The 288,358-nt window shown below is 32.5% G+C and overlaps 4 protein-coding genes and 1 long non-coding RNA gene across 39 annotated transcripts; 2 read left to right on the top strand and 3 right to left on the bottom strand.

Annotated features, from left to right (window-relative positions):
* The first annotated feature begins 23,727 nt into the window (after positions 1 to 23,727).
* On the top strand, positions 23,728 to 36,229 carry LOC143249139 (14-3-3 protein zeta-like). Of its 2 annotated transcripts, none has more exons than XM_076498517.1 (6): positions 23,728 to 23,902; positions 24,164 to 24,475; positions 26,081 to 26,204; positions 30,659 to 30,822; positions 33,873 to 33,968; positions 35,288 to 36,229. In XM_076498517.1, the coding sequence occupies exons 2-6, from the start codon at positions 24,182 to 24,184 to the stop codon at positions 35,345 to 35,347; spliced, it is 738 nt and encodes a 245-aa protein (XP_076354632.1). In that variant the 5' UTR covers positions 23,728 to 23,902; positions 24,164 to 24,181; the 3' UTR covers positions 35,348 to 36,229. The 2 variants fall into 2 exon arrangements, with proteins under 2 accessions (XP_076354632.1, XP_076354631.1); XM_076498516.1 differs by having other exon boundaries at positions 23,764 to 23,919.
* A 26,863-nt stretch (positions 36,230 to 63,092) lies between these two features.
* LOC143249142 (E3 ubiquitin-protein ligase RNF19B-like) lies at positions 63,093 to 123,870 on the bottom strand. 11 transcript variants are annotated; one of them, XR_013027583.1, is made up of 14 exons: positions 123,729 to 123,870; positions 110,575 to 110,875; positions 108,917 to 109,179; positions 106,923 to 107,084; positions 106,617 to 106,819; positions 104,121 to 104,265; positions 103,525 to 103,687; positions 102,393 to 102,507; positions 101,244 to 101,387; positions 100,016 to 100,229; positions 81,109 to 81,270; positions 76,054 to 76,985; positions 72,168 to 72,257; positions 63,093 to 63,268 (listed from the first exon to the last, which is right to left on the bottom strand). XR_013027583.1 is itself a non-coding variant. In XM_076498524.1 (13 exons), exons 2-12 carry the CDS (start codon positions 110,776 to 110,778, stop codon positions 76,061 to 76,063), a joined length of 2,700 nt encoding a protein of 899 aa, XP_076354639.1. In that variant the 5' UTR covers positions 110,779 to 110,875; positions 123,729 to 123,870; the 3' UTR covers positions 70,764 to 74,498; positions 76,054 to 76,060. The 11 variants fall into 11 exon arrangements, 7 of the variants coding, with proteins under 7 accessions (XP_076354639.1, XP_076354644.1, XP_076354643.1 ...); XR_013027580.1 differs by lacking the exon at positions 63,093 to 63,268 and adding an exon at positions 74,416 to 74,498 and having other exon boundaries at positions 70,764 to 72,257; XR_013027582.1 differs by lacking the exon at positions 63,093 to 63,268 and adding an exon at positions 74,436 to 74,498 and having other exon boundaries at positions 70,764 to 72,257.
* On the top strand, positions 123,841 to 190,470 carry LOC143249145 (uncharacterized). Of its 22 annotated transcripts, XR_013027586.1 has the most exons (9): positions 123,897 to 124,005; positions 125,104 to 125,135; positions 127,121 to 127,263; positions 141,092 to 141,227; positions 150,986 to 151,098; positions 164,617 to 164,684; positions 166,024 to 166,132; positions 169,368 to 169,683; positions 189,490 to 190,470. XR_013027586.1 is itself a non-coding variant. In XM_076498539.1 (4 exons), the coding sequence occupies exons 2-4, from the start codon at positions 125,621 to 125,623 to the stop codon at positions 141,229 to 141,231; spliced, it is 351 nt and encodes a 116-aa protein (XP_076354654.1). In that variant the 5' UTR covers positions 123,841 to 123,957; positions 125,104 to 125,620; the 3' UTR covers positions 141,232 to 143,280. The 22 variants fall into 22 exon arrangements, 10 of the variants coding, with proteins under 10 accessions (XP_076354654.1, XP_076354660.1, XP_076354653.1 ...); XR_013027588.1 differs by lacking the exons at positions 169,368 to 169,683; positions 189,490 to 190,470 and adding an exon at positions 134,568 to 134,771 and having other exon boundaries at positions 166,024 to 168,188; XR_013027584.1 differs by lacking the exons at positions 169,368 to 169,683; positions 189,490 to 190,470 and having other exon boundaries at positions 166,024 to 168,188.
* On the bottom strand, positions 184,132 to 189,601 carry LOC143249146 (uncharacterized). The gene is made up of 2 exons (XR_013027596.1): positions 189,483 to 189,601; positions 184,132 to 187,906 (listed from the first exon to the last, which is right to left on the bottom strand). It is a non-coding gene; the product is annotated as an uncharacterized LOC143249146 (long non-coding RNA).
* Positions 190,471 to 192,460: 1,990 nt separating the features above from the next.
* On the bottom strand, positions 192,461 to 267,572 carry LOC143249144 (ubiquilin-1-like). Of its 3 annotated transcripts, XM_076498532.1 has the most exons (12): positions 267,427 to 267,572; positions 262,666 to 262,768; positions 260,470 to 260,519; positions 248,906 to 248,932; positions 240,485 to 240,616; positions 229,523 to 229,648; positions 222,795 to 222,923; positions 218,370 to 218,496; positions 212,337 to 212,829; positions 211,533 to 211,722; positions 196,029 to 196,116; positions 192,461 to 195,476 (listed from the first exon to the last, which is right to left on the bottom strand). In XM_076498532.1, the coding sequence occupies exons 1-12, from the start codon at positions 267,526 to 267,528 to the stop codon at positions 195,412 to 195,414; spliced, it is 1,632 nt and encodes a 543-aa protein (XP_076354647.1). In that variant the 5' UTR covers positions 267,529 to 267,572; the 3' UTR covers positions 192,461 to 195,411. The 3 variants fall into 3 exon arrangements, with proteins under 3 accessions (XP_076354647.1, XP_076354649.1, XP_076354648.1); XM_076498534.1 differs by lacking the exon at positions 211,533 to 211,722; XM_076498533.1 differs by lacking the exon at positions 248,906 to 248,932.
* Positions 267,573 to 288,358: the final 20,786 nt, after the last annotated feature.

Here is a 288,358-nt window from a genome sequence, read left to right as displayed (position 1 = left end):
GACACCGGTAAGGTCATTTGACCTTATCGTAAGTTAACTTGCCTAACGAAGACTTAGCGGATGGATACCAAACCAGAAGCTGTAGGGATATCTAGCTTAACCTATAAGAGAATGCAGATGATATGATATTTTTACAAAAGACGATGACTGGAGAGAAAGCCGTTTATTCCTTAACAGATTAAAGCTCTTAAACCTACTACCAACGTATTCACGAACGTACTTGAGCCAGGAGTGGCCTAATACTTAGCGTATCGTATTATGGTAATATTTCTAAAACTGTGAGATGCACCTTATAAAGGGAGAGTCCAAACGAAATGACGGAAGAAACAAAAGAGTTAGAGACGATGATAATCTAACAAAACTATCATTTTGCTTTCAAAGCTTCTTTTTGTTCTCGCATTTATTCATAAAAATATTGAAAACAAGGAAAGAAAATATTGGTTTTGTTGTTATCATTTGCGAAAATTATCATAATGTGGAGGGGAGCGCAATGGAAAACTCTGGGCTACGGGATGAACGAGTCCGTTTCAAGATGTAATTCTGTCAAACAGGCTTCATATTTATAGTTGTTGACGCTTTTTAACAATAACCGTTAGTTTTACTATTCGTTTTCAAAAGCTGGACAAAAGACTTAGGGGCAGTTATTGTTGACTGACTGCTTTCTCTCTGATAAATACCTGAAACTTAGAGACGGGTATACCCTGAATCCTAGGACCATTCAGGGTGAAGGTTCGTGAACGTTCTTATGTGTAATTGGATTTATTGTGAAATGTCTGTTTAACTTTGGTCTTTGAATTTTCTCTGCTTAGTTGCATAATTACCTTTGTCTTGCGAGGCATTTCAATCGAGTTCGCGTGTGTGTTTGTCTGTGTTTATGCGCTCAAATCTCGAAAATTGATACATCAACGTACATGAAAATTCTACACAAGATGGAAAGTCCTCATAGAACAGTTCTCCCTAAATATGGTCTGTATTAAAATCCAGATTCTGGATCACTTTTAAGTAGTTTTATAATGTGGAGATATAGCATTTTCGCGGTATTCAGTTAAACATCTCCGTAAAGTGTGAACGGATTTCACATCAAGTTTGATACTCCTCATCACACTACAAAAATGTTCCAGATCGTTCAGAATCAGATTATCTAAGTTTTAGAAAGTGAAATTTTATATTATCCTATGTAAACGCATGCAATCTCGAAAAGGAGCGACGGGGCGAGGGTGTGCACTCGTTCTGATTGTTTGTTTTTGTATTGGATTCGTAGTACCAGGATTCTTTTCACGTGAGTACTTGCCAGAATCCAGGATTCTAATTCCCTTAGTGAATAGAGCCCAGATAGCCCATTGTCTACCTTTACACTCAAACAATTGGATATTTCAGTATAATTATACATGATAAAACGTTCTTTATTGTCTGTTTGTTTAATTTCGCGCAAAGATTACATAGATCTACAATGGTTTTATTGTCTTGAAATATTTAATGTTCTACTGTAATTTCTGTACGCTAACTCCTAAAGTGATACTGCTTTTTCTTTATCACGTACAGATTTTTTTCGGAAAACATCATGTGTACTTTTATATAGATGAATCACTTTCATTGAAATCGGGTTACATTTTGTTATGCTTACAATGTTGACAATAACTAGCTATAGATTTCTTTAGATCAATCGCGACATGAACATTTTATTGTTCGTTCTAGAATCCACGAGAAACACACCGCTAGTATATAAATGTTTAACGATAATATTTATTTGTGCATACACTTTGACATTATATTTTCTCTTCAATATTATTTATTTATCTCTCTGGCAACAAAAGGTTATGTAAATGACCCAAACATATTCTGTTATATTTGTCATAGATTTGATATAAGTAAGAGGTGTTTTTTTCTTTCGGATTTGTAAAGCAAAATCCTTGCATGATACAAAATAAATAATACTATTTTCGAAACCTGCTTAGATGAATTATGGAAATTCCATTATAAAAACCAAAACAACTCTTATAAATTTGAATTCGCAGGCCTGTGTTATTTATGCTTTGTCCACTACGAGTATCTAAACCTAGTGATTAGTATAAGAAGCCTTCAAACTTACCGCTGAACCAGTGGTGGGAAGTGGGAGGCTAACTTAGGTTTTACGTCCTAACTAAATTTGATCGTTGGAAACCTTTAAATCATTTGCCGAACTTTGGTTTGTTTGAATATCATACCATTATAATTTACACCTATAGCCATAAGTCATATGGTCTTTCCTCATCAAATGTTCAGGTAACAATGGTAAGAGAATAATTTCTTTGTTTACTCTTGAATTACCTTGCAATTTAAATTCTCGTTCTAATTGGCTTTGCTACAAAATAATTTAGCTATATTGTGAAATTACAGTTTTAGACATTAGAGGGCTCTTCAACCTTTTTCCTTTAAGCACAGCCAAGAAAAATCACATTGAAATGTCATGTATCAGAACTACAATATAACATTGGCGTTTCGTAAGGAGAGTGATTCCATCGAAAATTGGTCGCCTTTGGGGACGCTCTGTAACACCTCTTTCTGATGCAAGATATTTATACACTCGGATTATAAAGATGTGTTCATTAGGAATTAAGATTAAGAAAAAGATTAGGAATTTAAAATTTTCAAAGCGATTTGAAAGCAACTATCAAATCCTACTAAACAACAAGAGTGATCTTGAATATCAAGATGTCTTCCTCTATAGTTAATTATATTTTCATGTAGTATTTTTAGTAATGTAGTATTTATTTGGTCCTTTAGATGCTTAGAAGTTTTCCAAAAATAAAATCGTATAAAAGTATTCATACCATAAAAACTGTGTATCTTCTTAGAGACGGGTATGGACAAATCTCCTTGTGCAGCTTTCCACAAAATTCTGAAATAAACAAACTTTAATGAAAGCGTAGAATTGTATGATTACTAGAACAAGTATGCTTTTTGTACTCATTACGAATTGTTTTAAGGATATGATGTGACTTATTATGTTACTAATATTAATCGAGAGTCATATTCCACTAATTATACCATTTTTTACTTGAAGAATGTATTTTCAAGTTTCATTATTTTGTGTAAGTGTATTTTCAACCGATTCCTATTACAAATCGTCTACTTCCTGTGACACACACACTCTGCGATTCCAACTATTTGCATACAAAAACACGTACCCTCCTTTACACTAAATATTGGACGTGGCGTGGCTTAGTTGATTAGTCTGTTCGAACTGTGTAACCGAGAGTTCGTGATTCCTGGCCGGTGCAATAAAAAGCGTTTCACACTTCAAGCCTGTAGGTGCGCTTCAAGAGACGGTCATATCCCACAATATGACTAGACAAGAGTAATTCAGTAGTGTTAGCTACCATCTTTCGGAAACTAGTCTATCAACACAAAAGAAAAAACAAATAAACTACCCTAATATAAATTATTTAACTATTCTCTTCTTCACAGTTACAAAAATAGCTATGTTAATACTTAACGGTCTCAAAGAATGTTGTAAACTAAGGTCGCGACAAACCTGTCTAAATAAGTGTAATGTTGATGGCAGTGACATTATAAGCTGTAAATAACTGTACCAAGTTCTATGGGCTCTGATACATTGGAACCTAAAATAATGATAGTAGGTCCTTGATGATAAATTATGGTAATGGATATACAACCTGTATTTATATACACGTACTTGTTTGAGCTAAATTTCTGTGTATTGCAATCACAGGTGTATACAAACAATATATAGAAAGCCCTAATTCTATCTTTAACAGAGGAAATTTCCGTTTAGTTCATAATATTGTTTATGTCCCATATCATAAATGGGATGGTAACTTCGATGAGCTATTAGAGATGTTTTTAAATAAAATATTAACCTATTATTCAATATTATTTATTCTCAAATGTTCTTCTATGTGCATACATATGTATTAAATCGTGGACATTGAATGTTAGCAATAATACAAAACTTGTGTATTTTGTAACTTTCTCTAGCGAAAGACTCATGTAATGATATTCTTGAAATTTAATAAAAGAAACTATATCAGTATTTAAGTGCTGATAACTTTAGTTTTGTATTGATATTTAAAATTATTCTAGTTTCTGTTTTAAGTATACTAAATCAATGTGTTAATTCTTTACCCACTTATGTTTCCAGAAAATATTTTAATGAGGATTTTAAAAAATCAAGCATTGGTCAATGACTATAAACTTAACATAAAACAATAAGAACCCAACAACCCGAACGTTTTCGAAAGTTGGACTTTTCTTCTTCAGTATCCCTGAAACCAAGTGTTCTTGAGGCTTGTTTGTGCAAGGTTAAAATATGTGTTAATTATTTACCCACTTATGTTTTAAGTGGGTTTTAAATGTTTTAAAAACATTTTTAAATAAAACAGGATATATTACGTTATACGGTACCTGTCTGATCCAAAAGCCTCCAACACATAAGAAATAAATCTTAGTTCGAGGATCACCAGACAGGCAAACCAGTTTTTTAATAAATAAAGCTTGGAAAGAGAAATAAAACATACATAGATTTATAAATAACTAACAAATGTTTATTTATAAGATGACATGACAACTGTACTTGTTGCGACAAGTAACTTCTCAAAACGACATTATGGGACTTCGAATTCTCTCCCGGTGGGAAAACGGTAAATTTACGATTTACAATGCTTAAATCCGGGGTTCGATTTCCTGCTAGAGACACAACATATAGCCCAATGTGGTTTTTCTCTAAAAACAACCAATTAGTCAACTTCGAGTTTAATTGATTCACTTAAATGCTTTTGTTTAACACAAAGCCAAGCCAAATAAGACAAGTCATTTTGTTGTGCTTAGGTTTCTATTATGTGATTGTACATTTACGTTCAGAAGTTTAGTACACTATATTGAAACGATTTAAGAGCGTCACCACATCGTTGCAATTAATTTCATCATGTCCGATCACTCTTCATCCGATGGTTCTGCATGTTGAAAATAATCCTGCATAGTAGTTTCAATTACAAAAGACTGTCATAAGGATATCATGACCAAAGCACACCACTTCTATCTATAGGCTCTCCATAATCATTGGATATAAAAACGATGGTTTTCCAATGGCCGCTTTGTCAGTCTGAACACATAGGTGATTTGATCGTTTTCTCTTTGGGTGGAAAAACATAAATATCCATTTATTCTCCATTGCATGGAGTATGCGAAAGCTGAACGGATATGCTGCGTAAGCAACTTGTGTATACACGATTTCTGTCTACATTCCAGATGGAAATCTTTTATTTATTACGTTGCGTACTGAACTCTGTGTTCATGGATTCTTTGTTTACCACGTCAGTTGTTGTAAATTTCTTTCTGAATGATCCTAGTGTCTTAAGTTGATCTGTATGTTTTAGTTTCCCAGTGTCATTAAGTACTCAAAGTACTAAATTGTAGAACGTTTCCTCGCTGCAACGGGTCACAAACCACAAATCTTTAAGTTCACAGTTGGACACACTAATGTTGGGCCACGTTGGCCCTTTTCGCTAAGAACTTTCGTCAAGTTATTAATGGACGCTCCCGTGTATTATGGTGGATTTTAAGTTAAGACAAATACTATATATATATTTATATACTTGTAAACATATAATTGTAAAATACGGATTAGAAAAAAGAATAGTGCAATTAACTCTTAACGGTGAACCTATTTTTTTTAGAATGGCTTAGTAATAAAGTCTTTAAATGCTGTACCCCTCTGGTACAGCGGTAAATCTACGGATTTACCTCGCTAAAATCAGCTGTTCGATTCCCCTGGTTGATTCATCAGATAGTCCGATGTGGTTTTGCAATAAGAAAACACACGCATACGCTTTAAATGCTAAAACTTGATGTTCGCCTGTTGAGTAGTTTTGCGCTAAAAAAACATTCGGCACAGTTTTGAATGCGTTAACCTCGCATGAAACGTTGACTAACGAATCTTTTAATTTTAGTAATAGTTTGTTGCTACACACATGACAGTTACTCTATTATTTTATTAAATGAAAATTACCAAAATGTTTCAGTCGAAATACACATATAATATCTAGAGTCCAGCTTTTAAATATTTTTCCGCAGGCGAAACTACCTATCTTAATTGTAGGGTCAAGTTCACGTACCCCGAGGTCCTCCTAACATAATTTTCCTCCATGGGCCCTACGATATTTCGTCAATGACACGCGAAAATATATGTATGAATAAGCAAACTTAAGTTACATACTAGAGGCTTCCTTTTCTTTATGGCGCAGTGCCTGGCAATTCATTCATTCTTAGCGGCTGGATGCGAAGTGACTGTAGTTAGCTTCCTGTTAATTCAGTATTTCCTGTATGTCATGTTACTGTGAGGCGACGAAATGGGATAACTGATAAAGTGTTATATTCAGCTTCACGTACTCAACTTATTCAACCTTATATGTGCAAACAATTATGAAGCGTCGCGGTATTACACATATAGGTCTTGCCTATACAACAACAACAAATTTAAAAACCTGAATGTATTTATTGAATATCCCGGAATATTCAAGTACGAAACAATATTTCATTCAAAGCTACACTTCTCTATTATAACAGTTATACTAAATCCAAGCTAAATAAATACATCGAAATATTGACCAAGTATTTCAAAATATACATATCTAATGAATTATGTTTTATAACCCGTAAAACCCAATAAATTGAGCCTGTAAACCCTTCACTACCAGATAGGAGTTAGGATGGTTTACTTTCCGAAAGCCCACAATGGTTTTATGTAAAATGTAGACATATTTTTAGAAACTAAAAGATCATTACAATGCTGTAACGTTACTAACTTCAGACACTGTTTTGTGCGTGATAAGTTACATCTAAAATATTCAAACACAAGTACTGAAACTGTTTCGTGTGCGTCAAAATGGCGCCCAGCTAAAAAAGATAAATGTCTTATACGTAAATAAAGTAATTCTTGTAGGCCAAAGAAAATATTTCTTTTGAAATCACCGCGCGATTTCAGTAAAGTACGTTTCGTACAATAGAATACGTAGTGTGAAATAAATGTTGGGATGTATAGAGTTAATATAACTGAAAAAATTAAGTGTGTGTTCTGTAGATGTGAATCCCACAATCGTGTCGTCTGCATATCTGTATCAATATAGTGGTGGATATAATGCTGTGTTAATTGCTTGTGTTTCAACGTGTGTCATAAAAATATTGGCTAGAACTGGTGATAATGGATTACCCATGCTTAGGCCATATGTTTGTATTTAGTTGTGGTTGTTGAACATGAAGTTTGTCTTCATCGTGGTGAATTTTATGAGTGTTCCTAATTGGTTGCTGGGAATGTATATTGATGGGTTAGGGTCTCGGATATAGAGTTTTAAGGCTATCTTGCAGGCTTCAGTGGTTGGGACCTCTGTAAAGAGAGATATGACATCGAAACTGGCCATTAAGGCTTTATGATTATGTTGATTAAGGTTAGATTTGAAATTAAAGGAGTCTTTGATGAATGAGCTGGCTGATGTAACATATCTGGAGAATGCCCATGCTATGTATTTATCAAGATTATAAATTGCGCTGACGTACGGGATTGTAGCATTACACTTAATACCGAAGTGACTGGACAATTTAATAAAATATTCCTGGATTGCCTCATTTCTGTAACACTTGAAGCTCTTTCTATGTAACAGTATCCCAGTGGCACAACGGTATATCTCCGGACTTACAACGCTAAAAACCAGGTTTCTATACCCATGGTGGGTAGAGAACAGATAGTCCATTGTGTAGCTTTGTGCTTAATTCCTAACAACAACAACAATCTGTGTAACATCAGTTACTCAAAAGGATACGCAAGGAACTGCAAGGAAACATCTCAGAACATTTCCTGGTTTGTCTGAAAAAAGCAAACAGAATGTTCTGCCAGCTTTCCTTTGTACTTGATATTTTGTAAACAGCTGAAATAAAACGTACTTTAGACCTCGAAGTTTTACACCACAAACTTTGCGTCCCCCTCTGGTGGCTTAGCAATAAGTTTGAGACTATATTATAAAGCTAAATTAGGAATTTGGTTCCTGTGGTGAACATAAAACAGGTAGCACATTGTTCACCTTTGTGTTTAATAATAAACAAGCCATAAAGTTTTCATTTCAATAGAATCTAGTAAAGTTAAAGAAAATATTTTGTATGTTGCTTGGGAACCCATAAATCCTTTATGAAACCAAACACAGGCTTATGTAGCATCTGCAATGAGTCTCAATCACTCTAAGCTGTCTGTTCAACTTCTGGTTTCTATCAGAAACTGTCTTTTTACAACTACCTGTTGATTCAACAAATATATTTTTTGTGAATTTCTTTTCTCCACCAACATGTGAACTTCAGAGAAAAAAAAGATGGCGTAAAACATTGATCTATTATTTGATACCCTACTACTTTAGGTTATTAGTGGTGGGAAAATAGCTTAATTTCAATACTTTCAGGTAACAAGCATTATTTCTAAGTTTTCTCTTTTATATTTTAATTTCTCATTTCAGGCTCACTTTTTGTTTAGCTTTTATTTAATTAATTTCTGCATAATTTCAATTAATCTAATTTTGTAATAACTTATTATTGATTCAGTTTTTACTTTATATACCAAAGTTGCGTGATTTCTGTATTTGTGTAATAGTCGTTCAGTAAAATGTCAATTTTATTTGTGAAAGTTAAATTGTCTTCTTTTCTCTCACTATTTTTCCCTTTCATATCCACTCTTAGCAGCCATATCTTTGACTTGGTTTGCATAAGAACAGGAAAAATAGATATTTTCTATTTTGTGTTAAGTGTCCACGTTTTTACCTTCTAATTTTTATTACTTGTGAACCATGTCTTTTTTTTGACGCACCTGTATTAGCATTTGAAAACTGTGCATTCGTCCTACATACAGATTCTTGATACATTGTCATCGGAAAAATGATATTTCTAGTGCCAGTTCAAAATGGTGTTGTAATGTATTAAGATAAAATAGGGTTAAAGTTAGAGCAATGGAATAGCTAAGCTTACTGATACAAGGTTATACAAAATATTTATTACAAAGTATTACCTAGTCTATGAGTAGCATAGTGCACGAAAATTAAATTAAAGAGACTGGGCACAATGTAAAATTTCAAGTAAACAAGCTTTACTTATTTACAAACACAAACAAAGTGTGTATACTTAATTTTGTGAACTTGGGGTGTTCGCTTCTACTAGATTAGGTATTTTCAACCGATCAGACAGAAATTATCTACTAAACTGTTACAATGTTCCTTACTTTGTAAGAAACATCACAATTACCTGAAGCACCTAGTGCTATGCTACTTACATAACTGGTAATGTTTATTCAAGCATACGTAAGGTCGTAATTTCGAATTATCTCCTGCTCTACAAGTGAAGGACACTGCTGTTAAACGTTTCAGATTACGTGCAGCATTACACCGATACTTCCATGGACAGAACATGTATAATCTCTAGTTAATAACAAGAAAACAAAAAAAAAACAGTCAGAACAAGGTGAACGTAATGACTTTATTAACCGCGTGTTATGTGAAATCTGCACATGTACACAATAAATACTATAACAGAAACACGTTGTATTTTTACATACCACAATATGAAGTATAAAGTTTATATGCTAGATGACCATTACCTAACATTATTAATTCACGAGTCCCTCAGGGGCACAGCGGCATGTCTGCGGACTTACAACGCTAAAACCAGGTTTCGATACCCCTTGTGGGGAAAGCACAGATAGCCCATTGTGTAGCTTTGTGTTTAATTAAAAAGAAACAACAACAACATTATTGCCCGAGAAAGGAAACATTAAGAAAAGTATTTAGTTTATAAACTCAACTGACTTAATTGTAATAGCTTCTTATAGTGGTGAAACTAGAAGAAAATTTAATTCTGGGAAGGACTTTTCCATCAATATCTGATTTGTTTATTTACTATTTCAATAATAGAGGTGAAAATAGAATGAATATACCACAGAACTAAAGAAGTCACCTTAATTAAAGTAGTTAAAACTGGAAATAAATAAGTAAGATTGTAGGGTTAATTATTTTTTAACAGACCGATATACCAACTTGAGACATTTTGCTTTGACGAGGCTAGACTAATGTGATAAAATGTCGTGATATTTTATATTTCTGAAAAAAAAAAAAAATACAAATCTAGGCAACATAACTTTTTGACAACTTTTAGGTTTGATATAATTTACTATTCATTCTAATTTAGCTGACTGAACACATGGCCAACAACAAACCAGAAACATCTTCCGCAAATATAGATAAATAGAGTACTAATATTTTTCACTGCAAGAAAGCGCTAAAGAAAAACAAGGTAACTGACAAAATGTTTGTGCATTATTGTTCATAGTATTTGTAAATGTTGATTACATTGTTGGGCCCATTAAAAGATAGATATAGACATAGTTGGCTAGCTATATGTGGCCGCAGTGACAATAGCTGACTGGGGCGCTAAACTCTCTTTTCTCATACATATATAGATTAGTAAGTGCATATCTAAGCACATAACAAATATATTTCACCACTGAAAGTGTAGGAAAGTATTTGAAAGCAAGGTGCCAAAAGTATTGTAGTTTTATTTTGTTTTTAAATATTATCATGTGATAATGATATTACTATCCACTGCCACTGTATACTGAGCAGCAGTACACTAGCAATGTTACTATTTTGTTCTGAAAAGATCAATTATAAGTTAAATGATATATTGTGATAACTCTTGTAAACCAAAAAGAGAGACAGCGCTTGTAATTCGTATACCTTTAGGGGCCAGGAAAAAGAGATGGTAGCTAGCATAATGTGAAATCACAGAGTCAGTGTAGATGTTACTGTGTTCAAGTTTCAGTGCAGTAACAGCCCACAGAACCAGCCCTCTGTTATGGCGCTAATATGTGAAGCTTAACTCTTACAAGTGAAAACTGTTTTACTTTGGCTTTTTCTATAGGAAGTGTTGTTTGGTTATTGCCACCCTCTGCTCTCCACTATGCTTGGTCTAGTCAATAGGGGTATGCGTATGAGGGTGGTGCTAATGGTCTGTAGTGGATAATATTCATCAATAGGTTATGCATAGCTTATTTTGTTATACTTACATTCTTATGAAAAGATCCCCTGTTGTGACACATGATGACATAACTGGTTAGTGCGCAATGTCGAAGTTTTTTACTTCTGACCAATTACAGGCAAAGATAGACCTTTTGAGTTATATATGATTAACGGTGCTTGTGACACTTGACAAGTTTGATTTTCATCTGTCAGCTGTTGTTATGTTTTTCCTTCCAACAGCCATTACTAATATAGTTGTTATGCTGGAATAGCTAACAACATACAGTTTAAAACGAACAGCTACGCCACCTCAAATCCCAAGACCAATAGCCTATGATAATTTGTTACTTAGACTATTTACACTAAATAAACTGAACCGTCAAAAACTACCTACTGAAATTCCAACAGTGAAAAACAAATAAAATGAGAATAAGGTAATAACTGCTGTGAAAACCGCTTTAATTCCACAACCTCCTGTCACTTAAACCAGAATGATCACCAAGCTAAAGAAAGTCATTATTAACCCATTCTCCTCACCACAGTACTACTAATACCACGAAAAACTTAGTTCTAGAAGATAGTTTTTATAGTGGATCCCAGTCTAGACTGCATTTTCTGTGTAATGCTCTAGTTAATTGTATATTAAGTTCCTACGTCATTGAAGGTATGAGTCCACCTCTACAATTATAACAAGAGGGTAAGACATGTCTATGCTCAGGATACCACTTTCTGATTCGTTCAACTATAATACAAACACTACTACACTCTTGTTCGACGTTTCTTAACCATATTAAGTTTTTCTGTTATTTTCAAACTAAAACACTGAATAGAAGAGTAGCAGAGCAATGTTCATGATACCACTAACTACATCAAGTTTTCATTTTCTTTCTTTCTAATTGATAGTTGTAATTAAGCATTTAGTCTAGTTTAATTTCACTTAATCAGTTTCATTTAGTCTAAATTCATTTTTATTTATTGTGAAGTTTTTAGCTTTAAATTTCATATTATTTGCGTACTCGTGGCTTCACGATCTGTTTTAATGACAAGATTCACAATAAGCTGTTTGTGTTCTATCTACCACGGGGAATTGAGCCCCGAATTTTAGTTTTGTAACTCTGTAAATGTACCGCTGACCCACTAGAGTACCACGTATTCTCTAACTAGAATATCTTACATTTAAAATTTTGTACGTTTTATTACAAACTGGCTTGATGATAATTAATTATTATTTGATAATGTAATAATGGTATGTGTCTTAAAGGTGCGATATCAAACCATACTGTATGAACCCTTCTAGAAGAAAGTTGTGTGATATTTTTAGTACTCGATTATACGTTTTACCTCATTAGTATGATACATTTAGAGAAAGAGAATCATGAAATTGAAGGGAGCATTGTAAAGTCATGCTATAATTGTTTAGAGATGAGCCCTGGTAATGTCATTGTGTTTCTCGTCATCGTGAGATGTAGCATCATTCTTAGAATTGTGCAATCTTCTTTACAGTTTAAGTGAAGAAGTAAAAAAAAAAACTGTCAGGAATTAATTATGAAACAACTTGCCAAGATTTTTAACACACACGATTTACAACTATTGAACAATAAAAGCTGGATTAAAATAGCTCTACGGTATATACAAATGTATGCTAACAAGAAAGAGCTTTTCTTTTTGCGAATACATTTAATTATCTATTGTATCAACAAGTTTGTTTCGCATCTTAGTAATTTTAAGATTATGTTTCTTTTATTAAAAGGTAAATCAAAAGAGAAATAATTAGAGATCGATCGAAAACTTTATCAGTGTACACCAAACACAGTGTTGTTGTAGATGAAACTTTATTATTTACTGCTCTTAACAAAAATTCCGATTTGGCCGCTTAGTATTTAGAATACTAAACTTAATTTTTATCTTGTTGCTACAAAGTAATTTACTAGTTATCGATTACGAATGATTTATTTCACTCTCAACTTTTCTTGAAACATATGGCTAGTTTCTTTTCCCATCTTCACCTTTTCATAATGCGTAGATCACTGTAAAGATTTTTACTTCTAGTATAAGGTAATAAAAATAAAGTAGAGCGTTGAAAAATATGCTATAATCATCGTTCGAGTTCACTGGGTCCACAATAAGCTCCACTCAACAATATAGTATTACAAGGTATAGTGCACAAAATCCTGAATCGTTTTACCATAATTTTACCTAAATCAGTACTTTTGTAATTTAACATGCATGTTAAACTTCTTCAGATATGCAACGACGAACTTGTGGTACGCAACCTCAGATGGTACGTGTGAACCTTTGAAAAACATTAATAATAAACTAAACCCCACCTCAAAATTAGAGAAAAGTCTAGGTGAGTGGCACAAGCATTCCATCGGCCAGAACTCAACAGTCGCGTATTGTTGACTCACCTATGAATAATTTCTTTTATTATTCTTTTATGTTAATATAAGCCATTCTTAAGCTTTTTTAACAAGTTACATGCTGGTTGAAATGTCTGACTGGAGGTACGCGGCATGAAAAGATTAAAAACTGCTTCTATAGAGCAGTGGGGCTCAGACTTTTTGTTTGGGGACCACCTAGCTTTTTTATTATTTGGGTGAACTACATTGGGATTTATACATTACGCTGCTGCTTCCTTTCCGTTGTTATGAAACCATTCGACAGACCACCTAAGAAGAGGGAGCCCGAGCACCTCCAGAACCTCAAGAATCACATATTAAAGAACACTGCTTTAAACTGGAGAGCATTGTTTCTCAACCACTGCTCCGCCGATTGTCCGTCACAACCTTGCCGGTCTGGAAGATTATACTAATACAACAAAAAAATAAAAGAATTTTCATTAGTAATCTTAATGATTTTTCGTTGCACTTGCATTCTAGTAGTCCGCGATAATTTAGAGAGTGACAAGACACTAAATTGTTCCATGGTATTGATTTTTTGTAAGTTTGATGTTAAGCCCAGAGCTACACAATGTCTGGCTGTGTCAACCACCAGTATCAAAATCCGATTTTTACTAATATGAACCCTCAGACTCGCAACTGAGCTTCTAGGGATAGGGGACATGGTGTCAAAAAGATTAAGAAACTGCTCTATAGAACTGCTACGGTAGTTTTCAATTTTTCTACCACCATGGAGAAAAGTTGCTCTCCTACAAACAGCTCAACGTTTACCAGTTTCAACTGAAAACGTTGTTTTTCACTGAGTGTCTAAAAATTAAGCTGGAAAAGTTGTTGTTTATCTAAATACGTGAGAGTGAAGATCAAACATAAATATATGTATGATTGCAAGTTTTCCATTTTAAAATAAAAGTTCTAATTATTCATGACTGTTGTTTTTTCTGATGATGTAAATGAATAATTTCTAGGTGTAATTTAAAAAAACTGTAAAGTTTCAAACTTTATAAAAGTGATGAAAGGAATACATATTTTACCTCAGCTCCAAATATTTATTCCATTTTTGTTTTTTTGCTTTTTGAGAGATAATCTTAAAAATAATTGATGTATGGTAAAATTAATTGCATAGTAGTGTAACCTTGACAGTATTTAATTAATGTATCTTGCATATTAAATTTATAAAATACAAAAAATTGATCGAGGAAGTTTGTTCTTTTTTGTCTCAGTTTTTAGCTCATTATGTATACCACAAATATTTAATGAAGTTTATTTGTTTGTGAAAATTGCAAGTACGTTTTGCCTCTAAATTTTTATCGTTAAAAACTAAAATGTTGCATTGTTTTTATAATATTATGATTTCACATATTACTCGTGTAGTCAAATGATTGACTTTTATGAGTCTGTGGATGAAAATACATTAATGTAGCAACCACTGCATAACACCAATCAATAATACTGCTGTTCTGGAAAGTTTTATTATTTCAATGGCACGACATATCACAGTCGAGCAAAACAAACGTTACATAAATTAATAACATCAGTACTGCATGTGCTTCAAATCACATATAAATATAGGATCGCAGCAGTGAGTAAGATATAATTCGAAACACTATACATAAAATAATCCAGGGTTATCATACTGTTAATAAGTATTAAATTGCTTAACTGTGTTAGCACAGTCAAGGCGTGCCCGACGCTGTATAAGGCTGGCTGGAAAATAGTCCGTAGCTTCTTGATTTTTGTGTCAGCAGTGCGGAAAATGAATGACGTAATCCAACACCGTTCATACCAGGTGTCTACGTGCTTTTTACGACTTTTTTATTCTGTAGGCACTGCACCCATGCTACTGCTACACAAATGTGTTATCGTGCGCATGTAATAAGAATACGGAACTCATATCAACGGATAGCGATTTATGAACAGCAAAACAAGACAATATTTATATTTTAGTACTTTGAGGAACTGAACACTCTTCGTGAAGTATTCTATATGTTTTCAAAAACGCCCTCCATTAGTACAGCGGTATGTCAACGTTAAAATCAGGGGTCTATTCCCCTCGGTGGGCTCAGAAGATAGCTCGATGTGGCTTTGCTGTAAGAAAAACACATACGTTTTCAAAAAATATCTCACACTGTCATATGTTCATTAGCATATTGCAGTACTTCTCCTCTGGAACCAATCGCTCAGATTTTCTTTTAAAAAATTGGTTTATTTTGTATTTAAGCTCAAAGCTATTCATCACGGGTATCGAACCTTGATTTTCCGCGTTTAAACCATCAAACACTGTAAGATCTCCAAAACATATATTGAAAACAATCGGAATAATCAATGCAATTCACGTGTTTGTTTGTTGTTGAACTCAAAGCTGCAAATGAACTATGTGTGCTGTGCCACCACAGTTGCCGAAACCCAGTTTTTAGGGTTTTAAGCCTTCACACTCACAGCTATGTCACTGACGGGAATGTGATTTACTACTAGCCATAAAACAACTAATTATTTATTATCAGTGAGTTTTGTCATTTTTCTTTATTCGAACACGTTTGTACTTCTGATTGTTTATACTTATTGATCAATTTTCCTCTTCTTTTTCACTAATTGTATCGTCGTTTTACTCTTTCAGTTACTTTAAAATAACAGGATTTGGTTGTAATAATTCAACAATTAATATTACAATCGTGTCCAATATAAATAATGTTATTAATACGTTTTTGTAACCATTTAATCATACAAACAGATATAACTCTAATTTTTTTAATAATTCACATCGAAATAAACAAGTTGCCTAAAGATGTTTAATTTCAATAATAATTAATTCCAATAGAGACCAGTCATAATTCACTTCTTCTTCGTGTTGAGGTCAATTTGAGTAAAATATTACGTTTCCATTAGCGTTGGCTTTGTTCAAACCTTAGCTACTATGTTTGCATCCCTAATGGCAATATCTTAGATTGCTAATTTGGTATTTTGAACAGAACACATAAACTGTTTACATTTGCTATTTATTTGCATAAATCACTTTCAGTAATTGATTATTTATAACTTTCTGTTGCTTTAGAAATTGAAATATTCCATTTATATGTTTAAAGTATAATATTCGATAGACGCTTTAAAATTAATATTTTTCTTCAACAAGATTCATGACCAGCAGCTACAATCTTAATTTTGTAACTTGTATCCTGTTCCTTTTTTTAAAAAAAAACAACAAAAAATGCTAAATTGCTTTAAAATAAATATTTCAATTATGTATATATACATAATTTAAGGTTTAGCAAATTATAAAGTGTTATGATGTTATAGTTTTTCATGATATTTTCAATTACAACTAGTATGTGCTTTGATTTACACAGATTTTATAACGCATTAAGCTTTTAATTTATTCTTAACAAAAACAGCTCCTAGAACCCATGTTTATGCAACATATATATGTATGTGTCTGAAGTGATCCAGGAGGTGAGATTCATGTTCCCGGGGGAATACAGAGAAGATCCGTGGCACTTTCATTTATCGACCAGACATGAGAAATACTACAGTTATTAACATAACGTGTAATTTAATGTGGTTTTATTTAATATAGTTTCGAAAGCGGATGATCTTGATGCCTAGTAACGTTTATTCTACAACCTCTGCAATTTTGGCAAAGCTGAGGTGTCTTTGACCAGAGTCGAATTAAAATTATCCACTACACCTCTTAATTGTAGTTCGTTGAATCCTCACATATTCTGTACAGGATGTTTCATAGCAATTAATTTATAAAAACCCATCTTATCCTGGGTAGTGTAGAGAGTTACTGTTTGCAAATATAGACTTACTCCTTCACTTCTTATTAATAAAGATTGACTCATTTCCTTGAGAATCATAATTTATATCTAAGACCATGTAACAATCTATAAATACACTTTCTTGTACTCTTGTGGTTTACTATCTGGTATTTCTTAAACCCTGGATCTGGAGGCAGAGCTATATTTTTTACCCAGCACATCCAGAGAAGTGGGTAGTGGAATATATTCTAAAGACTGCTGTAATGGGTATTAAAACTTTAATGAAAACAAAGTACAAGATAACGTTTCGATCTTCTTGGGTCACTTTCAGGTTAACAAAAAGTGTTTGCAACTGACCGTTACCGGGCACATGTTTTCACACTCTCGTCCCTAAGACATGTGTCCGGCAACTGTCAGTTACAAACTCTCTTTGTTAACCTGAAGATGACCTATGAAGGTCGAAAATTTGTTTTGTACTTTATTTTAATTAAATTTTTAATACCCATACCAACCGTCTTTAGAATACGTTTTTACTTCAAGTGGGTTTCTCGTCATCATGGGTAGTGGAATGACCTTTAATGAAGGTTAGCTGTGAAATAAGCGTGGGATAAAATTGACGAATGAGCGGGCGTGGATCAAACAGCGATAGCATCAGCAGGGTGTAAAAGTCTCCACGTTAGCCAATTGTCAGCATTCAAGATATAGTGGGCGAATTTTAAGCTTGAACTTAGAAGTAATGAAGACGAGCTAACTGACCAACAAATAACATGAAATAACTGACTATTAAGAACACCAACTTTTACTGCATGCAAAACGAATTTTGTTTTAAATTTCATTTCATAAAGTAAAAAGGAATTGTTTTTTATTCCAGATAAATATTGTACTATTTGATTATTATTTGTATGATAATCGTAAAATTTCCCATCGGCTTTTAAATAAGAAAGGTTGCAAAAATGATTTTAGTTGATGTATGTTTAATAACTACATCTAATTTAACCATGATATTTATAAACAATAAACAGGCCTTCCAATGTATTCTAGTCACTCGTAGAACATATCTAATATATATATATTTATTTTATTATTATTGCAAACAATTATTCATCTCACAATCACAAAAGTTGCGTCAGTGTAGAGTAACTTTCAAGCATTAATGATATAATTTCTTTCAACAATCTAAAAATGAAACATTTCGTGACAGGAGTTAAGGTTTTAAAGGAAATAAACTTTCCTCAACTGGGGTGGTCAGGGATATTGTGATCCTCCTCCATAAGTTTATTTGTTACATTTGTAGTAGGTTTTAAGCTTTACTAGAGAGGTTAATTCTATCAACGATCTAGGCTTTAAGCTAACGATTTCTTCCTTTTAACAGGTGAACTGGAACTTGAGATCACCAATGAAATGATAGACAACTTCTTGTCATTTTCTTGACTTACATATATAATTTGCTAATGGGAGTTTGTTCTTAAACTTTTATGATAAAAGAAATTACTTCAAATTTCATATATGCGGCCTTCTTTTTGTTTAAAGTGTAATCCTTAATACCTTAATCAAAGATATAATTATTTCACAACTTAAATTATTTATGGTTGCTTGTAATAAAATTGAATATTCTTTACTCCACATCAAACTATCAACTGGAAAACTCAAATTTAATGGTTATGGCTTTCCAATTCAAATCACAATACAGTGATTATTTTTGAATAAATACGTTAATACACTAAATAAATATAGTTGCAATTATATTCTAGAGGATATGATTTTTACTTGTAAAGACAGTTGTTCTGGGTATTGAGTTTGTTGACCTTTTGCCACCTTGATTGGTATTGGTCACATTCAAGAATGATTAGGCATCTTATAATAATAATAATAATAATAATAAATAAATTTATTAAGCAATAAATTAGACACAAAAAATCAAATATCAATATAAAACCATCAACAAAGAGTTAACTCGTCCTGTGATGGTTAAACACATAATAAAGTAAAATCAAAACTTACAAAATCAATATAAAGTTCCCAGAATATTATCATCAGTATTTAAGATCCATTGTTTTAAGTATTTCTTTTGATTAACACGATTAATAGAAGATCTTATACTATAAGGAATAAAATTATGAATACGAGGTGCCAAATAAAGATATTGATGAAGTGTAACTGTTTTACGTGGTGTGGGTACATTAATTGGAAAAAAAGATTGAAGTCGTGTAAAATATGAAGTGACTTTAAAAGGCCTATTAAAAGAAACATGCAATGTAGATAAAGCTAAAAAATATAAATAAAGTTTATCATATGAAAGAGGGAGTTAAATTTACTGAAATCGGTATCAAGCCTATGAGTAAAATAAGAGAGAAAACACTTTTTTGCAACTTGTGAATAGGAATTAAAAAAGTCTTATATGTGCCACCCCAAATTGAAATACAATATTGTAAGAAAGATTGAAAGAGAGCATAATATACACTTAACAAAATATGATAAGGAGCACAATGACTAAGTTCAAAAATTAGCATAGAACTATATTTTAATTTATTAACTAAAGAATTAATATGAAATTGCCAATTTAATTTTCGATCTAAAATAATTCCTAAATATTTAACAGAGGAAACTTGAGTCAATTTGGGACACTTACAATCAGGGTAAGTATAACAATCACTAGAATGATAAAAAATAGAAGGAAAAGCTGGAATGACACCATAAAGGTTAAACTGAAGAAGACAAGATTTAGATATATTTAAGGATAAGTCATTACAGAAAAGCCAATTTTAATTTTATTAAGATCACTAGAAATAATGGCTTCATTAATTAGATTTGGCTTACTATAAACAACAGCAATATCATCGGCATAGGCTTGGATATCTCCAAAAAACTGTTGGTAAAGAATATCATTTATATAAATGAGAAATAATAAAGGGCCCAGAACAGAACCTTGTGGTACTCCAACATTAATTGTAAGCCAATCACTATAATTATTATGGATACAAACCGATTGCTTTCTATTGTGAAAGTAAGAAAAAAACCAATCAAAAACAATGCCTCTAAAACCATAATAAGATAATTTATTTAACAATATTTTATGATTAACAGAATCAAAAGCTTTGGCTAAGTCAAGAAAAACAGCAATTGGATGAAGATCAGAATCCAAAGCTTCTGTAATACTTCCCACAAGTTTAGCAACAGCAACCTCCGTTCCAAGCCCAGGCCGAAAGCCAAATTGACTTTTATCTCCTAGTCTACACTACTTTCTCATTTCATTCTGTAACTTCTATAGTCTTAAGAACAGGTGTGAATCTTATATCTACTTATATTTGTTTTGAAATGATTAATTATAATTCAAGTGAAATAGTACCGGAGAGATGACTGTAGGTTACTTCAGGCTGCCCAAAAATTTTTAAACGTCTTTAAATTTACACTGTTTTAATTAATTTTATTCCTATAATAAGTGTCATAATACCTTTTCTTGGGCGTCTTTCTTAACACTTCGATTTAAGAAAAAGTGAAGTTTTGCTTTTGATTACTTATCGTTGAGAAATATAATTATTTTTATTTATTTACCTTTTACTTTCATATCTTATACGTTACTTTATGCTGTTAGTATGGGTATTTTCGAAAACCTTAACTAGAAGTTCTATTGAAGTTCTCGATCAACCTAATTAGAAATGTCTACCAATAAAATAAAAAATATTAGACAGTGATACCTATTACTGTGTTAATTAAATTTTCAACATGTAATTAAAAAATAGTCAACGAATGCTTAAGTTGCAAAACAATCCAATGTTTTAAGATTATTATGCTGTTAGTATTCTGAATTATTTAAATATATCTATGTTTGAATTATGAATTATTTATTTGATTTCGTTACCTTCTCATAAATTGTGTGTGTAAAGTTTGGTTCAGGACATTATGGGTCCAAGTACTTAGATGTGGCCCTCTAATAATATCACATGTGTTCATCTGTTGTTGAACATCATATTCCTACATGCATTGGTGTATAATAGAAGAAACTGACTGCCCTCAACGCTAATTGAACGCTATTCATGACAAAATACGTATACTTATATACGTATAACTACTTTTTGTTCTGTTTTTTGTTTTTGTACGTTTTGTAAATTAGACTTTGAGATATTTTCACTTCATTCTTTTGTGGTCGCTGACAACTTTTGCTAACTTACACATAACACATAATGATGTTAAAATATCGTTTTACAATTATATATTTATTACTACTATATATGTATAGGTACATAGTAGTAATATATATAATAGTGTACTTTTTGTAAGCCAAAAGGTTTTACGTAACCATCAGCTTTGGGTGTCAAATGCTACTTGTGGTTGTGTGTGGGTATTATATTTGGAACAATATGAAACGAATTTTCACCAGCTCAGCTTAAACAGAAAAAGAATCCTTTACTTACAATACCTTACCTACGACTTTTCCTGTAAGCCTTCATTATGGTTTTGTCCAGAGCGATCTTCTATATTTTTTATCACTTTCTAGGATATGTTGTTCTCACTGACCATAATGATGACAAATTTCACTGAGTTGTCTTCAAGAAAGCTGGTATTAAACAATAAAGCATAATCATTTAAGTTACTTACAAAATAAATTGAAACACACTACAGCTTTAGATGTATTTTCTTGAGAAATCATTGTGTAAATCTTGTATAAACAGAAAGTTAGCAGCTTCTCTGAAAGTATGTTTTTCGCTTCCACTAATCAGATATGCGTATTCTCATTTCGAGAAAAGTAAATGAACTGACCATGCACAATCAAATCTAGTAATTTTAGGAATATTTTTGGAAAGGATTACTATGGGAAACGTCCACATCTTCAGATGAGTCATTTTAAAAATCTTAGAAATATCTATCAGTGCCAATGGCTAGCAATAACTCCGGTCTTCTCTTGGTATGATGTGTTATTACTGATCTTCTGGACCTAGCATGGCCTGGTAGTTAGGGCGCTTAACTCACAATCTGTCAATTGCAGAGTTTGAATCTCATCGCAAAACATGCTCGCCATTTCAATACTACGTTTCATTGATAAAGAGTAGCCTAAGAGTTGGCTGTGGGTGATGTTGACTAACTTCCTTCCTTGTAGTTATCATTTCTAAAGTAGTGACTGCTAGCAAAGAAAATTCTCAAGTAACTTGGCGCGAAATTTAATAAACGTAATCATTTGTAATTACTTTAATAATAGTGTATCAGAAACTTACAATATCTTCTAGAGTTATCGCCCTTCAGTGAGACAGCGGTATGTCTGCGGATTTAAAATATTAGAAACCGGATTTTGATACTTGTGGTGGGCAGAGCACAGTTATCCCATTTCCTAGTTTTATGCTAAACGTGAATTATACATTTCTTCATTATGTTTAAAACTTTTTTCTTATGATCTTAGAGTCCTCACTATTTTCTCAGTTCTTAAATTGACTACTGTGATGCGTTCTCATTTAACGGTATTAAATATTCATAAATCAAATATAACATTTTTTCTGGATTATTTTGAAACATTAGATTAACTGTATTTTTTTAAAATTAGAAATTGTAATTTACTAGGATAATAAAAATAAATCAGGTCGTATAAACTAATCCACAAAATATTTCCTACATATTATACACAAATCATACTCAAGTCACAAGAAGACTAGCCTTTGGACAAATAGAGGTCATTTTTATGATTATGAATGAATGGCTGCTTAAAGATATAAAATTTCACGTTTTTATGTCATTGCATTATCCCGCTCCCGAGTAACACATTAGAGGTAACTTATTAAAACCAAATCAAATGTGATTTTATAACGGTCAGGTTATGGAACATATGGAACAAATATTTAAAAGACTAGACATTGAACTCAGTAACTAACTTCCTAACAAGCTCTACCTCCAGCTGGCAAATGCATTATATCTTCCAACTTAACTCAACTATAGCTTTCATCTTTGGACACTGAGACTCCTCAGTGAGTTCTGGTCTTGTACAATTATTTTAGAAACTTACTTATATCATACTGTGGTTTTAATGGGTATTTTCGAAAACCTTAACTAGAAGTTCTAGTAAAGTTCTCGAACAACCTAATTAGAAATGTCTACCAATAAAATAAAAAATATCAGGCAGTGATGCCTATTACTGTGTTAATTAAATTTTCAACATGTAATTAAAATATAGTCAACGAATGCTTAAGTTACGAAACAATCCAGTGTTTTAAGATTATTACACAAATAAATAAATAAAAATTCTGTAACTGTCAACTTTTAACACAATGCACTACAGCAGGTAAATATTTCATAAACTGGGTAAGATAGTATTTTAATCTGACAAAAGTTATTTTGAAATTCGTACCTTTGTTTGCATAATGCATACATAAAATAACGACTATGAGCAATAAACCTCACTCTATTATTACGTTATTCAACGGAACATGATGTACTGTTTGAAATATTGGCTCATTCATCTTATCATAGACCAGTAACTTTTGAACCTAAAAAGATCTTCTCAGTACAAATTCTCACGATTTAGTTAAATAAAAATTAAAGACAGAAAACGAGAAAAAAAGCACATATTATTTTTATTTAAGTAGAGTAGATTACACTTAATTTTTGTACGATGTCTCTGTAACTAAGCAACTTATGACGTCAGTAATTCTGTCAGTAGTTTTGTAACCCCGTACAAAGGGGCATAACCTAACTGGCCGGCTTACGCTGTGTGGAGTAGGAATAGGTAATTGGTTCATAAAAGTATGTGCATTAAAAGTATTTAATCTTAGTATTTGTATACTTAACTGTTTTAATAAACTTCGAAATTTGTTTGCTTTTATGCTTTAGATTTACTCTTGTGTGTTTTGTTAATGTTTTATTAATTTTTGAAGTTAAACTTCAGATTTATTTAGCTTAATATTTCTTTTGCCGCCATTTTGCAGGTTAAATTTTTTCGTAGAGTAGTATTTCTTCGTTTTATAGGTTATGTCCTCTATGATTTCAGCATAAAATTTTTTTCAAAATGGATAAAGACGAGCTGGTACAGCGGGCTAAACTTGCAGAGCAGGCCGAGAGGTATGATGATATGGCAGCAGCTATGAAACAAGTTACAGAAATGGGCGTGGAACTGAGCAATGAAGAAAGGAATTTGCTGTCGGTAGCTTATAAGAACGTTGTTGGAGCAAGGCGAAGTTCATGGAGGGTTATTTCAAGTATAGAGCAGAAAACTGAAGGAAGTGAAAGGAAGCAGCAAATGGCCAAAGAATACCGCGAAAAGGTTGAAAAAGAACTAAAGGAAATATGTTACGATGTGTTGGTAAGGGTTAAGATCTAGAACTTGTCGTAATACTATATTACTATTAGTACTCGCCAAGTAAGTACTAGTACTACTACTCTTAAATATTATAATTGTATATAATGTATTCTAAGAATTTGCAACTGAAACTTAAGAATAATGTCATGTGTCAATCGCACATCTGCTATATCCAGTGGCAATGACTGAACGAGTTCTTTTGCTGAATACTAAGCCTGTATGAATATGAAATATCACATGGTATATTAGTAGTAATAACAGTTATCTAGGCACTAATTACATGATTAAATTACATGAACAACTGCTGTTAAGGCTTGAGATGTAAATATTATCAATATTATGTCATACAACTTGTAGTACTTTTGTTAATAGTTGCATAGTGTTGGGTAATTATATGAAATTTAACCCTATATGTATCCTATTCACATTTAACAGGCCATTGCAAAAAATACTATTTAATATTTCAAGAAATTTAAAAAATTAATTAATAAGTAATACAAAACATGAAATTATCTTGTACATTTATAAATGAACCTAGTATTGTGAAAGTTGTTTAATTTCAGTATCAAGGGTGGTCTATTTCTCTCTACATTTCTATCAGTGTGTGTGTGTGTGTGTATATTGGGTTATACTAGTTGCAGAGAAGTTCATTCCATATCGGTAACTCTTAATATTTTGTGCATTATTAGTAAATGCTAATAAAGCCTACAACCAATACAAGTACTCATCAATAATGTCATAACTAAATGACTAAGAGACCAAGAATTCTTGATAGTGTCGAACTTTGTCAGGGTACCTTAAAGTGCCATAAGTTTTACTTGGTTGTATAGCTAAATAACAAAGTAAACTCTACAACAAAAAGTAGAGGAACAAAATAGTAAGTTTAAGATTGTGTATTTTTAGTTTCATCAGCTGCCTAAACTTTTGTATAAGATAGTTGATTTTGACAGTTATTAACACACAATGTTCACTGTTTGAGCTACAGTAAACCTCAAATTGATGGAAGGATTTCATGTTTGAGGCTTTTATTTTTCAACTGACAAGTTATTTCTGTGTGTATGAAAGATTTAACTACTTCCACCATAATAATAGAAGGCCAAACTTCAGCAGTGAAGACTAGTTGCTTTATTTAGACAAATGTTATAAAGTTACATCAAACTCTTGTGAAATCTGAACATTTTAGATAACATTTAAAATCTTGATATCATTATTTTTCCCTTTAGGTACTCGGAATGCTTAATTTGCATAGATAAAAGGCTTGAGCCAAGTATCATTTTTGTGGTTTATCTTTGCACTTTAAACATTTTACTATATTTTACTGTTTTAAAAGGACCAACCCCAAACTACTCCATATGAGGCCCCACTTGAATTTTGTATAATGCTACAATGTTTTTGTTAAATTTAAAAAATATAAAAAGAACTAAACTTTTTTTATCACAAGTATTGAGATTCCAACAAAATTCTTGATGTCCTTGTACACAGTACCAATGTTTCTTCTGTAAATTTCATTATTTGGCAGTGTTTAAAGAATTGCACAAACTCTGAAATAACGATTAATTCAATTTAATTTTCATTCATCAAGTATTTGATACACCCTTTGTGTTTCAGGGTCTTTTAGACAAGTTCTTGATTCCTAAGGCTAGTAATGCAGAAAGCAAAGTGTTTTATCTAAAGATGAAGGGAGACTATTACAGGTACCTGGCTGAAGTTGCTACAGGGGATCAGAGAAATAGTAAGTTAAGACTACTGTATGATTGATTTCACAGTTACATTAGATGTAAATTAAACTTTTTTGCCTGAATACTTGATGGAATAGATAACTATCTTGTTATCTATTAAAATAATTCTCTGGTATAATTTTGACTTTCAAGCAAAAATAGTTGACCTTTTTAATGTTATTTGTGATAAATGTAGAAAATACTTGTGTGGTGTGCTATGTATTTTTTATATGGTCAGTTTCATAAATCAAAGTAAATGTCAAAAGAAGTTTTTAGTCTTAATTGTATATAAAAATTGTATTCAGTTTTAGTACTTGTATTTCCTGTCTAAGGGCTTTGTCATTAATTCAGAAGACTTTACAGGTAGTGAAGGAGAATAGTCAGCAGGATACTTTTGGCATTTATGACAATGTTAAAATAAAAGGAGTATTAACTTCTCAGTGAGAAATTTGCTTAACATTAAGTAACTTATTTTAATGCATATGTCGTGTATATAGGATGTCCAGGAATTTTAAAAATACTTTTTGAAATCATACTAGGAAAATATGTATAGACATTTGTTGCATGTGTAAAAGTAACTTTAAAAGCTACTGATAAATGTCATTTAACATGTTATTTCAGCAGGATGATACCCATCGACACTAGAATTAGTCTCTGGAACACTTGAATGCCCCCGCTAGTACAGCGGTATGTCTCTGGATTTACAATGCTAAAATCAGGGGTTCGATTCCCCTCGGTGGGCTGAGCAGATAGCCCGATGTGGCTTTGCTATAAGAAAAACACATACAGAACACTTGAAACATTTCCCAGACAGTCAATGAATTCGTCAGGGAAGCTTTACAGTTCTTCAGATATTATACAGGTTCTTTATAAAACCTCACAAAAAATTTGTTTTTATTTAATAAGGTTGCAGGTACAGATGAATTGTTTTTGTATATCCAAGATCCTTCTAGGAAGGTCTCTACAATATTACAAAACACTTGGTAAGAGATTATATACACTGGAAATTTTGTAACGTCTGGCACACACATTCAGCTCTAGTGATTGTATGCTACAAAAATTTATAAACATTATTCTTGTACATGCAACAACTCGTGTGTTCCAAGTGTTTTCAAAGTTCTTGAACATGCTGTGTGTGTGTGTGTGTGTGTACTACTTTGTGCATTCTTTGTAGCCTGGTAAAAAACTTAGCACGACTCCAGGATCTGTTTAGTATTGCCCTCTAACAAGTATGTAGTGTTGATGCCTGGACATTCTTTTAAACATGGCTATTGTCAGTCTTCAAACAAACAAAAAAATAAATATAAACCAATTTACCTTAAACATGCGTTACATCTTAACTGTATGCCATTGGGGGAATATCAGTTTGACATAGCCTATTATGACATGTCGAAGGCTGTATCATCGAGTTGGACTTGCCTTCAGAATTTTGCTTAACTGTTTTATAAATGTTAGTAAGTTTGGAATCAGATTGTAGATAATTCAAATTTTATTATGTCAGTTAATTTCCCAATTTAATAGTAAATATTAAAAGGACATATCTAAATACTTTTTTGTTTTAGTCACTTGCTATGTTGAATGCATTACTGATTCATATTAAATTTTTATGATGTTGGAATACTAAGTCCATAGTTTTGTATGAATCAAGGACTTAAATAAGCAATATTGATAAGCTAGAACATAAAATAGCTTTTTTATTCATTGAGATATGGCTTGTGTACTGAATCAAACTGACCTTGCTTGCCCTTTCTGTTTTTGGAAATGGCCTCTTACGTATACACAGTTCAATAAATGATGTACGAATAACCATGCAAAAGCTGGGAATGCTTTCTTAGTTGCTATTTTAAAGTGCTTGAAAATCACCTTGTTCTTTAAAACCAAGATTTCTAGCTGGTAGATTGTCTTTAGTTTGTTTAAAGCTACATATTTTTCAGACAAAATGCAGCTTGGTTACTAAGCTTGATAAATTATGGTGTAATTCTGTGGTATCAATATTGTTTATAATTTTTTAGTTGCTTTAAGTTGTATATATTTGATCAAACTTAGTGTATTGTTTAGCATCCTCCATGTGCAAATTTTGAAAAAGCCTGGCAACCTGTGGCAAACAGCAAATGAGTGCAAAGGTTGTTGTAACTAGAATTTGTAATTGTTTACTGTACTTGTTTACTTAAAATTTCTATGTTTTCAGAAAAGTTTAAGAACTTTTGTAAATAGTAATGTACATACATATGTTATGTATCATAGCTAAAATGTGACTACTAAGGCACAGCCAAGACAAATCAGGTTTTAAATTCTAAAGGTCTTGTTTTTGTATTGTATACAGTAACGTGAGTGCATGTGCACTATCAGCGTAGCATCTGTATTAGCCAGACACAGCTGAATGGTATATATATTGAAAAATATATATATATAAATGTATAATGTTATAAGATTTACACTAAACATTTCTTCTATTTTCTTCTAATTTGTAATCATTCTAGAATGAAAAAAATTTTTGTATGTCTTTTTTTATGGCAGTTACAAGGTTTGTTAAATTGGTAGACTTAAGACAATTAGGATACAGAAAATAAGAGACAAAATATATTTTAATTGAAATGTTTGAAAAGGTATTTAGGTTTTACAGATTAAACAAATATTAAAGATTTTTCAGACAAAGAATAATTGTAACAAGTCACTTTGCACTTTTGTAACAAAACACTTTTCACAAAAATTTCTAGTAACAATATTTTTTAAAATCAATTTTGGTATACAAAAGACTTGCAATCTCTATTAAAACTTGTAGCACAAATATTTAACTCAAAAATTAAACTGAGCCTTTTGGGAAAGGGTTGATGCCTATCATTTTGAACAGCTGAAATGTCTATAATTCTAATACGTTAATTTTTCAACTATTCATAACTGTTAAGGCTGTTCATTTTAGTCACAGGTGAACCTTGACTACAAATGTTAAGCTTAAGTTTCAGTTAAATGTGGTAATTTGAGCAGTATAAATGAAGAAAATAAAGCTTTGAATGTCATGATTGACATTGTTATACATAAAACTGCTAATAATTTTTAACCTTATTGTATATAATTGAGCTAGAGCAAAGTGTTACTATCTTTTGCATTGTAATATTTTTAAAAGTATATTCTAACTTAAATATCTTAAGATGTGAATAAGCATTTCATCTAAGGTTTAATCATTGAGAGCATTACAAGCTAATCATTCACAGTAATTACTTGTACAAGAAAAATTAATTTTTCCATCACAATTATAGTACTTTAAGATAATTTTCATGGTCACTTGGTTCACATAATTCATGTACTTTGAGGTTACATGATTTAGCTTGAACCTAAACTCTCCAAGTTTTACGATGAAAGTGAAGAAAGTTTGAAAATGTTAGCTGTTAAGATAAATAATTGTATTTGTATTTTGTAGTCTGCAGTCATTTTAGAAAGAAAAAAGGTACTTGTGGTTTCATTCAGTATGTTTTTCAATATATTTTGGTACAATTAGTGTTAAGCATAAAGAAAATAAGATGAAGTTTCACAAAACAAAACTGTTCATTTAGGAGATTCTAGAGTTTATGTAAGATAAAGTACAGAGATGCCAACTATTTCAAATGACTGAGCATAATGATTGTAGACAGCCCTTTCACAGTTTTAGTTCTTTGAGATTTGCCATAAACAAGACAATCTGGTGAACGAGGCCTCTTTTTTTCTTTTCTTTTTTCCATCTTGTGAACAATCGCATTGGTGTTTCTATGCCGCTTAGAAAACGAGAAATACCATCTATGAGATCGCTGATTGGCTGACAAGCACTGACGTAACTATGGATTCCCCCACGTATCCAGTTTGGAGAAGCACTGCACTCAAGCTATTGGTAGCCGTTGGAGATGCAAATATTTTTATTTCAAGCACAAACATGATTATCGCAAGTAGCCATTTGGACTGTCTTTTATTTATTATCAGAATTTATTTATATCGCAAGAACTTTTCACCCCTTTCAAGCCCTGGGGGAACAAGTTATCACTTTACTGTATAGGCCTATATAATATATAATTTGGGAGTTGCAACAAGTCCTAATATTTGTCTGTATGAGCATATAGTTGTAATGATTATGCTCAAATCGTAATGGTTGGCATCTCTAAAAGTATTTCTTTCAATGAAAATTCTTTCACTTGGGTTGACTGATAAGACAATCTTTACTAAATTCCATTACAATGCATGCAATTTAGATATAGTGGGAATAATTTTATTAAAAGGCTGGTTATAAGGTTAGTCAATGAGTTTTATGTGCACAATTAAACACTAATTATAATTAAATTTCTTTATACTTAAACTAGGTGTCTCTTGTTCAATTTGTCGATTGATCATACTGCAGGTTAGAAATGTGAAACGTTTTCATGGAGCTTTTCTTAAACCTGTCTACACTTGGTAACTTTTAAGACTTAAAACTGAAATGATCACATTTATTCTTAACTTGCAGGTGTTGTGGAGGAGTCTCAGAAAGCCTACCAAGAAGCATTTGATATTAGTAAGACAAAAATGCAGCCAACACATCCTATTCGGTTGGGTCTTGCTTTGAACTTCTCAGTGTTTTATTATGAAATACTGAACTCTCCTGACAAGGCTTGCCAGTTAGCAAAACAGGTAAAACATTCTAAGGGTATTTTTCCTTCTTTCTTGACCTCTAGGTGTGATTGAAGAGTCACAGAAAGCTTACCAGGAGGCTTTTGATATTGCAAAGAGTAAAATGCAGCCAACACATCCTATTTGTCTGGGCCTGGCATTGAATTTTTCAGTATTTTATTATGAAATTCTGAATGCCCCTGATTGAGCCTGTCATTTGGCAAAACAGGTAAAGTAAAGCCCATTTGGTTTGATACTAACCATTAAATAACTGCAGCTTGCTAAATGCATGGTATTTGAAGGATATTCCCCAAAATTGCTGCTGTTCGTTACTAAAGCCCACCATTTTCCCAGTTGCACACAGCTAAACATGAAACAATGTATTTTGCTTAGGTGCTATGCAGTTTTAAAATAGTAAAGTTTGTAACATAGTTGGAGCTTTAACAAGGAAAATATTGTATTGAGTTCAAAATTAATTTCTTTTGTAATTAGAAAAACTATTTAAATGAAGCTGTTTGTTGAAAAGGTATTTCAGTTGTAAACAGAAAATCTTTGTGTAAAATATTTTCCTAAAGTTATGCTTTCATGCATATTTATACATCCTTGTTAGTGTGTGTGTGGAATTAATTTAAATTGAGTTCCTTAGTTACCAATATTCTGTGCTAATGTCATTTAACCCTTTCCATATGGATAGGGGTCAAAGGGCATGTCATGTTTATGAATGTATGTCAGTAATTTTGGTGTTGAATTAGTTTATAATTCAGCTCTTCTTAGTATTCATTAATTTTTCCATTTAAAAACAAATGTAGCAAAAAAATTGCTAAATATTGATTTTTGTGTCATGATACATTGGCTTCTGGTCAGATTATATTTTATATTTCCTACAACACAATGTTTATAGCTTCTTGTGAATTAGAAACTCAGATTACCAATAATGAAAAGCTAAATACAAAATAATATCCTACATTTTCAATTTGCTGAGATATTTATTAAATCTGCCTACCTGTTCCTCTTTTAAAAATGCTCATTTTGAACTGTGTAATTCTGCCAGTCTTCCTAAAGTATTGGTGGTGAATCTTTCATTACTGAAGCAGTGTAAAAAGTTGACGGAAGTGATATGCAGATTAGAAATGGGATTTTTAGACCCAAATACAGTGTAGTTATGAAGATTGATAAATTACAGTGGAATGTTGAAGCATCTTTATAGTAACAACATTACATCTGGCTCGTAGTCAAAGAATTAATCTTTGTAGTTGTAAAAAGGTAGTTTCTTGAAATGATATGGGTTATTAAAGAGTGCAAAGATACTGATAAAAACCAGTAATAAATTATGGACAAGCAACAGGCTTACATTTATTAATACCCATTTTCAAGAAAGTTCTTGTTATACGATAGTCACTTTATTATAATAAAATTGAATAGATTCTAATAATGTACAGCTTAGTATGTTTGTTTTTTAAGTCCAGTTGGTTTTGCATAATCTAATTAAGTTTGCTATAAACATAATGCTTTCATGCAGGCATGGATGGATCTTATGTTTCATTTTTATTAGTGTGAAATGATGTATATCTATATGTAATCTTACTTTTGTTTTATATTTAAAGTAAGTTTGTACAGTATTTACCACAAGTGAGTGGCACAGGATTTGACTTGGTTTTGTATTGCTTACAAAATTGTACGACCACTGTGTTAATATTTCATGAAGTAGCATACCTGACAATAAAATCCCTTGGCTACTAATTATGCATTGAGTCCTGGTAAGAAGTGATTTCTGTTTTATAAAACTGATTTACAGAGAATAAAATTAGCAGAAGTGTGATTTTGATTAAGTCCATTTTCCTGCTTTCTGCTAAAATTAGCAATAAATTTTGTTATGATGTCTTGTTTTTGTAAAACATTTGCAAATGTTAATTTACAACTAAAAATTATATATACTCAAGGTGCTAACTGAATGCAAGTTTCTTTTAAGAACAGGAATGCCAAAATTAGTTGTATGAAATTAAATTGTTTTAATACAAGGAAATACTCTTGAGTTTCCATGAAATGACATCGAACAAGATGAGAAATTGTATTTCTTAGTTGTATGAAAAATTTTAGTTGTTGCATAGTGATTTGTACAAGTGTTTTTTTGTTGTTTTTTTTTAAGTCCAAACATTTAGTTCATATCTTGATCTAGTTGCAGGAGGTCAAACGCTTTATATTTGACCACACCAAAGGCCTTATAGATTAATTTACTCTATTCCTGTCTAAAAAAATTTCAAATATCATATCATAGCTACTGAGGATTCTTTCTTGCATAACATGATTCTCATTATATTTTATATATTATTCCTGTCTTCTAAAAGCTTTTGAGATATTTTGCTAAATATAGTGTTCTTTCAAAGACTCTGACATTTGTGTAGACAATTTTTTTTGGATCCTTAACATGGGATTTTATTTCTTATATAATTCAACATTTAAAACCAGTTTCGTACCCCACCAGTGATTTATAATTTCAAGAAAGCAACCACGTGGTGAACTTTAGCTAAAACTGTACATACTGGGAAAACGAACCCTAACAGTGGCAAACTGTCTCATAGCCACGTTACATTAGTTTTGAACTTTTTCCTTTTTTTGTATATTTTTGCTAGAAATTTCAATCTGATAAATATAGTAAGAAATAATTTAAGAAAACAACAAAACCATTGTCTTAAACATTCTTATTTTGCATAACTTCAGTAGGATTTTACTTAATGAGTAATTTGCCTTCAATAGAGAAAGGTTGTTTGTTAAAAGTAAATTATATTGATATATGAGCTATGAGTATAGTTGTTTGATTAGGCTCTTTAAGGGCTAAAAGCTTGCAGTAAACGTTTTAAGTATGTTGATATAACTAATCAGTGATGCATATTTTTAAGTCTTTGGTGGCAAATATAGTTAACTTATTACTGTTTCATACAAATAGCTTGCAATCTATGGCAAAATATCAAGGTATGAGTGTATGGTACACTTTTTGAAACTTTTTGAAATCTTGTGGAGGATTGTTTTACAGGACTAACATGGCACTATAAGAGTGATTTTAATGTTTTCAGGCTTTTGATGATGCTATTGCAGAATTAGACACACTGAATGAAGATTCTTACAAAGACAGTACATTAATCATGCAGCTTCTGAGGGACAACTTGACAGTAAGTATTATGAGCAGTTGTGTTCTTGTATTACCTCCAGTATTTGGCGAGTATGGTTCTGGACATCTTAGTATCATAGTATTTTTGTGATGAAGTGGTAAGTGTTCTTGTCTGCATTTTACTTTTATAGGCTACTACAGAAGGTTAATCACATCTTGTAAATTTTTTTTTTTTATATATAGTAATGCTATGATGTGTTGTTTTAGTTGAATATTTTTGTTCTTAGTGAAATCTTGACTATTCAGTACATGGCTACATGGGTAGCCTTAGGCTAAAAGGGCATTTAATGTCATTTTCTGAAGGAGGAGGATTCAAGCAATGAAATAGCAAAGAGATAACTGTTGCACAACATTTCAAAAGCTGAGTGTAACACATTGAATAGTTTTCTGAAAATGAATATCAGTAAACACATGGAAATATAAAGACCATCTCAGCAGCATCCCACTGTATGCAGGACTGCTATTCCTGTTGCCAAAGTTTGCATACCTAGTTGTACGTGAATCCTTAGCCACCCAGAAAGTTATTACTAATGAGCTACACATTGTATTAACTTTAGAAAGATCTTTACTCTTATAAAGGAGACGAGCTGTTTCTCAGACAACTTGAAAAAGAAATGATATACCTTGCATGCACAAAAAATAGTAATATTAAAACGAGATCTGGGTGGATTTGATATAGATACCAGCTTCACAGATAATTACATGAACTAAATGCACAGAATATCTGAGTTTAGAGATATGGCAGAATATATAATAAACACATTTCGCTTTCCAATGAGAAGAGGAACATTATTATGAACGTAAAAGATCTTTAGCATTTTATTTGGAAATTGCTATAAATTCTTGATGCTTGTTATAAATTGTGGGAATTTTATATTTTCATTTTCTGTAATACATGTTTTACTACACTAGCTTGCCTTTGCTGCAAATTCTGCAACAAATTTGAGGTTGTGACAACAGACAAATAGTCTTATGATATAGGTGACAGTAAACTGACCTATTCTTGTAGGTTTTAAGTACACCCAATTTCATTTTATGCATTTGGAGGATTGTGGAATGTGTGTGATCTAAGATTAAAATATTTTCTTAGCAGAAGCTTGTTTCTGTGCATAAATGTTTAACAATTATAATCAGTTGGGCATGATTAACAGAAGTAGTTTTAGAGAGCAACATGAAATGTGTGAAGATGTTAGTAGAAATTCAAATCTTTTAACTTAATATATGAAGGGTGAAATTAATCTTAAATGCTTAAAATATAACTTTTGAAAAATTTTTTTTATTTTAAACGTGGAAATTTTATTTACTGTTTTCTCTACGTAGTTGTGGACGTCAGACACGCAAGGTGATGGAGAAGAACCGACAGAGACACAAGATAATTAATCACAGTTGGTCTGTGAGCATTCCCACCACTGCTACATCTTAAGCCTCAGAGACAAAGCCTTTCATTGTTAAAACTTGTACACCACAATTTCTGAAATACTGTTCAGATTTAGTAGTGTTGGAAATCATAAGTTCTTCGACTAAAATTTCCCTGTGGTTGTTATTTTTAATATCGGGTGATTTCAACCAAGCATGTGTTGTTGGTCCTATCATAAGAACTTTTGCTTGTGCTTGTACATTGTATTATTTCAACAGTTGAACATCAGCTTATCCTTTCTTGTAAACTACTACATCAGCATGAAACCACAGGGAAAGTACCATTTCAGATAGCTGTTGTAGTCTTATGCTAATCAATTCATTTCAGATCATTGATATGCCAAAACAGTTCTCTGCCTAATTCTTGTTTCTTTGTGTTTGTCAATCTGTATAAAGTATAGCTAAGTTATTAAAATATGTTGAAAGATGGGATTTATCAAGAGAGCCAACATTTCCAAAATGTAATTTCTTTTGGTCCTGGTTGCTTGTAGTAATTTTTCTAAACTAGTATGTTTTTAAAGTTGGCTTGCATAATATCATTAACTTGTTTTGTGTTTGAATGTTTCATTTCTGGGACACTGTGTCTGTCTGCTGTGCACAATCAACACAAGAACGTCTTTTTCCTGACAGCCTCTTACCTTCTAGACAGTAAAACTTTTTCAGGCAGGTGACAGCCTTTTGAATTTAGCTTCTTAGTGTGCTTTTCTCTTTCCTTCTATTTCAGTTGTCTTTTTTCTTGTTTAAAAAGAGAAACGTCATACAAAAGTCACCTGTCTTTTGTGCATGCCTGTTTTATAATTTACTATAATAACAAAGTTGTATAGAAATAAACAGAACTGTAACTAACTGGTTCTCTTTGTTTTCTTATTATCACAGCCACTTAAGTAGTATTCTTAAAAACTACACAAGCAATGAGTTACATGGAAATAGTTTTATTGGAAAAAAAAGCTAAATTGGAAGATGGTGAACCTGTTGGACTATTTAGAATATAGGTGATTTTTTTACCTCGCATTCTATGCCATTTTCAGTTTTATTTGTTGATGTAAGGATAATCCTAAGTGAGTAAAATAATTTAAATGTCTTGATGTTGGTGTTAAGGGAACGTGTTGTTATAAAAATTACTTTTTATGATGCACATTGTTTTTAACACCACTGTAACGTGAACACAATCATTTAGTTAAACAGAATGAACTAATAAATACAAACTTTAAATTAAAACAAAACCAAACGTTTTGAGACATGGGACTTTCTAATCTATCTTGGCTGTTCCACACTTCAAATTACCTTAAACAAAAGAACTTAAAGTAAGCACTTATCATTCATATACTTTTATAGCTTTTTATTAAACTCGTTTAAATTTACTTCCTTTACACCATCTTGAGGCAATCCATTCCATAGGCCAACCACCCTGTTAAAAATGGCCTTAGTTAAAGGTGACTTCTATCCTGCCAAATCTTACACTTGTATATCTTGGTCCTACTCTTCTCACTGTGTTGCGTAGGAGGAAAGATACGTCATCATTTCCCTTTACAATCTTAAACATCTCAATCACACACACACACACACACACACACCGAACCTTTTTCTAAGGGAAAAAAAATAAGATATTTTAGTCTCTTCTCATAAGACCTCTCCATCCCAGGCGACATTATAGTAACCTTTCCAAGATTTTGAATACTTTGTTAAGGTAAGGAGAGCAAGACTGAACACTATTTCAAATGTGATTATGACCAGTGATTTGTACAACTGAGTTATAACCTTTTTAGATTTTTTATTCGGTATATCTGTAGATAAACCTGAAATACTATTTGCCCTATCACTAACAACAACATACTGCTTGGATAGCTTAAGAGACTACTCAGCCATTACACCACGATTTTTTTTCTTTCATGAGAACGTTAAGATTATTACTATGCAATATTTGTAATTCACATTGTGGTAACCCACCTGCATTTATCATGAATAAAACCCAGCTGCCATTTATTTGTCCAATTTGTAAAGTATCAGCATTCTCTTTACAGCTAACAATACCTTAGTCATATGCAGATTTATTGACCATTCATTCCTTTATATAATTGATTTAAATAATAAAAAAGCAATGTTTATAAGACTTGAGCCCTGAGGTACCCCACTTACGAAATTAATCTTTTGAATGAACTCCATTTATAACAACTCTGGTTTCTTCTATCCAATTAACTAACTTACCCCAAACTTAATTTTATTTTTACAAGCCTTTTATGTTGCACCTTGTCAGAGGCATGCTGAAAAAATCCAGATACACCAAATTTACATCCTTATCTTCAATTGCGTGAGCAGTAACATTTTTCGGAGCATGCAAAACAATTTTCCTTTTGGTAAAAAAACAGTTTGACTAACCGATAAAATCCTCTACTTTGTTAAGTTACTTTGTAAAGTATCTTTTAGCAGACTTTCCAAAACTCTTCTTCCAAATAATGGCCTATAGTTAAGGAGACAACTTCTGCCTCTCTTGAAGATAGGAGTGGCATCAGCTAACTTCCAATTCAAAGTTGAGGGTTAAAAACACGCAAGTGGTTTGCATATCCAATTTTTTAGTCTCAAAACTCATGGGAGGAGCCTTATCGTTTTTAAACTTCACAATCTGTTTCTTAACCAGTTCAGAATTAATGCAGTTATTTTATTTTATTTTCATTTATCAATTATTAAAGATGTAGAATGCTGTTCGTAATTTTTCGTTCGTGAAAACCGAAATAAAATTTTAATAACCCAATCGTCTACATAATCATCAGATGCTAGCCTTTCTTTATAATCCTTTTAGGGTCCAACCTCGTTCTAACATTTACCCTTAATTGGACCGGGCAACTTTTTATTATACATTCTTTTGTTATATCAAATTGAAATAAACTGCCTATCGCATGTATTTCTTAAGGCGGTGTATAAAACGAAACAATCCGAATAAAATACCAGCCTAAAATATAAAAATAAAATTTTATTGTTAATCTCCAGTTTGTTATATAGACATGCAAAAATTGTGTAGTTATTCATACACCAGTTTAGTGATAGGTCTAATTGTTTTGTTTATAGTTGTCGATTTTAATGTTTTTATGGAATGGTAAAAAATGTGTACATCAGTTAGTCAAAAAAGGTTTCGTGAATTAATCATGGCCAGTGTATTTTCGGTAGTATGATTTTCATATTGCAAATACTGTACCCTGGAAAATTATAAGGTGAAGTACAAAAATATGTGAAGAGATGACCGAAAAGAAAGCATCTGTCAGAATTTACAAACGCTCGTACAACAGCTTTTTTTAAAGCGTAGTTGGATTTTATCTCAAAAGGTGGCGAGTTGTGCGAACATGGCTGGCTGAATGTTCTATTAAAAACTAGAGTAACATCAATTAAGAGTTTGAAATATTGAAATGCTAGATCTTCCACGGTTCAATATTAATGAAAAGCCAAGGTATTCCAGAAGATCGTGAGTAATGTTTTAAAAAGCAAACAAAGTGTTTTTCAAGAAATACGACGTAAAGATAATTTCTAAAACCATATTTTAATGCCGATATTTAAGGAAATAATTTTTGTTGATTAGCATAAAATACATTAAGCAAACTATCATTAATAACACTATAGTGAAATAAATCCATTGGTTCGAAATTTACATTTTCCCAAATTTGATACACGCATTGGGGTTTAATTATTAGTTTTATTAATGATAATCTACTATATGAGTTTCAGCGAATGTTAATTAAAAGTGATAACAACGCCATTATTTTGTTTAAATTTCTCATGAAGCTATAATTATAACTGTAACGTTTACTCATTTAAATGAATGGGTAAGTGTTTAAGCAATGTTTGCATAATTGACTTTCTTGATTAAAATGTGTTCTTAAGTTTTAGTACAGGTACGATACTGTGAATACTTTTTCTAAGCTTGTTATAAGGCCTATTATATTCTTAGAAATTTTTCAAGAAGAGAATTGTATAATAAAATTACCATCACAAAAGGTTCATTTCCTAGACGCGTTTCGCTCAATAGTGTTCATCAGATCTATCGTGAAACACATTTGTTACAAGAATTATGTTTATAGATTTTTTTTTTAAGATGGTAATACCTGATTATAATTAATCATACGAGTCATAAAAATATTAGGCATATTATCTTAGAAAAATAATTAAGTGATTAATTAAAAATTGCAGTGTCAAAATGATTTAAGGCCTAATAGTAATACGAAATTTTAAGACGAGTATAATTCATTTGCTCATGGTAGTAGTAGATGGCAGCATTATAGTCCTCGGAGTGTTGTTTTAAGTACTCGTAAGCACAATTTAGACCAAACTAGCTTATAAAGAAATAGTTACTACATTCGGAATACGCTCATTGGAAATATTATGCATTAAGGAAGAGAAAGATGGTCCAGACTGTTACTTAAAATAGCCTATGTGTGTTCAAATTTATGTAATCTCGCAATTCTCTTTTATTATTATTATAGGTAAACAGGATGATTGATATATTCATGAACTTAAATATTTATTTTCAGTGCACTGTTACATGAATTGTGTTCGTTGAAGTAGAAAATAACAAATCAAATACTTTTTGCAAAACAAAAACTGGGAAGTGACTGTACGTACACATTTCGGATATGTTTTCCTTTAAAATATTGTAACTTCTCCAGTAGCAGCACAGTATAAATAACGTTCTTTTGTGACATTCCAATCTTAAACTCGGACGTTTTCATATCAACATGTGATTAAGCTATGGACTTTCAACCTGAGACACAAAACACTAAGTTATGCGATTTTCACATCAGTTCCGATGTTATCACTATTGTTATGTAAGAGATAATAAAGCTGAAGAATCACTGGCGAACCAAGAGAGAAATACACTTTAATAATAAGGTTTACAAGCCTTATTATTAAAAACATGCACGTGTATTAAACCAGAATGATAACGGAGATGGGTCGATGCTAAAATCCACAGGAATGGATGAGTGTGGATCTAGTCATGCTATCAGAATCACATGTACCAGACGCACAGTCATCCATCCACAGTAGAAAATATAACAGGTAGTCTCTTCTTCTTGCAGGTAGCTCCGCGATACGCCGCCATTAATGACGCTGAAATCGTTTACCACACGCTGGACAAAGAGTGGTGACTCGGACTTTAGTGTTACTGCTAATAACAGAAGTATCACTCACTACCACAACAGCTTGCAAATTCAACTTGAGTTTTATGGTTAGTTAGATGTAACTTGATAACATATTTTCTAAAAACATTAATTTACTATAACAACAGATAAAATGCATAGTGCCTGTGAAGCCATACTTGTACCGCTACCAATATGGCGCTTCACGAGCACATGCGGGCCGGGACGACCCTGAATGAGTACCAACCCTACAGGCTTATTACGCGAGAAGTAAGAAGCAAAGGACCAATCCTCGCTCAGAATCGGCACACCGTAAAGCTATATGGCATGTTTCCCTTAGGCTACAATAGGGCCCTCCCCTAACCAAAAACAGGATTTGTTGGGAGTTGAGAAGATAGTTTCCAACAGGCGAGCTCTCAAATTGTCCCATTAGATACACTTGTTGGTTCCTTAGAGTCTAAACATTCGAACCACAGTTATCTTCACTTGCTATGTTTGTCTATCACGCATGCGCCAAATTATGAGCTAGTCGATTTTCCCGCGTTTCTCTCAAACCGAAGAAAGATAGAAGTGAGAACTGTTTGGGCCATTTTATTAAATTGAACCTTATCATTCAAAAACTTATAAATAAACGTTTTTGTTATAATGAAAATTAAACAAACACTGAAATAATTTAACATATTTATATTTCAGTAGATGCAATAATTTCAATATTTCTGTATTGTCACCAAACATATCCATATTATGTATTACATTAAGTCAACTTGCAAACAGACATATTTGTCCCACTCAAGGGCCCGGAGCAGTAACAGCAAACTTATGTCGAAACCGGTTTTCAGTAAAGACGAGGAAAGGCAACTTACAAAAGTTAAAGAAGGTTATATTAGAGGAGAGAACAAAGGCAGCCTTGTGTACACGTATAACCGAAATGTGTGTAGTTGATACTTATTCGTGTATAAAACATACAACCTCACCATTGTTAATTTTCTGTTTAACCTTATTCAAAATCTCTCCATTCAGACCTTCGTCCGTCTTTAACGTATTACTTTTATTTCAATATCACATATCTCAATAGCCTTCAATTTAATATCTGTTTCTATTGCATTTTCTCTTCTGAAATGTGCTTCTAACTCTCCTCACTTGTCATCTAAAATGATGTGGATTCCTTTTGGTTTTTAAGTCTTAATGAAATATAAAAGGAAAGTTTTCATAACAATTTCATGCACAATGAAAAAATCATCATCGCGACCTTAAGAAAATACGTTTTGCATTATTTAGCCATTGGTATCTAGACTTCGATCTAATAAAAACCGATAATTTAGCATATAAAGTAGATTTGAATGTTTATAGTCTTATAAACACTAAACAGATCTCTAAGACAGGCATAACATTTATCGAGTCATTCATTTTTTATATATACATTAATAAGTAATCTTATATCTAAATTACTTGAGAAATATATATATTTAAAATTCTTGAAATACTTACAAAGCTAAAGGTCAGACCTAATACTTAGTATAAAGCATCTCATAAATTTAATTTGTACAAGGGATGTCACATGTACAAATCAAGAATTTTTGCTACCAATGACAATTCAGCCGTATAATTTATTAGTAGCTGACTGTTAAGTTTGAAGCTCACTTAGACTGACCATAAACCAATGTTAGTTTTGCCGCATACTCACTTCTGTCTGATACAACTACAAAGTTGGAGGTCGGGTCGATACTGAAACTATAGTTAATATATGGACTGATCAAAATCCTTCAGCTTTTCACCGCTAAAAGGCAGGGTCATAGGTTGTGAACGCCTTGATCTTTACTTTTAAATGTCAGTTAAATATTTAAACCATCAGAGGTTTCAGTGCCAGAACATATTGGAGAAATAATATTCAAACAACTCTGGTTGTTTGATATCCATAGAATAATCAGAGTTTAAACAAAACCTTTAAACTGAAAAATAAAGTCAATATGAAAGTACAGTCAACGAAATGAATTAAATACAAAATCCAATTCAACTGCTTTAATACGTTAACTGTACTTTTTCCCTTGTTGTTTTTATTTTACAAATACGACATCCCGCTTGAACTTGAGTTCTTTTCTCTACCCACTGAGGCATTATCTGTGAGTTAATTCAAGATAATAAGTCTTACCCTTTGTATATATATTTCTTAATTACTACTTTGAGTGTTTATAGTTACAATATTAAATTGTTTCATAAATATTCGTAGTTTAGCAATGAAGTGTCTGCAAATCTTTGTGTCATTGTTCATAGTTTTGTTGGTAGAAAATTAATATTTGGAAACGCTCAATGCTTTGTAAATATACTATTAAAGTATTATCGTAGATAGAGAACCACAGTGTTAATGTGACAAATGTTTGTTGTCTTCTTGACAGAATACTAAAATGTTTGTTGTCTTATACACAGAGTACTAAAGTGTTAATATAACAAATGTTTGTTGTCTTGTTGGTAGAGTACTAAAGTGTTAATGTAACAAATGTTTGTTGTTTTCTAGGTAGAGTACTAAAATGTTAATGTGACGTATTTTTATTGTCTTCTAGATAGAGTACTGAAGTGTTAATGTAACAAATGTTTGTTGGCTAACTACCAAAAGTGTTAAAGTGGCAAATGCTTGTCGTATTCTAGGCAGAGTACTGAAGTCTTAAAGTGACAAATTTTGGCTTCTAGGCAGAGAAATATATATATAAAACAGCATGTGTATGCAATTTCACAAATGGAGTACTAATGTGTGTAAATTAAATGTTTTATTATTGTATGTGTGTGTATAATACTAGAGAAGTTAATTTTCATGAGAAGGATATCAAAGTTTTGTAATTTGATTTATGCTTACTTTGAACCGTTTATCATAAAATATTTTTGTAAGCATGTTTTATTTTGTTTCATTCGCTAAAAAGTAATTTTCCATTTGAACTTTAACACACGATCATAACGTTAATTATGCCTTCGATATGAACATTATAGTGTCAACAAACTTCACATATGATGGCTCAAAAAACGTATCTCAATCGCATACGTCAAAACAAAGTTTAAGATTAGTGAAACTACAACTCAGGTGGGAATGGCGTTTGGAAAATTGTTTTACAGTTTTGAAATGACTATTATATATAACGCAAAGCGGAAAATATTCAATGAGAAATGGATATAGATAAGCAAATAAACTTGTGAATATATCGTTAGCGGATAGACTGATATAAATATGTAGACTGAGGGCGAACCTTTGTCGTGTTTTAAATATAGGTTAATTTGATCACATTTTAGATTTCTCTTGTACAACATTTCCAGACCGAGAGTGTCGGTACGAGTTACAAGGTCAAATAAATTAATCACGTGATACCCATGTGCCACTTCACTCAGTCAACAAAGTTTTCACGTAAATTTTCAAAATTTCGGGCCCGTACTTTTTGGTAAAAAGTTATAGACTTCTCCCCTCAACAAAGACATTTCCGGCTTTATTTGTAATCCATCTTTTGAGAAATGTAGAATAATAATAACTGTACTATAGCTTCTTCTTTTTTATCATTATTAAAAACAAATAAAATATTGGCAGAATAGTTCTCATTTTCAGTTAAACCTGTCTAGTTCCCACAGTGACAGGGAAAGTAAAGAGGAATCACCACAGCTATCGTTGGAAAATAAAGTTACCGCGTTATAAAAAAAATAAAAATACAAATACGACACATACTGTGCAAAAAACAATTATCACCTACAACAGAGAAAGAAAATCAGAGCTATCACAACAAAAGAAAACAAGACTACAAAAATTCCACTACAACAAACAGAAGAAACGACAGAGATAACATAGCTACTGAAATAAATAGCATATTGCTTCAGAAAAATACAAAAACGTCAAAGCTACTAATTTAAACATTATATCATTTCGCAAAGAAAGAAAGACAGAGATACTACGGCTACGAGATTCATAAAAGTAAAATAAATAGGGTTAGAACTTGTTTAAGACAGAATATTTTATTTTCAGGGTTTCATATAAAGTCATTTACTTCACGATGACGAGAAACCCACTTGAAGTAAAAATCTATCTTAAGACGACCGGTATGGGTATTGTTAACCTGAAGATGGCCTCGGAAAGTCGAAACTTTTCTTCATTTTATTTTATTAAAAGTTTTAATACCCATACCAACTGTCTTGAGGTACAAAGTCCTTTACTCATCTGTAATAATCTAAAATATTTTAGATATTTGAATAATATGCGATTATATAACAATTGTTAAACGGATTAGCTGGTAAATTAGTTGTGAATTTTTCTTCTCGTCAATAAAATGTATAATTTGAGTGAAGTGAAGAAATAATTCATGAATGATGTAGAGGTATAAGAATGAAACAGTTATCACCAATCGACAAGAAAAGAAACAAAGTTACCACACTAGTAATAAGTAAAAAAAGCTTTTATATTTATAAGAATGAAAAAGGAATAGCTTCAACCTTCACAGAGAAAGAAGCATTGTTAGTAGGTGGTAGCATAGTGCTAAATACACCAGTAAACAAGATCATACAATTTCATTACCTAGCTTTACAACTAGGTTTACAACCTTCTAAACCAGGAGTCACCAAACATTTTTTTCACATGGGGCCAGATTACTTGGAGAATGAGAAGCACGGGCCGCATGATCATTATGTTCAATACTCATAAACTAGAACGAAAGCTCTCTGTAAAAGACTTTAACACTAAGTTAAGGATGCCACATTAGCCATGTGGGAGTAGCATGCAATACACACATATAATAAAAAACAAACAGAAATACAACCAACATTTTTATTCACCAAAAGGTTATCAAAGAAAGTGACATTAGCAAAAACAATTGTCACATCGCACATAGTGACTACATATCTGAATTTAACTAAGCCGCAAAAAAGTTAGTAAGGTTTATGAAATTGGCGTTTGGCTTTTAAAATATCTTCAATATTTGGTTTTGAATTGCTGCATCTAATCATTAGAATTGCTTTCAAATGTTCATCAGTCAACCTTGATCGATGTACCGATACTTCATTTTTGAAAATGCTTGTTCACAGACATAAGTTGTTCCGAATACTGATGCCATACCAGATGCGAACTGCTTCAGCTTTGGAAAACCATCTTATGTATGCAGCTGTAAAATTCAATAAGTTGCCCCTCTCTGTGTTTCTCTTTCAACAAGTCATTTCCTTGCAAATCGATTACCTCAAGCTGAAGTTCCACTGGCACGTCATCAATGACACAATCAAAAGGATTCTGAAAAAGGAGAATGCCACTTTCGATTCTGTCGAGATCTGAAAATCTCTTTAAAAATGCTTATTTAAATCACCAATAATCTTTTTCTGAAACTCCAGGTTGACATCTTTTGTGTTTCCAGCATGAAACTCATTGAAACACTAAAAATGAGAGAGGTTTTCTCCTTCCAAATGTGCTTCAAACAATGACAGCTTTCTCCTAAATCCTTTAATGATTCTATAGAGATCACAGGCAAGGTTATTCTTCCCCTGAAGTTGCAAGTTCAATTCATTCATGTGGGATGTGATGTCAACCAAAAATGACAACTTTGACAACCAGGTTGGATCCGACAAAAGTGGATTGGCTCTCTATTTCTCGATAAGAAATATATCTATTTCTCTTCTTAGTTTATAAAAAGTTCTTGCTGATGTGTGATGCAGTGTATGAATATAGCGCTTGGGAGTTGAAGATCTTCCAACTGCTTCCTGATCAGCCCCACCAGACCCTTCTTTACTCCAGCTATGATTTTTCCTCCATCAACTGTTACACCTCTAAGCTGATTCCACTGAAGGTTATAGTCTTGCAAGGATTTATGCACTTCCATGAAAATGTCTTCTCCAGTTTATCTTCCATGCATGCTGCAAACTGATGCCAACTCTTTCGTGATCTGAAAGTCCAAATTAACTCCACGAATGAACACAAGAAGTTGTGACGTACTCGAGAGATCAGTAGACTCATCCCGTGCCAGAGAATACCATAGGAAGTTCTAGCTTTTTGGTGTATCTGTAATGCGATGTTCTCTCCAAGTTCTTCTGCTCTCCGTACAACTGAAGTTGCTGAAAGGCTGATACTTTCAAAGAAATTGGGTTTTTCAGGACACAGCTTATTTGCTGCTTCCATCATACACTCTTTGATGAAGTTGCCGTCAGTAAAAGATTTTCCTCGCTCTGCCATCCTTTGCACTATTTTGTAACTTGTACGAGTAGCAGATTCATTTTCAGCAAACTTTCTCGTGAAGAGATTCTTTTGAGATTCAAAAACACGTTTGATGGATTCAAATTTCTCAGAACGGAACTTTCCTGAAAATTTCAAATATGTTGATAGATGTTTTGTTTTATAGTGATGCCGAAGATTGTACTCTTTCAAAACGGCAACACTTTCGGTGCATATCACACAAGTAGCTTTCTGGTTTTTTATTTCCACAAAGAAGTACTTTTCTCCCCATTCTTCATTGAAAGCACGACACTCAGAATCCACTTTTCTTCTTTTAAAAGCAGCCATAACGATGGGTGAAAAAACAACAGGATCTGAAAATGAAAAATACAGAACGCTGTGAGAAAAGTATTGTACTGGTCCAAGAACGCACAAACAAAATATATTGAAACGTACGTTTGCCACGACACTTACCTAAGAACGAGTTATGAAAAGCGCATAACCCGACTACTAAGAGAAATGAGCTTGCTGAAGCGGTAACCCTCGGCCGCTGAATTTACAAGACGAGTCGATAGGTACGAGGGTTAAGTCTGTACTTGTTTTTGAAATCCTAATGCTTTCATAGATACGTGCCTCGATATGAATAAACGGGCAGCAAAGACAAAAGAATTTTCCTATTGGTTAAAAATGCGCGTGACAGCCTTGTTTCAATTTATCATAACGTCTTGTGTTTGCCAGCTTAAAGCGACCATCGGTGTGACTTATTTTGTTATGACAGTCGGACATTTGATGAAATGTCACTTTTTATTTCCAAGCGGCAAGCTGCTGGCGGGCCGGACAAAATTACTTCGAGGGCCGTAGTTTGGTGACCCCTGTTCTAAACGGTTATAAACTTGTAAAAAGAGAGAGAGCGCGTGAATTGTTATTTTTTCTTCGTATTCCTTTCAGTATTGAGCGAGTTCGATATATATTAAGTTCGCCAAGAGTCAAGACTTTGGCAACACATGCCTGAGTTCCGTTTTCTATCTCTCTCCCTTTAGTACAGCGTGCATTAGATACTTGAAGTTCCATAATACCAGTAGATGCTCAGCGGAATAGAACAAGACATTGATTGGGTTCTACCTTTTGGTAGTCACGTACAATGGTAAATAACACTTTGAAAGTACGTAGTATCATAAAGTTGCGTCACAAAATACATTTTCTTAACAAATCACCAAACAGACGAGTGTCAATATCTTCAAAGGTTATTCAGTTAAAAATGTACAATTTCTATGGTGATCATGATACATACTGTTTAAAAATTGTTTGACTAATAATAACAAAGAGTTATTGATGTATCTCAGAACGGCTGGTATGGGTATTAAAACTTTTATTGATAAGGAGAGAACAACGTATCGACTTTCCTAGGTCATCTTCTTAAGCTGAAGATGTCCTAGGAGGGTCGAAATACCAGCCGTTCTGAGATACATTTTTATTTCCAGTGGGTTTCTCGTCAACTAGAAAAGTTATTGACATGACAACATTGCACAATTAGTAAATTTGTGGAACTTGTTTGACTTAACTTAAAACTCAATTATTCTATCATTAAATTGATAAATTAAGAATTTCGGAAACGTTTGTCAATAGTTTTCTTCTTTGTGATCATGTTTCATACAGTTTCAACTTACTCTCCTCAAATATCTATGCACGTTTTAAAGCAGTCAAACGTTATATCGAGAGCTCTTGAGCACGTTCAAGGTGGTATTGATTGTATGACTTCTGTAATGATTTCCCGAAGATCAGGTACATTCCGTGGCTTTACGTTTTTTAACCATACCCTGCAACCAAAAATCACACGGTGTTAAATCTAGTGAACAGGCAGGCTATCTCAGAGGATCATCTCTACAATCCATCTTCTGGGAAAAATCCTGTCCAAATAGTCACGCACAGAAAATTCCCCCCTTTTTTTATTTTACTGACGCTCTACAACAATCTCCAGTTCATAACTACAGAACATATGATTCGTAAACTAATCTGCGATAAACTATCTTTCCTGAAAATAACTAAAACTATCTAAATCATACTCTCGCAATAAAATTAAACAGTACTGTGTATTTGATAACAAGTTGATTCAAGATACTGGAACCAACTGGTCCGATTTCCTTAAACAATAAATAAATAAAGGAAATGCATTACTTATGTGTTTTCAACAAAAGTCTAAGTAATTTCCAAACAAACTATGGTTATATGCATCAGTATTTAGTGTTTGATTACTATTTGATTACGAACTTTACGCATGAAGGCTTATTCATCTAATTTCTTTAAAACATTTTCTGATGAAATTTCATATTTTAAAGTGTGAAAGCTATTTTTCAATTTTTATTTATTTGTTATAAGTCTGGATCTCTGTTTAATTTAACAACTTCTTCACTGTCTTCTAACATATATGATTAACCTGATGTATTGCATGATCCGTGACGTCTTTGTAGTGTGTCTAACGAAGTTGCAATAATTTATGGAAACGGATATATATGCTTACAATAAAAAAAAAAAGTTATTTTCTATAGCGCTTGAAGAGCTCAAGTACTTACACGACCGGATCAGTAAATTATCACAGGTATGTAACTGTATATGTTAGTTGATCATGAAATGAATTGTGGATCAGTTTAGGTATTAGGGCAAGCTAATGTATTTTGGAACTGTAATCGATATAGCAAGTTAAATAATGGAGAACACATAAACCTGAGACAGAAAGAACGTATATTACGAACTTAAGTTGAGAAATGGTTGATGTAGTCTTTGTTGTGTTATTATTGTTACAATAATGTTTGCAAACAATAAATAGAGGTATTACTTATAAAACAAACAAACAAAAACACTTCATTTTGAGTCCCTGCGACGAATACAGTGTAGATAGCCACTGTAAAGCTTCCCACTAAAACAAACTAACCAGTTTACTTATATTACTTAAACAAAAATTATTGGTGTTTTCTCAGTAATGTAATCTACTAGTATGATAGTTCATATATCTCAGAATACTATTAGGAAAGACTCGTTTTACTAAAGTAGAATTTCACTTTTCTCTTGGCTTCAAAAATATTTGTGCAAAATTTGTAATCTAAAATTTAAATATATGGTTTACTAGTTAACATTATCCAGTGGATCAGCAGTTAGTTTAGACTTACAATTCGAAACAAATCAATGTTTAATTCGCCGTGATGGAAAGTGTAAAAGTTTTCACTTCTCCACTGGTGTTGCAGCATGTTTAAGACTTATTACGCTAAATTCAGAGGTTCTATCAGCACTATAACAAATCAGACGGTAAATCGTACCGTTGTACCTCCACAAGGTCCCCAACGATGCTCTGCTTCAAGCATAAATAAAACTAAAATTAAGAGTTTAAAATATTTTTATTTCTTCCCTTTTTAATTCGTATGTGATGCTGTGATGTAACCTACGGAGTACATAATTCTTCTGGTGATTGATTCATGGCATGCGCACGTTTACTGACGTCACGACAGTACAAATTTTAGTGTTAAATATCCCTCAGGTGACGCCATTCAAGTGTCTACTGACTGAAAGACAGACAACACACTAATGTATTGTAGTGAAAGTGGTTTAAACAGGTGTATATTTTCTGGTTCATTAAAAAAGAAAGATTATTTTTATGTTTTATAGATCTTTGTAAAGCATTTAATTTAGTAGAAAGAGGTATATTAATAAGATCATTAAACAACATAGGAAGTAGAATAATACAATTGAGGGTTTTTAAAACCATTATAAGCTAGTTAGAGCGCACGTTTCAGGGCTAGGAACGTCATCCGATTTATTTAAAATTACAAAAGGATGTTAAAGACAGATCTGTTCCTCGACGCTTGCTTGTCCATGATAATGATTTGGAAAATTGAATTTCGTCTGGTAATCATGCTTTGCGAATTTTACAAACTTCAATTCTTTGATATTCCCTGACGGTTTATTTACAAAATATAGCAGTGCGCGACTAGAGGGAAGGCAGCTAGTCATCACCACCCACCACTCTTAAGCTACTCAGCTACTCTTCTCTTAATGAATAATGGGATTGACCAAACATTAAACGCCCCCACGGATGAAAGGGCGAGCATGTTTGGTGTGACGGGGATTCGAACCCGCGAATTACCAGTCAAGTGCCTTAACCACCTGGCCATGCCTGGCCATTAATGAGGAAGGAATTATTTTACAACAACAGATTTAGTTTCAAAATAAGAATAACTAGATTTAAGAAACAAAAAGATAAGATAAGAAACAACAACAACAAAAAAAAGAGTTGTTCGTATCACTCAATCATATTATGTTATAATTGTTTACGTCTTTAGTTTTCGTGAAGGGTTTGGTTTGCTTTGATTTTCGCGCAAAGCTACACGAGGGCTATCTGCGCTAGCCGTCCCTAATTTAGTAGTGTAAGACTAGAAGGAAGGGAGCTAGTCATCACCACCAACCGTCAACTCTTGAGCCACCCTTTTACCAACGAATAGTGGGATTGACAGTAACATTATAACGCCCCCACGGCTGGGCGAGCATGTTCTTTGCGACTGGTATTCGAACCCGCAACCCTCAGATTACGAGACGAACGCCTTAACCTACCTGGCCATAATACCGATGTTCAATTAACTATCGTTAAACAAATGGATTAAACAATTTTTACGTAGTTCGGTGCAGGAAGAACAAACATAAAAATCACTGTAAACGTTTTCTGATACATAAATTTTATTAATATTAAATCATAGTTTGGAACTGTGGGAAAAGTACTGTCGTCCAAGTGCAGAAAATTATTATTATTTTTTAATATTAGTTATTATCATAGTTAATTCATTAGCTTGAATAACACCGTCCGTAAATTATGAAGTAAACAGCCATAGACGTGCATAGTTGTCTGTAATTTTGAAATGCGGATTAAAGGATAGGCAATCAGTTTACAGCACCTGCTGCCTAAAGCGACTACACTCTATTCTTATAATGCACCCACAGCTGAAAGTGTGACACGCTAACAACAAGGGAACTTTGAGACTACTCATTGGTTGGAAGAAAGACATCAAGTATTGCAATATGTGGTGAACGGCAGGATACCAAAGCAAGAAATGACAGAGCATAATTGTGATTACATATTAGTAACAAAATTATAGTATTTTATAATTGAAAAAACATATGTTATTACCAAGAATGTAAAGATTTACATTTCAGTATATGGGTGTGAATTATTGGCTGGAAATATGTGACAACATTTGTATGAAAAACTTTAAAGAAACACCTTAAAGAATATATAAAACATCAATTTAACCTCAGTATGGTTTTATTGTGAAAAGCAAACAATGGTGGGACAAGGTGTTAGAAGCAATCGATGTTAATTTTGTATAAACTTTGAAAACACTTAATATCGAAAGGATATTTGAGGGATGAACTAATACATTAAGAATTTTAAATTGTAACTAGGGGATTGTTAAGGTAGAATGAAAGATTGGAAAATGAAACTTAAGTGTTTAGAAAAACTAACCACTCACTTATAGGTTGAGTGCTGTTACTACCTGCTACACAGAACCGAGTAGGATCAAATGTAAAGAATCTTGCCTGACTTATTATCGTTTAGAAGAGAAGAACGTAGATAAAAACTTGGTGTCAACTTCGTTATTACAAGTTATTGTTGAAGTGTAAAATTCGAGTGAAGTGATTCCAATCCAATTACGACAAATTGCATCTCACTCGTTATGATGGTTACGTGTACCTACGTCATTCTTAAATTTGAGCAAGATTATCGGTATGTTGAACCTATTCAACAATAGGTTAATTCTCTCTCAACAAGCAGTATACATCCTAAATGGGAGTGTAAAAAAATGGATGATTTAAATACACCATAAGATTCGCAACTATAGGATTTCAAATTGATGTTTTATGATACATTGGTGTAGGAGTAAGTTACAAGTATAACCTTGTGCGCATACTGGGAGTTCTCAGGAGGTAAAGCAGTTACAAATATAACCTTGAGCACAAACTGGGAGTTCACAGGAGGTACAGCAGTTACAAGTATAACCTTGAGTGCATACAGGAAGTTTTCAGGAGGTACGTTAGTTATTAGTATAACCCTGAGCACTTACAGGGAGTTCTCAGGAGGTACGACAGTTATAAGTATAATAATACGTTAAAAAGAACCGACGAAAATGTTAGAAATATATAAAAATTTTCAGTGAGTGCGAGACTTTATTTACACCCTAGAGAAGTTCAGCACAGTCCAAAGAACAAGTTTTCTTCTGATTCTAATTATGAAGCTCCGTTGTAAAACATCTGCCAGTTGGTTGACGAGGTAGCATGTCGCTGTCCTCAGTTCCGATCTATCAGCCATAGGAAAGTAACCAGCCGGTAGCAACCACTTTTATTTATTATTATTATTTATTAATATGTATTTTTATTTTCCTTTTAGCTCTAAGTTCGTAATGTAAATAAGATGGCCATATCTGAAGGTATGTGTGTTTTTCTTATAGCAAAGCCACATCGGGCTATCTGCTGAGCCCACCGAGGGGAATCGAACCCTTGATTTTAGCGTTGTAATTCAGTCGACTTACTGCTGTACTAGCGGGGAAGGGGGGGGCTATATGAAGGTAACTCAATCCAAAAGCCAACCACTTTGTTAAAAAAAAGCTTTTTCACCTGAAGATGACTTCTACTTTGCCAGAATTTGTATTTGTACCCCCTAGTCTTACCAACCATACCAATAATTACGAAAAAAGATGATTAATCAACAACGTTAATTCCATGAACAATCTTAAATGCCTCAATCAGAACACTTTGTTTTCAAGACGAAAAAAATAAGGATCTTAAACTATCCTCGTATAACAATCTTTTCATCCCAGGTATTATCATAATTGCCTTCCCTGAACTATTTCTACAACGCAATGAAGTAAGGAGCTCAAAAATGAATACAATACTTAAAATGTGGCCGAACTAATGACTCATAAAATGATTTTAGACTTGTATTCGTCATTTTAGTAGATATTAATTAATATCCTATTTACCTTGGCATTATCACTAACACAATGCTTGGATGAATTAAGAATGCAGTATTGATTTCCATAACACTATTAAGATTATTTTCATCACAATTACGCTCAAGTTACGATATTCCACAAGGTAATATGACGGTGAATCTACTGAGAACACGTTCTTTACTCTGGTAAACCTTTACGCCAGGAGAAGGTAATAGCAGTTGGACGAGTATGTGAAGTGCATCTGAAGACAGACTGTGTTCAAATTGTAAATGCAGTAAAATTTGTCTAAGGCGGAATCGCACAGGACAGAATAAAAGTTCCAGCTTAGACATAAGGAACATGTATTTCCTTTTATATATAATTTTTGAGTGGAACGTTATACTTGCTTGACTCAAGGGAAGTAAAAGGTTTGTGAATAAAGTTATTATACTGTTTATACTATATTTATTAGAATAAGAACAAAAATAGACATTCAAAATATATATAAGTACACAAAATTTTAATCAAATTTATTGGAGAAAGTGTCAAATTTCAACTTTTTTTTTTAATGGGCTTTCTCATGCGGTTAAAAGAGAAGGCCAATTCTACGGTCTCTTCATGAAGTTCATTTTCCCCCTTCATTTTTGCATTTAATTTGACAGCGTTAATATAACTTAACACTTGCGATGAAGTAGGAATTTCTACTTCCTCACTACCTTTTCCATTTTGTTCATCTTCTGAATCTCTCACACTGTCACCATTTTGTTATTATATTATAAATTTTAAGTCAATTTCATCAGTTTCTGTTAAAACATTCTTGTCAACGTTCACAAAACCTTTCACATTCACAGAATCATCTGCATCAATCTTCTCAGAGTTTGGATTTCACTAGAATCGTCATAACGAACAACTTCCCCACAATCTTCGCCATTTTCAAAAATAAATATACAATTTCGAAAGCAATTTATTTTGCATTCATCTTTTACATATTTGATTGAATGACTTACAAATGCAAATACATCTGACACTTAAATTTTCAGGGTCATTTTTGATGCTCTCTTACAGTCGTCCATGTTTGTAATAATATGCTGAAGCATCAATTTTCTGTTTTTCAATTTTATACACTGTATAATTCCATTATCTAGTGGCTGTAGAATTGATGTTGTACATGGAGGTAGAAGGACTAAACGAATATTTGAAAGTTGAACTTTTGGATGACAAGTTGCATAACCTGGGAAAAGTAGAATATTCCTATTTTCTTGTTCCATTTTTTTGTTTAATTTAACTGCAAAAATAATGACGGCAGAAAAATAAATAGAATATATTTAACCAAGACTTATTGTAACAAAATGTCCGAGAATTTATCAATATTTAAATAAATTATTAATTACATAAGAAATTAATATTTAATCAAGAACATTTTTCCGCCTTACACAAGTTCTAATCCTACTTGGTGATAAATGAGGTAGATGAAAGGCAGTTTTCTGTCCGTGTTACTCAGGTTCCGCCATATAGAAGGCCTTTTATAAGAGAAATCTAAAGATAATGCTGCAAAATTATAATATTTCCAGCTTGTACAGGTTTCCGCTTCAGACAAGTTTTACTGTGTTTAAAGAACCATTGATTTAAGAATATTGTTTAATATAAATTCATCAAGGAAGAAAGAATTGTGATTATGTTAAACAATTAAACAAAATAACAAAATTGCTGTATTGTTTGGATGTAAAGGATACAGTAAGGTTCAAATACTATTATACACTCTTAATGCTCTCTCACCTCTGGAGGCAATGAATAAATAATGTAGTGTTTCGCTAGCTTAAGAAAGGCACTCGCACCATAATAATTCTCTATTTGTTAAAAAATTAGTGTCCTGACCACTCGTGTTTTTGTTGTGTCCTAGCTGGGCTGATGTTTTATTTGACCTAGTCTGTTTGTGAAGGTAACTGCAATATAGTGTAACCATTGATAATCATGTAACATGAAAGTCGATTAACGAATATTTTAATATCGTTTCCAGCAGTATTCATTGTTGTTTTTATTAATTTTAATTTATAAAATTAAAATGGAACTTTATTCTCCGTTTAAAATTTGTTGAACTCGGAATGTGAACAAATACAAAACGGAAAAGGCCTGTATAGATAGCACTTTATAATTGAAATGACGGTACTTGTTAAAAACTAAACAGATTACAAAACACTAAATTTACTTAAATTGTTAAAAAATTAAACGGGAAACAATATCGAATAGCAATATATTTATATAAAGGAACATATACATCGACTCGAGCGTGTATTAATTTATAAGGAAAATTCATTTGTTTAGGTGAAACAAACAATACAGCAAAATACAGACAAACGATACGTTTTGTTTGGTTCTGAATTTACGTTTTGGTGAATAAATTAAATTAAGAATTAAACATATGATACGTAATTAATTGAGAGAATAAAGTAAGCGTGAATAAATGAAAAAGTACGTTAATATAATTCGAAATAAAGGAAGAAAATACAATAAACGTTTCTTTTTTATACAAGTACTAAACTACTGGCGTTAGAAAGAGAGAACATAGTATGCAGCATGAAATTCTAGGGCTTCTTTCTTTGTTTTAGAACAAAGCCCTATTATGCTACCTACTGTGTCTACTGCGGGGAATCGAGTCCCAAATTTTAGTGATGTAAATCCGTAACTTACAAATGTCTCACCAGGAGACTAAAATTTTAAGTCACGGTAAACGACAGAAATAAAAGCTATTAGAAGGAAGCATATTGTGAAAGAAGATTTTTCATTTAATTTTCATAATGAAAAGGGTTCCTAGGATATAGATATGGCACTTTTTCTCGTTTTTACGCGGGGAAATTTCAAATGGAGCAGACCTTAAAACAACAAGTTTGAGATGTGAGAGATCGTGTTTGTCATCGTAAAAATGTCATGAGACAGGGTCATTAATATTATCATTAATACTATATCTTCTATATTCAAGAAATCTGTGGGTAACGTTATCAATTGTTTTATCAATATATAAATGTTGCAAAGATATATATTATGCAGTAGATAGCATACATAGACATACATGTGAAATACATTTAATGTGAAAACGACCATGTCCAACAATGAAAGTACGATTATCCACTTTCTTTCAAGTAACACAGTTCAATCGCTTACAAGGAAAATAGATGTGATTTAATGAATATTATCATAATTAAAGCTTGGGCATAGACAGTTCTCAGCTCACATAAATGACTTTTTATAGTCATTATTAAGAAATCAAAACAATTATTCATATTACATGCTCAACAATGAATGAAATATGTTCAATGCTAAGAAACTCGAAACTTTTTCAAACTAACCAAATTTCCTATAAAATATATATAAAAAGACACCCTTTTACTAGACACCCTTTATTACATTGACTAGGTCACCATTGTATAAGTGGTGTGATAAATTGTCGTTAGGAATTGAACGTGTGGTGGAGGGAGGGTGACTAAAATAAAAATAATAACGAAAGAGTGAGAATGTTTAGGTTTGTAAAACTGCTGTAGTGTTCCATTTGACCTGTTCCGTCTGCGAAGGTAACTATCTATTTCTAACAATGTAACATGAAAATTAATTACACAGTTACGACATGTATAAAGTATTGTATGATGTGATTATGTAAACGGCCCTTGTTGTTTTCATAAAATACCAATGCCGAAGTGGTCTAATGCACAAGTACAATGCATGTTGAACATTATTTTATACTTCACCGTTACAGTCGTTGCGTTTAACATGCACGATAGGGTAATATAATTCTTCTGAAAAGGTCAGAGCCCCAGGTAAGGACAAATTCGAAAGTGCTCCACCTTGTATTTAAAGACGGCTGATATGGGTATTAAAACTTTTATTAAAATAAAGCATAGAACAACGTTTCGACATTCTTAGGCCATCCTCAGGTCGAAACGCTGTTTTCTACCTTATTTTAATAAAAGTTTTAATACCCATACCAGCCGTTTTGAGACACTTTCACTTCAAGTGGGTTTCTCGTAATTTCTTATTGCTCCACCTTGGTGCAATATTTAGAATTATACCAACAACTTTCGTGGATGATAGTTTCAGCATGGAATGCCTTATAATAAATGCCTACTTCTAGCCCATTTTTAGGTTTTTATATCTGATTGGTATGTACATATACGTACCAATCAGATATATATAATTTGTGTGTGTGTGTGTATGTATATACATATATATATGCATATATAGACAAAGCAGATTAGAATAAACAACATAGAGAGAAAAGAATGTTTTCTCACAAAAGTACTCAGTCTCTTCCAACAGTACTCAGTTCTTTTTACTTTAATACATTTTAGTTTACAAAATAAGAAACGGAACTTAATATTCTGTTTAAAGTTTTTTAACCTAGAATACAATTTTTGACAATATTATGAAAGATGCTACTTGCCAGTACTCCTCACTAATAGTTTGACTTAGCGTAATATCTGTTTCAATTTCTTACTTATTAATGTATACACCTTTTACAAGCCAGCGAACAATGATTACAATCTTACGTGTTACAAGACATTAATATTAGGCTGATTACATTTTTAAACATTACATTCTTAATCTAGTTTTTTAGGAATCTTCAAAAATTAAAATAGTTTTTCCGAGTACACTAAAGCTGACATATCCATTGCCAACGACAAGTATCCGTCAATCTGGAGCTCTTCAGGCTCGCTGGGATACAACAAACACAATCGTCGGTAATAGATATGAAAAATATAATGCGTTTAGAATAATTTTATTAAACAATGTTCTAAATATTGAAAATCCCTAGGGAACTAGATAAAGTACGTAGAGCTTAAAAAAATAATGGGCCTAATGCTTACAACTCATCGCAATTAAATTTTTAATTTGTTGCTGGTTTGTTTTCCTCTATAAGAGTCAATAATGAACAATACTGGAAGAGGTATGACAATAATGAAATATGAATGTTATTGTAAGATATATGTATATAAATATAGCAGTACCAAGTTGTCTGTTGTATGTGCATGTAACTTCTTCTTAGGGTTAGGATGGATTTTCACCAAAATTGATATAGAGGCACATTAGGTCCATACGGTGGTACACACAGATTTTCAGTTATGAATTTTGCGGTTTTTGTGGGCGTTTTTTACCACTATGTCGCCCAAATTATGGATCTTCACCATGGATCTTTGTCAAGGAAGTTCATTGGGTCTATGCAAATATACAGGCAAATTTGTCGTTTCACAGTGTATGTATTGCAGGTTTTATGGGTGTTTTTGCGTATTTTTACGATTACATATAAGGGAAGCAACTTTTCATGTCCTAACATAATTTTTCATTAAGCATGAATTTACATAACTTTGGTCCATGGGCGAATACTATAACTAGTGTTAAATATTTTAATTTAGATATTAGATAGAGGGCGGATGACGTTAAATTAGGCCTAGATTGTATAAAATGTTAAGGAATGCAGTGATCGAGAGATTTTGCGAAGTGTCTAGATACAAGGCTGCATTACAAATATGAGAATCGGCGAGAAGAGGTTTGAATTTGTTTGAATTTCACGTATTTCACACGAAGGCTATCTGTGGAGTCATTCCTAATTTAGCAGAGAAACACTATTGGGAAGGCAGCTAGTCATCACTACCCACAAAAAAGAAGTAGCCCAATAGTGGGCGGTGGATGTTGTTGAGATGCTATATTTCCTCTAATCTATCAATTTAAAAATGAGGGTAGCTAGCACAGGTAGCCCTGCAGTAACTCTGTGAGAGAATTCGACAAGAAAGCAAACTCTTTCGAAGCCAACTTACCTAACTAAACGATGGGCACAAACTGAAAGAAGCATTGTTCATTTGAACATTATGGTAAATATTTTCAGATGCTTCCTTACAGTTTAGTTTGTCTTTGGATTCACTTACCATTATATAGAAAACAGTCAAGTATTAGAATGGAATTGATGTTAGAAAATGATCTTAATTGTTAAATTACTTTAGTAGATTTCTGCGCAAAACATTAGTCGAGATTTACTTTGAGTCTATTGGTGGTGGTACCCAGGTAGGAAAACGCTAAATTCCTGGACTTAAACGCTAAAATCTGGGGCTCGACTCCCTGCAGTGGACATAGCAGATAGACAAATGAGGGTTTGCTAGAAAAACAAACAAGTCTTTCGTGGTGAACCGGTAAGTAATGGAATACCACACACGTCAAAGTGTTTTGTTGAAGGACAATATTTTAAAGTTATATATTATATGTTTTAACTTAATAAAATGAAACGAGCCTATATTTCTGCTCAAAAATACGTTGTCAAAAGCCAAAACAGACCTTAATGTTTCCATTTTACTAGCTAAATGGGATGAGAAGATGAAAGAAATGCTTCCAAAAGTTTTCGTATTGAAGCAAATATTCTTCTCGAGATCATTCCAAATAGTACTAGTTGTGGTTGTGTCAAAAAATTAAGAACCAAAGATTTTTCAAATGCATATACAAGTATTATATATATAGACACACAGACACAGTGAGATATATAATCTCAGAAAATGTACATTATTGCATAAGAAGTAATTATATAATAGATTTTTGTTATAACCATACTCATAATCCTGGAAACAATAGCTATTTTATTATCTCTGTCACCGAAGGTAAACGAAGGTTATGTTTTCACCTCTGTGTGTGTGTGTTTGTCAGCAAGAATTGTCAACGGCTGAATGGAGTTGAAGAAAAGTTGGTATACATTTGGATTACGGTCCAACATAGAAATCATTAGGTTTTGAAGGGTCAAGATCACGAGAATCCAAAAATTCCTATCTGTTAATATAGAGGCCTCTTTTTCACATTATTATTGTTCTATAACTCTGTCAAAATTTATTGGATTTTGATGAAGCTTGATGAAAACATGTAGAATATTATTCCTCATTGTTCAGTCGAAAATGTTTTGGGTCCGCTGATAATGACGGACATTTTCATATTTTTGAGATAAAAATATGGTCAACCATACATGGCGGAAGTGTTCGCTCTACTGACTGCCCATCTAGTTAAAAATGAGATACTTATCACAATTTTGAAATTATAATCAAGTAAGAACTATTTTTTTTCTTTTAAATCAGCTAAAACAATGATTTTATGATTTCACAAATAAACTGTAATAGGCATTGCCTACTCAGGGACTAAAGTACAGTTTAAGGGAACACTACTACTTCTATCAAAAGCTGTAAATAAATTTGACCAGTTATGATAATGGAGCTGTTCATGCACTGCGAAATACACGTAAAAGTGTTTTGGGAGAGATACAAGATGTTACCCATATACAAAATTACTTTTACAACATTTGGGAACTATTTAAGTTATAAAGCTGAGAAATGGATAGATTAATCATATATAAGTATCTTACTTTAAGTTTTAAATACTAAATAGAATTCTTCCTTACAATTCTATAGTTACATTGTTCCAAAGCTGTTCAAGAACTTTGGTGGTGATCCTTTGGCGGAACCGCGGTAAATTCCAGGACTTACAATGCTAAAATCTGGGGTTCGATTACCCGCGGTCGACATAGCAGATAGCCCAAAGGGAAAGTGAGAGGTAAATGAAAACTGAGAATTTGTACGCATCTCCTCATGCACACTATCACCAAAAGTATCCTTTACTGCGCATGACACAAAGTTTTAATGTCTGTTCAACTCTATTGTTTCTATTTCGGAATCTGTGAGTAATTAAACAAACTAAGAATAGAGCGAAAGAATAAAACACGTTTTGTGATCAGTTTTATTTCTACCTTTGGTATATGGTGTAATTACAGAGATGAAATGGATGGAATAAAAACATAAAAGAAACTCTCAGTTAGCGGTGTAAAAGTAAGACCTTCATTTACAGACTAAAGTATTGTAAAAATTGAAAAACAAAATCAACAACAACAGAAAACAATACGTTGTAGTAAACCAGTGGTTATTCCTTCAGGCCTAGATTCTGCTACAAGGCAGAATAACACAGTAACCAGGTTGGAGAAGCATGTTGTCCAACAGAACTCTCTTTATTACGAAAAAAACAAAAGAAACTAGCGTGATAAATAATGGAGTGAGAACTTTGACTAGAGGGGCACTCAGTAAAACACGTACTTCCACCACGCAGCATTGATCATATTCTCTTTCAAAGTATACGAATATGTGTTCGTATTCCCGTCGTTATCAAAGGAGACGGACCACTATTTGCAGGACAGTGAGGAATAATATTATACATATGTCCACAAGTTTCTTCAAAATCCGATCTATTTTGACTGTGTTATATAGCGGCAATAGTGTGAAAAATCAGTCCTCATATTAACAAAGGGGAATATTTTGGATTTTCGTGACCTTGACCCTTCAGAAATTAATTACATCTAAGTTGGGTCATAATCCAAATGTATACCAACTTTTGTCCAAATTCATTTAGCTGCTTTCGAGATTTCTTGTTTAGAAACAAACAGGGGTGAAACATAACTTCAGTCCGCCTCCAGTGTCGGAGGTCATAAACCTTATGCGATTTGCATATATAAAGAAAATAATAGAACTCACATTTGTAAGGTTCTAAACGTAGACTAACATGACAATAGAATTTCATCTCGACTGTTTCTTTGACAAAATCTCTTGTTCAGTTCCAAGACCCATTATGTTATGTGTCATAACAGTAAACATCTAACATAAATGGTTGTCAATGAAAACGATCCATCTAATCTTTGACGATGATATCAAATCGTAATGAAATATGTGTTATTGTGTTTATTCACTATTTGTGAGAGAAATGTATCGAAATAATTGTCATTCGTGTATGTTGACTGTCTGCTGTGTCCATCAAGGAATCGAATACCTGAGTTTAGCGTTGTAAATTCGTAGACTTACTGCTATATCAGCGGGGGATTCGTTTATGCTACCTTGCCAACTCAGCTTTCTTAGGAAGCATCTACTACAGATCTGATAGAAAGTGAGACATAACATGTAGACAAGCGATTAATCAGATGAAAAAAAAAAAAATTATCCATAACAATTGAAAATTTATATGTATCTCCTCATATATCAAACCTCCATGCCAAATTTGGTGAAGTTCCATCAACAGGGGGTTAAATAACAGTAAAAAGAAGCCGATAAAAATCGCAAAAAACAACATGCAAAAATGAAAATTTGTACACATCTCTCCGTGAACTCTATCGTCATGGGTATCCTTTACTGCGCATGACACAATGTTTTGATGTTTTAAATTCAAAATTGTATTAAACTACTTTTTATGTTATACCCATCAAAATAGCATAAAATCTTAACTAATAATTCATATTTTGATAGTATGTAAGTTTTAAGTTTTCAATTCTATAGGGAAATATTTTTTTAAAATCCTGAATTTTCCCTAGTGTGACACTCATGATACATTTTCACTTTGCTTGTAATCTTCCCTAGTTTATCCACCACTCTTCGAAAAAGTACAAAATTAAACGTACATTACTGTCTATATAAAATCGTCATTGGTCAGACAAACCAAATTTATTATCGTCTTTAATATTGCTTGTTTACAGAGCTATCGGTCCCCTGCTGGCATAGAGGTAAGTCTTCCGATTTACAACGTTAAAATCAGACGTTCGATTCTCTTTGGTGGAAATATCATATAGCTCCCTGTGGCTTTGCTGCAAGAAAAAAAACATATATACAGAGCTATCGAATAAAAATCAGACTTCTCCTGCCACACACACTCTCTCTCTGTTATAATTCGTTAATATTTCTCTGTTACGTTTAAATATGTTACCTATAACCAATAGAAAGTAAAGATTTTCATCTATCAAATGACGTAGTGTATAACGTTACGTTTTGAAAGGTGAATTGTAAGTTTCACTCAGATTACCAAGATCTTTCCCGTGGGAGAAGTTAACGACTATCTTGGATGAACTTGTAACTCCTCTTGTCGCATAGTTAGAAAGCCAGAAAAAATGTAAGACATAAGGGAATTTGCATGTTGTTAATATACATTGTTGTTTGCATTATTTAATTAAATAAAAATTATTAATTGCAATACTACGATTATTATAAAAATGGAGGTTAACTGTTTTTGACAATTAAGAACTAGAAAAAGAAGATTAGTTAAGTATTTTATTTTTTATTTCCCATGTTTATTCTTTATGTATAATTATAAAAAGAACTAAAATGTAAAAATAGTGATTTTATTATGATAGTTAATATTAGATTAAGTAAAATAAATAATAATAAAAGTGTTTCACATGGAACTCACGTGAGCAGCTCGTAGGTAACATAATTCGATAGCGCAATGTGAATTACACATGCACTGAGTGATTTACAACTTATAATGGCGTGGACAGTAGTTAGACATGGCTCAAAGTGCTATAAAATCTAATTATAATTATATGTATACTTTTACGAACGTAAAACAACTTAGGGTAAACTAATGTAGTTTCATGTTACAATTTGAAGTCATTCTAAGAAGCAAAAAAGGGGTAATTTAGATTTATTTCGATTTTGTGGTGGTTACGAACTCGACCAAATTGACCAATTCCGTTTTGAGATATAATAGAGAAAAACAACACATAAGTTATAAAGGTTTATTAAAACAAAAAACGATTGCACAAAGGAAATTTGAAAATATCTTCAGACGAGAAAAAGTATTTTTGATTTAAATATAAATTCCTATATGGACTGTTTAAAATAAAATATTTGCGGACAAATCTTTATTTAAAAAAAATAAAGTCTGGTGAGCGTCCATCTGCATGGGGCGAAGTAATTGTAGAAAACGCAAAAACGTTACTAAAAACCACAACATGCAAAACAGAAAATTTGTATTTTCAACGAACATCCATAACAATATTGGTAAAGATTGATCCATACGCTGAAAGGTAGTTATGTGGACATACAAAAGATAGTTCTTATATTTACATATATACTGCATATATGCATACTACGGACAATGTTCTTGTCACATGCATCTGGAAAATAAGTTACTTGTGGTACACTTCTTATTCTAATTTTGTAATTAATGTAATTTTCAAACTTCAATAGCTTCTCGAATACCTACTAAAACGTCATAACTTGCATGATGCTGCTGTAGCTTACCACTAGAGTATAAATTCAGCAAACTCATAGAAACTGAGCTTGCATCACTGAAAGCTGAAACCATTGTTCAAAACTTTTCCCAACTTAATTACAGAGGTTTTGTCATGTGGTATGACATTTTCAGGTTCATTGATTTACATTTCAAAAGAATAGGACGAAAGACAAAGAAACCTATTATGAAGTTTAATCTGAATTAGTTGATTCAGAATTGACGTTGACGAAAGAAAGAAGCACATTGAGTGGCAAGGTGTAATACAATACTTTTTAACTCATGTAAACAATTAATGAGTGTGTTGGACAATAGGCAGCACTTTTACTGTAGATCAAGGTTGCGATTTTTGTTCTCTACCAAGTCTTCCTAGAAGAATAATGCTTCAACTGGCAGAGAAGATTATAAAAATTTCTCTGTAGAGATTAACATGGAAATAGCGTACTTCAACTATATGAAACAGTGAGGTAAGCCGTTAAACTTTAATTGGCGAATTTAATTTGTAAAGCTTCATTGTAGTGTTTATATATGCATATTTTTGGAAATAGCAGTAATTAGTAAACAAAAGAGTTTCACTCTTTTATTGTACTGATACACAACTATTAGGCATCTGTGTCTTTTGAAGTCTGTATGAAATAGGCACAGATATCCCAATAAAGGAAGAAGCCAGTTAATAAAAAAAAAAGAAGACCTCTGCTTAAAGAGAGAAACAAAAAGAAAAATGCACCCAAGATTCATCTGACTGAAGATCTTGAATTTAACGTTGTTCAAGATTAAGAGAGCGTAACCATATGTACTGGATTCTTTAATACTTACCATCTCAGTGAAAATGTGTAACCTACATCATTTATGGTCATTTCAAAAGGAACTAAGGAGGATAAATAGCCTCAAATTATGAACTGACCCACTGTTGGAAAATAGCGCTGTTCACTTTTATATAGTAGTGTTCCATTTTACAACATCTTTCGCGCAATAAAGCGCACAAGACATTTTAGGATAATGACCCCGAACAATAGATAGATAGAACGAAAGGAAGTGAGCCTCATTCCTTGACCAGTTATAGTGTTAAAACTACGCACGTTCATGTGTACAAATGTTGCCAATTCTAGGTGAGCATGAAATGTTCACCGGAGTAACTAAATGTATGAGAAACGTTGAAACATAGACACATATCACATCAATCATCTTTCATGAAAGAGATCAAATGAATAAACCAGTGCTCTTTTCCACTGTTAGCATTTAGTTAATGTATTATGAACTAAGTATTGGAAAACCATTCTGCATGTTTAATCAATTCACCAGCATACAGGAATATAATAAGTGAATCATAATGCAACTTATACTTTTGAAAGAAAATTAACCACTACGTTCAACGAGAAGATGGAAGAAGATAATTCAGTGGAATTGTACATTCTCCCAAACATGAAATTTGGAATGCTTACATTTTGCCTTAACTAACATAAAGTAATATTGGAGATGTAGATAAAAACGTAAAATTATTTAACTTTCGATGTAGTTACGATTCCAATTCAATCATATAAGAAAGGTGACTTAAACAGCCATAGCCTTCAGCATCTTTAGAAAATTACGTAATCCAGAAACTATCGCTGGTATAAACGTACCTGTGACAGCACTGAAAGAGAGAACACTAAATGGTTTTCACACAAGTAATTACATCTATCAGTAATTAGCACTATGAACAAAAAATATATAAAAACTCACTAACGTATTCTATCTCCTCATTTTTTAGTTTGTTTCTAGCTAATCTACATCATCCACGACCAACGTTTTGGCTACTCTAACCGAATAGTGGAATTTGACCACAATTCTTATAATACACCCACTATTCCAAAGCGTGGAGAGCATTTTTGTGGTAACGAAATATAAACCATGAGCCCTCAGGTTCACAGTCCGAAATTTGATCCACTACACCATTACTAGTAATGTTTTTGGAAAATACATTGAAATGGGATAATAAATAATTAAATATATCCAAGTTATAAAGGTACTGTCTATACTTCAGTGAACAGCTGAACATGACTGATGTTATTACTTCAATTTGTGAAATATAAGCTCAAATTCGTAAGCTGAAGGGAAAAGATGTTCTAGTCCACTCCCTAAAAGTATGGTTGAGTTTTGCTCTGGGATACAATACTGAAAATGTTTTGTTTTTAGTATGTTTCGGAGTATCAATACAGCTACAAATGATAGCACTGCATACATAAGATTTTGACCAACACGTAATCTTGCGTTAAAATCATTAACTAACCAATTGGCCTAGAACGAAGCTTCGGTAAAAACTGCGTATCAGTGTGTTACATTCATTTCCATCTTGACTAGAAAAGGCTCCTCTTCACATATGTACACACACCCCATTTTGTGATCACCATATTTGAATTTTTAAACTGTAATTCTATTTCTATACAGGTCATCCAAATTTAAATTCATTTAGGTTGAATTAAATTTCTTTTTCGGATGTATAATGTAAACTACAAAATATTTTAGTTTCTTGGTTTTTGATTACTTGGTGTACAAATAATGTGTACTAAATGAAATGAACTTAGAATATACCAATACTTTCTGTATTAGGTGTTGCAACATATTCATGCGATTTGAAAAAAATACAACGGAACTAACTGCCAATGTAATTAAATAGATGTGCAATTTGGCTAATATTTGGAGTGGCAAATTGCATACCCATTTCTGTCTTTAATGTAAGTCAAACAGATTCAGTAAAATATACAAGTAAAAGTGAACTCTTACTTCATAATGGGCTTTCTTTTTGAAGGTCTTATTATGTACTTTAAATTTCTAACCTTAAGAGATGTCCGTTACTTTAAGAAGTCTCCATTCCCATGTTGTTTTTTCTCTTGAAAACGTCGAAACTACAAAGTTGCTTAAAATGAGCAAATTCTCTGTGAGAATATTCAGTAGCGTTTATTCTTGAAGAAAATTTTGTAAGACAGAGAAAGTAGTTTAGAAGAGAGGAAGTGTAGTAAATGATTCGAGAAAATTGGCAGAAATGATAAAGAATTTTATGTTACTTCTTGCTCAAAGTAGCCCATTTCATTGTACAGATGTTGTCTAATTTCTACTTTCTTAATTTAGTACATTCAGTGATTAATATAATCTTAAATCTGATGCTGTGGAAAACTATATTCTACATCAAGAAGTGAGAAATATCCTACAATAGTTTACTTATCAAATAATTATCTAATTCAAGCTTAAATGATTATTATAACCCTGGTATAAACCAGAAGTTAAATTGTATGTTTGTTTTGAATTTTGCGAAGCTAAACAAGGGCTATCTGCGCTAGCCATTCCTAGTTTAGCAGTGTAAGGCTAGAGAGCCAACTCTTTTACCAACGAACAGTGGAACTGACTGTCACATTATAACATCCCCACGTCTAAAAAGGGCGAGCATGTTTGGTGTAATGGGGATTAGAAATCGCGACCCTCAGATTACAAGTCAAGCACCCTAACCACCTGGCCTAAATAGTGTAAATAATAAAGGAATGGGTTTGCTTTGAATTTTATGCAAAGCTACACGAGGTCTATTTGCATTAGCCGTCCCTAATTTAGCAATGGAAAACCAGAGAAGAGACAGCTAGGCATTACTACCCACTACCAACTCTTAAGCTACTCTTTTATCAAAAAATAATAGGATTGATCATCATATTATAACTTCCCCACAGCTGAAAGGGATAGCATGTTTGGTGGGACGGAATTACAAGTCGAGTACCCTAATAATCTGGCCATGCTGGCCCAAAAGGAGTGAAACAGCAGCAATATTTTAGTCTCTGTATTGTAACTGGATATTTCAAATATTATGGAAAACAAATGAAAATGCTGAAAATTTTATCTACAGTTGTTGACTTATAGAATTTTGTTGTGGTGAAAGTTTTGTTCAAACTGAACTATTTAAACCAGTTACTGCTATAACGATATAGAGGTTATTCTATAAAATATTTTTATTTTTCATTCTAAGGAAACGTTTTATACAAATTTGATTTCCTTTTGAACTACAAAGTTAGCTTGCCAAGTTTGGTCTGGGTCAGTTAAGGTAATATATATATATTTAACGCATATCCGAATAACACTAATACTTAATTTTTATAATCAGTTGAATAAAAATTATAGGTCAATAACAATAGCACAATTTTCATACAGAATCTAGTTACATTAGAGATTCTCACAGACCATACAAAATGTTTTCAAACTCTAATGCTTATTTAATTAATAGTATGAATATCCTTAGATTTCACATCCATGATACGAAGACTGTACCTAAATTATACAGAATATTAACTTATATCTGTCTGTAAATATATCTGCTCTGTATTGCTGAAAATTGTGAAAGGCGTTAATTATATAGTATTATACTCTATTAACTTTCCGTAAGTAATCTAACATATCAGACTACAGTTATTAACCTACCCGCCTTTTTAAAACTAAATTTTCAACATAAACATTAAGTGCTCCAAGAACTCGAGACAAATCCAGGTATCATGTTCAAGTGGATTACGAGATTGAACATGTGAAAAAAAAAACATCTTTGAAAAAGTTCTTGAAATGTCAAAAAAATTCAAATTCGATTTTAAAAAACTTTGTCATAACAGATGGTTCTCCTGCCATGACTGGGGCAAAATTAGTATGAGTTTCTCTTTTGAAGCAGCATTTAATTGAAAATAATGTGAAGTCCACGCTGCCATCTTTTCACTGCATTGCCATCTTTTCATTGTATCAAGAAAATTTATGTGCTCAGATGTCTAAATGATGAATTTAAAAATTTGATGAGCATTGTTGTAAAAATTGTGATTTATATTAGAAGTGGAAGCTCTCTCATCCATCAACAATTTGTTCAGTCTTTGAAGAAAAGCAGTGACTGTACTTTTGATGATCTTATTGATTTTGCAAATGTAAGATGGTTAAGTAAACGAAAAGTCTTTGAACGATTTACTTCCTTATTTCCTCAAATAAAAGAGTATTTTGTTGATAAAGGTAATATTGAAAATTTCTGTGAAACTGAAACTTTGTCATGGCAGTGTGATTTGCACTTTCTGAGCGACATGATGACTCACTTGAATAATTTGAATACAAAGCTTCAGGCAAGAGGTAAAATAATAAGCGAGCAATCACAGTCTACTCATGAATTTCAATTAAAGCTAACCTTCCTTGCAAAACAATTACAAAAAATGATTTGGCATATTTTGCAAAGTTGAATAGTGTTCTAGAAAATAATAATGACTATGAATTTTCTGATGCTAAAGATGATCTCTATGTAAACTGGATCAAAAACCTATCTAAAAAATGAATCACGTTTGTCCAAATTTAAAAATGTGAAATTGATATTTGAATTTTTGCATGATCCATTTCAATTTGACTCAGGAAATTTCAGTAAGGAAATTACATCTTTTTTTGTCTTTGGATGAGTGTGGATTTGAAGACGAGATGCTTACCATGCAAAGTGTAGAACACATAAAAGGTAAACAAAAATGTCTTATCAGAGAGATGTGGCTCACTATTCTGATAAATAAGAGTCTTCTTAGTTTAAAGATAGCAATTTCAAAATGAATTCCCATGTCTGGATCCACATGGGTGTGTGAGTCAACATTTTCTGTGCTAGATTTTCTCAAGTTCACTGAGCATAGATGTTAAGCCAAGTTTCACGAAATTTGTTGATGAAAACCTCACATGAATTATTCACATTGAACTTTCATGGTAATTTCCGTAATAATTAAAGAATAGTCAGTACTGATTTTATATTCAATACTTGAATGCTATGGAAAAACTGAAAACTCAATTTTAAGATGAAATAAGATTCAGTTTTTACAGTTACTTAGTTTTTATCTAGCAAAATAATCAAGCAATACTTGGGACAGTTTGTTTACTGAAATAAAAAAAGAAAAAAGTTACATTGTAAATATAACTTACAATTAAGAGATGATCACATAGTCAGTAAATGTATTTTAATTAACAATATCATCTAGAGACTGGAAAATAATTCATTTGCAATTTTAAATACTATATTGAAGAAGAAAAATCATGTAAAAAATCTTAAAAGTGACACATTTATCAATTCAATCAAAATTTTATTACAAGCTCACTTTATGCAAAAATACATTTCCATTGCAATAAAGCACAAATATTATACTTAGTAAAATTAGGGGCAGAATATAGCTGCAAACAAATTAAATATCAAGGGTTAACTCTACATTGTACAAGAATATTTGTATTATGTTTCCAACATTCTTAAGATATTGGCAAAAGATGCTAAGAAAACAGAAAATAATGGAATTATGAATGAATAAACTAATAATCAAGATAAGAAGCAATAATATACAATTGGTATAAGTAGTTTAAGTTGTGAGATTATATTTAATAATCAGACAAAAACATCTCCACCTCTAACTGTTTTTTTTTATATATATATATATATATATATATATATATATATATATATATATAAAAGAACACAATGAGATCTTATACATAAAAAAAAAAAGAAATTATTTACAGAAAACCAGAACTGGTGTTGACTGTTGTAGGTGACACATAAGCAATGTGTGAGAAGTTTCCATTACTAGAATCTGTACAACATAAAAACACATACACACACTGAAAGTCAATTACTTCCTCTAGTTTACACTGAATAACAAAAACTTTCTAGTTTTCTTCTTATCAGTACAGGTATTGTAGCAAAGGTACATTACTTAATGAACAAGGGTCAAGGAAACATCTTTTGTCAAAGGTTACTAACAAATAAGCTTTAGTATAGAGTAGCCTATAGTGAATTATTTTAGGTTTAAAAACGTTTTTAGTAAAAAAATTTAGGTTTTATTCTTCAGTGAAATTGTCATATAATGAAACCAACAAAACTGATGGATAATTGGTAGCTTCAAAAGAGCAAAAGTTCAGCTGGAGCACTCACTTCATTTACTCTCACACAAAACCTGTAATCTCTAGCACATCAACATCTTATCTGAAAAGCTAGGATAACAACATTTTATATAGCAACTGTTATATAGTAAAAGGCCTCACTGGCAGTGGCATGTGACATAATGGGTGTGGTCAAGATGCCATTACATTCTTCTTACTTGAAAGCAACATAGGATGGCAAATAAAGAAATATTTGTTACTAAGCTACAGACTATGCTTTATTGACATAAGGAATTATATGTCATAATAATTATACTTTTTGCTAAAATAAACAACAATGACTTAATGAAGAACATCAATCAAAAGTTTCAAGAAAACAGATTACATCCAACTCAGATCATTAATGTTTGTGTGGTAGTATTTCACCAGTAATAACAGTGTGTATACAATAATACAGCATTAGAAAATTCAACATGAGAAAACTGAGATATATTATTCTATCAATAAAAATAAAATAGATGATGATGCACTGTTAAATGTTAATCAAGGTGAGATGATGTGATGATGTTCCTTAGCCTATTCAGAATAACGCATACCTGAATGTGCAGTATCCAATGTCAGATGAGGTTACTTGGAATCAATGGCATCACAAACCCTTTACGGATTAAGGCAAATCATGCATTTCACTGAATGAAATACAATAAAAAAAGATAATAAAAACTCTAATTGCAACTGAAAGCTTTTACATAAAACATTGTCTCATTCAGTACAAACAATGAAAATCTTAAATTAATGCATTTATAAAATGTGATGTATGCAAAATGAAACAAATCTAGGTCTTGTGGCTGAATCTTTAATTTATGTAAGAATCAATTTTGAAACTATTATGTACAGTTATCTAGATGACCAAGATCTACATGTCTTTTCTAAGCTTGCAACCATTTAGTTAAAATATCGTTAGAGCAAATACTTGCAGTGGCGGCCTGTTTGTAAGTCTTAATCAAGAAATTCAGTTAAAATCTTGCTTTCATAAGTTTCATCTTACAGAATGTTTTTATATAATGCACCTTTAGCTGAAGTGACTGGGAACTTAAGGAAAATTAACAAACACTTATTTCAGTTTTTTTCAGCAAATGAATAAAGAATAAGTACTTAATTGATTAAGAAATGCTAAGTAACATAATTCAACATAAGTAACTGCAGTTTATGCCAAATGATTTCATATTCAATTCAGTAGACAAAACATTGTGTTAAGTAAAACTTGAAGCTTGATAATTAGCAAATTTTTGAAGACTTCATCTATACTGAAACACCTTTCTTTACTAATTAGTGTTGCAGGCTTAATAACAAAAAATTAAAAACTAAATCACAAAGGAGTGTGTGATATGCAAAGCTATTTTTTTTTTTTCTGTTCTCTCAGGTACTTCATATGTTTTTAAAAATTTCAGGTACTTTGTGTTGATTTTAATACATAGAAGTGGTCAAGATATCTATAAAGTTTCTCTGACAGTTATTCTTGGAAGTAAATAATTTACCCAGAATGACATGAGTTTTCCCCATTAGGAAGGGTTTTCGTAACATGCTTTAGATATTGACAGTGGTAATTTCTTGAGGTAATCAAGGCGATGTGTGAAAAGCTAGACATTGTTTTGTTGACTTGAGGTGGCTCTCAGTCATAGTAGTACATTAGTAGAGAGAAGAAAGTGTACTGTATATATTTCTGCTTTTATTATTTTAGATAGATTTTCTGCTGATACATTTGTAAGCTTTGAGCTTTTAAATATATTCTTTGTTTAAAAATCAAAGATATTCTTACTTCAAAATTCTTAGCTGTGAAGCTGAATTGCTCTTTTCAGTTTTCACCATACAAAGTACTTTAAACATCTGCTTGTTTTTAATTGTTAACTTTGTTTTATGTTAAAAGAAAGGTAGTTGCTTTGTACAATTTTGCATTCAGTCTCTTGTATGAAACTCAGAGACACATCTTTACTCCATCATGCAGTTTTTATTGAACTTCTAAGTCATTTTATTGTTTCCTACCTATTTAATGTGAGGGTGCATCTAAGAATACCATAAGTACAAAGTACGATTTTACCAAACAATTTTGCATTTGTTGAAGTCATTAATTATTATTCAGAAAAAGTTACAGATTCCTTTTTACTGGAATGACAATTTTCACACAAAAAATGCTAAGCATGTTAAGATGTTTTATAAAATGTCAAATACAGTAAATTAAAATGAAAAATTATTCTACCCTAGTCATAATAACAATGCAAATATGAAAATGTTCAAATTCTAAGAACTTGAGAGTAAAAAGTAAAGAAGAATGTATAACAATACATCAACCATACTATATCTGCCAGTTTCAGTGCTGACAAGGTCTTGTACCCAATATCAGGGCTCATCAAGAACAATGGGATATGACAGGCACAGTATTAGTTTTGACAAAAGTAAAAAAAAAAGAAGAAAAGAAAAGAAATACTGTCAAAAAATGATAATGAGTATGTGATGATAAATTATGAAACTTAAAGCATAGTAAGCTGGGATGGCAACTATGAGTGCAAGATGCAGGGCAAGTTTAAATGACACTTCATCCTATCCAGAATTATAAGGTAGTTATCATTAAACAGGTAAATTGATGTGATAATATGCCTTTATCTAATAATGATAATGTGTACAGGATAATGTATCATCAAGTAAAGTCTACCATGATTAACTCAGAATAATAATTTTTACATAATGACATGGTATTAAACACAATAAGTTGGGATAATGGACACCTTATCCAACATATAATAATAAAGTGCAAGAACTGATAAGTTGTCAAATATTAAACAAACATACTTGGATGACATAACATTTACCAAAATTGGATTACATGTACATCACTACATTGGAATATCCTTTGTCACCATCTTGTAATACCACTGCCAAGACAAAAGATAGAATTACAATTTGGCTGAATTTGTTTTCATGCCATCACTTTATAAATCTAGTTTCTAAATTTCCTTGATTTAATTTTTGAGACATTACATATGCATACAGTACAATAAACATTAAATTTACTAAACATCACAATAAAAACATACACATATAACATTGTTCCAGTGTTAAATAATACTGCAAGTTTAGATTATCCAACAATAATGTTATACCACAACAAAAGTGGCAAATCTTTGTTACATTATTCTACACTTCATAAAGTTTAGAATACTTCTTGATTCTTACAGTATATCCAATTAATTGTAGCTCAGATCTCAATAAATTCAAAACTATTTTGATTCTCTTTCAAAAAAACTCCACCATATGATGAAAACAACAAAAAGAGAAAACTATAACCTGTTAATTAAGAATATAAAAGAAACAGATAATGGAAAATCCTTTCTATTTTATATCAAAATCCAACCACTAGGTGGTACAGGAATATCATATTAACACTACAGTTATACTATCACCAGCACAGTCTAAAAGTTTTTATAAACACTTTATACAAATTTTATGTTTGCTACAATAAGATAAAGGTACACATCAGTTACATTCAAATAGTTTAGCTGTAACTTTGAGCATAGCACTGAAAGCTTGTTATAAAATGTTGAAATATTTGTCTGGGAACAATACATGATACATTATTAGCCAGAACTTGACTTAACATGTATAAAACTTAGTAAATTACACATGCTGGTGGCTGCTTTGAGTACAATTTATAATACCCGCAGCAGTATAGATCAAACCATGCTTCACATTTAATTTGTACTCCTTACACAATCCAAGATTATAAAATTTTGTGTTCTGTAAATCATGTACATTTTGCTTTCTTTTTCACATGGTTTACTCTAATTCTCCTTAATTTTATTACAGAGTTGTTTATTAGTAATCATTCAGTAACATTTGTACAAAACTACCCAGTACTGAAATAACATCTTAAAAATGTGTCAAGAAACAAACAAGCTTAGTGTTTCTCTCAATATCTGATGATTTAACAAATGTAATCTTTTGTTGAAAAAAAGAAAGAAAAAGAAGACAGTAGACATTTTTCATAATTTGTTGCATGGACTAGGAAGTTTTTTTTTTTATGAGCAACAAAAGCAAGAATAATTGTACCAAATAATATTAGGAATACCTGAATTACACAGTTTCATAGAGGCTTGAAGGAAAATTATTCCAGATGCCCCAAAACACAGCTTACTATGAAATATACACAACTGCATTGAATACAGAGTAGCTAACTAAGTTGGAGTAAGTTACATCCAACATTTTGTTACATTTCTTCTGAGAATACTTGTACAATTCTTTAACATATGACATATTTAACCTGGAGTTTCAATATTTATCTGTGTCATTCACTTTTAAAGATGTGTACTTAAAGTGCTTACTTTATCAATCTTAAACCATTTAATTTCTAATTTTCTTTTGAAAAGTAGAAAAATTAATGACGTTTTGAATCTGTTACTCCTTTAAAAAAATCTACATTATTAACCCTACCTCTTATTTATGTGTCTGAACCTTTACTAAGATCACCACTATCATCATTTACTGAAGAATCATCTAGCCAAAGCAAAGAATAAGGGGCACTACGTGGTCGAATTGGACAGTTATTCCAGCTGTTATGCTCTGGTTCCTCAATGTGAGGAAGGACTGAAACAGATCTACCATTGAAATTTTGTGGAAGGTCTCTAGACATTTTGCCATTGAAATTATCATATATTTTGTGAATGAATATAGCAGATCCATTTTCACACTGAACTAATCCTTCCTGTTCAAAATTACAGGACTTTGTTCTGATTGATTTGGCACATTGAGTTTCTATACAATCAAGATGAGTTTCTGGAACAGACTGGGAACTGTTTCTATAGGAGAAACTTGATCTTGAATTTTGTCTAGCTCTAGGGTGGTGATCATTCCACACTGTAGTTAGTTTCTTCAATTCACCAAAGCACACATGTTCTGTTTCCCCAAGAGAGTTATCAACACCATAACCTCTGGATGAAACTGAAGATTTTGGCTTTACACCTCTCCTCTCATCAACACGTTTTCCTATTCCTGGCCCCTTGCCTATGCTACAGTTTTCATCAATGAAAGTGACATAACATTCTTTGAAAAATTTCTGTGGTTCAGGCTGGCTTTCTGGGATACTGGAAGATATAGTAGTACAACTCAATCCCCCTTGCTGCCACCGACCAGATGCTTTCCATGACTGAGATTTCTGTCCTCCACTGCTCCTGTAACTATTGTGGGAAGCCCCATCCTCGCTGCAACAACAAGAATTACAAGAGTCTTCAGTTTTTATAGAAATACCATCATTTGTTTCAGATGCTGTGTTATCACAGCCATATTCCCCACTTTTCAGTATCCCTTGAGAATGAGGAGTATCTTCACCCATACTTTGAGCATCAACATGAACTTCCACTGTATCTCTAAAATTGAAAGGAAATACACATTCTTCTAATTAACATTGTGATAGCTTTAACTTACTTTAATTTATTACCTGTTTCAATATTAGTTATTAGCTGAAACGTTAAATGGATTTCTGTAGACTTCAGCTATGTTTATTCCAAGAAACTTTAAAAATCTTTTATGGTAATTAATATCCCAATCAAATAAAAACACTGACACTTTACATTTCTTTATGATAATATATAGTAGTGTAAGATTGTCTGGCCATTTACTTATTAACTACTGAAAACCATGAAATGCACCAATGACATTAACACAGAATTAATTTGAGAGCCATTTACCCTAGGTGGATGAAGTAAGCCACAGGACAGATGGCATTTCATCTGTAACCTAAAAGTACAAATTCCTAGAAACTGTTCCCATAGAATCACACTTTAGTAAGTGTATAAAACATGAACATCACATTCAAGATTGTGACAACACAATCATTGATATTAAACCATGGTGACAGACTTGATCCAATCAGGTAACTAAAGAAGGGAAATTACTCCCCAACATGGAGAGAGAAGATGGATTAACGTCAATTGCAAATAAACACAGTTACAGCAAGAGAAAAGTTAGAAATTTTCTTCACCACAGGAAGCTTCTCTGCACAGCATATGTGGGTAATTTACATCCAGAAAGAGTACATGTTGGGAATTTATTTCATATGGAAACACAGATGCAAAGTTAGAATGCTTCACTAGGTATACAGACTAAAAGCATAAACTTTCCATCTAATATACAACAATTACACCATCAACATTAAGACATCAAGTGATAACAAAGACAAGTATAGAAAGTAATGATGACAGTGACTGGAATGTAATGAAGCAGAAGCCAGAATACAGGTGGTTTAAATCAATGGTTATTCATTTTGACTGTCTCTGGAAAGACATCAACTAGAGAACAGCCAATTGCTTAACTTAAGTAAAGGTTTCACCAGATGTAAGCTGACCAACTGCAAGATCATTTACACAGTATCAACCACGATAGATCCACTAGTGGATTCCCTCAACCATCAATATTGTGAGAAACTTTCCCACTGACAATACAGGAAACAAAGATAAAAAGCAAAAATTCATCAAACCTTCTTACCACAAGTCACAGAAAACAATAAAAATATTTGATGACAGGACAATTTACACACTTTAAGAACGAAACATTATTTTGTTGATTACAATCAACATTGTACTCTGTTTTGTATGTTTCAGTTTGATTCAATAAAAAATTGTAATTCTAAAGCTCTGAAAATTAATATTACTAACTGCAAACATGATTCTACTGTCGACTATTGAATTTTAAGTTCCACCCTATTGCAACAAGCTCTTCTATTTTACACAACTGTGAAAGTACTTAATGCATCTTCATAAAACTTGAAAGTTTTCAGTAAACATTAAAAGCCTTTTGTTTCCAAAAAAAATCAAAATTTTAATAAAGTATTTTTACTAAACATTACTCTGTGAATATGTGAAGTTAGAATGTTGATAGCTATGAGTGCAAAGTGTTTTATATCATGCTTTTTTTTTTATCGGAAACTTGTCAAATTTCATTTGTATATATAAAACACTTTAAATAAATTCCAAATATTTTTCTTCTGTAAAACTTGTTTTTTATCTGTTATTTTCTCTAATTTAACTCTACTTGAGGTTACTCAATTTGACCAACCTCATACACACACACACACACACACACACACATAATAAAAAATATGAAATAAATCTAAATTACCCCTGTTTTCTTTCTAGTATGACTTCAAATTCTAACATGAAACTACATTTGTTCATGTTAAATAGTTTAGGGCTTGTAACAGTACACACTTGTTTCCACTTAAATGTTATTGTTTTATTGTAGCCTGAGCTATTAATAATACAAGTTGTAAATCACTCAGGAAATAATTACCTCCCCTTACCCTATCAAATTAAATAACACCTGGACTACTTGTGAATATACCTCACAAAGAAAAGAAAAAACTATTTTACTAAATCTAAACTAATAAGTTTCTAATTTTTACATTTTAGTTAATTTTGTAATAATAAATAAACAATACACATGAAAAAATGACATACAGTACTTACATGGAACTTTTTTCTTTTTTTTTTGTTGACTGTCAATGAAACTTGACCTTACTGTTTTTTTTATACCAGTGGTACTTTGGCACTTAGTAATTCCTACTTAATTAAAAAGGAACCTACGAACACAGAATAATACCACATAAAAAGCAGACAATGTCGTGTAATCTATGCAACTTTCCAACCATGTGATAAAAGCCATTAAAAATTCAGCTGAGCACATCGATATGTTAATACCTTTGAAAATGAGAGAGTCACACCCAAAGATCCAACAAAGCAAACCACATCACTTCTGAAACAGGTAAGCTCTTTACCCCCTAGTGAAATGTGAAGAAGATAATGGTGGTAAAGGAGAGGAACACAGCTAAGTGAAAGAGAATTGTATCACGATTGTGTTCCAAACCATATAAAATAAACACAACTCAATCAGATGAAAAGAAAAATGGGTAAAACAATGGAACATGCCCTCAGGTGTAGAGTGGCTAGAGTGAGATGGACCATACTTGGTAAGTCAACTACATCTAAAGACCATACCTTTTGGAACTGACATCCATGCAGGGGTATGATGAGGATCATATTGTCTTCACGTCAAACCCACGAAACTGAGGGATTAAGAATCATGCAGTCTACCAGGTATGTCATAACTATTAGCACTGCATGCAATCAACTCTCCCAACCAGGAATTTATGGGAACTATCCAAATGACGATAACATCCCTGTATTAAGATAGGATGAGGAGAGCCAGAAGGACAGGACCACAACAATTCCATGTACCAGGTCTGTGATCTGTAAAACATAGAGGAAATCAAGGGAGGAAGGTAGACAACTTGAAGCGTGTGTGAGGACTTTCAAAAGGAGACCATACCAAGCTATCCACTATAGGCATGGCAGAAATGGATGGCAAATCCCTTCTGCTTTACTGTTGAAAACATGATATATTAAAGAATACAAGTGATGAATTAAAACTTAAGTTCATTTTTCTATGTACAAAATATATGTTTCAAAAGCTTGCCATGTAAAAGAGATGCAAGACTGAAAACCAGACATATATTCATAATAGCATTATTATGTTAAGAACAAATGTTTCTCTTTTAAAAGCAGTTAGCTGTCACCTGTGGTTACTAAAATTTTAGAAATTAATGTGAAGGAATGTTAAAATACCATTGATAGTACACATTTTAATGAGATCTTGTATTTACTACTCTATGTCTTATTCAAAAAAATGTAGCTAAAGGCAATTCATCATATTGTAGAAGAGAATATTGTTTCTGTTTCAGAGCAGATTCCTGCAAATATAAGTATTCAGAAAAATTAACAATTAATATTATAAAATATGGTTTGAATATATGGGATTTCAGTCATTTAAAAACACTAACAGAGTAAGGCAAGAACAAATAACTATTAAAAGTATACAGTGCCATAATATTAATTTTTCTTACCTTTTTGTGTAAAAAAAATTCCCCCAATCTATTTAAAACACAAGTCATAAACCTCAATTGCAGAAGACAGAAATCACAGGTTTACTTTATGAAAGTAACTTTATTCCAAGCTGGTACTTTATGCTCTAATAAGTATATTTAATGGAGAAAAGTTTCTATATTAGTGAATAAGAAATTTAGTTCAAAGACTCCATAGTAACAACTAATACCCTGAAACTACATCTGCTAAATCTAACATTATACTTGCTGCTACAGTGACTGATAAAATCTGAGGGTTACATCTATTAAGCGAAACAACTTGTCTGTTATTTCAGGATAAAATGTTTACGTAGTAATTAATACTACCTGAAGAATAAATTTATGGGATTTAACTAAATATCTGTAAGTTCAATATACAATAATGTTTTTATATAGAAGCTTATGACATCAAAGCTACTAAACTGTATGTTTTTTAATTCAGTACAAAATGAATTTTATAAGGTAGTTGATTTTTATCTGAAGACTAAAGAAGTAATCACATTCACTTGTAAGAAATACAGATCAGCTTAAAATTTCAGACTTTCATAAAAATAGCTTTAACCAAGCATGTTTACCTATGACCAAGAAGAGATCCAGCAAGTGCTTTGATACTAGCATCATCAGCAAGAGACAGGTTAGCAGATCGTTCACTGAGACTTACTGTAGCTGAGGCTGTTTCACTGTGACTGCTCAAACTGAGTCTATTGTTGGAGGAAATGTCAGCTTGGACTTCTAATCTAGAAATACAACAGATTTACTAGGAAAAGTTTTTCTAGTACCGAATTTACAATTTAATTCAGTTAGAAATGCACAAGTAATTGTATACTAAAAGAACAAACCCATGTTTCACAGACAGTAATAAAAATCAAATTTTTGCTGGGTTTTGTCTAAAGCTAGATAAGAGCTATCTGCACTAGCTATCCCTAATTTTGAATTGATATCTTAGAGAGAAGACAGCTAGCTAGCCACTAACTTCTGAGCTACTTTTGTCAAACCAAAACAGTGAGTTTTGACTATACCTTCCCTTTTTTTTTATAATGCAACTATAGCCCAAAAATATAAAGTGAAATTTTGCTTTTTGATTATAAGGTGATACTATTCAAGGAACACCAGCTCCACAGTGTGGCATGCAACCCACTGAGCTAGAGTTAGTACACAGTACAAGCTTTAATTTTACAAATAGAAATATGAGTTATGTATTCGATACAATACAGCCACAGCATGCATAATTAATGCTAATTTTCTTGTTTGACATGAATAAACAATGATGAACTGTGAGTTATTCATAAAACACAGGCTGAATTAACAAATGCAAATTTTCAAGTGTGGTCAACAATAATGCAAATAATAAATGCTTTTTCATGCACACGTGTGTGTGTGTGTGTTTTTCAATTCACTGTGGTCCAGCATGTGTATTTCCACATCTGCACCCCTGCCTCCACTTTCAGGGTGACAATGTAACATATATTGTTATGTTTTAGCAATTATAGTAACCTCCTGCTAGTGGAGCATGGAAACCCAAAACCATTAGTATTTTAGGATGTTAGTCATATTTAATAGGACCCTATAGGAGTACTGCTCTAAAACAACTGTTGATAGCAAATTTTTAGAATTTTATGGAAGGATAATCAGCTAGCAATATCATGGTAAACTGAATGTCACAGAAAGTATAATATGTGGTAATTAATCAAATAAAGCAATGTTAGTTTTTAATGCTGACATCAATAAGTGTGCTGGATAACCAAGACAACAAAGAAATTCAGATCAACAATGACATGTTTAATTACAAATAACATTCTAAGCCTGTAAGATTAGATTAAAAAAAAAACAGCAGGCCATTTTACTGATAGAAAAAAGGCATTATTAACTCAGCAGCAGAATGTTTATGAAATTTAAGTCATAATTTCCAAATGTGAATGAAATATTGCATCATGTAATCAAGAAAAAGTTCAGAGGTTTCCAAGCAATAAATTCAAAATCTACAGAGCACAGATTTATAAAAGGAAATTTTATGCAGGTGGGTGGTTAAGTGGCCTGCAGTCAGAGCACATCAGATAATACACAGAAAGATGTGCCAAATTCTAAGAAGTGAAAGAAAAATTAGAACTTCAGTAATGTAGACAAAACCAACAAGGCATCCTAGTAATGTGTGCAAAATATCACACCCAATTATAATCATGTACTGTGGTTATGGTTTTGCTTAACTTGGAATGATACCAATAACAGCAACTAAAGTTATGGTAGGAAAAGAGCACCAGTAAATAAGATGTCCTTATTGACAGTTGTAGAAAACTTTGTGAAAGTTAAATTGACATTTCTGACTAATCTATTAACATACATACTGAATTATTGCTGAAGTGTTAGTCAGAACTGAACTAATTGATAAACTATTAAAAGTGGTTGAGGAGTTACTGAGTGTTTTAGATGAATTACTGGAGTACCAAAGTACTAGAAATGAAACTTTAAGTTTACACATACAATATATGAATGTGTTCAACTTAAATATGTTTTTGTTACCTCCCCCTCTGAGTAATTTCTTTACTAGTTACAAAACGTCTTTAAATTTGTAGTTTGTGAGCCTTAGTCACATCTGCATAAAATATCCTTGTAATAAATAAATGTATTTGTAATGAGTGTAAGTTGAACTTATGACTAACCTCACCTGTTGCAGATTGGCAGTAGAATATTTGGTTAACCAACAACAGGTTGTAAAGAATAATGAAAAAGAAGAAATAAGTTAATACAGTTAGTGAAAGTAGAGAATAATTAAATAAAGTAAGTAGTACAAGAAGTAAATATAGCTACTAAAGAAATTAAGAGGGGGTTTTGCAGCAGCCAACTAGATTTACTGAGTTGATAAGACAATGCAATATCTTATATTTGACAAGCACTATATCATTGTTTTAAGGTAAAATGTGTGAAGATATTGAAAGTTTTATTGATGCAGTTAATGAAGCAACTAGAATATCAGGTTGGATAGATCACAAAAAACAAATATCTTCAGATTAAGAACAGTGGAAAATGTAAAGCACTATATTAGAGCACATAATGAGTTTAAACATACTACTGGTTTTTAGTTTAAAGCACACAGACTGAGAAAAAGAGTATAGAAAGTGATAAGTGTCAAATGCTATACCAACACAAATTCATAGCTGAACTTAACAAAGAGAAGAACAAATTAAGTGTGTTTGGTCAAAGTTAGGGCTAAGTAACAAACTTCTTAATGCACACAGAAACCCTAATGAATTAATTATACAAGATACATAAATGTCAAATTATAAGAGAGATTTGATAAATAACATAATGCGATGAGATGTAAATGAAAACAATACCCAAAATGTAATTCTGGGGTATGTTTGTAACCAATAAAAAGACCACATTTTGAAATACTACTTCTTAACAGTTATTTTAAAATTGGCCAACAACTTTCAAGGTGAACCTTTATTGCTTTAGCTTTATTGCTGCTTTTATCCTTGTTGATGCTTTAACATTGTTTCTCACTTATAAATATGTTAGTTAGAGAGACAATTAAATTTTATGTAAGTTTTAGTTATTTATATGTTAATTATGTTTTAAGATGTATATTACAAAGCTAAACTGCTTTAGTTTGTCAAACTTAGCATAGTAGGCAAATGTCTCAACATTCTCATAAGGGAGCAAAGAGTCATTGATCAGGGCACTCAGAGAACACCTGTTGACATGTTGCTATAAGAAGTAATGCAAAATGATAGGAAATGAAAATAAACAATATGTGAAAAAGTAAAAATTTACAATTAAGAATATAACTAAAAAGATTACTTGACAAAAAATTAAAAGGTAGGTACATTTTTTTCTATTTTTCATTTTAAATATTTCACTGCTAAATACATTGATGATAATAGTCAAAATAGTCAGTCTGAGCATAAATAACTAGAGTAAAAAATAAATATTTTATTAAAAATTACTTGTAATATTTAACAAAATCTGCCTAATTATTGTGAAGATATATTAATAAAGCTGAGAGTTATAAATATTGTTGCACTGTGTATCATTCTCCACACCCAGTAGATATTATCTCATCTCCATAGGCTAGTAAAGAAAAATCTTATTACTAGATAATGCATGAAAAGTAGTTTCAAAGGCCTTTTAACTTCCATAACAATGTATCTTGTTAAAACACTAGGCAAGTAGTGTTTAAATAGAAGTAGGAAGCTTAGAGCTTGAACACTCACTTTATAATCTCTAAACAGATAGATTTAGAAATAGATGGTATATTACAGCAGTACGTTTTACGAGATTATGACATTGAAATATCCATTACCCTAGGTAAACTGCAAATAGAAATGGAGATTTCTAATTCTGAAGGAATAATATCTTTAGACTTGTATGTGAAAGTAGACACATATGACACCTTCTCTCTGATTCAAAACAATAGACACCTCACACAATCAATAAGCAAAGTAGTGAGGCTAAGGGTAAAAAATCTGAATGAAAAAGCATAATCTAGGAACTGTCACACGTAAGAATGACAATAGGACTAGTGCTCATAAAAAAAAAACTTTCTTAAGCCTATTGTAAGAGTACCAGCAGAAATATCAGTAGCGTTTGTTACAGTAGTTAAATAGCAAGAAACAATAAAAATGAAGCAGACAGTAGTAAATCAAGGCAAAATAAGAGCAGAAAAACAAGCTTCAGATGGGTAAATAATTATACAGACCACTTTAAGATGACTCTGCAGTTACATCAGGCAGCAGTGCATTGAAAAATGAGAGTTTGATAGGAAAAATAACTAAGACCTTTCAAGTAACAGAAGTAAGAGAAATCAAATTATAATTGTAGTTAAAGTAGAGGACTTTAGGTAAAATGAAGAAGTTTACTGAGCTAATATTAATAGATGTAGCAAGAATTTATATCAATACCTGCATTAGTAGGTGTCCAAGAAAGACAATGCCTACAAAAAGTTTGTAAATGTAAATAAGTTAGAGCTACCTGGGCATATGGTTACATAGCAATATTTAGAGACAACAAGGAATCTAGTGGTCCATCTCATAACCATTAGATGCAAACTAAAAAGCCATTAGATATATAATGTAAAAACACACACACAAAAAACTTAAAGTCACCCCTTATCACCAAAATAGTTAAACTTTATTTTAAAATCACTTAAATTTATTACCCCTACAACATAGAAAGGCAACCCATTCTAAAAGTCAACTACTGTGAGAAAAACAAAACTGTCTTAGCTAAAGGTGACTTCTATCTTATCAAAATTAATATTTGTGCTCCTTATTCCTACTATTATCATGGTTAAGTATAAAAAACAAAAAAGGATACATCAGTTAATATCAATTTCTTGTATAATCTTAAACACATCAATCAGATCCCATCTGGCTCTTAATTTTTAGAAGAAATAATTATAGATATCTTAATCTCTCATTATATGATAAATCCTTTCATTCCAGGCACCATTCTAGTAAAAATCCTCTGAACCCTTTTCCAACAATTCAGTGTTCCTCTTATGGTAAGAGCCCAAGACTGAATATAATATTCTATTTGTAGCATAATTAGCAACTCTTACAATTAAATAATAACCTCCTTATATTTGTATTCAATATTTCTGTAGATATAACTCAAATTCCCTTTTGTCCTACCACTAGAAACAGCATACTTATCAATTATTATGCCAAGAACCCTTTCTTTCATGATACTGCTAAGGTTATTTCCTTCCACATTATACATATAATTCACATTATGATGACCCACATGCAATATCTTGTACTTATTATAAATAAAACCCAGTTGCCATTTATTTGTTCAACTTACTAAATGATCTAAATTCTTTTGTAAAGCATCGGCATTCTCTTTACAATAACCAAGACCTTGATATCATAAGCAACTAAGTAATTTTATTGATTATTTCTTTATCTATATCACTGATGTAAATCAACAAAAGTGCAAAGGTCCCAAGACTAAGCCATGAGGTACCCCCATTTGTAACATTAATCCAATTTGACTGAACTCCATTTGCAATAAACTGCTTTCTTTCATCAAGCCACACTTTTATCCAATTTGCTAACTTATTCCCCAAGCCTAACGAAATCATTTCTTACAAGCCTTTTATGTTGCACTTTATCAGATACTTTCTGAAAATCTATATACACCTAATTTACACCTTTACCATCATCTGTATAAGCAGTAACATTTTCAAAGCATGTTGAAAGGTCTGTAAGGCAAGATTTTCCTTTAGTGAAACCTTGTTGATTATCTAACAAATTCTAAACATTGTTCAATGACTTTGCAAAGCAACCTTAACAGACTTTCCAAAACTTTTCCTACAACTGATGCATGACTAATGAGTCTATAATTACTGAGACAACTTTCATTACCTCTCTTGAAAAGAGTGACATTATCTTCCAATTCTTTGGCACCTGCCCACTATTCAAGGATGTACAAAAAAAAAGTATGAAGTGGCTGACATATCCAATCCTTAACCTCCTTCAAAAACCCTTAAAGAAATATTTTCTGGCCCAGGAGCCTTAGAAATTTCAAACTTCCCAATTTTTTCTTAACCAGAACAGAATTAATGTAGTAATCTTTTTCAGTCTTGTTTCCATCTATCAGCTGTTCAAGATGAGGAATACTGCTTAAATCTTCATTAGTAAAAACGGAAGCAAAAAAAACAGTATTTAATAACCCAGCCATTTCATAAACATACCTTCCTTTCTTATCTCTCAAGGGTCATAACTCAATCCTAACATTTTGTTTACTCTTAATGTAAAGCTAGTAGGTAAGGCTAAAAGTAAAGAAAAAATAGTTGCAGTAGGGAAACATAATGCAGAAAATAATACGAAACATGTGCATCAAAGCAAGATAGACTGGGATTCTATCTTAGGAAATGTAGAGAAGATACATAAACAAGGTTTAGTGAATTTACTAGGAGTATAGAGATATATTTATTGGAGAAAGTGACTAATGGTTGCATGAACAAGGTAAATCACAAGACATTGTTATACAGTAGCAAACCTATAGTAAAGAAACACTAGAGTGTCAGAAATATAAGGTTGATGGGTGTAGTATTATCAAAGTTACAATACTCAGAATATTTCTGTTACTTAGATGATGTTGTAGGTTTTTCTGCAAGGTTTGAAGAATACTACTTTGAGATGTTAAGATGTGCTTGGTTGATTAGGCAAACTTAAAGCTGAAACCAAGTAAACTTAAGTTGCTACAAAAAGAAGTAGATCATTTTGGTCGCACAGTAACTGCAGAAGGTGTAAAACCAGATCCAAAAAATTAGATGCTTGTAAAATTTACAGAGTACCAAAAACAATAATAAATATATGTACATTATTTGGATATGTAGAATTTTCTGGCAGATTTATTTCATATTTTGCAATGCTAGCAAGACCTTTGACTGAGTTAACTAAGAAAGTTTTCAGTAGACAAACAAAAGGCAGAAAACATTTGAAATACACTATTAAAGTAATAAATTTTCAGTTATTCTGATTTCAGCTAACTTTGAATGCTTCAGGTTTAGCTACAGAAGCAGTATTATCACAGTTAGAAAAAAAATGAAAGAACACCCAACAGCTTATTCAAGTAAACAGTTAGGAAAAGTTGAACTGAATTGTTTTGTAACAATGAAAGTGTGTTTACAGTACTGCATGGCATTATGAAATTTTATTATCTGTACAGTAAAAAAGTTTTTCATTATTATATATCATGTGCCCCAAAAGTGGCTAATGACTTTGAAGGATCTATTGTTGAGGTTAGCAAGATGGTCATTATTACTACAGGATTATAATTTGCAGGTTATATAATGACCAGGTAGAAAAACACTAGCTTTGGTACACTGAATCAAATTAAAGTAAAAAAAAAAAATGGAGAAAATTCATTAACAGGTTATTATGAAATGAAACACTGATTGTGAAGATACTTATGAGGTAGTTTGGGACTTGCATCATGTTATTAATGAGAAAAGAAAGATGCCACAGTAAACAAGTTAAGAAACAAAATATTACAGGAAGAAGACACAATGTATGTTAAACTGACATATTATGCAAAACATTGGAAAGTAAAGGAAAGATACATAGAAGACCACACTGCTTGCAGCCCACTCAGTCAAAAAAGTTATTTTAACCAAGATAAATTAAAAACTATCTAAATTGTACATAGATTGTCAAAATTAGAAACCAGTCTGCAATCAAGAAATGTTTCTTTAGAGAGAATGCCAATTTTAATAATGCCATTTCAAATTCTAGCTATGAATATTCTAAGACCATTACCAACTAACTTCACACACAGAAAATAGGCAAGTGCTATCTCTTCTATTACTTGTCTCGATTTCCAGAAGCAAAATGTCTATTAAGTCAAAAAGCAGAAACTACTGAAAAGGAATTTGTAAACCATTTTGTAGCAAAGCATGGTTTATAATAATATTTGTTAAAGAGATATTGGTACAAACTTTATTTCAATATTTCAAGAAGTCTGTGAATTGTTAAGTGTAACAAAAATTGAAACTACTGGTTATTACTCAGCTCATAATAGGTTATTAGAAAAGCTTAACAGAACTCTATTAGATGTGATATAAAAGTACTGTGAACAGCATCCAAGATGAATGGATTCCTTCAGTATTATTAGAATATAAAATTGCAGAAAATCAGTATATACAAGAAGGCTCCTTTCTTTTGTTACACAGTAGAGATATAATGCTACCTATGCAGAAGTTATTAGCATATAGAATAGTGAATTGGGCTTTTGACAAGGGCTATAAAGCACTAATGATGTACAGCATGAAAATTGTATTTGAAATAGCAAATGAATACTTGACTAAAGCTGCTGAGAAGAGGGAAAAATCAGGCAGATACAACAACACAGATTAGCAAAATTAAATTATGGGATAAGGTGTCAGTGTACATGGCTACTGTTAAAAAAGGAAACACTAACAAGTTACCAAAACCTTGGAAAAGACTATTCAGAATTGTTAAATATAACAATCTGTTGAATTCTGAAATACAAAATATTTATGGTTAAAATAATCAGTAAGTACATGTTAACCACTTATAAAAAGTAAAAGAATCTAAACCATACAAGCATCAACAATTAATGGACAAAACAGTTGGGGCATAAGAAAATTAACAATAAAAGCAAGATAAAATTACAAAGTAGTGAAGCTGAGCCCTTACAAGATGAAAGCACAGACCCTTTATTAGAGTATGATGATCCAATCATAAATGCTGAAATATTAGCATTAGACAACACACGTGTTAGTGAACCAACTACTGGCAGCAGCAAGAGCACAGTATGAAACAGCACAACTAAATCATACATATCAGAGGTACAAAGCACACCAGCAGCATTGCAGGCTAGTGCAAGCACATTAATGCATAATTATAACTTACGGTCATGCAACCAGTTCAAGATGAGCAGAAGGTTTAACCTTTATTCTCAAGAACCAGGCATGTAAGATTTAGCATGCAGGTTATTACCTATAAGCCACAAAGAGATATCATGTACTAAATAATAGCACAAACTGTAAATAAATGAATGAACCATGCAGAGCTTTCAGTAATATGCTAGACTATTTGAGAAAAAGTAATAGAGATAACTGATCAAATAATAACAAATGATAGTAAAGAGCAATAATAAGGAAAGTTATAGCCATATGTAAAGTAGTAATAAATATTTTTTCAGATGTACAGGAACTCTTGACATTTACATTGACCACGGCAGCAGAACAAAAGTGTAGTTCCAGAAGAAAGTAAAGCAGTTATAGTATTTGTTGAAGACATACCATTCCTGTAGTATGTTAGTTACTAACAAAATTATGCAAATAACTACTTGTGTTTGAGAAAAACTCTTAATAAAAAAAAAGTACCATAAATTTCAAACTTAATGATAGGGAGGTACAAAATGGTTACATTCACTATTGCCAGAATGACTATAATGAAATTATTAAGAATAATGGAAACCAAACTAGCAGAAAACTATGAAAAGTGGAAGGTACTATGATGAAATAAGTGATCTATTAAATAATTTAAGGAGAGGAGAGAGGAAGATTATATTTATTACCCTTCAGTGACCAAATGAGAATATTAAATGAAATTGAAAGACAACTATTGCCAACATTTACAATTTGTAATCATACATACAGTAATCAGACCACAGCTGTAGAGAACACACTCAGAACATTTTCCAGAAATACTACTAAAAGCTACTGACGGAATGTTTAAATTGTACATGAAAATATCCCTAACCTCACAGCACTAAAAAGTTCCCTGGCTTTAAGCGTGGAAAAACCCAATATATAAGTTTCAAATGATCAACACCCAGATAGAAATGACAGAGGAAGATATATTAAATGTATAGAGAATTTAATCTGTGTAAGCAATACATGTTCGAGAATATATTCTATAGCAGTGTTATGTAATTATGCAAGTTTTGCAGGGATAAAGAATATCAGAATTATGTGAAAAGAGAGCTATCATCCCAAAGCTCTTTTATTTTTATAAAATCACAAACACCAGAAACATGGTTGTTAAACGTTAAAAATGAATTGACTTTATCAATAGTATATTCAAAACCCAACATTCCTTGATTTGATTACCCAAACAAAAACGCTGTTTTTATTTGAGATGAATCTAATCCTAAAACATCAAAGTTGAAAACTATACCAGAAGAAACTAAACACTCAGCACTTAGAATTTCAGGCAAATTGACATGAGAATTTCAACATCACATAGGAAGATTGAGAGCTAGATTAGTTGGTTCTTTGATAGATTTTTTAGGCAGAGTATTCATAATGAAACTTTGTAGAATGGATGGTAACTGCATGTTGTGGAGACACAAGTGTAGAAGATGATGTTTTGAAAGTCTTCCGCATTTCGTCTTCATGCCAGTGTGTGTGTGTGTGTTTTGTTGGTCTTTTATAGTGTCCTGGTGGATTGTGGAGAGCGTGTTATGATTGGTTGGATTATCACTGTTTCTGATTGGAGGAAAGATTTCCTGTAGATTTAACCAATGGCAGCCACAGGTTACTCACCTCTAATCTGGAATCTCTGTTTAGTGAAGGTTTATAGTGTTAGCATAAAATGATTCTTTGGTTTTTCATCTTCCAGAATTTGTCTGCGTCAATGATTCTAGTTTTCTCCCAGTTTATTCTGTGTCCAGTTGATGTGATGTGCTCTGCAATGGCTGAATGTTGTGTTTTTATGAATCTTGCACTATCTTTATGTTCTTTTATTCTTGTTGCAAGTTTTATTCCCGTTTCTCCAATGTACGTATCATTGCAGGAACACGGAATTTCATAAATGATGTTTCCAAGATTCTCTTTGATAGGTCGCTGTTTGTTTTTTACCAGAACTGACCTTAAGGTATTGTAGGATTTCCACCAGATTTCTATGTTGAATTTCTTGGCTATGTGTTTGAGTTTTTCACTGAAATGTTGTAGGTATGGTAGGTAAATGGTGGAAGTGGTGGTGACTTTCTGATATTTTCTTTTTGTTGTGGTCTTCATCAAGGAGTTTTTGATGAAGGAGGAGGTGTAACCACTCTGTTTAAAACTCTCTACGATCTTTTGGCATTCTGCTTCGATTGATGTCTTATTGCAGATGTTTTCTGCTCTCTTGTTTAGACATTGGATTACATCACATTTTATTGAGGATGGGTGATAAGACTGGAAATGTAGGTATCTATCCTTGTGGGTGGGTTTTCTGTATACAGATGTGATTATTTGTCTTGCTTGTTTGCTGATGAGTATGTCAAGAAACAATAAACTGTTTCATTCCTCTAGTTTCCATAGTAAAGTGGATTATTTTGTCTATGGAATTGAGATGTTCTAAGAAGGCTGGTAAGTTTTCATGACCATGGGGCCAAATAACGAAAGTGTTGTCGACATTACATCTGTAGAAACTTGGTTTTATAGGAGTGGATGAAAGTGCTCTTTCTTCAAAGCTTTCCATGAAAATATCTGCTAAAATTGGAGTGGTGATCCCATGGCTAGACTATCTGTTTGTTCATAGAATTCCTCATTGTATTGGAAATAGGTTCATTGTTGGTAAATGGTTGCTAGTTTCATTATGGCGTCTATTTTCATATCTGTTCTGTGTGGTAGAGAGTTGTCATTCAGCAGTCATTGTCTGGTGATGTGAAGGGTTTCTGAGGATGGAACAATAATAAGTAGATCTGAGATGTTGAAACTGACCATAATATCCTGGGATTTGATGTGTAGCTTTCTGAGTTGTCCTATGAAATCTGTCGAGTTTTGAATGTGATGTTCAGTGTTTCCTCATAGTGGAGATAAGATAGGTACTAGGAAAGTAGTCAGTTGATGGCAAGGCGAGTTTTGAGCACTGATGATAAGCCTTAGAGGTATATTAGGTTTGTGTACCTTAGGTAGTCCATAGCATTAAGGAGGAAAATTTCCTTTGGATCTTAAATCTTTGGCTAGTTTTTTGTTCATTAAGTCTTGTTTCTTTGGTTTGTTCAGCATTCTATTGATGAGTCTCTCTGTCTTTTCTGTAGGATCATTGGTGATCTTTTTATGTTGGTGTTTGTCTAATAAATGTTTGATCTTTGTGTTATAATCGTTGACGTCTAGGATGACTATACTGTTACCTTTGTCTGCTGCTAGAATCTTGATATTGTTGTTTCATTTTAGACAGTTCAGTGCACTACATTCGTGTTTAGTGATGTTCGGTTTTGCTTTCTTGGCCTTCCTGAGGATGGTGTAAGTTTGATGTTGGTATTGTTCAGCCATATGGTTCAGGAGGCTTTGTGCAAAAGATTCTAAGGTTTCAGCTTTGTCAACAGTGGGAACTGTACTAGGTTGGATGGCAAAGCTTAGACCTAGGTTAAAAATCTTATTTTCTGTAGCACTTAGTGCTCTTGAACTGTAATTGTGAACTATGTTTATAGATGTAGGATTATCCATCTTGATCAGTCTGTTGAATTTTTTAACTTGTTCCTTCTTGCTGTTTTCTAGGTTGGATGTATAGCATTTGATGTAGAGGTTTAGAATGTCTAGTGCTCTAGTGTTTGTGGAGAAAAGTTGTTGAAGCTCAGGATACTGTATTCCAGTTGTGTTGGTTAGATAGTGCTTCTTCCATCTCTATTCTTCTACATGCAGTCTTAGGAGGTGTTTTTTCTCTTAGTAGTTCTGGTGAAAGTAGTTTCTTTGAATCTCAGAAACTCTGAAATGATTTTGGAATCCCTGCAGCATAGTAGGAAGGTCAGGTGATTAGAGCAGTGTGCAAGCTTTGTAAGGTTCTTATTGTAGTCATTGATCTTCTTGATAGAGGTTAGTCTATAACAGCTGTTCAGGTATTCTTTGATATATTATTTAGGCAGAGTATTCATGATGAAAATTTGCAGAATGGATAGCAACTGCCTGTTGTGGAGACATGAGTGTAGAGGATGATGTTTTAAAAGTTTTCTACCTTTCATCTTCAAAAGACCAACAACACCCACCCACCCACCCTCCCTCACACTAACCTGAACAATGGCAGACTGTCTGTTCTGAAAAAGCATGGCCTACCGAGGAAAAAAAAACAATCCAAGGCAGGATGCTGTGGTAAGGATTGAAATTTGAAGCATACAGTAAAGACAGTTGTAAACAGCAGAGGCGTAGAGGACGTTCATGAGGTTCGGTGTACAAGTTTTAGAGTGGAGAAGTGCAGAAAATTCCAGTGCAGAGCTGAAGTCCCTGATGATGAATGGGGTCCAACATCTTCAAGGCAAAGGTCCTGGCAGAGCCATAGACCATGATCCATAGTCTAGTTTTGATGAAATAAGAGCACAATATATCTTTAGCATAGAACATTGACCTGCTCCCCAAGTGGTGGAAGAGAGAACATGGGGGGATGTTCAGTGCTCTTGTACATTTGACTCATAGCTCATTGATGTGTGGTATAAAGTTCAGCTTATGGTCGAAGATAAGCCCCAAGAACTTTGTCTTAGGGACCACAGGTAGCACAACTTCACTGAAACGGAGTTCAGGATCATGGTGAATACCCCATTGGTGGCAAAAATGCATGCAGAGAGAAGTTGAAACTGTGTGCTGTGGTCCACTTCAGTAAATGATTGAGGGAAGTCTGTAGCTGCCTCTCAATATATCTCATGTTCGACAACTGACTTGAGATATGAAAGTCATTGACATAGAGCCCATTTGCAATAGTAAAAGGGAGTTATTCAGTGATGGCATTAATCTTTATACTGAAAAGCATGACACTCAAAACACAGACCTGAGGGATTCCAAGTGCCTGGAGAAAAAAAAATGGGAATGTGTCTGTCTAACCCACATGAACTTGGGATCGCCTGTCCATAAAAAACTTAATAAAAATGGGCTAATGACAACGTAACCCACATGAATAGAAGTCTCACAAAATGCCTTACATCCATGTAGTAACAAAAGCCTTCTCAAGGTCAAAGAATATTGATACAAGATGTCATTTGAGAAAGACTTCTCTGACTGATGTTTCAAGTCGAATCAGGTGGTCCATAGTGAAGCAGAACCCACACTGTGTGGGCAAGAAGAAGTTGTTTGATTTGAGGAACCAAACAATACAAGGATTAACCATCCTCTCAAAGATCTCACAGAGACAGCTCATCAAAGCAATTGGACAGTAGTTTGAAGGAATCTTGGGATTTTTCCCAGGCTTAGAGAAAGGTAGGACAATAGCCTGGTGCCAAGAATCAGGAAGAGCATTCTTCTGCCAGATCCAGCTAAAAACAATCAGAAGAATAGCAAAAGAAGCAAGAAATAGATGGCACAGTATTCCTTAATGTACATCATCAGGTCCAACCAATGTACTGCCAGACCAGTAAAGGGCCAGTTTGAGTTCTGCCAGCATAAAGGGGGCCATTATAATCATAAAGATGATCAGCTCATATGGAAAGAGGTGATCACTCTGCCTATGTCTTGACTGTTAAGAAGGTAGAGGATGAAGCAGAAGTGCCAGATACCCAGCAAAAGCTTTCACAGAGTATCGGCAATGCTCCTGGTATCAGCTACTTCATGACCATCAGAGAGCAAGATCGAGAGAGGGACAGAATTATATTGCTCACTGACCTATCAATTCTTGTCTCATATGACTTTGGAATTGGTGGTAGAAGATATGCTGTGCTGGTTGTGAACTTCATCCAAGATTCATTCTGGCTTTGAAAACTTACCCACTGAGCATGTGCACGAGCCTGCTGGAAAGCAATGCAATTCAAGAGTGTGTGATACCTATGGAAAGTATCTCAGGCCCATTTTTGAGCCCTTTGTGCCATGTGACAGGCAGAATTCTACCACAGGTGAGGATATCGTGGAAAATGTGTTGAGGTTTTAGGAATATACTGAGCAGCTAGCTGCCAGTATAATACAGTCAGTCACTGTTGCCATGCATTGATCTATTGATGGTAGGATCAAGTTCTGCAAGAACAGTGAAAGGGGCCAGTTGGCTTGATTCAGCTTCCACTTGGGCATGCAGGTCGGGTGACACTGACCATGGCCAGTCTCTCTCAAAATTATAGAAAAATGGTCACTACCTCGTGGGTTATTGTGAATCCTCCATGAAAAGTGGGAGAATAGTGAAGGAGAGCAAATTGAGAGATCACTAGCAGTAAAGGAGTGACTAAGTGCATGAAAATAAGTATAAGAACAAGTACTGAAAAGAAAAAGGTTGTGATCTGAGGGCATATTCTCTAAAGAGCGACCACACCCATCAGTATCAATACCTCCCCAGAGAGAATTATGTCCATTAAAGTCTCCCAGGATTAAAAAGGAAAATGGCAACTGTTCAATGAGAGGATCAAAGTCTGATTGATCATAAATCTCTTCTGGAGATAGGTAGGAAGAACAAACAGTGATGGTATGACCAAAGGAAATATGGATGGCTACAGCCTTCAAGGATGTGTCGAGTGGCAAAGACAGGGTGGGAACATGCTCATCAACCAACAGTGTCACACCTCCATATACTCGTCCATCACACAACCTGTCACTTCTGTACAAAGAAAACTGCAGAAAAGGTGACTGAATTGGCAGGTTTTCGAAATGTTTCCTGTGAGGAAAGACATACAGAAAGGTAGAAAGCAATCAGCACTTTGATGTTATCCAGATTTGAACATAAACCTTGACAATTCCATTGTATCAAGGTAGCCATATTTATTTATGTGTAGGTGAACTGGGTGGAGAGCCCTTCTGTTTATGACCACATATTTTTTCTTTATTAGAGGAAGGTCTGTTGACCTCCATGAATCCTGCTGTGGGTCAATTGGACAGGTCTTTATCACTGGAAGAGGATTCCACTGATTGATGATGTGAACAAATGATCATTTTGCATTTTTGGGTAGGAGAAGATACACCAAAGGAAATGGATCTTGGGATTTGCTGGAATGAATGTTAGGGATAGAGATGGGTGTTGAAGCTGATTCATCAACTTTTTCAATCATGTAGATAAAAAGACCTTTCATATAGTTTGAGAATGATTCTTTTGAATGCAGAGAGAGATCCATCTGCACTCCCACTGTAGTAGTAGAACGAAGTGCAGTAGCATACATCAGAAATAATGTGGTGGACAATAACTTTCGAGCCTCAGGGTAAGTAATGTTTTGAAACGTCTTTAAATGCTGCACCTCTTTTTCTTCCAGCAAGAACAAAAGTAGAATGAGTGGGAGCCATTGCAATTAATGCAATGAAGATCTGTTTTACACTCATAGGCACTGTGATCCTTGCCACTGCAACGAGCACATGTTAAGAAACCACAACATGATGTTTCCAAGTGACCAAACCACTGACACTGGAAACATCCGAGAGGGTTTGGAATGTATGGCCATACCTTGCAATTAAGATATCCTGCCATGATGGTGGCAGGTGGACATGGTGATGTAAATGTTAAAATGAGGACATTGGTCTGCATCATAATTCCATCTTTGCAAGTGGAGATATGCCTCACTGCAGAAACTCCTTGGGTAGTGAAACCAATAAGGATCTCTGACTCAGGGATTTTTTTCATATCCCTTTCAACAATAGCTCCTCGTGACGAATTCAAAGTAGTATGGGGCAATACATCAATGAGTATATTCTCAATTGCCTTTGAATGTAAGAAGAGTTCACTGTGTTGAGATGTGGATGTTTCTACCAATATGTCACAGACTTTAGAGAGCCAGCAAGTCCCTCTGGTCTCTTCTGAATAAAAAAGGGAGACATTTGCCCTAAAGCTTTGTCTGAAAAAGAATGCACTATAAGAAACTGATGTACAGGCATTACAGATGTTAAGGATTGCTGCTCAGAATCTTCAATGGTCTTTTACCTATGGACTGTTTTTTCACTATTTTATATAAGTTTTTATTTGGGGGATCCACAATAAAAAAAAGAATGTTTCGGCACCCACCATGGAGCCCTACGAGTGGACCCACTACAATGCTATACAAGGACATTGCAGCAACACCAGGGTTTCATGAACACTTTACCCAAACACTAGCATCAGACACAATGTCCACAATACCTGTTGAGAACATCTAACATTAGTACCTGGTTGATCCTAGAGCAAATGGACCAGCTGATTGACCCTACAAATCCTTCTCCTCCTCTTCACAAGTCATCACACATGGCAAACACATGGGTGGATGTTTAGATTCCAGAGGGGGTAAACTGAAAAAACAGGTCTTTACCTGGTAGGTCCCCTCACCACGTACAGAAATCCACACCAAGAGATGAGAGCTTGGATAGCAAAAAAAAAATAAATAGAAATTATTGCTTATAACACACTATTTAATAGTAATCCTAATATGTACACTGGGTCAGCAATATATGCATCATTGTCTGAGTATGTTGTTTTTTCTGCTGTAGAAAAGCCTGTTTCCACCCTTCCAACATGGCTCCAAAGTGGTCACTCTAGTGATAAAGTACTCCTTGCCAAGAAGCCCAGGAAAACAATTAATTTGGCACTAAACAGTTTAGTCCTTTAATATTCTTAAATGCATGTTATTTACATTGTACACTGTAAATATAAAATAACATGTTACATTCCTAAAAAGTTATTTGAAAATGGACTGAAACTTTACAGGAATGTATCCACCCATAATTTATGAAAAGACTGTGTTGCTCAACATTGTTTAGAACACAAGACAAATTTGGAATTCCCCAAGTTGCTAAAACTTAACGGATTATCACAATTTAGATAAAAGAAAAAACTAAGAAAGATAATAAAAGTGTTTCATACTCTGAGGCCATTGAAGTGGTCAAATTAAATGATTTAGAACAAAAATATTCGAGCTTGGATAAAGGATTTGAGTAAAGGAGGAATAAATTTCCTTCTATATTTTGGAATATGTGATAGAATACAAATTTAACTTTTTGAGTTATAAAAATAACAAATATATGTAGAAATGAACCTGTTGTATTTTTGTAGCGTAGTTTGTCGTGTGCCAAACGTTAAATCCATATGATTTGGAAGTATAAAATACAGAGATGTGAAGTTATTCTACATGTACCATTTGTTACGTGCAACATACTTGAATTCCTACATTTACATTTTATATAACATATACCAGCATTTACACTAGAATGGTATTTTATTTGAAAAAGTGAAATACCAAGTTTCTTGACTATTTTCAATGTAACCTCAATACATGGTTAATTTGCAATAAAGAAACTAGTCACCCACAATTACTGCATTTGCTGCTGGTTTAACTCAAAACACAGGGGAATGTAATTAGAACTTAGAAGTCATTTTGAAAATGTTTATCTATTTAAAATAATAATTGGCCTTTCAGTCTCTACTGTACTAGATATAAATAACTTGTGTAAGACTTAATATATTAGTAATTTAGTATATTTTAGTTTAAACTGCAGCATTTGGCATGTTTCTATTTATTATTATTTTTTTTTATAATGGTAAAAAATATGAAATATTAACTATAAAATCAAATTATGCTTCATACAGAAAAATCTTGCATATCTATTTATTTTTACAGTTTGAAATTCATCCATGAGTACTAATTTAACAACCAGATTATCTAACTGATGTGGTGGTTGTTAATGGCCAAGATATATCACATCAAGGGCAAAGTACGTTACACTATTTAGTAATGTGAAACTAATGTTTATGTTATCTACAAAATCTTTATTTTATTATAGTACCAAGTACCAACAACCTCCTTCAGTACATGTCAGTTGTGTTGGTGGTTGGGTATAGAGTCGAAACACAGCACAACTTAAGAAGATCGAAGAGTTAAGTACCTTAAAAAAAAATTCCAAACTGAATCTTGAAGAAAGAAATGCAGTCTAGGATAACTTTAAAATTTACAAATATTAAAACAGCTTTTTCACATATATCTGAACATAATCTGGGGAAAATATCTATAACTATTACACTATTAATTTAACTCTAAAGAATCTTTATAAATAATAAGTGTGCATAACATATCAGTGGAAATTATTTATCACAACTTTTAACTAAAAGATTAAATTAAAAAAAGAAAATATACAACTTTAAACAACAGAAAAATTACTGTATTTACTTTTGGGATGCATTTGTTGCTAAGGTGGCACTTGCTATACTGCCAGCTAAAGCAGTATTACTGGCACTCTCCCTATCACTCTCTCGAATCAAATCTACCCTCTCCAGGTGGCTACCACTGCCCATACTGATACTGGTGGACATGCCAAAAGAAACTTCTCCAATACTGGGGTTGACTCCTCTTTGGCTCATTGCTGTGTCCATGCTCATGCCATCTAATTACCAGTCATATAAACATTAAAGTGTGAGGTAGTTCATTAGTTTTATGTTTAATCATCATTATTCAAAGAAATAAAAGTAGTAAATTTCTGCAGTATTCTGTGTACCTTTAACCAAATGCTAAAAACATACTTATACACAGTGAAGTATAGAAATTTACAACTTAAGACAGTCTTACCTGCCATAACAAACTGTATTTACTAGCTTACCAGCAAATATAAACACTATTATCACTAACCATCAAATAAAAGATCTTACTTGCCATAATACATACAAACTATTACCATTAACTCATTCCCCACAGGCTCAGTCAAAGAGACCAACCTCATAACCATTTTGTGCTTGTTACAGTTTTTATGCTATAACTTTGAGCAGATGTGGGTGTTCTAACACATAATGTCTTTGAAGTTAGTATTCCAGGCCTCAGTTATAATCAAACTGTATATTGGGGCTGGAATACTAACAACTTTGCTATTTCTCCTATTGATGTATTATTTCTAGCTGCTTTTTATTATTATTTTTGTTTTCTATCTTTTCTTGTGAACAATCACCTTTCCACATCTGGGTGCTAATAGGAAAAGAAAGACATTTGCTAAAATAAAAAAAATCTTTTTCTTAGTCATGTGAGGCCAGCAAAACTGAGGTTAAACTGGGTAGACAGTGTATACCAATACAGTTATGGTCTTAATTCTACCAGTATCTCTAAAAACCAGGACACATTTCTTGATGACCCACCTTATAATTTGTGTTCAGGTGTCAGATGTTTATACTGTTGTTGCATTTTTGTTTTCCATGAATTGACATTTAGTCTCATACATATATATTATTACTTTCAACATTATTCACATAAAACGGTCTCTTTTACCCAAAATATACAAACTACTAATTCAGAATTATGAACTCATAAAAATGTTTGATCTATACTGAAGAATACAAAGAACTACTTCACAGCTATCAAGTTTACTTATGGTAGAAATTAAAACATGAACAATATAAAAACATCATCTTACCTGTTGCAACACAAATGTCATTTTCTTCATCAAATTCAAACCTCACTCCAGATCCTGAAGTAGTAACCCCACAGCCACCAGAACGACATAGAGAAATAGGGACTACTCCATAAACGTAAGCTAATAAGATGGGTACTCCAATGCCTATTATTCATAATAAATTAAGACTTATTTTGGAATAATGTTAGAGACTAATAAAAAATAATATTTTATTTTTACATTCAACAGACATGTACCAGCTATGCACAAGAGGAAGCAGTTGAGAACTGACAGCTGTGATATTCTAATATAATGATTACTACTTTAAGTACAGATACTAAATATGTATACAAATATTCAGAACATTTATAAATAAAGCCAGAGAAAAATCAAACCCAAACTGCACACAGTACACAAGATTTTAGTGCCTGTACCATCACACTTGTAAAACAAAGTTTTAGTAAATTTCCATACCACTTTACTTGCTAGTCATGAAAATGGGATAGACTACCTTTGGATATTTATTCCTTGGTAATAAACTTTAAAATCAAGATTATATGTAAATAATTTAAGCACAGTACCCTATACATAATTAATTATAAAACAATTTATTCTTGCTTTCGCTTTTATCTTTAATAAAAAAAGATTTCCTTCCTTGATGAAACTTTGTAGAATGGACATCATCATAAATACTCTGCTTAAACAATCTATCAAAGAATTTCTTTTTTTGCCTGTAATTGATTACTTAGCTTTAATATTACATACACACACACCTCAAGTGGTACTCTGTGCCTAACAACAGTAACATTTCTAAATTGTACACAGTATTATACTGAGCCCAAATAATTTATCAATTCTACACATTTACCTCAAGCAGGTTCCTTTGCCTGTGTCTAGAAAATACTAATGTTACATTTATAAACGTTTTACAACACTACAATCTACCCACATAACTCATTATTCCCAAATACTAAATCAAGCACTTTTCTTCAAGGTATTCAACAAAATCTAATTTAGACATTTTTTGTTGCATTTTACAAATATTTCATAGGTGTTCAGACAATGCTATTTCTACTGTACTATTTTCCTCTTCTTTTTTCAAATACATTTGAAATTATCATAAAATATATTCAAGTTAAACAGTTTATTCTGACCACACATACAACTTACCAACAGTAATTCCTGCTAATACAGGAGACACTAGGACTGAGGCCATTACTCCACTGGAGACAGCAAGTTTTCTTATGTGTTTGCCACTCTTTTTGCTTGTATGGTATCGATAGAGCTAAATATAATCAAACCCTGCATATTAATCATTACATGTTATAGCTAAACATTATCCAATATCTGTATACTAACCATCACATGATAGAGCTAAATGTCACACAAAAAACTATATTCGATCATCACAATACAGCTAAACTGAAACCAACATCTGCATGTTAATCACACAAAAGAAATAAATGTTACCCAATATCAACATATTAATCATTACATATGATAGAGCCAAATGTTATCCAAAACCTACATATCAATCATCACGAGAAAATTAAATGTTACTCAAAATTTGCATTAGTCATCATAGAAAAAAGCTAAATGTTGACCAACATTTGCACATTAACCATCACAGATAAAACTATACCTAACTCAGTATTTGCACATTAGTCATCACACAATAAAAATAATGTTATCCAACATTTGCATATTAATCATCACATATATACTATACTAACATTAAATACTGGCAGATTAATTTGCTGAAAACTGCACTATAATTTTTTAAAACAATAGATCAATGAAGAAATAATGGATTATAACTAACTAAAATATTACAATGGTGCAGTGTGCAGGTATTTACCCTAGTAAACTAATATTAAACTGAATTATAATGTACTATTTATGATGTAATAATCTAAAACCCAGACATTACTTTGAAATATATTCTTATATGGAGTATAAGAGATAGTCAATAATGAATTATTATTTAATGTACTAAAACTTTGTACTTAAACATTAACATTTATTTATAAAACAAATATTATGAAAAATTAGGAAACTATTTTTACACTCAAATTGTTTGATCTACTTACTTCACTACACTTTAAATTTAAAAATTAATTGAAAAGTATGAACATAAATAATATACTATTCCACCACAGCTACAAGGCAGTTTTACCCTCAGATTTACAAATGTATTCATTTGTACACCTACAAAGCAAGAGTAATTTTGTGCTACACGTTCTTTCTAAACAATAAAACAGTTACAAAGACCACTTAGAAATATGCTCTAAAATCTCCTCACCTTCCTCCCCACCCATACAGGGATACCAATAATAATAGCAGGAACAGCAATAACAGCAATCAAAGCAATGCCAACAGGTGCACCCACTAGCATACCCAACTGCCAGATGATCTTTTTCTTTCGACTCCATGGTTTTTTTCCCCAAAATGTACAGCCTGATGGGCTATAAGATTAGGAGCACAAGATGGAATAGAAATCACAATATTTTCATACAAATTTTATATGTATATACAAATTATTTCTTAGCTTAGTACTATTTCAAATTATTTATTAAGATTAATTATATTTTTGTACATTTGTATCTACATGTAGATTATTTTAGAATCCACAATTTTTCAATTTTTTTTCTGCTGTTATTCCATTTTTATTTCATTCTTAAAGTGTTCAATATTACTCTTTACATATATTTGGTTCTTAGTTCATTTTTAGGTCAATTTTTATCCTGTTATTGAGAACAAAATGAGGACAAGTTGGAATACATTATTTTAAAAATGGAAAATATCATAGTATTTGCAGGTGAAGAAAAAAAGAATGAATAAATAATAAACTTCAGAGTTCTTTTATTATAAAAGCTAACCATTCAATTTCTTCCTTACCTCAGGTAGTGCAGGTCTGTGATTTCATTCATACACAACCAACAAAATTCTGTACCACAAACACTGCATGTCATATGATTACAGGAGCCATCATCCATTTTAACAATTAATACCTTGCAACATGGACACAACTTAATGTCTTCTCCTACAAACAGCAGATAAATGTTGAAGTAATTATATAACATACTTGCCAATGCACCACAGAAGTACTAAAATATTGCATGCCATGATGCAAGACAGTTGTTTATTTCAATATTATAAAAAGTAGTAAAATGATACAATGTATATGGCAACATTAATGATAGTTGTGTTGTTCATAAAAACAGTAGTACTAAAACAAATCACATTAACAAAACAAACCTCAGACGTTTACAACCCATTCTGCATATGAAGTCTAGACTCCACAATAAAAATTTACTCTTTACTTTAAATTAGGCAATTAACTCAATTATCTATGAGCCTCATTAACATCACATTCAGTTATATAAAATAACTGAAATTACAATTAAATTGACTAACTCTTTCTCTATGGAGTTGGTTAATATGATGAAGCATGTAATCACAAAGTAACCCTTAGTGTCCATACTATAACTTTTAATACATTTTGTGTAGTGATTCAGAATGTTGAATGCCTTGGGAGAAAAGTGATTTTCCCTGAAAATTTTCAAATTTGATTTCAGTAACCTATAAAAAATAAATATCAAATGTTATAATTTTCCTATGCTGAAAATATGTTTTCAATAGACACTTATTTTCTCTTAACATAAACAGATAGTTTGGTTCAGTGCTGCCATCTATATAAAAGTTTTTGCATGCCACAAGCCTTGAACTTCCATATATCTTACAACAACCTGATTCAAATGGGTCTTGTATGCAAATCATCATGCAACAATCCTTCATCAATAAGAGTGTAAAAAACACCTGATGCATGTGACTCTCCATTCGATTGACAAAATTTTTTCAGTGGGAAAGAAGATGTGATGGGTGAAAGGAGATAAGAACCTATTGGAAGTACATTTTAACTATAGGAAAATTATAACTTTCAATACAGTACATTACCTCTTCTTACATAAATAGCTAGAATCCCATGTTGAATAGGCAGATGGACCAGTGTGAATGAAAGAAAAAAAGCATCCTTCAAAAAAATATCCGAAGAACACCCTAAAGGAGTAGATTCTTGCAATAACATGGGAGACTGTATCACTTCTGTACCAGGAATACTTTTTGCCCAGGCATCACAGACATGGGCAGAAATTGGGAGGAGCACTTCCAAAAGGGAGAGAACAATGGTTGGATATTGATCTAAACTATAGGATATTGTAATCTCAATTTGTTAGAGTACATTAACATATGTGGGAGAAAAGGGATGTGCCTTCAGGTGTAGAGTGACTAGGAGGACGCAACACACCATACATGGCAAGTCAACTGCATCCAAAACCCAGGCCACAGGGAACTAACATCCACCTGGGGAGTAGGAGAGAGGATAATACTGGTAACAAGTCATCTATAGTCCAAAATTCAATCTGGCAGGAGTGAGAAAAAGCATAATGCTGTGTTCACTTCATCAAACTAAAGGGAATCTTGTGACTCTTGATCTATAACTGGACATATGATAGCAATGAGAAAAATTGATTGACAGGTAAGGAAACTTGGCTTTCAGTATTGATAAAGATGTTTTGGTAATGTTAACCATCTCACTCAAAACCAAAGCCACAGGAACCACCTCTAGTGTAATAACACGCTCATTATAATATAATTACTGAGGAATAGCATAAGAGAATGAAATTTATTAATCTGCAAGTATCTCCATAAAGACTCGTAACACAGAAGGAGGAACAAAAATACAACTAAAGGAGGAAACAGAGAAACATGTAATACATGTGTGATAACTAATGTTGATTGGTTCAGTTCCACATTGTAAACTCAGCCACAGGAAACTGACATCCACCTGGGGTAGAATGAGGAATCCCAATCAAAGGAGTGAAGTGCAGGTTTGACAGCTCGTACCACTTAGACACAGTGGAGGACATCATCTACACTAGCAGAACACCACTGCCCTATGCTACACTGAAGGGTTTTATCATTCTATAATTATCACATTCAAGGGAATGCCTATATGATCCACTACCTCTGTAGCTTACAGCAGGACAATGGTGTTTGTTTGTTTTCATATAGCAAAGCCACATCAGGCCATCTACAGAACCCACTGAGGGGGAAAATGATAAGGACTCCCAGACTCCATTAGAAGAAATATTTTATCCCTGCTTTGGATTAGACTAACATAATTACAATGATTTGCCAAAGTGTGAACAAGTTTTTATAAATTTTAAGTACCTCAATTTTTGTAGTTTGTACTTTCTTGTTTCAATACTTTTTATAAAATAACAATTTTTATATTAATATAGCTAATGAGGTTATGTATATACTGTTCCCTACTTGTCTTTATAAAATTAATTTTTTATTATAGTTGTATAATTACAGACACTTATCACTTACTCTGCACGACCGAGTCCTGACTGAAAGATACTGAAGCAGAACGTGGGTGAGGAGAATGGCGAGCCCTCTGAGCTCGTGCAGCATCACATGTCTGATTAGGATGCCACTCCTGCTTACAATGGTAACAAAAATATGTATCACATCCAGGCCGTTCACATTTTAGCTTTGGGCAACTTGCACAACCAGTTGCTATCACAACATAACTAAGGAAGAAAAGCAAGAATTTTAATTTTCAGCTTAGTAAAGAGTTAATAAGTGTAATGAAAAATATACTGTAATTTATACACTTAAACCTTGAGAACTTACCCACAATCAGGGGCTGGACACCATCTAGCATCTGGTTCTGTCACTAATACACGTCGAATTGTGAAATCTTCATATTTACCAATAACAGATTCATCATTCAAGATCATTCGGATGTCATTTGGATGAAGAGGTTCAGTACACTCTGGACATGAGATGTCTACCCTATTAAAAAAAGTAACAACTAATTAACACATCAACTTGTTTCTAATTGCACAAGTCTACTTCAAATAATTTTAATCAGTAATGGTTTACTGACACAGTTACCTAATTTATTTTCTTGTTGTAAAAAAAAAAAAAAATCAAATGATATATCAACACAAATACCACAAACAATTTGTGATCTTCAATTCTTTTATTATGAAAATCGTGTTTAATGTTTCCTTTCAACAGTCATCTAATATACATGAAATGTTTTTCATGAATTCTGTATTATTAAAGAACACTATAACTTCACTGATTATCCATAAATACTGGACTAACAACTCATTTTACTTTATTAGATATATGCCAGTAATCATTACACTCTTATTACCCAGTCAAACTTGGATTATATGTTTCGTGAATACCTTACTAATATGCGTCATTTGAAAACAGTACTTAGAGTTTCAACATAAAAATATATCCATATCACAGAACTTTAAAGTATTTAAATCTCCTTTCAGATTTAACCTAATGATAAAAACACAACCATCTGATGTTATTATTACATTATTCCTAGAATTCAACACTTAAAACCCTTTTTCCAAAAAGAGAGAAACAGGATATAATTTGATATAATTTCTAGCCAGTGGGGTTTACAGTTTAAAATAGCACTACTGAACTCATTTTCTTGCAACTAGCCCAGTTATACTTTACCTGGAATGTGGCCAACAATCAGAATTAAAACATACTATATAACAGAAATTTTGAAAAACCTAGGGCTCTTAAAGTTTTCATATATATGGTACAGTAAGATATATAATGAAATACTGACCAGCTTCAGATTCTAAAAAGCTATACAAAAGTCTTATCTTTTTTCCTTTTCACAAAGATAGTATATTCATTTGGTTGTTCAATAAAGGTTGCTTAGTATGATGAAAAGAAAAAAGAAAAAAAGACTGAATGAACCTTTTAAGAGTAGTACACAACAACTGACTTGTCAAAAATAATTTTAAATAATAACATTTAAAATTAATATTCTATACATAATTGTCCTATTAAGTGCCTAAAAAAACAATTACAATATTAACAATTTTACAGTTATTTTCAGTGGGAATAAAAGTAAAAATTCTTTACTTTTTGCACAACATACATTCTATAACTTTTCTCCAGAAATCAGTAGCATGTATCTGTAGCAATACATAAATTATTCACACACATATAAAAACAAATAAAAAACACAGAACAAAGATTATTTAAAAAGCTGACCATTATAGCTTGAAAAAAATTGTGGTATGATAGACCCCTCTACATCCATCTAATCCCCTCCTACTCTAAACATTAGTAACACCTCTGTATAGGTGATGTATTCTTTGGACTATAGCTGACAAAGGAGTAATAAAAAATTAAAAATCAAAATAAACAAACACCTGAGTTTATTTAAACTATTTGTACCTGAAAATGACAAAAGCTTTTCAAAATATTATACATTTGTTTCTTGTACTAAAGTTTTCACTACCCATTCAAGCCATCTTGAAACTTTATTTGCTGAAAGTGAATTCCTTGCCATAAAATTTGAAATCAAATATTACATAAAGGTACAAAGAAATTTAACACTCCTACGAAAAGTGGGGCCTAATAGGCCCCAGAGCAACTTGAAAGGTTATTAATATTAGGCTAATAATTTTGTATTTAAATGAAATTGCCATTTAAATCCATTAATGAATGGATTAACGAGATTCCCACTGTCCCTATCTACTATCTAGCGAAACCACAGCCAGGGGAACGGGCTTGGAGAAATCAGGACTAGAAACGTCTTTTCGTAGGAGTGTTAAAAATATACCAAGGGCTCCTACCTGCTTTCAAAAATTTCAATTTTGAAATAAGTCTGTAAACAGTTAAAGCAGGCACGATGTGAGCATGAGCTTAACACAGGGAAGCACTGAATTGGTAGTTCAAGCAGACAAAAGGGGCATTCTAATTGGTCTATCCCTCCATTCTGGGAAGAATCAGCAAGTGCCTCACTGCGTGCACTACACAAAGAATTTGACTCTGAGTCTGAAAACTGACTCACTGCTGATTGCTTGAAAAATTCTTTAACACTTGTTGGATCTTGTGACTAATAAAGAGAACATTAAAACATATACTATAACTCAAGTTTTTTAATTTTGGAGTAAACAAACCAGTCAAAGAAACCACAGCTGATAATAGCTTATAGAGAGTAACTTTTAATTTAAATGACAAAAAGATTTGTAAAATAAGTTTTAGTTCACTTAAGAGAGAGAGAGAGAAGTTTAGGAAGAATTATTCTCAATTTTTACATGAAACATTTTAAGGTTTCAGTTGTTATGGTGTAGCATGATTGTATTAAGTTATTTTTGTCATAAGACAATAGATTTAGGCTTACTATTTTTTAAACACTACCTTTTTTTATTTGGTTCCTTATGGTCTTCTGTAACAAACAGTGTATTATAGTATTTCAGCCACACTATGTTTGCCATATCTATTACCTGCGATATACACTTAATACAGAATTTAACTTGCAGGCTGAGTTACAAATATAATAACCATTGGCAGATGATAAGGTGAACATGATGTAGTTGAAATACTATTATTCATTATTCTTTTCAGAAAAACCTAAGGGAATAAATAAAGAAAATCAGCATTTAAAAATACATTTAGCTGTTACTATTTAATGTCTTACCCCAAATGTAAGGAGACGTTTAAAACAATATTTTATCATATAGACATTACATAAATAAAACTACTGACAATTAAATTAAGCAGCAGCTCTGAGTGGAAATATCTGCTTAATACTACGTTCTGAAATATATGATTGCACATGCTATGGTTGATATTGTCATTGGATTTAAAACAGAGTACAGAGAAACAATTCGTCTCGTCAGTTGTGTTCTAAAGTAACTGGACAGACAATAATTTAAAGATATGGGTACAACTATGGTAATTAACTGTATAAAGAGCATTTGTACAAGCATTTCACTTATTTTAGTATATTATTTTAAAATAAGTGAACTGTGAACTGTTTGTTTATTACTGAAATTTACTGTCAACAAGTTTCAGCTACTGTAAATAAACTAGGCCACACATACCTAAAAACCTGACAAAGTTAAACACAGATGTGATAGCATGTGGAATGCTAAGTCTAACACATTTGTTGTATGTTCCAAAATGACTCCAATACATCTAGAACCCAAAGCAGGCTATACAATAGTTCAAGATTTAACTCACACTATACTCTACTTGTTTTGGACTGCAAGTACAGTACATAAACTGTATGTTTAACTAACTGCAAATAAATATTATAATACTTAACTTGCTTCTCAAAAGATATTCTAATTATTTAAATTCATGTTCAACTTGCTGCTATAGAAATATTTTGTTTTCAGCCTTTCAGTTCTTTAGATGTATGTATATATTGGCTGAGCTTAAAAACAAGATTTTACTTTACAAAAACAGACATTTTCTACAAGTTTCACGTAATTACAAAGCTTACTTTTCTATTGACTGGGTTACCACCCACAACACTAATTTCTGAACAGTTATCAGTTTCTGCTGGAACAGATCTATGCCGTCCATTTCCACGACGGCCAAAAGAGGCACTGGTAAAAATGCGCCCAAGAGAGAGATGACTAAAGCCATGTTTGCGAGATCCTGGAGAAATTCCATTAGTAAATGTGGTGGATGAGGCACTGGCCATTTTTTTTTACAGATTAACCTCCAGGGTTAAACCAAAGTAAATGACTCCTGGTAGTACACACTATATTTTCTTACCCCTCAGATGATAAAGCTTGCATCTAGAAAAATTAAAAATGTATTTAGTGATACATGATTAATTAAACAATGACACCAAAAATGTATTTGCTAAAACATTATAAATTTATAATTAACACATGAGAAAACAGCAAGTTGTCAAACTAGATCCTGTTTCGGTTCTAGACATAATAGTATATGAACTATATAAAAGTTTTCCTATTATTCACGTAAGAAGCCTAGCATCTCAATAGCATGAAAACAAGACTCCTTTCACTCAATGCAGACAAAAAAGCAGAGGATCACAGTTAATTTTTATCCTTTCCTTATTCCTCATAGAAATCATCAAATCACTGTAGATATAAGATTATTTTTTTAGCTACTTAGATAAAACAGAGGAACAGAGTTAATTTGCATCAATCTATAACACTGTAAAAATAGACTCCTTTTAACTTTTGCATAAAAGAACACACAACAATAAAATATTTCTTATAACACTATTAGAAGTATCCTTCTTACTTCAAAACACAAAATGCTACACAGACTATGAAACCAGTACCTTTTTATAGAATTTCACTGTAGTATGTAGTATAAACAGCATAAAAGCATATGCACATTTTTCCTACATACTCAAAGTAATCAAGAAGTATTACAAACTGAGAGTCCATTTTTACTTCTTCATATGTAGTAGAAGATCATTTTGTAACACTAAACTTGAAGAATCCAACAGGTACTATTAACAAAAATGTTTTCTTATTACTAAATGTACATTATGAAAAGGGACACTTCCCTTTGTGAATAAAAGTATTTTAAAATAGAAATCAGACACTGTTTACAATCTTTCTAATGAATATTAAAATGTAGATTTCCTTACACTGATAAAGGAAGAAGTTATGCATTCTAATTAATTTTGTTGAAACATTTAATATCACTTTAAAGAAAATAATGTGTGTGTGTGTAATTATAACAATAGTAATAGTACTGCTCCAAATCTGTGTAAAAGTAAAATTCTACACATGTTTTTAAATGTTCAGATGTATTTCCTAGTGAAATAATGAAAAGCTAGTTTATAGTTAACCATCTACAAATTGATTATATAATAAAACAAGTATATAAGTACTAAACACGGAAAAACTGCACTTAGCATTTCGTTGACTTGTGAGGTCTAATTCTCTTGTAGATATATCTGTTGTTCAATCACATGCAGTGGTTTGTGTGTGTGTGTGTAAAATTAACTTTGAACTTACATGTGCTGTTTAACATACTCAGTTCCAGTTTCTCTTAGCTAAAGAAGCCATTAGAATAGATAACAGGGCCAAAATAATAGTAATTTACTTGAGCTTGAACCAAAGCAAAGAGTAACGTTAAATAGTAAGAAAAAAAAAGTAAATAGAGACTGTAGAAATAATGTAAACACCTAAAAATGTTAACAAAACTCTTCAAGGATATGAAAATAGCTAACTTATAATACCAAAATATTACCTTGAGCTTCACACAGGCAAACTATTTTGGCAATTTATTTTAAACTGTTATCCAATAATCCATAGAAAAATTGTCTCAAATTAAACAGAATAGATCATAAAACTTCAGGCAGACTACATGGCTCCGACTCTCGAAAATTTCAGCTTTATCTAAAAACACTGCAAACAATAACAGAGGTATTCCTACACTTTATGTTAACAGTTCACAATAACTTATTAGTGTATAATTTTTGCATTTATTTCTAAGTAAACAGTTGTGCTGCCAAATTTTCATGTTTCAACCACTGCAATAACCTGTACAATTCAGAATTTAAAGTAATTACAAACTTTGCTCATAAGTTGTTTTTTTGATCACAGCTAATATAACTGAAAAGAAACTTTGTACTTAACTAAACCACCTACGATAAGGATCGCGGAGTATTTCACGTAGTCTGACAACCTACTTACGGTACAAGATCCTAAATGCACATCCCACCATACTAACTCATCGGTCCTGCTGGAGTATGCTAAAAGTTATATTCATCTTGCGTTTAGGTACAAAAAGTAGGTCATCAATATATGTTCGCCTAAAACTTGCTATGTGAGTTGCTTACAGATGATTCATAAAGTGTAGTTATCAGGGACGACATAAGGGTGTGAAAAGGATGCAAATGCATTGGACTCAAGTTCGTTTTTCCGCTTGCTAATTTTGTAGAATTTATGCATGTTAACTTTTCACGTTGGTCTTCACAAATGAAATGGAAAGCTTCCCATGAGATATTCGTTTATTTCACAAAAATAACTTTGCAAATATTTAACAAAAAGATTTTTATTCGTTGTATGTTACAAAAACAAAGGGAGAAATGAGATGACATTTGAGTGGAGACCGTAGTTTACGGATTCAGTTAAACGTCAACAGTATGGCTACATGTAAAAGAATATCGCAATTGTATTGTTGGTGTTAAAAATTAAGACTGCAGCTTTCTCGCGGTATTGAACGAATGACTTTCGGGGGTACGACACAAGGTGGACAAAAACACAGATTTGAGTAGAAATTCATAATGCTTTGAAGACGTCTTCCTCCCTACCGGAGCGTTTGTGTATACCATGTTACTTTATTCTTTTGTCTGTTTTTCAGATAACATCCCTTTATTTTATTTCATCACACACGGTATCATGAACCGCTATCGTGGTCCATAATAGAGATCGCAAGGTATTACACAAAACACGAATAGAACATTTCGGCAAAAAACACTAAAGATTCGGTTGAAACAATACTTTAAAACATCCACTATTGATAGCTAAGTCTGTACATATGTAAACTTAAACACACACAAAGCACTCATGTTAGACTTAGAAAAAGACAATGCGCTTAAAACGGCCCGAATGTAATTCTTATTGTTATTATTACTTTCTTGCTAGCCTACAATAAAACCTGCCTGATATATTGCACCCAAACCTTTTATAGTATACTAAATAAGGTACTGCGAAGGTCACAGAAGTATCAAAAAGTGGATTTATTTCTTCTGTACTTTACATAATCTGTAAAACACGATAATTCTTGTGTAACCGATGTTATCGCTACCTCTTGAAGTTAGCTTATTTACAAATATATGGTGTTCCTTTAAAATGCTCAAGTAAAAAATGAAACAGGTATTACCTGCCAATAACAGATGAACATTACATGATTATAACATGAAGATACTCAACGCTTTGTATATACAATCGGTGTCTTTAGGGAGTCAACCCCTGTATTATGCATGAAGTGAAGGAGTTAAAAGAAATACATGATATTAAATTTTGTTAGCCACATTCACACAGTTATTAACTTAAAAGACAAAGGTTTATTTAAAGCCATGTTTTAGACGTACATGTTTTATCTGAAAAGACTGCTTTTCTACAAGTAAAATTTTATACTTGCCTGAAGGGAGTTATCCCTTAGTCTAAAGTATACATTTATCCATAGTTTAATTACATAGAAACTGCACATGCTCACTATATTCTCAAACAAACATTCAGAATCTCCAGTTGCAGGTTAACATTTTAGATCTCAAACAACTAATGAATCAAATAGTCAATAGCTTCAGTAAGTCATCATGAACAGTATCAGCTAGTTACTAACTATGTTTATTATGACTATAAATGGTAGTGTACTTTATACATTATATCAAGTAATTCTTTGCCCATAGCCGAGCATCAAAAAGCCAGCGTACAAGAAAAAATATCGAAAATTTAAAGACCTGCAAATGGGGATCATAAAAAGGTAAACAAATAAAACTTTACACTGCAGACATTATTTACTCAAACTACAAACTCCACCAAATGCAATTCAAGTATTGAGCCAAAATAGGGATTTGTAGTTTGTGTAAATGTCTACAGTATCCATCTTTGTTTGCTTACTTCTTTTACAATCCCTACATGCAGATTTTTAAAATTCCCATTTTTTTTTAAATGTATATTGGATTGATATATTGATGAATGTATGCTATAGTTTTAGTTTATTAAAATAATTTTCTTTGTATATAAGAATCAGTTTGTCTAGCACTACATGGCCTGTTAAATTGCTTAATAATATTCGGGGAGGGGGTACTTATACAGTCGTGTGAAAAAGTTAGGACACCCTATGAAAGCCTGTGTATTTGTGTAACATTTTTGGATATATATAGATATTTAATCTCAATTTCAACAATACTGAGTGATTATAGGAATATAACTAAACAATTAAAACTGAAGAAAAGACTTTTCAAGATCTTCTGTAAATGTAATGCTACAAAAATGCATATTTGAACTGAGGAAAAAGTTAGGACACCCTACCCCCTAATAGCTAGTGTTACCCCCTTTGGCTGAAATAACTGCAGTGAGACGCTTCTTGTAACCATCTACCAGTCTCTGACATCGGTCTGAAGAAAGTTTGCCCCACTCCTCAATGCAAATTCTTTCAGCTGCGAGATATTTGAGGGGCTTGCATGTACAGCCCGTTTCAAGTCATCCCACAGCATCTCAATGGGATTAAAATGTGGGCTTTGACTTGGCCATTCCAGGACTCTCCATTTCTTAGTTTTCAGCCAGTCTTTGGTGGATTTACTGATATGTTTGAGTCACTGTCATGTTGTAGGTTCCAGTTCTGCTTCAGCTTTAATTTTCATACAAATGGTCTCACATAATTCTCAAGCACCCTCTTATACACAGTAGAATTCATGATGGATTCTATGATTGTGAGCTGTCCAGATCCTGGGGCTGCTTTGCTACATTCTTTGGGGCTACATTCTCTCTGGCAAACTTCAGTCTGGCCTTGATGTTTCTCTTAGACAGCAAAGGTTTCCTCCTTGCACACCTCCCATGAAAGTTAAACTTGTGCAGTCTCTTTCTGATTGTAGAGGCATGCACTTTCACATCAACAGTAGCCAGAGTCTGCTGTAGGTCCCGTGATGACATGTTAGGGTGTTTGGAGATCTCTTTTAGCATCTTGCGGTCTGTTCTGGGGGTTATCTTGCTAGGACGACCAGACCTGGGCATGTTGGCAGTTGTTTTGAAAGCCCTACACTTGTTGACTATTTTTTGGACAGTGGAATGGCTGATTTCAAAATCTTTTGGGATCTTTTTAATCCCTTACCAGACTCATAAGTTGCTACAATTTTCTTTCTGAAGGCCTCAGAGAGCTCTTTTGCTCTCACCATGGTGCTCACTCTCACTTCAACAGTCAGGAGCACACCAAACTAAATGTCTGAGGTTTAAATAGAGCAAGCCTCATTCAAAATGCTGAGTAACGATCTTCTAATCATGTGCACCTGGTGTGATGCATCTATGTGTGAGTTGAGCCATTTTAAGTGGGAATAAATGTGGGGGTGTCCTGACTTTTTCATCAGTTAGAATAAGCATTTTTGTAGAACTACATTTACAGAAGGTCCTGAAAAGTCTTTTCTTCAGTTTTAATTGTTTAGTTATATTCCTATAATCTCTCAATAATGTTGAAATTGAGATTAAATAACTGTATATACAAAACTGTTACAAAAATACACAGGCTTTCATAGGGTGTCTTAACTTTTTCACATGACTGTATATGTAACTAAGTTGCTCATCAGTTCGTTTTCATCTATCATTTCTCTTAGTACTGAAGCGAGTTGTTTAGAAATCCAGTACCCAGGAACAGTGGGTTTAAATAGTTGTGGAGAAATATAATGTTATTGAACGTGAAACTATGCTTTATTAAAATACAGAAATAACTTGTAACATGAAAAGTAAAGTTTTGTTATGGATGAAACAAGTACGAGATAAAAAACTCCATTACTTGTTTTATCCGTAACCAAAACTCGAATCTGCATGCGTTAGTTAGTATATAATCTAGTATTTTCTGTAGTTTGTTTACCTTCTTGGAGGTTCCATGAATAGACATGCGTACAGTTCTACAAACACGTCTATTACATAAATTTAGAAATTCTTCACGTTGCTTTCTCGGCCATTATTGTGATACTGCATTAGTAACCACGTAATTGGTCACGGACGTAGCTCCCCTAGCCCACATAACAGAAAAACAATTTCCATAAAGACGACTTCCTCTAACAGTCATGGAAATAACTAATATTTTCATTACTACTGTCTAAAGGTATTAACAAAATAATACTGCTATTTATTATTTCTATGCGAATAATGTCTCAGTTATGGTAGGAACTAAACGATCGTTACGCGAACACTTTCGCCACATGGTCAAGTGGAAGACCCCTCGATTTGGAAGATAACCATCCACAACCTTGAACTTCTGATCAGTGTTGGTAGACGTTAATAGTGCCCACCACCAAAAATGTTTTGTTTAGCTGTTTCGAACCGAATAATAATATCATGGCAGGAATTTTGGTTTAAAATTATTTGACTCCAAACAAAGGTTTGAGACAAATATAACCGTGGATGTTCTAAAATTTTTTCCTTGCCCCGGTCACGTTTTAAAGGAACTTGGAGAGGTTTAATCGTAAAGATGCATGTTGAAACAAAAGAAAACTGATGATTTGAAGTGGCTACAACCAAAGGTCAGGCAAAGCAAAATCAACAGCTGATATAGGACTTGTATTCCTTCAGTGCCGCGGAAGATCTATAAATACTAAAACTAGCTGGGGGATGAAAATGGGAGAATCCAGAGAAAATCAACTTTCACTAGCTTAATAACAGCACTGACCTCCACTTTCATAAGGTGCCCACAAGGCTAACCCAAATGCTGACTGCACTGCCCACATCTCATTCCCGCTCTTCCGCCATTGTAGGAATTTACATAATTACGGCCCCCAAACCTACCGCCCTATGCAAATACCTGTGCTGCTACATTCCCGGTCGCGCCAGCCCTATGTACTCAGTGGCACCATACTTCGAATCTTGGGCTTCTTGTTTTGCAGCCGACATGCTAACAAACAGGGCATGCCCGATCCCAATCATGATGAAACAAAAAAAGTTGTTTGTTTCACAGGACCACTTCCTTTTAATTTGTTTAATAGTATTACAGAATTATACGTTAGGAGACACACAGAGAGTTCAGAATATTAAACAATGTGTTTGTTCAACTGCAACCATAAATCGCCAACTCACACATCATCAACAGTTCCCGCTACAGAGAATAAAAATGTCGTTATTAACTGGGTGGAAATCACGAACTGGTGGCAGCCTCACTAGAGCTGTATGAAACTGCTTAGTGACCTGGAAAAAGTGGTCTACTGAATTAAACTAGAAAGCTAAGAGAAAAATGCATCATTATACCACAAAACATCATAAAGACACTTCATCACATTCTAAAAACTGGTGAAATAGTTGTGAATCGTACATAATTATTTTAGGCATGTTGTAATAGACGTTGAATATATCCGAGTTATACTGCACCGGCAGTTAATTAACCGTTATCATACGTAATGAATATCCTCTGCTATCATTTATATAAATCTTACAATGGAAATTTAAATTTTCTATCTGGTAAAGATGTTTAATTTAAAACGATTCCTGCCACCACAAAAATTGATACTACTAGGGATTATTTTATACAACAGTTACAGGAAAACTAATATGATACGAAAATACAACTAAAAATATACACTAAACATACTTTCAGTGTTTCAAAAATGATAAGTAATGTGCATGTAAATGTCAAATGCAGTAATAAGTTCATGGCATACTTGTGCACATTTGAGTTTTCTTCATAACTTGCAATCTAAAAAACGTTTCTGCACCCGTTACTTCACTCATTCTTTTATTATATATATATATATACACACATACATATAATCTGTATGAAATATAACTGAATACAACAGTCACCATAATAAAAACCGACTACTTAAAGTTGTATGTCGGCCAAGGTTGGTGTTCTGTATACATCTATCTAGTCATATATAATCATCAAGGCCTAAGGGTTTCCTGAATTCCACTAGTGTATTAATGTACTATAACAATATAATGAGACAGAACAGTTATAAACTGGCAAAACTTACAGAAAGGACAATTTTTTATTATGTACATGCAGCATAATTACCAGGATATTTTTTATCTAGGGAAAAGAGTAGCCAGAAGGAGGACAAGAAGTTAGTTTGTGGTATCAGAATAGTGATCAAGCATTATTAAATACAAAATAAATAGTTTTTTGCTTTTAAGAAGCATCTAATTATTCTTTTAGCTGTAAACAACTCAAAATTACTTCATGTTCTCCTTGCACAGCTTTGAGGCAGTCTAATGCTATTTCATTAAACTGACATCTGTCTAACCTGACTGCATTACTTCATTCAGTTCAAGTTATGCAGTATGTATACCCTAAACATTGGAAAAACAACAACAAAAACATTAAAATTTCATACCAGTAGCATTCACAATGTAGGAAGAATTTAAAGCACACAAAGATAAGCAAAACACAAATAAGAAACAAAAAACTTTTTTACATTTGTATTACATATTTTAACTGGCCAGTTTCTTACTTTCACTGTGACTTCTCCATGACTGCTGGAATAGGAAAAGCTTTTCAAACATGTATGCACAGGATAAGAACAGAAATAATAAAATACCACTTTCATATCAGATAAAGGGGTTCTAGTGTGGTACCCCAAATCCTAAGATTAACTGTGTCAAAGATTATTCCAGATAACATACATATGAGAAAGAACCCCTCAAATCATACCAACTTCGACAACCATCTGAGGCACTCCTCAGAAGAGCTTGATCCATCTCAGGAGATGGACAAAGATACACGGTCAAACTGATAGAAGCTTTTATATTATAGCTGCAAGTATTAAGTTCATATCTCCCAACATACAGGCCAAGTTTTAACACTAGTTTTTGCCCATTGCATTAAAGATGCTATGTGAAGAAAATCACGATAGAACAGACAATAACATTTAAAAACTGGTAATGTATATGGGTCTCAAAAAAACATCAACAAAAAACTATGAAGATTTACTAAATAGATTCAAGTCCATCTTTATTGTCTTAGATAGAGTTCAACATAATTGAAGTACTACTGCTGACACTGTAGAAGTATGAAAAATTCATTTTCTGGAACTAATAAACACTGAAGTCCCAACAAATTTTTCAACCATCAAGAACAAGCACTTACCATGCAATCAGGGAAGCTGATATCAGAGGAAGTGGAATCTGCTATGAACTAGATTGGAAATTATGATTTTCTTATACTGAATATATACTGGAGAGTCTGGAGGAATGGCAATGTTTTAAACAGTGCAATGGATGATAATAAAACCCTATTTTGAAAAGTAGATCATACCAATTTATTCAATCTAGGCAGGGATGAGCAGCTATCCCCTTCTGTTTCATACATCATTCATGGGTGGTATGGGCCTACTTATGAAGCAAATATCATGAGGTTAATGACCATCCAGTGAGCTTGTGAAAAACTCCATCTCAAAACTGAGCAGGTGAAGCCATGGAAAGAGTACATAAACCTTATGTACAGTGCAGATTATTTTGCTTGTGTAAAGAATACCTAGTCAGGCACCACTCACCACAGAGCAGAATCCAAGAGACAAAATCCAAGCAAAGGCCTCTGAAAGAAAAGAAAGCATTAATAAAGACTAATCTAGCATCTTAGCTGTATCGAAGTCTGAATTATAGCTGCAGGTGGTAGGCAATACCCTGAGGAAGCAGAAACTACAATGTAACTAGAGTAATGGGAGATGAACAATCAAGAGATGATCCACATTCTCAACTGCAAAATCACCTTCAAAATTTTACTGATGATCAGAAGCAAGATGTTGGGATTGATGCGAGATAACATGGAATGAAGCATATTGGGAAGAGGACAAATAGGAATAAGTAAATTGTATTAAATGACAAACCCAATCGGTAAAGAGTTAAGAGAGAAAGATCCCAAGAGGAAGAGGGTTGCTACAGTATCAATAGACAAGAAGGGAAACCCTGAAGGAAGCTGTACCGGCAAGAAAACAATGAAGTACATACAAAAGGCACAGAAATCTGTTCAGATTAGGAAGAGAGTAGAGAAAAGAAATAAAGGGAAGGAATGTGAGGGAAAAGGAGGAGTTATCTTTGCAAGCCACCAAGGTCTTGGAAAGGTAGGAATGATCTGGATAATGGAAAAAATAGATGTGGTGGTACAGTGTGTGAAATCAACACTCAACAGATCTAACTGATGCTGCTCACAGATCAAAAGGAGAAATAAATACAGGAAACTGTATCAAGTTAACTGTAACATGTCTTTGGTGGAGTAGGTACAGGTACATCAGGTCTTACATCAGATTGAAATTTTGGATAGGAAACTTCCTTTTCATTTCGAGCGTTGTAGCCTTGCACGTTACATAAGCAAAAATTGCAGTCATCTTCATGGTTTTTAGGCTCACACCAGACCACTGAAATTCTAAAAGGCAAAGATTTTTTTCTTACTGTTAGTCCACCGTCTCAATTTTTTGACATAAACAGTGCAAACTATAACCAAACTGAGAAATAATTAGTATCTGGAAGGTCAAGGTCACAGTTAGGTAATGAAAATAAAAAAAATCTTCATCTCTTAATATAGGAACCAATTTTTCACACTACTGTTGCACTATAATTCACTCAAAAATTATCAGTTTGATGAAACTTGGTAGAAATGTGTAAAAATTAATCATTTTCATACCAAAAATGGTATGTCAATTGATGATGTTGGACATACAGACATATCTTCATAATTTTTGAGAGTCAAATATGATCAACCTTGTACATGAAATGCATAACATGTCAGGAATGTTGTATAAGTGGATTAAAAAGGCCATTTATTAAATGATTAGCAAACACCACTACTCACCCACATCTAATCCTGGTAGAGAACTCTTACTCATGTCATAGTTCATTTTAAGGTTGGCAAAATACTCATGTAGTTTTGTGGGAATAACACTGTTTACACAATACTGATATCAAGATTACTAATGTTAACATTAAAGAATAGCTGATATGATAATTGCCTTTATCCTCTACATTCAACATATTTCACAATGATTGATATTCAGTTACATTGAATTACCATTTTTGAAAATATTTGTTAGAATCATATTGGACAAAACTAGATACTGATGAATTTAAAAACATTAGAACTCATTACAGCTGGCTCTTAAATACAATAAGAGTTTTATATTTACTGATAATATTATCTGTTCTTTGAGACAAATTCCTTAATGAGAAGAATTTTGTCAAACAGGCTTATGTGTAGAAAACAACTTTCAACACACAGAATGATGTACTTAAGCAAGACCTTACTCTTTACGTGGGAGAAACCAGATTTTAGTACAGTGACAGATAAAAGCCTTAGGTCTTTAGAATATTTGTAACTAATCAAAGGAACAAAGGGGATTCTAAGATTTGTTGACAGAAATTCCAAGATTAGGAGATCTGGGTTCAGAGGTTATAACCACGTTTCATAAAACTCTCATAAAATCTTAATGTTAGTGCTTAATGCTGGTCCCCAAACTATAAAATACATACTGATTTATTTAAATAAAAAAATAAAGAGACTAAGAAAATATTTTGAAAGATTCAAACAATTAAAAAAGTGACTGAAAAATCTGTATGTGTTTTTTCTAGAGTGTGGAAAACTATATGTAACCCTATTCACTTAAAATTAGGATGTTGAATGAACTTCTTATGAAAGGTTTATTGAAATGGCAAAATATTAATGATAAGAATAGAAATGAAGTCCTGAATATTAATATATACAAGCATAACCTATTAAAAAACTAGGCCCACTCATTATTAGGCAATATCTTTTTCCCTGTTACAGTTATTAGCTTGTGGAATGATTTGCCACATGATGTGGTGTATGCCAAGTTTTAATACCTTTAAGATTTTGTTGGCCAAATTTATATATGTGAAAAGCTTAATAACTGGGTGATAAGGATAAACCATATGGTCTTTGATAACACACTGATAATCACTGTTATTTTGTCATTTTCAAAGCTACAAATTCTCACCTACTGAGTGAGAGGCTTGCATATCTGGGTCCATTCTCATGCTCAAATTCATTAGTAAAAATCATTTAAGGTTTTGGTTAAAGTAGATGCTATCTACAATGTATTGTGACTAGTTAGCTCCAGGGTAGAGGAATGAACCAGGTGGCATATATTGCTTGGAAGAACATGCACCAAAAACCTCTTAGAAAAATGACTGCAGCATTTTATTACTAAGCTTTGCAGTTTTAATCATGGATTTAAACACCTGACCCACTTAATGAGTTCCAAAATAACTGATTTTGTATGCATAACAAATAACATATCATTAATTTAATGAATTGCAAAAAATTATTTATTTTAACAGTGCATTTTCTGGTATTATTCACACAGGCACACAATAATGCTTAATTTAAAACTGAAATAATGAATAAACATTATTCAATTTCTTGTATACTTGTGATTAGACATAAGTCCTGAAATGACCTAGAGTTATATGTTACTATATGTTAGAACTGCTTGTTTTTGGAAAACATTGTCTCTCTCCAAATTGTACAAAATCATCCTCAAGCAGTAAATGCAGTAGTGGTGGGCATGACCACAGTGACCTCCCAAGAATTTTTATGATGCCTTGCAATTTAGTTTATACAAATATACATACATTGTAAATAACTAAGCCGTACGTTTTGGTGATTCAAGTGAGGGCAAAGGGAATGATCTTGATGAGATCGTGATTTTGTGTTTTCTCATGATAATTTTGTTGTTATTGAAACTGACGGCTGTCGAATTCTCCAGAAGAGTACGCAATAATGTTCCTACCATTACTTCAGAACATAATAAGTACGGTAGTATGGTACAATGACAATGGTAATTTCTAGTAGTTTGGTACGTTGTAGTAATACTGTTACTATTAACTTGGGCAAGATAAGAATAATTATACTGATAAACCAAACTAACTGTAATATAGGCTACGCAGGTACGATTAAATTAAAAGGGCCGAAAAGGAAAAAAAAAGTTAAACTCACCTTCTGTAAGCCTAATTTCTTATAAATAAATGTTCAACATTTGCGTCTTAAGCAATCAGAGTATCAATCCCCTCCAAATAATTAAAACATTGCACCAACCTAACACATATTCAAAGATTATTATTAACGGTATCACGCTACATTCTCGCTAACAGGACGTGACGTTAAACATTATTGTACTTTAAAGATGGCGCTACAAACAAAGGATACGACGAATGTTGTGTGTGCGGTAAGTCATTTAATTTTTTTTTTTAGTTTGTATTTACAACAATACAAGGTCAGTAATTAAGTCTTGTAAGATAACTTATGCTGTTTCTTCTCATTTTTAGTTTGTGGAAATACGTGTATATTCTTTACGACAACAGTTTACTTCAAGATATTTCAACATAATTTAAAAATAGATTTGACACAGTAGCAGTTTTTAAATTATACTATTAATTAGTACCACTTACTTTAATAGTAGTGCAACTATATAACTTGTATTACTCAATTTACTGTAACAATATTTTTAAACATAAGCATTTAAAGTTTTAGTAAAATACTTTTCCATTTATAGTAGGTGATTTAAATGTTCAGTTTCAAATGTGACATATATTATGTAATTTATATAAATTAAAATTCTTATTGACTTATATTTTACTGCTTCATCAGCTGAAATTGATTTTATTTAGTACTATGTAAAACTTGTCTGATATTATTAGTACTTAGCATGATCAACTAGTTGAGGCGTTTTTTACATCCTAAGTTTTGTGGAAGAACATTTTAGAACCAGTGAATTTCTGATTAAAAATAAAGTTATTTTACTACACAAATTACAGTTTTAATGTTTTTACTAAAGTTATAGTGCTTGCTTAGCACCAAACTGTAGCTGATAAATACTATTAAGCTTGTATAATAGTATTTCTTTTATTAGAAATACCAATGAAGAACATAGATAACTATATGTATGACTTTGTTTCAGGCATTGGGGTTAGTGAGTGAATTTTATGCAATTCCAGAAATGCAATTTTTATTAAAATATTGCTTGCACTGTAGGCAATGTGAAAGTCATGGATGAATTTTTTTTAGCATAACCTTAGAATTTTAGTGTTTGAGAGAGCCCAAATTATGTTCCAAGTAGGCACATAGTAAATAATATATACTCTTTTGTTCTTTTTTTTTTAAACTTTAGTGTCATAAGCACAATCTATTGATTGGATCACAAAATATTTTCTCTCTAGGATAAGTTTAGTCATTTGTTAGATATTAAAAACAGCATAGAATTTAAAATTGCCTCATACATTGTGGTTAAGAATATTATGAGACTGCAGTTAAATAATTTTTTTTTCTAAATTTCTATTATGCTTTCAAAATTTTCATCTAGTATTTCTCCTAGATTCTGAAATCAGAGAGAAGACAAGCAAAAAGGTGAGATATTTGTATAAGTTATGCTTGTCTAATGGCACTACCATATTTAATTCATCACCTATTTCGACGAAAGAGGTTTTGTGGATTAATCATTGTCATTGGATTAATGTTTCTAGTATACTACGTTTGGCTAAGTATTGAATTGTCAAGACGAAGACATCAAGTTTTAAAATTTCAAAATACTGGAAGCACTAAATCATACCAAAAAGCTGATGCTGTTATTGATGTAATTGATAGTGGCTTTACAATTGGACAGAAGAAATACCATAAACCAACTTTACAAATCCAAGTCTCCTAGTTATCTCCTTACTCTGTGGAGTTTAAAAAGAAATATAGTAAAGATCTGAATCAAGCTCAAAATGTAAATAAAATGAAAATTCCATTTGTTCTGGGTGTAAAAGCAAGCAAAAGCTGAATTTACCAAATCAACAAGGAATGTTTGAGTGTATCAAGGACAAGACCCAGATTTCCTCCTAACCAGATTAATGATAATTTTTTATGATTGTTTGGATGGTTCAGATGAACCAAGCACTTCAGCTTGTATGAATGGCAGGTTAGTAACAAATCAACTTTTGTTTAAAAAAATCCATTTAATTTCAAGAGCTAGATACAAATCTTTGCAAAAAAAAAAAGTTTTGGTAGTAAATTGAATAGATTTATAATATATCTGTACATTTATTTTCAAGATATTTAATTGTATAGTGATATCATAAGCTCAGTAGTTCTATGATTTTTATTATTTATTGTGAAAAGTTTAGAAAAGACTGATTTTATGATGAACAAAGTAAACTGCATAATCTAAGTCATTAAGCCATAGCTAATTCTAAATAATTAATTGCAATTTTAAGGATAAAAATGTAACTTGATTAGAGCTGTTTTATGGTAGTTTTGTGTAACTTTTATGCAGTTGTTAAAATTCAAAAATTTATTTAGTACTGTAGAACATCAAATATATCCTGACTTCTAACCTCCCTCAACAAACACAAAAATTAATAAACAAGCTTGGCTATGACTCCCTAAATACTCATCAACTTTTTTTTATAAACTTCTCAAATGTTGCAGTTTCTATAACTCTAGATTGGAATTTTATTTTTTCAGTTTTACCTCCATATTGAAGGAGTAAAACTGTTTCAACTAAAGATGTGCTTGATTTTTCTATTCTTCATTTTTATGATCCCTAGTTCTCGTCTTTACAAAACATTTAGGTTTCTAGCTTTGAAGTATTTTCTGTTTCTTAAAATCTTTGTGAGTTAAAAATTCAAAATGATTATAATGTTGCAGGGCTGTTCTTTGCAATATATCTTATATGATTTCCAAATTATTTACAAAAATAATGAAGGAATTTGTTGTGAAGTGAAAGGAGTATGACTTCTATTTAGAAACCTTTCTACAAAAAATAAATACATTGATTATGAAGACTGATAAATAACAATATTATAAAGTAGGCAAATTGGATAAACAATTGTTTTTTACATTTAAGTACAAAGTATTCATAAGTAATACTTCTAATGGTTGTGAATATTTCTCTTTTAAGAAGCAGTTTAATGTTAATAGTACATCAATATAATGATGTAAGATCTTCCACTCTTCAGTGACAGGTTTTGATTTATAACATTTGTAACTGTTTCACTCTGCAATAAAGGTCTTAATTCCAGAATTTTTAGAATTGCTACTCAAGTGTCTTGTTTCCAATATTTTAAGATTTTTTAATCAATATGGAAAGGGTTGTTAGATTGGGTATTTTAATATTTCCACTTTAAAGGTCCTCTTATTTTTAACATTTTTGTAATATCTGTTCAACAATTTTATACTACAGAAGTAATTTTACTAAGTAAATTTTCTTTTTCTACTAACATTTCTAGATATTCATTGCTTTATGGTAATTAGAAGTACTGTTTCTTTTATTTTCTGCTTTATTCAATAGCTGTACACATTCAGTCTATTTTTCATTCTACAAAGACATTAATACTGTTTAATTTCCTTAGGTTTTATTGCACTTTCAAACCTCAGCATCGTGAAGAACCTATTTTTATTGTATCTAATAGAGGTTATGATGGAATATGTGATTGCTGTGATGAGATTGATATGTGGCTCAAGAACCAGCATTCATCTCATGTAAAAATTTCAAGTGAGTGTGTGATAGCCTTTATTTTAAAAGTGAATTGAGTTTTGTTATTTTATTTACTTACATCTGAATTACATCTATCTCTAATTCTGTGCTTTAGAGAATTGATTTGTTTTGAATTTCACACAAAGCTACTTGAGGGCTATCTGTGCTAGCCATTCTTAATTTAGTAGTATAAGAAAGGCAGCTAGTTATCACCACCCACTGCCAACTCTTGGGCTACTCTTTTACCAATGAATACTGGAATTGACCATCACATTATAATGCCCCCATGGCTGAAAAGGCAAACATGTTTGGTGTGACAAGGATTCAAACCTGCAACTCTCAGATTATGAGTTGAGTGTCTTAACCACCTGGCCATCTTGGGTCCTGTATTAGAGAAATGAAATGCAAATTTCTAAGCCTCTTTCCATAGCTTAAAAAGACTTTAAACATCATTTTATTAGCCTATTCCTGCACTTTTTTCAACATGCTGACATCCTTCCTATATTAAAGAAACCCAAATTGACACACTATACCAAATGAGGTCTTGCCAGATTCTTGTACAAAACCATAATAGCCTTCCTGATCTCAAATTGAGTTTTTCAGTTAGTGTGATCAAACTAACAAAACAATTCAAGCTTCATTATCATCGTTTTCTTTCAGATTATTTGCACAATCTTTTTTCTCAAAACATCTTGCAATTTTGGAAAATTACCTTTCATAAAATCTATGCATGAAACTTATTAACTCGACAATTAGTTTAAATATCAAAGATAATCTTAATGCTATTGTGAAACTAAATTTTTAACTATGTCTTCTATAATAATTATAATAAGAAAAAGAAACAAAAGTAGCAGCACTCTTATTTATAATATAAGGTCTTTCTAATGTTGAATATTGAAACAATTTCTCACTACGTCAACAAAATTTTTAGTTTCATGTGATGAAAGCAAATTTACCTGATAACTTTAACATTACAGTTCTTTAGGGGTCTGTTCTGAAAGGTATTGTTAATTGCAGTACCTATCTCAACTATTTAATTTTTTAGATACTAAAATAATGGGAAGGACAATATAGATATATGTTTATCCATCATCATTTGTTATCTAGTAACTTCTAAATTTTTTCATTTAGTTTGTTTCTATACAGTTTTGACATAAAAGCTATTGCTATTGTTGTTCTCAAAGTGAATAACACCTATTTTGTCTGAGAAAATCCAGATGTGTTCTATCACTGGCCAAATAGATGAAGTATGTATATTCGAGCCAGCAAATGTAATGAGAAAAGAACTAATCACACAATGATGCTGTTGTAAGAGAAAGAACATGAGGTTTCTTGCAAGACTAAAACTTTGACCCTTTCTCAGTTCTACTTGGTTAACATCCTAACTCATTTTGCAGAGGTTCATTTTGAGAGAAGAAAAAGGTGAATTTCTATTCGTAGTTCCATTAGAGATGACTAAATGTCCTTGCAAGTGCATGCACTTTTTTTTAGTGTGCAATAAATAAAGATTGTTTCACTTAATAACAAAAGTATCCAATCTGTCTGTTTCTAACATAGTGTAAAACTTAATTGTGTTTTCAAATTCAAACTATTCCACAGGTTTCCTGTTCAATTATCCCATTATTTATTGAATTTATCTGGTATTTGCAAAAAAATCAGTTGATCTGAGAATACCACAAGTAGATAGGAATGTAAAATGTGGATAATGTGACCATAGGATTTATTGAAAAGTTCCTGTTTTTGTTTAATGTGAGTACAGGCCTTTGTTTGAGCTCTTGTGTTGACAGGAGTTTAAAATAATGTTTTTACCATGACCAAAAGAGACAGTTGTATGAGAGAAATGTTGAACCTAGGAGAAGGTATCTCATGGACACAGGACTTTTGTCTATGTTGGGAAGGTCCATGATATCAATCAGCATATAACTATAGACTCAGGAAGATCTTTTGATGTCTGAAGGACCCAGATTGATAGATTAAATCTCGCCTCCTGAGAACTGGTCTCAGTGAAAAGAAGGGGAGAATGACTGAAGGTCATTAATTTTGATTGGTGCCTGATAAGTGTGAGATCACTTGGGCAGGCTAGTTTCTGTAAGATTCATAGGTTGTTACCAGGCAGTGCACTAAATTTTTCTTGTCTAGACCACAGATGACCAGCTGAATGATGCCACTGATGGAATGACCTTTGCTAGTTATAACTGTTTCCTTGGCAGGTGAGACAGTAAGCACTCATGGATAAAACACTATAAATCATGGAATAGTGAATCTGTGAACTGAGAAGCACCCAGTGACTTGCAATGATACTTGAGGTTGAGCAGGACTGCATAAAGAGTTGTCATGAGTAAATTCCAGGGCATTAGGGATTGATTACTCATTACACAGTTGTTTCCTGAGTATGCCTATGGCCTTGGCAACATTTCAACCAGTAACTGGCCAATAACCCATGAGACAGAAGCTTTAGCCAGCACCACAAGAATGTTTCTATTAGTGAAGCAAAGCACATTAACCCTCAGTGTTCAAAGGTGTGACAGATGAAGACCTGGCTATCCATTTTTTCGTATAGGTAAGTAGTTGGCTGGAATAGGTGGACTCAGGAACAGGCAACCAAATGCCTCATTCTGAGCTTGAACATCTTAGTCTGGACACCACTGAGCATCTAGGCAAGGATGTCATCTTAAATTATGCTCTCTCACCTAAGAGAGAAAGAGCTGAAGACACTTATTTGATGATTCATGACAAGCCAGATGAAGCAAGTACAAAGGTACATTGTTTTCTGTCATGAAAATTAGCAGTGATCACAGTTTGTTGATCATGAAAAAAAAAACAGCTCTGATCATCAGACAAAGACCAAAGTCTACCTCCTAATCAATATATTTGTCGAACTAATTGACTTCAAAGTTAGAGCAATTCTGGAGTTGGACACCCAGTGTTTGAAAGGAAGTGGCAGTTACTGCTTTCCAAGATATCAAGTGATCTATATACATTGTATACAATACATTTATGTGACTTCCACTTGTTTATTCATCTAAATTGGTCAAGTTGTGAGAAGATTGGTGACTGAAAGGGTCATATGACCTTTATTTCATTTTATTTTCAAGTGAGCCAGCCATTTAGTGTATGCACTATGTTGTAGGGTTACCACTCAACCAAAATCCAGGGTAATCATGGGGTCAATTACTTGATGATTGAAAAGAAGTGGTAATCCTTGTTTCCTTAACTGTTGGATAGTATTATCCAGCACAATGTATTTATTACATTTTGTGACTGCTAGTCAATCATCATAAACTATGATGGTTAGGTAGTTGAAATATTGTTGACTAAAAGGTTGTTGTAACTGCTACTTCCTGAGCCACTGAGTGATATTGTAAGATACAATTATGCACTTCTTCTTCTTCATGTGTCATATCTGCAGCAGACATCGACGACTATGGCATGCCAGACTTCTCTGTTGTCAATCCCCCTTATCAACTCGATGTTGCTCATTGAGTTCTTGGTGACATAGTTATTGAGGCTGTCGATATATTCAGTTCTTTGACACCCTCTGCTTTTCCTCCCTTCTATTTTTCCACATAGCATCTGTTTCTCTTTCCCATTCTTCCTACAGATGTGTCCTAGAAATTCCATTTGTCTCTTTCGTATAGTTTTCATGAGGGACCTTTTGTATCCTGCCAATTCCATGACTTCCACATTTGTTTTTCTTTCAGTCCATGATATTTTTAGCATCCTTCTAAGGAACCACATTTCAGCAGCTTCTAATCTCTTCTCTGTATCTTTGTCAGTGTCCAGCTCTCACAGCCATATAAGAGAACAAACCATACATATGATTTCAAGGTGTTAATTTTAGTGACATTTGTTATGTTCCTGTTTGTGAATATGGACTTCATTTTATTGAAAGTATCCTTGGACATTGCAATTCTTTTCTTTATTTCTGTGTCACTCTTTGCATTTGATGTTATAGTATATCCAAGATATTTGAAGCTTTCGACTTGTTTTATTCTCACGTCCTTGCTGGTTATGCTACATGTGGGTGTAATTGATTGTTTTGAGATAACCATGCACTCTGTTTTCTTTGCGTTTAACTGCAAGCCTTTTTCTTCACTCTCGTCTACTGTTGTTGTGAGGAGAGTCTGTAGATTTCGTTCGGAGTCCGCAATGAGGACTGTGTCATCAGCGTAGCGCAAGTTGTTGATATTGCATCCGCCTACTTTGACTCCCTGATGTTCATTGATGTTTCGTAGGATTATTTTGCTGTATAAGTTAAAAAAAGATCTGGTGAAAATACACATCCCTGCCTCACCCCTCTTTCAATTGGTCTATATTCACTCAATTAATTTTCAATTTTGATAGCTGCCATTTGCTGCCAGTAAAGGTTTCTAAGGATTCTTAGATCTTTAGCATCGATGTTCAGGTCTGACAACATGTCGAATAGGTCACCATGTCTCACTTTGTCAAAGGCTTTAGAATAATTGATAAAACTTCGATATAAATCCCTTTGTACTTCCAGTGATCTTTCCATGAGCACTACATTGTAGGGTTATCACTTCATCATAAGCTAAAACAGTCATTAGATCAAACAACCAATAATTGAAAGGAACTGGCATTCTTTGATTTATGTTCCATCAAGTCATTGACACTGTATGTTTTTTGTAATATATTACGTAATTTAAACTTGATAATCCAGTTAGGATGGTTTGTTGATCATGAACTTAAGACTGAAAGGGCTTAGCCAGCCTTGCTTTCAAAGCTATTGAGTAGAGTCTCACTAAAGATTTCCACTGAATGTCAGATGACAGTTACTTGATTATTGGTAGTTAGGATAGTTTGCTGAACTGAAAAAGGTTTTTGTGACCTTTGCTTTCTGAGCTGTCATGTGGTACTGAAATATGATGTATGATTGTAGAATTATTAATTTATCATTAACAGCCAGGATAAACGTGACTGAAAATTTGTTGTAAACATTACATTGTGAACTCCAGAATGGTAACAAGAAATACTTTGTATGCACTATGCCATATGGTTACTACTCAGATAACAGAAGCTAAGACAGCTGGAGAGGATAGACATAATGCTTAGTCTATTAACAATTTGTAAAACTTAAAGATGGTAACTAACATCCCAAAAATTCACTTGAAAGTGCTTTGCAACTCTTTCTTTGTGAGTATCAGGTGGTATTTCACAGAACAGTGTAAGCTCTACATTTTTATATTTACCACCTGATTTACTGCAAAATCTAGAAAGTTTGTTTAATTAAAAAGTCACTAACTAAAAGGATGTAGTGACCATTTTTTCTGAGCTCCTGAGTGAATAATTTTGAAGTGAAGTGTCATCTGATATTTTGAAAAGATTACTCCCATAATATAGGTGAATAGTGAAAAACCTCTAAAGTATTCCACCCTTTAATCACAAGATTTTTCAACTAGTTATCTGGGGAATACACCAGATTCACAAGCTGTGAGAGAGTTGTTTTTCCTCTTAGTTTATACTGAGGTGCAACAGTAAAAACACAGATTTTAATGTTTACTAAATAGTCTTAAATATTTTGGAATTCTGCCTGTGATTATTCTTTTTGAAGCTTTAAACATAAACAAGTAGAGTTTGATGGCTCCTAGACACCCTACTGAGGGTAGCTTCAGAAAATAACCCAAGCATTACTTCAGTGATTTATGCAATAACTAATGGCAATCTGTTGTAAACTACTAGAGTATTTTATGAGTGTAATTGTAACATAATATATCATTTCACTGGTTTTGGACTATTTGAAAAAATAGTACTTAGACAATCCCTTTTAGTGATAATGAATTTTTTTTTTCAATGTTTCTACAGGCTATATTTACTTAAATTCAAACACAATACTTCAACAGAAAATTTCACATCAATGGTAAGCCTAACTAACTAATAAACTTACTTATTAGAATTTCAAAGCTATTAATTGAATTACTGGATAAATATGCTAACTCTTACTACTAACACACAGAAATCATTCACTGAAACCATTTAACTTTTCAGTTAATTCAGTGCTTCAGAGATTTTGATATATTTATTATATTATAGGAACTTCACAAAGCCTCTCAATCATTATTTTATGCTGAATTTTCTAGATATTACATCATTATGATTAGTATCTCCCTTGATAAACATCCCAATTAAAACATTGAAAACATAGTTTATAATATTATATAGCAAGATATGCATATGAATAAGGGCATAAATAGTTTGGTCACATGCATGAGTATGAATACTACAGTATCATTCATGAGTGTTTTAAAACATGAATGAATCAATTATACAGATATCACCACAATAAACAGCATAGGTATAGAAACAAAGGACTTGATCTTGACATTAAGAATTAATGAATATGAGGTTAACTGTAATAATTGACCTAAAGTTTTATTAGAAAATTCAATTTTCTTGTCAGTTGCATTGATACTGATAAGACTGTTTTAATTTTGATGTTGAAATATATGGCGGATAGTGATTTTTCATAGAAGAGGTAAAAGTAACAAAGAAAATCAAACTGTGATTGAGAGAAAGAAGAAAACAATTCTACTTGGGTTTCACCCCTTGGCTCTAATAACAGTTTTATTAGTTCTTTCACATAAACAGTAGTGCAAAAGATATTTCAACTGGATTGTGCTGAAATGCTCATGATTAAGTGAAATTATCATTAATAAATTAAATTCACATAAAGTTACTAAGATATCAAAATAAATATACATGTATGTGATGTATCAAATGTTTTATTTGGTTCTGATAGTAATATTTTTAACGAGCATAACCTAAATGTTTTTTTAAACATTTCATTATTAAAGGGGGAAAATTCAGACTGCAAGTTTAACAGAGAGAGATGAAAAGTAACACCTCAATGGTGAAACTTTGTAATTTGTAACAAAAACTAGTACATGACTTGTGAGTTGAAGGAAGTCCCTATGAAAAGGCAATGAAGTGTTTGCAAAAGTGAAGGATCAAAGTAAATAGTTATTGTTGCTTAACTTGAGTACATAGGAACGAGTTGTGGTGTTGACATTCATTCTTTCCTATTGGTACTGGGCATTGTTTGGGTAATAACTAGATGGTATAAAGATGAATGAGGCTGGAGTATGTTAAAGTTGTCTAATAATGCAAAGTTATGACGGTGAACCATGACAGCATAAAGTAATGGTCAAGTGGCATGTCTATAAACTCTGAGTATACTCAAGCACCATATCTCCAGTAGAACATGCACTCCAAGTACCCAAGAGCTTCCTGTCCAAACCTTACTGGTATTTGCTCAACCTAACATTGGAATGCAGACTACTACTACTTTTTTTCTTGTTTAAATGAAGGTTCAAATCCTGGATGCTTCTGGCTACCCTATTCCTGAAGTTGCCAGGAACTTGTTACTGAGTGTTTCCAAATCATTTACCATTATTTTATGAACCATCAGCATGATTGAAGACTGTCATGAGGAGATGCTGGCCAAAACAGTGAAGCTAATGGTCAACCTACTCATCACTCAAATAATGAAGATACTGAATGTTGGACTTGAGGTGAACCAAAGTTGGAATGAGTTGACATTGGTAGTAGGTGCCCATGTTAAAGCTCTGTCATTGAGAGAATTTTTTTAAATATGTGCTATAAATTATACTTATTTATTTATTTAATTTATGTTCTTTTTGTCAGTGTTTATCAAGGCTTTTTAGACACAGCCAAACAAATTTATTCACTGGAGCTCAATCTATGAAAAAGCTTTATCACTAAATGTTGAGCACAATATTTGAATTTAGATATCTGTGTCATTAATCAAACATTTATATCCAAAGATTCCAATAAAATGGACTCTTTTAAACTTTCAAGTAGTAAATCTTCCATTTCCAAGTCCAAATATTTGAAACAAGCAATGTTATAATGTTTATTACTCCCAGTTTATTAGGTACAATAAAAATTGTTAATCATGACAAAACTTTGTGGCGAGAGCTTCTAAACTCACTCTCATTTTTCACAAACAAAATTTCCCATTACACAATTTGAACACACTTTGCTGTGGGAATTATAACACTTTTCCAACAGATTATAAGTTTTGAGGTTTCACAGAATATCACAACCTTTTGAAAAGTTTGACACCTACACCGAAATTTGTTGAGATAGTATTTAGGATAATTGTGAATCATTTTAGTATACTGGCCATCATTGATTTTACGTCCCATTAGTTTATGCTCATTATATACAGTTAATATTAGCTATATAACAGTCCTGTATGTAGTATATCATTACAACATTTGCTATATTAGTTTTGATAATTACTTTCTTATACACTTTCAACAATTATTGAATGTTATTATTTTTATTGAACTTTCTAGGGGCTTATCATGTTTCCTTTTCAGTTTTTACAAGTGACTTAACATTGTTTACTATTACCTATATCCATCTCTGTGTTAAGCATCAGATTACTTAATTGATACTTAAAACCTTCAGTTCTTTGTGTAACTCTATAATTACATGACTGGAGAAGAAAACACAACAATTGTGTTTTTCAGAAATACATAATTTATTGATGGTCATGATTTTGCCACAATCATGAATAAATTATGTATTTTTGAACCTAAAAATGTCTTGTTTATTCTCAGTTTTGGATCAGAAATTAGTTAAAGTGATTGTAGCATGTTGTTTTTTTGTGTTGTATTTAACAATGTTAATGGACAGTTCAAGTGTTATTTTATTTTTGTAACTATTAGTTTGCACTTTCATAACCATTAAATTTTGGTTGTGCTATAGGAGAATAAGTGTTACTGATTTAAGCAGTTTAAATAGTAATGCATTGTCATAAATTTGTCACAGATAACACTCCTTTAATTTAGACAGTATTAATGGTTTAATAAGTTTTCATTGATCATAAGATGTATTAGGGAGAACATAGATATATTGAGAAATTAAATAAATTTAGCACTACAGCAATGGTTCAGACAAATAGCGTGTTTCTGTATTCTCTAAATAAGGTGTACTATTTGTTTATTCTTACTTTCTTTAATAATATTGATTATACAATTTAATATATATATAAGGTCATTACTTTCTAATATCATACTTTTATTATAGAAATTGTTGTGCATTATTAGCATAATAGACATGTATTTAATACTAACCTAAATCCCCTTAGCTGGTTAAATCTAAAGAGATGTGGGATTATGGCCAAAAATATTGGTAAAAGCAAGGACACCCACTTGATGAAATGGTACATTGCAATCTTTATAAGTTGAAACATAAGAAAAGTATTCTTAATTAGCTATACTGATTTCCAGGTTGATTTGTAGTTTTGCTATAAGTATATAGCTTGCTTTGATTGGAAGTTAATGCTAATTACATGTAAAACATTTCTCAGTAAAATGTTCTCTGGTTTATGTATATGTAGTTATTTTGATGCTTTTTTTCTTTTTTTTTCAGTCTGTTTTAAGGCTATTAATTGTCTATGTATTGTTTCTAGTAGTCTTTTTACGTATATTTCTATTTAAAACTATTAGGTTCCAGGTAATAGCATTTAAATCAGTTTAAGTAATTGTGATTGATACAATTATATATGTGTTAATTATTAATGTTTTATTATTTTTGATTTTAAAAGTGTATGCTATTTTCTTATGTTTTCACTCTCAATAGTAATGACTAATAAATGGCATACAGGGTACCAGTTGTACTAAGTTTAAACACCTAAGCCCCTTTATATTTACCACTGCTTTAATTAAAAATGTTTCCTTAAAAATTCAAAGTAGATAATCCCATAAAGATGCAAGCAAATTTGTTACAATTTGAAACCTTAGAAAGTTTTCAAGTATCATGAACATATTTTAATAATGATTTTGTTCTTAGTAAATACAAACTTCAATGTTAAAACATAAGATCTTCCAATTGATTTATTCAAAATAATTGATGCATTCAACCCCTATTCCAGTAATTTACCTTTTGTAAAGAAGGCTTTTCTGGAACATAACCAGAGACCATACTAATATAAACAACAGACATCCTGGGAGTTCTAAGATTGTGGTTGTCTGTAAAAATAAAAAAAAAATTGTGGCAAAGAAAGAAATCAAACGCATTTCAGTGCAACATAAAATTTCAAATAGAATAAAGTTAATTTCACTGGAAAACAGAAACTTAAATAAAAATGTAAATACTTTGTTTCACAATTTGCATTGCATGAACATGTTTCAATTCAATAAGTTGTTAATTAACATACATGGTATTATTTTAGATAACTTTTAATATAAAGATGAGGTTAAAAACTGAGACCCAAATTACTAATTTGACTAATTAGTTGAAAATACATTGTAACAGATAATTAAAAGCTAAAACCATTTTCGAAGCGTCCCTTAAACGATGTTATTAGCAATTACCAACCATATTCAAGATTTCTGACAGCTTCTATCATATAACATCGTAAAACATTTTCACTAACTTGACGTTTGAAATGTGTTTCTTTATAAGTCACATTACTCACTCTTATCTTTCACAATCAGGATAATTTTGTGTACTCAGGACTATTCCCATGTTAAACTTACCTGACGCAAAAGTGAAGAGTACTTTCTTTGCAATCAGAAGTGGAGTTCGAACCAGTGAGGGTAAAATCTTCGCTGTCAAATGTATTGGAATTCAGAATGTTGTATTTCCGTTTAACCTAGACGTATGTAATCAAATAATGTTGCTTTAATAACATTACTAAGATAAAACAGATTTAACAACGTTTTGTGTTGATATTTGATACAATCTTTAATTAATTAAGAATATTATTTCATTTAGATAAATGGCATCCAACAAAGACAGAAGTAAATACAGTTTTTTTACTTTAAGAAACTATTCAAACCTAAATATGTGTCAAACATTCTAGAATCTAGACCATTTGATAATTAATATCCGCTGGTACATTTATCGTACGACAACTATATACCGATAGGTTATAAATATAGTTGAAAAAATGTATAATTATGAAACATACTTAATTTTATTTACTTATTTAATGGTTATAAATAGTCGATGAAAGCATGATATGATAAGTTGTAGATGTATAAAACTCAAATACTGTCTGCTATTAATAATTTAAACATTTATGTTTTATTCGTTTGCTACCGTATGTCAAATTTCTTCCTGTTTGGAACGTGTTGTAGAACTTTATCACAGAACGACTGGTGTGGGTATTAACACTTTTACTGATAAGTAGAGAACAACATTTCGACCTTCCGAGGCCATCTTCAGGTTAATAAAGAGAGAGTTTGCAACTGACCGTTTGCCGGGCGCGTGTATTAGGGACGACATTATAAACCTAGGAAAGTTGATTGTTCTCTGCTTATCAATAAGTATTAATACCCATTCCAGCCGTTTTGAGATATATTTTTATTTGAAGTGAATTTCTCGTCATCGAGAGTTGTAGAAATTTCTTGATGCTTATCTTGGAGTTGATTTAGCAGAAAAGTGAATCATTTCATTGATGAAATTATTCGTGGTTCTTTATGAATTTAGCGCATATGTAGTTTAGTGTAAGTATTCATAATATAAACTATAACATAATTTATACAGATCTTAGAAACTTCGATATAGGTAATTCGTTTGGCTGAAAATCACGTGAACAGTATAGCAAAAGGATATTGTAATTATGAGTGGGCCTGGCATGGCCAAGCGCGTAAGGCGTGCGACTCGTAATCCGAGGGTCGCGAGTTCGCGCCCGCGTCGCGCTAAACATGCTCGCCCTCCCAGCCGTGGGGGCGTATAATGTGACGGTCAATCCCACTATTCGTTGGTAAAAGAGTAGCCTAAGAGTTGGCGGTGGGTGGCGATGACTAGCTGCTTTCCCTCTAGTCTTACACTGCTATTTTAGGGACGGCTAGCACAGATAGCCCTCGAGTAGCTTTGTGCGAAATTCCAAAACAAACAATTATGAGTGATTTGTAAATCAAAACTTAGAATAGTACATTAACCTTAGATTACGGTGTTTCAGTCATGGAATTTGTTCCTTCAAATGACAAATCTTGATATTAAACGAATGATCCTCTCAAGAGCAACTTTGTAGAATAGGGTAAATAATTTGAAATGCTTGTGCTATACTTTTTATAGCTTGCAGTATATAAGAAACTGATGTAAAAGAATTATGTACTGAGTAATAATGTGAAGTTTCTTCAATATTAATAGACCTAAAGAGTTTTTTATTAAACAAGCCTGGTTAAGCACACATCCATGGCTTTCTGCAGTCACTTTCAGAACATTGGGAACCTCCTTTACCGCCATCTTCTGTGAGACAAATCTGTTGTCATTGTCCACTAAGAAATTCATTTTCTTATCGCAGTTCTCTAGTTTAAGTTGAATATTAATGGGGCTAGAATCGACAAACATAGCATACAACGAAAGGGCATGAAGTAAAACAACTGTACCCTTAGAGATATAAAAAGACAACATTGTAACTGTTGCACTTAAAACATTGTTTTCATTACAATAGTGTTACAAATGTATATCTCCGTTGAAAATAACAACTTCGACAATTCCAAATGGCGCTCGGCTATGTAGCACTAGAGATCTAACATCTAATATTCTTTTATCTCTTTAAAGTTTAACTTGTTGTTACGTTTCAATTGTGGACTGTTTTTATACCTGCAAGTTGCACAAACACAAATGTAATTGGGTTGTCAAGTCTCTTTTAAAATTTGGAAACGTATTTTGAAACGAAAATATAATAATTTTTTTAATTACAACTCCTTAAGAAGAACGCTGCATTACGTGTATTGTTGTTGAAACTATAAACTGGTGCTGATTATAATAGCTGAAACCGTGATGAATAGAATAATACTACAATGTCGATCAAATAAGGGAACCAATACATCCAATAGACATTTTATGGCTGCTATATAGTTTTATTTTGTATTTATTGAAAGAAAACAAGAATTAAAAAAATAATTCCTGAAATCTCAAGCCAACAGCTCTTTCAAGATATTATTATAGATCCGAGTTTAAATATTCCTTCTCCAAGTTCACCTAAACTACACAAACTTCGGTTGACATAAATCCTCCTTGAGAATTAATTTGCATTGTTAACCAAAGAAATATAGGTTGAGCGTTTCCCACAGTATTCTGTCTTTTTGAAGTCATTGAGGCTAACAAAGCATCACTTGCAATTTCAGTGTCAATAGAGTTAGGTTTAGAATTCTTGTTGGTTTTCCAAATTTTCATGTGACCTTAGGAGTAAGTAAATAGATGTCAACAACCAGTGAAATTTCGTTTAATATTACTTATATGGCCTGGCATGGCCATGGGGTTAAGGCACTCGATTCGTAAGCCGAGGGTCGCGGGTTCGAATCCCCGTCACACCAAATATGCTCGCCCTTTTAGCCGTAAGGCCATTATAATGTGACGGCCATTCCCACTATTCGTTGGTAAACGAGTAGCCCAAGAGTTGGCGGTGGGTGGTGGTAACTAGTTGCCTTCTCTCTAATCTTACACTGGTAAATTAGGGACGGCTAGCACTGATAGCCCTCGTATAGCTTTGCGCAAAATTCCAACCAAACCAATTACTTGCATAATATTTTGTATTTGTAAATTTTAATTGATAACGATAAGCGCAAATTAATTATAATATCAGATGTGAAGAACATGGTGAAATTCACAAATACTTCATAATGTAAAACATCCAAACAGACTTTCATATTTGTCTTTCAAAATTATCACATGAGCGAACATTATAAGATGCTAACGTTTGAATCTGAGAAATGTTGTGCTAAAGTTGTATTCTGTGATATATTTAAGCTACAGTACGTGCGAGGTTGTGATTTCAGATCCAAATTTTTGTTGTTTTTATAAATTACTTACCCTTTGCATATTTTTGTATACGATACTATAGGGGTAAGGAAGATAAAAAGGAACATGCTTCTTACTGTTCACGAGGGAAACATGACTTACGGAAACGAAAGTATCTTATGTTTATCAACCTCTAATTTCGGCTCTTTCTTTGAGCTGCTCCAAGTATTCATTCTGTGGTAAGTTTGCCAGAGAAACAGCATAAGCCATCAAAGCTGCAAGATAGGTAGGTAAGAAGATTCATTGCTTATACAGCCAAGATGATAGGATCGTTCTTAGATTATCCATATTCCAATGAAGAAGTCAAAACATAAGCTGATCGCTGTCTTTGACTCCACCCTGTAGAAATATTTAAAAAGCGTCTTTGTTATTAGTTAACATTTTGTAAAATAAAGAAATAATTTTTTTTTTCTAAAGTCCTTTATATGAATCGCTACATTTAAATTACAATACAGGTATATTTACTTTAGGTAAAACATTGAAACTTTAACTTAATTTCATATTTAATTAGTTTCTTCGTTTTCAGTAATACAAGTCGTAAGCAAAACATCACTTTATGAAATATTTAAAACTGGTGTTTATTTACATTATAAAACTTATCATTTTTCCAGATCAAATTTTAAAGTAAAAATTTATTCTACATGACGTTAATGAAAGGTATCAATAAAGTATATACAAAGGTAAATTGTAAACATGTGTGGTTTAGAATTTTCAATTAAAAACAGTTTACTACGATGTTCGAACTGAACTTTTAAAAAAAAGTTCGACTTGATGTGTATGTTTTCGTATTAAAAAAAAAGCTACATCGGCCAATCAGATGTGGTAATTGAGCGTTGTAAATTCGAATACTTACTTGTCTTAAACAGTTAAATCATAGCAGATGTTGTATATTTTATATAATATATTGAGGTTAAAAAGAAAGGTATAGAAATAAACGACATTTATCGCTTCGCACATTCACAAATTTCGTTTTACTTTATTGTAACTGGTGCAGTGGATGGTGTGATTTTTAAAACCACTAAAAATTCTGACCTTGCAACTTATTAAAAAAGCTTGAGTGAATTCCATAACCAGAAAAGAATTAAAGGTAATTCACGAATTATATAATTTAATGTTTGTATGGTTTACACTCGCTTTAGAGCAAAGCTCTTTGGGTTACTTGGTGTGTCCATCGCTTTATCGCGAGAAATCGAACTTAAGATTGTAGCGCAGTAGATCCATAAAAAATACAACCGCTCCACCAGGGGACTCTACTTTAATGAAATTATGCTAATATAAAATATTTTGAGCTAGATTTTCTTGAAAACCCAAATACTCACGACGTTTGCAGCTTAAAGGATGAAAAATAAGTTTTTGTATTATTACACAAATAGAACATGTGGTTAGAATAGTTAAACCTGTAGGACACATGGGTTAACAAATATTTTTTAAGCTGTGTAAATATTGTCACAATTGACATCTCTTAAAATAAGCTGTGAGAAGAAAGGAAGTAAATCTTTATAGCTTGATGTATCACTTTTCCTACGGAATGAAAGCAGCCATTCTCTCGTCTCTGTTTGACGATCCAATTGTACGTTTTATCTAAGTCCGAATCATCGATAGTGATGAATTACTTTGCTTGAACAAAAGATTTAGCTACAAAAACCGTCAACCCAAGACTATATTCTTTGTCTCTTTCACCAAATGCGCTATAAGACCCGTTCTGAGGACGATATTTCAGTTCTCTCTGATAGCCTGATAAAAAAATACACAAGCCCATTTCCTTACTTTTAGAAACCACAACACCTTTCTAGCAAAGGAAACTCAAACCATTTTCAACGAATAAGTTCAACCAAGCTGATGATCAGAAAGCAAACTACAAAATCATTAAAACAAAAATATAGAGTAGTATTTTTTAGAATGGCATAACGTGTTAATTAATCAAAGTAAAATATTCCATAGAATCATAATTGCTAAACTAAAATTACGTACTTCTTTATTTTACACTCCTGATAAACTTTTTAACCAACATATACAGATGTGTTTGAATTTATCAAAATCAATTTTGAAATGCCAGTTAGTATCGTAAGAATTTGGCCACTCAGCTTTCAATGTATTTCATGTGAAGACACCGATTCTTTGCAACAACATTTCACTGAAAAGAACGAGAACACTGTTGTTTCATAAAAGATCTTTAACCGTTTTTGCTTGTATGATATAATATTGCAATAAAATATAGAATATGTCACAAAAGTGTTTTCAGTTATTTTATGGCCGCAATTTATGGATATAAACGTAAGCTAAACATTCGTAGAGTATGAAAAAATACAAAGTTATCTCTCCGTACTGTGAGGTTAACGTGTTGACACCAGTACACCATGAGGGAATACCATTTGTGTACAAACTTAATATCAATGAGACTGGTTTCTGGCAACACAGAGTGTCCAGCTACATGCCGTTGTGTTTACACGATGAAAGTACAAACGTTATTCCACGTTTGACTATTCCCAGTCACTCGCATCAAACTTCTGTACTGTATCTATTTACGTGGTTATAATTGAATTGGGAAAAAAAAGTAAAAAAGTACTGATCTCGGTGCATAACACAAAAGTCTTCTCTAATAGTTATATATTATTGAAAATTTCCCACAATACCACTTTCCTGCAAAGGGATTTGAGCTGAAGAGCAACAGTCTACATCCATCTTATTACACCTTTCAAAATTAAAATTCTCAAATCCATTTATAAACTGCTCAAAAAATTAAACAAGTACGTTCCGTTTTTTATTTAATTTATCTCAGTGTGATAATATTTTATTGTTTAGGTAATTTTCCTCATTTCAGTTCCATCTGTATTTATTTTCTAATGTGTGATGAACGGTAAAACATGGAGAAATAAAATTTAAAAAAATGACCAATATCACCAAAACTGATATCCCATATGAAACAATACTTTAAACAGTTTACATGCGTTTACTTAAGAAATGTTTGAAACATTCAATATCTAGTGTGACCTCCACGAGCTGTGACATACTCCTGACACCGATTTGGCACACTTCGAATCAGTCTATCAATGTTATCTTGGGGTATAGCAGCCCACTCGTCTACCAGGGCTTGTCGGATTTCCTGTTCATTCTGAGGAGGGTGCTGGCGTTCACTAACACGCCTCGACAACATATCCCAACAATATTCAATCGGATTTAAATCCAGAGATCTGGCGGGCCATTTAAAAGTCTCTATTCCTTCCTCGTCAAGGAAGCCCATACACAGGCTGGCGACGTGTGCTCACGCATTAACCTTTATGTAAGTGAACCCATCACCGACAGAACCAGCAAAAGGACTCACAATGGGTTTCAGAATTTCGTTTCTATATCGTCGTGCGTTCATAGCACCTTTGTCGAGTATGAATATGTCCGTGTGGCCACTCAAGCATATGCCTGCCTAGACCATTACAGAATCTCCTCCATAAGCGTCGACTTGCACAATGTTACAGGCGGAAAATCGTTCTCCTCGGCGTCTCTACACACTCGCACGTCAATCATCACGACACACAGTGAATTTGCTATCATCTGTTCACAGCACAGTGGCCCATTGACGAAGTGTCCAGTTCAGGTGTTGACGAGCAAACTCCAACCTGCATGGTGTCACGCTGTCAGAATAACGCCTCTTGCAGGCCGTCTGGCCCTAAGGCGTCCTTCGTGCAGACGATTGTGAACTGTTTGGGTCGACACATGGGTTCCAGTGGAATGCTGAAGGTCATTTCGCAGTGACCAAGCCGTAGTTAACCTATCCTGCAGAGCGGCAGTCACGAAGTAGCGGTCCTCTCTGGCTGTAGTGCAGCGATGCCGCCTTGACCTGGTCTCCTGCCATAATAGTTCATCTCTTGGTAGCGTCGCCAAAGTCGATTGATGATGCTTGGTGACACACCGATGCGCTGTGCCACCCTCCTTTGGGTCTGGCCAACCTCCAGCATCTGGACTGCTCTAGCCACCTCGTTCTCTGTCAGACGGCGCCTGATTGCTTAGGTACACAAGATGAAGGTACACGCTGACAAAACGAGCCACAAAAGATCCGTGTTGGTGTTTGTTTCAAGAATTAGTGAGGAATGCATAGTTTCATGTAACAGTCTTATATAGGTCACATTGAGTTGTATTCTTCTTGAGGGAGGTGAGTTTCGTTTGAGTTGCTTCAAACGTAACTCACAAGCTTAAAATATACACTTGTAGACGAACGGATATGTTTTTCATACATAAATCTAGTTATGACAAAAATATACTGAAATATTTTTGAGCAGTATTTGTTTCCGTAAAATCTTATATACCTAGATGCAGTAGCTCTGTGTATCAAAGATGAATTGCATGTCTCATTCTCTTTGTTGTGAATACTTTTTACTACAAAATGCATTTTAACAAGATATTCTATAACAAACAGACCATGGAGAAAGGCTTAACATTAAAGCTACGCAAGCTCGATATTTGAAATGCAATAATAAATAAGTGGTGATATTTAATTTATTTTTTAAAAGAGCAGCAACTTGCCTTAAAGATTAACAGAGTACGTTAACTAGTTTAGAGTTGCACGAGAATCCTTGCTATGTTTGATCAAAGCAATGTTAAACTGATAATATGATATACAGAAAAGTCTTAATTTTGGAAAATAAAGTGTAAATATGCGTCGTTAACGTCGAAAGGAAATCCTGTATATGAATAATTCTTTTATAAGTCGTATGTATCTCCACCTTTCTTTGTGCCATTTCTTTCTAATTGTACGTAGTGGTGTAAATTAAGACTTTTCCATACATCGTAAATCCAAGATTGCATCCAATTTTCAATATTCTTGTTATTTCATGATTTAGTTACAGTTCTCTTATGGAGAAAAATTCGAAAACCTTGTCGTTATTAAATACAAAATAATACACAGGTATTGAACCCCGTTTTTTTGGCGTTATAAGTCTCCAGACTTACTGCTGAACTAGTGGAAGTAGCTCTAAAGTAAAATGCTAGACAGCATTTTTTTTTAATTTCGCGTAAAGCTACTCGAAGGCTATCTGCGCTAGCCGTCCCTCATTTAGCAGTGTAAGACTAGAGGGAAGGCAGCTACCCATCGCCAACTCTTGGGCTACTGTTTTACCAACGAATAGTGGGATTGACCGAACATTATAACTCCCCCACGGCTGAAAGGGAGAGAACATGTTTGGTGCGACCGGGATTCGAACCCGCGACCCTCGGATTACGAGTCGAAGGTCTTAACCCACTTGAACATGCCGGGCCGATCTTCAGCAATAGAACACTCAGCGTGTGGCCAATGAAGAACGCACAGATGGCCAGCTCTATCTTGAGTGAATTGTATTTATATCAACGCAGAATTAAGTAGCTCATTGTGACTATCGATAATATATTAGTGAAATTATAGATTAAATAGAAGATTCAATATTATTTGTAAGTTTGTGATAGTTTGTAGTCAGATCATTATTCAATTTGGCCAATGATATGTTACTGTTTTTATATTAGAATATATTTGTATTAAAAACGAAAGAAACCGTGTGCATCAATCTTGTTATTATGTATCATAAATTGGATATATATCGACATTTAACTTCTAAGTCTAAATTACAATTTAATTCAGTTTTAGGCTATTTTAGTAAGTAAAGTAAACAAATGGTGAATATTTGAGCACCGAGAAAAACGGATTTCTAGAAAAAAGACAAATTTCTCATAGAAGGAAAATATTTTCGATTCTGGCATAAACTAACATTTGTCGTTTGCATATTATAACACAAACTTTTATTGTAAGAGTAATGTAATTAACAAAAAACAACACAGTCTATAAATATAAAATATTAGGGTGAAATTTTAATAGACTAGAAGATAAATTTTCTTCGACCAGTAAAGGCCTTGTTGTGGCATCGACGGCTTTGAGAGATGTTGTAATTTCGTTCTCACAGCGGACGCTGTTATCTATGCTCCGTGTTCGTACGGTAAGATTGACAAATCCCAGGGATTTCGCTTGAATTTTGAAAGGATACGTGTAGCTGTCTTTTCCACAAACCCAAAATTCTTTCTGTGAGGAGGCATTAATAATCGTAAAATTTTGGATGTTATCCAGAGATGTTCGAACCTTTAAAAAATCAGAATACTTAATACGTAGTCTTATAGATAAATCTTTATCAATCATCTTTGAAAGTAACACATTTTTCTAAATCAAAATATTCTCATTCATTTGTTATTAATTTATAAAATTTCCTCAAATGCAATACACAAAGAGTTATTATAAAAGCTCACTGTCTTCGGTTTATGTGTATACTACAATCATAATGTTATATACAGAATTCGACTGATTTGTTAGAGATTATTGTTACGACTTTTTCTAATAACTATGAAAGCATACTGTGTCTATTATTTTTTATTTATGACAATAAAAAAGTTTGTCTGTGATTCTGGATGTGGGTGTGACCACTGTAACTTCAATGCTAGATGAATTCCAAGGGTTTGTACTTGATTATTATTACTTGACTATATACGTACGTTTATTAGCATCTTTGTTTTTGTGCAAAACACGTAGAAAACACATGCGCACGTTCGAGCGTGCATGCATATCTTTTTAATTGGTTTTCGTATTCGTGGTGAACAGAACACAGATAGTTCACTGTATAGCTTTGTGTTTAATTCTGAACAGTTATTTATTTAACTTGATTGCTTCTGATAACGATAGTGTACTTTTTAAAATTAAATTTACTGTAAATAGTATGTCAAAGTGTTTTTCGTGTGAAAATGAATTTGAAACCTTAAAAGCAGGGCCCGCCATAGCCAAGTGGTTAAGGCACTTGACTCGTCATCTGAGGGTTGTGGGTTTGAATCCCTGTCACGCCAAACATGCTCGCCCTTTCAGCCGTGAGGGAGTTACAATGTTACGGTGAATTTCACTATTCGTTGGTGTAAGAGTTGGCGATGGGTGGTGATGACTAGCTGTCTTCCCTCTAATTTGAAATGGCTAGCGCTGATAGCTCTCGTGTAGTTTTGCGCGAAATTTAAAACAAACCAAACCTTAAAAGGAAAAATAGATCGGATGGACAATTTTGATTACTTTCGTGCAAAATGCTCGGTTTGTTTTGAATTTTGCGCAAAGATACACGAAGGCTATCTGCACAAGCCGTCCCAAAGTTTGCAGTATAAGACTAGAGGAAAGACAGCTAGTCATCACCACCCACCGCCAACTCTTGAACTACTCTTTTACCAACGAATAGTGGGTTTGATCGCCACATTATAACGCCCACACGGCTTTGAGGGCGAGCATGTTTGATGCGACGGAGATTCGATCCCGCAATCGTCGGATTACGAGTCGAGTGCTTTACCCACCTGGCCATGCCGGGTCCGTGAAAAATATACTCAAATCAAAACATTGGAGAATTTATTCAACAATGGTATAAGGAAGTTAACTAGATTTGCCAAATGTATAAGAAGGAATATCATGCTGTAACTTATAAAGATTTTCAAGATATGGTGGTGGGAGTTAAACATATAAAGGCAACAATAGCAAACATGGACAAAGTTTTTGGAATTTGAAATTGAGAACAAATGTTTTCTTGACTACTTGATGATTTCTTAACTTTGGACCAATTGAAAACACCATGTGTGAATTTATAGCGGAAGGTAAGGAAAGTAGAAGCATAAACTAGCGTGTTAAATAAAACAAGTGAAGAGCTTATAGGAGAGATTGTTATTCATGGAGCAAAGACGTAGAATTGAAAATGTTGAGGTCGTCATGCAAGTTGGGCTAGCATTAGGCCTACAATTAGGACCAAGTAACATTTAAATAAAGGCCCGGCATGGCCAGGTGGGTTAAGGCGTTCGACTCGTAATCTGAGGGTCACGGGTTTGAATGCCGGTTGCACCAAAGACGCTTGCACTTTCAGTCGTGGGGGCATTATAATGTGACGGTCAATTCCACTATTCGTTGGTAAAAGAGTAGCCCAAGAGGTGGCGGTGGGTGGTGATGACTAGCTGCCTTTCCTCTAGTCTTACACTGCTAAATTAGGGACGGCTAGCGTAGATAGCTCTCGAGTAGCTTTCCGCGAAATTCAAAAAATAAACAAACAAAACATTAAATAACCTACAGTGTGCAAACGTACAGCTCCTCATGGCAGCCTTTCATAGTAGTATGCCCCCCGCTAGTAAGCGGTAAGTCTACGGATTTACATCTCTAAAATCAGTGGTTCAATTTCCCTCGGTGGGCTCAGCAGATAGCTCGATGTGGCTTTGCTATAAGAAAAAAACACGCACACACATAGTAGTACACCTTGCTAGCCAGCTGAAAGACAGCAACAAAGGATTAAGGCTGTCAAAACATAGGTTTATTTGCTAAGGAAATCCATTAAATGTTTCTAGATACACGAGATATAAACGTGTGGAGGGGAAAAATATACCCTAAGTTCGGTCCAATGCTGAATTAAAACTTTTAGATCAAAGGCAGATGCAGGAGAGAACAGAACAACAACCAACTATTTTAATATAATAGGTAAACATTTTTCTATACATAATATGTATGTACTTATATGGAATTCCTAAATTATTTAGAGTATTTTTATGTACTTAAAAATTATGAAGCTGGAGATATTTGCTACTTTAATCAATTATGTAGAAAAATATTAGAAAGTTTTGCTGAATTTCACACGAATATTACAGGCTTAATGAAAAAAACTGCTGCCAACAGAAATAAGAATAAATGTTATAATAACAATACTATCAGAATGTTGGTTAGATAACTTGTAAATCCACGTACAAAGTTTTTCTCTATCTTAAAGCACTTATGTAGTTCAAGTTTACCTAAACAAGACTTAAAACTACTATTTAAAAGTGTGTTAACAAAAAACAACATAAATTCGACGCTATGAAGTCTGCAAAAATGTCAGTTTTTTGTACCAAACGAAATGTAAGTTGTTTTTCTGTTTTGGTTGAAAATTACAATTCACTGTGAAGAGATAGTTTTAATTATTCAGTTGCATTACAAAATTTCCCAAAGTGAACAGCTTTTTATGAATATTTTTAATGGAAATGTTGTGTGATTTATAAAATTGAAAGATTTGTAAAGTAGTAATGTTGGGTAAGATATTTTTAGTTTGTGATAGACGTGTTTCTTTCATTGTTACAATTTTTTGTGATTCTTCTTTAAACGACAATATCACTCTCAATTAGTTATAGAAAACGCATACTGTGACCTGATATGAACTGGACTGTTAAACAATTTTCTTAGCTATTATTAGTCCAGTGAATACGATTTATGTTCTAAAATCTAGTTCAAGTATTTACTGCTGTTTTAGTTTAAATATTTAAAAGCAAAGCCACAACGGGCTATTTGCTGTGTCTACAGAAGGGAATCGAATTTCTAATTTAGCGTTCTAAAGCGGTAGACTTACTTACCTCTGTACAGCGGGTTACAAGAGTTATAAGATGACCCAATATGACGTAAGTTTATTGGGTTTTCAGAGCTTTTGTTTTTGGTAAACCGTAGATTTTCGGTGATTTAGATGTTTATATCCAACATTTTTAAAATTTAAAGGCAATAGATTGTTCTTCATAGTATTTTGAATAGTTTGCTGAATTTTTTTGTTCTATGTTGCGTTAAGGTTAGTATTCGACTGAGTGAATTTAGACAAATAATTCAATATATTTATTGGTAAGGAATCATATTGTTTGGATGTTAAAATCATGACTGATTTTCTTCCATCGGCTTTTGAATAGCAACGTATTCATTGTTCCCAAGAAGTTGTATGTCTTTTCTTTCTGATAACACTAAATTTTATTTTATAAGCTTTTTTTCTTTAGTATTTTTGAAGATTTTTCATTAAATTCATTTAGGAAGTTTTAAATGGACCAGATTTCGGTTTGGTAGGGCGATTGCTCATTAAATTATTTTTGTTTTCTTCAATGTTGACTATTTCTGATGATTATTGTTTGTTCTTAGATGAATGAGACGCGGATTTTTTTCTGGACTTTGACTTCTGATTAGTTACTGTTCATTGGGTTTGCGACTTGATTCTATTATTACATTCCTGCAAAGATCTTCAAGGATGGTTTGTAAGTATAGTAGTTGACACCTTTATTTAGAGCTGTGGTTTGAGATTGACTGAGTTGAAAGTTCACGCGGTTGATTATATTATTCTTTAATTTTTTTTTCTGTTTTATTACTATTATTGTGCTGACAGGAGAAGTTTTCCTATTCCATTTTAAGCGTTTGAAGTCGGCGCTTTTTTCTAGTAAACATAAAAATAAATTATCATGCGAGTTTTAGATATCTTCTTGTGGTTTAAGCGTATTTTCCGAAATGTTAGTTTTCGGTGTTAGGGAATAAGGTTAAACGTATATAGATACGTAATCACATAAGATTAACATAATAGGAAAGTTGGACATTAGGCGCAAAGAACATAGAATTGTCTACTGAGCGGCATTAAAAGCGCAACAAGTAATAAAATGAGTTGTTTCAAACAGGTTGAGCAATAACAGTACAATCACGCCTGAGTTTTAATCATGAGTAATCTCTGAAAACAAATTAGTAGTTCAGATCATTCTAATCAGCGTCATCACTTGTCAGTATTTAAACCGGTCAAAACTTACCCAATCCCTTCCTGTTGTACACAATGTGAGAGTATGGAAAAACTTTTGTATGCAGTACACACTGTTCTTTCAGTCTACAAAATGCCGGGTTTTAAAAGTTTAATTTCACCACAAAGAAAGATGCCACGGCTGACGCAAGAAAGCAGAGATCAGGGGGTCGGGATGATACCAGTCAGGGTCGCGGCACACTTTGTGGTGCACCTTCATGCACGTCCGCACACGGTAAGAGTTTGTACAAATTGTTTGAATGAGAACAATGTGAATGTTCTGGACTGGCCTCCATATTCGCCCGATATGAATCTCATCGAGCATCTCTGGAACATTCTGGGCCAGCGGATCCGTCATCAGGATTCTGCTACCAGTTCTCTCGCTGAACTACGTGCAGCACTTTTGGCTGAGTGGGACAACATCCCCCAGAGGCAGATTGACAATCTTGTGACAGCTTTTTGGCAGCGAATGGAGGACATAACCGTTATTAGTGTTCTGGATCTTAAAATCCTGATTAAACTGTTTGTGTGCAGTTTCCAATCAAATTTGAATATTGTGTAGTGCAAAGACATGATGATTTCATGATATGTACATTCAAAACTTATGTTTTACCTAGCATATTAAAATGTTTAACTGTATATACGTTGTTGCATTTTTAATGCGTCTCAGTATACAAACAAAATTCCCTTTATATTGTACTTTAAAATAATAGTTTCGTTTTGAGTTTTATTACAACTTAAAACTGTAAACAGCGAGTAGCATCTGTTTTTATAACAGTTATGACGTTTTGGTACTTAAATTAACATTCGACAATTTAACAAAATATTAAAATTCTTAAATCGATGGTGGTTCCTTGTTCATATACAGACCAATTGTTGTCAGTGCTCAGGTTCTCAATTTATTGATAAATATAATAAATACAAAAGTTATATAGTATTTTATGCAAAATATTTGCATAAGGTTAGGAATGTGTAGGGAAATGACGATCAAAGACATAGAGAGAGAGGCTTGAGTATTTATTAATTGTGGAATTGTTTGATTTAATTAATAAAGCTTCTCTGATTTTTTTTCCATTTGCGTCAGGCTCAAGTTTTAGTACTGGCACATTTTGTTGAAAAAAACTGTGGATGTTTTTGTTCATATACTCATTTACTTAAGGAGTTTTGGTTTTCTTTTTACCTTAACTTAATTAAGTGTAAGTAGGCTAGTAGGGCTAACTGCTAGGCTTAGATTAATATGTAAGGATGAGCAAATTGGTTTGGCTTGTTTTGAATTTTGCGCACAGCTACATGAGGGCTATCTGTGCTAGCTGTCCCTAATTTTGTAGTATAAGACTAGAGGAAAGGCAGCTAGTTATCACCACCCACCGCCAACTCTTGGGCTACTCTTTTTACAAACGAATAATGGGATTGATCGTCACATTATAACGCCTCCATGACTGAAATGGTGAGCATATTTGGTGTTATGTGGATTCGAACCCGCGACCCTCAGATTACGAGTCAAGTGCCTTAACTACCTTGCCATGCCGGGCCTGAGCAAATTGGTTGTTTGCACTTGTGAGATCAGTTCAAGGAAAGAAAGGAGCATTTTGGAACGAATGGTTTACATTTAAATGAGATAGGGCTAGCTTGTCTGCTAGGGCTGTTAACTGAGCTATAAGGGAAGTTTTAAAGTATGATTAGACAATGTTGAGGGTCAGAATATTCTAAACGCATGAAGAATAAGAAGCTGAGAAAATTTTTAGCATAGGAAATGACGATAGAAGTCGTTATAAAGATATGTGTAAATGTCACTATTGTAACACTAGAAATGAAAAAATAAAAAAACGACTACAGTGTTACAATAGTAACATTTAAACCTACCTTTATAACTACTTTTATCGTCATTTCCAATTTTATTGCAACACTAGAAGTAAAAGAAATAAAGAAAATGACCAAGGATTTTGATATAATGGGAAAAACTGAAACGTGGTTAAATGTAGACGATTTTCATGACAGCAATATCTTTGAAATATAGAATCTTTAATAGGGATACGGAACTAAAGTGACGGGAAAGAGTGGCTCTGTATGCAAAAAAGTTTTGAAGCTGAGGATGTTAAAAATAATAGCAAGGAGACTGAATCCATTTGGGTATCTATTAGTGGGTTTAAAGGGAAAGGGTTTTTAGTAAAAATTTGTTACAGACCACCAGATGAAATAAGTAAGAAACCTTACAATGATACTAAGATTGCAGCTGTTAATGCCATAAAGTCATAATTATGGGCGATTTTAATTCAGATATATAGATTAGGAAATTCTCGTGTCAAACTATGAGTGTGAAAGGCTTTTTTGAAACTGTTCAATAATACTTTCTTCACCAATCAGCCGAAAACCTACTAGAAATTACTATTTTAGATTTAATGTTAACTTCAAATACAGAAATGATTGAGAGGATGTAAATTAAGGCTTATCTGGGTGGATGTGATCATTGCTTTATTAGGCTCAATATTTTGCTGCATATGGAGATAAGGAATAATGGTATTTTGCTCACAAATGTCAAAAAGCAAATTTTGAAGGAATACGACAAGAATTATCTTTTGTGAATTGAACAGCTAAGTTACATGAAGGCACTAATCAAATGAGGAAAAATTTTAAGGTAAATTTTAAAATATTTAAGGTAAACATGTTCCTTACAGAAAGAAAAGAGCAGCTGGAAATAAAATCTAGGTTGGCTCACGAAGTTCACAACAGATGAAATTAAAGAAAAGCGTCATAAATTTAAGAATTTTTAATTGACTGGTATTACCAGAGTTTTAGAATATTATAAAAGAACAAGAAAGTTATCGAAATATGAAAGTAGGACGTCAAAAAGGATGTATGAGAAAACGTTGACTAAAAATGTATAATTTAAGAGTAAGTATTTCTTTAACTGCATTAAAACTAATCCAAATGTTAGGATGGGGATAGAACCATTGAGGGGTGATAAAGTAAGGTTGGTATTTGATTATTATGAGATGGCTAGAAAATCCGATGTTATTCTTTCTTCAGGCCTTTCTGACGAACATTTAAGCATTATACCAGATCTTGAACAGTTAATAGATGGATACAAGTTCAAACAGTGCTAATTCTGAGCTTGTAATGAAAAATAGTTAGGAAGTCTAAGGAATGATAAAGCTCCTGGACCAGATAATACTTTACTAAGGATCTTGAAGAAGGTTAAACAGGCCTGGCATGGCCAAGCGCGTTAAGGCGTGCGACTCGTAATCCGAGGGTCGCGGGTTCGCATCCCCGTAGCGCCAAACATGCTCGCCCTTTCAGCCGTGGGGGCGTTATAATGTAACGGTCAATCCCACTATTCGTTGGTAAAAGAGTAGCCCAAGAGTTGGCGGTGGGTGATGATGACTAGCTGTCTTCCTTTTAGTCTTACAATGCTAAATTAGGGACGGCTAGCACAGATAGCCCTCGTGTAGCTTTGTGCGAAATTCAAAAAATAAACAAACAGAAGGTTAAGGATTAAATATGTCAGCCATTTGTTATTTTTTATAAGTTCTTAAATAATGGGCACATTGAAAATCAACAAATAATATTCCTCTTTTCAAGGGAGGTGATAGAAATAGTCCTGGTAATTATAGGTCCATTAGTTTTACATCATTTGTGGGAAACGTTTTGGAAAGTCTGACAAAAGATGGTTTTTAAAGCCTCTTAACAAAGCTTGTAATATAATTGGATAGTCAACATGGTTTTACTAAGGGAAAATTTTGCTTTACAAATCTTCTGATATTCTTTGAAAAGGATACTGCTTATTTAAATAAGGATAAGGATGTAGATTTAGTGTACATAGATTTTAAGGAAGTGTTTGACAAAGTGCCATATAATAGGCTTGTAAGAATGATCTCTATTGTTGTTGGGGATGGTTTAGCAAAGTGGGTAGAATAGTGATTGTATGGAAGAAAGCACAGGGTTATTACAAGTGATCTTCAGTTTAACTATATTAATATTACCAGTGGGGTATGTCTGGGTTCAGTCTTAGGATGTTTGCCCTCTTTTATTTACATCAGTGATATAGCTGAAGGAATGGCCAACAATTTACTTAAAGACCATAAGAAGAATCCTCGTCAGGACACGGAAAAATCATGAGACATACTGGACTATACATTCCTTGGGACTCAGCACATGAAACAAAACAAAAACTCAGCATACTAAGAAACCAAATAAACACAGCCATAAAACTATGCTCACCAGATAAAATTAACGACGAATTAGACAAAATAAAACAATACTTCATCAACATCAATAAGTTTCTTCCACAAAACGTAGAAAACATTATACGCACATACCTAGACAAAAAGCAAAATCAACCAACCAAAGTAAATATATCCCACGAATTAAAAAATCGCGAAACCATATAATGCTGCATACAATATATTCCTGACATCAGCAGAAAAATAACCAACATTTGGAAAAAGCTAGTAACAAAATATGACATCGCAGTTAATACCGAATTTATTCAAAAACTAGGCACACAACTAAGATCTATATTGTGTAAAAACTACAGTTACAAACACAACACCAACATTATATTATAAAATACAATGTGATAACTGCCACGACTTCTATATTGGAGAAACAAGTAGAAAAATGGAAACCAGATTCAAAGAACACAAAAAGTCACCTTCACACGTTTTCGAACACTGCAAATCAAATAAACACAACTTAACCATTGAAAACACCCAGATACTAAATAAAGAAACAAACATAAACAAACGCAAAATTAAAGAAGCCTTACTTATACAACAACTCAAGCCCAAAATAGACCAATACAAAGAAACACCTTTAACCTATATTAATAAATATAATCAAACATCTAAGCACGCCCTCTACATCCCCACACTCAGTTACACAACCCCCTTCAAACATGCGGTCAGTTATCGGTAAGTTTCCTCTTTCTTTCTTTGTGAACCTGACGATGATCGGAGAAAGTCGAAACGTTGTTCGTTCCTCTACATAAAAAATTTTCTCAACCAAAACCAGCCGTTTTTACATATATACTTTAGAACTTTATTTTTCCGAAACAAGAACCCAATTAAAAACACTTCACATTTTCTTCAATATTTATATTATTACGCCATTATATCGAGCTTTGATGTCGTAAACATATTTCCTCAAACCTTTTCTCATGAGGTAATATAACTTACTGCACACATTATTTTACAAGCCCTAAAAGAGAATCAACATTAAGAAGGGACACCAGATCGAATTGTTATAATTATAAATATATATTTGATTTCAATACAAGATAATTACTTCCTTCAGTTATGCTGTCTTACCATGGGAAATCCATTATCACGTACTTTTGCCATTATTTTTCTTACATCGCACAGAACAGTAGGTCGTAGTAACTTCCATACATAAGCCTTCCTTTTGGTTTAGATATGTAGACGACAATCTTTTTGCCTTTACTTGTTGAGATGAGAAAAAAAAATTACAACAACAAAAAATTAACAGTTAAAAATATAAACAACTAGCAGGATAAATTCTTTAAACGTTGACCCCACACAAACCTTCCGCGGCTTCACCATTAAAATTCACATACAGCGGAAATTATTCAAACAAGTTTTGTAATGATATAATTCACCATGATTTAGGCACTCTAAAATGTATCTTAAATTTAGCATACATTACATTCATCGTAGAAAGCAATAAAGAAGTTGCGCGCTTAACAATGATTTTACTAACGTTAATCAGTTTGTTACTAAAATACATACGGAACTTTAACAAGTGTAAAACACATAAAGAGGCGTCTAATAAACAAAGCAGAGGAAACCCAATCATTTTCACTATTCTCTATATTCAGAATATTAGTATTAGTCTATGAGAAATTTCTAAAAGACTAGCACGTAAATATAACCTTAATATTACATCTGGATTAGTTTTTACAGCTGGAATGTTAAGAAAGTTATGTAATATACCCACCCAACTTAAAAACATTTACAAAGTAAAGTGTAAGAGTTGTCCAGCCTTTCACACAGGTGAAATAATACGTAACTTGAAGTTTAGGTAGAAAAAAACAACAAAAAACAACAACAAAATCTTCTTTTCAAGGTTTATGAGTATACAATTAAAAACACAGTTTTCTTGAACAAAATATCATAGTACTAAGATTTGAGAGTGACACTAACAGAAGAAAACAAGAAAAGTTTTGTTTATGGAATTAAACAATCCAACAAATGCGCAGACATATTTATGTACGTTTTTGATCGTTATTTCCTAAAATGTTCTATAATTTTTCGATTTATTCAATTTTCAAAATTTATCTATAAATAAATAATCTGTCAATTTACATATTTTGATGTGTACGTAAATGAGCAATCACTACCAATTCTAGAATTTAAATACATTAAAAAACTAAAAAAGTTCTTTACTGTCAAAACTTGTGTACTTGAGAATGATCGCAACAGTAATCGAAATGTTGCATCTGTTCTAAAAATAAATCTTACTGAAAAGCTTAACTTCTAATAAAATATTTTAATTAAACGTTCTCTTAATGTATAATCTATTCACAAATATTAATCAATAAGTAACTAGTTTTGCGAGCATAACATTTATTATATAACCAAAGATATTTTGCTTTTGTGATTCTCATCTTCAGAATGTTGTTGGTTCTATTTCGTTTAATCTGTGAGTGAGATAATAACCCACATTTGTGTTTTAGAAATTTAATGTAATTGTTAGCTCATTAGTAATACTATAACTTTCTTCGATGTTGTGTAATTTGCCTATATATCTGTAATTCTTTTTTCTTTAAGACATTACACAGTATTTCAACCAAAGTTCTAATAAAATTCGTATAACTTTTGGTATTTTGATAAATACAGCGCTGTGCGTTTTCAGCCATTGAGTACAGGTAATTACAAATATCAATGCATTGGTTGTTTATAAAAACTGGAGAGGAATATTCGGTGTATTTTAAGCGTCAAACTAGTTGTGACTTAGTCTCATATTATAAAAAGGATGATAACACAATAAATTGCAACACTAAAATAATACGTTTGTCTTAGAACCTCCACAATGCAGATATACGTGTAATGCTAGTACAGTATTTTATAATCCTGCAAGTAAATGTTCTTCTGAGCAGTATTTAGAACCTGGTTATAACGAACACAGGAATAAAGAAACAATAATGAAGGTAGAGAGTTAGTTCAAGAATGTTGTAATGGATGCTAAGGAAGAATGGTAACGTACGATAACGATACCAGAGTAAACTGAGAAAAGGCCTGAAATTCTCATAGAAAAACTAAAGAAATAGTAAAATAGCATACCAGCTAATGTCCTTTTCTTATTGAGCATAATAGATTCAAAATATGCTTACAGCTTCGGTACCAGCATTATGTGTTGGAACTGCCGGATGTTATTTCTTACAGATTTCAGATATCAAATGGATGGAATAATGCTCTTTGGCGGAACGTCGGTAATTTATAAAGAGACAAGAATAGAAAACTTTATAATTCTTCATGGATTTAGGACAGATGGGGAACAAATACTCTATCTCAATACCAGACTATATTTTATTGATTGTAGTGAATAAGTAATGTCAGTAAGTAGTGAAAAGAAGGTGAGTTACCTGTCCCAGGACAAGGAAACAGTGTCTTAAGAGGAATAAATTTATGACAAAGGTAATTATGGTAGGACCCAGGTATGGCTGTTTAACCTCATACAATGAAACCGGTTTATATTTGTAGTCTTCCAATTCATTAAAATACATAATGAGTTCTCCTCAAAATATGTTAAAGACTCCCGTTTCACAGTACTTCATATTTAAATCTAAGAGCGCCTGAAAATATCTTTATATAGTCAATATAAAGTGAAAGTTTATGTTCCTGTCATTAATTAATCAAATATCATTAATTTAATCTTTTCCAAAGTAAATTTTTTAAGAGTAATCGTAGGATATGTTTCAAAGTATATAGTTTAATGCGCTTTTCGTAGACAAATTTTTAATTTTCTTTTAAATGTTGAAAAACATAGGATGTTTCTTTTTTGTGTTTAATACTCTCACTGTTTCATCCAAATAAAATCAATCACCAAGTGTCGCAATTTATTTCATATACGGTTCAAGTGATTTTGTTTAGTGGTACATAATATTGTCCAACGATATTCTTTATTGTTATTGGTGTTTTTTATATAACTAACTATTTCATTTTAACGTTTTATATTTTTGATGATGTGTTGATATATTTCGACATGGTTGTCGCTGTAATATTCAGTAAATGGATAATAGTTAAGATAAAGTTTTATTTCATGTGTGATGTTTATGTTTTGACTGAACTGATTGTTCTTTTTAACCTGTCTTTCGAGACGACCAATCTTACAAATTAAAACCTCAGATATTTTCCTTAATTGTTTGCTTAAGTTGTTGAAGGTACATATGTGAAGTACCATTTGGGTTATAAAGTTAATTGTCCAAGGTTTAGTTATGGAATGTTGTGCGGATTTCGTATCAACACATTATTCCAAGTGAATTGGTTTACTTCCTAAACACAATGGCACATCCAGTCAATTTCCTACTGATGCAAGTATAATATTTCTTTATCTTTAATGGCAAAGTAGATGTTATTGTAAATGCTGTCGATGGTCAATCCCACTATTTACTGGTAAAAATGAGCCCACGAATATCTACCTTCTCTCTGGACTTTCATTGGTAAATTAGGGACGGGTGTTGCAGACGATTCTCGTGTAGCTTTGCGCTAAATTCAAAACAGTCTATTTACCAGCAAATAGTATTTACTTAAAAACAAAACATCATTATATTACGCCAAATAATGTCATTATATTTAAAGAAGTCATGATAATTCTTGGTTTACGATCACTGACAGTATTTTAAATAACTTGTTTGAATGTTTTTTCTCGAATAATTTGTGTATTTAGATGTTGTATAATCAAAACATGTTATTTTTACTTAAATTCTTCTATGAATGTAGAAAATGAAATGTGTTTATGATTGTGTTTTCTGAGGTATTGCCAAAGCAGTTGATTTCTGAAAGAGTGAAATAAGAGGTTGAACATTTTTTCATCACAACAATATTTTAAATTGGATCCATCTACAGTAATTATTTACATCTTATGTTACCTAATTTCTTTTAAAAGAATAAGCATCATCTGGTGCGTGACAATAAAAATGCCAGTTATTCAGTTCTTACACATAACTCATATTGCCTTTATAATGTGAGTGAGAGGTGTCTGCTAACGTTCCCATCAATAAGGCCCGGCATGGCCAAGCGTGTTAAGGCGTGCGACTCGTAATCTGAGGGTCGCGGGTTCGCATCCCCGTCGCGCCAAACATGCTCGTCCTTTCAGCTGTGGGGGCGTTATAATGTAACGGTCAATCCCACTATTCGTTGGTAAAAGAGTACCCCAAGAGTTGGCGGTGGGTGGTGATGACTAGCTGCCTTCCCTCTAGTCTTACACTGCTAAATTAGGGACGGCTAGCACAGATAGCCCTCGAGTAGCTTTGTGCGAAATTAAAAAAAACAAACAAACATCCCATCAACAAAGTTCATTAACATTCAATCAATACAGAGATTTGTCAGGTTCAGACGATGACCGAAGAAGGTCGAAACGTTGTTCGCTCTTCTATGTAAAATGTTTTCTCAACCCAAACGAGCCGTTTTTGCATATAAATTTCTCAACAAGTTGGTTTCTCGACATACTGATTATTATTCCATGTTACATACAGTTAGTATACTGGGCAAAATTCATCTTTTCAGGTGAGTGTTATTTCCGACTTGATAAAGCTAATGATAGGATTTATGTTTGTCGTTTACCTGGAGAACAGCTGAGGGAAGACTGTCCTTCCAACAGGGAACACACAGAAGGTGGTGATTTGGGAAGCTTTATGGCGGAAAAACTAATCTTCGTATCTTCCAGGGAAATGTCAATGGGAACTCCTACAGGCATCACATGAAGACTGTTATGTGCTAAGGCATGGTCTGACAATAACTGTGCGTTCCTGGAAGACAATGCCTCTATACTTAGTGAGCGTATTGTACAGGATATTCTCGACCAGGAAGAGCTTATATAAGATATACATTTGTGTATCAATATTAATCTTTCGACCAAAGGAAGCGACATGTTGGAAAAAAATCAACCCAATAATGAGTATAGTTAATCAAATATACTCTTCTTACATGGTTATATACTATACTGCATTGTATCATTTTGACACTTCCGTTGTTTGTACGCGTACTTATTATATGTATATTACTTTGTATATTAAAATTCACTAGAAACTATTCTAGCTAATATTAATACATTTAATGCTCAGACACTTTGTACTACTGGAGATTATTTGATAGTTCAAAGGAATTTGCGACACTTGACTTCTGAGCTATCGAATGTGTTAAAAAAATAACTAAAATATTTTATATTGTCCACTTGACTTGTATTTATCGAAACAGTGTCTTTCAAATAAATTTTCGAACTCCTTGTTAGAAAATAGTAATTTATGATGTGCAGTTATGCCTGCAACCCACGAATACCCCGTGAGCTAAACCTTTTCGCAATAGATAAAATAGTTACTTACGAACATGGCTATAAATGATACTTCTTACATATTTAATAAGAAGCTCTTTGCTTCTATTAGACTTACAGCTTTGTCAGACTACATTTACTTTCAATTTAGGTTGATTACCTCTATTTTATCGTTATTTGAAGTTTTATAAATCAATTAGTACTAAAAATTAAAAACAAATATATTTTGTAAGAATAGAAAATAAATTATTTTGGAATGTTTAGCACATAGTTTGTTTTTTAATTTCGTCCAAAGCTACTCGAGGACTATCTGCGCTAGCTGTCCCTAATTTTGCAATGTAAGACTAGAGGGAAGGAAGCTAGTCATCACTACCCACTGCCAACTCTTCGACTACTCTTTTACCAGCGAATAGTGGGATTGATCGTATCATTATAACACCCCCACGGCTGAAAGGGTAAGCATGTTTCGTGTGACAAAGATTCGAACCCGCGATCTCAGATTAAGAGTAGAGTGCCCTAATCTTCTGGCCAGGCCGTGCCAGTTTGGATCAGACTAACATAATTACAATGACTTGCCAAATTCGGATTTTCTTTAAGTAACTCAGTTTTTGTAGTTGTTTCAATAATTTTTATAGCAATCAATCTATTTATATTACTATAGCTAGCCAGATTACATATTAATCCTTACTTGCCTGTATAAAATTTAATAAATATGTTAATTCGGATTTATAAATAAACTATAGCTGTACCGAAACAAGTTTGTGTGTTTTCTCACAGCAAAGTCACATCGAGTTATCTGCTGTGTCCACCGAGGGGAATCGAACCCTTGATTTTAGCGTTGTAAATCCGTAAACTTATCGCTGTAAAAGCGGGGGACGTACCAAAATCAGCACAAAAGGTTAGAAACTAATGCCCGCTTAATTAAGAATTGAACATACTACAAGCCCATTTTCTTGGTTGCGTTGATAGAAATTTCAGCTGGCGATAAAATTCTGAAGATTTGGTTTGATTTGAATTTTGCGTATAGCTACACGAGGACTATCTGCGCTAGCCGTCCCTAATTTAGCAGTGTAAGACTAGAGGGAAGGTAGCTAATCGAATCTGCAACCCTCGGATTACGAGTCGAGTGCCTTAACCACCTGGCCATGCCAGGCCTAAATTATCAAGAACAATTATGTTTGGAATATTTTATGTTAATGGATTGGCTGACGTAAGTAACATGGATTAGATGGATTGAAGACAGGAATTAGATACTCTAGCAGATGTGAATGTCCGATGACAAGTTTAGTTTTTATTTTCTTCTGGAAGATTCCAATGATAATATGGAGATTAAAAGTACATAAGGGTAAAATTATTCATGTCTACTGGGCTTGATTATTTAATAACATTTTATTTTTGTTCTAGGAGTCAAAGGATAAACAAAAAAATCTCTATCAAGTTATAGTATGATTACCATGTGCACTAGAGTGCCAGTACTCTAAAAAGGAAAGAAAATAATATTAAATTACACTATTTTGGGCACGGTTTCGAACTCAAATGCTAGAAATGAAAGTTTGTTTGTTTTTTGAATTTTTCACAAAGCTACTCGAGGGCGATCTGTGCTAGCCGTCCCTAATTTAGTAGTATAAGACTAGAAGAACTGCAGCTAGTCATCACCACCCACCGCTAACTCTTGGGCTACTCTTTTACTAACAAATAGTGGGATTGACCGTAAAATTATAACGCCCCCACGACTGAAAGGGCGAGCATGTTTGGCGTGACGGGGATGCAAACCCACGCTCCTCAGATTACGTTGTTGTTGTTGTTTTGGAATTTCGCACAAAGCTATTCGAGGGCTATCTGTGCTAGCCATCCCTAATTTTGCAGTGTAAGACTAGAGGGAAGGCAGCTAGTCATAACCACCCACCGCCAACTCTTGGGCTACTCTTTTACAAACGAATAGTGGGATTGACCATCACATTATACGCTCCCACGGCTGGGAGGGCGAGCATGTTTAGCGCGACGCGGGCGCGAACCCGCGACCCTCGGATTACGAGTCGCACGCCTTATACGCTTGGCCATGCCCAGCCGGAAATGAAAGACGAATTTCAATAACAATAGAACGTTACTTTCTTACGTTTACAATTCATTTCAAAGTAATTTCAAGATAGAAACGTGAAAATTGATGACACACGTAACAATGTTTCTTAGAATATATAATAAAACTATCTACTTCTTCTCAATATTTGTACTTAAATCAGCAACTGTTGTTAAAATTTATAAAAAAAAAGAATGTCTGCCACCCGTATGTTACCCAAAATACCTTAAAAATAACATGATACATACTATATAAAATTCCAAACTTCTTTATTCTTCAATAAACGTTATAATAAATGCGTAACTTACAAAACTTAACTCAAGTAATAGAGATGAAATGATTTGTTTGCTAAACTTACTCCAAATGCTTTAATAGCATCTTGATGGTATGTTTTATATGTGATGTCCCAAGGGAGGATAGATCGGCGAGTAACTGAAAATTCTTCAAATACAAACGGACGTGGATCTGAATCCACCGCTGTAAGTAAAACAACTTTCTTCAGCAATACTTATTTATTTGAAGTTAGCATGGTGTTATATTTTGTGTTCCAACCGTCTTCTATTAGTTTCACAGAAAAAGAAAACTTTGCAAACAAACACTTTGCGAAAGATACGAGTTATAAAATTGGCATTTATATTTTCGGCTGAAAGAACATTACGATAGTTAATTGAAACTTTAATAACTGATCTTAAAACTACATCTTAAAACTTAGAAAAATTTAATACCTTCCAAAACTTGTTGAAGATCATTAATCAACAGACTTATACGTTTTCTTAGCGACGCTTCATTCTCCTATATTCTGTTCTGCCTACGATTTGTTTGTTTGTTTTGTTTTTGAATTTACGAAATTACGGGCCCCATTAGGAAATAATATAATAAAAATAAACTATACGAGGGCTATATTACAAATGGCCCCGACATGGCCAAGTGTGTTAAGGCGTTCGACTCGTAATCTGAGGGTCGCCGGTTCGAATCCCGGTCGCACCAAACATGCTTGCCCTTTTAGCCGTGGGGGCGTTATAATGTAACGGTCAATCCCACTATTCGTTGGTAAAAGAGTAGCCCAAGAGTTGGCGGTGGGTGGTGATGACTAGCTGCCTTCTCTCTAGTCTTACACTGCTAAATTAGAGACGGCTAGCACAGATAGCCCTCGAGTAGCTTTGTGCGAAATTCAAAACCAAACCATATTACAAATACTTAGTGACTGGATTGTCGCACCAAACTTTGAGCAGAAGAACAAGTAAATGTATCCTTAAAAATGCCTTTTAAAACACTCGTATGTAGTGTATTAGTGATACTTGAAGTGGTTTAAATTTTCCTCTTTGTATGTCAACTTATATTTTTGGCCAAGAATTACCAATTAAGTATGTAATGTTAACTTCGTTTTGTATCAGAGTATTTTAAAAGAACTATTTTCTGAACTGATTTATATTGAAGAGAGCTCTTGGCTCTTACTTCCCGAATTTTCTAATGCAAAAAACATAGTTCCTGAATAAGTGGTATAGGGGGTTGAGTATGTTACATTAAAATGGTTTCGAATGTACAAATTATTAAATCATGTGGCTAGTATATCCAACATCGTATGGTGATGAAACAGTATGGAGATTGCATTTTGATACTTTTTGCATTATTTGATGTGACATAAGTTCCTCTTTTTTGCGTATGACTCGTAATTTGTCTTAAAAACGTGGAAAGCTTTTCCCATTGACTTTTATGATAGTGGTACTTTGCCAACTATGTCTGAAGTGAGTCTTTTTTGCATATGTCTTTTTGGTTGGTCCTAGTTTCCTAAACTAATTCACATTTCTTTGTTTTTAGTATCATAAAGAACAAAGGGCACTCACCTCTTAGAAGATCTAAATCCGTCATCAGAATTCATCTTTATGTTTTGAGAATATGAATATTCTGCATGGTAAACGGCCATAAGGTAATTTTCCCAATAAGGATATATTAATAGCATTAATGCTATCTATTATTGAAATTCCATACAAGTATAGGTTTACTGTGTTGAATAAAGGACAATTCAAACTACCATATATACAATGTAAAAATGTAGTTTTGATATATCTCGTTCCATCACATTTTTATCTCGTCTGTGGTTGCTAGTGAAGTTTTGATCTCAATTTCAAATTCGTTTATATATAATGTACACAACAATCTGTAAAACGATTCTCTTGTTGAAGTTTTGGTGATATATAAATACCAGATTAAAAAATAAGCATCGTTTTTATACTCATTTCGTAAATCATTACGACTTTTTATCATGTAATTGAGCGTACAGAAAAGTAACAAAAAACTTAAAACATGTACTTTGGAGTTGACTGATCCAGCGTAATTGGAGGTTTGTTGTTTTGACGAAAAAGCTGCAAAACCTAAAATAATAAGAATCTATTTTAATGGATATATGTAAAGAAAAGAAGTACTTCCAAATATGATAAAAAGGGAAGAAAAAACATACAGTAATCAACATCATCTGTCTAGTGAACCAAAAACTAGCATTTATGAAGATAACAAACAATAAATTAAAATAATGTCTCAATTACCTATGAAAACTAGGAATAATAAGAATCTATTTCATGGACATACATAAAGAGAAGAAGTACTTTCAACATCTTGCTTACAGAGAATAAAGCTCTACGCAAGTATAATGAAGTGATTTCACTGTCAAGAAGGAATGCCCGTTTGTTGGGAATATTCACGCAAAGCTAATAAAGGTTTGCATAATCTAATTTTTAATTTAGAATCGATAAATTGTAGAGAACACTATTAGTCGAGAGCACCATTACAAACTGTCAGATACTGTAATCGAATAGTGGGTTTTACAGTCACTCTTATAATACACCCATGGCCATAAATTGTGAAGAATAATTTTTGAACTATGTACCTTCAGGTTCCTGAGTTGTTACGCTGACCATTAGAGCACGTCAGCGAATGACGGAAAAATTCAGAAACTATAAATTCAAAAATCCTATTTAGTTAATACTTTAACACACATGTTGATATCTAAATAATCAATATATTAAATTATATTTATCAACAACAATTCCAATTAGTTTTGAAGCACTTGCCTGCTTCAGTTTAAGATGTCTAAGTTTAAAATGATTTAGCGAATTTAATAAGTTTATTTTGAAACTTTACCAAATCAGGAGTGAGCGTGTGTGTTTTCTTATAACAAAGCCACATCGGACTATCTGCTGAGTCTACCGAGGGCAGTCGAACCTTTGATTTTAGCGTTGTAAGTCCGTATGCATACCGTTGTTTTAATGGGTGGCCAAAAGTGAGAGTTTTGCTACGACGTAAAAGATGTACAGAATACTGATGTTAAATTATTTATTTTTAAACTTTTCTTTCCTAGTGTCTGCAGATAGGACATCGGTAAGTATTCAGGGCTCATTCTATTCATATTTAATACCTAGACATTTCAGTCCTTTTATTATTAAGATGAGCATTTTTGTGTGATCTGGCGAATACTAATTAATTTTTTCAACCCAGAGATGTAGAGGCGTAACACATAAAACGCGAAAAGTGAACGAATTAGTATATGAACTCGTATATCTATTTGAGATCAAGTAGCCAAGCCCTTAAATATTGAATATTAAAATGGAGCACATGTAGTTTTAGCACTTTAAAATAAAGAAAAATACACAGTAATGAACCGCTACCTGTCTAGTGAACTAGAAACTGGTACTTATAAAGATACCAAACAATAAATTCAAATAATGTCTTACTGTCCATGAAGAAGTAACAACGCTAAATGTAATACGTAGAAAACAGCCTGCTAAACATGCCCAAGTATCTTGGATTCTTACTTCAATTATTACCTGTGACAAACACCTAAGGCTGGATACAGGAAGTAATAAATTACGTTAAATTGTCTAAAAACCCTAAAGAAAATATAATAATCCTTTAGAAAGTAAATATGGAATTAAAACCATAATACTAAGAGAAAGAAAGCTACAACAGTAGGTAATACGACAAAGAAATGAATCATCAAATACTAATATAAGTAACCTAATTACGTAATCTATTATACTGCATATGAAGTGGTATATTGTTAATATAATTATATACATAACTAACTTAAATTAACGCTCCCCCCATCTAATAATCTGAGATCAGTAAATATTGTAATGTAATATAGTGTGTTTCAAATATTTGTATTTGGGAATGGAAATTTATGATATAAAATATGAAAGTATCCGTTTTATTGAAAACTTTAAATTTGAATATTCAATCAGTGTGTTTATATGTCAATTCAAACACTGTGGTTTATTTTACTGAAAAAAACACTTTAAACGTATGTACAAAACCTTAGCAATTCGGTGTAAGAATATTATTTATATATCTGCAAATGCAACTGATGTATAAAGTCGTGGGATAGTCTTACTCAGTAAAGGTTGTAATGTATTAACAGTTTAATCTGAATAAAGATAAATCTGCAAATTTCGAGCTGAAGTTACCTTTAATTGGAATTTTCTGTATGACATGAAGTACAAAATATGCAAACTTATTATAAAGCAAAAAAACAACAACATATGACCAGCAAAAATTTACTGAACACAAAACAATGGTAATTTTGTGTGTGAAAGTTATCATAGAAAGTTTATGTTTACTTACTCAGAGTAGTAATTTACCCGAAATTACTAATAAAATGCCTTTTTAATTTCATTAATAAGAAGAATAGTGTACGATTAATGAAATAAAACGATCTTGTTATTATAGTTTAAAATCTTTTAATTTTATCATTTAAAGGAGTAACTATTGATAATAAAGATACTAATAATGTTTATTTAAATTTTAACCTTACAACGTTTTCCTCAGTGTTCTTTAATGTATTCTATACCATTGGCTGTCACAATTGATTATTAGTTTGTCTTGGCAATAAACTTATATTTGTACGATGGGTTACGTAATCAGGGAATCCAAACTAACAGGTAATATAAACTCAAATTTTTAGTACTGCAATCTTATAGACTTACTGCTTATCCAATGGGGGGGACATGATATTTTAATAAGAAATACTTTATTTCGTTTCTAATATTTATAGATCTCGTTATCCGAAGGTTTTAGTGTATTAAAATTAAAATACTTTTTACAATTGAAAACAAATTTAGTCACAACATCTAGGTTACAGTGAGAATGTAATCAATGTTTGTTGATAGGATTTCGCCCAAAGCTATTCGAGGACAAATCTACTCTAACAGTCTCTAATTTAGAAATGATAGAAGGAAGATAGTCAGTTGACACCACCCATTGCCATCTTTTATACTACTACAATCTAAAGGTGGTATTACAAAAGCGTCATAATGCGTCTACAACACAAAGGTCGAGCATATTTGATGATGGAATTCGAACCAGAGATCCACAGATCGCTATAAGAAAAATGTTGGAGGTAAAACCACCAAGAAGTTAGCTATGGATATATACAGATTGATAGTCGAGTATCCCATCCACTAGGTTGTCGATGAGAGAATAAATGTAAGTGGATAAATCAATATTCGTATTAGGGGATAAAATTAACTCTTCAGTGATTACGTTATTTAACACTGTTTTTTGAATAAAGTTATTGCTAATAGTCCATTTACAAGAGTATCTGATAAATGGGTATTTAATAATGTCACAAATGTTGGTAATGAATAACACAAAAAAGTATGAAAAATATCACCAACCATTATTAGGTTTCTCTCTTTATCTTACGTATAAAAAGTTATTATTCACAAATTATTAGTCATTTTTGTATATTGAGAGTTGTAACAAGCAAAAATATGAAATTACTTGATATAATACAACTCGAGGACTTCAGCGATAGTGAATGGTATAAACATTTTAAGGTTCTGGGTGTAAATCCTTCTTAAGTTTGATGAGTCTGATTCTGAGATTTTTTTATCACATACTCAATGTCATTGATACTGTTTCAATATCTTATGATATCAGAGTTCTCTTCTCATTTCCTCTTGTTAATTACAAGTCTAAGGCCTAAGATTCAAAATTTTTATAAACAGGAGAATAGGTTTAAGAAACAACGAAAATAAAAAAAAATAGTTTAGTGGCGTAAACTAGAAAGATAAAAACGAACAGAAATTGTTTTAAGATAAAGTGATGTAATATCAATATGTGAATGTCATGTTCTATCAAGAGCGGTTTTCTAAATAATCTTGTTTTTAAAACCAGTACAAGAAACTTTAATAAGTATTTGATTTTCAGACACATTGGTAACTTATCTGGGCTCTGTGGAGAGGAAAATATAATATAAAAACTACTTTAATTTATTGTTAATTCAAAGTATCTTCTTGAAAGTTATCAATTAGATTTGGTTGAAAATACAAAAAGTTTATATTAAATAATTATTGCCCTAACGTGTCTCAATGACTATAGCTATCAAACAGACTTATACATAGTAGCTGCTTATCAACCACCACTTATATGTATATTGGTTTATAAAGACTTCACATTCGAATATCGTTAACAAATTCAGAATAGAACTAATTTAATCCATGTGCGAAAAAGAGAAGTAGAAAGAAACTTAAATTAATAATCTATAAATGTTTGTTTTATATAACAAACGGAAAATTTACATACAACTATACCGTTAAATTGGGCATACTTCTTACTAGAAGAAATGAAATCAGGTGGATCGTTAACTAGGGCACATTCACACATTTTAACTGGCTAACGGTGTAGTTATTCAGATTTAATATCTTGAAACATTACTACAGTTTGAAACAAATTTACGAATCTGACATCCAAAAAAAAAAAGAAATAAAAAATGTGTAACGTATTGTATTAGTGCATCGTTACTGGTTCATGAAAACTTTCCAAGCATATAAGTCAAAGAGGAAGACACTGAAATTAAACATAATTTGTTTTAGACTTATTAAAATTCTTATGCTTTTTAGTTAAATAGATACGCAATGCATAATAACGTCTTTTCATAAATCCATTATAAGAAAGAAGTATCTCTGGTATTGTTCTATGAAATTATGATATTGTATGAATACATGAAAATATTACCGTTGATTCCTTACGCTAATAATTGTTTCTGAATATTAACATACAATTTTTCAGGAGGAATTCTGTAAAAGAAAAATAATTTAGAAATGCTATTAACTAAAGTATTTTATAAAACTAATCGACATAAGATACAAATATTTTCTTCCTTCAGAATAGTATAGATCATTTTACCTGTTTTTTTTTACAAGTTTCAACTTTAAATTTCTGACTTTCAGATACGACTTCTCCGTCAGAATGAATATAATATTATAAAATAGGTATCTCAGGAGAGTAATTGTTGTTTGCATCTGGAGTAACAGTAATGTTCAATTCCCAACTTGCGGTTTATCTTCAAAGATAAGCTTTTCATTCCATTCTGGTACGATTTCTTCAGAAATGAAGTCACTGGAGATGATGTGTCTTATTTTACTTATTCTTTGTACGCCACGACTGCTCACAATCTGTTTAGAACATAAATACTTATGATGAAAGGTTATTTGCCTTGTATTGTTGTTGATTAATTGTGTCCTGCTAAACTAAGTTCAGTAAACGGTTGTTTCAAAGAGAGAACTGTAACAGAAAATACTATGGTTTACGCTCTAAGGTTTTATAAACTACTGATTTAACACGGCAGACTTTCCATTCCTTATCTCTAATGTTTTAACGGATATTACGTATCATAATACAGTGGAACTCTTGCTTATATGATACTGGAAAAAAACTTTTCATTACACAATGTGCAACCCCTAACTTTGCGAAATTTGTATCCCGTGTGTAAGTAGATTTGTAATAGTGATCATGATTTTATCGTTTCGCCCCGGTTTTTTATCACGGAGAATTTTATTTGTCTTCATTCTCAGGGTGCAGATATGAATACGTCACACGCTATACTATAATGGAACTCTTGCTTATATATATGATACTAGAAAAACTTTTGATAACTCGATGTTCCCGTTTTGCCTCCGTTTCTCCTCACGGAGAATTTTATTTTTCTCCTTTCTCAGGATGATGATATGATGTCATAAGTACGTCACACGCGGATCTAATGCACTTGCGCCACGGGTAATTGCTAATTTTAATTTATCTCAGACCAGCATCCAATTCATTGTGTTATGTATTACGAGTTAGAATAGCCTAAAACTGTGTTTTAATTAATTTCCAAATCTAAATTACAATTTACATACATATATTTTGTGTTTCAGTACAAAGCTAAAATATGGGTTAACTGTGCCTACCACGAGTACTGAAACCTGATTTTTAGCAATATACATCAGCAGACTTTCCGCTGTGCCACTGGGAGAGACTGATTTCATTTTATGCGCTACATACACATCTTTTATGGTATACGTACATTTTAGTATATAGTTGTTCACATATAACGTCACTTTTTAATACTTTATTTATTATTTGCTATTCACGAACAATTGTAGAAAACCAATATACATTCAGCAAGTGTGCCTTTATCACAAAATGTTTTAATTTAGCCTAAGGTAGTAAATACGCAAGATTTTGTTGTTGTTTTTACAGTTAAAACAAATGAAACATGCTGTCATAAAAGTCTAATTTTTTTATTTGAATTTTCTTTGGAGTTTGTGATTATTCATACACAATTATAAATAAACTGCATAGATTTATTTTAGGAAAGTTTACCAAAAACCAAAATACTAAGGCAATGTTTCTATTAACTAAGTTATCATTTTATCATAATTTAGAACTTCATGTGCAGTGCGATTAGTCATAGAGAAAAACAGCAAATAAAATTTCAGTTATTATCAAGTCTACCTTCACTTTCTAAACAAAGAAAACTTTTCCATCATTTCTCAAAAAGAGACAAGTGAAACAGAATACAACCAATCTCGATCAAAAATATCTGGAGGAAAAATTGCGATAAAACAAGACAGAGCCGATAAAATAGACTATTTTAACAAGTTATGCTAATATTTATTATTTTGAAACTTATAAGCCAGTTTACCACAAAATCAATATTTAAATGAAAGAAGTGCAAGAATTTGAAATTGTAAACCATTGTATCTTCTAATGGTAACGACAAATCTTCGAAAGGGAGGTGCACTAAATTTTTCAACTTGCTCTGTCTCAAGTGTAAATAGAAACAAACTTAACATTAACAAATAATTTCATTTCTTGCTTTTCAAGTTGTTACGCTGCAATGTAATCCACAGAGTGCATAATTCTTCTCGTGATTAGTGGTATGCTTACCTTTTCTTGAGGACCCGGCAAGGCTAGGTGGCTAAGACACTCGACTCGTAATCCGAGGGTCGCGGGTTCGAATTCCCGTTACACCAAACATGCTCGCCCTTTCAGCCGCAGAGACGTTATAATGTGACAGTTAATACCACTATTCGTTGGTAAAAGAGTAGCCCAAGAGTTGGTGGTGGGTGGAGATGACTTACTGAGGTCCTCTAGTCTTACACTGCTAAATTAGGGACGACTAGCGCAGATAGCCTTTAATTGGCTTTGCGCGAGCTTCAAAAACAAACAATACCTTTTACTGATATCACGACAGTATAATCTGCAAAGTTAAGTGTCTCTTATGTTACGTTATTTTAGTGTGCACTGACTAACTGACAACGAACACACCATTGTGTAATGGTCAGATTGGTTAAAGCATATATCTTCTACAAGCAGCCTTCGGTCTATTTTCGGAAAGATTTACCTTTACAAAGAGCTCACCTTCGGTGGCACAGAGGAATGTCTGCGGATTTAGGATGCAACAATGGCGGTTTCGATACTCGTGATGGACATAGCACAAATTGTCCCTTATGTAGTTTAATTACAAATATAGAATTACTTAAATTTAAGTAAAACGTTTAGTTAAACTTTAAGGTGTAAAAGTAGCAAATTACTAAAAATTAAAGATATTGAAATTTATTTGGAAAAATTACGAACAAACTCGAAACCTGAACCTTATGGATGTTGTTTTTAAAATGGGTTTTATGTGTAAGAATCTGATTAATCCATTTAGCGAGAGCTTGTGTGTAGTAAGTGTTTTAATTTTATAAAGAACATTTGCATTAGCAGCTTGAAACGTCCCTCCAATAGAAAAGGCGAAACAGTGATAAAATCCGTGAAGCATTGCTTTGTATTATTTTTCATAATTGATATAATCCTTAACCATGCGTTCATGATTTAATACTCAGGAATCACACATTCGCATACGATGTACTTTACTTGGTAATTAAACGTTATTTCTTCTACATTTTTCGGAGCTGCGAACATAAAAGTAATGTTTTCAGATTTTCCACACTTTAAAGGACTCCACCAAGGACCAACTTGGATGGATGTAGCTACTACTTGGAAAGAACCATGAGTTCAGTCTTATAAGCGTTCTGAGTAAACTTAATCTTGTTATCCTCCAGTTTAACTTATAAAGATGGATATGTCTTATCAGAAACTATAGATAATCAAAAGAGAAAGCACGCATTCTAATTCTTATTCTTTTAATAAGATATATGTTGAGCACTTCATTTATTATTCAACGAAGCATCTTAAAGTTATACACCTTATTTTCATAAGTTTTGAGCTCATTCAGCAGGTTGAGCTGTAGCATTCAATACAATGCCTTCATTGTGAAAGCAATAGCTAAAAAGTTATAACTGGTGGATGTAGGATGGTACAACTGGGCTCAAAGTGGTTGAAAGAGTAATTGTTTTCTAATTTTCCAATAAGACACCATCTATCTGATTCATAACCACATAAACATTTAGAATTTCTCAGAGTATTGGATTTCTTTTCTTTTGGAAAGTCGCGCAAAACTGCTCAAGGGTTAAAAGCGCTAGCTGTTTATAATTTTTACCCGATAGCTCTTTAAAAGATATGCATAAATCTAACGAAAACAATTGCCTTGGGTTATTTCGAAATTCGCGTAAAGTTACTCAAGGCCTATCTAATAATCATTGCTAGTTTATCATTGTTATACGAGACTGACATCCGTTACTGAATACCGCCTATCGTTACCTCTTGGACTGTTCCTTTTCTAACGGATAGTGAGATTTACAGTCATAATATAACGCCTTCCTGAGTGGAATGGCAAAGATGTTCTGTAACAACGATTTGAGCCAGACATTGGCAGATTGCTAATTGGGTGCTCTAAAAAGCAGGCCGTACTAGGCCAGAAAAACGTTAATTAGTTAATTTAGAACTCAGAAAAACTGAGTACATTGCAGTGAATTAAACACTGGAGTTCAGTCTGTAACCTTACCGTTATCTCACTGAGTTACAACGAAAGCAGACAAAATAATCTATGAAGATGCACGTGTAATTTCCAAGCATATTTATTCCGAACGTCAGCGATTTGGTCACTCAAAGACATCATGTCGTGGTTCCTTGACGTATGCTTGTAGTAGTATTAAGGCTCACGATGCCTATGAGTGTGAAAAAGACCCTTATTGTGTTAATTGCAGTGGCTTTTACTCATCTTTATTTCATTCGTGCCGTATATGGGTGGAAGAAGAAGAGGTAAAGCATTTGAAAATGGTTCACAACATTTCCTATCCGAGACTCGGAAGTTACTGTCCACCACTGCTACACTGGGAGTGCAGACGGATCTTTTCGTGCCTCCGAAATAATCGTATTCAAACCATGTGTAGAGTCTTTTGCCTTCCATTGGTTAAGAAAATTGATGAATCAGCTTCAACACCCACCTCTGTCCCTACCATTCCTTCTGGCAGATCCCCTAGATCCACTTTCTTTGGTTCTGGGTACAGCCGTTTTCTCGGGTACATCTACGTCTCTGGCTCCGAGATGCAGAACAATCAATTGTTCACACCCTCATTCGCTGTAATCTTCTTCCAACGACAGAGTCCTACCAAAAAACAGAAAGGCTCTCCACCCAGTTAGCCTACAAATAAGTAAAAATGGCCACTTTGATACAGTAAAACTATCGAGATTTACATTCTAATCTGGATGACATCAAAACACTGATTGATTCTCACCATACAGTTACCTTTTGGCAGCTTTCTTTGTACAGAAATGACAGGTTGTGTGATGGACGAATGCATGGAGAGTTGGCACTGCTGGTTGATCAGCATGTGCCCATCAAGTCTTTGCCATTCGACACACCCTTGGATGCAGTTCATGTTCCCTTTGATCGTACTATCACTGTTTGTTCTCTCTACCTGTCTCCAGAAGAGACTTATGATCAATCAGACCTTGATGCTCTCGTTGAACAGTTGCCATTTTCCTTTTTAACCCTGGGGGACTTTAATGTACATAATTCCTTCTGGAGAGATGCTGATATTCATGGGAGAGGTTACTTCGCAAAGTGTATGCTCTTAGATTACAACTTTCTCTCTTCAACACTGGTTTTTATAGTTATTTTCATGCACCTAGTCAGTCTTTTACTGCTATTGATCTCTCAGTCTGCTCCCCTTCACTATTATCTCAGTATTCATGGAGGGTTGACAGTAACCCGCAGAGCAGTGATAATTTTTATGTCATTTTGAGAGAGACTAGCCGTGGTCGATGTCACCAGACCCATATGTTCTGGTGGAAACTGGATCAAGCCAACTTGCCTTCGCGGAACGTGATCCTGCCATCGTCTGTAAGCCATCAATAGAGGACTGCGTGGTAGCAGTGATCGACTGTATTATCCAGGAATCTGCTAAATGTATTTTCTAAAACTACGACACGTCTCCCACAGTATCTTACCTGCCACATGGCACATAAAGCTAAAAACAGGCTTGGGATCCTTTTCATTGGTATCCGACACTTTCAAACTGCATTGCTCTTCAGCAGGCCCGTGGACGTGGTTGGCAGGTAAGACGTCAAAACCAGAAGGAATCTTCGATTAAATTCACAACCAGCATTTCTTCTACCACCAGTTCCGAAGTCATATTGGACAAGATTTGAAAGGTCAGTGGGCAGCATAACTCTGTCCCAATTTCGATCTTGCTCTCCAATGCCCAGGAGATTGCTGATGCCCAGAGCATCGCCGCTACTCTCGGCGAAAGCTTTTGCTAGGTATCTGGCACTTATTATAGCTGGCTTTTCATTGGTCTGGCAGTGTGTTGGTCGGACCTGATAATATACACTACAAGATCTTGCGCCATCTCTCTCTTGTTATTCTTCTGGTTCTCTTTAACTGGATGTGAAAGAGGAAAGTAGTGCGTGGCACCAGGCTATTGTCCTATCTTTCGCTAAGCCTGGGAAGGATCACAATATTCATTCAAACTACCGTCCAGTTGCTTTGACAATCTGTCTTCGGAAGACCTTAGAAAGAATGATTAATGCTCGTCTTGTTTGGTTCCTGGAATCAACAACCCCTCTTCTTGCTCGCCCAGCGTGAGTTCCAACGACAGCGCTCCACTGTGAACCACCTGATATGACTTGCAACAATGATCAGAGAAGCCTTTCTCAAGCGACAACGTCTTGTGTCAGTATTCTTTGACCTTGAGAAGGCTTATGATACCATCTTGAGGTATGGCATTTTGCGAGACCTCCACTTATATGGGTTGCCGTGCGACTCGTAATCTGAGGGTCGCGGGTTCGCATCCCGGTCGCGCCAAACATGCTCGCCCTTTCAGCCGTGGGGGCGTTATAATGTGACGGTCAATCCCACTATTCGTTGGTAAAAGAGAAGCCCAAGAGTTGGCGGTGGGTAGTGATGACTAGCTGCCTTCCCTCTAGTCTTCCACTGCTAAATTATGGACGGCTAGCACAGATAGCCCTCAAGTAGCTTTGTGCGAAATTAAAAAACAACAAACAATATATGGGTTGCATGGCTATTTGTTCATTTTTATTAAATTTTTAATGGGCAGGCGATTCTAAGATTTTTTGGGTTCGACACTTTCCAGTTCTTTCCTACTGGAACTTGTAGTTCCTCAGGGCTGTGTCGTGAGTGTCACCCTTTTCAGTATAAAGTTTAACGCCATAGCTGGACAACTCCCTTTTACTGTTGCAAACAGGTTCTATATCGACGATTTCCACTTCTCTTGTCAGTTGTGGAACATGAAGTTTATTGAGAGGCAGGTATAGACTGCCCTCAATCGTTTACTGACGTAGATCACAACAAACGGCTTTAACTTTTCTCCCTTTAAAACCTTTTGCCTGTACTTTTGTCGCCAACGGGGTATTAACCCTGATCCTGAACTCTGTGTTAGTGAAGTTGTGCTCTCTGTGGTCCCTGAGAGGAATTTTTGGGATTTATCATTCACCGTAAGCTGACCTTTATACCACACATCAAGCAGTTATTATTCAAATGTACAAGAACACTGAACGTCCTCCGTGTCTTCTCTTCCACCTCTTCGGGAGTGGATCGATATTTATGCTAAAGATATATTGTGCTATCATTCGATCGAAACTGGATTAAGAGTCTTTGGTCTATGCTCTGCCAGTACTTCGGCTTTGAAGATGCTGGACTCCGTTTGTCATCAAAGGCTTTGGCTCTGCACAAGGGCTTTCCACATTTACTTAGTCCATAGTTTGTACACAGAGTCTCATGAACCTCCTCTACACCTCCACCATTTGCAACTGTTTTTACTGTATGTTTCAAAACTTCAGCAGTCTACCTGGGATTGTGTTTTCTTTCCTTAGTGGGTCAAGCTTTTTTAGAACAGACAATCTGCCATTGTTCAGGTTCCTTTTGGCCTTCACATCCAGTTGCAGTTGGATGAATTGGGTCTGCTCTTAGATGACATTGCTGCATCCACTGGTCAGCCCATTCCACCGTGGCTTATTACCATCTCTAAACGTGATCTTTTTTGAGTCATTTGAGAAAAGCATATACTCCCAATTGGAAGTACCGTTCTTTATTTGCTGAACATTTATCGAACCATCCTTCCATTTCGATTTATATGGATGGTTTTAAACCAGGTACCACTGTGGGCTTTGCCGTAGTTTGTTGTGGTTGCACACAGAATCCTCTCTACAGTTTCTTTGCTCACTGTTGAACCGTACACCATTTTTCTTGCCCTTGATCACATAGAAAATAAGCAGTACTCGAATTGTACTATTTATACCAACTTGCTTATTTCTCTACTGGCTCTGGAATCGCTTTATGTTGGTTCTCACCCTGTTTTCGCCGATATTTAAAACCGATCGGCCCATTTCTCTTAAACATCTGCTTCTATCCCATTCTTTTGGATACTAAGCTACGTTGGTATTCGCGGGAACTAGCTCGTTGACACTGCGGCTAAGTCTGTCTGCTCTGGTGCTATCGTTGCTGTGCCTATTCCATACATAGACTACGGTCCTGTATTCAAGGCTTGGCTCCGTGCAATTTGTCAGTTTACTTGGAGTGAGCAACGTGAAAACAAGCGCGACGGGGATTCGAACCCGCGACCCTCAGATTACGAGTCGAGCGTCTTAACCACCTGGCCATTTCGGGCCTTTCAGTATTTAAAGTGTGGTTTGGGCAATGCTCTGTATGAAAGACACAACCCATTTATCCTAGATATTGTTAATTGTGATAGCAGAATTGGAAAGGATCTATAAAAATTACAGAATGGTTTGAAATATGTTGCAGTGTATACAAGCAATACGGCTCATTTATGATGATTGCCATTACTTTAAGAGGGAGAAAAACTATTTACAATTCGCTAAGCACTTTTATTACTATTTAAATGGTCATAAGCATATAGTCTGGATAAATAAAGTATTAATAAAGTAGTTGATGAACTTTAGAGAACTCAGGGTGTTATGAAACTTTGGAAACTTTATCAAAATTTTGTAGAAGAACAATATCACTATAAAACATCAAATAATCCAACAGCATAAAATTGCAGAGAGACTTTCTCACTTGTAGGAGAAAATCTGTTCATTCGTACAATGTTCAGTTCCCAGGTTTAATGCTGCTTTAAAATCTCATGTGTTAGTCAAGATTCTGCTAATGAATAGAAACAAAATATGACAAAATAGAAATTGCGAAAATAGCAGTTGCAGCCTTGGAGTTATCTTAGATGCTTTTTGCCATGCAACAAGGCAGAGCACGATTTTCACAGATAAGTGAAAGTTGGATAGAAGCATGTAGTATCTGGCAAACGTTTGGTCAATCTGTGGTATGGAAGAGAGTACTTTATTATTGTTAAATTAAACCTCATACATGTATAGTACCTGTTCCATACTGCAGCTAGTTACCAAAAGAATTTGGTGAACTAAGATTCCACAAAAATTTACACAATATAAATATTGGAGCAGTATGGATTAAGCCCATCTATGGAAACCGTTTTACTGGCCACATTCTGGCATCACTCTTTGTCAAATTCTGTAGGTTCCAGGATATAGTAGAAACTCGTGCTTCACCTTATCATATTCAGTCTGATGTTGTTGCTGATTGATTTGTACAAATCATAAACTGTATACTTTGTAAGATTAAACCAGTCTGCCCTACTTAATAAAGACATACTATACAGTAGAGTAGAGTAGTAGACTGCCAAATGTTCTCTAAACATTTTGATGTTTGAGCATGAAATGGTTGGTGTACATATTGATTAGTGTAGATGAACATGTATGTCAAATCAGTGATGACGAGAAAATCTACTTGTAGAGAAAATTATATATTTAAAAACGGCTGGTATGGATAGAGAAAGCACTAATAGAGGAGGGAACAACGTTTCGATCATCTTCGGTCATCATCAGGTTCACAAAGAAAGAAAGGGTTACTGACCGGTAGCTGACAACATGTTTGAAGGCGGTTGTGTAATTGAATGTAGGAATGTAGAGGGCGTGCTTAGATACTGGATATATTTATTAATACAGGTATAAAGGTGTTCCTTTGTATTAGTTTATTTTGGGCCTGAGTTGTTGTATGAGTAAGGCTTCTTTAATTTTGCGTTTATTTATGTTTGTTTCTTTAATTAGTATCTGAGTGTTTTCTATGGTTATGTTGTGTTTATTTGATTTGCAGTGTTCAAAAACGTGTGAAGGTGACTTTCTGTGTTCTTTGAATCTGGTTTCCATTTTTCTACTTGTTTCTCCAATATAGAAGTCGTGGCAGTTATCACATTGTATTTTATTAATAATATTGGTGTTGTGTTTGTCAGTGTAGTTTTTACACAATATAGATCTTAGTTGTGTGCCTAGTTTTTGAATAAATTCGGTATTAACTGCAATGTCATATTTTGTTACTAGTTTTTGTCAAGTGTTGGTTATTTTTATGCTGATATTGGGAATATGTGATATGCAGCCGTATATGGTTTCGTGATTTTATAAATCGTGGGGTATATTTACTTTTGTTATTTGATTTTGCTTTTTGTCTAGGTGTGTGCGTATAATGTTTTGTACGGTTTGTGGAGGAAACTTATTGAAGTTGATGAAGTATTGTTTTATTTTGTCTAATTTGTCGTTAATTTTATCTGGTGAGCATAGTTTTATGGCTGTATTTATTTGGTTTCTTAGTATGTTAAGATTTTGTTTTGTTTCATGTGCTAAAAATGTTGATAAGTTAGAGACATAATTACCTACAAGACTTTATAGCATTTACATACATAAAGAGAGTGATAGTTGTAACTATCTTTCACATCTCTCATAGTATCAAAATAAACTACAAAGGATTTTCCAATAGAATAAAACTGAGAGTCACAGTATGAATTTAAAATATTCTCTCTCTTGAAATGTTTTAGTGCAATATATATATATATATACTTGTGTTGCTAGTTAGATGTCTATAGAAGACAATTTATGATAAACTGCCCAGCCTTTTAAGTATTGCAGTAAAAGTGTTTGACATTGTAACTATTTTTTGTTTTAAATTTTTACTAACCAAACACTTATGGTCTTTATGTTGTATACAAAAGCATAAGTGCACAATTATTTAATCTCAGGATTCATGAAATTAAAGTAGTTGGAATACACAGCAAATTTGAGCACCTATTTCTGAGAAAATTGTTGTATGAGAAATGAAGTGAAAAAGCTGATGAGATGAAGTAGAAAATCACTTTACTCCATTTTAAGTGTGAAATTCGGACATTGTGGATTGGATGGCTGTAACCCTGACATATAATGAAGTCTGGTTTGATACACCGATTACAGCAGTTATAACGTACATTGATAAAAAAAAGAAAGTTCAGCCACACTATTATTTATTTCAATGAAGGATGAAATATATATGTATAGGTACAGAAACAATAAAGTCAATACGAGCACTTGTCACCAATATGCTTTTCTCATACTCAGAGAGAAGTCGTTAACTATTACTATACGTGACAAATCACTCCACAGTATAAGTGATACTGAACCTAAAAAGAGTTATGAGGTACTGACTCAAAATTAGAGGGTGGATAACACATAAGAATAAAAGTTTAGTGAAATATGAGGTATTCCCACATCTTTTCCAAATGTTTAATATGAAAATGTTCTCGTGATTATGGACAGAACTAAACACTTCCATCATTTTTTGATTAAAAGGTCTAAGCAGTTTAAAAATAGTGAAATTGTTGTTATTTCCTCCTTTGGATTTTTTGAGGTAATATGTAGCGGTTCAAAACAAAACACAACAATAGACACTATCTCAACGGAAAATTTTCCTTTACTGTAGCTCGTATATAAAATATATTAATATATTTTTTTAAAGGTTGAGGTGAATTGTTTACCACAGTTATAAGGTTATAACCGTTGACTTAAGAGCTTAGGGCGCATACAGTCTTAAATAAATAAGATGGAATCCTCAATAGCCGCCACATTTAAAATTCTTTCAGGCAGGATTAGTGTAAATTAATCTCTGAAACATTTTTTCTTTCATTTTTATTAGATATACTTTTATGCGTTAGCAAAAACAAGCGTAGGGCAAGCGCACACCCCATTCATTTTTTTTTTTTTTTACTCATCAGGATCTCTATCACCAGAATCTCAGGTTGAAATTCTTTTAGGTAGGATCATATTAAATTAATCCATAAGATTGTGAGCATGATAAAAAACGTCAATGTAAATAATTTTACCTCCTGAATTCAAAACCGTAATTAGATCTCAACTCGATGAAGGAATGATGTAGCTATGAGCTAAAAGTTTGTACTTGAAAAACTCAGAGCTATTCGTGGCTTAAAAATAAAACGTAGAATTCTAAGATTCTGCTAATGTCTTGATAACTTCTCTTTAAAGTGAGATTTGAATACCATTTGATATACGAAATTATTTTTAATTAATTCAAAATGATATACTATATTAAAGTGAGTTATGTCTATCATAGGTTAAGGAAAACAAGAATTTAAACAATGATAAAGACATTAGTACGGCTATTGTTTTTATAAGAAGCAGAAATGTAATGGATGTGTTTGAAGGAAAAAACGAAGTTTCACAACAAAAAGAATAACAATATTTAAGATGAACAACATTGTTTATTCACAATAGAAGGAACACAGATAAGTGTTTGGAAACCTAGAGATTATATCTTAAATATCTAAAGCAAAATAAAATAATCAGGTTATTCTTAAGAAAATAACTAAAACACATTAATGAAATAAGAATAATGTAATCAAAACTAAAACACGTCGTAAATAAAGTAGTAACAACAAAAATACGTATATATTAAAAAGTGTGCAATTACAAAGAAGACTACATGCTAATTATTGGTTTGGTGAAAGTTGTTTGATGTGGAGGGCTTCTTTAATCAGTAATTCCAGGTCAGTATTGGCCTCCTAAAGGTTATTTAAATTTGAGAAGTTATAAGCTAAAAACTTCATTCTTGTGTATCTCTTCTAAATCAAGAAAGCCTAGGCCCTAGGGTAAATAGACTTCGTTTTGCTACCATAGGTATTTGCTTATCTCACCTTCGTGTTAATATCAGGCTGTATGTTATATACACTTTAATTAATGTTAGTTGAAAAATTTCAAACAACAAACATTGTGGACTTTAAATAACGCTGTAACATGTAAATAATTGCATAATTTAGTAAATGAAAATATCTTTATTTCGTTTTGTTCTAGTATCATTTTTAATTGTTTACTTATGTATCGCATTCATTCACTAGTTCACACCAAATCATATTTTATCTTTAATGTTTTTTTTTTTTTTTTGGAATTTCGCACAAAGCAACTCGAGGGCTATCTGTGCTAGCCGTCCCTAATTTAGCAGTGTAAGACTAGAGGGAAGGCAGCTAGTCATCACCACCCACCGCCAACTCTTGGGCTGCTCTTTTACCAATGAATAGTGGGATTGATCGTCACATTATAACGCCCCCACGACTGAAAGGGCGAGCATGTTTTGGCGCGACTCGGGCGCGAACCCGCGATCCTCAAATTACGAAGCGCACGCCTTAACGCGCTAGGCCATGCCAGGCCCCTTATCTTTAATGAACTTAATGTTCAGTAGTCAGAAGAGGTTTATGGGTGAAAAGTTTTAGAAAATTTAACAAACTTGGAAATAAAATATGTTTTAAATGTAACACACGATTTGTTTGTAGAATTTGTTGTTGTGCAAGCACTTCAGAGAAGAATAACAAGCTTTGCTCACGCGTTTTCGTAGCGTGTCCTTGTTTTTCTGAATAGTATGTATATTTCTCGTCTCTAGTCTTTATTTCAACAGAAACAGTAGATGCTCTTATTATTGCAAAATTTACTGCATGAAATAATTAAATTTAGGTTTATAATGTACAAACATTACAAATTACAAGTAAGATCAGCTTATATTTTACTTATTGTTAAAAGATCAGGTATAAAGGTAATCAACTGTATATTCTTTTCACGTTTATTAAACATACACACACAAAAATACGAAAAAAAGCCGTTGAAAACAAACTTCAAAGGCCTTTGAGAATATCTACTTTAAAGGAATTAACATATTCAGTCAAACATAAGCACCGAATTGGCCCTTTTATCCACTGATGAAAATCACTGGTAACTGAATGGTAGCCAAATTTCCTGTCTGTATTTAGGATTCTTCATTATTAAGCTAGATACCCAGGCATATACATATCATCACGAGATCACAAACTATACTTGTTAAAATATTATTCAAGTTGGACAAAACATTCCCTACGGCTAAGAAGCGTGAATATTTGACTTGCGTAATTTCAGTAGTGTGTCTACATATTACTCAGATTCATATCAGATACGAAGAATTTATTTTGTTGAAAACCAACATTTCCAATTTTAATTCGCATATATAGTTAGAGAATGAGACTAAAGAAACAACCAAGTTCCTTCTGGTATAATAATTTTAAACAACAGGTAACGGAACCTTATTTTCACATTGTTGCGTGTACTAATACACGGATTTTAGTTGAAAGTATACAGGGACGAATATTTACCATGTTTATATATTTTGCATATGGTTTCTGATATGAAAGTAATGTTTAATTTAGATATTCTTCAGAGAAGACGCTAGGGTTGGCTAGGAGAATTTGCGAGATTTGTTTGATATTAATTGCTCGGTAAACGTAAATAATGGTTATTTCACATCAGTGGAACCTGTTGAAAATTTAAGTTTGTATCGGCCAAGAGTTTTATTACATTTTTTATTAGACAATATTACTTTTACTAAATAAGCAAAAATATTTTTAAAAAATGACGCATTATATTGAATTACCTGTTCTTAATTAAGAGTGATGATAAATATAACCTACTGCCTCTCCTTGTCGTCGAACCTATTCGAAAAGCTGTTTCTAATCAGTTTGGGTATATATTAACCATTATTCAATCTTACTGTTTTAAAATAATTCATAAAGAGATATACGCATTACAAGTTGTTTATTATTGGCAAGAAATGGTATAACGTTTAATCATTCAGGAAAAACAGAGCATGGCAGACAGAAATTTTGTTATTATGGATAAATACTTTTAGCTGAACCTCTAATTTAATGGTTATACCACTGTGTGAACAATTTTCAAATCCTATAAAATGTTTTATATATTGAGAAAATTCTGTATGCTGTTCTTTACTTACATACACTACTGGCCAAAATCTTAAGGCCAATGAACATGAAGAAAAAATATGCATTTTGCGTTGTTAGACTCAACCACGTATTTGAGTAGAGCTTCGAAAGATGAAAATAAGAAAATGGAAAATAAAAATAAACTTTTTTAGCATTTAATAGGGAAAATGTGAACACTATTAAATTAGCCTAAATACTAGCTTGTCAAAAGTTTAAGACCACACTGAAACGAAGCGTTAATCGGTAAACACGTAACGAAATTCTGTCATTTGTGTTCAAGCATTAGCGTTGTCAACATCTCTCACTGACATCTACTGTGTTACATTGGATAAAAACATGGGAAAGGCTAAAAAGTTGACAGAGTTTGAAAGTGGTAGAATTGTTGAGCTGCAAAAGCAAGGTCTCTCTCAATGTGCCTTCGCTGGTGAGATTGGGCGTAGTAAAACTGCTGTTGCAACTTTCTTAAAAGACCCTGAGGGATACAGAACGAAAATTTCAAGAGGTCGGCCCAAGAAAATTTCGCCGGCATTGAGCAAGAGGATTTGACGGGTTGTCCGGCAAGACACCAGCCCGTCGTCGAACCAGATTAAGGACCTTATGGATGCAGAATGCAACTCAAGAACAATAAGACGGCATATACGAGAGAAAGACTTTAAAAACCGTAAACGTCTTCAAAGGCCACACCTCCTTCCACACCACTAAACAGCTCGGTTAAACTTTGCTGAAAAGCATCAAACATGGGACGTAGAAAAGTAGAGGAAGGTTTTGTTCTCTGATGAGAAATAAATTAACCTGGATGGTCCAGATGGCTTCCAACGTTAATGGCACGATAAGAATATCCCACCGGAGACATTTTCTACACGACACAGTGGAGGAGGTTCCATCATGATCTGGGGTGCTTTCTCTTTCCATAAAACAATGGAGTTTCAGGTTATACAGGGACGTCAAATATCAGCTGGCTACATTGTCATGTTGGAGAGAGCATCTTTATTGACTGAAGGCTCTCGCTTGTGTGGAAATGACTGGATCTTTCAGCAAGACAACGTTGCAATCCACTATGCCCGCAAGACAAGGGCGTTTTCATGGCGAAGAACATGATTCTTTTGGAGCATCCAGCTTGTTCACCCAAACTGAATGTTTGGGGGTGAATGGCAATGGAAGTCTATTGGACGTCAATTCCAAACAGCGCATGATCTTAGTGAAGCTATCTTCACCACTTGGAATAACATTCCAGCCACCCTTCTGCAAACGCTTATATCGACCATGCCAAAGTATTTAAGCTACTTTCGTAGTGTTCACGTTTTCCCTATTAAATGCTAAAGAAGTTTTTTATTTTTATTTTTCGAAGCTCTACTCAAATAAGTGGTTGAGTCTAACAACGCAAAATGAAATGTATAGTTTTTCTTTATGTTTATTGGCCTTAAGATTTTGGCCAGCAGTCTATATATCTATAAAGCATCGTAATAAATAAATTATTCCCTCAGTATTAACACATTTTCGTGTACAAATATAGTCGTCTAAAAACAATATTAAAGCTGCTTTTACTGTAGCGAGTTTGGTATCCTGTTTTTGTTGAATGAATATCTGCTAAAATTCACAGTTTAATGTTAGAAATACGCTAATAAGTCAGTTGTAGATAAAAGTGAAACTTTATAATATTGTTGATGAAGATTTCATACCTTTTCGTAACGGCAAAACATGCAGGCAAAAAATTAGAGATGTACCAGAAAGTCAACAGCAAAAGGTTCGTCACTGTTTTTATTATACGTTGGATGCGAGTTGAAGTACTTTCACTGTCTGACGAACTGTTTAATGGTGTTTTATTTCTTCTTTCAAACACTGGTGCTTAGAGGTTATTCATGAGACCAGATTTCCAAGTGATTGCACAGCTTTCAGAAATGAAATTTCGTGTTCTAAGACTAAACTCTCATAAACTAATATGATCAAACAAACAAAAACCTTAACTTTTAGATCCTGTTGTTGAAGACTTGGCGCTATTTATACAGGTGTTACACAATAAATTAAAGAATTTTTGCCATCACGTATTCTAATACACCAGGAATACATTTAAAATCTTAATGACGGTTTAAATGGGTAATCAAGAATACGTTATTATTACAAATTTAAAGAAGTAATAAATGAATATAAATTCAACAAAACCTTGTAATAGTAGTTTTTTTCGTTACTCAACCATGCTGCTTTCAAACGTTATAACCTCAAAGTGGGTTCTTCGTCATCAACTTCAAACAACCGTTTTTTTATGTAACGAAGGCAAACCGAAGCATATGATGTTAATAAGAACTAGGTTAAAGTAGGAAGAATATTTTTAAAGCAGGAAAGCAAACACCACAGATCTCACTGAAGAAAAGCCTATCGTCCAGAGAAAAGTTTACTTAACAAAAAATCATCTATGAAATTAGGAAGTTCAAAAACATTATTTCTATGTATTTACTTCCACGGTTGTTACTACATACAACCGATTATGTTTGCCAATAGTTACAAACATTTTATTTTAAATTATGATATTATACTACAGTTACCATACGTTCCCAGTTGCGAGACATATATATATATTATATAGCTTTTACTTACTGCGTCGTATTTTTCGAATAAACAGTAATTTTAAATATAAGAGCGTACTCGGTGATATGACAGTGTTTAAAATTTCAAAATAAAACACTACTGTGTGATATAGTATGCGTTATTTATTATATTTAAATAAAGATGCGACTATTGTTTGTCATTATAGTGAGCTTGTGAAAGACAACTATGGAAGTGAATGCTTTTCGACAGTTATTTCTACAAGTATCAAAGGGGAGATATTAAATTCAGTACTAATCAGTTTAATCGACATTAAAATATATACGCGCGTGTATATATAAAGAGAACAACAATATCCATTTCTTTATAAATCACTCGAAGGCCGAAGACCCGATTTTTTATCGTGAAATTTTCCATAGAAAGAAATCTTTTTGCTCTTAAATTGTTTGTTTTTTCAGACTGACTGATATCGAATTGAAATTTTGGGAATAGAAAAAATAATTTTCCTGTAATTGTGCATTTGAAACAAACATTATATACAGTGATCATATATCTTCTCTGATTAAGTGTTCACGAGATGAAGAGAACGGCGGAAAGAAATTTTGGCTATTCTATATATGTATATATATATATATTTCAAAACCTTTAATGTAATGGTTATTACAATTTTAAAATGCTATAAAGTATTGTATGTTTTTCGAAATTTCTGCACGCTATTTTTGACTCTCATGTAGTATTACCTCGTATATTTGTAAAAGAAATATAGTCTTTCTATATGCGCCATTAAAGCTGCTTTTACTATAGCGAATTTTTAGTGTTTTTATGAAACGAATAACTGTTAAAATTCATTGTTTAATGTTAGAAATGAGACAAGTATGTTATAGTTAAAAAGTTAACTTTATAATATTGTTGAAAATTTCATACCTTCTAGCAGTTGCAAAACATGGAGGCAATAATACGAAGATGTAACAGAAGGTCAACAGTAAAAGGTTCGTCATATTCCTTACTCGACTTTACACGAGTTGAAGTACCTTCACTGCCAGACGACCTGTTTAATGGTGTTTAACTTATCACTTCAAATACTGGTGCCTAAAAGATATTCAGGTGACTTATCATAGCTGGAAATCTTGTTATTCTAGAATATTCTAAAATGTCCATTTATTTCACAATAAATTGAAGAGTTTTTGCAATTATGTTGTGTAATTTACCAGGGACACCTTTCAAAGTTTCACGACAGGTTGAATGGGTTACTACAAAAAATTTATTACCCGTTCAACTCGCCTTCAAACGTTATTGCCTCAAAGTAGAGCCCTCGTCATGAAATTCAAGTAAACTTTTTCAAGTAAAAAAGGGCAACACAACGATATGATGTTTCATAAGATATATCTGAATGTAGGAAAGATGTCTTTAAAGGGAAGGATCAACAGCACAAATATTACTGAAGAGAAGCATATCATCTAGATAAAACATTATCTATATTAGAAAGTTGAAAAACCATATTGTAACAGTTACTACAAGTAACTTCTTTCTATACATTTATGTTCACGGTTGTTAACTGCATTCAACCAATTACATTTGTTTACAATTGCACCAGTTTTACATTTCATGATATTATATTATCGTTGCAATACGTCCTAATTACGAGATGCATATAGTATACAGCTTTTTACTTACTACGTCGTATTTTTCTAATAAGTATTGCTCGATTACAAGGTTGATCATGCTTAAAATTTTAATAAAAAAACTACTCTGTGATATAGTATGCGTATTTACTATATGTTCTTTTTTCATTTTTATTTATATATATTATGCTCTTAGCATAAGCGCGTGAGATGTAGTATATATTTTTAAACAGTTTTCCCTCTTCAATTTCTTGTTACATTATTCTTCTGTGAACTTTCTTTTGATGTTATTCAATGTCTGAATGCCACATTGATTCTAGGGAGCAGAATAGAAAGGATTATGAATTAATCTAATAACTTATTCAAGAACATCTTTAAAATGTTTTGATTAAAAAAGTTTGCTGTCATCCAGTGGGAGAACAAGTCTTCAGATTTACAACGCTAAAAATCAGGAATTCCATTACCATTTTGTCTATTTCTTTATAATATTAGTAAGTTTCAGGTATGAAGACTAGTGTGAACATATAACACTCTTTTCTGCACATAAATATTGTGTTAACAATATTTCTAATACAGTTTTTGTTTGCTAGAAGGAACTAATCATGATGACTACATAATGACTTTGAAGTTTTTAGCAGTAAACTGCGAAGGTTATTGCGTATTTTCTTCTGCTAGTTAGCATGTTTGTTATCGATGCATTAGTGAGGACATTCTTTAAGTGTCTATAGGTTAGGCACACATTTGTATCAGAATTTCTTTTGCAACACTATGAAGTTATGCCTACAAGTGTCAGTATTTTTACTAAATAACCCAACAGAACCTGTCTAATGATAGAGCAAGTTACAACAATATTCTATACTTCGAATTGCTTTATTCAACATAAACGTTACCGAAACTGAGGCAACATTAAACCAAAACAAAACCTTTACATGTTTACTTACCCGAGTGTAGAATGCATTTTTCTTGTTTCCTGCAAACAGGCTTTTCGAGTAGCTCAATCTGCTTTCAATACTAGGTTCAATAATATATGTAATGAAAGGTTCTGTTTAGTATTTCAAATATATCCCCTGTTCTCACTCACTTATATTTACTATACTTTATAATTCAAATAGAACGAAATGCTAAGGGTTTAGTCCCAAATAAAACCAACTATTCCCCAAATTAATTTGGCGAAACCAACTTTTCATTTTGGTCACAGTAACTTGTAGAAAAAAGCTAATGTTTCACACAACGATTCTTTCAAACAGACCATTTTATTCAACAAAAGAGGAAAAATATTTTTAGATATCATAGATTAGAAAGTAAGTAAGTACCATTTATACCATTTCTTTGTTTGCAATTAAGCACAAAGCTACACATTAAGCTACCTGTGCTCTGCCAACCATGGAAACAAAACCCAGACTTTGGCCTTGTAAGTCTGCAGACACACCGCTGTGCCACTGAGGGGCCTGATTCTACTGTAAAACAATTTTCTACCATCATTATGTCATTGATCGTAAGTAATCTTCCATTAGGAGAAATAGTATTTGTACCCGAAATTGCACTGTTGAACATCAAAACTACACTTATTCATATTTACAATATAACTGGAGTTACATTTACATTGTACAGACTGTGGCATATGACAAGTCATATTTATATTAGACTCAAGTATATAGTGGTTTTGAAATAATCAAAAGATCAAGAAATACTAAATGTAAAAAAATATATATAATGTCCATTACTTGGTGGCTCTTGTTGTCTAATGGGAAGACAGCTAGTCAACAACACTAACCATTGACTTCTGAGCTATTCTTTAATTAGTGTATAGTGAGAATGACCATCACATTAGAATTTTGATGATGGAATCCACAGATTGTAAGGTCAAGTATTCTAACCACTATTATTCTCAGTAGCTATAGCATTCATGAAATATTTCCAGAAAATGCAATGGAGCATGTTTAGCTCTGCATTTTACTACACTAAATAACTTTGTAAAGAATACTGATTACACATATTTTTAGTGTCTATTACAATGATTTCCATGATTTATATCATAATCCTCACAAAACAGATGACAATGATACAATGTTACACTCTTAATAGCAAAGTACTGTACATTAATGAAATGTAAAAAAAACTGTATATGCTACCCAACATTTTGTTGCTTTTGTCTTTGTTGATCAATATGTGTAATCCAAGTTTACATTATTAGGATTTACAAACTTTTGTGAATGTTATTCACTATAAATTATCAAAAAATATAGATAAATAACAAATCAACACTGTCACAGCAAAACAGTATTATTTTATTTATTTATTTATTTGAGTGTAGTTAAGTTACAGAAACCCACAACATGGCTGAACAGTTTGAAGACTGGTTGAAGGAGGACAGATAAACATAATTTTATCTGTTCTACTGTGTAACCCAGCATAGATGAACAACTAAGAGAACTGATAATACACGGTGTTTTATTATTCAATAGTTGTTTGAAAACGAACAAACCAAGAACAACTGCTTTTAATACCTTCTTTCACAACCTTGAAATTTCAAAAATGCATGAGAAACAAAATTACTACACTGACTGAATAACTATCATAAAAATAAACCTTTCAGTATTTAAAATAAAAACAAAAGCAACTTACTATTATGGCTATAAATCTATAAGGAGTTACACAGTCTTCTATTTCCTTTTTGATATTACAGCCTATATGTATTCATTTGCATTTATTGCATAATTAAACTAATAGTTTTACAATTTAATTTCTCTGATCACCAACCTAGTTTTCACTCTCTATATTTCTAATGTTTTCAAATACCTCCAATATCTTAATTATTTAGCACTCTAAGATAATATCAGACATCATTCCCTAACTCTGATACTCATAAATAAGCATAAAATATTTTTCATTTAAAACTTATGTAAATATTGTATGAACAATTTTATGCTGTACTTTCCCTTACCACAGGTTTTGTACTAGGGGTAGTTGTTGGAGTTTGTAAGGTCTTCAATCTTAAGATTTTTGTGATCCAAATTTCAAAATTCTTAGTTTTATTTAATTACAATTTACTTTACCTTAATCAAAAGTAGATAAAACTCTCTGTATGTTCCTTATATAATTTAATTGATTAAAAAATAAGCCATACACAAGAGGTTGTAAATGTTTAAGAATTTCCACAAATTGCTTTGTTATTCAAACTTTTATCCTACCTTATGAAAACTTGCATCAAGTTCCCTTTGTATGTGTATATCTGAATGAATCACCATCACCTAGCAAGAAGGGTCATTTAGTATCCAAAGGGTAAACAGTTACACTTGAGTATAGACACCTTTTTATTAGTTTTTAATGAAATTTAATCAAGAAAATGCACTGGTTATTATTTTCCCTGCAATCTGGTTAACTATCACTACTGTTAGAAAAAAAATACAACATAGGTGATATCCATTCAAGCTCAGAAAGAATTAACAGGATCTTCCAACTCCTGGGATTTTTTTTTTATATAAATACCAGGATTTAGGGAGCTTGGCAGTGCAACCTCTAACTGATGGTCACAAACATCTTTATAAGTAAAAGTTAATAACAGAAAAATCATAAATGTATGATTATACAACAGAGTAAAGATTTCAAACTACCAAAAAATATAAAATTTTCTTGATTAATCATTTTATTAATACTTTATTTTAGTTTTCAGTTTATGTTTTAAGTTTTTAAAGATTAATTTAGGAAAGTAAGCATTATACCTACTGAAGACAGTTATGGAAAAAACAAACTAAGGGTTTGTATGAGTTTGGAATACTTAGTCTGAAAGACCCACAGTTTTTACATCTAATCTACTTTAGCACACATTAATTTGTTTAGAATCCCAAGAACAAATATAATATATTTAAATGTTGTCATTTTAAAAATTTTGACTAATATTTCTATAATTTTAATTCAACACTTCTCTGGAATTCTACAGAACCATAAATTATAGATGGATGTTTTAGTTTTGAGTATAACAACTGCAAATGAGAAGGAAATACAACAATATGAAACAGCTTCATTTCAAAACTATCAAGAATCCTACATAGTAAGCCACATGAATACTGCTAAATATGTATATAATGCAAATGGAAATACGTCAGTGACTGCTAAAACTCTTGCTTCTCAAACATTTTAAATGTTATCAATTCAAGTGTGTGGCAATTTAAATTTTCAGCATACATAAAATAACAGTGTAGAACACAGTACATGATAATTTAACAAAAATATAAAATTGTATTTGCTCTTACAGCAAACCTAGATGTAGTGGACTTCAATCCTAGAATTCCCATTTTGAAGAAAACAAAAGTGTTCACTATCAGTTTTCATATATGAATAAAATTTATAAATGACAAAAATGTATGGAGTCTTAGCTGGTATGTAGGTTTAAATATAGCTTCTGATACAATAAATATCTTGTTATAGAACTAATCACTTTGTTTATTAGCTTGAAGTCTAAAGAACATTTTAATGTCCAATGAACCAACTTTCTAACAATTCATAGGTTGAATTGTTCAACACATGCAGTTGAAGAAATTTAAAAAAATCCAAATATTACACAGAAATAAGCTTCTATGATATGTAATTAACTCTTCTAATTTCTGAATAATTGCATTTTTAGCTTATCATAGTCAAGAATTGAAATAATTTATAGCTTGTTTGATGAAAGTTTTTGAATACCAGCAGAATGATATTAGTGATCATTTGATAAAAATTTATTAATTATGCTTTGTGGTGTTCTCATACACTTTTTTTTTTAAATGCACCTCAAATTATACTGTGGTGAAAGTAACATTCCAGTTACTATATAAAAAAAAAATCTTTCTCATGATGAAGAAGTGATAATTTATCCAAGACTCATGAAACCAAAGCAATCAGAAACCAAAATTAGGTATACTTTGTTTTTTAATATGAATTCTTAACTTCAGGTGTTGTTTTACTTCATTCATAGGGACCAGAAGAAATGGAAAAGTTATAAAATCATGATACCAGCTGAACAGATCATTAAAGATACACAAAATATAAGAAGGGTTAATATATCTGCAATATAAATATTTTCACAGAAAAGGAACAAGAAGTGCATCATTTTGCCTGTGTTTTTTCTGGTCAATTCTGTTAGTACATGTAAAGATAGAGCAAATTAGTTATTACCTAAACTGTCCTGTACAATAAAATATTATCTTGCTGAAAATTGCTGTTAAGGATGTTCACCTATAATAGAAACCTTGCTACTGCTGTGACTGCAAAAGCCTTTCAACTGCAGCATTGACATCACCAAAAGTTGCAATTAGGGCTAATGGAAAGGAAAGAAAACATTGACATAGAATGAAAAACAAGTTTAGTACTATAAATAAACCTTAAACTACAAATTTTTTTAGTAAATCATGAAAGTATAACTGTCCATGCTGCTCAGATGAGAAGAATTCATTACATGATTGTTGCTTTTTTAGCACTTCTACACAGATATTACTATTTAACAATATTCCTCTCATAACATTAAAATTTATGTTAGTAATCTAAGATAAAAAATCTTTTTCTATGTAATGAACATACCTAAAGGTTTAAGTCACGTATTATGTATAAAGCATACAATTATTATAAAAAACAAATGTTTAACATGTTTATGTTAACTAAATGACATGCAATTCTTGTTACAGTTTTAGCTTAGATATTCAACCTAAAATGTACATTACTTAATTATCTCTCAGCTAAATTTTTATCCAGACAGTTTTAAGGAACTAATACTAAAAAAAAATAATTATTATTCATAATTTAACGAAAATACTGTTGGAGCTAAAACCTACCGAGCTTTTAGTTATAACACCATGAACTGGAAATGACCTACCTTGTAAATTTGCATCTCTGTTAATAAATCCCATGGCTGTTAGTTGTTCCAACTGTGTTCTGTATCTTTCTTCCGGTGGTAGCTGCGTCTATAACACAACACTACTGATTCATATACTAAAACAATGTTATACCTTTTATACTAGATTTAATATTTATTTGTTACAAATTTTATCATTTCCCATTACTTTGATTTAAGCTTGATTCAAACATTCCATTTAGCAAAAAAATCCAAATTACTATTTCTCACACATTAGAAATAATTTTTACTTTCATCATATTTCAAGATCATCACTTTTGTAACAAAAGTTTGGAAACTTCTTGAATGGCACAAACTTTATATTTTAAAAACTATAACTATCTGATATCAAATACTCAGTTTTCTACGTGAATGGAAAAAGTAACATTAAGTTTAGAGTTAATAACATTATAAAAAGTAAAACAAAGTTTACAATTCAGGCAGATGATTGAAACAAAAAGCCCATTATGCTTCAAAAGGTTAAATTGAGAGAGCTGAAAAAAAAAGTCACACCCAGTTAATGTAATAACTTTTTCATTAAAATTGTAAGTTCAGTCCAATAAATTGTACAAGAAAGATTGAGTACACTATAAAAAAATTATTTTGAATATGCAATTCAGCATGTTATTTGTTTGTTTGTTTTTGAGTGTTGTGCAAAGCACTTCAAAGGATGTCTATGCTAGCCTTCCCTAATTTAACAGTGTAAGACTAGAGGAAAGAAAGCTAGTTATTAACACCCACAATCAACTCTTGAGTTACTCTTTTACCAATGAATAGTGAAATTGACCATCACATTATAATTCCCCCTTGACTGAAAGGGCAAGCATGTTTGGTGTGAAGGAGATTCGAACCTGCAACCCTTAGATTACAAGTCGAGTGCCATAATCATCTGGCTATGTCAAGCTGCATGTCATGTGAACACCAACCAAAATAAATAAAGTCAAGATGGAACATTATATATTTGAACTACATTTTAATTTGTTTGGTGTCTTCGAAATAGCATGATGCCACCAAAGAAACTATTATGTAACTCTCCTTAACAAACCAAAATATTCATACACTTAGATCACAAAGGTGTGTTCAGATCACAGATTTACAATTTTAAAGACAAGATATCCTTTATACTTAATAGTACCAACAAAACAAAACAATATGTATGCCTCCTTTAAACTTCAAGCAGTAAGACTATCCAATAATAAGTAAAGTGTTGCATCTTTGCTGGTCAAATTTAGAGTCTGAATTAACTGTTATGGAAACCCATGCATTGTCTTAGCTATACAAAACGAACCAAGCAAGAAGCTATATGGTTTCAATGTATAATAGAAGAAATTGACATCATAGTACTTCACAAATAAACATTTATAAAAATAGTGTTTAACACTACATAATAAATTTTATGGAAGTTCTTTTCAACACCACCATTACAGATTGGGTGGAATCCACCCAGCTTGTAACTGACAAAGCATCCATGAGAGTAATCATATTATGGTTTTTGATAAAGTTGATGTATCTTTACAAAAGTTTGCAGATTATTAGTAAACATTACAAATATTTCATGTGCAAGATATCAGATTTTTTGTTAAGTTGTAAGATTTCTTAAGTAATGTTCTTATTGTACCTTTTTAAAATCTTTTTGAATATTGATTATTCAACATGCAAAGTAATCTTGATTTTAAAACTAAAAATACTTTTATGCATCAGAACGTTTTCAAATTCTATGTGCAAAATCTTTACAACCTCCAGATAATTATCAAATATTTATTCCAAAAAAATCTATATTTTTTGCTATTTTCACTACTGTATGTATTTGGTGGATATTAACTATCCTATAACCACCAAGAAAATTATAAAATATACATTTTGACTCTAAAATAACTACAAGTTGTAACACAAAAATACACATTTTTGTTTAAATCTCACAAGCATATACACTTGTATATATTTATTATATTGACCTTTCAGCCATGTCTGGCTCACACTACAAAAGTTGCAAAATGTGGCACATGTGTGCATGTTATCATACCAAGAATATAAAACTGGCCTTCCTTGATTGTGTTTTAGTGGACTAATATTTTGAAAAATAGTCATATTTCGGTTATAATATACAATATATATGCACATACATTATTACCATTTACAAATAAGTTCTTAAACTCATTTTTCTTAAAACACTGAAGAGTAAATAAAGAAGTATTACAAACAATTATTTATTTAATTGCAAACTTTGTATTTGTTTGCTACTTATGGAGAATGTGAAATGAAGGAGAATTTTTAGGTTTTATATATACATTGTAAATTAACAAAAAATCATAAATGACTATATTAATACCATAAAATTCCATTATATTTTTTAAGCTTAGTAAGTAAGCTGTATTTAGGGGGTGGGGAAATGAAATTTCAAGCTGTCTGATTTGATTCTGGGATAAAAAGAAAGAATTTAGGGCCAATGTACTTCGAACTGGCTGAGAAAGCCACTAGGAGAAAATTCTATAATTTCATCTCGTTATTCACACATCATAGACAGACGTAGATGCATGTAAGAGATCTCAAAAATGAAAAGAGGTTGACAGAGCTACTGAGATTGATTCAGTAAATATAACAACATCTCAGCAAATGGAAAGATAGGAGCTTCTTATTTTAGGTTCCCACTTGTCAATATCTGTAATTTAATTTCCTAATTTGTAAGAAACTATACACATTGTATTTGGACATTACAAACATAAAATTTGACCTAATGCTTCAGCATGCTATAGGACTCACAAAAAAAATTGATATTTAGGACATCTTTTTTAACTTTTTGAGCATGGAGTCAGGGTGCACAGCACTATTTCACTTAATATTAAGTCTTGAACACACAAAAAAATTACATTTTTTAGTGAAGTTTTGTATTAAAACAAAATAAAGATTTGTCTATAAATATATTGAGTATTTGTTTTGAATAGTCAGTACACAAAAGCATTTTTATCTTAAAATTAACAATATTTTTCCTTCTCAAATTTCCTTTGTGTTATCTCCAAGACCTCCTATATAAATTTAAACGTTTTTCAGTAAAATTTGAAAGTTTATATGTAATTTTCTCTAAGCTAATTTGAAACAGGAATGGTATTCTGACTGACCTTGTAACCACAAGAAAAAACAACAAAAAATCAAATTAAATATAAATACTCTTTTTTCTTTCTATGATGACTTAATATTTTAATATAAGACCACATTCTTTTATCATAATTATTTTTAGTTTGTAACATCATATATCTTTTTATAAATAATTTTATTGTTTTGTTGTCCTTTGAACCATTACTAACTACAGTCCATGGTCTCGTAAGTTGTAAATAACTCGGGGAACATGCAGTCCATGTTACATTAACCACAAGCTACTATAACTAGTAAAAGCAGCTCGCATGTGTCTCATGAAATATTTTTATTTTGTTATTATTATTATTTATTTATATTACTTAATCTAATCTTAATTAACCTATAAACATCCTTATTTTTACATTTTAGTTGCTTTTATAATTATACATGAAGAATAACCATGAAAAACAAGAAATGAAATACCTATCAAATCTTCTCTTTTCTTTCAGTTGTAAAAGAATTGGCCTTAAGTTTTTATACTACTCATAGTATTGTAATTAATAATTTTGATTTAATTAAATAATGCTCTAAATAGTATAGACTAATAATGTCAAGCAAAAAAATTAGTTTTCTAACTCTACAACAATAGCCTTCACAAATTCATTCAAGCTAGCCATTTACTTTCTCATGAGAAAGTTGTGTGTAATCTAAGTGAAAATGACATTTAACCATTCAGAACTTAATGTTACACAACATGTGATTTGATACATAAAAACCTGGACCTTCTATAAGTTATAGGTAATACATAATTAAATGTAAGAGTGAACTATTAAGAAATTATAAAAGAAAGAATATGACAGGTGGGGTCTAATTTTCTGTTAGATAGCTCAGTAACCAAGCAAACTTGAAGGTCATAATAAATGCAGTTTATCTGAGTAATAACAATTTTATAGAGAGTAATTTACATTTAATTTCATACTCTTTCAAGGAGTGGTGGATAAAATAGGCATAACAATATGCTAAGAGAAAATGTGTCATGTGTGTCATGCCAGTGGAATTTCAGGATTTTAAAAAAATATTCCTTTGCAGAATTAAGAACTTAAAACTTATATACTATTAAGCTATGGATTATTAGCTAACATTTTCTGCTATAACATGAAGAAAAAGTAGTTTAATAAAATATTGAATATAAAACACTTTTTGTCATGTGTGAATAGGGTTAACAGAGCTTCCATGGGCCAGGCACCCGGGATTTTACAAACCCTAATTTAATTTTCCAATTTGTTTGTTTATTGGCTAACACTTTTACCAAAACCCAGTTAGACAAAAAGTAGGTGACTGCCATATCCTTTGTGAAAACCAAATACACAGCTATCCACAAAACAGATATTAACATACTATAGACATTCAATGAGTAAGTGTACCGACCTTGTATTTATAAAGCAATGTTAATATCGGAACAGAAGAAAATGGTTTGTAAGAACAAAGTGCACATGTGCAGTACTTGTGAGAAAAGCCAACAATGTCAGTTTGTATACAATTATTTGCACCTAGAGATCAAAATGGCACAAAAAAAAGCAGATAGGGAAACAGCTGCAGAGCAAATCAAAGACATCAAGAAAGAAAACAAAGGAAGGAATGATTACACTATTCCACTGGAGATTGGTATTGTTAAAATGTCTAGCAATATTTTTGAGGATCCCTTGGATTTTATTACACTGTAGAGATGATGCAGAACTCAAGGCATTGCTGTGGTGCTTCAACAGGACACAGGAATGATGTTCTGTTCAATTTGGCAGTTCTTTGATATCAAATACACAGCAGCATCAAACCTTCCAAATGAAGAAACCCAGCAACTATCAAGTTTCACTCAGTGCTCTTGACAAGAAGAATTGATTGGTTGAATTATACAAAAGTGTATTAAAGATTCTTTTCACAGCGTTACTCTCAGGAAATCCAGATAGTCTAATGAACATGGTTGGTTGGTTGGTTGGTATTTTATGGTGCAAAGGAACTAGGATATCTGTGCCAAACAACTGGCAAAATTATTAAAAGTAAAGAAAAATTACTAAACTTTGTAAAAAGAAATCATGTTAAAATAAAACGTATAATGTTTTAATTCAAAAATTTAAATTGCATTGAAAAGACTAATGGCCTTTAAAATATAAAAAAAAATTGTAAGATGGACAATGTCACGATTGCCAATGACACTGTCCAGTTTCAGGGTTAAACCCTGGGACAAAACATCTAAAATGGTGTCACTGTAGAAAGTCGTAACAATGGCATGATAGTAAAGTGTAAACTATTGTGATCTGAGTGTGCCACAAACCACACATAGGTGCATCAGTCCTAGAAAAAAGAAAATGACAAGTTAAAAACTGTGACCAATGCAGATTCTAGTTAGGACAACTTCCTCTTCCCAATTCTTATAGAAACAAGACAGCCAAAGTCCAATAAATAGTTTTATCTGGAAAAGCTTATTTTCAAGTTGCTCACTCCAAGGCGACTGCCAATTAGCACGAAGCTGAGCCTTGAATACAGGACCACAGTCCATGTATGGAACAGGCACAGCAGACAGACTTAGCTGCAGTGTCAATGAGCTCATTCCTGCAAATACCAATGTGGTTTGGTATCCAGAATAACTGAATAGAAGTAAATGTTAAAGAGAAATGGGCCAGTCAGGTTTGAATATCGGCAAGAAAGAGTGAGAGCTAATGTGAAGTGATTTCAGGGCCAGTAGAGAACAAAGCAAGTCAGTATAAATAGTACAATTCCGAGTACTCCTTAGCTCCTATGTAATCCAGGGCAAGAGAAATGGCGTACAGTTCAGTAGTGAGCACAGAAGCTGTAGTGGGGATTCTGCTTGCAACCACTGAACCACAACAAACCATGGCAGATCCTACACAGTCACCTGATTTTGAGCCATCTGTATAAACAGAAATGGAAGGATGGTTCCAGAGATGCCGATCATTACGATTTTGGTGTATACATTACGACCATACGCTCATACAGACAAATATTACGACTTGTTGCAACTCCCAAATTATTATATATTATATAGGCCTATACAATAAAGTGATAAATTGTTCCCCCAGGGCTTGAAAGGGGTGAAAAGAAAATTTCTAGTGAGATACAAATAAATTTTGATAATAAATAAAAGACATAGTCCAAATGGCTACTTGCAATAATCATGTTTGTGCTTGAAATAATAAAAAATATTTGTATTTCCGACGTCTAACAATAGTTTGAGTGCGGTGCTTCTCCATACTGGGTACATGGGGGGAATCCATAGTTACATCATCAGTGCTTGTCAGCCAATCAGTGCTCACGTAGATGGGTATATATCGTTTTCTAAGTGGCATAGAAACACCAATGCTATCGTTCACAAGATGGAAAAAAAAGAGGTCTTGTTTACCAGATTGTCTTGTTTCTGGTACATCTAAAAGGACTAAAACTGTGAATCAAAAATTTAGGAAAGAGTATAGTGCAAAATATCCAGTCATTGCATCAAAAGTCAGTGACAGTCATGCGTTTTTTACAGTTTGTCACATCGATTTTTCTCTGGCGCATGGTGGGATAAACGATTGTTCCAGACATACAAAATCGGCATCTTACCAACAAAAAGCTGAGGCAAAGACAAAAACGATGCAGATAATGACATTTATAAGTAAGAATTCAGAATATGAAGCTATAAATGCAGAGGTGATGTTTACGCAATTCGTCATTGCTCATAATTTACCCCTAGCTGTAGCCGATCATGCAGGACATCTATTTTGAAAAATGTTCCCAGACTCTGATATAGCAAAAAAATATGGCTGTGCTAGAACCAAAACTACAGCTATTGTACAAATGTTGGGTTGTGAAGATGACAAAATGATTTCAAGCATACTTGCTAACAGTGGATCCATCTGTGGCTAAACTGTAAACACAGACATGGATGACTCAAAACTGTATCCAGTGGTTGCATGATATCTTGACTCTTTGCTTAGAAAAATTGTTTGTTCTCTTTTGACAATGGTGGAATGGAAAGAAGCTTCTATAGGAGAGAATATTTTCAAGCTTTTGGACCAAGAACTGACAAAGAGGAAAATTCCATGGGAAAACTGTCTTATTTTTTCTTCAGACAGTGCCTCAGTTATGTCTGGTATAGGTAAAGGTGTGATGGGACACATCTCAGGACAACAGCCTAGCATTTACTTCATGGGCTGTGCCTGTCACCTCATGAATATTGCTGCCCAATGTTTCCAGAGAGCTGCCCTGCCCAGTTTCTGATATATTGATAGATATGTACTATTTTCTGGACAAAAGTGCCAGCAGAAAACAACATTTCAAAGAGTTTCAAGGATTGTATGACATAGAAACAAGAAAAATTCTACAACTTGTTTACACAAGATGGCTATCACTTGGGGTGTGCCTCAACAGAATATTGGACATGTGGAAGCCATTGAAGAAGTATTTTTACTGTGAAAAGGAAAAACTAGATTCAAAAGGATCTAAACATGCAGCTCAGTCAGGCAGGAAGACTTTAACAGTCAGGATATCCTCTCATCCACACAGGAACACAGTCAAGACATCTTCTCAGCCACACAGGGACAAAGTCAAGACATCCTCTCAACCACACAGGGACACAATACAACAGTCTCCAAAAGCAGAAAAAGAAAATTTGATATAACTCAATATATGTTTAGGCAGTCTGACCTTGTTCTAAAGAAGAGACAATCAATGAAAAAAGAGAAGAAAATGAAAGCTAGAAAGGAAGTAACCAAGAAAAGTTATGCGCAGAGCAAGTTAGATAAGTTTACAGTTTTCTTGGACAACAAAATGAACTTGTTATTTTGTCTTTTTCTTCAGTCTGCAATTCCTCTATTTGAACAAGCCAATTTGATATTGCAAAGAAAAGAACTTTGCATACACATTATGCATAGAACTCTGATTACACAAGTTAAAAATATACTTGTCAGACACATGAAGTCAGAATATCTTGAAGGCAACATCACTGAACTTGACTACAACAATGAATCCTTACACAAATCTAATGAGGCAGTTTCTGTTGGAAATACTGCCAAGGAATACATTGTTAAGTATGAAAAGGACCTGGACCTGATCAGCTTCCATACCAGTGTCAAGAAATACTATATTGCAGCTACAAATTACATGATGAAACATTTCCCTCTAAATGATGAACTTCTGATTCAAGCAGAGATTGCTGATCCAAAACTAAGTAAAGATTTCTCTTCTCTATGGTTCTTTACAGACAGGTATCCTGAGCACGACACTATTGACAAGTTGGAAGGGCAATATTTGAACTATCAAATTGATACTTTCTCAGAAACTGTTCTTTAGTTGAATGTTGACAAGTTTTGGTTTCAGCTGTCTACAGTTAAGGATGGAAATGGCAACCAGAAGTATGACATTCTGTGTAGGGTTATGTTTGGAATTCTTACAATCTTCCATTCTAATGCTGACAGTGAAAGGATATTTAGTTTAGTGACTAAAAACAAAAGCAAGTTTAGACCAAACTTGAGCACCTCAGTTTTGAGTAGTATTAATAACACACAAGATGTGTATGCAGTTAAATGGACAATGTTATAACTCCCAACCATCCAGAGACATTCTCATGAAAGCAAAGGCTGCAACAGCTGCAAAACTGTTACAATAAGAGTCATAAACATGATATAAACTAGTCTTTACACAAAGGTTTTTTCTGCTTACTGCTTGTGCATGTTCAATGTTGTTTTACCAGTATGTTTGTTACTCTGAACTAAATACATAATTTCAATAGAATTTTTTAAAATTTATTTATTAAATACACAAAACACAGTCATAAATGAGCAATCTATAGCAGTAATAAATAATAAGAGTTATAATAATAATATAATAATAAATAGTTTAGAGACATCGGTCAGGCCTAGTAGCCGCAAATGATAAAAGGCTCTGTCTACAATCATTATGCTCAGTCACTTGAAATAGTTGGCATCTCTGTGGTTCAAAAGATGTTCAGCAAATAACAAAGTATTACCAATCAGGAGTGTCTACTTTCCTCAGATGACTTAAAGATAGGTAACATTTGGGGACTGTAAAAAGCCATGGTGGGATGGGCTCACCAGTGGATATGAAGGCCAAAAGGAGCAATAGCATTTCGTTCGTTCTGGAAAAGTATGGCCCACTGAGGAAGAAAAACACAACCCCAGGTGGGATGCTTTTGTAAGGAATGAAGTTTTGAAGCATATAGTAAAGACAGTCACAAACAGCAGAGGTGCAAAGAAGGTTCATGAGACTCTAGATATAAGCTCTGAAATGAGGTAGTGCAGAAAGCCCCAGTGCAGAGCTGAAGACCTCTATGATGAATGGGGTCTAGCATCTATAAGGCAGAGCCATAGACCAGTGATCCATTGTAGAGTTTTGATTACATAAGAGTATGATATATCTTTAGCACAGAACATCGATCCACTCCCCAAGTGGTGGAAGAGAGGACATGTAGGATGTTCAGTGCTCTTGTACATTTGACCCTTACAGTCAAAGATAACCCTCAAGAACTTCGTCTCAGGGACCAGAGGCAGCAAAACTTCACCGGAGTTCAGGATCAGGGTGAATACCCAGCAAAAGTGCATGCAAATGGTTTTAGAGAGAGAAAAGTTAAAGCTGTTTGCTGTGGTCCACTTCAATAAATGATTAAGGGCAGTTTGTAGCTGCTGCTCAATATACCCCATGATCGATGACTGTGACTGACATGAAGTGCAGCAGCATACATCCGAGATGAAGTGGTGGACAGCAACTTTCAAGCATAATGAATTGTTTTCAAACACTGCACCTGTTCTTCTTCCAACCATTTATAAAAAGAATGAAAGTAGGACAGGTGAGAGCCATTGCAATTGATGCAATGAGGGTCCATTTCACACTTACAGGCATCATGGTCCTTGCCACCACAATGAGCACATGTCAAGAAACCATGACATGACATCTTTGAGTGACCAAACCGCTGACACTGAAAACATCGGAGAGGGTTTGGAATGTATGGTTGTACCCTGCAATTAAGATAACCTGCCTTGATGGTGGCAGGTGGACGTGATGATGTAAATGTCACAATGAGGATATTGGTCGACATCATAATTCCATCTTTGTGAGTGGAGATATGCCTCACTGCAGAAACTCCTTGAGTGGAGAAACCAGCGAGAATCTCTGACTTAGGGATGTTTTTCAAATCCCTCTCAACAATAACTCCTTGTGATGAATTCAAAGTAGCAGGAGGTGTAACCTCAATAGGTATATCCCTAATTGCCTTTGAATGCAAGAGGAGTTCACTGTGTTAAGATGTGGATGTTTCCACCAATATATCACCAGATCTAAGCTTGTTTACTAACTTTGGAGAGCCAGCAATTCCCACTAGTCCCTTCTGAATAAAAAAGGGAGATATTTGCCCTAAAGGTTTCTCTGAAAGAGAATCTTGGATAAGAAAATGAGGTACAACAGGTGTTACAGATGTTGAAAATTGCTGCTCAGAATCTTCAAAACATGATCATTTACTTATAGACTGTTTTTTTCACTATTTAAGTTTTTATTTGGAGGATCCATAACAAACAAAGGAAATTTCGATGCCTACTGACCCCACCCACCATGCAGCCCTACAAGGGGACCCACTACAATGTCAAACTAGGACACTGCAGCAATGCTAGGGTTTCATGAGCACTACACCCAAACACCAGCATCAGGTACGTCCACAACACCTGTCGAGAACACCCAACACTGGTACTTGGTTGACCCTAGCCCAAGTGGACCAGCTGACTGACCCAAGGAAGCCTCCCCAAGGCCACCCATCTACAGGAATTCAAGGCCAAACTAGTGTGTTAGGGTTGCACACCTCAACCAACAGGATCCTCTCCTCCTCTTCCAGGATCACCACACACAGCAAACACGTGGGTAGATGTTTAGATCCCAGATGAGGTAAACTGAAAGAACAGAACCTTCCCTGGAAAGTCCCTTCACCACTTACAGGAATTCACACCGAGGGGCATATAAGTTGTGACAGGGATTCAAATCAATGACCTTTGGATTACGAGTCAAGTGCCCTGACCATATGGTTATGTCAGGCCAGGTACAAACTCTGAACTGGAAAGTGCGAAAAGCCACTGTGCAAAGCCGAATATCCTAATGATGAAAGTAATTTAGCATCTTGAAGATCAAGGTCCTAGCAAAGCCATAGACCAGAGACCTGTAGTCCAGTTTTGATCAAATAAGAGCATGATATATCTTTAACACAGGACATTGATCTACTCCCCCTCCCATGAGGTGGAAGAGAGGACATGGAGGATGTTCATTGCTCTTGTACATTTGACTTGTAGCTGCTTGATGAGTGGTATAAAGGTCAGTTTACAGTCACAGCATCAAAAACTTTGCCTCAGGGACTACGAGAAGCACAACTTCACTGACATGAAGTTCAGGATCTGGGTGGATATCCCATTGGTGGAAAAAAGTGCATGCAAACAGTTTTAGGGAGAGAAAAGTTAAAAGTGTTGCTGTGGTCCACTTCTATAACAGACAGAGCAGTCTGTAGCTGCTGCTCAAAAAACCTTATGTTTGATAACTAACACAAGATGTGGAAGTCATCGACATGGAGCTCATTTGCAACAGTAACAGGGAGTTGTCTAGTGATAGCATTAATCTTTATACTAAAAAGTGCGACTCTGAGGGACTACAAACACCTGCAAGAAAGAACTGGAAAGTGTCAAACCTACACAAACTTGGAATTGCCTGCCCATTAAAAATTCTTGTTCCATATGACTTTGGAACTGGTGGTAAAAGAGATGCTAGTTGTGAATTTAATCTAAGATTCCTTCTGGTTTTGACATCTTACCTTCTGAACATGTGCATGGGCCCTCTGAAAAGCAATGTTGTTTGTGGGAAACCTACCAAAGGTATCCCAGGCCCATTCTTGAGCCTTCTGCACCTTGGGGCAGGCAGGATTCCATCACAGATGAAGATACCATGGAAAACATGTCAACATCTTAAGAATACACTAAGCAGCTGCCTGAATAATACAGTTAGTCACTGCTGCCATGCAGTCGTCTACCAGTGGCTTACAGATGATGGGAAGATCAAGTTCCACAAGAGCAGTGAAAGAGGGCCAGTTGGTATGGTCCAACTTCCATCAAGGCATGCAGTTCAGGTGTCAGTGACCACAGCCAGTCTCTCTCAAAATGCTAGGAAAATGATCACCGCCCCACAGATTACTGTCAACTCTCCATGAAGAGTGGGAGAATAGTAAAAGGGAGCACACTGAGAGATCAATAGCAGTAAAAGACTGACTAGGTGCATGAAAATAACTATAAGAACCAGTGTTGAAGAAAGGTTGTGATCTGAGAGTATATGTGCTACAGAGTGATCCCTTTCATCAATATCAGCACTACCCCAGAGGGGATTATCTCCATTAAAGTCCCTCATGATTAAAAAGGGAGACAGTAACTGTTCAACAACAGTTTCAAGGTGTGATTAATTATAGGTCTCTCCAGAAGGCAGGTAGAGAGAACAAACAGTGATGGTACGACTCAAGGAAACACAGATGGCTACAGAGGCATGTCAAGTGGCAATGACAGGGTGGTCACATGCTGATTGACCAGCAGTGCCACTCCTCCATCACTCAACCCATCATTTCTGTACAAAGAAAACTGCTGAAAGGTGATTGTATCAGCAAGTTTCAGAAATGTTTTCTGGAAGGAAAGATGTACAGAATGGTAAAAATCAATCAGTGCAGAAACTCCTTGGTTGGAGAAACCATTGAGAATCTCTAACTCTGGGATATTCTTCAAAACCCTCTTAACAATAACTCCTCATGACAAATTTCAAGTAGCATGTGGAGTAATCTCAATGGCTTTCAAATGCAAGAGAAGTTCAGTGCTTAGGAGTGAATGTTTCCACCAATACCAGAGCAAAGCTTTTTGACTGACTCTGGAGAGCCAGCAAGTCCCTCTAGTCCCTTCTGAATAAAAAGGAAAGATACTGCCCTAACAATTTGTCTGATAAAGAGTGTAATATCAGAAAATGAGGTACTAGTGTTGAAGAAGTTGAAGATTGCTGTTCAGAATCTTCAAGATGCAGTCATTTAGCCAATGGTCTGTTTTTTTCATTATTATTGAAAAAGAGACTGAGGACTGGAGACCAAGATTTTGAAACAGCCAGATGACGCTTTTGTTGATTTAAGTTTGGATTTTAGTAAGAATTTACAGTTTTACTATAAATACCTGCATTTTAAAGTGTTAGAATACGACTGGTCACAGTGACGATAATTATTCCACTTATGCCAAAGTCAAGGCCATTGTATCTGTTGTGAAAACAAAGAAGAAATAGCCAAGAACACTACAAACAATGTTTTATGTTAGCCAAAAGGGTAAGTAAACAACACAGCACCATACATACATCTTTTAGGGTGGAAATCCATCAAAAAGACTAAATTTGCTACTGTGGATTATAGGAGTCAAAACCTTGTGAAAGTATCACTAAATCTTAAATTTGTTTTGTTAAGCTTTGTGTGGAATTTTATTTCAACATCAAAATGATAAAAATAAGGTTCTAGTTTTTTCCAGAACAATGTTACATACTAAAATCTGCCATACAGCACAAATCCTGGGTGCCTGGCCCATGGAAGCATTGTTAATAGTTACTTTTTAATTAAAGAATTACCTACTGGATATTAAAATTTGGTTTACAATCAACAATTTGATACAAATCTTAGTAGTTAATAAAATAATGAATGCGAGTCAACAAGGATGATTACATGGCTTTTGACCCATAACCATGACAATAAGGTTACATAAAATTATGCCGAAACTGTTTCATTTTCATAACTATGTAATATAATACTGCATATTATAATTTACCTTTATCTATCCACATTTATTTTAATTAAAATAAACAAGGAAACCCTAGGACGATTATTATTTTATCCCAGAAAATTAGGATAGTGAAAACCTGTGAAAAAGAGAAACTCTGTGGGTAATAAGAAATAAATATAAAGGCAATATTAGTAATTGACTCATTTTACAGAAAATGCAACTTAAAAACAAAACATGAACATGATAACAGAAAGCAATTCCATCATCAGTAATCTAGAGGTACAAAACAAGCAAAATATTTGTAATTACAACAGAAATGTACAGAAGAGTAAACAATTTAAATGTACAACTATAAGACAAGAAAAAGAAATAATGTGGCACAAATGAATTACTTAAATTTAAATCAACTGATGACTGTATATTATTTAAGAACACAAGGAGAGTTTTAAAGTATGATGCTTTTTTTGATAAATTCATTATTATGTTTAGCTGTTGAGAGAATTTTAAAGTTAGAGAAAGAAAATGGATATCATGTTTCTGTATTGTGCTGACAGATAGCAGAGTTGAGAGAGTTTGTAACCTTCCTGCTAGATTTTATAAATATGCCTATGTGTATGCAATGCTTGTACTTTAAATGTATAAGTAGATGAAATGTAAACAATGGGCAGTTAGCAAATAATTTTTGTAGAGAAAAGCACATTTTAGTCTGAAATTCAGTTTCATAAAATCTTTAAGGTCATTTGGGGTCAGTAAGTGTTACATAATTTTTTTTAACTGTTTTGTGATAAGTGACCTTTGTCTCCTGAAATATGGCAAGCAGATGTATAAGGGAAGTTTGGGTAGAATGAGTACCTTAGGAGGTTTGACAAACAAATTAGTTTAAAAAATGCATCTAAGCTGAATTCATCACAAACTTCACTAGCCAGCTTTATGTCCAGGCTAGACTTCAACCATCTTATTAATCTTATCAACAAAAGTAATGAGGAGGAAAACTGCTAGACATACATAAAAAGTTTAAATTAAGGAAATTTTCTAACATAACTCAAGCAAGGTCTCCCCTGACCAAGTCACCTTCAAATACAACAACATCACTAAGTAACAATCAGAAAACTGCACTAATCAAAGGACTGAACTTCTCCTTCTTCAAAACTTTATTATTCAAAATACTTCTATCTCTGGGAATTCATGTATCTGAATATAAAATCTTTACCTATTAGTTCCAAGAGTATTTCTGAACAAATATTCACAATAATCAATCGAACCATAATTTCAATTAGTCTACTGATAGGATAACTGGAAACAGTAATTTTAATTAATTGATTAATTCATGTAATATTAACCTTTGATGTATTCACTGCTCATAGGTAATCAATTAATTGAAAAATGCTCAGTTCTAATTGTTCATTCGCAAAGTAATGATATAAAGAATTTGTAATATTTTTCTGAATACAGAAAAAATTTACAGAACTAACAATTTTGGTATATGCAAGCTTAAAATGTATTCTTCAGTACAAACTTATTATTACAAGTAGTTATGAAGATTGATGAGAAAAAAAGTAAATCAGCAAAAAACCTATCCTAGAATTACATTGTTTCCACCCTGGGCCATGGCTGACACCATTTGAGACATAAACTGACTGAAAGGATCTTGACCACTGTTTCCAGTACTACTAGGGGCAGTGGTGGTGGAAGTATTCACTGTAGTAGCAGCAGTACTGGTAACATTTGATGCAGCTGTACTAAATGTATTGGCATTAGGAGGCCGACTTCCTGAAAAGCTGAATTAAGAAAGGATAAAATTTGTCAGTAAGTACCATAACAAAACTATGTGAATTCCAAACTTAAATGCAGCAGGTGTCTTTATTAAATTTTCTAAGTCTGATTATTGCAACACAGATGAAAATTACACACAAAAAGACTGAGTATTTTTTTCTAGTACTTTTTAATTCACACTATAGTAACCTAAGTTAACTTAGGTGTGGGAATAACATTACGACATTGCACCTAATTATATATTTGATTTTATACAGTGGACAAACTGGTTCATCATTCTACATATATATTACAAGATTTCCTTTTCACCAAATTTTACATAAGAAAATAAATCTGTATGTACTTACACAAACCAAAAAGCTCAAAATAATCTTTGTTGTGACTGCTAAATTTAATTACCATACAGTAAAAGAAAGTTTAATATACACTGGAAGATTCTTGTAACCTTTGTTGTATCTGCAATATATGATTGTTTTGACTGTGATAAAAGAATGTACTTGTGTACGAGTTTACTAAATCAAAATGATGAGCTTGGAGTCTTGTTAATAACTTATATATTCTTTAATAATGCAGTGCTTTTTAAGTTAGCTATGACTACTATACTATGAAGAGGACTCACACACTGAAAGCTCCTGGTGCAACTTGTTGTAGTTGTTCCATGCCTTGTTGGATCTCCATAATAGCTCTAAGAGCTTGTGGATTAGTCAAGAGTGACTGAATTTCTGGGTTCTGCATCTGTTGAAGAAATACAGGCATCATATTTTGAACTTGCTCTTGAAGTTGGGGATTGCCTGATAGTAGTGGATTATTGGCTACAATTTGTTGTGCCATTTCAGGATTAGCTGACAGAGCCTGCAGTGTTGACTGCATGTATGGGGCACTCATCATATTCTGCATTAGTTGTGGGTTTTCTATTAACTGCTGCATCAAACTCTGCATGCCAGGAGAGCCAAAGAAAGCTCCTCCAACAGCAGAATTCTCCCCCAAAGTGGAAGATACGGTGCTGCTAGTTGTTGTGGTGGTAGTGTGGGTTGTGGTGCCTCCATTAGAACCCCAGGGGTTAGGAAGAGGATTTCTATTTTCTGTTCCTTGTTGTACAGAATCAGCCTGTCCTGAAAATATCAAGAAAATCAAATTAGTTGTGTTCACTAATTGTTCAACTTCTAGTACTGTACAAATAAGAACAACTGCACGAAAATAAAAACAGGACAGTTGTTACATTTTGAATAATTTCTTAGGTTGTAAACCAAACATTATCAAACTTAGAATTATAAATTTTGGAAGTATTTTTAATTTTGAAGTTTAATAAACAAATAAAGAAAAATTAAAAGGTATTATCTACAAAAAAAGCAAGATGTATTAGTTTTTTCACTATGTGAGGTTGGTTGGTTGTTTAGTGTTTATTGGCACATAGCAACAGAGCTGGCTATCTGTGTCAAATAAGAGGTAAAAAGGTAAAAAAGTAAATTCATTAAAATATGTAAAAAGGAAGCATGCTAAAACAAATCATAATCCAATTTTCAAATTAAAATCTTAAATAGAGTTAAAAAGACCAATGACCCTTAAAAATTCAAAATCACAAATGAGGTAGACAGTGTTACCATCGCTAATGACACTGTCTAATGTAAAGGTTGAACTTAGATAAAAATGGTTAAAATAGTGCCATCCCTCTCAATTATAGTGATGCAATGACAGTAAAATATGGGCCACTGTAACCTGAGTGTCACACAGACCACATATTGGTGCATCAGTACCAGATAAAAGAAACCAATTAATTAAAGAACTGTGACCAATGCATAGCCTAAACAGAACTACTTCCTCCTTCTTATCCTTACAGAAGCAAGATGGCCAAAGAGCAATAGAAGGTTTGATCTTGAAAAGGTTGTTATGATGTTGCTCACTCCAAGTCAACTGCCAACTGGCAATGAAGCCAAGCCTTGAATACAGGACTGTAGTTCATGTATGAGACAGGCACAGAGGTGATAGTATGAAAGCAGACAAACTTAAATACAATGTCAGTGAGCTTGTTCCCATGAATATCGATGTGGCCTGGTGTCTAGAAAAGCTGGATAGAAGCAGATGTTAAAGAGAAATGGGCCAGTAAAATTTGAATATCAATAAGAACATGGTAAGAACTAATGTGAAGCAATTACAGTGCCAATAGAGCTAAGCAAGACTGCATAAATAGTACAGTTCATGTACTGCATACTTTCTATGTGATTTAGAGCAAAAGAAATGGCATACAATTCAGCAGTGAACACAGAAACTGTAGAGGGGATTCTGTGTGCAACAACTGAATTACAATAAACCATGGCAGAGTCCACAGAGTCACCTGTTCTTGAACCATCAGTATAAATGGAAATGGAAGGATGGTTCTAAAGATGTTTGGCAAATAGAAAGCGACACTTCCATTCAGGAGTATCTGCCTTTTTCAGATGACTCAAAGAATGGTCACGTTTGGGCATAGTATTTAGCTGAGGTGGGATGGGCTGATCAGTGGATACAGTTATGTTATACAACGACAGACCCAATTCATCCAACTGCACCTGGATACAAAGACAAAAAGAAACAATGGCAGACTGTCTATTCTGAAAAAGCATGGCCCACTGAGAAAGGAAAACATAACTCCAGGTGGGATGCTGTGTTAAGGAGCAACATTTTGAAGCATACAATAAAAACAGTTGGAAACAGTGAAGGCATAGTGTAAGTTCATGAGACTCAGTGCACAAACTCTGGAGTGAAGAGGTGCAGAAGAACCTTGTGCAAAGCCAAAACCCCTGATGGTAAACAGGATCCAATATCTTCAAGGCCAAGATCCTGGCAGAGTCATAGACCAGAAGTGCATGCAAACTGTTTTGGAGCAAGAAAAGACAAATATTTTGCTGTGATCCACTTCAGTAAGCAATTGAGGGCAGTCTGTAACTACTGCTCAACATGCTAGATGACTAATATGGAATGTGGACATAATTGACATAGAAACCATTTGCAAATGTAGGGGAGAGTTGTCCACTAATATAGCATTAATCTTCATAATGAAAAGTGTAACACTCAAGACAGCCTTGAGGGATTCCAAGTTCCTGTGGAAAAGAACAGGAAAGTGTCGGAACCACACAACTTGGAAATGCCAGTCAATTAAAAAAAATGTTTAATAAAAATGGGTAAATGGCCATGCAACCTGTATGAGTGGAGGTCTTGTAAGATGCCATACCTCCACGTTTTATCATAAGTCAAATCAGGTTGTCCATGGTGAAGCACTGTTGATGGAACCCATGCTGAGTGGGTGAGAAAAGGTTGTTAGAATTGAGGAATCAAACAAGATGAGCATTAATCATCCTCTCTAAGATCTTAAACAGACAGCTCATCAAAGCAGTTGGATTGTATTTCAAAGAAATCTTGGGATCCATCCCAGACGTAGAAAAGAGGAGTAAAATAGCATGGTGCCAAGCATCAAGAAAAATATTCTCCTGCCAGATCTGGTTAACAGCAACCAGAAAAATAGCAAGAGAGGTAGGTGAGAGATGGCTTAGCATCTCATAATGAATATCATCGAGTCTGACTGATGTACTGCTAGACTGATGAAGTGCAAGTTGAGTTTCACCAGCATATAGGAGTGATTGTAGTCATAGAGACAATCAGCCCAAAAGGAAAGAAGTGATCCCTCTATCCATTTCTTGATGGCTAAGAAGGTAGGGGATGAAACAGAAGTGATATATGCACAAAAAAGCTTTTGCTGAGAGTACTGGTGATACTCTATGCACCAACAACTTCCTGGCCATCAGAGAGCATGATCAAAAGGGGAGCAGAAGCATACTGTCCACTAACCTTTTGAATCTTGTCCCATATAACTTTGGAACTGGTAGTAGAAGAGATGCTGAAAATGTATTTAATCCAAATTTCTCTGGCTTTGTTTTTTAACTTGCCAAGCACTTGGACAAGCCTGCTGAAATGCAATGCAGTTTAAAAGTGTGAGATACCTGCAGGTATCTCACACTTTTATTTGAGCTTTCCTTGCCCTGTGTCAGGCAAGATTCCACCATAGAGGAGGATACTGTGTGAATTGTATCGAGGTTTTGGGAATACATTGAGTCACTGCTGCTGTGCACTTATTTATCGATGATTTAACAATGATGGTAGGATCAAGTTCTGAGAGAGCAGTGAAAGAGGGCCATCTGGCTTGGTCCAACTTCATCGAGGCATGTTGGTTAGGTGTCAGTGACCATGGCCAGTTTCTCTCAAAATGCTAGGAAAATTATCACTACCCCGTAAGAGAAAAGTGAAGGGGATCAGATAAAGATCAATAGCAGTAAAAGACTGACTAGACACATAAAAATAAGGAAAAAAATCAGTACTGAACAGAAATAGGTTCATTTAACTAAATAGATTTTTTTTCCTTTCTTCATATATTTTATAAGAAGTTGCTATTTATTCTCTTAAAGCTTACCTTCAAGAAAGCAGAGGAGTAAAAACTATTAATCACTGTTGTTGTTTATTTACCTGTGTTTCAGGTTTGAAAAAGAATATGTTTACTTTAACTTTGATTTATTTTTACAGATGACAACTTTTGCTCGAATTATAATTTATTCTAATTTTCACATTGATGCTTTTCACCAATAAGTTTATAAAATAGATAGCATTTCTTCTATTTCAAATTCTAAATATCCAGATTTTTATTTCCCCCACCAAAGGTAGACAGGAGTTATGCTTCATCCCTGTGTGTGTGTGTGTTTATATATTTGTGAACAATATTTTCAAAAAAACACTATTACAGATTTACTGTTGTACATTTATTTTAGTCTATGTTTGTTTCCATATAGTTTTCTTCTTAGCTGTGTATTGCACAAGTCCTGCTGGTTCTCCATATTTATAGAACTTTCTTGAAAGTGAGAATCAACAATACTTGTTTATGAAAATATGCTAGAATATTGTTGAAGGATCAAGAAAATTGCATGATTCCTATAAAAAGCAGCTAGCCAAGAGATGGGACAAAATATTATTGGATAGTTACAGTCAGTAAGCTATAGGCCTAGGAAACTATAATTGTGATTAACATCTATTAAACATAAAAATACAAAATGGACCACAAACGTTTACAGATTTCAAACATTACAAACTGTTCAACTTCAGTGAATTACTTCTGTTATTAGAATTTTTAGAAGGACATTAAATACTGTCACTGACAAAAATTAGCAGTGTGAGGCCAATCAAACTAGCTATCTTAAACAATTTGTGTGACAATATCAACTAAGAATTAATTTGTTCATTGAATACCTGAACTGTCAATAAAATATTCAGTTCTAGACCAGATGTAAGACTAAGCACTGTTTGTAAGTTTGTAAAGTTCTTGTACACAAACCATCATTTGTAATAACTATTACAAATTGCACTGTTTTAATGTTTGTATTATAAATTATACATTTGTGTTAAAAAAGGAGATTGCGTGTAGCAAGCTTGTTAGCAAATACCATAAACTTAATACATATTAACATTTAATTAAACTCTAAATTCAAATATCCAGTTATTAATAAATTGTGATTCATGCAAAATAAATTATAATACATAATATAAAACTATTAAAAATCTATAAAACAGGGAAGACAATTAAACTCTTATAAACAATTATTAATTATAAACTGTCTACACCAGGCTGTAAATCATAAATCTTCAGAAGGTAACAAACATTATTAATTTGTGCCACATAAAGAAGTTCAACAAAAAACAACAACACTCAAATATGTCGTTTTAAAAATCAGTAAGGTTGAAACATGCCTTTTTATGTTCAAATAATAAATTTATGTGATGCACTTATCAATCTTTAAGATTTCAAAGGCTGATTATAAATATAACATTCTAAAAGATTGATATTTTTAGTCAGGTGTTAAAAAAGGAGAAAATATAAAGAGTATAAGAAAAAACCAACATTTAACTATGTACAACTTCATTAGGATTAGCTTTGTCAAGAAAAAAGAATAGTTAATTATAAGTAAAATATTCCATTAAAACAATTACTAAATTAATTTCGTTATTTTTAAATTTGAAATGACTGGGCTACAGTTAACAATGTGAACAGATCCTAAGTTTACAATCAAAATATAACATGAAAGAATTTAGTTCAAAGTGATCTCAAAGGATAGATATACTTTAATAATTAATATCCCTGCAACTAAAGCAGTTTGGTTCACTAAAATACTACTTGGAACATCAGTTCCTATCTCTTTAAACAGAAAGTGGACAAAAGAGAAAACCGGGTTTAAAAGAAAAAAAAGAGACAAAAACTTATTCTGTTAATGGAATACAAATTTTAAAGCATAAAAAACTGGTACAAAGAGCCTAACAATTTTTACTTTTTTTATTTATTAACCCACAACTTTTAAGAAACCAATTAAAGATGTTTTGTATAATCAAGAAGAAAAGGCTAATTTTGGAAACTCTAAACTATGTGTATATCATACACTTTGGTGCCATAAGGAATGACCAGGGTAAAATATTTGATCATTCTTTATATACAAAATACTGTAATGATTAAAATAAACTGACAATCCATACGTAAAGCAATGTTGTTCACTAAAAATACAATTACTATATTCCTATTTTAAGCAGGAAATGCAAAAAGTACATAAAATAAGGAAAATGTTATGTATCAAAGTTATTTTACCCTCCCTAATGTTATTTATCAGAGCAGCAAATGGATTTCCACCAAGTTGTTCTTGAGCAGCACTAAGCATTGGTTCTTGTAGATCTGTATACATCCTTCTAAGAGCATTATAGCCACCAGGTACACTCTGTATTCAGAAGAAAAAAATACAAGTTGCATACAGCTGTTAATACCCATACACAAATACAAATGTTTCCTTAGTAGACAAACAAGTAATGGGCTACAAGGTACACTCTTTTATTAATTAACAATTTATCACAACCTCATGAAATGTGTTTAAACAAAAATATATATTTTTTATACATAAAAGCATGTGCTTAATCTGTAAACAATTAAGTAAAATGCCAACAAATATGGTGATCACTCACTGATATAAACACACATTTATTTTGTAAGCTACATTTCTGCATCTATTCTCTTGGTATTATGAAGTAACAATGAATGGCTTATCTTCTTCTTCCATTTAAGTGAAAAACACAAAATACCTACAAAGACACTAGAAATGATATATCTAAATCTAATGTTAGCTATTAAGTAACAATAATATCACAGCTTCAACATTATCAAGATACAACTTATAGAATCTGAAAAACATATACTGACTCCATAACTCACTTCTCTATAACTTGTAAAAAAAAATAATATAAAACATGTACTTCAATATTTTACAGTTACTAAATGGAATTTAATACATGATGGAAATTCACAGGCATAGTAATATTAAAATATTATGTTTAAGATGCATTACACTGTAAAGCTGTAAGAAATATTATATCTTAGTTTTTATACTCTCTTGAACACAGTAACAGAAGTTTCAAAAGAACAGGATTATAAATTTTCTGAGTTGTTTATTTCATTTCAAAAATAAATCAAACTGGAAAATTTTTACCACTTTCACTTAATCATATAAAACCTCATGGCATTTTAAAGTTTGAGTTTTATACACATTGAGTGTAGGTAATGCTACTTTCATCATTGTTTATTCCAAAAATAAAAACACTGTATGAAATTGTTTGAAATTTGACAAGGATTTTCCTACAAAAGTATGTAGTTTTAGTAAAATAAAAAAAAATTACTATTTCTTATAACAATTCATTATTCAATGCCTATTTGCACTGAGACTATAACATGAAAATCACCTTACAGGTGAACTATTAAGTACAAAATTACTATTTTGTATCTTATAACTTTCACATTTCACTTGCATAATCTCTAGTCTTCTAAATGAACCTCAAAAGGTTTTTCTTTTCTTTTTGAAAATACATGTTTATATTTTATTTCCCATTTTCTCTACCATATCACTAAATTTAGCTAACACACAGTGTAATGAAATGTTTGAAATTAAGAAATATATATCTGTATACTTTTTATCTCTTTGCTGAATAATATTCTTTGCATCATATGTATAACTTCACATCCTTTTCACTTCATTTTATTTTCAACTGATGCCAGAGGATATAATGTTATATTCTGGCAAAATGTTTTGCATTGGCCTATTTTTTAGAGTCAGGCAAAGATCAGAAATGTTTTTAAAAATTATTAAACCTTTCAAATATGAATTTTAAATCAAAAGTAATACATAGAAAACTAAAATATAAAAGTAAAATTTATATTCAATTTAACTGTCTATCAAACTAGTATGTATAAGAACAGAAAAAATAAGTACACTGATCTAAACAATGGACTTAGCAGTAGTTCACTTTTCAGTTGTATACTAATTTAACACATTTTCTGTTAAGCTTGAGACATTAAAATGACAAATCCACTCTTTCTATTGGTTATAAGCATGCAATTCAAGTTATAACTGTTACAAAGTAGAAACATTGCTTCTACTTCAAACAAAAGCATGTCTGACGTGAAATTTGAGAATTTTTACAACTATTTTCCCTGAGCCTATTGGAATTCAACTCAAATTACTGATAAGCAACCTATATACACATACTTTGAATATCTGCACAAAACTGTCTGCATTACACACACACTTGTGTCTTTTATATCAGCTCTAAAGTTGAGAATTCTAAACTGTTAACCAATTAAGTGATAACAAAAATGAAGTTTTAATTATTATTTAAGAGATTTCTTTTGAAACAAAAGAATAAAAACTTAGAAAATAATATAAAACTTTGAATTATAAAGTATTTTATAATGTTTGTTTCATTAAAATACATTGAGAGTAAGGTGGTTTAATCAACTTTAGAATGTAATTTGGTAACACCCTGTGACAAGTGCAAAAAGGAATTTAAAAATGGTGCTAGGCCTCATATCAGAGCACTGTTTCACGTCTCCACCAGCAAGAGTGTGACAAACTGGGCACGAGTGAGATTTAAAAAAAATATTTGGTTCTATCCCCAAAACAGAATCTTAATTGTTGGCCTCAAAGGGACAGTCTACATGATGATATTAGAGAACAAACTGATTGAAAGCAGGGGGATGGAAGGTGGTGGTGGTGGTAGAAGGTATACTAATCCTGCCACTCAACTCTCTCAGCATGTGACCTCCTTATATTCATTTAAAGTCTTTATAGATTTAATTCATCTAACTTTCAATATAGTGTGTATATCTTCACAAAATTTGGCATTCTTTCAGTTATTATTATAAGCCTTTCACATACAAAATACATTTTTAGTGAAGCATTTTTAATAAACTAAAAGATTTGTTTGTAAATATATGGAGTATTTGTTCTGAATAGTCTGTATGTATGCAAAGTAATTTTCATCTTAGTATTAAAAATATTTTTCCTCATTTCAAAAATCTCAAACTTCCTTTGTGTGATCCCCCAAACTCCTAAATACATTTCAAACTTTTTATTCCAGTAAAACTTTATATTTCATTTGTTACTTTCTTTACCCTAACCCAAAATGTCATTGGTCAATTTGATCAAACTTGTAATCACTAAAAATTTAAAATAAATCTAAAATGCTCCTTTTTTTCTTTCTAGAATTTTAACATGAAACTACATTCATTTTTCCTAAGTTGCTTTAAGCTCATAACATTATACACCTATCTATAATTAATTTTTATTGTTTTATTGCTCCTTGGACCATGTCTAACAATTTTCCACACCACAATAAGTTATAAGTCACTTAGGCATGTGCAGCTCAAGTTACACAGTCAAACTGTACTACCTACATGCTGCTCCCATCCATACTTTGTAACCATTTTCATTATATTATTATTAATTATTTTACTTAATTTAATCACACTTTTCTTAAAAATATCTTTATTTTTACATTTTAGCTACTTTTATATTAATAAAAAAGGAATAAACACAAAAACAAGAATTAAATTACTCACACAATCATCTTTTTCTTGTTGTCTACTGTCAAGAACATATAAGCCTACGTATTATATACTAAGGGTAGTAGTGGATTAAATTTTTTATTAAGAAGTTGTTCCAAGTAATGTTTAATCTCCCAGAAAATAAATGCTGATAAATCTCCTTCCAGGTGTCCACACCTGAAGCCTGTGACATAGCACTATTTAAACATGTGGCCCCAGAAGTAGTAACATGAACTTCAGAATTCATAATCAAGAAGAGGCAACAAAAAATAAAAATTATAAATACTAATGTGACAGTAATAAACTCAGGTTAAATTAAAATGGAGAAACAATCTGAATAAACTTGGAGATAATCTAAATGAAAACCATTTCACAAATAAACAAAAGTGAAACAAAACTCAAAGGAACACATCTGAGCATAATCACTGCTAAACAAGAAGTACAGTTCAGTAAAAGCATATAGGGTCACATGTGTAATGTATGTCACACTCATATTTGTAGAGAAGTAATGCATAATGATCTGTATGATAAAAATGTTGGAATCAATTGATTCCAATAAAGAGGAGCAAAAGGCTTGTGAAATGTTTAAAGAATAAAGAAGGATAAAGAAGGCATCACAAAATGAAAATCGCTAAATATCATGTTGGAAAATTGACTTTCATCAAAAAACTTCCAGGAACATCAAAATGCATATTACAAACTGCCTAAGTTCTCCATCCAAGTTATACAAATAAGTGCATCAGCAATAAAATCTGAATTATGGCAGGAAATCACAGCTTATGTGACATATTCTACTAACTGCAAAAAGTCACATGTAAAATGGGAAATCATGGGTAAGTGACATGTTTTGTGGAAGCATAAATTCAAACTCAAAAAAGGAAAGGCTTTCAAGTATATAAGAAGTAAATCTATCTGATATAAATATGCCAATTTACTAAAACAATTCCAACAATCATTGGCCAGATAATAACAGAGTTTGAACAAAGCAAAAGGTAATAAAAATATATTTTTTTGAGAATAGCAATAATTCTTTAAAATAATGTGGATAGATATAAATATGACAATAAATATAATTTGAATATTAATTAACCAGAAAAATCTTATTTCAGAATACTTAATTCCACAATGCTTAGTACAGAACTGTACCTCTAAGTTGCTAAGAGCTCTGTCCTGACTTCTCATCAGTTCCTGTAACATAGCTGGATTCCTCACAACTTCCATTGTCTGTCGCAACAAGTCTGGGTTGTTCAGCATGTGACTGATTTCTGGGTTTCTCTGAATAAGGAAACAAAATTACTCATATCAAAATCCTATATTTTGAATGGTATTTGCATATCTGAATATATCATGGATAAAACAAATTATTTGTAACATTACTTAAATCTCACAAATATGATTAATTAAAAATTAAATGCAAGTTCTAAAAAATATAATTCCTGCATATTTCTATTTTCAATGCATCTTTTAACAGTAACATATCATTAGATTATAGTTACCTTCTGTAAAAATCATTATAAACTAATAAGTCTACAAAATTACTGAAACAATACCAGTCTAATATCAACTGATTATACTAAAAAAAAAAATCACACAGTTATCCAAACTGCAACTTTAAATTAAAATTATATATATATATATATATATATAAAATCTTCATGTCCCAATTCATATATTAAACTTAAGAATTATAAAATTAAATTCAAAATACATGTTCTTAAACTTCTTTTTTTTAACACAATATGGAAAAAATTGAACTTGAGTTAGTGATAGTCTAGAGTAGCATGTACCACAGAATTTTTGCAATTATTAAGTAGTTTTCATTTAGTAATGTAAATTAATTATATTTCAAATTTGATTCACTTTCTTCTTAATACATAGTATAACAGGGGGTGTCACTAGGCCTGCTACACAAATTTATTTATATGTGCTGCAAAAAGTTTGGGACATTAAAAGAGTGCTGTAAAATCAAGTTTCAGAAGCACTGATCTGCAAGAGTATGCACTAGTAAAATGTATTCTCACATTAAAAAAAACATTTCTGAAAATTGTTTTTACTTAGCATTTATTAATTTATAAAAGTTAGGATTCAAATGCTAAAAGCCAGTAAAACTGCTAAAACATAGGACTACAACAGTTATCAAAATAAGTTAACTACTTCTACATACCTTTGATTTCAAGTTGCAATGGACAAATTAAGAACATGGACAAAAAAATTACTTGAAGTTAACCTGTTTTCATTAACTCTTGATTTGTCAAATGAAATATTAACCATAAAAACTTTTAGTTTTTTTCTTACATTTGCATTGCACTTCAGCAGGCTACAGAATAATTACTTGACAACAAAGTTATAATGTCAAACATTTCTTTGACATTATCCTGAAAATATGTACATCTATATGCGATTTAGATATAAAAATGCAACAGCTGAAATTTAAAAATTTGGAATACTTAATCCAACCAATGACCAAAACCAAACTTTTCATGATCTCACACTAAAATGATTAATCTGAATTTATTTTAGGCAACAATTTTATCAAACACTATCAAGCATCATAGTGGTCATAAAGAAAAAAGATTATACCACAAAACAAAAATAAAAGATCAACAGCAAACACCATGTGAGAAAGTATGAAACAAAAATACAGTTTAAGGTATTAAAAGATACAAATTTAAACAAGGCTGATAAAATCTGGAGGTTAGTAGTTAACACAACTAATTCCATGATTAGTATCAAAGTCTGGAGGAAAAGGAAAAGATGGGTAGAAAATGGGTTCCTTTAAAAGGAAGACTAATGTATTTGAGCTTAGTATTTAGATATTGATGGAAAATTAATATCAAGATTACTGTATATATTGTATGTCTTCTCTTGTGCAATGAAAACAGTAATACAAACACTTAACTTTGACAACAGGTCATTTTATTCTCTCACGGACATCATTCTTACGATCTAAATGTTTATAATTCATATAAGAACTATTCTATTCAACTTTTGTGTATTTCTCTCACTGACTTTTAGCAGTCTTTTCACTTAGAAACAAATGCTATACATGATAGCTCTAATATGCCACAAATATATTTAAAAAAGCTGAAATTAATTTAGCAAAATTGTATGCCACAGATCAGGTGAAATTTCAGATTCTAGAGCTTACTTCCAGAATTTGTAAAAAAGTTTTCTGTAGCATATGCAATATAATTTTGTTATAAATCTCAAAACATAATCCCCTTTAATGTAACATCCTTGAATGATTTTGAAACAAAATATTGAGGATCCAATCATGTTAAGAATTTCAATATTTTTCATGCAATGGTATGTAATAAAAATTGCAACTAATTGACTACCCTGAGTATTTTTGTAATTTTTCAAAAACAGCTTTATAAGGTTTATTTATTTATTTCTATTTACAATTTATTTACATTGGCACAGGAATTTTCTACTGATGTAAGAAATGATAATTGATGATAAGATTTTGTATTTTATTACTCACCGTTTTTTAGATCTGATACCAAAAATTTTTGTTGCAAGTTACAAGCCACAATAATATGAAAGTATTGAACATGCATGCACCTTTATTTACATGTAATTGACACTACTTAGATACATATCAATATCACAAGCACATACTGCTATTATTGTAAACACGGACAATCAAGAACACCTGTATAAAGAGAGAATGCATACTTGTCTTTTTCTATGACATTTAAGCTTTAGTCAATAATTAAGTCATTACAAATTTGATGATGTATTTCTGAAACCGTATATAATCTAAGAAAATGGTGAAAAAAGTAAAGTCTTGTGATCACCTGAATTAAAACATACTGTAATATGCTTTTCGGTTTGGCTGCTCAAAAATTTATAACAAAAGGGAGATCAATAGAAAATGTGTTCTCATTATTTCAAAAATATGATGGAAAATGTCAGTTTTTGAAACAAAAAAATGTAATATGTAATAACTTTATACCAGAAAGAATGATAATTAGATGCAGTTTAGCTGAGCAAGCTCATACATAAGTAACTCAAAAATCTAGCTGTGATGTGCACAACTACAGGAATGGTGATTGAAAAAATCTTACTTATACTGAAAATTCATTCTCTTAAATTAATATAAAATATCAAATCGTGATTTTCTTTTAAAATCTTAAGCTTTAATAGCCTAAGCAATTTAAAAATATAATTCTTTCAGTATCACTGGTAAGAGATCTTAGAGCAAACTTTATTTCTGGTTAATGATGATGAATAACATAATAGTGTAATACAAGGAAATAACATTTTGTAAATAGTAAACAATTCCTTTAGTGGAACTTTATACAAACTAAGCAAAGAAGATTTAAAAACATTAATGGTCTTCAACTACATGCTGAAAGAAAATGAGACAACATTTTGATTTTTACATTGATGCTTTCCTCAGATCCTTTTCTATCTTGCAAAGTAAGTGTAAAAGATTGAAAGTTCTAATTGGGTGTCTACAGTAAAATCTATGAAAAGATATATAGACCTGTCTGCTGTTAATCTCTTATGGACCAATGAAAGGGCATGATTGATGGGAAGGCTGAGGATTACATTAGTGACATCAAATTGATCAAAACATCCAAAGGTTGACTGAAGAAGGTTTTCAGAAATGTTTACAAATGTTTCTGCATTTTACATCCTAGCTAATAAATTAGCAGATAATGGTTTAAAAAATTTGGGAAGAAATGTTGTAGTTCTATGGCAAGAAAAGTCTATGTCACTAAACTTCAGATTTAAGTATCATTCAGTTGAAGTGGTTTGCTTCTACTGGTTAGTAGAATACGAGAGTTTTCATGTTACAATCTCTTAATAATCTTGTTAATTTGTCATTCAGTTTGGTTAGTGGGGTCTCTTATGAAGTCCTTGTAAAGTCCTGCCTGTAAAAGAGATTGTACTTTTTCTTCATAATCTGTCTTGTTGAGTAGAACTTTACAGTCTTCTATATATGCTGAATAATGGGATCTATTTGAGGGTTAAAAATAGCTGATCATTCTCAACTGGACAAAATTGAGCTATGTAGTTTGTGTTGTTGTAGAGTTAAATGAGTGGGGATTCTAGGTTCATTACCATATGGAGGCTATAATGACAATGGAAAGAAATTACAACCAATAGCAAGAACCTGTTCTTTTGTGGGTATTAGGATTTTTGAAATTAGATTTTTGATCACTTATTAAATGTTGATGCTTTTCCAGTTATGTAAGATAAGCTGGTACAATTTGTGATTGTGTTTTCTCTAAATTGTTTCCAAAATGTAGTTGAGACTAAAGATAGTAGTATCACAAACTTAATTAAAATATTCTTAGCTAAATGTGTTTATAAATTGGAACTTAAAATAATTCAGAACATATTGTAAAGATATTCATGTTTGGCCTGAATGGTACTGAGTAGTTTTAATAAGGTTATTTAAAAGGATTTTGTTGATATGGGATGAAATGAGAAGCTGAAATTTAGTCTGCAAACACACAGGTTGAGTTCGTAATCTCTGCATCTGACAAGGAAAGAAAGATAATTGTTGAAGTATGCAGGTTAGAGATATGATTATATCTGTTATATAATTATAAGATGGCCAATCCTCAATAGCTTTCAAGATGTTGTTTCAATGGAATTTTAAAGAGAGTAGACATAGGTGAGTTGGAAACTATGATGAACTGTAATTGCTTGTTGAAAGAAAAAGAGGCACCATTTCAGATTCTGTATTGATGATTCATTGTAGAAGATGAAATATCTTATTTTCGTTCAAGAGGCAATTATAGTCTAACAGTAGTTTTGCAGCCTTGCAAACAATCTATAAATACATATGTCTTAAGTCTTTCCATTCACAAAAGTCCCTATCTTTTGATTCAACAGCTTCATTTGAAACTTGTTTTAAAAATGTAATACTATAGAATACCAAAAGTCAAGTGATTCAAGCACATTAGTGTTGCAGGAATTAATGTCATTTCTTCAATTGTAGATTTTTTTTTCACAATGTCATCGTTCTGTACTTTATTTTAATTAAAGTTAGACACTAGACATCCTTAGAATACATTTTTATTTCACATGGGTTTCTTGTCATCATGAAGTTAAATACATACAAAAGATTCCTTGTACTATGTATATCATAGTTGTATCTTAAACACTATACAGTTTTCTTCTTCTTGTCAAAAGTCCACTTAAGCCAATTCAATTTGTTTTAGAATTCAGTTGACAAACTGACCTATTTTCCTCTATTTTTATTTTAAATACTATCATTGTATAGTTCACTTATTCCTTCCTTCTTTATCTTTTTTTTCTTTTATCATAATAGTATAAGTGCATAAATTCAATTAGCTGTCTTCTGAGATACTGCACTTGTATCCTAAACCTCTGAAACTTCTCTGCTTTTTCATATTTAGGCTTACTTCCAATAAATGTCTGCTTTTTGCACATAGCTCTACTTCCAAATATTCATCTTCTTTTTGTAAAAGTCCACAAAGACAAGTTCAATAGCATTAGAACACCCTTTCAACACAAATTCATTTTCTTAAAATTTCAGAAAACTGTTAATCTCACTTTCACATATCTACCATTCGGCTACTCACTTTTAAGACAGTTAACTTTACGTTTTTTAACTTTTTTTCTGACAGAAACTCTTTTTTTTTTTTGCTTGACTTTACTTTTAGCTTTCTTCTAGCTCTCTTATCTCTCACATTATCATCATTTTTTATCTTTCTCATTGAAGCATTCCAGACATCTCCATACCCTTGACATTTATAACTTACAAATACATCTTCCAGTAATCACCTGCTTTTAACACACTTAATATGAAAAAAAAAATCATAAAATATTAACTCACAAGAGAAATTAATTAATACTACCTATACTGAAATGTCTTAAATCTGACATCTATTATCCCAAAGATGTGCCATAAACAGTGGTGGCAGTATAGTAAACCATTATGACTAACTTGATGAAAACTTGGCAAAATGAAACATTACAAAACTTAATCTATAATTATGACAGAATTATTCAAGACAATATTATGTATACTAATTTCCAGTAAATGACTGGAAATATTAGACTAATGAAATTCCATATTACAAAGCAGCATATGAAATATAGTTTATTTTTACAAAGAATTTTCATATACAAGTTTGGTATTACTACAGTTTCCAACTATAAAGAAAAACAGTCCAAGAAACTAGAAACAATAACAATGAAGTTCATTAGAAAGTCAAGGAAATAACTTATGTAACAGACTAGAATTTCAAAATCTGGAGAGGATTCTTAGAATCAGAAAAACAAGTTTATATTTAATGTACATGTTATTGCATGAAAACATTTAATAATTGGCAAAAAAAAATATTTTTGGTTTGAATGTTGCATTTTCTTATTGATGGATGACATCTAAATTCTTTACAATGTTGTGTTAATTGCTAGTTTCTTACCAACTGCATATTCAAATTTTTAAACAAAAAAGGGTAAATTAAATTTTAGCTATAAATGGTACCTTGACTGCATAAAACAGTTTTAAGCTGTGACATTTATTTCAATATTTTAGATTGGTTTTGAAAAAAGTGATTAAAAATAATTAAATAAATACTTTACTAATTTATTATATTTGTTTTTGAAATGACTGGAAATATAATATGAAAAGTGAAAAGTATTTTTGTTAAGTTTTAAATTTAGTTCACATGTACCATTAATTAAATTTGAAAAATTTACAAAGCAAAAGTATTTGATAAAAGTAAATTGTATTATAAATAAAGGGTTTCCTTGCCCTAATCATAAAGGTAAATTATTAAACTTATCCAGAATCAGCATAAAGCTTTCATTATCTCAACTTTCTCTCAAACATACCATTTTCCCAAAAAATATATTTTCAGTATACAGAAAGAAACAGATCTTACTTCCATAAGTTGTTGCATCTGTGGGTTACTTGTAATTAACTGTCTCATATATTCAGGATTGTTCATCATTGACTGCACCATGGGGTTATCCATAAGTTGACGCATCATGTCAGGGTTACTCAGGAACTGGAAAATTAAAACATATTTATGATACATTAACTAATTTTTCTCTACAGGCATATTTTGAAATTTAAAAGCAGTTGCTTTCAATCAAGAAACAATTAGAATTTAAAATGACAAATTAGTTATGTTTTAGATATATAAGCTAAGCTTCAAGAACCACTAATAAGTATTTACAGTAAGGTTTTAGTAATCAATTATAAATAGTTATCATGGTTAGAAGCCTGTAGATCAAGCAAAATTAATTATTAATATTTTATTTTTTTAATTACTAGCTAGTTTATATCCTATTCTATGATTTGACTGTTAATCTTTTACATCTTCTGGAGGATCCTGAGATAATTGTGTTTGTGGTGATATTATTTGGGATTCAATCCTAGGTTTTCTTGATAGAAAGACTAGTGCGCTATTGTGCTTGGCCACAATCTACTCCTTTGGGGGTATAATTTTATTAGCTATGTGAAGGGTTACATGAGGGGCATCCAAATCTTGCTGAATTCTATACTACATTGAGCGTGCTATCACTTCTTTTATCTTTCTTTTATTACTATGTGGTTCATAATGTAGTATTCCATATTGTTCAATTTTATTATTTGGTCTTTTCTTTGTCATGATGGGCATTTACAGATATATCAGTATTAAACAGTCACATACATCTATTATGCTTCTGAATTCTAACTGTTCCTGATCTTTTTTTTTGTTTGTTTCCCTTTATGTATTGCAGTTAAAATTCACTATGGTTGTTGTAAATGATAATCCTGCTCTTTATCTGGTATTTAAGAGATCTAGTTTGCAGTAATTGTGATCCTAATGCATTGTGGTTTATGAATATATTTCTGGTATTGTGTTACTCATGTCCTCTGAATATTTTCTGACAGACCTTTGACATAAATAAATATGGTTTAAGTCAGTAATTTTTTGAATGTTTACCCCACAAATATATTTTCTGTTTAGGAAAATGCTAACTTCCAATATAAATTCACACTGAACAGGTGAAGGAAGTGCCTCTGTACCAAGAACTTGAACTATTATGTAAACACACCCAACCCATCCATGATCATATTCACCAAGAACTGATATTCAGAGGATGGTATGAAGGTGCACCACAAAGTGGGAGTGCAACTCTGTTCCATCACCAGGCAGCATTGGGAATGCATCATCCAGTCCACAGTAGGAAGAGAATGTCCAGCTACATATGTGAGAACTAAGGTGGGTGGTCCAGCTCCAACCATCATCATATTTGCTTGAAACTGACATCTAGATTACTGTAGAAAGTAGTGTGCCACAGTCAAAGGGGCAAACCACAATTTCTTTCGGTAGAATGCATCATCCATAACCAGGAAAGCGTTAATGGCATCTACACCAGCAGAATGCCACCACCCTACTCTAAACTGAGTAGTACTGTTTTATTTTAGCACACTCAGGAAGAAAAGATTCCAAGGTCTACAACCCTATCACCTAAAGACTAGTAAGTGGCAATAACTTCTATAATCTACTAAAAGAAGGTAGGAAAGTCCTGAGGAGTAAAGAGAGAGAGTGTAATTGGTGACCATGACACCTTATTTGAAAAGCAGATCAATCCCATTATGGGCAGCAATCCCCTTCTGCATTATTCATCTTAGTCCATAAATGTATGGTCCAGGGCAAATGTTTTAATAAAGCAAAATATTGTGAAGTATACCTATCTGCAGTTTTGTGGAACATTCCATCTACATGCTGGGCATAACTGACACACACACAGGTTTTACAGTGCAGATTTAAGACTAAGTATAACTGGTCAGGCAACACTGAATTAGATCCACATATTCAACAATAACCTGCAAAGAAAAAACAGCTTAATGGAGAAATTGTGGTGTGCCAAATAATGATAAGAGGAATATTAAAACTCGCACAGCAAGAAATGGTAAACTGGTGAAAACCGTGAGCAGTAATGTATGTGAAGTGGTCTGAATACAGGCATAAATGATTTGCTCAAATGCATAGCCAGGGATCTGGGAAAGTAACCAATCTGATGGGAAAAAACTAAAAAAATGAGAATTTTCAGAAAAGAGGAAAGAATAAGTGAATCACATCAGCTGTTGAACCCAACCCATAAGGAAAACGAAAGAAAGTTCATAGGGGAGAGTGGGATAACAAGGAATAAACAAATGGGGAAAGTAAACCACAGAAGAAAGTAGTACACGTCACCTAACAGCAGAGAGCTGTGTCCAGGTAGAGGAGAAGGTCAGGATTAGAGTGGTCAAAAAGGGAGATGGGAGTGAATGCAGACTGGTGTCAACACAGGAGTATGAAAAAGAAAGAAAGAGGAAGAGGGGCAACCTGAAGAGATGGTGCATTGGTGGAATCTCTGTCTGAGCCAGCCAGCCAGCAGAGAGTCACCAACAAAACATGACATGGAATGGTCTGAATGATGGAAAGAATCCACAGTATCAAATACAAAGGAGAATAATCATATACACACACACGTGTATATATATCCATCCTACTTCCCTAGTCACAGGATGTGAAAAAGGAGACCAAAATCTGAGAAACTGTGCATTGAGAAGATTGGCAAGAGCATCCAAATCTGGAACACCTCACTGAGCATATAGTTCTTGAAGAACTATTAGGTTCAAAGACCATTCCATAGGGAAAGTCCTGTTTTGATGCAATAAACAATCAAAAACGAGATTCAAAGCACCCAGAATATGATAACTTAAATTGATTTGACAAATGTGAGGCCAATAGGAGGTGTTTTATTTTCTTTCTAGAATGACTAAAGATCATAACTCAAAAACTCAAATGTTTAAGCTAAATAGCTTAAATGTCATAATATTATACATTTATATATATATTTATATTAACCTTTCAACCCTGTTGGCCAAGATAAAAGTTATAATTATGTAGCACACGTGCATTCATGTTATCATATTCAATATAAAACTGACCTTTGGTCTTTATAAAGTGACCTGTCTTGGTTATGTTTTATTGGGCTAATATTTTGTAAATACAGTCACATTTCAGACATAATACATTATATATGTATACACATTATTGGTATTTACAAACATGATTTAAGTTTATTTTTCTTAAAACACAGAACAATAAATATAGAAGTAAAACAAACAACTATCTCTTCTAGTTACAACCTCTGTACTTGTTGCTGCTCGTCGTAGGTTGCTAATCTTTAATAAGTTTTGTACATGGAGGACGTGAAATTAAATTTTTTTTTAGGTTTTAGATATAAATTTGAGTGACCAAAAACAATAAATTACTATATCAATAACACAAAAATCTATTATAATTTATCTAGTTCAGTAACAGAGCTGTAGGTAGATAAAAAAAAAATTCAAAGAGACTAAAATACTCAAGTTATCAGCACAAATATTTTCTTGAAACAAATAAATAGTGACATTATATTTGAAAACTATAGTAAAAAGCACTTAAGGGTCATTCTATGCTTTTGATTGGTTATTCACATGTCATATATAGAAGTTTATACAAGGGATCATTTTCAAAAATGATAGGTGAGAACGGAGCCACTGTGTTTGATTAAATACATTAACGATATCTCATCATAAAGAAATGACAGGAGGTTTCTATTTTATATTGTAGCTTTTAAATATATGTAATTTGAGTTCTTAGTTTGTACAAAACAACAGACTTTGTATTTTGACATCACAAACATCTAATCTGAACCAGTGCTACATTTAACATACCATATGACACACAAAAATAAATATTTAGGTGTTTTTTAAATATTTAATCTGAAATTAAGAAATTAAATAATACATAGTATCAAAATTTAAATTATAATCTATAGTTACATGTTAAACTTATTGATTGTTTTATGCATTTGTTTTTTCTTAATTTCGCACAAAGCTACGTAAGGGCTATCTGTGCTAGCCGTCCATAATTTAGTAGTGTAAGACTAGAAGAAGGCAGCTAGTTATCATCACCCACTGCCAGCTCTTGGGCTATTCTTTTACCAATGAATAGTGGGGACTAACCGTCACATTATAACGCCACCACGGCTGAAAGGACAAGTATGTTTGGTGTGATGGGGATTTGAATCCCTGACCCTCAGATTACGAGTCGAGTGCCTTAACCACCTGGCCATGCTGGGCCACTGTTTTGTTAAGAAACTGTTTTATCTTTCCATTTAAGGGGCTATAACTCCAGTATTATGCAGGAAATTCTGAGCTCACAGACATCAACACACAATAAAAATTTTCAGCTTTAAAGCACTTACAAAAACATGTATGGAACAACTGTAAGTTTGTACTCTATATTTTTTTAATTTAAAGATGCAATTTTATTCAAGCAGGATGCATCCAGCCAGGGACAAATTATTTGATTAAATGGCTATTTGTAGAACATAAAAAAATGTCTAAAGTAAATGAACCAAACATTTTCCTCATACATAAGAAAGTAGCCACTCTACATGTAGTAACAATTACATAAAGAACAAGAGAAAAAACAAGAATTAAGAATCAAAGAGTCAACAATCCAGACAGCTATGAAATATAAATCCATATATATATGCAAAAACGGCTCGTTTGGGTTGAGAAAATATTTTACGTAGAAGAGCGAACAACGTTTCGACCTTCTTCAGTCATCGTCAAGTGGGTGTTCTCGACATCACTGATTATAAATCCATATTATAATCCCATTATAAAAGAAAATGATTCCTTTAGAAAAGTAAAGAAAGATAACATAAGAATTCTTACAGCAGCAACTGAGTACAAGTTGTTTGCTTTACTTCTTTATTTATTCTTCTGTGTTTTAAGAAATATAAATTCAAAAACTTGTTTGCAAATAGAGTAATTATGCACATATATAATATATAATAACTGAAATGTGACTGTATTTTTCAAAATACTAATCTACTAAAACACAGCTAAAAAAGGTGACTTTGTACAGACCAAAGATCAGTTTTGTATTATTGGATATGGTAATGAGTTCACATGCACCACACTCTTGTAAGTTCTGTACTGTTAGCTAGGCACAGTTGAAAGGTCAATACAATAAAAATAATAAATATATATAAATGTATAATATTATGGGATTTAAGCTATTTAGTCTAAATGTTTGTGTGTTATTGTTATTTGTAGTAATTCTAGAGTGTAAAAAGTATAATTTATATTTATTTTCTAATATTTAATAGCAGTTATGAGACCGGTCAGATCAATTGAACCTCTATAAAGATTTGCGAGTGAAAATAACAGATAAAATATAAAGGTTTTTTCCTTGAAATACATTTAATAACTATCTGGACATAAGTATTTCATACCTTAAATGTGAAAATTGCTTTGTACGTTTGCAATTCAACATGCAAAAAAAAGAAAAAGAAAAAAGAAAGCAGGATGAAAACTGCTTAATCTTTAAACAGTGAGAATGTTGTAGATAGTGGCATCAACTGATGATGGTTAACAAACCTCAAGGCTTAATAAAAAAAATGATATTTTGCATATGAAAGTACTGTTATGTTTGATGATACTCTTAAAATTTTTATAAATATATGCTTAGTAATTTAAAAGTTATAGCATGAAAACTATAACAAGTACAAAATAGTAGGGACCACGCCTATGCTGAAAGAGTTATCTAGGTGTTATAGACAAAATATTACCAATAACAACTAAAACATCTTCATATGTTTAGACTTCAATTGATTTTGTAGAAATTACAAAAGCCAACAGTACAGCCTCACATAACACAATGATCAATTCAAACTATTCAATAAACTGCCAAGTCCTGAAATATTACAAGGATTCTACCAACAGCTTCACAATGATAGAAATTATAAAGTATATGTTCAGTTGATAATCTTCAAGTAAAGAAAACTAATATTTTTCTATATTTACATGATTAATTATCAATATGAAGGTAAATAATAACAGTTAGCAAGCTACTTATTCAGAGTGAACCAAAATTTAACCTTTCTAATTGAGTTCACTTTTATTACTTTCATATTCACAAGAATTATAATACATTATTACATCAGCTAGGTATACTTTAATTGTTCATATTTTCAACATGAAAAAACTTAATTACAGGCTTTTGCTTATCATCATAACTCAAATACTCTCTTCTTGAAATGTTTTAAAGTTAAACAGCCATTCTAAGACCCAGAATTTAGCTCAGATATGTGTATGATATTTTTGCAATAGGATTACACGGTAAAGAAACATACCAAAATTTTGGTACTTAAACAGATATCTAGTGATAAAAATCACAATGGTAATAAGAGAAAAACTCTCCATTTATAGACATGATGGCTACCAAGATGCATATATCACAAGAGATTTTAAAAACCCTAGAGACTCTTGGAAATACTTTGACTATAAACCAAATCACCTCAACACTGTAGACTGGCATCATAGACAGCTTAGTTTCCAAACCAAACAATATCTGTAATAAAGATAATGCTGAGAATTATGAAAAACAATAAATTTTCCTACCAATGGATATTTTGAATACCTGATAAAGACCAAAGCAGAAAAGATAAAACACAAGAATAAGTGTGAAGAAAATTACAAATATACAACTGCTGTACCTTCAGGAGATCTGAAACAAACTGAGGATATTAATACAGCAAAAAGCCAGAATAGTATTTGCAAGACACAACACAATACAAGTTCAGCTAGTAAACACTAAACCACCTATACATCCAATGGAGAACAAAAAAAGAAACATTTACAACACTTCTTGTGAATAGATTGGAAAAAAAAAAAGTTGACAAAAGTTAGACCTGAGAAGCATTAATGAGAAACAAGATCTGTAATAATGATCTATCTTTAAAATGCAATCACATGAGAGAAGAAAATCATAAAATTAAATTATACAAAAGTTAAAATGTGACATGAACCACATACAAAAAAAAAGGAAGTCTTGCAAATAACCTAACTGAGATAGCATTTAATCAATCTTGCACAGAAATTAGCAAGTTCTAGATACTTTTCTTGAAAGTATTGCTTGAGCAGGTAAGACTCCATTCAGATGAATAGGAAAAAAGCTTTCTTATCATGATTACTTAGAGTTGCATCTACTACAACAAAATCTTTCTCAGAAATACACTAATAATTGTTATAAAACCTTGATGATTACACAGGCTATTAGAAATTACAATTACCAGTAGGAGAATTATTTTGGAAGTTGCTTTAAAAACCACTTTGTCTTTAATCTTGTTGATACCTAGTAATATCTAACACTACTAACATTTCATATACACCAACCTTAAACTCAGACTACAAAGGCACAAACAATAGGGTAATGTAAGTTACATGCTCAACCTCATCTTATTACATTCAAAACCTGACAAAAGTTACTTTCTGACATTTCACTTGGCTTTAATGAAACAACCTGCAAATCAAAAGAAATTCAAACATTTTCTTTAAGCTATGCACAACAAATTTCTTAAAAAAAAAAGAAGATGAAAATAACTGTTAAAAGAAACAATTTATGCACCAGTATAAAAATATCACTGAATATAATATTGGTTTCACAATGCTATAACTCTATATATAGTTGCATGATTAACTTGAAACTCAATTACATATGAGCACTCATTATATCAATTACTGTCATGTAAAGTATTCAATGAATCAATATGGCAATTAAACTAATTAATGTCACAAAAATAATCAACTAATATTTCCACTTACTAAAGTGCTTTGATTATCCCAACTATTCAGTCATTGCAATTATGATTAAATTGATCAGTTGTGAGAATAATCAACTAGTTAAAATTAGTGTTTTACTCACTTAGCACCATTTCTTATTATACAAGTATCCAATAATCAAAGTATTGTCATTATGATTTATCATTATTATTTTATATTAATTAGAGTATGTTCAGCTTAAGTGATTAGTCATGACTTATGAAAATAATAAACAAACCAAAACTAAAGTTTTTAATTAGTATTATTTTCAATCATCCAAACTACTTAAGTTCTCAAAGTGTTGCCACCATATTTGTTAACCTTTTCACAACAGGTCACATGTCAAAGGCAATCTCATCTCATTTATTGACTTGCATTCAAAACTTTATTGAACTACTGTTTTATGAATTTATGTCAATATATATGGAATCAAATCATAGATTATAATTCAAAGTTCAATATAATATATGAGTTAATTCTTTAATTTAAAAGTATATATTAAAAGAACACATTCAAAATGTAGACTTTACTTAGTCACGTTGTATGTTGAATGCAGCACTGACTAAAAGTAAATGTTTTTAGTGCCAAAATACCAAGTCTACAAGTTTGTACAATATGAAAATTCAAATTACCAATGTTGACAAGCTGGAATATAAAATAAGAACCTCATATCTTTTTATTTTCTTGAGATATGGATTATGTACTGAATTAAACACAATGGCTCCATTCACCTCTTTCCATTTTTGGAAACAGCCCCTTATGTACATATTCTTTAATATGTGACATGTGAATAACCAACTGATAGCTTAAAATGTTCCTCTATTGGATTACTCTACCATTTTAATCTGTGTAAAGACTACCACGTTCTTTCAAACCAAGAGTTCAAGGAGATAAGCCTTGCCTTTAGTTTCATATTTGTTTAGACCTTAATACAGCATAGTTACTAAACTTTAATTCTAGTGTAATTCTATGGTATCAGTAAAATTATTTGTGATTTTTTTGGTTATTAAACTGTATATATAAAACTTACAAAAAATTTTGATATCCTCAACATGTGAAATTTTAAAAAACTTAGCAACCTATGTCTAACAGCAACCAAGTTCAAAAGTTGTAGCTAAAAAAAACAATTGTTTGCTTTATGTTTTTATTTATTGTTCCATATTTTAAGAAAAATAAGTTTCATAACTTATTCCTAAATAGTAATAACCTATATACACATATAATGTATAGTAACTGAAATATGACTGTACATTATAAAATACTACACCACTAAAACACAGCTAAGACAGGGCAATTTTGTAAAGACTAAAAGGTCAGTTTTATATTAATGAATACAGTAACACGAGTACACATGCACCCCATCAATGCAAGTTATGTAATGCTAGCTAAGCATGACTGGAAAGTCAATATAATAAAATATAAATATATTAGATTGTGAAATTTAAGCTACTTAGGCTAATTATTGTATTTTTGTGTTTTAATATACAGTAATTCTAGCATAAATAAAAACATAATTTATATTTATTACCTAATTTTTTACGATGGTTACAAGGCTGGCTAATTTACAGACCCCATATAGTTAGGGTATAGAAACATAAAAGTAACAGAAAATAAATGTTTATGTATTTAGCAAAGTTTAGAGATTACACAAATAATACTAGAGATTTTGAGATGATGAATAATTTTTTAATGGTAACATAAAATCACTTCACACTAAGACTAGTAATGAAATAGAATTGATAATTAAGCAAACAAATCTTCAGTGTAAATATTTCATGAAAAAATTGTATTTTTTTGTATACAAAAAACTTATAATCTTTACTAAAAGTGTACCAAAATATGTAAAGATACACATATTGTACCAAAAGTTATAGTGTAAATACATCATGTGTACAACTGTGTATACAAAGTCACACATTATAGTGAGTTTGTTGCTGGTTAAGCACAAAGCCACAAAATGCACTACTTGTTCTTTGTCAGTCACAAATATTAAAATATAAACTTTACTAATTCAAGTTTGTTTAGCTTTAAGCCAGCATAGCCTGGTAATTATGAAGACTGTTTCAGCTTTAGAGGCATCTATGTTTTTTATTTATGGCAATCTACTGAGTTTATCTTCTTCAGTCCATAATTTTGAACTGCCAATGAGAGTAAAGGTGAGACCCATGGCAAACTTTCTATATATTTTAGTGTTAAACAAAGTGTAAATTTATTATATTTGCTTCACATTGTGTTATGTTCATAATTTATAACAGCAGAACTCTATTCTTTAACACTGCTTAATATGTAAAATCTATTTCTACATTGTAATTTATAACCTACATAATTTTATATGTTAAAAAAATTATAAATTTATTTTTTCTGCATTGTGTATGCATGACATTGTTAACATGAAATCTTTTACATTCTCAAATTTATGTTCTGGTGCAAGTTGTGGGAAGTACTGGCATGTCTAACACACCAGAAAGGTTTTACAATTAATAATTTGTTTTATACAGTTGAAGTTCGTTTAAGATAAGTATTCCACTTTGCAAGCTCTAACATTTCTTTATTTTTTCTATGAATGTCAGTTTTATTGGTCAGATCTCATGCATTCTTGAAGGTGTTTTACAAAATAATTTTCTTTCCATCAGTAAAAAGACACATTCAGGTAACTGATGCTGATGTAGGCCTATGGGCAAATTTAATTGCATTTGAAAAAAAATTTTTACTTGCAAGTTTTTCAAAGTAATTTTACATGTACATATCCATCTCATGTGAGAATAACCAATTAGTTAAATGTAATTAGTTAAGGAGTTTGACAATTTACTGATTAGTAAACATCATCAATTGCCTAGCTCTAACTCTGTGTGATGTACAAATTTATCTAATCAACTAACTGGCATCTTTATGAATCCATTCTAAATACTAGTTTTAAGTTTTTCCCTAAGGTTTAGTTTCAGTAACTTAAAAGGTAGAAAATGCTCTGGAAATAACATTATTTTCAAATATAACTACCTAAATACCTAAGAAACAGAAATTATAAAGAAAATAATAATAGGTCAACTACATTATGCTCCTCAGCATGTATAATCTAAATTAACAACCATTAAATTAACACAATAAATTTGAAGAACAGGTAATCAGTGTGAAGTTACATATATTAAAGTTCAACTGAAGTTTTAAATAAAAGTAACAAACAGAACTTGAAATATTAAAATACCTCTTGTTGCATTCTTTGCTGCATATCCATAAAATTAGCAGATCCTAACCCCAAACCAGCTAGTCCTGGTAATCCACCAATACTTCCAAGCCCAAATGGTGTGGCAGAAATATCAGCTCTGCTCTGCTGACTCTGAAAAAATTGTTAAAAGTTCAGATTTGAACATAAACAACAACTTAAATAAAACCTGTTAAACATTGTTAACATTCAGATATGTACATACAGAGTAACTAAAATAAAACCTGTTAAATATTGTTAACATTCAGATATGTACATATAAAACAACTAAAATAAAACCTGTTAAAGATTGTTAACATTCAGATATGTACATATTGAATAACTAAAATAAAACCTGTTAAATTTTAACCATTACTTTGATCTTCTATAAGTACATATTACACAACTTGCTTTTATTTCCCACAGTTTATACTTTCTCTATAGTTTTATATAATTACCTTAGGTTTATGTCTTCATAGAATAAGTTTGAAATATAAGTAGAAAAGGAAAATTGTGATAATAATGGCTGAAACCAATAATTTTTTGCTTAAATTTAAATCTACAAATAAGCTTGTTGTGTCCTTTAAAAATAAGTATCCACAATTTTGTAGATTAACAAATTGAGAAAATATTTAGAACAAAGTTTATTAGTATTAAAACATTCCCCTATGTTCTATAAGTGATTTTTATAAGCCATAGAAAACCTTGTTTAAGATTTCTTGTTTTACTAGTTCTAATATCAACTAAATGTCACATTGAAGAGTAAAGTTTTTTATACTCATAACACATCTAAATTAATATGTAAAAAAGTACATGGACTGTTCTTAACAGAAAAGTATTTACAAAAGTAGAAAAGCAGCCTGTGTATTTTTTTTAAAAAGGTGAATAGCTGATAACAACACTAATCATTTTATTCTATGAAGCATACTGGTTAAATAATGACAGAAGAAGCAAAAATATTATCAGATAACACTGCAACCCACACAGTTATTCTTTGTCCATCAAACTAACCTTCAACTACAGCTTGTTTATCTACTGCTACAGACAAAAGCTAATTGCTGTGCAAAGTAAGATCACAGTTATTAACTAGTGGATGAGATAGGTATTAACCACAGAAAGTCACAACAATATTTTTCAAATTACCATACATAATACGAATGTCAAATTGGCTACATTCCATAATTAAAATCAATCTGTATATGCGTTTTCTTTCTGTCTGTGACATCCTCAGTTTTGTTACTTTACATATTCTTAAAAAGCAAAGAAAAGAAGAACTATATTATTTGTTATATTTTCCAAATATGACATTTTAATCTTCATAAAGAATGAGTTAAATTTGCCTTATCACCATAAATAATATACAAATAGATTTTGGGAATATTGCAGTCAAAGAATATTTTCTGATGAGAAGAATGTTAGTGAGTCTATATAATTTCTAATTCTATGTTTCACCATAGTACTAGCTATCTTTACAATTGCAACCAGCAAAATATCTTTGTCAAAATGTTAGAGTACACTATAATTCATAAAAGTGAGTTCACTTTAGAGCTTGTTTAAGTCTGTTATTCAAGGGCAGTAGTTTGGACTCAGAATTTGAAGGTTTCATCATAAATGATTTATAGTTTTAAATATATAAACATAATGCAACAAACTAATTTTGTATTTCCTTACACTTCTATATGTGGATGTAAATGAGTCTCAATAATCACAAAATTTAGCTTTTAGATCATTTTATTTTAAAAACTTGTTCAAATGCACTAAAAATGAATGAAAAGAGGAGACAATTTTCACCTGTGTCTTAGAAGTAGACAGCATTAATAAGCCATACCACTATAATGGAACTGTTCTGGAAATTATACATAATTATTTACAATGTGTGTCAGAGAAGATGGTCTGGATTGAGTGTAAAAAAAATCTATTTGTATTTATTAGTATATATTATATGCACCTTGCTCTATCTGACAACTCTGCATTTTGGAATAGTCCTGCAGCATAGTTTCCATAGTAAAGGGTTTCATCAAAATGCCAAAGCACACAATTCCTCCTCATAGACTTTTCATGTTTGTGTAGTTTCTGAGAATGGTTTCTCAGTGCTTATTTCAACAGTCCATAGATAACTTGGACACATTGATGGCTTTTGCTCTGATCCCTTTGTTTGTGGATTCTAACCTATTACAAGACATCATGCTTTGCTTACCATGGCTGGGGTATGACTTATTGGCTTCTTTCTGCATGATTCTGGTACCACAAGTTTATCAATATTCCTTTGTTTTTCAATGTCATTAAATGCAATAAATAACCCTGTTTTGAAAATTATAAATCCCCCATCTGAACACACACAAAAATGGTCAATTTTCAGTGGCATCATACCAATTATGAAATTCTAAATTTGCAATGTATTTCTATCACATACTATTTCAATATGAATTTATATCAGCAGTATTTGTAACATAGCTTATTGGTTGGCATACTTAAAATGGATTTAATATAACAATCATCAGTTGTGTGAAGCTTCAACATCACAGATTATATTTATACAACTGAATTTAATAACTACAACCTGAAAGGAGGCCACAAATGTATGTCCACAGAATTTGTTCAGTAAAATACAGAGGAAAACAAAAGGTGGGAAAAAATGAAATTGTTTAGGTAATATATATATATAAATATTCAAATTGAAATACTTATTTGTTGAATATGTGAAAATACACAGGTTTTGAAAATTTTCAGAGATTTTGTTAGCTAATTTATGCATGTCTATTAAACAGAAGGTATTGTCTTATGTTGCAAATAAATTAAATTTACTTTATTGTGAAGTTATCCAGCACATTATCAGTTTTGTTTTTCACTTCTCAAACAATAGCTAGTTGTATGAGCTGCTACCACACACATACAGAAGACAGAGTTCATTATATTAAACTGACTTTAAATATACAAATCAACACACTTCAGAACTTTTTTCAATGCTATCTGGCTTTTTATAGATAATGTGATGCTGCCAGAAACTAAATGCTTTTCAGAAAGTGTATGTAACAATCCCTTTTAATGTAAAGCATTCAAACAACAATAGTATAAAATATTAGTTCAAATTGATAACTTAAATTAAAATTTCAAAGATGGCATATTTCTTTTATAGCCAAAGGCATTAAAAAAATAAAAGAATATGGATCAACTTAAAGCACCAAAACTATCCAGAAAGAAATCTGAAGTCAGATCCTATTCTTGATCATCAAAGTGTAGCATCTTGTAAAAAGTGAGGAAAAGTCATGCAATTAACTTAGGCAAAAATACAAAGATCTTTATCTGGATATGTAACAAAATTGTTTCCATATCATATCCATTCAATAATTGCATACAAGTAACAGGAGAATTAAGTGGTTTTTCATGCAATTTCATAAATAATGTGACTCAAGTCACAAAATGGAGAACTTGTATTATGAACATCAGACACAAAACAATGGCATGCTTTGGATATTGCAGCCTTATCAAGAAGCCTTCTGGCATAGAAATTACAGGACTATTGTCAAGATGCAGAGTAATCAAAAGGGCATGTCCAGGTGTGGTGGGGTATGGACCATAACAATACTGTAAAGCTTCAAATTCCATTCAGCATAACACATTTGTGTACACACAAACACACACAGTCAACCTCTGTATAAAATACCATAAAATATATCTAAGAATAAGAGAAATCTCATACTAAAATTCCTCAGAAGAAAATGATTCAGATCCTATCCATGCATATGGTGTTAAAATATAAATATCTTTTTTTCTGGCTGGTCATATTTCAACTCAATTTCTTCAATTACTGACTAAACTAACATACAATGTTCTTAAAATCATCGGGGCACTTATAAAACTTGAAATAATGAAGAAATATTTCATACTTGCGGAATTTAATTTTCTTCATTTGAAATATTAAAAACTCAGTCAGTATAAAAGAAGGAATAAACACAGATCATTTCCATTACTTTGTAAGAAAATACAGATCAGAGTGGTAATACGTCATAAAAGGTAAATTGCAGAAACTACATTTATGAGACAACCAATGATAATTTTATACCAGAAATAAAAAAAACATGGCTTTATTATTTACAAGATACACTGAAGTAACAGCTAGCTGTTTTCAACTCAAGTTTCATCATCAGGTATACTTATTTTACTTTCTTTAAACACTTGAAACTGTTCTGGCAAAAGGGGTTTCAAAACACAAACACTCCATAAATGTAGTTGGAAGGATAAATAATTTAAAAAAATAAGTGTTAGATTTGCTGAGTATTACCAGTTTACAAAATGCTAGGCTTGCAAAAAAAACTATACATTAACTCAGACCAGTGGATGCTATTGTTTATAAACCCTCAACAGGTTCACTGTCACTTTGTTTAAAACATTGAGTACAAAAAATATGGTATTCCTAACAATGCCACTGTTGTCACGTTAGCTTCTAAAACGTTTTTGGAAACATTACCATTCCTGTGAGATTTAATGAAACTAATGAATTGTAGTTAAACCTAAAAAATTACAACTCATTTTTGTGCACATAATTCTGTTGTATAAGCTAAGCTAATCACTTGGATGCATAAAATTGCAAAAATAATTTTATATTGATGTTTGTTGTTACAGTTTTGTAGAAAATGAAACTAAATATATTAGTCATACTGACGACTATCAATATGATATAAAGTAGCAGTATTCCAAAATTACTGATTAAAGTTTGGAGCGTAAAGAAAATTTCAGTCACTTTAGAAAAGAATGACTAGTTACAGAAATTCTATTTCTGATGATATACAGAATTTAAAAACTAGTTGAATGTAAAAGATTTATTAAATCTTCTAAACAACAACCTACATTTTGACAATGCAGAATAGTGAAGAGGAGCTACATATAGTCTGAAAGGTGAGTGCACTCCATAGTATTTACTGTTATACTTGAACACAAGTAGCTATTCAAAACTTCCTAATCAACACCTGTTGTTATCTACAATGTCAGGAGAAGCTTTTCAGTATATGAATTATTTCATACATATATACATCAGATTGTGTCTAGATTAAATGCAAGATCAAACACTTTCATTTGAAAAGCAATTTAACTGCAAAACAAGTTCTACGTAACTTCCATCTTCACTCAACAAGCTGGAATAAAGTGTTTGAATAACACTATAACCTATGTTGGGATTATCCATACTGATTATGATTTGAAAGAAAACCTCTAATATATATATACTATTTTAGTTCAAAAACTTAAATGCTTTATAGCTTTTCTCATAGTTTTTCTTTTGAAAATGCTCAATTCTGCTTCAATATTAACTTCTAACATATGAAAAATATATCTTTAAAATGTTATATACCTAATCACTTTGATTTATTCTTAGATAATTCTTGAAAAACTGAAACTTTTCTTGTTGTAAGATGTTGCTGTTTCTCAAAAGGCAGAAGAAACTTCTGACAAATGTAGTTTTATCCCTTAAACTTCAAAATCTCAATCCTAATACCATTACAAAGGAGTAATAAGTGATTAAGAATAATTGTTTTTTGTTTAAATTAAAGCCAAAATGAGCAATATGCAATGTAGTACAGGCTTTCCTAACAAAGTAATAACTGAACATTAGTACAAAAATTAACCTTGCATGTAGCAGACCACCACATAACCAATGTGCAATATTTAAAATCAAATACAAATGTAATGTTTTATATATTATAACAATGTAAAATACTTTCTTAGTAAAGTCCTGTTGATACTTTGTTATCTTTTCGATGCCTAGTCAGTAAATTTTTAGATTACTTATTGAATGTACTTGAGGCAACATGGCTTAGCAGTCTGAAAATGTAATCAAGGCAGAAAGAACTCATTCACCTTCTTTGGAGGAAGTTTAAAAAGCAAAAATTAAATCTTGTGCCAAGGTCAAGCATGGGTACAGCATCGATGATCAACTAAAGAGGAGTAAAAGACACGTTAGAAGAGTGGATAACATTTTATTTATGGGATATAAGTTTTTATTAATCATTGTGTGTGAATTACTACTTTTAATATAATTTCTTGCTATATGATTGGTTAATTAACTTGTTAAATTTCCAATAAGTACATATGTAATTAAGTGGTTTAAGTTTTCTCTACTACAATTTTACTGGTTTGTGTGATAAATGTTGTACTAAACCTATCTATGAATTAGTTTTACATGTTCTTTTGTCAGATAATTTTGAGATATCTATAATGTAGGTTTTATTTTATCTTTTATAAAAGTTGTTTGGAAAGTACTAATTTGCATGAAGTCATCAGAAGATATTAAGGTTCATACACTTATCAACACACACACACACACACACACACACACACACACATAATTCAAGAGCTTTTCCAAAATATTCTGAAAACCAATAGCAAAGTTTTAAGAACCTAGAACTATAGATATAGAAATACTATCCCTTTGTATCCCAAACCGAGTTCAATACTAATTTAGATAAGCTGATATGATGAATGATAATGACACAGTTTATTAGAAAATAAAAAAATGATATTGATACCACATAACATGTATTACATAATGATACATTATTTCATCAATTCAAGTACATTCCTTGCCATTCAATCCTTTATTTTGATGCTTTATTTAGTTTGATTAAACAAAAAGGTACAGTCACCTTTAGTTAACTTCATCATTCAGTTTTGCCATTTTATTGTCAATCAAGCTATCAAGCTCACCTTTTACAAACTACAAAGAAATAGCTGCTTTTGGTAAAAAATATATAAATTAAGTAATGACTTAGAAAGATATGAAATAGCCTTTTTGCTTTAAGCAAAATTATTCATTGAATGTTCTTAAGTCTAGGTTTACATTTTAATCATAGGAAATATTACAACACATAATAAAAACTTGGGAATTACAGATTAACTGAAAAAAATATATCAAGATGTATTTAACAACATATTTTAACACTGAATGAGTAGTATAACTTTACCCTGATGAGCAAAGAATCAAACCATGTGTTAAAAGAAATCTATTTCATCAGCTTCTCACTTTAATAAAATGTTTAAGGATTAGAGCTTTGCAGGCTGATGTTACAGCTGCTCATCTTCTCCTGATTGATTTTAAAAGTACAAAATATGCGGATAAATACTGAACAAATTCGTAAGTACAAAAGATGTCTGATATGTTCAAAGAATAAAATATATAAATAAACAGGTAAAAAGATTTTGAATTCTCTCAATAATTTTAATGACAGCTATATTAAAGTAAAATCTGATATTTTGCCAGAGATGATTATTTGAACAACATTAAAAATTGATTTGTGGTAAGCTAACATTCATGTGCTCTTATGATGTTTATAAAGCAAGCTGTTTGATTACAATAATACTTCTGCATCTATTTAACACTAATTATGTGAAGGAGTTTTTTCCACATTGCCTGGAACATAGTTGTTAATAGGGAAGATCAGAGAACTATGTATTTTATTTATTAGCTTATTATAAAGTATAGTTTCACATTAGCAGCCAACCACAGTTCTCAGTCACAAATTTCAAAATAATTTTCATAAAAGAAATTACTTACAAGACCGAAGTTGGATGATTTCACCAACCTTTAAACTGTGAATTAACTAAAGGTACTGTCAAAAATTTTGGTAAGCTTTTAATAAATATTACAAGTCTATTATACATACATAAAAGAAACATATTTGAATAAAAAATATTTCTACTAAAGATATATCTGAAAATTTTCAGTCTTTACTACATTTGTCTAAGATGTCTAATCATAGATGGTTTTCAAGCTAAAAATAAAAATACTTCAACTTATAGTTTTCATATTCCATTTTTATAACCTCTAAATAAACATCAAAATCTTTTTCATAAGGCTTTTATTTTTGTAGAGAAATGATTACTGTACATTGTAAAAAGTTTAAAAAACAAAATATTATGAATAATAGCATTTTTTCCTCTGCATTGACTGCAATATTGTGCAGAAACTTTCAAATAACTTAACATTCTTTCAACTGTTAACCTTTTCCATACCTGTTTTATTTTAATTTGATGATTTTATTGCCATGTTTGTATTGCATAAAATGTAATAAATCACAGAAGCACATTATCTAGTTTCTGTAGAGCTAACATGATAAAATCCCATATTTTGCATAGGCATTTGAGCTAGTGTAACATTTATACATTTTACTTAAGTTTTGTTAGATTAAGAAGTTTATAATTTTTCTGCTTTAGCTATTTTTGACTAAAATATTTAATAAAAAATATTAAAAAATTAGGGATCTTTAATACACAATGTGTATTTTAGTCTCATTCTGGGGTTTGAATTTTGTTGTTTTTTTTAACAAAACTGAACATCATGAATACAACACTAAAACAGAGAACCTGTTCTAATTCATATACAAAATAATAAAAAAAAGGCCATATATATTGTATGTCTAAATAATAACATACCCCTGTCCCTCCTTGTCTTTCTTGGTGCTAAAAAACAAAAACAAATGAAATATTTTATTGGATTCTAATAGAAAATCACAACAGAAGCTATATATTCATGAGCAATTTTCAGGGTATGTGAAAAAATTGACTAGGTCATGCAATAAAGTATAAATAATTTAAACCCTATGCTTCCCTATACAATACTTGCCTATTTTACACTTCTGTATCTTCACTAACCTTTATTAAACCATTTATATCTATTGTAAAATAAAGCACTGACCACCAATATATGATTTTATCTTTATTTTAGTATTACCCATAACTTGAACTTTTTTTTTTCTAATCACCAAACATGAAAATTATAACTAAGTAAATACATATTAACAGATCTGAAACCAATTTGTATAAAAGCAAGTTAGCTACCTGTAAATATCTTATAAAACATAAGATGCAGCAGTTAAATCTTATTTCCAATTATTATAGTTGAATAATTTGTTAACCTAAACACTATATAAAATACATTGATGGAAATTATTTAGGTAAAATTAATTTACTGTGAGGCACAAGTTTTTGTAAACATGTTTTTCTCATGGTTTCATGTCACAATTTTTGTTCTTTCAACAGAAAACAGAACAAAAATTTAAAATGTTTGTGTTTAACATATGTACTATGTCAGTTATTTCTTAATAGACACCTTATTTTAATACAGCCTACTTTCTTGTTTTCATTTAGATGTAATACCTTTAATGTAAAGTATTACATCTAAATATGCTAGTATATTAGCTATACATCTAGCACCTCAGCTTTCTGAATGTGAAACAAAAGTTTCTGCAAAAGTATAGCAGCAAGTAACTATTTTTATTTTGTACTTTACAAATTATAGATTATTCCTTGTGTTTCTCTCATACTTTGGAAGCTTCAAATACACAAAAGGGGAACAGGTTAATTGCAATTTTGATTGGTTACATAGATAATGTATGAAAGGGTTATATTTTGTAAAAAAAAAAAAAAAGGAATATTGAATGAGAATCATCCAAAACAGTATAGATTCTTCATTTAACATAAAAAAAAATGTACAGCTGGTATGTGGACCATTTCATCGATCAACTACTTGTCCTATGTGAAGTTTCTTAATGAATACTGGACTAGCTGTGAGACTATTTTCATTGCTATGCAAGTGGTTTTAGTGACTTTAACCAACCCAGCAATCAGCACACAACAGAGATAATACATAACTCACTCTGAATTTACTAAGCGTATTTTCACAAACTTTGGCTAGTTATGAATAAACATTATAAGTCTATTGTACACACAAAATTATTTTTTTAATAAATAATTTTTATTAAACATCTGTCTGTGAATGTATGGAGTCAGTCTCATTCAGACTGATAAATCTGAGTGTAACATTAGTTTCATACCAAGAATACTTATCTTACAGTTTTAATATTTCATTTGCATACCCTTTAGGATCTCCTATATGAATATCAAAAGTTTTCAAGATAAAAAATTATATTTTATCTATTTTCTTTACCCTAACACCAATTCATCAATGTAAAGTAAAAAGCTGAATACATTATTTGTTACCAGATCTTGAGTTTAATTCTCACAATTTTCATTATTTACTTTTTTATATATATAGTTCATTTCAATTTTATACTTTTATTGTATGGCTTCTTTAAATTATAATTTAATCTTCCATGAAAAGCATCACATCACACTGGAAACATATTATCAAACCCATGTACAACCTACATGAACGACTGCACCCATCAACAACTACCTATAGTTTATTGTTCAGACAAAATTTAATGTACTTTTCAAAGACACATATTAAAATGTAAATTCCAAAAATAATTATACTCAAACTGGATCTCCAACCCAGCTATACATAGTTTTAAAAACAATAACACTAGAAGCATCAACTTCACTTAAAACACACACACACACAAGTAACTCCCTTGCTTTGAATTAATGCCCATTGCAGTCAATGTAAACTCATAACATAAAATAAGCTCCTATTTATTACAAAGATGTATGTTCAATAAGAACACATAGATCTGGATATTGTCTTGAAAGTCAAGAATAAGTAAACAGGACTTCTATCATGGGTTGACAAATTTATTGATATCTTATTACATGAAGTTGGGCATTCAAACTAGGCTTCACTTTAAAAGTATTTACAGATTATGTCTACATTACTTAGACAGCATAGATGTTGTACTTTTAAAGTTACATAAAAAGAGAAAATTGTGAATTTATTTAACTTTTTAAATTAAAAACGAGAAGTTTAGATAATATAAAAAAACTGAATTATAAACTACTTTCTGATATTAACTGTACTGACAAACAATAATAGTTTAACATCAGGACATAAACAAAAGGTCCAGACTCAGATACATTGAGTAAATGAAGTCTGCAGAACCACAAAAATTCTCAAGTAATAAACTGATCCTACCATTATTTCAAACTGATAAGTACGTGTACATTTTAATAAAGAAAACCAAAAAAACCTATGCCAAACAAGACAAATAAGGAAGTATTTGATAAAAGGTAAAAAATTATCACATCCATAAAATTTGTGTGAAATGTTAACAGTGAGTTAGTCTTCATTAACTACATGCATAGGTACTTTACCTATGTAAATTTGAAATGGAATTTCATATATAGTCTGCAAGCTTATCTTGCTTATTTCAATTTTTAGGTATGCATGTGACTTATATATGTAGAGCTTTATAAACTCTTCCTTTTGTGCATATACACATTTTGAAGGAATAGAGTTCAAATAGTTTTTAAATAGAGGAAAAGATACCATGATAGCAATAAATATTTTGAAAAGTTGTAACCACTTTGTTCCTATAAAATACTTTTTGATGTTTAAATATAATATACTGTATTATAAAGTATAATTTTGCTTAAAAGTACTCTAAGCCTAATTGATAAAAGAAAAAATGTACATCAGTTATCTATCATCAAACAAATTATGCCTGACAAAGAAAGTTGCTTGAAACATTTCTTAAATAAATCAGTTTTTCTTTCATGGGTGTATGTTTAAGAAATAGTTCTTTCATGCAATAGAACTCTTATTAAGGAGCAGTTATCCAGGTGTCTTACAAATGTATTTAAATTCCAAAGACCATTTGCAAACAGCCACACAAGACCAAAGAATCCTCATTCTCACCCTCACATGCAAAACTACACTAGTTGGTACAAATCAATTGAGTGTTAGGTGATTAGCAGTATTTGCTAATTGATTAATTAACACGGTCATTAATCAATTGGTACCCATCCTCTACAACTGTACTCCAACATTCAAAAAGAAGAAAAAAAGAAATTATGATGTTTGTTAGCTCTCTGAACCACTGCAATATTCTAACATGACATTAAGCTTAATATTTCCATCAACAGCCACATTTTTATTCAATTAATTTTCAAATTACCTTTGCCTCTTCTGAAGTACACAATATGTGCATTTTGCAAAAATAAGTTTTTTTGCCATGAAATATTTTGCTCAACATATTCTTTAACACACTGGTTCCCAAGCCTATTTCGCCAATACTTTCCAGGGTCCAGGAAAGAAATGTCGTCCTGATGTCCCACATAATAAATGGTCTTTTAAAAAGAAAATAGTGCACAACTCACCAGAGGGTTATGTGGAAGCCAACATGCTTAAAACAATCTGGATATTTTATGCATAGCAAATGAATCATTACTGTTGACTAAGTTTAAGTTTCACCAAGTGTTTGCCACTATAGTTGTTTTTAAGTTATGCAGTAATACCACTCTGATCATTCAGCTTCTGTACACAAAATAAATGGATAATTAAATAATGAAAATAAATTTCATAAATCACTGATATAGGCAATATTTTTGTCTCTATAATATAACAAAATTGTAATAGGAAATACCTGCATACTAGTTAGCTAATTTGTGTATGTTCACTATAGTGTTTAAACATGATAAACAAAAACAATATTCGTAAAAAATTTGAGTGATCAGAATATACTGCAGTCACCTAACATGCTGGTTAAACTTATCTAAATGTATCTGATTATGATAATTTTATTGCATTTGATTATCTTAAAAAATAACTCATTTTTACAAATATTTCAAGTACAAAAATGTAATTTTAAACCAATAACCATACATTAACAATCTGAAATTATTCCTTTATTACACCTTAAGCAATTTCCAATCATATGACTTCATTTCGTACTGTATATATATATATATATATATACATTTCAGAGTTTAGGTAAATTAATTGTAACTGATAACAAAACCTTCTTCAAAATTTGTTTTTTGTTTTGTTTTGAATTTTGCACAAAGCTATTCGAGGGCTGTCTGTGCTAGCCATCCCTAATTTAGCAGTGTAAGACTAGAGGGAAGGCAGCTAGTCATCACCACACACCTCCAACTCTTGGGCTACTCTTTTACCAATGAAGAGTGGGATTGACTGTCACATTATAATGTCCCCATGGCTGAAAAGGAGAGCATGTTTGGTGCGACAGGGATGCTAACCCGCGACCCTCAGATTACAAGTCGCATGCCTTAACACACTTGGCCATGCCGGACCTCCAAAATTTGTACATTTATTACTGTGTTAACTTGCAATAATATTTTCCTCAGTTCCCATTCACCTTGGGTCTTAAACTGTTTTAGCTTACCTCAAGTTACCTTATGTTTTTTCATTGCATAAAATTTCTGTAACTTCCAAACAGATAAACTAAACATTACACATGAATATTTTCACAATTCACACACAAAAGAAACATTTTAAAAAGAACTACACACAAAAATCCTAACACATTTGTGTATTTATTTGGTGACAGTTTAATTCTTGCTACACCTAATCATATTTTTATAGCTGCTTTCAAGCTGTTTTATCAGTAAATGACCATATCATTTGAAAGGACATTATAACAAGTTTTTCAAAGAAAGCTTGTGAAAAACTAAGTGAAATGCTTGGAAGCAAGTAATGGAAATACATTCAAGGGTTAGTAGCTTCTTAGTCAAAATAAAGATATTTTTAAGGGTGGTAAGAAAAATTCTGAAGAAAAATAATAAGTAGATCATTTTATTCACATGCAAAATTCTTTCCAACTATACAGAAATGAGAATATGAACATTTTTTCTTGAATTAAACTAAATAAATGAAGAAAATTACAAAATATCAATTGCAAAATATTTTTCGAGTTAAAATTGATAAAATACAGTTAGAATTGATATATCAAATTGGCTTTAAAATCTATCTCAAGCAGGGGCAGATTGGAAACCTAAAACAACCTAAGCAAATATTCAAAAATCAGGATGATATACAGAGATGTACAGAAGGTTGTTCAGTAGCACTGACAGTTATCAGGTTATCACTCCGTTGGCCTAGGTGTCATCAACTTACCAGGACTTTGCTTGGTGTCCCGCAACATTCCTGATCTCAAGAATTGTTATCAAGTGACACGAATATGAAAATCCAGAACAAACCCTGTCTCTAGGATTCAGGTACAATAGCTTAAAATTAAATTACTTTTCAAATCCTCAACTTTATACATGAAAATGTAGCATACATGCAATGCACAGTTTAAAACAATAAATGTACACACTTAACAAACACCTGTTCCAACAATATTGTGTACATATTTCCAGAGGTTTATTCCAGTTTTATATCTTTGTAAGTATGCTTTAAATATGGATTTTAAGTACTGTAACTACAATTATGCAGCTGCTCAGTACTTTGTAGCCAACTAAGGGAAATGAATAAGTATGACATGGTTCTAGGTAACCCAAATTCCAAGGTCCCATATGCACGAGACATTGTTGGAACACAAGAGATTTGACTCTCTGGGTACCAAACATGCATCTCTAAACACTCCATATATAGTTCAGTAATGTTTCACTTTTACAATAACAGTATGATAACAGATAGCAGTGTAACACTGAACTGAATATTCAGTATTTCTATACGAAAAAAGAGAATTCTTCTATAATAATACAGTATTTTAGATTTGTTCATGTCATCAACATAATCTTAAAGTAATCTAAATAAGTCAAAGAGAGTTAAAACATTAATAAATTCTATACAGTATTAGGTTAGTTGCATTACAATCCTACAATTTCAAAGCTTATATCTTTACTTCTAGTAATGTGACTGATAAGAAAATACACATAGCTAATAAATAAACATTACAAATTTTCTAATTAAAACTAAATTAGTTATACTTATAATGATACTAATAAAAAATTTATGGTAAAGGTCTGCTTTATTGTAATGCTATCTGATGTAACACTTTCTCAAATTGTGATGCCTGGGCTTCCAAAAGTTTAGTATCATTTACTACTAAGCTTATTGCACATCAGAGGCTAATGATTACACTTTGTCACAAAATAAAGAAAAACAGGATGTCCTGAGTGCAAAGCTCAGAGATGTAAACTTGACATTAAAATGTTGGGAATTAAGGTAAGAAACAATTTGGATATGTGACTCGATTGTCAAAATAACAAGAAAATGTCCTCGATATAATATTTGTAAATTACAGGTTTAAAGTCACATGAGCAGTCTTCTAGCCAATTGCATTTATGATAGCATAGAAAACCTTGGAATTCCATTTATCTAGTCATAAGTGATTTCATCGAAAAGGAAGTTCTTTACCTTTGTGAAGGGGGTAAGAAGTTCCAAGAACTGTTTATGGCTGAAACCACGATATTGTCCAGTATCAGAAGTATCATGTTGTTAATTGAAGATGGTTTATAGTAGTATGAAGCCTGCTCACTTTTGGTGCAATTTTGATTATCCAAAGATGTTGATTGTTTATAAGATTACTGATTTAGCCAATCATGTTCTTTTTCCTATAATCCACCAGGCCTCTACTATATAAATATAACCAGATTATTATGAATTCTTGAAATTTATATCAAAAGAGAGATAATACCCATTTTAAAAAAATGTAAATGTCCACACTTACCAGTGTTACCAGTATCAAAGAAGAGGAAAAAACTATTTAATCTTTGAGAAAATTTCAATAACTGATAACAAAGAATAGAAGACAGAATTCTGTATCAAAAGAATTAATGATAGCTTGATCTGATGCTCAGATGTTAGCTGAAAGATGCAGTAAGTTTATGCTTTTTGTCATGCAAATTGGATAAATGTGGCCAGAAAAAGTGATGAATCAATTTCAGTGATTGTGTAAATACTATACAAAGGCAACATCATCCAGTGATGTGACAGATTTACTTCAGTGGTTGTGTAAATAGCAACCAGCTGCCACATCAATCTAAGGAGACAAATCTACTACATTTATTGTAATCAGGAGGCTTCATCAAATCTATACCAGCAGAACACCACTGCCCTACTCTCAATTGAAATGTTTAATCTCTTTTTTGTGGAGCACATTCAGATGAGTACCTCTCTGGTCCACCATCAAAGTGGCTTGGTATAAAAAGGTGGCAAGGACTTTCATACTCCACTTCAAGAAGGGGAAGTAATAATGCAGTGGAAAGTCTACAAAAATATCATCACTGGAGCCTGTGTAATGGGTGACCACAAAACCCTATTTCGAAAAGTAGACCATACCAAGTTGTTCAAATCAAGAGTTTGCAGGAATGGACAGCAATTACCTTTTACTTTACCTATGCAGTCCATGGATGGTATAGTCCAAAACAGACTTCTTTATGAAGCAATTATTGAGAGGGAGATAACCTTCCAGCAATCTTCTGGAACATCCCATCTATATATTGAGCATAAAGAGCCTTAAGTAACAGAGCATAATTCAACATGGCTTGCAGTGCAGATTAGAGCTAAAGAATACCTCATAAAGCATTACACACCACTGAGTGGGATCCATGTTATAAATAGGAAAAGAAATAAAAGCTCCTGAAAATTTAGAAAACAAACAAAACTTCCCAGTTAAAGTCACACCAAAGTCTAGAATATGATCACAGGTAGAAGAAAAAACCCCAACATGGATGAAAGCACAGTGTGATGGAAGTAGCTAACAAGGAGGCAACTTGATGCAAGAAGACAGAGCTTCTCACCAAGGACTGTACAAAAGCCAGATACAAAGACACAGGATGGTGAGAATGAGATTAGAAAGGGGGATTGCAGTTGTGAAAGAAGGAAGGAAAACAATGAAAGAGGGACAGGTGGTGACAGGAGCAAATGATCTAATCTTGGAAACCAAAATTATGCTGGCCAATAGGATACAGTCAGGATGATTCATCTAAGGGTAGAGCAATACCAGAGAAATAACCTGATGAAGTAACGAATAAGCGTATAGACACAAAGGTATTTCTAAGACCAATACTGGCTGAAAGCACTGACAGCCAGAGCCTGTGAATGTGGTACAGGAAACCAAACGAGAGGCAACTTGATATTGAGACCCTTGGCATGTGCATTCAATAGGGTAGAATTGCATAAAAGGCAAAGGTCCCTGAAAACAAGCAGATCTAATGACCACTCTGTGGGATAGATTTAGTGCTGACATAAAAGATGATCTGCAAAAAGATCTAAAGTACCAAGCACATGACATGATAAGATGGATGTGATATTCAATGGCCCAGTATAGAAGATTTAAAGCCTGAAAATAAATCTCTGGACTGGATGCCCTTTTGGTGGTTGATGTGAGCAACTAACAGTTGTCTGGACAAATCATCACCAGATGGCATAGGTAAGAGAAAGGATGTGATGCAATGCCTAATAAACCACTAGAAGTTAGAGAACACTGATATGGTCTGAGGCTCTGTGTTGATTAACCCAAGTTACCATTCATGGAAGGAAGTGGGACACCAACTGATGTATGTATCTTGTTGGACCACTCACTACTGGAGAACGTCTCTCAAGGTAGGAGAAAAAGAAATGATGGCGAAAAGAAGTTCTTTTGCAAGGTTCCATCATTTGTGAAATGTCAACTGCAGTGATTGCATATGGACATGACCAAGACAGACTAACGCAATCATGAAAGACCACACACCCAAAATCTACAGAACCTCACGTAGAGTAAGCGATCAAGCTGAGAGAGTATGGGGAACTAAAAGTTCCATGGAACATACACATAAAGAAAGTAGAACACAACTGATGTTGGTGTCCAAAAAGATTCCCTAAATGTATTACATACTGGGTGTGGCAAAGGACTGACTTGTACAATTTAATCAAACAGCCTCTTTGAGCTACCACAAAAAAGAGCTGGTGAGTGGAAAACTCCTGCTGAAAATGAGCTAAAAAGAGCCAGCCATCCAGTTATTGAAGAAATCTTATCTTCAGGATATGAATATAACAAGCAAAAGCCCAAACAATGTAACAAAACAAGTATACAGCTGACACAAGTCTAAAGGAGAGTGCTCAAAATTGGTAAATTGCTGAGTTGAACAAACCAAAGATAAGGTTGAGATTGAGGTGCAATCAAATTTGGAGATAAGCACTGAAGACTCCATAGGTAACTTAGGAAGCTGGATGAAGTGTTTGAAGCATGATATATCAATGAGTGGTCTCAAATTCCTAGTTTACTTTGGGACCACGAAAAGACATGAATAAAAGCCTTTTGCAAGAGGGTGAACCAGTTCTACAGTCTATGCAAAAGTAACTTGTGAACTGCCTGTGACAGATGCTGGAATGTCATAGTATGTTGAAGAGGAGGAGGAGGAGGAAAGAAAATGGTGCGAGGAGAAACAGGAGATGAGAGGACAGGAGGTATCAGGAGTCAAAGGTACAGATAATGGGTGGGATGATGAAGGATGGAAAACATGAATGGGTAGCATAAAAGACTCTGACCAAGATAAGTGGGCCACAAAATTAGAAAAATTGGACTGCTTGTAGGCTAATTTTACCTATAGCTCGATATTTTCAGTGATAGTATAGAAGATAATGTCTAAAAAAAGGAGCAAGCTGTAAGTCCTAGAGCTAAGTGGAGATTAAATGACACAAGCCAAAACAAAGTTTTAACCTATAAGAACCTAACAACAAATAAACCATGTATATAATGCCAAAGCTGAAGACAATATATAGGGTAATGCAGAGAAGAAAAGGTGAATCTTGGTAGAAAATCCCTCATGATTTTTGTGAAGAGCCTCTGAAAGTAAATGTTTGAAATAAAGATACCTGAAAAGGGTAGTAAAGGTAAGATGAAAGCAAAAAATACTGGGCATTTATGAGGCCTACACTATATTTGGGAGCCACTCCCTAAGGAGGTAATAAGAAATCAAACAACTGTTAATCTATAAACAGAAAGTCTACTTGATGGTAAAAAAAAGCGTACTGGTCAGAGGCTTTCAAAAGTGCAGCATGCTGATCACTTCACTCAACAGGGAGAGAAAGATAACCACATGTACCTGAGTATCAAAAGATGGAAGGAAATACTAAATACGACTGCTCATGAAACAAGGAATGATGAGAGTGGTAAGATACAGGAGGAAGGAACAAAATATCTCAAACCTGAGATACAAATGTACATGAAAGCTGAGGAAGGCCTAGAGAAATCTTCAGGCTGGAATTGGAAAGGAATGGCAAACTTGGGAGGAGGAGAAAGATGATCAAAACTCTCATTGTTCTGAATGATTGCAGCAGAAACCTGAAGAGGCTGAGTAGTATTAGGGGACAAAGGGTGATCTATGTTCAATCTTCAGTCATATAAAAAGAAGAAAGATTCACCACCAGGTCACATGCACCTGAGGCCTAAAATCAAATTTTGGTCAATGGTGTGACACCCAAAGTTGTAATGTTGACTTTGGAATTCACAACTCTCAAAATACATAATAAATTGGTGAGTGCATAAATAGTGCAACAATAAAATGGGTTTAATGTATATATATATATAAAAAAATTAGAATCCCTTCAAGTGAAAATTAAATGAAGTGTTGCACTAAGCCCAAAATAAACAAAAACGTCTGTACTCAACAACTACCAAATAAGAAGTGAAGATTTGGTAGAGGAGTTTAAGAGGAAGCCACATCCATTTGATATTCCTACTGGATAAGAAACAACACATTATGATTTGCAAGAAAGAGGTATTGGAATCTTCCTATTCCACCAGTGGGGTAGAGCAGAAGGTTTGTGGCATGTGTTAAAGCTTTTACACAAAGAAGGTAGCACTGATTGAGAATACCGAATGTTGTGAGAGGAGGTATGTTGGATTGGATTTCATAATTTTTAAATTAATTTCCATGTACTTTGAGGACTTCACTATAGTTAGTGTTAAAGAATATAACAAGTACAGGATAAAGTTTTAGCAAAAAGAATTTAATATTCATTTAGTAGGTTCCAATGATTATGTAAATGAAATATAATAAATGTAAAATAAAAATTTAAATATTTACTTCAACCATAAAAATCACATTTCATCCAAACTTACTCAGTAAAGGCATCATAAGTTATAAACAAATGTTTAGTAAAATCACATAATTAATATGATTTTTTCTTAAAACAGACTTGTAATATTTATTAAAGGTTTACCAAAAAGAATAAATTTTTACATAAGGTTTCATATACTTTTGTAGTTTTAAAATTTTACTGTAAGAGTGAAAGTATAAAAGGACTTTCTTTAAAATACAAAATCCTTTTTAAGATTAAGAAATACATTATAACATCTAAAACTTACTCTTGTGACAGACCGTACAACCAGATGAATAGTGAGTCCATCTTTGATATCTAGTTAGTTGAAAGAAAAAAATATAAGTGCATATATACATGAAACTGTGTTTGAAGGAATAAAAAATGGTTTGACAATTTACCTTCTTATCTTATGTAGTCACAGAAAGACTGAGTATTTCCTTAAACATACCAGTATTTATAATTCAAAATACTACTTTTAATGATGACATCCTAAAATCTGTTATAAAACATATATTTACCCACATTTTTGAATAAAATTGAATAAAAACTATCAATAAACCAAGAAAATAGCTCAGGAAAATATGTTTCATTTTTTTATTTAAAAGTTTTATTCCTCATTTTCTCTTTAAATCTATTATGAGAAGATTTGAAGCCTAGATATTGTATAATTGACTTTACTTTTGTCTGTATGGAGTACCATTTAGCTTATCTGTGAAAAACAGTTTCTAAAATGTTAGTGATAAAGCACATATTCAGATAGATATCACAACTACTCTCTCTGTAAGAAACATCTGTTCATGTTACAAAACTTCTGGATTAACTGAGTAGAACTGAGAAATAAAGTTTTTTCAACAAGCAGAATTCTCTTTTTTTAGAGTTTTTAAAAAATTTTATTAAATATAGATGCAATAAGTATTTCATATATACATGTATATATATTTTGTCAGATTTATTTACTTGCTTTCTGATTTATACTGACAGTATTAAAATAAGATCTACCACAGGTTGAAGGTTATCTACAGTATAAGGACAAAAGAGAATTGCATTTTATTTAAAAAAGAAAAACTAATGTATAAAGGTTTAATAAGTATCAGTGTGCAGATACATTTTTAATTCACAAGCTTCTTAAGTCAATGTACATGTGTATATTTACATACTTAAAAGTTTGTATACATACACACAGAAACAAGTATATGAGTAATCAATATCTAGTTTTCCTATTCCATACTTTAACTGATTACAGTATAAAAGTAGAAGAAAAAGCTTATTGTCCCTAGCAAGCACACACAAGCAAATAGTCTACATCTCAAAAGCTTTCTTGGTACTGCTTATTGTTGAAGCTTCATTACAATCCCACATATCTTTTATAAATGTAAATATCTTGTCTACCAGTGATTAGAAAGACTAGCAAGTGTGCACTGACTGTTCTGTATAGGTTCTTTATTTCAAAAGAATACTGAAAAAGCTAATAAAATGTAAAGAGTTCCTTATTTAATTTTTAAAAACAAGCAATTCATATCAACAGACCCTGGAGCTAACTGTATATGAAATATGGGTGAATAAACTGAGATACCTGTCACCAAGTGTAAGGCATATAAATACTCTAATATATACAGGGTGTCCATAAATTATTCCCCCCATTATAGGCATTTATAAATTCTTTATTATAGGAACTATCTCAAAACAGTTTGCAGCAATTAATAACAGAACAAGATTTTTTTTTTTTATTTTGCAGAATATCCAAGCAAGACATGCTTCTTAATGTTTGGAACGAAATCATCTACCACCTTGATGTTCTGCATGCTACCGATGGGGCTCACACAGAAGTTTACTGAATTATTGACTCAACTGTGGTAGTTTATTTAATTAAAACAAAAACTTTTCAAACTGTGTTATTAGTTGCTGCAAACTGTTTTAAAATTGCTCATATAATAGAGAATTTATAAAGGCTTATAATGGGGTGATTAATGTATGGATACCCTGTATATTCACAGGTTAACCTACTAATAAAGAAACTAATAAGCTTAAGAATTAAAAATTCTTTGCATATGAGAGAGCAACATTTACACTAGCATCTCCTGTGTAATTTTGCAGATACTATTTTACTGTACCTTTGTTTAATTATGCTGGCAAGTTATTAAACAGAGAAGAGCTTTTCATAGTTCATCATTAATATTCATTAAGAGAATTATCTTATAGAGTTTACTACTTATACATAGGAGCTAAAAATTTTTACCTAATTGATAAAACAACTGAATAAAATGAATTGAACTTAATGTCCCAATTTGTTTTTTTTAAACATCATAATCAGTATAATCACCACATGCATATATTACAGAATATGAATAAAAATATGTTGCACACACCTACACAAAGTGATACTTTTAATCTGCACAAATTTTGAGTTTTTTAGTATGTAGATACATAATACAACATGCATGCTTAGAGAGCACATACTTACTGTGAGTTCCTAGTGTTTCATGATCTTTCAATATTTTTCCAGCAAAGATGAGACACACTTGTTCTAGAGGTGTATTGAAAGATTGGGATACTTTTTCTCTCAGCTAAGAATAAAAAATATATCATTAAAAGTAGTATCTACAAAAGATTATTAATTTCTTTTGGTCTTTTTTAAAATTACATAAATCACTCAAAGTACTATATCAAGTATTTTGAGGTATTACTACTGCATATACTATTGTATAGCTCATTAAAGCATGTAATAATTAATGATTTTAAAAATACCTTAAATATTTTAATGAATAAGTTCAGTTACTACTAGTTGAAAATCATTTTAACTCTTTGCATGGGTTCAGTCCCAGGGACCAACCTTGTAAGTATTTTGTGTTTGTTATAGTTTTAATGTTATAACTTTTACATAAATGTATCCTCACAAAAGTTTTCATATTATCAGCAAATATTACAATATTTTCATGCAGAAAAATCATATTTTTTATTAACTTTTAAGACTTCTGAAGCATTGTTTTTCTCAATTTTTTTCAAATGATGACTATCCAACATGTAATTTTGTTTTTAATATTAGAAATACTTTCATGCAAATGAAAATTTTTAAATTTCACACAAAAATCTTCATAAACTCTAAATAATTATCAAACGTTTTTTGGGAAAAATTTGTTTTTGTTATTTTCACTACTGTACATCTGTACAGGTTGAGTGGATTTGAATGACCTCATAACCACCACAAAAAATTATGAAATAAATATGTTATGCTTTTTTACATTCTAGAATGACTAAATTGTATACAAAAACACAAATGTTTAGTTTAAATAGTTTAAATCCACACTAGTATATCCTATACAAAGTTGCACACAAGTATATAGGTTTAGCTTTTTTAATACTTGAAACTAAATTATCAGGATAAAGTTTTAGCTCAGCCAGTTGTGTGATTTTGTGCTAAATTCTGTACAAAGCAACACAGGGCTGACAGCTAAGTTTAAAGCTCAAGACAAGTCAACACAACCCACCACAAACTCCTTTCTTAGGCAGTGTAACAGGACATACTCCATCCTCATCCAAGATCAGATTTTCTTTTGTATTTTATTTATTTATATATTAGATAGTTAAAACATAGAACATTAACAAATATCCAATAGCTTAAATATTTGAATAATTAGTATTCTTCTGTTCCTTACTTTACTGATCTGTCACATTCAGGTATAAATTACTTTTTCCATTATACTTATTATAATTACAATCTTCAGAGTACATTTTATTAACATGACATATGATAAATTTATTATTATATAAATCAAGACAGAACATATCATACAAACTTTGACATATGCTAACCCCTTCACTGCAAATGAGATATATTCCTAGTTCTCCCACCCCCTCACACTGTGATTGGGATAAATTTCCCACTTCATTGAAAATCGCCACATGTAACATATGAGAGTAAAATGAGTTGAAAAGTATTTACTGGCATTCCACCTAATGTTAACATATGTCTTTCTTCAATATTTTCCCCTTAGCCCTTGAAATATTCAGCAGTGTATGACAACTACATACTGACCATGTCTGCATTGCAAGAGCAGCTAGTGGTAACCTTAATTACAACATAAATATGCCTGATGACTCAGATGGCTAAGAAGATATTGAAAGTGAGTCAAGTGTAGTTCAAATGTATAATGATGAAGCAATGAGACAAGAGGGTACTAACACTCCATCTAATAATGACATTCAAGATAAACCTGAACCCAGAAGAGGAAAGTGCAATCAGATAATGGGAAATATTTGTTCTGGTAACAGTGTGAATGGGATGGGAGCATCAAGAAATGCATGTCCCAGCTGCAGAGAATGGGTTAAATCATTTTTAAGCCATAAAACTTAGCATTTTAGGGCAACATGGACTTATTGTTTCATCTCAACTATTCCATCTTCTAAACTAAATTCAAATAGTTTTAACAAAATCTAAAAGCCAGCCCTTATCATTTATATACTTATCAAGTTTTTTCATAAACTTACTTATATTTAATGCCTCCAAAATACCCAAAGGTAGTCCATTCCAAAAACCAACCACTCTTGGAAAAATGAAACTGTCTTAGCTGAAGAAGACTCCTACCTTGCCCAAATTTGTGTGTGTGATCCACAGTCCTACTATTCCCACTATTAAATATGAAATAAGATGATGCACCAACACCCTCAATTCCCTTTACAATCTTAAACACTTTATTTGAAACCCCCCAATTCTTCTTTTTTCAAGTGAGCATATGACAACCCTTCCATAATGGGCACCATTCTAGAAACCCTCCTCTAAACCCTTTACAACAACAATGTCCTTCCTAAAGTAGAGTCCAAGACTGAACACAATATTCCAAATGTAGCCTAACCAGTGACCTGTACAAAGAAATTATTACCTCTTTAGACTTGTACTCAGTATTTAGTTAGATACAACCTAAATGTCTATTTACCCTACCACTAGCAACAGCACACTTCTTAGATGGCTTTAGAGAATGATCAACTATTGCACCAAGATCCCATTCTTTCATAACACTGTTAAAGTCATTCCCATCCAAATTATTTTGCACTTATAATTAAAACCAATCTGCCATTTCATTGTCCAACTCATTAAATGATATAAATTGTTTTATAAATCAGCAGCATCTTCTTCTATCAACACTCAATACCTTAATATCATCTGCAAATTTCAGTAATTTATTGGCTAATCCTTCATCTGTCACTGATGTAAATCAAAAAGAGCAAAAGTCTTAAGACTGAGCCTTGAGGTACCCTACTTCTGACATTAATCCACTTTGACTAAGCTCCATTTGCAACAATCCTCTGCTTTCTTCCATCTAGTCAGTCTTCTATCCAATTTGTTAACTTATACCCTACACCTAGAAAGATAATTGCTTCATTTTACAAGCCTTTTATGTTGCACCTTTCAAATTCTTTCTAAAAATCCAGACACCAAATCTACACCCTTACCTTTCTATATATAAGCAGTAACATTTTGAAGAATGTCAAACAATTTTCTCTCAGTAAAACCATATTGACTATCCAATAAAATTCTAAACTTTGTTAAATGATTTTGGAAAGCTTTTCAGATTTTTCCCCACAGCTAATGTAAGACTAACGGGTATATAATTATGGGGACAATGTTTTATCACATCCCTTAAAAGGAGGAGCTACATTATTTAATTTCTAATCTCCTGGTAACTGCCCACTATTTAAGGACTAATGAAAAATAGTAGTAAACAGCTAACATATCTAATCATTCACCTCCTTCAAATCCCTTGGAGAAATATTATCTGGCCCAGGTGCCTCACTGTTTTATAAACTTCTTAATTTTTAATTAACCAGCTCAGAATTAATGCAGTCACCTTGTTTGATCTCATTTCCATTTACCAACTGTTTAAGATGTGGAATAAATGTCTGAACTTAAACTTCAATGACCATACTAGCGGTACTATCACTATTATAATAAAACCTCACTAATTAAGCATTTTTTTTTCAAAATCACTGATATATATTAATAATCAAGTCGATTATTTTGAATAAAATAAACACAATTATCAGCATGCATTATAGACTAGTAAGGTTGGGTGCTGTACATACAAGTGATAAAAAACATGTATAAACGGCACGTTTGGGTTGAGAAAATATTTTATGTAGAGGAGCAAACAACGTTTTGACTTTCTTCGGTCATCATCAGGTTCACAAAGAAAGAAATAGGTAACTGACCAGAAGCTGACCACATGTTTGAAAGAGGTTGTGCAACTCAGTGTAGGAATATGAACCTGACGATGACTGAAGAAGGTTGAAACATCGTTTGTTCCTCTACAGAAAATATTTTCTCAACCCAAACGAGCCGTTTTTACATATATATTTCTCTACAAGTGGGTTTTCTTGACATCACTGATAAAAACAAACTATAGGTACAATGAATTTTAAATTTATTATTCTATTTCACTTTTAATTACAAATAAAAAAATTAAGTGACATATAATAGTATCACCATACAAATCATCACAAACTTGTTCAAACCAACTAATATGAACTGATATCTGCTTTCAGTGCTGGTAATGGTATCTTGTAGTAAGTAATTACCATACCCTTTTCTCCTTTTCTAATCAACCTCTAATGTACGGATTACTAAATCATGCAGTCATAATAATTAAAATATGCTTGGATTTTATAGGATATCACTATTCAAATTTAAAGCATGTATATTTTGATTATTTAAACTTTTATACAGTCAACTTGTGCAAAAGATATAATACCAAATGCAAATGATCACACAATGTTTTTTCGTGAACTAAAGGTAAGTATAGTTCAATCCTTTAAGAACTGGCTATTAAATTCTAGTGTAGTTTTCGGTTTCTATTCTCATCACTCAAAGCTCAAAAACTTCATCGGTATATACTGCTTAACGAGATAATTAGCAATATGTACACCTTGATTATCTAATTTCCAACTTGTGTTAAAAATCCTTCGTTGCATCTAAAATGTTGTGTGATAATTCATTTTTATATACAAATTATTGCTTAGGTTTCTCGATATTCTGACATGTTAATAAATTATAGTTATATAACAAAATATCCGGATCATCACTGTAACACTAATAATAACATCGTAAATGTAACTTGTAAGTTGTATTAAAATTACAACTTAAGTAACAAGTAATTCAAGTACTACTATTTTAGAAAGTTATTTGAAGTCTATTATCAAGCTTGATTTTAAGATATTTTACTTAACTCACGTTCTTTATACTGGCATCTTCTTCTATATCAACGGTTTTCTTTTCTTTAGAAGTTTTAACTACCAAAGTAATTGTTTCCCTTCTTTCCTCTTCTTCCGCCATAGCGATGAAATGACGGAGGGTTAGTTCTATGAAATTCCAGTAGGTTGTCCATTTTTCGCAATGTTAGAGGTACAAAAGTAAAAAAAGAAAAAAAAAACACTAAACCTTTCTTTTGTTTCAGTGCATCTTAAGAAAAAGAAAATTGTTTTATGTTTAAAATACAAAGGTATATTTTACACAAAAATAATGAAATCTACATATCTTATAAGCTTAATATTACTTAACAGTTTTTTGTTCTGTAGTTTGTATTTTTTTCATTATAATTTGAAAGAGTGAAGATTTCATGATCAAAGCAAAAAGTTTGTTTGTTTGTTTGTTTTTTGAATTTCGTACAAAGCTATTCGAGGGCTATCTGTGCTAGCCGTCTCTAATTTAGCAGTGTAAGACTAGAGGGAAGGCAGCTAGTCATCACCACCCACCGCCAACTCTTGGGCTACTCTTTTACCAACGAATAGTGGGATTGATCGTCACATTATAACGCCCCCACGGCTGAAAGGGCAAACATGTTTGGCGCGACGGGGATGCGAACCCGCGACCCTCGGATTACGAGTCGCACGCCTTAACACGCTTAGCCATGCCGGGCCCCAAAGCAAAAAGAACAAAAATACTAAGAATATATGAATGTATGCATTTCCCCAGTCACAGTCTTCTCAACACTAAAGAATATGATGACTGTTATAGGCAGTTGCAGCAAAATGGAAATTTCAACTACTACAGAAAACTGAAAAGTCGTTCCCCCATCAAGCCCCGCATGGCCAGGTTGGTTAAGGCACTCTACTTGTAAACAATGGACCGTGGGTTCGAATCCCTGTTGCACCAAACATACTTGCCCTCTCAGCCGTGAAGGCGTTGTCATGTGACGGTCAATCCCACTATTTGTTGGTAAAGAGTTGCCAGTGGATGGCGAGGACTAGCTACCTTTCCTTTAGTCTTACACTGCTAAATTAGGTAGGGCTAGCGCAGATAACTCTTGTGTAACTTTGCACGAAATTCAAAACATTCTCCCTTAAGACAAAGAGCTTCTGCTGTTGTGTCCACTTTTCATCTTGTTGATGACTTACCCCTATTATCTCCTTAAGAGACGTTGTAAACATGCCACAAAGCTCATTATTGTAATTAACCGGTTTTCGAGGTATTAAACTTTTGATAAGCCAAACGCTATAGAAGATCAAGCTCATGATTCGAAAACATGATTTGTATTTTTCTTGAAATGTTTATGTGCTTAAACTATAAAGGATTCATGAAGTTGCATAAAAAGGGAGTTGACAGTAAGGATATGGAAATAACAATATTTTATGCGAAGTAATTTATACAAAGGTATTAATGTCATCCCTTCTTTTACAAAGAAAGGAGAATAGTGAGATAGCAAATTATATTTATTATTACGGTTTTGTTTATGATTCATTTATTATTTCTTCTATCCTATGTTTGAAAATTAGTATATTAGAAAGAACTTGATGGTTGCTTGAATAGTCTCATTCTATAATTTTATATGTGAGTCAAAATCGGAAATGCCGTTTTTACATAAATTAAGCCTCTCATATCTGATAAACATCTAAGTAATGCATAAAAATACTACTTAAATAACATGGATTAAATATTCACACTTCTTAGCCGTAGGAAAGCGTAATACAATTTACGTAGTATTTTAACAGGTATAGTTTGTGACCTGATGATGATGTTGATATATATATATCTGCGTAATTAACTTTATTTGTTATGATTGTGGTTGTGTTTATCTTTCATTTGTTATTTTCTTATATTGTTTAATTTATCTATGAATTTTTTATTGTGTTAAAATGCTAGCTCTCCCTCTAACTAAAAGCCCAGCATGGCCAGGTGGTTAAGGCACTCGACTCGTAATCTTAGAGATGCAGATTGGAATCCCCGTCGCACCAAACATGCTCACCCTTTCAGCCGTGGAGTCTTTATAATGTGACGGTCAATCCATTTATTCGTTGGTAAAAGAGTAGCCCACGAGTTGGGGGTGGGTGATGATGACTAGCTAGCTGCCTTCTCTCTAGTCTTACACTGCTAAATTAGGGACGGCTAGTGCAGATAGTCTTCGTGTAGCTTTGTGCGAAATTCAAAACAAATCAAACCTCTAACTAAACATTTTTACTTTGAGTAAATATGTATGTATGATAAAATTGATTTCAGCTTCCCTTGTGGTGATGCATAGGCATTATGAATGTAGAAAAAGATTAGGTAAATTATGGCCACATGAGATGTACTCTCATGATCTACTCAGTGAGAAATACTCTACCATAAAATTCATAAAAGAAGTTACGAGATAGTTAATGAATAATATAGTTATTGTTGTTTGGAATATTTTGGAGTATTATGTTGAATTTTTTTTTGGAATTATGGTTTTCCTTATTCTAGTACTTTTCCTGATTTCATTATTTGAAATAATTAACATGTGATATTTATGTTTTATTATTTATTAACATTAGTATCAAGTCCTGGCCAATAATATGTTTTTAACCACGCTTACGGTAAGTATGAGATTTTATTCCAAATGTTGGTATAGTGTAATATTTTTATTAAACCGTTTTTGTAAAACGTGTTCTAAACTAAACGTGTTCGTTTAGACCATTACATTTTTACCCAAAGTGGCTCTCGTGATATATGTGACTAGTTATTCCAATTAAAATTTATTTAACATACATTTTTGTAAATATTTTATGCGTATAGGTGTAAGTAGTTTTAACACAGAACAGTGGTCAAGAAATTGCTTTCATTTTTTTCTTTGATACACTTTGTTCTGGATTAATTCACCTACGGTGTCCCACATCCTTTCTCGAGAAGTAATTTTCTGTAAAGCTGAATATACTATGTAATTTAGTCAGCAATCATTTCCACTAGTTGATCAAGTAATAAATATTCTAAGGGTGCAACTTACCTTATTTTTCAAAGGGAATGATTGACAGTGACATGATAATGGACATATTCTGAAAATAATAGCAGCGCTAATTCGTTTATGTTATATTAATGTAGATTTAAGCAACATTCCTTATCCTCAACATTTGATAGGTGGAGACAAGGTCAAACAAGATGATTACATTATTTCAGAGCTTTTTAAGACTAAATTGGGAAGTTTAATGATTGATAAAACTTTTAGAACAGATAATTATCTGTGGGCCATCAAACACGCCTGCTTTGATCTTCTCAAATGATAACCCTGGTAAAGCTGTGATGATGTGTTGGAAACATTCACCTTCGGTTTCCAGTGCCTTGACAAATTGCTTCATCAAACCTAATTTGATGTGAAGAAGAGGAAAGATGATCTTATCTCTGCTTACAGTTGGGTCTTGTATGATATTTGGCATGCCTGCTTCAAGGGTGTCACGAATAGGCCAGTCCTTCTGGACCCAATGTCTGTCTCGTGCTCGGCTGTCCCACATACAGAGTAAACATGGAAACTTGGTGAAACCTTTCTGTTGTCCAAGAAGAAAGTTGACCATCTTTAAGTCTACACAAATGATCCATGCAGAAATAACAGTCAGTTACATGGTTGGTGGGTTCGCGCCAAATCATTGGAACACCAAAAGGCAGACCATTGCGTTTTCCTTTGGTCCAGTCTCGAAGCATTTCCTCACAATTGTGGCACACAACATGAGGAGCCCATTGCTTGTCTTGATCACCAAGATGAACTTCAAAATATGCCTTGTAGGCACGCTTGACGAACGAGGATATGTTAAGTCTCTGACGATTGAGTGTGTAGCATCCACATATGTGTCAGAAGGCATCAGGCTTGTTTCTGCAATGATATCTATTTTTGGAAGCCATGTTTGATCTGAAACAAAAGAAGAATGATCAAAATATTAGAAGCTATCTATATATATGGACGTAAAAATGCTTATACATGGTTTACGCAAGTTCACATTTGTACAATTTCATTAACCTCAAATTGCATACAAACTAGAGCTTGTAGAGAAAAACTAATTTCAGATTTGAAATCAGCGCCTAAAACTCCTTCAGAATCAGTTAAAATATCCAATGCAACTCAAAGTTACTGAAAAAGTGTTCCCCAGTGTAATACTTCTCCAAGAGTATTGAAGGAGGTTAAAGATGTGATATGTGAGCCACTTATTATAATTTTTGCAAGCTCTTGAATAGTAAGAAGGTGCCAAAGCATTGGAAGTTGGCCAGTGTCACTCCTTTATTCAATGGAATTCATAAAATTTTCCCAGCAATTATACGTTGATCTATTAGTCTTACATCAATTGTGGGAAAAGTTTAAAAATATGATAATAATTATGTGCAAAGTGTCCTATAACAAAGTATAGAATTCTATTGTATAATCAAAATGGTTTCACTACGAGAAAATCATGCATCTTTTGTATTTTCAAAAAGCATTTGATAAGGTGCCAGCTAACTAGCATGTAAAAAAAAATTATTGGTGTGGGGAGTAATTTGGTTAACTGGATGGAAAATTATTTTCATAGAAGAAAGCAGAGAGTTTTTATAAACGAAATTTACAAACTGGGTTAATGTCACAAGTGGGGTATCTTAGGATTCGGTCTTAGGATCTTTACTCTTTTTTTATTTACATTAATGACACAGACGAAGACATGGTCAATAAACTACTTGAAATTACTGATGATATTGATGCATTGAATTGTTGCTGGTTATCAAATGGATGCTGCTGCTTTATAAAATGATCTAGACCATTCAGTAAGTTGGGCAATAAATATCATATTTGTTTAAATTGTTGAAAATCGTAACCGGTAATAGTTATGGTGGAAAGAGATTGTTTAAAATAATATTATACACATTTCTTTTCAGAAATATCGAAAGTGAAAATAAAGAAACGCAGTGCTTAAAAATACAATAAGCCTTATAGTACTGCTTTATGATAAACATAATTTATTATAGTCATTCTTTTCCAGCAAATGGCGTTTGCACTGTAAAGAAGGACTAAAGATAATTTTATTATCTACATTAAATAACATGGTAGGCAGCGCATTTACAAATATATTTCGTCTTTCGGTATTTTTGGAATTAATGTTATCACGTTCATTTTTATACAAGAAACTGAGCTCTCATTGGTTTATATTTTTAATAACTTTCACGAATTGACCTAAAAATTAATGATAACTTTTATATAAAATTTTGAGAGATTTATTAAGGGACCCATGATGTAAAACAAAACATTTCATTATTAAAATTTTCTTCTTTACAATATAACTGGTGTTCTCATAGAATTTCAATGTAATATTTATTAATAACTCAGCAATGAAGTTTCCATAAACTACTCTTAGGTTTATACAGAATGACATTAATAATCATTAAATAATATTTGTTAATTTTCGCTATTCTGAACTTTTTGTGATTTTCAAACAAAGACCTAATATTCTTATCATACATTCTCAGCTTCTCTGACCTTATAAAATAAGAAGTACGTCGCTCTTCTTCCTCGATTTACTCAATTATTAGGCTCGGCATGGCCAAGCGCGTTAAGGCGTGCGACTCGTAATCTGAGGGTCGCGGGTTTGCATCCGCGTCGCGCCAAACATGCTCGCCCTCCCAGGCGAAATGTAATTCGTTCAAAAACTCTCTTGCAGTCCTACAGTATCATATTTTAAAAGACCAAATATTCAACAAATACTTAATTTCTCAAATATCTTTAAATTATAATAATTTGAAACATTAATCATGAAGTAGTTCTCAAAAGTCTAAGTATTTTATCACTAATGAGGTTTATATTTTTGTTCTTTTTCCTTTATTCTTTTTCCCCTAGGCCCAGCATAGTATAGCAGTTAGGACGCTCGACTCGCAACCTGAGGTGTCGCGAGTTCGGATATTCATCATTGAACACGCTGGCCTTTTCAGTCATGGGAACTTTATCATGTGACAGTGAATCCCACTATTCGTTTCCAAAAAGGTATCCTAGTAGTTAGTGATAGGGGGTGTTGACTCTGCCTTCCTAATATAAAAGTGATAGGTTAACACAAATAACCCTCATGTAGCTTTACATGATATTCAAAATCAGCCAAGCCTTTATCCCCCTGTCATCCTCACTCAACAACTTTTCGTCAACTGTGTTCTTTCTCTCTCTCCTATTTGAACTTACTTATGTATATTTACTTGAAATTCATACTTTTAGTTTCCTCTTTTTTTTTCTATCAAATCTGCTCATTTCTTCCCTCACAAATGTTATATTGTTTGATACAGAAGTAGGTTGCATCATTACTTGCAATAGCCCTGCAAAGAAATTTTCAGTACTATCACATTTAAAGTAAACCCCTCTTACCTGATGATTTCAATAATATATTCATTATAGGAGAACGATGATTTTCCAGTACCCATTCCAAAGATCCGGCCGCATATATATATACATAAAAACTGCATCCTGAGATGCCCTCTGGTGGCACATTATTATGTCTGCGGACTCACTCTGCTAAAAACCGAGTTTCGTTACTCGAGGTAGTCAGAGAGCAGATAGCCCATTGTGTAGCTTTGTGCTTAATTCCAAACAAACAAAACATTCTGCGACACAGCCGGTATGTATTTTATGAAATAACATGTATACAAATTTCATTCTACAGCTGTTTGATGTATACAGAGATATATTATGAAAGCAATTTGTGTGCACCTGACTTGTGCCACTTTTCCACATGTATATTCTTCTTCAGGTCATCTTCAGGTTAACCTTCAAGAAGGTCGGAACGTTATTCTTTGTTTTATTTTGGTAAAAGTGTTAATACCCATACCAGCCGTCCTGAGATACATGTTACATGCTGTTTCCTGAGGCATTTGTCAGTTTTTGCAAATACTTTTGTGTTCGTGGATTCACACCTGTTATAAGATGCTGGACTTTGTTTATAATGGTCAGGGTAAAAGGTTTTGTTAATCCCTTTCTGAACAATTTGGTGTCATTAAAGTTAAATAAAATCCTCTTCTTTGAAATTCTAAATCCACGATCTGGACATATCTTTATGATATTCTGTAATACAGGGAATATTTTTTGTAACATTAAAGTTTGCCGATATTTCGTAAAATAGAACATAAAGTTCCGAGTCACTGTTTAATATCAATACAAATTTGATGCTTTTGCTTAACAATGAAGAACTAAATTCTAGCTTTCGAAAAATGGTGTTCAAAATACAAATTTTTAGAGCTATTAGCAAAAATACAAAATTTGGTACAACTGAAAAAAGTAGTATTTCAAGTTAAGTTCGGTAATTAAACGAATGTGATAAAAAAAGATAGATATAAATGTCATTCTTTAGTTTCTTTGTTGACATTGGAAGTGGTGTGTGGAAAATGGGCTTCCAAACAAACAAAAGTTAAATTTAATTGTTAGCTATGTGAAACAATTTAAAGTAAACGTAAATAATTTTATGGCTGGCGACTCGTATAGCTTATACAACTTTATGACTGCACTGAAATTCAAACAGAACCACAACAATATTAATCTTGACCAGTAATTCGGGTATAACACTAGTACACTTTGTAATTTCATTCTTACTTTTATTTATGTTTCTGTAAACTGTTTATGTCGAGTGTGTGAAAACATCACTGTCTCATGAACAGAACAGGTCGTGGATCATTTTCTTTATTTGGTGACTGCAAGATGGTCATTAATTGCACTGATGTTAAAATATATGGTCAAGGTCTCATGAGTGAGCACAAACTTACTTTGTCTTCATACACGGAAATGAACTCTAAATTACTTGTTGGAGTTGCTCAGTATATATCAGTTATCTATATTTTGGATCATTGTCAGACGAATCAGTTGGTACGGAATAATGGCATTATGAATAATTTTGTTGTTAGTGATGTTATTTTTAGTCCAAGGCCTAGAATGTCAACATCCTCCTCTCCATTTTCTCAGTCACAAGGAATTAACAAAGAATACAGTCAAGGCTGAAACACAGTGTTGTTAAGATATAGTAACTGTTGTCCAACTAAAAAGATTTTATGATTTTAATATTATAAAACCATATTTGAAATGTTACTATCATAATGTTTTTAACTCTTAAACGGCGGCCATCATCAATTGATGATGCTACCTTCAACATTCCCACTGTTTAAGGATTAAACAATGTTGATGCTTTGTTGATTTACATTATTCCATTATCAGAAATCAGGAGAAGTACAAATTTTAAATGAAATACTTTTTTATTTTGTCCTAGAAAGGAAATCAGAAATGTGATTTTTAAAAATTAATTATTATTTGATAAAATGTAAAACGATGAAAACTCATTCATTAAACAAAATGAAAACTTGATTAAAAGATTAAAATATTTTATTAAAAAATTACTTTTTACTTTGATCCACAAACAATATAGTAAGAATATTTGTGTATAAATCTATTTATGGCAAAGTCTGTTTTTCATAAAAACACAGAAGGTTGAATAGTTACGTTAAAAATATTTGAATATGCAAATCAGCATGTCTTGTTATTAGTACAGTCAGCATGAAACCACGGTGGAACTGCATACACCTAACTACAACTTAGCAGACGCAAAATAATCATACGCTAATATCATAAACATGTGTTCAGATTAGGGGTTTAGACTTTCCAAGAATATGGAAATATTCCTCAAATTTATACCATTACAAAACAAAGTGCTATGGATTAACTAGGGGGATTAGCTCCATTCAGAAAGAGATACTTGTGAAAAGACGTTAGAGATATATCTTTTCTTGCCGTGTCTAATTATGAAAAGATAGTCTAGAAGAAAATGAACTAGTCAACACCTAGTTCGCTATAGTAATTGTATAGAGAAATGTAATTGTCATCATCAGTCTTATAACACACTCATAACTGGAAAGTGCAGAACGCGATTTTGTGGTATATAACGTGAATCAGAAAGAGACATGCAATATTTCAGATGTATTAATCAAATATCTTTAGCGTTTAACAGGCAACAATTCACCACCACAAAGGTTAGTAAGAAAAACTACTGGAGTGACCCAGAGAACAGGATCTCTGTCTGGAAACGAAGTCAATGGAGTATAGGTTCACCAAAATAAGTTTTCCAGTCACACATCCAGTTAAACTTTCACATACCACAAACATCAAGAAAATTAAATAGGCGTTCATGTTATTCTGTCTGAAGTCACACTTATCATGTCGATAGATGAAGCATCCTTACATTTCTGTGCAATCATAGTTTTGAAATGGATTGAGAAACCATCGTTATTTAATATTAGATTGATTATAGAAACCACGTATGGAGGACTGGTGTGTTTGGAATATGGCAGCCTTACGACTGAGCAGTGTGCAATAGAAACTGCATTACAGAGCTATTGTTAGCATGCAAAACTGTCAGATAGAATATGATCGGATGTGACGACATAATTTGTATTCTTTTGAGTTTCGCGCACTACACGAGGGCTAGTGGCGTTAGCCAACCCTAATTTAACAACGATAGACTAGAGGAAAGGCAGCTTGTTAGCATCACTCACAGCCAGCTCTTGAGCTCCTCTTTTACCAACGAATAGAAGAATCGGCCAAGATTGAAAGTGTGAGCATATTTGGTGTAACAGAGATTCTAACCATTGATACTCAGATTACGAGTCGAGTGCCTTAGCCACCATAAACAGGAACAATGTAATATGCTTAACTTTTGTAATTTTTTCTTATTAGCGCTACTGCATTATTCCATAATACAGTATACTTCTCAATAAGAGTTATGAAAAAACCTCAATTCATTAGACAGTCTTTTTTCTTCTCATTGTAATAATAATTTGCACCTTTTATAGTACATATGATTTTATTTGTTTAATTATTTCAGCTATATTCAGAAAAGAAAATTCGGTCTGAAACACCTAAATATTTCAGTTCATATGATAACCTTCATCAGTTTTTTACACACAACTGATAAAGATTATCTTATGACCTGAAATGTTTTGGTTAAAAATTAAAATAAATAAAAGTTTGGTTCCCACTTATCTTAAGTGCTAAAAACTGGAACATTTTATTTATTGCTTCGTACTGTAATTCAGAAATGATCCGAAAAATTCATTATTGTACATAAAAAAATGTAACTTGTTGTTCAACTAGTGAGTACGTAAAATAAGAACTGCAACTGATCAATGAAGGGGGGAATAGGTCTGAAGTTTCAAAGTGCAAGGCTGGACCTAAAAAGTGAAAGTTTCCCACCATTTTAATTTTTCAAATTGATGTTTTGGAAGAGCTAGAGATTTAAGAGATTCGTAAAATAGTAAAGACAATAAGTTATATATTAAATATATTTCTACATGAATTAAAGATGGTAGAGATGCTAAAAATTATATCCATTGCCATCTGATTGATGAAAACAAATATACTGATTTACATCTTATCTAAGAATATTTTGTTTGTTTTTTGTTATTATGCGTTCATCATCATCGTCAAGGAAACGTAACAACTATTTTTTCATCATAAAGACTTTTCCGATTAAAATGTTTTATCCAGTTTTTTATTTAATGACATATTTAAATAAGACCGTGTTTATGTTTACTTATTGACGCCCATAGAATTAATGATTTAAATGTCAAATTATTCTATAACTTTTTATTTTGGTGATTTTTACTATATCCAGATATTAATTTATTTTAATCAATTCTATAAAAAATAAATTCCAGTAGCAAATGTTCTTCACTTTACAATTATTTCCTCTTAAAATCACTATGTTAATAGCATATATATGCGTAAGGAAGAGGAAATACCAATAGAACTAATAATTTAAAGAAAAATATGAAAATAAATTTGAACTTTTGACTGTAAAAAAGTACAAATTTTATCATTGTAAAAATGAATTCTTTGGGGTAATATGCCTGTTAAAACATCACATAGGTTCTCGGTTAAACAACCATGTTTCCTTATTGAATAAACACTGCATCGATATATTACGGATGTCTAAAGTTCCTCGTTTTAACTATGGTAAACCAGATCCCAACTAGAAGCACACTATATGTCACGACAACTTAGATTTTAATGAGAATATGGCGATAATGTTACGATGATGCGGATCTCAGTGAAATCTCGATCAATGTGAACAGTAGTTATCTTCATATAAACTTTTTGGTATTAAATTCATTGTACTTAAAGGCTCATTTTGAGATTTTATGTCAAACATGAACAAGGCTATCATTGTCTTCATTTTATTATTAAATCACAATATGACGGATATAATGCCTGTTTCAAATCATTTACACTTTTAATGTTGCAAGCCGAAATACATTAGAAAACTCCTTATCTTCTTTTTAAGCTATGCTAAATATAAGGGATAAAAAATAAATTAAAAATAAACATTATTTTAACAGAAAAAAATAACATTGGAAATGATAAACCATTTTGCAAACACCAGTTTTTCTTAAGAAAATGAAAACATTTCTTCCTTTTCTTCTTTAAGTTGAATAAACTCAGTATATATATATATATGTGTGTGTGTGTATATATATATATATATATATATTAGTATAATAGTCGTACAAGTGGAAAAGCTTGTCTGACCTACTACCAGTTTACAAGGCAAAATAGAGTTATCTTCCATAATTACTTTACGTTATGTGTAACATAATGTATTCATTATTGAACAGTTTGTGAGAGATATACAACTAAATATTTAACTTTATTTTCACTAAGAATAAACATATAGTATTTTGCAGCAATGTGGATTCACTTGAAGTAATCAACATTTTCGAATTCCACACAAGAATTTCAAAATAAAACAGTGAAAGTGACAACTAATTTCCAGCAAACTTTTGATTGTTAATCAAAATATTTCAAATTTATGGCACTTTATCAGTATGACTGAGGAATTCTTAAGTTATTTTAAGTGTCTTTCTACTCCTTCATAAACACTAACAGATATGCATATAAAATTTTCTCCTTATATTTAAATGTTGAGTGGCTACTGCTAAAAGGAAAAGATTCTTGTTCGTTTATTTAACGAAATGCTCCTTATTAATAGAATTGTTTTGTAAAGGATACCATCGTATTGATTTAAATAATATATATTCATATAAACAAGTAAGCTACAAACCTTTTTTTTAAATTACATTTTATCAAAAAGAGGACAGTAAATTTTACACAGCATATACAAACAGTCAAAATATAATTAAATAAATTCTCAATTTCACTGAAAAAAATTGAATACTTTTGTTTGTTTCTTTGCATTTTTGCGCGAAGATACACGCTAGCCATCTCTACTAGTCGTCTCTAATTTAGCAATGAAAGACTAGAGGGAAGGCAACTAATCATCAACACCCACCGCCAACTCTTGGGCTACTCATTTACCAACGAACAGTGAGATTGACTGTCACATTATAACACTTTCACGGCTGAAAGTATAATAAATGGGGCAGATGTAGGCATTATAGACGAGTGGTTACAAAATTTGCTACTAGAAGCGGATAGTTTCACAGATTACAGTTTGACTACTTCCCAGTCAGAATGACCATGTCCTAGTCTGTTTGCCCACTTCCCAGTCACCTTGACTACATAGCAGCACTGCCATGCTAGTCTTCAGAAAATAACCAAACAGTTAAAACATGCAATCGCCTAAAACTATAATTAATATGCTAAGTTTCGACTACTTTCTTATTAAACATTAAGTAGGTATCCAAGTCTGAATATTAAATAAAATACTGACAAGTTTATTGCTTGAGAATAAGTGAAAACACCGAATTCTGCTTGTTTAGAAAAAGGCTTTGGTTTAGTGATTTCCACCTTGTCTTGGTTGTTGCTCATCCCTAAGTTTATTTATTATATAATGATCTTATATGTGGTAATAACGTTAGATGTAATAACAACAATAAATACCCTGTAGCGCTCGAGGAGCTTTCTGGTTTTCAGAACTGTATTCTTTTATTCATGCGTAGAGTATAACCAAGTACCATGTAGAATCCCACATCTAGTATTGCTTATGCACAATCAGACACGAATACGTAAACTTTAATAACTGACTATTGATTATTATAAGGAAAGACACAATTAAAACGAAATAAATACCTTATTTTGAAAGTGGATTGAAATGCTCATTTGATTTAAATATCTGAATACGTTGTTTATTATAAACTGGTGTATTAAACTATAAGTGATGTTGTTATAACACCGTTTATTCATACTTATAAAAAACTAAACGTCAGATAAAACCTTAGAACTATTTTGTTCTTTGTCATTTTTTATGCACATCCCTGATACAGAAGTCTTCCTTCCGTGTTTATTTAATACTCAAAAAGTATTTTAGTATTTGTTTATCAGGCTAATTGGTATCTGTCTCGACTCTTTTGTAAAAGACAAGATTAAAGAATCTTAAGATTTAAGCAAAGCCGTCCCTAATTTAGAACACCGACTAACAGTCACCAGCACTCGCTACATATTCGGCTTCTTTTAATCGATTAGCTAAACCTGCTGGAACATTTGTGACAGCTAAAAACGTGCCGTTTATTCAACAGTACGTAGTGGCTTAAACATTGGATCTTCCATTACATAACTCAGCACACTAATCTTTAAACCATACTCAGACTGGTAGTTATGGTAAATCTGTTACTGGTTTTAAACACCAGTTGTTTTTTATTGACACAATACTACGTAATAATGTTTCAATCTCAATGGTTGTTTCATTTTCTTGTCATATTTTGTTCAGTATTAGAGCTCATCAGATTGACAAATTACAGTATTCAATATTTTAAATTAAATGCTATTTATTACTCATTTTAGGTTTCGAAAATCTGAAATCTTAGTATTTTTGTAATGTTTCTTCGCAATTATTACATTTCTGTACAAAAGTGTTAAGACAAGATAACATTTTGTTATTTTTTCCATTTTATGTGGCTAATTCTTCCATGCCAATACAGAATATAAATGTTAACACTATGGTAATGCTTCACTGACCCCTGTTGACAACTGAATGAGCCATGGTGAGAATATTTATCATTCTTTAGAATTACCACATATTTGTACCAAGGGTATGTCATAAGGGTTCCACTTAAATGAACATGCTGATGAAATTTATGGTCTTAAATAAATATCATGGTAACCCATATAAAGAAAGAAGCTAGCATATGATACCGGTATATGCTGGAAGAAATGAATTTAACAGCACTTCACAAATGCACCTTGATAAAAGAAAGTGTTTAATACCGTATAATAAGTTTTGTTGTCATATCATGGCCCCCAAAAATGTAGAGAGAATTATCAGTAGTGCAGAGAGTTTGCATAAAAGCCTTACGTGATGCTGGTTGGACTCTCTGACAAATTGCTGCAAACTTGAAATGCTTCTGAAACATTGTCATGTATACCTTAGATAGTGAGACAGAGACAGACGAATTATAAAATAAGAAAAGAAGAAACAAAACACCTAAACTCAATGACACTGATGTTAAGTATCTTCGATCATGCAAACTTTGGGTCAGAAGGAAGACTGTCACTGATCTCAAGCATGAGATAAAGAACTATGTACCAAATGACAAAAATGTGTCCATATTTACAGTATCAAGAAGACTCAACGTATAGCCATTAAAAAATCTTTAGTTTGATCTACAAATATTCTCAGAGACTGGAATTTGCTAGAGAGTACAAAAACTGGATTACTAATGATAGAAAACGGGTGTCATGGACAGATTAGCGCAAGTTTGAAGTATTTTGTTGAAAGTGTGGGTTGTACGGTTGATAGCATAGCACCCACCACGAAGTATGAGGGAAGTATTGTGATAGTTTGCTGAGGCAACAGGCGATATTTGCAAAATAATTAAAATAATGAAACAGAGCAAGTACCATCAGATGTACTAGGTATACTCAGATATACGTGGTATACTCGGTGGTTTGTGAAAAGAAGTGTACTATCAAGAAGATAAGTGCCTCAGACACTCATCCAAACCATGCAGAGATTATTTAGATAAGAAATAAACTGCTGAAGTCATTCAAATGATACAATGGCTCCCACAGAGCCCAATCTCAACCCAATTAAGCAGATCTGAAATTTGACAGATTAAACATTTGACAAATTGTTTGTAATTGTTTTCTTAGAGTAAAGCCACATCAAACTATTTGTTAAGTCCAAAGATGAGAATCAAACCCCTGAAATTTGACAAACCAAACAGACACTCGTCTTTATGGGAGTGCATTATAAACATTTGGAGTAAGATCCTAAAGGACACTTTGATTAAATATTTTGCATAAACGACTGAAAAACTGTCTGCAGTTATGAAAACAAAAGGAGGACACACAAAATATTAACTGTTTACTGAACTCAACCACTTACACTGAGTTTCTGTTGTGTTAAATATGAAGATTAATAAAATGTTGATGTTTCAACTGTGGTTTACCTTCCATTGTTCTTTGAAAGTAGCCTAAGATCTTGTATACTTAGACATTTAGTGTATATTAAGTTGTAGTTTGTGCTTATCGTCTTTAAGATACTGACGTTGTGGAGGCAGCTTTACAGTGTGGAAGAGTTAACGGTAGCCTATTCTGTATTAACATGTTTCTAGAACAATAAGTAAGAAGTAGAATAAAGAACGAATCCAAATATAAGCTATTCATTTTCGTACCAACATTAATTTACGGTTGAGTAAGTAGAAATTTGTAGATGTTAAAACATCATACACAGTTAAAAATATATATATATATATATATATATATATATATATATATATATATATATACACACACACATATATATATATATAAATATTAAAAATGGTTTAAATTTTGGCTTAAGATCTCTATTTGCAGCGATAAGTTGTTTGCATATACCGTGTCTTAGATTATGAAGTATTGTACGTTTTTTTATTGCTTTGAGTACCTCCCAGTGACATAGTGGTATGTCTGTGGTCTTATGCTGCTGAAAACTGGTTTTCAATACTCTTGGTGAGCAGAAAACAGATGACTGATTGTGCAGCTTTGTGCTTGATAATAAACAAATTACTTTGAATGTCGAAAACCTCATAGTTAATTTCCAGTCTTATTCAACATGCATGTAGAGTAACTGAGTCATCAAAAATCATAATTGTAATGAATTTCAAAATGTTCAAAAACCTGTAATCTCTACTTGTTTAACTTCATAAATAGCATAACCATTAAAATATCATATTGATTCTTGTGTTATTACTAAATAACTTATACATTTTCTTGTGTAATAAATTTTTAGAGGACAACGGTAGTTATTCCTGTCGCTTCCCTTAGTTTTGTTTTTCGAATGTTGTCTTTCGTATGTCTTTCTTACCGAAAACGGTTGTTGCAGTTATCATTAAGTACGGTAGTACCTAATAGTAGGAATCGTCAGAAAACAAATTGGCGGTCATAAAAAAAATCACCCCTTTAAAAACCACCTTTAAGATACCTAAATCTTAATTATGTCTGGATCACAATATTGGTTAAGCAAAACGAACGCGTATTGCACTTATTAAGACGCCTAAATCGCTATATAAGTGTTCATGGAAAGAACCAGAATTTCAAACGAATTTTCATCTAAGTATGTAAGTGATTTTTTTCAGACAAGCGAACCGAAAAAATAACGAGCCTTATAGCTTTAGAACAGAACTCTTCTGTTAGGGGTACCAGTGATTCGATCCTTTCTTGCACTGAAAAGGATACTAGTATACATGTGTAAAACGGACGATGTCCTACACTTTAAGCACATAATTAGATTTGTGAATGTGTTTGTAGAGATCATGATTAGTAATGACATCGAATTGGATAACGCGCACCGAAAGTATTGCACATAAAAATACAGCTGATAAAAAGGATACACACAAATATGTACATATTTGTTTTATATATATGTAATCTAGTTAGCTATATTGATATTGAAAGTTTTAATGCAACGGAATGTATCGAAGTAAAGTTGTAACTACGAAAACTGAGTTATTTAAGATTTAAAAAAATTAGTGATTAGTCAAAGGTAAAGATACTCTAACGCTATTGGTTTCTAACGTCAAAGCAGTGTAAACTGCGTCTAGTTTTTCAATACTTTTGTGTATGTTGTAACTAATAGTCTGTGTTCTTGGAAGTCAACCAGGTTGCTGTTATCCACTTTCTTGTTGCATTGAAACCGAAATTGTTTATTGATCCAATTTCAGTTTCAGTGCAATAAAAAATGTATAAAATGAATGCGTCATAGCAGTAAGTTAAGTGTTTTTTGTAATTAACTGTTTCACCGCATTTAATATTTATAATTGCTAATTTTTAATTAATTAGCTGATCTCCTTTGTTCCGTCTGGTAAACATGGTATATTGATTTCTCAATCTATAAACCTAAATTTTTAGTTCTGAAATAGGTCGAGTGGCTAAATAGGAAAGAATTATATAAGGACAAAGCATTTAAATTAGAGTTTAGTATCCTTCCAAGTAAGTGTTCATCTATCTATGTTTTATTACATTTTAGATTCTAGCTTTCTCTGGATTCTGAAAATAAATAAATAATTTGATCAAATGTTTAATTAACATGTATGAAAGGGCAGCTTTGTTAATTTTCAGGACAGCAGACGAATTGTAATTTTAAAATTTTATGACAGAAAATTCATTAATCAAACAATATAGACACAAATACAATTTTTAAATAATGCGATTAGCAATAGAATAAATCCATATATTATCTTTTATTAAATAAATGTTTTCTGGCAGTGTTTTACATCTGCGTTAATTATTTACACTCTAGAAGTAGAAAGGCCTGGTATGGCCACATGGTTAAGGCACTCTGAGGGTCACGGGTTCGAATCCATGTCACACCAAGCATGCTCACCCTTTTAGCCGTGGGGCCCTTATAATGTGACGGTCAATTCAACTATTCGTTGGTAAAAGAGTAGCCCAAGAGTTGGCGGCGGGTGCTGATGGCTAGCTGCCTTCCCTCTAGTCGCACACCGCTAAATTAGGGACGGCTAGCGCCGATAGCCCTCGAGTCGCGTTGCGCGAAATTCAAAATAAACCAAACAAACTAGAAGTAGAATAAATCCAGATGTTATTAGATTTAATAATTGTTTTACAGAAGTGTTTTACAGATACGCATTTGATCGTGTGGTAAGACTTTCAAGGGACCTAGTCGAGGCTTCAAAGACATCATTTAATTTGAATGTATGAATGAAAAATCACTTGCATATAAAGTCCGTAATAATGTTTTGACTTTTGTCAATCTGAACCATATTGGCGAAATTAGTGTAGACAAGATTTATAGTTTCCACTGGCGCATACTGAAACTGAAATTCGATACAAATGATTCTGCGACGGATTGGGTTTATTTGATGAAACTAAACTTTTAAATATCTTGCTTTAAAGCAACTCAGTTTAAGTTTAAATTAAAAAGAATAATTACTTCATCTAAGCTTTACTGTTTTGAACCACTAGTAAGAAGGTTATTTCACAGTGCTATTACTCATCAGATATGCTGAATTACATTGTACAATGTCTAAGCTGAAGCTGTATTTTTTTTGTCGAAGTATCAAGTTTTATAAACTAAACACCAAGAAAAGTTTATAAGACTTTCATCCAAGTATTGTAACAATAATTTCTTAAATATCAGTGGTTACGATATCATAGGCCTTGTATGTTGTATTCCATTTTACATAATTAGATACGATTGTGGACACTAATTAGCAGACCTGTGTACTCGAAGTCGTTATTTTAGTTACACTGTAGCTGTATACTGTGTATACTCAATATCTTCTTGTTTTCATATTTGCGTTAAAATACTATGAAATTTCTCAAACAGTATGATTAATAATTTTTGGAAGTGAATTTTTGTTTTTAAATTGTAAAATTGGATTTTTTTAATGACTAAAGGTTTTCTTATGTGGATCCTAACATTTTACAAGCTTAAAAGTTTGTTAAGTTCAAGACTTGTATTGAGTTCAAGTTGTATTGGAATCCAAACATCTTGCTTTTTCATATGTTTATTCATGAATTATAGAAATTCACATGTTGGCGTATATTCAGTCGTAGAAATTTACGTTTTCCTAAACTGAAAACGTATTCCCAATAATACTTATCCGCGCTAACGGTATACCTGTTATTTGACATCGCCTTTGCCTATTTGAGCATTGGTCGTAAAGGTAAAACTTGGCAGATGTTATGGTTTAAAAATCTAACGAATCTCGAAGGGGATTAAGAGACAACCAGGTGGGATTAGAAACAGTACTTACTCTGTGCACTGCACCCGGCATTCTGGTTTAAATTGTATGCGAGAGTAAGTTAAGTTTTATTAACTAACTAACAATACTTGTTAGAAGGGTCTGTTGAGTATTGGTTGAGGCTAGGGTGTAAAATAAGTGGATTATGCATATCGCCGCAAGACATCCGGGAAAAGCTGTGAAACGAAGTCGTTATGAAAGGTTTGGTTTGCTTGGTTTGTTTTGAATTTCGCGCAAAGCTACATGAGGGTTATCTGCGCTAGCAGTCCCTAATTTAGTTGTGTAAGACTAGAGAGAAGGCACTTAGTTATCACCACCCACACCCAACTCTTGAGCTACTTTTTTATCAAAGAATAACTGGAGTTAACTCACATTATAAGTCATGAAAGGGCAAACATGTTTGGTGTGATGGGGATTCGAGCCCGCGACCCTTATATTACGAGCTGAATGCCTTAACCATCTGGCCATGTCGGTCCCGTTATTAAAGGATAAAAGGTTTTTTGAGATGGCGTTACGTGGCTGTAAATTTCTTCACAGTCGTCTATGCACTCTCTATCCTGTTACTGTATATAAGCAATTCACTTAAAGAATGTAACCACTTTCTCGAAACTTACACTAGCTTTTATTGGGGAAGAAAACAAGTATTATTGAAACTACATTCAATGTAAAAAAATATTAAATTCCAAAACATACTTACCATCCACTCAGAATTCCTCATTGAGCAGACAGAGGTGCTGGTGGAGGCATTATCCATACCAAAAGCACAAGTGGAGGACCATACTAAATTCCGGAGGTGAGTACTCTTCACCCAGAACTTAGTTCCTGTATGAAGATTGGAATAGCCTATGATTAATCATTATAGTTCAACCTCAACGAAGTAGTCGAGGTTCCACATCTTAGAATTGGAATTAAGGGGTTTTGGTTCTTATATTTCATTTTGGTAGCTAGGGGTCTTCAACTGCAATGTCAGATATATAGCTATATGTGATGGGCACAGAATAGATTAGTTCATTGTGTTGTTGCTTTGTGTTTTACAAGAGAGATCTTGTAAAAGCCAAAGTATGCAAACAACTGTTCCTAAATATATTTATTTTGAAATGGAAAAATTGAACAAATTTTACATCTACAGAGGCTCTATAGTATTAAGAGGTGTCGCAATTAACTTGAGTTATGTTCCGTAGATGATCCTATTTCCATTCGATACCAAGTTTGTCAAGTTTTTTATAGTTTTTATCAGATCTTTATCCATAATTTTTTCTCGTTCAAAAATCCATAAGTTTTCTGCAAACTGAGAGGAAGAAATTGTAATTTAAATCCTCTCCACATATTTTTTATTCATTTGTGGCGAAACACCTAACAACTTAAAAAATAATGCAACAAACTTAGTTTATGTTTATTCATGCAACATATCTATTATGCTGACCTGTATGTAAAAGTCCGAAAGGTCCCAGGTTGAAACAAGACCAAACGACAGCGAAATTATCGTAGTCTGTGTCTAAAATCCAATAATTTGTAGGAAAAGGCGTTGTAGAGGAGAAATTTACAATAAAAATGTGTGGCAAATCCAATGATAGGCATAGGATATTTTATACGATAACATCGTGTTGTAAATGGTTAATTTAAAATGTTTAGTACCTGACATACCAAATAAATAGCTCAGTTTGGGTTTTGATAACAAGAAATTCTCAATAGCCGCGGCTATAATTAGATCTCAAATCTATCAAGAGATGAGCTGAAAGATTGTACTTAAGAATAAGTC

The sequence above is a fragment of the Tachypleus tridentatus genome, chromosome 4 (assembly GCF_004210375.1).
Source record: "Tachypleus tridentatus isolate NWPU-2018 chromosome 4, ASM421037v1, whole genome shotgun sequence".
Taxonomy (NCBI): domain Eukaryota; kingdom Metazoa; phylum Arthropoda; class Merostomata; order Xiphosura; family Limulidae; genus Tachypleus; species Tachypleus tridentatus.
This window is presented reverse-complemented; position numbering and strand designations above follow the sequence as displayed.

Excerpts from the sequence above, each read along its gene's own strand:
- LOC143249142 (XM_076498524.1), bottom strand. The coding sequence starts at position 110,778 with ATGGCCAGTGCCTCATCCACCACATTTACTAATGGAATTTCTCCAGGA. Across the intron at positions 102,508-103,524 it reads CTGTATGGGTGGGGAGGAAG|CTCTATCGATACCATACAAG; the intron begins GTGAGGAGATTT and ends GATTATATTTAG. Across the intron at positions 101,388-102,392 it reads ATTAGCAGGAATTACTGTTG|GCATTGGAGTACCCATCTTA; the intron begins GTAAGTTGTATG and ends TATGAATAATAG.
- LOC143249145 (XM_076498535.1), top strand. The coding sequence starts at position 123,916 with ATGGCGCTACAAACAAAGGATACGACGAATGTTGTGTGTGCGGTAAGT. Across the intron at positions 124,006-125,103 it reads TGTATTTACAACAATACAAG|ATTCTGAAATCAGAGAGAAG; the intron begins GTCAGTAATTAA and ends TATTTCTCCTAG. Across the intron at positions 127,264-141,091 it reads ATCTCATGTAAAAATTTCAA|GGGTAAGGAAGATAAAAAGG; the intron begins GTGAGTGTGTGA and ends ACGATACTATAG.
- LOC143249139 (XM_076498517.1), top strand. The coding sequence starts at position 24,182 with ATGGATAAAGACGAGCTGGTACAGCGGGCTAAACTTGCAGAGCAGGCC. Across the intron at positions 24,476-26,080 it reads AAATATGTTACGATGTGTTG|GGTCTTTTAGACAAGTTCTT; the intron begins GTAAGGGTTAAG and ends TTTGTGTTTCAG. Across the intron at positions 33,969-35,287 it reads TTCTGAGGGACAACTTGACA|TTGTGGACGTCAGACACGCA; the intron begins GTAAGTATTATG and ends TTCTCTACGTAG.
- LOC143249144 (XM_076498532.1), bottom strand. The coding sequence starts at position 267,528 with ATGGCGGAAGAAGAGGAAAGAAGGGAAACAATTACTTTGGTAGTTAAA. Across the intron at positions 260,520-262,665 it reads TGAAACACTAGGAACTCACA|ATATCAAAGATGGACTCACT; the intron begins GTAAGTATGTGC and ends TCAACTAACTAG. Across the intron at positions 240,617-248,905 it reads AAAGACAAGGAGGGACAGGG|AGTCAGCAGAGCAGAGCTGA; the intron begins GTATGTTATTAT and ends CAATTTTTTCAG.